This window comes from Mustelus asterias, chromosome 25 (genome assembly GCF_964213995.1).
Source record: "Mustelus asterias chromosome 25, sMusAst1.hap1.1, whole genome shotgun sequence".
In the NCBI taxonomy this organism is placed as follows: Eukaryota; Metazoa; Chordata; class Chondrichthyes; order Carcharhiniformes; family Triakidae; genus Mustelus; species Mustelus asterias.
Genome location: NC_135825.1, coordinates 24,148,032 through 24,358,609, shown reverse-complemented (window position 1 = coordinate 24,358,609; position 210,578 = coordinate 24,148,032). Strand labels below are relative to the sequence as shown.

General features: G+C 42.9%; 2 protein-coding genes across 2 annotated transcripts; one reads left to right on the top strand and one right to left on the bottom strand.

Moving 5' to 3' along the window:
* Positions 1-7,860: 7,860 nt before the first annotated feature.
* Positions 7,861-132,325, bottom strand: LOC144511739 (LHFPL tetraspan subfamily member 5 protein-like). Its single transcript, XM_078241964.1, has 3 exons — positions 131,864-132,325; positions 10,179-10,415; positions 7,861-7,937 (listed from the first exon to the last, which is right to left on the bottom strand). Exons 1-3 carry the CDS (start codon positions 132,276-132,278, stop codon positions 7,861-7,863), a joined length of 729 nt encoding a protein of 242 aa, XP_078098090.1. The 5' UTR covers positions 132,279-132,325.
* A 49,929-nt stretch (positions 132,326-182,254) lies between these two features.
* LOC144479264 (colipase-like) lies at positions 182,255-184,786 on the top strand. The gene is made up of 2 exons (XM_078197932.1): positions 182,255-182,335; positions 184,442-184,786. Exons 1-2 carry the CDS (start codon positions 182,255-182,257, stop codon positions 184,595-184,597), a joined length of 237 nt encoding a protein of 78 aa, XP_078054058.1. The 3' UTR covers positions 184,598-184,786.
* The last annotated feature ends 25,792 nt before the right edge of the window (positions 184,787-210,578 follow it).

Below are 210,578 nucleotides of genomic sequence, written 5' to 3'. Positions count from 1 at the left end.
GTAAAGCTATTCTCTAACCTTTCTCAAACAAGGTTTTGCATTTAGAGTATCAGATTTTTTTGTCATTTTGAGTTTAATTTGGTGAAAATTGTGGTTTCTCTTTCCCCCTGCCCTGTTATGTTTTATGTACTAATAAAAATGTAGCAGTGGAGTTAGAAGAACGATGACGTCTGTGACCTGTTCCTTTTACCTCTTCCTCACCCAAATTTGAGGCAGAACGGCAGGTATTAAGATTTTGCATCGCAGGCCACTTTATAAGTGAATTTTGTGTTCCTTGTGAACCAGATTGTGTCCAATAAACCTGGACAATATTCAGGTGAGTGCAGAGATCCCCAGGGAGTCTCTCATGCAATGTTATTGTCACTGTACTCCTGACTGGAAGATATCCAGCACGCAAACCAGCCTCCCATCCATTGACTCTGTCTACATTTCCTGCTGCCTCTACAAAGCAGCCAGCATAATTAAGGACCCCACGCACCCCGGACATTCTCTCTTCCACCACCTTCCTTCGGGAAAAAGATACAAAAGTCTGAGGTCACGTACCAACCGCCTCAAGAGCAGCTTCTTCCCTGCTGCCATCAGACTTTTGAGTGGACTTACCTTGCATTAAAGCTGATCTTTTTCTACACCCTAGCTATGACTGTAACACTACATTCTGCACTCTCTCATTTCCTTTTCTATGAACGGTATGCTTTGTCTGTATAGGGTGCAAGAAACAATTCTTTTCACTGTATGTTAATACATGTGACAATAAATCAAATCTCCAAAAAGTGTAGCCATTTTGGCAGACAGAAGAACAATTTTTCAATCTGTCGCAAATGGTTGGCAAATCTGGGCCTTTTATTTAAGTGACACGTTGCTATGTTTATGTCCTCTAACTATCCCGACACACAGATATGAACTGGAAGAGTACAGAGCCTTGCAAAACTCCAAGATCAGAGAGAGTACACCCTTATGTATTCAGCTGATCCAATATTCATAAAATTGAGGATAGTTTTTGGTCGCTGAACTACAGCTACTAAACAAATGCTTACTGAAACTAGCCCACAGAGTGCTTGTAATTGAATGGATAGGCTTGATCTGTTGATTTTAAACATGGAGGGCTTGATGCCCAATCAGGAACATGAAAACTGGATTTGGTGGCATGGTGGTACAGTGCCTCACGGCGCCAGGGATCCAGGTTCAAGTTCAATTCCCGACTTGGGTTACTGTCTGTGCGGGGTCATCACGTTCTCCCCGTGTCTGCGTTGGTTTCCTCCAGGTGCTCCGGTTTCCTCCCACAGTCTGGAAGACCTGCTGGTTAGGTGCATTAAAGTCATAGAGGGTTACAGCACGGAAACAGGGCCTTTAATGCAACTTGTCCATGCTACTCTTTTTTTTAACCACTAAGCTAGTCCCAGTTGCCTGCATTTGGCCCATATTCCTCTATACCCATCCTACCCTTTTTAAAATGCTCTTTAAAAGACAGAATTGTACCTGCCTCTACTACTACCTCTGGCAGCTTGTTCCAGACATTCACCACCCTCTGTGTGGAAAAATTGCCCCTCTGGACCCTCTTGTATCTCTCTCCCCTCTCACCTTAAACCTTTGCCCTCTAGTTTTAGACTCCCCTACCTTTGGGGAAAGAAATTGATTATTTAACTGATCTATGCTCTCATTATTTTATGGCCTCCTATAAGATCACCCCTAAATCTCCGATGTTCCAGGGAAAAGAGTCCCAGTCTATCCAGTCCCTCCATATAACTTAAACCATCAAGTCCCGATAGCAGCCTAGTAAATCTTTTCTGCACTCTTTTTCTAGTTTAACATCCTTTCTATAATAGGGTGACCAGAACTGTACACTGTATTCCAAGTGCGGCCTCACCAATGTCTTGTACAGCTTCAACAAGACGTCTCAACTCCTGTATTTAATATTCTGCCCAATGAAACCAAGAATGCCAAATGCCGTCTTCACCACCCTGTCCACCTGTGATTCCACTTTCAAGGAGCTATGAACTTGTACCCCTAGATCTTTGTTCTATAACGCTCCCCAACACCCTACCATTAACTTAGTAAGTCCTGCCCTGGTTCGATCTACCAATATGCATCACCTTATATATCGAAATTAAATTCCATCTGCCATTCATCAGCCCACTGGTCAAGATCCCGTTGCAATCCGAGATAACCTTCTTCACTGTCCACTTTGCCACCAATCTTGATGCCATCTGCAAACTTACTACATGCCTCCTAATTTCTCATCCAAGTCATTAATATAAATGACAACAGTGGGCCCAGCACTGATCCTTGAGGCACACCGCTGGTCACAGGCCTCCAGTTTGAAAAACAACCATCCTCTGTCTTCTGTCATCAAGCCAATTTTGTATCCATTTGGCTACCTCATCCTGGAATTTAGCATTGGCCATGCTAAATTCTCCCTCGGTGTACCCGAACAGGTGCCGGAGTGTGGCTACTCGGGGATTTTCATAGTAACCTCATTGAAATGTTAATGTAAGCCTAATTGTGACAATAAATAAGAAACAATATTGAATGATCACAAGTGCAGATGGGAGGTATGCATGTGATGAATAGGCTCTCTTTCCCTGCTGGCTCTTAGAGACACCTGACATTTTTGAGTGTTTTCTTGTGCAAGTCAGCTAAGATTAAGAACTTCTTGTGTCTTTATAATGCTGTGCACAGGAGCTCCAATAGATGGCACCAGTTTGTCCATATATTAACACACTCGATCCATCTATAATGAATATCTGAAAAGCTATCTTTCCGCATGTGGTTTCAATGCATTTAGTTAAATTCACACCATGCAGAATTATTATCCAGCAATAGAAAGAACACTATTAACATATTAACTAATAACACAAAACAAAATCTTCATGATCTACAACGGTCAATTTTGACGTGGCCTGTTCAGCAGACAACTGGAGAATGGGCATTTTCTTTAAAAAACTGAGCTGGTTAGTTAACTACTTGGAATGTGACCCTTCTCCAGCATCCCTGATACTAACGGGGAGGCTTTGTGAATTTATGCAAAGCAATGTCAATAGGACAACAGTCGCATTTTAACCAAGGTTTGAGTGTGCAAATCACAACAGCTTTTCTGCTAAGCAGAAGGTGATCAGCAACTGGTGGGAAAGAGGAGGACCCGAAGAAAGTTTACAAAAGAGCCTCACCAGAAAGGTGGTGATCTCCTTTGCTCCAACCCTTCAACAAGGCCCTTTCTAAGCCTGCACTCCGCCACTCAACTGGAAGCCAGTAGATGACTAAAGATTCCCTTGTCGACAGCTGCTATTTACTCTCATCCCACTCATCCCAGGGAGGAATTGACCCAGCGGCATTTAAATGAGTTCTTGTGGCTAAAGATTTTGTCGCCTACTGGTTCTGAAAGGCAGGAAATTTGTTTGTTGGGAGAAGACTGTGATTGAAAATTCGCCGGATTTGCAGGGTTTTTTGAAAATTCATTCACGGGATGTGGGTGTCACTGGCTCGGCCAGCATTTGACAACTATCCCTGATAATTACCAAGACAAATGGAAAGCCTGGCCTTTATTGTAAAGGTATGAAGCAGTCTTGTTACAACTATACAGGGCATTGGTGAGATCACACCAAGATTAAGAAGAATAGCAAAGCAGCATATTATCTAAATGGAGAAAGAATGCAAAAGAGCAATCGTACATGAATCTCAGAAAGTTGGTATGCAGGTACAGCAAGTGATTAGGAAGGCAAATGGAATGCTAAAGTCCAATGATGGTTGGCCATGTCTAAATCAATTTCCATCAGCTCACATGAATGGCATTTTTTTGTGTAATTTACCAATTCTCCAACTGAATTGCAATCAGTTGGAATATAAAGCCCAGATTTGCATTCAACTTTATCATAATAACAGAACAAAATTAGGGCACTTGGTCCAATGCCCTATGTGTTTGGCTTTTCAAGGCGAGCTGTAGATAATCTGTTGCCTTGATTTTTACCTAAAGTGCATTTACTCTGCTTTCAACACTATAATTTGTGTTCCTATATTCCATCTGTCACAACTGAAAATTGCTTTAGTATAATGTATAGTACAATAAAATTTCTCACATTCCAAGGGAGAAATGTTCAACTGTTGTCACATCAGATGGCTTTATTTTTCTATCTGCCTGAAGCCAAATACATTTTTCTATGCTATGCAGGAAGTCCGGGTAAGTACATGGCACAGTGTTAGCACTGCTGTCTCACAGCTCCATGGACCCAGGTTCAATTCCAGCCTTGGGTGACTGCCTGTGTGGAGTTTGCACACTCTCCCTGTGTCTGCGTGGGTTTCCTTGGGTGCTCCAGTTTCCTCCCACAGTCCAAAGATGTGCGGGTTAGGTGGATTGGCCATGCTAAATTGTCCCCTAGGGCAGAATTTTACCGAGGTTCATACAATCCCGCCCGAGGCCAACGGAGAATGCCATTCTCCGAGCCTTGCCCATCCTTGGAATCAGGGCGGGTGTGCCAGTAAAATTCCAGCCTTAGTGTCCAAAGATGTGTAGGTTGGATGGATTAGCCATGGTAAATGTGTGGGGTTGCAGGGATAGGGCAGGGCAGGGGAGAGGTCCTGGGTAAGATACTCTGTCAGAGAGTCGGTGCAGACTCGAGAGGCCGAATAGGATCCCGACAGTGCTGAAGATGCCATGATTTTGTTATAGGTGCTTCTTCTTAGCGTGTGCGTTCTCAAACCTCAACTGCAATTCTGGAATGGAATACTTCAACCATTAAGTGTGCTGAGTTAGGGACACTTCTAAAGGTTTTGTTATGTACAGCTTAATTTTAAAATTAAAAGGCCTTTGTTATAGGACGAATAAACACGGCAATATTGACAAAGTTCTTCTCGTGAGTTTCTCAAACCAGTTTGAGGCTATTACGCATTGCTTCAAAATGAACTGAAACAGTGACATGTTCATATGAAATAGTTTCTGCATGGAGTCCTACCAGCAGTGAAGAAAGTGATGATATTCATATATGCATATTGAAAAGGCCTGTGCACCTACTGAATAATAAGCATCTACCTTCGTGGCAATTCATTGAGACCACACTACAATCTCTAATGACTTGTTATCTTTCATCATTAAACATTCTCCTCACGTGCTTAAATCTATCCTCCCATTTTCATCTTATTTGCATTCCTGACCATTTCTCCTTATTATAGTCATCTCCTTTTACATTTTCAGATAATTTTAGTACCTCAGCCTTTCATCCATGCTCGCAAACAATGAAGCTTCACTTTAGCGTCAAGAAGCAACTCCTGAGTCTGAGGTTGCTTTATTTTAATTCTCTCTTCCCCGGGTTTATTTTCCCACCATTCTCTGAATTCTCTCTGCTTTTTGCAGACGAATGTGCTCTGCACTGGCTGGCATGTGGCGATATGAGATTTTATAGAATCATAGAATCATAAAATCCTAAAGTGCAGAAGGAGGCCATTCGGCCCATCGAGTCTGCACTGACAACAATCCCACCCAGGCTCTATCCCCATAACCCCATAGCTAGTTCCCCCTGACACTAAGGGCAATTAAGCATCGCCAATCAACCTAACCCGCACATCTTTGGATTGTGGAGGGAAACCAGAGCACCCGGAGGAAACCCACACGCACACGGGGAGAATGGGTAGACTCCGCACAGACAGTGACCCAAGCCAGGATCGAACCTGGGTCCCTGGCGCTGTGAGGCAGCAATGTTAACCACTGTGCCAGCGTGCCCCCTTCATCTTTTAATACCTCATCTGTATGGGAAGGATTGTTTTTGCTTGTGTAAGGCCACATGCAAGCAACAAATTCATCTTTACCATTACGTAGTGAAACACCCTAACTTTGACTAAATAAATGGTAAGTCAGAGTAAAATTATTGAAGTGTTTTTGTTAAATCATGTAATCTTTAAAAAAAAGCTCCTCTACCTTCCAGCAGCTATTTGCCAATAAAACGCAGAATGAACAGTTATCTGAAAGAATGGGATCTCAGTCTGAACCTTTGGATGAATTGACAATCCAATTCCGGCCTATCAAATGTAACTGCAACAGTAAATGCAAGATCACAATTTCAGACCATTGAAGGTTGGCACGGTGGCATCGTGGTTTGCACTGCTGCCTCACAGCACCAAAGATCCGGTTTCGATTCTGGCCTCAGGTGACTATATAAAATTTGCACATTCTCCTGTGTCTGCACGGGTTTCCTCCAGGTGCACCAGGTTAGGTTGATTGGCCATACTAAATTGACTCAGTGTCATGGGGACTAGCCGGCTAAATATATGGGGTTACAGGGATAGGGCCTGGGTAGAATTATTGTTGGTGCAGGTTCGATGGGCCAAATGGTCTCCTTCTGCACTGTAGCATTTCCGTGACTCTAAGGTTGCTTGTTAACCTCTAGCCTGTCTATCATGGTTGGCCTTTCTAACAATCAGATCAAAAGGTCAGATGGATGTAGAGACAGGGAAGTTCTTGAGAACACAAATATTTGGATTGATATAATGAGATTTCCATAATCTCTTTCCCCATAAACCGCCATTAAGATGTAATCGTTCATGTTTTGAGGCAAGTTCAAAAAAGTAGGCAAGTGATAACTAACCGTGCTGTAAATTGTGCATAACCTGTTCTTTCTCAGGTTGAGGTCTATTGATTCTAATGATTTAGGATGATCAAGTGCAAGGCAAACATCGGGGGCGATTCTCCTAAAAAAGAATTCTAAGTGCTGAATTTGCTGAGAACTGGAGTAACTCCCACCGATTTATTTAGCAGGATTTTCAAAATGTATCTCCAATGCTTTGAGCATTGCAGAGATTCACTCTGAAAATTAGTGGGCGGGGCCTATTCCCACTGAAGAGGCCGGCAGCATAGCGCGGAGTCAGCGCCGAGACCGGCGCATGCACAGTAACCCGCACTGCCGGCCTCCGAAGTACAGGCCAGCAACCGCGCACCCCCCCCCCCCCCCCACCCGCAATAATGCTGGCCTTCAGACCCAGGCCCGCTAATGAAATTGAAATCCATATTTAAATCAGCTCCATGCTGATTTGCCTACTTCCTATTTCTCACCTGGCATGACCTGACCTACCACAATTTTTAATTGCGTATAGTAAGGAATGTTGCTCTTCATATCCTCCTTCCTTTCTTTTTTCTTCATCTCCCCTTTCCTGACTTTCCCATTTTGGTCAGTTGACAAATGGCGTGCTAACAATGCCTGATCTTTAAAATCAGCCATCCCTAAATAGGCCTCTTTCGTGTTTTGTGGCACTCCCATCTCGTAGTTAAAAGTCCAGTACGTGTCAATGGATGGCTATGGTTGTAAACTGGATTGTGAGCACCATACTCCTATTTTGATCATTGGGCTTTTCGAACAGATTGCATTTTAAAGTTCATTTTAGTGTCGCAAGTAGGCTTACATTAACACTGCAATGAAGTTACTGTGAAAATCCTCTAGTCACCACACTCCGGTGCCTGTTTGGGAACACTGAGGGAGAATTTAGCATGGCCAATGCTCCGAACTAGCATGTCTTTCGGACTGTGGGAGGAAACCGGAGCACCCGGAGGAAACCCCCGCAGACACGGAGAGAACGTGCAGACTCCACATAGACAGTGACCCAAACCGTGAATTGAACCCAGGGTCCCTGACACTCGGAGGCAGCAGTGCAAACCACAATGCCACCGTGCCACCCTTAACGTGAGATTTTTGAGTGGCGTATACAAACAAGATTAACAGATGAGTTGTCCAACATATTATTCAATTTGGGGGTAATTGGAATAGTATCACACACAATAAAATCTTCCAGGATAAAACAACTATATGTTTGAGATTCTTTGGTCTGATTGCTAAACTGTAAAGATACCATTGAATTGGGAAACCAGATGAATGGTAAGAAGCATCATCTCAAATGCATTTGGAAGTGTTCCCTGAATTCTGATCGGCCACAGGGGTGTCGCAATGTTTCATTGACAGATACTAGCAATAACAGATTGAGAACAATTCTGTGTAAATCTATTATCAAGTCAAGGCAGGAATATGAAATGAATGTTAATAATCAGGAATTTAATAGTTTAGATATTTTTCTTGGCTCATTACCTTGAGATTTATAACAGCTACAGGCAGCGTTGTCAGAGCTTTCATCTTGCACCACTGTCTCTGTCTCACCTTATAACACTGACAAATTAAAATATAACTATTTTTAAAACTACAAAGCAGTTTTCTTTTACAACATTGAGCTTGCGATCACAATATAATTATTAATGGAGGAATGCAGTCTGATTGGCTCTTTCCCCAATTCAGTCAGCTATTCTTTTCTCAATTAAAATTCTCTTTGGTGTTCTCTAGTGCCGAGCTGTACAATGGGAAAGCAGATCATATGCCATAATTCCAATTTTAATTCTAGATGCTATTTGGCATTGTACCATTTCCTAAATGTTTAAGGAATGGAATGGTAGCCAAGCTTTGAATTAGTGTCCAAGTGAATCATACTGACTGACTTTATGAGATTACATTTGATATGGATTGAAAATTAAATGTGTAGGTTTCCTTGTCTGGTTGATTGATTTACTTAAAAGCTCCCTCACAGAAAACACTGCTGAATGCAGACTGAGACATATTCCTGACTTCTTTAACAATGACGTTGATCCCAGTGGCATCATTTGTTCCTCGTGATTTCCTTTTGAGCCAGTGCTTTTATTTCCTTCAGCAATCTTTTGTTTTGTAGAGGAGATCAAATTGAACAAAGCCTTATGCACGGGCTACAAAATTCACAGCCATCACTGAGGCATTAGTGGAAATGCTTCATAGAAACATAGAAATAACATTTGAAAATGGGAGCAGGAGGCCATTCGGTCTTTCGAGTCTGCTCTGCCATTCATTATGGTTGTTCATCCAACTCAATAGCCTGATTCCACTTTCCCCCCACCTCCCCCACCATTTCCTTTGATCGCCTTCACCTCAAGTGCTATATCTAACTGCCTCTTGAAAACATTCAATGGCCGGAATTCTACCTCCTCGCCCGCCACGGAATTGGCCCGGGTGAGGGTCCTACAATGGAAATCTCTGACAGGAATTTCCAGTCTCGCCCGAGCGAGGCCATAAAATCCTGCCCAACATTTTGGCCTCAACTACATTTTGTGATAGCGAATTCCACAGGCTAATCACTCTCGGGGTGAAGAAAATTTTCCTCATCTCGGTCCTAAACCATCTACCCTATACCTTCAGATTGTGACCCCCCGGTTCTGGACACCCCAACCATTGGGAACAACTTTCTCACATCTACCCTGACTAGTCCTGTTAGAATTTTATAAGTTTCTATGAGATTCCCCCCTCATTCTATTGAACTCCAGCAATTACCATCCCAATCTCACCTCATACGTCAGTCCTGCCAATTCAGGAATCAGACTGGTAAACCTTCTCTGCACTTCCCCTCGAGCAAGAACATCCTGACTCAGATAAGGAGACCAAAACTGCACACACTATTCCAGGTGTGGCCTCACCAAGGCCCTGTATAACTGCATCAAGACATCCCTGCTCCTGCACTCTAATCCTCTCGCTATGAAGGCCAACATACCATTTGCCTTTTTTTGCTGCCTGTTAGATGACTGATGTTCGAGGACACCCAGGTCTCTTTGCACATTCCCCTCTTCTAATTTACGGCCACTCATAGTAATTGGTCTTCCCTATTTTGCTATCCAAGTGGATAACCTCACATTTACCTAAATTATACTGCAACTGCCATTCATTTACCCACTCACTTAACTTGTCCAAATCACACTGCATCCTCCTCACAGCTCACCCTCCCAACCAGCTTTGTGTCATCTGCAAATTTGGAGATGAAGCAAAGAAGGGTGAGTTAGTCATTCGAGGGCACATGTGGTGACCAATTCCGTGTGGAATTGTCACAGACCTGGAAACTAATGTTTAGCCACAGGAGAAAGGTGTAAATATTGTATTTGCACTCAGGAATCAGGCCCCACCAGACTGATTGAAGGACATGGCTGGTCTTAGTAAGCTACTGAAATGCAAGTACAAGGTAAATACTGCTATCTATCAGATTTTGAAACCTTATTTGATTAAAATTATCCCAAATATTGGCAGAATCCGCGATCAATTCTTGACAACTCCATTGGTTTGAAGCCACACTTAATCCCCTGTGAGAACACTAGATTTTGTTCAGATAAAATTGAATTTAAATCATGGCACAGAATCACTTACCTTTATTTTCTACCTTGAAGTCCTCAGGGAGGAGGCTGTCTTGCCTGTTGCCAAGCACAAAGGCCAAGAAGGACAGGATGAGAGCATCCAGGATGCCAATTATAGCCAAGATGTAGGCCCAACGAACAGAACATGCTCCCAAAGTGTACTTGTCAGTTTTGTCCCCACACATTTGTTTGACTGCATCTGAATCCCAGCCATCGGGGTAAATCATACATCCCATTATCAGGCCAGTAGCTAAAGGGAAAATAATCTTCGTTAAAGCAATTTTGTTTTGTTGCAAAATACAATGAGAATATATACTGATATAATACATTTTTAAAAATTCTTTCACGGGATGTGGGAGTCACTGGCTAGGCCAGCATTTATTGCTCCATCTCTAATTTCCCTAGGCAACGGTGAGCCACTTGAACCGCTGGGTGTCCATGTGGTGTAGGTACACCCGCAGTGCTGTTAGGAAGGGAACTCCAGGATTTTGACCCAGCCACAGTGACGGAATATATATAGAAACATAGAAACCAGAAGCAGGAGTAGGCCATTCGGCCCTTCAAGCCTGCTCCATAATTCATTATGATCGTGGCATACATGCTTGGAGGGAAACTTGCAGGTGGAGCTGTTCCCATGCATCTGCTGCGCTTGTCGATCTAGGTGGTAGAGATGGCGGGTTATTTATTAACATATTTGACAGTTTATGAAAATCCAAACTGTTGGTAACAGCAGCTTTCAAAAACTGAAACAAATGCTTCTCTCTCTCATTTAACTGAAAGACCTATTGGCACTGAAAAAAATTAGCCTTTTATAAACATGACTGGAGCAAGACATTTGAGAATTTTCACCTGTTTTAGTAAATAAAATGATGTGGAGATGCCGGCATTGGACTGGGGTAAACACAGTAAGAGTTTTAACAACACCAGGTTAAAGTCCAACAGGTTTATTTGGTAGCTTTCGGAGCGCTGCCCCTTCGTCAGATGGAGTGGATATCTGCTCTCCAGCTATAAACCTGTTGGACTTCAACCTGGTGTTGTAAATAAAAGCCATAGCTAAGGAAAGCCATGAAGGACAGAAACATTGAAAGTGTGAAAATGCTTCTACTCTTGGAGGGGTGTTGTGTCACTGTCCCTGTTTTTAACGTGTCCATCGGTGCTGTTTATGTTGGCTGGATAGGATTAAAATTGGACCTTAATTTACTCCAATCTCACATTTAAAATTCCCTGTGAATTGAATGTGCTGAACTGTGAAAGGATCTGGCATGTTCTTCTCGTGCAGCTGGGCTATTAATTGAATATACCTGTTCTCACCTTTGCTTGACACTGCCAAGTGGCCCTGATATACTGCAACCACAGAAAATTAATTTAATAGCTTCCTTTCAACACACCATGGATGGGAATGCACACAGACACTAGGAAATTCCACATTGTTAAAATAATTGCTCGAACTCCACCTTCAGTAAACCATTAGCCTTCATTTGTAGATTTATAATAGTAAGTAGCGCTACTTGCAGGCCTGGAGGGGTGTTCCCCTTCTGGACATGCGAGCAAAAACACAACTAATAATAGTGTATCTCAAACAACGAGCAGGTTTTGTAGCCCTCAAATCCTAATGAACAAATAATTGTACGTTAAATGTGAGAATCCCTTCTACTGATTGCTGTCACCATTGGTGAACCCCCAATCCTTGAATTTTAGTTTCCTATCCCAACCCATTATAATAACTCCAGGACATAGATGTAAATGAATAATATTTTGCACAAAATACAAAGTAAAACTACAAACGGGTGAACACAAACAGGTCCCAATCAGGACAATATAACAATGGACCCACTCAGGGGCCTGCTTTATACAGGGCTTGGTATACTAGCTCCACCTGGTGAGGCAATTACCAATCACCAGGGAGCTCGTATTCAACGGGTCCTACAGGGAGGTCAATCAGTCATTCGCCACGCAGGTCCTGGGGGTTATCATACCCACTAAGCACCAATCTTGAGCTGCCTGCCCCTTGATTATCTAGCTTTGCCTCCTCAACCCCAAACCGCTTTACTTCCCACTGAGTCCCTGTCTTTCCTGATTGCTGGACAATAACCTAGCCATGGCCTTATGTCACTGGCTTTCCCACCTGACTGCTAAACAGCTTGTCGATCGGTTTGGCTGCCAATGGAAGGAATGAATAGGTAATGAGGTCCTGGTGTTAACTGATGCAGGATCCCGACCACCCTGAGATTTCCACCCTTCCACTCGTATCCTGGCTATTCAAAGTTCCTCCATTTGTCAGACTCAGAGAATCCCTGCAGTGCAGAAGGAGGCCATTCAGCCCATTGAGCCTGCACTGACAACAATCCCACCCTATCCTCATGACCCCACATATTTACCCTGCTAGTCCCCTTGACACTAAGGAGCAATTTTGCATGGCCAATCAACCTAACCCACACATCTTAACTCTCCTATTGTTAGCTCTTCAAAGAGGGAAAATGTTTTTAATGATTTAAAAGGGTCTGTACATGAGGTTAAACCAGATAGTGAATGAGAGTTTGACTTTTTTCTCACATTTAATGTATAATTATTTTTTCATAAGTTGAGGGCTACAAAACCTGTTCATTGTGTGAGATACACAATTATTAGGTAAGAAACAACGTTCTAATGATCCATGGAAAATCATGCCAGTTGTCACATTCAGCCTGAGGAGGTGTGCCAGTAGTAATAATAAAAGCAAAATACTGAGGATGCTGGAAGCTGAAACAAAAACAGAAAATGCTGGAAAATCTCAGCAGGTCTGACAACATCTGTCGAGAGAGAATTGAGTCAACATTTTGAGTCTTGATGGCCCTTTGTCAGGGTTAAAATCAGCTCAGACAATAGGTCATCCAGACTCTCAACGTTGGCCTTATTCTCTCTCCACAGATGCTGTCAGATCTGCTGAGATTTTCCAGCATTTTCTGCTTTGTGCCAGTAGTTATGTTTACAATCTTCAAGTACAAATGTGAAATAAGGCCCAACAATAGGGTTGTAAAGTTGGTGTAATTTTAGGAAATATGATGTATTTTATTCACCACTTTATATTGTGTTTTATTCCATGTAAAGGATAAACTACTTTGAATTCAGACAACTAAGTCCACGGGTATATAAAGTTAATTTTTAAGTTACAACTGAAGCATTGAGGACACACTCCATCATTCAACAGTTAGGGTGGACCTTCTGAAGAGTTTCTCATTAATTATAATCCACAAAGTCACTGTTAGTTTGTAGACTTCTAAGAACAGCTCTAAAAATTCCCGTATTCAGATTCATAATTCTTCCCCTCTCTCTTGTTTCGGATTTTCCATCTTGATGCCATTGGCCAGTGCTAAACTGAAAACGTTCAGGAAAGTGTTAGCAGAGAACCTATTTGAGATGCAGGACTTGAAACCATAACACAAATCATGAAGTATTTATCTGCTGTGGTCCTGGGTGCCCAGGACACATCATATTAATATTAAGAATCCGATCAACTGATTTATTTCTTGCTCTGTGTCCAAGTGGTGCAACCCCTTTACTTCTGAGGTTTAGGATAAGGTTAGGATTTTAAACATTCATCAGTGAGCCAATGTTCTGCTTGTCAAACAATCTATTCCCTTTCCCCAGTCTATTTATTTAACAGCCGAGGGAGGGAAAGGAATCAGTGTCAGTGATTCAAATGTTCACAGACATGAGTGCAACTGGCATATAATAGGGAATGAACACCAACCTACTCTTCACAAGAGAAAAAGAGTATTCATTAACCTTTTCAGACAACAGTTGTTCAGCTTGAAATGCCAGAGAAAATTAAGTGATGCAGTCTAATCCTATTTCCCCAATTAATGACATGACACACTTGTGAGACAATAAAGCAACGATGACGAGCATGTTGAGCGAAGTCTTCCTGCGCCTGATTAATTTTGAATGTATCGTGGTCACGTGAGTTATTTGATGGAATGGGTAGTTTCCGATTAATTGATCACTCGAGATTTACCCTACCACTGATGAGTTTCCCGTGGAGCTTGCTGCCAGCAGCATTTGAAACATGTAAAGCTGTTCCTGTTAAACTTTCCAAGTGACAATTATAAATATGAATCTTGATTCACGAGATCCATCAGTAATTGGAATTGTAACATGAGATTTATTTACTGCTAGAATAAAAAATAACTGAATCTCACTTACCTATCGTCTGCCTAATGAGCAGCTAGAAATGCTTGAATTGTTAATCCAATAAAAGTCTACATCTTCTAATGAATGGATCACCAACTCATTTATATTTCAGTGCTTTTATTGTGCTATTTAAAACATTTGGACTTCTTTTATTTCCTGACTTCTTAGCCTCCCAGACTAACCATTTCTAAGTTACTCAACAGAGAATTGTGCTATACATAGAGCAAAATTTGACTGCAATACTACTATCCCCAGAGCATAGTTATGGACTGACAGATTCAATCTGCAGTCACACCACAGTTTGGAGAGACTGCCATAGTTCCTCAACCCTGGCTCTGCTTCTATGATGTGGAGACAATACACATCTCTTTAACCTGTGCTAATGCTCTCTCCACTCACATTGTCTGTACTTTAAGATTTGATTAGCTGTAAAGACTCACATTCCAATCATTATTCATTATTCTGCAAATTGAGTTTGTGTCTTTATATGCCCTGTTTGTGAACAGAACTCCCACTCACCTGACGAAGGAGTGGCGCTCCGAAAGCTAGTGGCATTTGCTACCAAATAAACCTGTTGGACTTTAACCTGGTGTTGTTAGACTCCTTACTCTGCTTCTATGCCCATCTCTCAGCAGGGCCTTTGGATTACCAATGTAAAGTGGGCATTGTCCATGTGTCACAGTGACCAATTTATTTTTTTCTGCCAAGGGTTTCTGCTTTTATGGTAAACTCCAACAGTGTTCTGCAGGTTCCTTCAGCAAGACTTCCTAAAGTCTTTCCTCTCAAAATCTGGTGCACCTTGACCCCTACACAATGGGTGCAGTTTTTCCCATGCCTTGGTCAACTGCAGCTTCAGTTTAGCTGAGATTGTAATATCAGACTATAAGGCTAAGCTAACGTCCCAAGTTGACCAATAATGTGTCCAATCGTTGTTATACAAAAGTGACATTAATCCTTGTACTCTGTGGCTCTTTGGTTTCAAATTACTTTCTGGTGGCACCTGCAAGAGTAGGTCGATGCCATAGTCCAAAGTTACCCATAAGCTTGGTTAAGATGTCAGCACTTTTGTTGTTTTGGGATAAAACCAGCATTAATAACTCACTCACCAATGAAAAATGACAGAGGTTGTTTGTAATTTTCGGCACTGCCAAAAATGAGGCAGTGGCAATTTAGTTGTTGTGATAGTCACCACCCAATTTTACTTTGACTTCATTGGAAAGGCAGGCCAGGCAGGTATACAAGAGACTACATTGTTCACTTGTGGCTAATAGTCTGACACAGCCTTGGAGTTATGATCACAAGTGTTGTAAGGTTCTGTTTCGGCCTTGAAGCAGTGGAATACTAGCATATGAAGGTTCAATGCATTTGCCTGAGTACTTTCCCTGTGCTAATTTAACAGACACTTGGATTAGTGCCTCAATAAAGTAATGAGGGAAGTCATTTATTTTTGTCGTGCTAAGTCTTGAAAGGCCAATATCCCATGCCATAATTTTAAGACTTTGCTTTTCCAGATGTTGTTCCTTTCTAATGATTGGTAATGCATTTCTTCCAAGCTCTTTAAAATATTGTTTAAAATTAAGCAGGATGCAATATTTTAAAAATATATTCTTCTAGCATTTCCAGTAATCTATAGTATAGCATTGTGCTTTGAGAAATAGGGGAAGTGCATTGTTTTATAAAGGAATTTGTGTGCATATCCTTTTAACATACATAATCTTTGACATTTCTGGCATTGGTTAAATCTATCAGCCTGCAATCCCTCTAAACATTTACCTATTACTCCATAGTCAATGAGACCTTAAGGTGGTGTGTAAGCTGTTGCCATTTATTTCCTACATTCAGATAATTGTAACAAGCATCTTGGCTGCTTTTCATTTATTGAATCCTTCTCCTTTCCTATAACTCAATCTATTTAATTTCCTTTATTCTTGAGCTGAGAGCTTTTAAGGGTAGACCATTTGACATTCTGCTGGCATATCGCTAGCTACTTAATCTTTGTTCTATGATCAATTCTTTCTGCTGCAGTTTCTCCTTCTGATATTCTCACTGGAGAATTCTGTCTCTCCAATTTTCAGAACTCATTTTTTTCTTTAATTTTCCTTTAATATAGCATTACGGATAACTGGAGTAGCATATCAAATTTCTCCATGCATTCAAATGTCACTTTATTACACAATTTTAAAGGTCACCGTCATTGACATTTTATGCAACATCTGCTATAAACTGGGTAGCAGCTTTTTAAAAATTGCTAATTAAATATCCATCAACTGCCAATTGGTTTTCAATTATGTGTTATAACACCACTAATCAGGTCAAAAAATAATTTTGTGCCCTGTGCTTTCCAAATAATTCAGTTGCCATCCCCATTTCATCTGGGGATCCTTTACTATCCAGAATACTTTTATTTTCTTCATAGGAGCACAGGAATTAGGAGCAAGAGTAGGCAATTCAGCCCTTTGAGCATGGCTGATCGTATCCTGGTCTCAACTCCACTTTCCTGCTTGTCCTCCCTAGTCCTTTATCCCACTTTTCATCAGAAACATATCTATTTGGTCAGAGAGACGTTAGTTATAATGAGGAGATCCAAACTACTATAGTTGTACTTCATACTGACGAAGACTTCTGGTTCCGAAAGCCAAAGGAGGAAAGTATTCCACTCATATTGACATAGTTTAATAGATCTGGTTCCTTTTGGTTCAATAGATTAGTGATTTAATACCTGAGAAAGATAAGGGAATCCTTGGCTTCCTGGAACTCAGCCCAGAAAGCAGATCACAACAGAAAGAAGAAAGGATAAGGATGTTTCATCTAAGAGGTCAATGAACTATGCATTGGCATGTTTTGCTATGTCAAGCTGCTATATAAATAAAAGTTATTATTGTTGTACAGGGAAATGTAACCATGCCCTCTGTAAACCTTTTGAGTCACTGGCCTTGTAGTTTATTTGACCCATGAAATACAAGGGAATTAAGAAATGACTCGCTCAAAAATCCTTATGGATGATCACATTTGTTTATTTGAGCGTGCAATTATAGATTTGAAGTGTCAATATACCCTGTAATGCAAAGTTCTGACAATGCCACGCTTCTACAATCCTATCTCGAGCAACATAATGCTCAGATATATTATAAGTAAATTGTCGGAAATTGCCCTAAATGCCCAGTCTCTCTTGATTGAAGATCCCCTTTCAATTAACTTGTTTCTCTCTCTGACTTGCCCCAGTGTCATCTCAAAAGTCTCTTTATACCTCTAATTTAAGAAGACACAGGAAAGCTGAATGCTGATTCTTATTCTGAGATTGTGACTGTTATAGAGTGCTATAAGTAAGCACCTTCCTATTTGAATGTCTATACCGATGTTTTTAGCGAGTATGAGCATGCTCATGCATCATCGTTAAAAGGGGTTTTTGCGGGTTTAGCCTTATCATGAGGGAGCTGTGTTACTAGCTGCCTCCAATTCTGAGTCCATGCTGTAATGCATTTTGCTGTTTTTCTAAGTGAGGCCGATTAAATATCACAATGCGTTCAACTATCTTTTTGTGGCTGAGTTACCACATCCATTTGGTGATGAGAAAACATCAGAAAGAAAAAGAAAAAATTGAAGTTCGGTATGGTGCTACGAAGTTTTGCACAGTGGGTAGCTAGTTTGCAACGTGAACACTGGTCGATGGCTCTGATCAGCAAGTTTGTGAATTTACTGGTGAAAAACAGGTGAGTAGCATCATGACTATGTTTGGTGAGAATCGTATCCTGGCACTTTTTTTGCACTAATTGCTATATGATTGTGAATTGCACCTTGCCAAAAAAAACTGGTGTGGGGTTCTCTCTTGTTTCCTTACTCGCTCAGCACTTAGGATTTTTTTCGGAAGATCGCGTCCTTGTTCGAAGTCAGGACAAAGCTTGGGAAAAGAAAAAAAACATTGAGGAGAATAGTGGACTTCAGGGAGACACATGTCCAATGAAATTTAACATTGAGAAGAGAAAAGTGGTGCATTTTGAAGGGAGGAATGAGGAGAGTGAGTGTAAACTAACTGATACGATTTTAAATGGGTCACAATAACAGAGAGACCTGAGGATTTACATTCACATCTGACTCGGTAAAAGGACAAGGGCATTGCGTTGCTGGGCTTTTAAAATTTAAAAAATTTATTCATGGCTGTGGGCATCAGTAAGGATAGGCAACAACACCTCCTCCACGATCATTCTCAGCACTGGTGCCCCACAAGGCTGTGTTCTCAGCCCCCTACTATACTCTCTATGACTGTGTGGCCAAATTCCCCTCCAATTCGATTTTCAAGTTTGCTGACGACACCACCATAGTGGGTCGGATCTCAAACAATGATGAGACAAAGTACAGGAATGAGATAGAGAATCTGGTGAACTGGTGCGGCAACAATAATCTCCCCCTCAATGTCAACAAAATGAAGGAGATTGTTATAGACTTCAGGAAGCATAAAGGAGAACATGCCCCTGTCTACATCAATGGGGACGAAGTAGAAAGGGTCGAGAGCTTCAAGTTTTTAGGTGTCCAGATCACCAAGAACCTGTCCTGATCCCCCATGCTGCAACTATAGTTAAGAAAGCCCACCAACGCTTCTACTTTCTCAGAAGACTAAGGAAATTTGGCATGTCAGCTACGACTCTCACCAACTTTTACAGATGCACCATAGAAAGCATTCTTTCTGGTTGTATCACAGCTTGGTATGGCTCCTGCTCTGCCCAAGACTGCAAGGAACTACAAAAGGTCGTGAATGTAGCCTAATCCATCACGCAAACCAGCCTCCCATCCATTGACTCTGTCTACACTTCCCACTGCCTCGGCAAAGCAGCCAGCATAATTAAGGACCTCATGCACCCCGGACATTCTCTCTTCCACCTTCTTCCTTCGGGAAAAAGATACAAAAGCCAGGTCATGTACCAACCGACTCAAGAACAGCTTCTTCCCTGCTGCTATCAGACTTTTGAATGGACTTACTTTGCATTAAGTTGATCTTTCTCTACACCCTAGCTATGACTGTAACACTACATTCTGCACTCTCTAGTTTTCTTCTCTATGAATGGTATGCTCTGTCTGTATAGCATGCAAGAAACAATACTTTTCACTGTATGTTAATACATATGACAATAAATTAAATCAAATCAAATCAAATCATCGCTGGCTGTGCCAGCATTTGTTACCCATCCCTTAGTGCCTTTAAACTGAGCTTGCTGGCCATTTCAGAGGGCAGTTAAGAGTCAGCTACATTGCTATGGTTCTGGTGTCACAAGTAGGCCAGACCAATTGAGGATGCATTGATGCATGTAAGCCAGACAGATGAGGCTGCATTCCGTAAGGGAAGATTCCTTCCCTTAAGGGCATTAGTAAACCAGATGGGTTTTCAGCAACAATTGACAAAGGTTTCATGGTCATCATTAGACCTTTAATTACAGATTTTTATTGAATTCAATAGCAGCATAGAATACAAGGAAGTTATGCTAGTTTTTGTAAATCATGGGTCAGGGCCCAGCTGTATTGTGTCTAATTCTAGGCACCATAGATGAAGGATGCCAAGGTCCTGGAGGGAGTGCAGTGGGCATTTACAACAGGATGGTGGGACTTCAGCTATGTGGAGAAATTAGAGAAGCTGGGCTTGTCCTCATTGGAGCAGAAATGGTTAAAGGGAAATTTAATAAAGGGGTCATAATCATGAAGGGATTTGTTAACAGTAAATAAAGAAGAGCTTTTTCCACTGGCGGAAGAATCAGTATGTGGAGATGCTGGTGTTGGACTGGGGTGAACACAGTAAGAAGTCTAACAACACCAGGTTAAAGTCCAACAGGTTTATTTGGTAGCAAATACCATAAGCTTTCGGAGCGCTGCTCCTTCGTCAGATGGAGTGGAAACGTGAAGAATCAGTAACCAGAGGACACAGAATTATGATTATTGGAAAAAGAACCAGGATGCTTTTTAAATGCAATGAATGATTAGGATTATTTCTTTTATTCACTTGTGGGGAATGGGCATCGCTGGCCAGGCAGCACTTATTGCCCATCCCTAGTTACCCTTGAATGACAGCTGAGAGTCAATCACATCCTGTGGCTCTGGAGCCATATGTGGGACAAACCAGGTAAGATTGGCTAATTTCCTTCCCTAAATGACATTAGTAAATCAGATGGGTTTTTACGACAATTGAAAATGGTTTCATGGTAGATTCTTAATTGCAGATATTTTTTTATTGAATTCAAATTCCACCATCTGCCGTGGTGGGATTCGAACCCGGGTCCCCAGAACATTAGCTGAGTTTCATGGATTAGTAATCTAGCGATAATACCACTAGGCCATCACTTCCCCTAAATGGAATGCAGTAACAGAAGTGGTGCTGGAAGCAGATCCAAGTAATATTCAAAAGGAAATTGGGCAAATACTTGAAGATGAGGAATGTGCAGGACTATGGGAAAAGGAGCATGCGACTTATTGGCTAGCTTGTTCAAAGAGCAGGCACAAACACGAATGACCTGCTCTGTGGTAAAATTCTATTTTCATGATTCTTAAATCCTACTCTGCCCTCTGTGATATTTTGATATTACTCGACATGGAGGTGCTGTAATAAGGTATTCTCTGTTCGTAAATTATTGATGCATATTGGCATCTCTTTTGAAAGCAAATATTTTAGATAAAACCTTACACACTGTGAAGTGCATCAGTGATAATGCATGCATCTGTAATTGTTAGAAAGTTCGTGCATCAGATGATATAAAGCAAGGTGTAGTAATCCGAGCATGGATGTAGAAAGTCGGGAGGATCGGTTTTGAGGCAATGCAACAGTCAGACAAGAAAGCTAAGTATTTAATATGTTTCGTTTATAGATTTCCTCCATAGAACCCAAATTTATGAGGCTGCACACTGGTTAGCACTGCTGCCTCAGCATCAGGGACCCGGGTTCAATTCCCGGCTTGGGTCGCTGTCCGTGTGGAATTTGCATGTTCTCTCCGTATCTGCGTGGGTTTCCTCTGGGTGCCTCCGGTTTCCTCCCACAGTCCGAAAGATGTGCTGGTTAGGTGCATTGGCCATGCTAAATTCTCCCTCAGTGTACCCGAACAGGCGCCGGAGTGTTGCGACTAGGGGATTTTGACAGTAACTTAATTGCAGTGTTAGTGTTAGCCTATTGTGACAAATAAATAAACTTTAAATTTTATATAACAGTACTGCCATAATTATATCATGTTAAAGGCATGTACACTTCAGTTCAAAAGGTTTCTGGCAAATCTCCTTAGATATTGGAATGATTGTTTTGAGTGTTTAAGTACATGAGATTATAAAACAAACCGTATATCTTGTACAGGTTATAAAAAGATGAGTTTTGCAAATAGCATGTAAAAGATAGGCTCGAGTCGTAAGAGAGACTGGTTCCAGGTAGCTTTGATTAATACGAAAGAACTAGAACACATGACCTTAAGTCATATGTGATACACTGCGAAAGGTTATGTTAATGAGCATTTATCAAACTTCATGGGCTGAGAAATCCTGATAACATTCTGAAATTGGTCCGATATGAAGAATCCAATTATGCCGCATGGTAAATCGAGGACGTTCAAGGTTACCTGGTTAATTGACCAAATGACTGTGGGCAACGCAGATTACATTTTGTCATGAGCTGTTAAGGATCTTTATATTTGATATTACAAAGTTCCTTGATAGAATCACAGTGTATGGTCTGCTCGATAGTTCCCTCAGTCATGTAGCAGATATCGCAATTCATGTGGAATGATCAGGATTAACAGAAAGCGAAAGGAGGTGGACGGGGAGGAAAGAAAGTCATTTTAACATTATTTATTTTCCTCAGCAATATTGCAACGCTGTAACTTCCCTGGTATAATTCTGATATGAGCCTTATCCTTGGTGCCAAAGTGGTGAAATTCTATTTCAGATTTGTGAAGGAATCACAGCGTTAATTCTCTTTCAAAGAAGCTTAAATCATCTAGCCGCATAAAAACCGAGAAATCAGTGAAATTACGCAATTATAATCTCTTTATCCTGCAAGCATGAATACCATTTATTATATTGTGTTGTCTCTCTGTGAAGAATCATTTGGTTTGTGTTTATTTGATGTGATGATTTTTTTAGGAATCAAAGAATGTGAGGATAGAGCGAAAAAGTGGAGTTTCAAAGATCAGTCTCAAGTCAGTGGAAGGCCCCCACATGCTCATATTTATTATAAGAACATATGAACTAGGAGCAGGAGTAGGCCAACAGGCCCCTGGAGCCTGTTCTGTCATTCAATAAGATCATGGCTGATCTTTTTGTGGACTCAACTCCACTTACCCTAACCCTTAATTCCTTTACTGTTCAAATATTTATCTATCCTTGGCTTAAAAACATTCAATGAGGTAGCCTCAACTGCTTCACTGGGTAGCAATTTCCACAGATTCACAACCCTCTGGGTGAAGAAGTTCCACTTCAACTCAGTCCTAAATCTGCTCCCCCTTATTTTGAGGCCATGCCCTAAATTCTAGTTTCACCTGCCAGTGGAAACAACCTCCCTGCTTCTAGCTTATATTTCATCTTGGGTGACAAATATTAAATGATTTGTGTTGCATCATCATTTTTCATTTCACTATGAAATGATAGGGCGCACGTTGGCACAGTGGTTAGTGCTGCTATCATGCATCAACAGGGACCCGGGTTCAATTCCAGTTTAGAGTGACTGTCTGTGTGGAGCTTGCACGTTCTCCCCGTATCTGCATGGGTTTCCTCCCACAATCCAAGGACATGCAGGTTAGGTGGATTGCCTCTTAGTGTCCCAATACATGTAGGTTAGATGGATTAGCCATAGTGAATGTGTGGGGTTATGGGGATGGGGCAGGGGAAAGGGCCTGGGTAAGATATCTGTCAAAGAGTCAGTGCAAACTCGATGGGCCAAATGGCCTCCTTCTGCACTGTAGAGATTCTGTGATTCTATGATTATATGATCTTGCTGGGACTTGTGATGAGCAAAGATTGCAAAAGTACAAACTATGCAACTGAAACTGTTAGCTGCAACAAACTTGGAATTCCAAGGGGCCAAGTCTGTGAAATTTAGTGTCATTGTGGATCAGACAGTTTCCATTACTTATGCCTCATGTATCTTATGTGCAAATGAAAATAGGTAAGTATCAGGCTACATCCAAAGGCAGTTATAGAGAACCAGCCAGTTTGGTTGAAATACTCTGCCTTTATCAGTGAAGTGATGTATTTGATTGGGCAATTTTCCATCTCTCGCCCAAAGAATGAATCATTCAGAAGGTGTTGTGTTTTCTTATGTTTGAAATCTAATTGAGTAAAAATGATTTTGCTTTTTATCTTGCTAAGATATGTGCAAAACTGATGGAAAAGCAGGGATTTATAACAACAAAATGAGATGCTGATATTCATAAAAACTTTAAGGCACAATTGCTTTAATTTGATATCTATCCTTTTTTTGTCTTCGCCTGTTCCTAGGTGAGTTTGAATCTAATTTAGTTTGATGCAAAACAACATGGTTCATTTAATGGTTGAAGCATAATAGACTCTTCCGTTTGTTGCCTATGACCATAATTTAAAATTTATCATCCACCTTTGTGTTGATATAACATTTCTGAGCGACTTTACTTTTACTCATTTCAAAATATACATTGGCTGCCATACAATAACTTCAATCCATTTTTTAGTTTAATTTATTATTTTATAGACATACGATCCTACAACAGTCCTTGAAGAGTTAGGTTACAGTGATAAATTTGCACGGACTGGTAATATGTGAGTTGACATCCGTGTTTCCAGTGAGTTACTTGATGTGTGCTATTGTGGAAAAGTTGCAAGCAGAGGAGTGACTTGGGGGAGGGAGAAATGGGGGAATAATTAATAACCCCAAAACTATCCATTTGTAGCTATTTTTCCCCCCTATCCACTTCAATTATCAATTTAATTGAGCTCCATTGACATGGAATACATATTTTAACTAAACTGAAATAAAAATTTTAACAGCAAAGTATGGCATTTGTAAGTATTCCAAAAGACAGACCACCTATCATTACAAACTGTTTAAAACAAAACAACTGGGGGCCAGATTTTCGGTATTAATGAGACCGACAGTAAGGCCATGATCATACAAGTTTGGAGCATGAGTAAACCCCTTGAGCCTGTTCTTCCATTCTTTAAGATGATGGCTGATCTGATAACCTTAAACTTCACATTGTACCTATCCCCCCCCCCCCCAACCATCCTCAATAACCTTTCATCCCCCCCCGCCCCGCCTATCAAGAATCTATCTCACTCTACCTTAAAAATATTTAAAGGCCTTGCTTCCACTGCCTTTTAAGAAAGAGAGTTCCAAAGACACTCGACCTTTAGAGAGAAAAGATTTCTCTTTATCTCTGTTTTGAAAGGGTGACCCCTTATTATTAAACAGTGACCCTGGTTCTAGATTATGTCGCCAGAGGAAATGTCTTTTCCAAATCCACCGTGTCAAGATCCCTCAGGATCTTGTATGCTTCAATTAAGTCACCTCTTCATCTTCTAAACTCCAGCAGATACAAGCCTCGCCTGTCCAACCTTTCCTCATAAGACAACTCTGCCATTCGAGGTATTAGTCTAGTAAACCTTCTCTGAAGTGTCTCCAATGCATTTACATCCTTCCTTAAATAAAGAGACCAATACTGTACACAATTCTCCAGATGTTGGGCGGGATTTGATGGCCTTGCTCGAGCGAGACCGATATTTCCCACTTGAGATCAATGGCGGTTTCTGCTGTCCGACCCTCGCCCGCTCCGATTCTGTGGCGGACGAGGCGGTAGAGTTCTGGCCATGGTCTCACCAATATCCTTTATAACTAATGCATAGCCCCTCTACTTTTGTCTTTTGTATTCAATTCACCTCACAATAAATGATAACATTGTATTAGGTTTGTTAATTATTTGTTGTACCTGCAGACTAACCTTTTGCAATTTATGCACTGGGACACCCAGGTCCTTCTAAAGCTCAAAGCTTTGTGATCTCTCACCATTTAGATATATTCTTTTTTTAATTCTTCCCTCCACAATGGACAACTTCACATTTGCCCATGTTATACTCCATTCATCAGATCTTTGTCCACAGATTTAACCTATCTATGACCCTGTCACCTTTTTATGTTCTCTTTGCAACTTACTTTCCTGCCTATCTTTATATTATCAAACTTAGCCACCGTGCCATCAGTATCTTTAGCTCAGTCATTTATATAAATTGAGGTCCCAGCACTGATCCTTGTGGCACAGCACTCATTACATCTTGCCAACCAGAAAATGACTCTTCATTGTGGCATTTGGCTACCTCAAATTATCAACACTCAAATATCCAAAAGCTGCATATCACCTACAATTGTTTGGTTTACTTGGTTTTCAGCTCAGCTCTTTTCAGTTTTGGCATGGCTGTGGCCATTCATATACATTAATTTTAAAAGAAACATTTTTAAATGCTGTAGAGATGGCAAAGAGCAGCACACGGCACAGGGGTTCGCACTGCTACCTCACAGTGCCAGTGATAGGTTCGATTCCTGGCTTGGGTCACTGTGCGGAGTCTGCATGTTCGCTCCATGTCTGTGTGGGTTCCCTCCGTGTGCTCCGGTTTCCTCCCGCAGTCCAAAAAGAAATGCAGGTTAGGTGCATTGGCCATGCTAAATTTTCCCTCAGTGTACCCGAACAGGCGCTGGAGTGTGGTGACTAGGGGATTTTCACAGTGCCTTCACTGCAGTGTTAACGTAAGCCTACTTGTGACACTAATAACTAAACTTTAAAAAGCAATGCAAATTTATAGTATGGGTTGTTTCTTCAGCCAGCAATTTTTTCACTCTATGTCTTGACATTTTGAAAACCTCCCTGCTCCTGTAAACTTATAGGCTTGGTCAGTTTACCAATACTGACACTAGCATGACATACCACACCTGGTAACATGGTTTCATGTTACGCTACTGATACACTTGCGTTTTAAACCTTAATCTATATTTTAACTGTTAGAAATAAATGGGAGCTTTCAAAATCCATAGTTTTGCACAACTTACAAATTTAAGCAAGAAATCTAAGTTTAAATTACATATGTGTTATAAACAATCACTGACAGATAATCTGGCAGCAGCGAGCAGGACTGAGTCATGAATGAAAAATAGTCTGTGAAATTGTAATGGATTCCACTTTTAATACAATATTAGTGGTTGCATTTTCATTTGAGATTGATTCACTCTCTGCACATTATGCTCCAGGAACTTTGAGCAGTGTATTACAATAAAGAGTGTGATAGATGTTGGACTGGTGTAAAGGTTACAATTTAGTTTTTACAGAGAAGCCCTCAGCAGTGAAAGATAACATGAATTACATCCTCATGTTTGAAGGTCAGGCCCTGCCGATGTAGTCTGCGTGCTGGACTGATTTTACGGTGGTCTTTTAACACTGCAGCTATTCTTAAAAATGTTGGACGTCATTGCTGCCAGGGGTGTTTAGAAATACATTGTGAACCATGGTAAAGGTCTCTGGAAGGGAAAAAAGGGTCCATCATTACAAGCATTTTGCTCCAGAAAGGGTGTCAAATTTTTCAAAGTCATTTTGGAGGTGAAATGTCAATGTTATTAATTAGTTAAAAGGTGCTTTATCCATTTCGCAACAGTAATTAGCTCAGAGACGTACATGTCCTCAGTCTGGTGAGGGATCAAATGCTCACTTGCCAGATGGCCAATGATCAGTTCATGATTATCTAAGACAAATGCAGTTTGGTCTATACTGGGAGGCTGCGCAATCTTAGTGGCACATTCATAACTGGTTAACCTCTCGTGATATCACCGCACACACTTTGGATCCTTAAACCTGGGCTCTCAAACCTTAATCCTGCGCAGCTTTCCCACTTTGGGCACAATTGGCGATTCCAGTGAAAATTACACCCAAAATCACACTTGTTTCTGTTTCTGTGGTTCACTCAAATTCCTTTCCATATCGCTGAATGCAAAATTTGACATGACCCAGCACAATTAGACAGCATTTTAAGACAGGTTATTTTTTATTTTGAAAGGAAGAACTTGCTTTGAAGTGGTAACTTGGTAAAATTTGATTAATACAGCTGAAAGTGGATTTAACAAAAACTATTTAAAATCACGGTGTGAATAATGTGATTTTAACTGATTGATTGAAAATAACTTTTGGAACATACACAAAGCTAGTTAGATTGGGACTCAGTCCCTCCATAATTTTTGAAAAACAAATCATTCAGAACCTGTTTGAACCTACCTATTAGCGTCCTTATGTCCAACCGATTTAGTTTTAATTTTTGGTGTCTCGAAAGCTGCAAATCATAGAATCATAGCATCCCTGCAGTGCAGAAGAGGCCATTTGGCCCATCGAGTCTGCACTGACTTTCTGAAAGGGCATCTGACCCAGACCCTATCCCTGTAACACATTTACCATGTCTAACCTACACATCCTGGGACACTAAGGGCCAATTTAGCATGCCCAATCAACCTAACCTGCACATCTTTGGACTGTGGGAAGAAACCAGAGCATTCAGAGGAAACCCCACCCAAGGCTGGAATTGAACCTGGGTCCCTGGGGCTGTGAGGCAGCAGTGCTAACCACCGTGCCACCATGCTGCCCATGGTTGTGATTGTCAAAAGGTTAATGGTCATTTAATCACCTGGAAAGTGAGGTTGCATCTAGCACAATGTTTTTAAAATGATTGCAGAAACTCAAGTTGCACTAAATGCAATTTGTACTTAAAATTCCTAATTTATCTGTGCCATTTAAACTAATTTTGAGTGAATTATGGTGGAAAATAAAGCATTACTGAAAGATGTCAAACCCCTCTGTTGAGGATGATGGGATATGGCCCTATGGGAGGAGAGAGCGTACAGAATATATCGGGTAAACAAAAACTCTACATGTACAAATTTCTCAGTAGTTTGATTTGAAAACCTTTAAAGATAATGATGGATCTTTATGGACATTGGTCACCCAGCTGATTTTTTTTAAGAAAGTGAGATATTAATAAACAACTGTCACAATTCAAATATTAATTCAAAAGTATTTCTTTTAAATTGGTTTGAAATAGCAGTCAGATGGGTGTGCTGATATCACTGCAAATCAGGCACAGTAAGAGTGAGGCTCACCAGGTTGGATACCAGGGGCATTTGTGGATGTAGAGCCTGTGACTTTCCACCCGTTAAATTTTGTCTGGAACTGAACCTTCCCCATGATAGGTTTGCGATTTTGTATTACCATTTATTAATTGTTGTGTTACAAGTATATCTCACAGCACCAGGGACCCGAGTTCGATTCCAGCCTTGGGGTGACTATCTGTGTGGAGTTTGCACGTTCTCCCTGTGTCTGCGTGGGTTTCTTGCGGGTGCTCTGGTTTCCTCCCACACTCCAAAGATGAGCGGGTTAGGTTGATTGGCCATGCTAAATCGCCCTTTAGTGTCAGGAGAATTAGCTGGGTAAATACATGGGGTTACGGGGATAGGGCCTGGGTGGGATTGTTGTTAGTACAGGTTCAATGGGCCAAATGGCCTCCTTCTGCACTGTAGGGATTCTATGAAGTTGTGTTCCTGAATGATTGGGCTCTGGGGAGATTAAAGGTTCTGTTTATTTAGTGTTAAGTCAGCTGAATTGGGGTGGGTGGAGTATGGAAACCGGTGGGCAGTGTTAACAAGAAATGTATTGGCGTGAAAGCCAGATTTGCCTTTTCAATCATTAAATGAAACGAATGTGTACAAAAAAACGTATAACTTGAAGCTTACACTAAATGCATTCGGTAAGGTGAAGCATAGGTCAATGTGAAACAAGTGGGGAATCTGCTCCATCGCTGTCATTGAACAGCAGCTGAATTAATCACTTTCTGGTGTGTACAGCAAGTTATTGGAGAACATTTGTATGTTTGCAGTATCTAATTAGACTGAGCAATTAAGTGTAAAATTCGACAACAGCGTCTCCACTCATGGAACATTCATGTATTATAACTTCGTTCAAAATTCATCAGATATTGTAACTTTCATTGGGGCATTCCATAATGGTTTCTCATAGGCAGTTCAAAAACTTAAATATACACAGATTATTATTAAGGATGTTAGAATAGCCTTCAAATACACACAAATGCTTTGCAACAATTGTGTCATTTCCACTTTAACAGGCATAGACAAAAGACTAAACTGTATCTGACAGTACAACCTTCTCCTGTTTTCTCCAATGTCCTAGTTAAAAGCTAAATAATTTCTGTTCATATGGGATTACATGGTTGGTATGTAATTTGGTCGTTGTTATCACCACAACAGCACCCTGGCAAGCTAGTGAAACCTTCTTATTGCTGTTCAGATAACTGGTAAATGCAGTGTCAGTGTGCAAATGAGAAATATGTATCAAGGGCAACCCGAGTCCAAACCTAGATCTGTGTTGAGTTGGCTTCTCTCAGGCAGTATGGCAATAATGATTATCTAATTGAAACCAATGTCCTTGGTTAATGTGAGCATCAGTGTTTCTGCCCCATGCTATCAAATGACATCTGCTAGATAGGCATTTATGTCTACTTTGAGTAGGCCAGTATTGAACTCAATAATAACCATCTCTGTTGTTGAATCTCTGGAAAAACTACTTTTGATGAAGTGAGCTCTAAGTAAGTAAACTAAATTAAGTAAAGTAAATTTTTAAAATCCAACCACGATTTGGAGAGAAAGCATTGGAATTTGTTACGTCACCCTGGAGTGTCTGATAATACGCACAACTCTATTGTCAAGTTTGAGAATCTTCAAATAAAACTACTGAAAAATTCACTTATTTTCCACTTCCCAAAGTTACGAATTGATCTTCAGACAACTGGTTCTTGGAAGAGTTTCCTTTCCTTTTGACACATGAATTTGACAGCAAGGCTGTCCCGTAATAGTTAAGAAGAACCATTTTGTATACATTAATGAATACAGGGAAAGCTAGTTGCTGCCATTGGCTTTTAGGATTCTTGGTCAACTCATGATGGTTATGCTTGTCCCAAGGTAAAGACAAGATTTTTCGGCTGCGCTCATCCCAAGACCGGAAAATCCCGCCCGAGGTTAACGGATTTTTGCTTGTTCCGTGAATCGTAGCAGGCGGGAACCGAATCAAGATTAATACTGTTCAAAAATTCAAAAGCAATCTTATAGAATCAACAGTGCAGAAGGAGGCCATTTAGCCCCTGTACCAACCACAATCCCACCTAGGCCCTATCCCTGTAACCCCACATATTTACTCTCCTAATCCCCCTGACACTAAGGGGCAATTTATCATGGCCAATCCACCTAACCTGCACATCTTTGGACTGTGGGAGGAAACCGGAGCACCCGGAGGAAACCCACGCAGACACGGGGAGAATGTGCAAACTCCACACAGACAGTGACCCGAGGCTGGAATTGAACCCAGGTCCCTGGCGCTGTGAGGCAGCAGTGCTAAGCACTGTGCCACCGTGCCGCCCCAGTGATGAATAAAAGTATTATTATTCATCAACTAAAATGCATATTGCGGGAAGTAATCCATTGGTTTGCTCAATATAAAATGTGAGGCTTCCAGATGCTGCAGACTCTGCCAGAAAAGTTATGTTTTCATTTTTACTGACTGCACTGACATTGTGATCACAACTGCTGGGTGCCTTTTTGGCAGCTGGCAGCACTCATTTATCAACCGCATCATCCCTTCTGTCATGGTCAACTAATTCTGATTACCCTGCGCACCAGTTGAATATTTATCAAGAATCATTTTACTCATGGCTGACTAAAGCTTCATTTTTACGGAGAATGCAATTTTTGGGATTGATTTCATTGTTAAGCTTTATATAATAGGAAATATATTAGCCATTGTAACAATTTTGCACTAGTTTTTATCTTTCCCTCTTTAAGCCCTAATCTTGCCACCATGTGGGGTATGAGCTTATGAGCCGTTTTTATGCCTCTTCTAATGTTGCAAGTGCATGGGAATGCAAGGGGCGGCATGGTGGCACAGTGGTTAGCACTGCTGTCTCACAGTGCCAGGGACCTGGGTTTGATTCTCGGCTTGGGTCACTGTCTGTGCGGAGTCTGCACATTCTCATTGGTTTCCTCCGGGTGTTCCGGTTTCCCCCCACAGTCTGAAAGGTGTGCTGTTAGGTGCATTGGCCATGCTAAATTCTCCCTCAGTGTACCGTAACAGGCGTTGCAGTGTGGCGATGGGGGGATTTTCACAGTCACTTCATTGCAGTGTTAATGTAAGGCTACTTGTAACACTAATAAATAAACTTTAAATGCTTTTACCTTCATTTGCTACCTCTGGTTGATAAATCAGCTTAAATAAGGGACATGCTAACTGGGGTTCAGGTATAAATATGTTGATTACACTCCTCTTCAATAAAATGGGCAAGAAGGTTAAAAAGTAAAAGCAAATTACTGCGGATGCTGGAATCTGAAACCAAAAGAGGCGACGCTGGAAAATCTCAGCAGGTCTGGCAGCATCTGTAAGGAGAGAAAAGAGCTGACATTTCAAGTCCAGATGACGGCCAACGGCGACCGTGCCGATAAAATCAGGGCCTTTACATCTATTTCTTCATATTCTGTGTACTGAAAATAATGTGTGTGTATATACATGTCCATTAACTAAATAAGGAGAGGCCGCATTAAACCTTCATTGATTTACTGAAAGCCATTAATTTGGCGCTGTATTACTGATCATTAATGTAATAGGCTCAAGCTGCTTTTCAGGTTCCTTACCCAGCAACAGCCAAACGGAACTTGCTAGAATTACGTAAGCCCAACATCAAGGAAGCACCACAAAAAAATTATAGGTTTCCTGTCACTGACTTTTGTGTGTTAGCTTGGTTTAATTGGTGACACCCTCATCTCTGAGTAGAAAGTTGTGGGATCAGGTCATGCTCTATAACGCACGTAATGTAAACTGATGCCAAATGCAATACTGAGGGACACTACTTTCAGAGGCTTATTTGATTAGACATTAAAACAACGCTCTGCCTTTTTGTTCTACTGGTTTAGGTACATTAGTTCTGAAAAAAAGCAGGAATTCGTGTGGACAAGTCACCAGCTCTTGATGGCAAGCACTCTGAGCTGTTTATAGAAGTCAATAAGGAGCTAGCAGAGACTGACAACAATCCTTTTTAGCTTTTCAAATTATGCTGAGACTGGAGAGTAGCCAATACAATACCTTTGTTCAAAAACGGACAACAAGGGGTCAGCCAATTAATGGAACCTGGGTTGTGGACAAACTCTTCAGCCTGAATAACTGGTCTGTGTTACAGAGGTGGGAGGTGGAGTTTCAGGCACAAAATGGGATTTAACACCAGAGTGTATGTAAGTTCCGAAAGATTCCCCACCTGCAAGTTATTCTGATCGATGGCTTCTAGTCAGGTGGGGATGGGAGTAGATTGCCTGATCAGTAAGGTCTGATCCCTGACTCTGGTTGTGGGGGAGATGAGGTTGGTGTGGATCTGATTTCAGAGCCCTGGGTTCTTTGAGTGGACTGATAGAGGGGAAAATTGGGCAAAGGGTAGGGGAGTCACACAAGTATTGCTGGAGAAGCATTAATCTTCTCCTTGAATTTTTCCTCTCCTCACTTCCATTGTCAATATCCTGAAGCCTGGGAAACTCAATTGTCCACAAGAGAACCTGCAAAGCAGATTAAGTCAGAGGTTGCCAGTGTAATGACTTCAATCAGGCCATTGAGGTTGGCCTATTGGAGTATGAACTCCGTGATTCCCGCAGGGGAGGCAGTGGTATTGTTGCTGGACTAGTAATTCAGAGATCCAGAGTATTGCTGGAGGACCCAGGTTTGAATCCCACCATAGCAGATGGTGAAATTTGAATTCAATAAAAATCTGGAATTAAGAATCTACTGATGACCATGAAACAAAAGATCTATCCCTGATTAAGGATCCAATTGGTGGGCCAATCAGGGAGTCTTTGCCTTGTATTTAACAAATAGTTAAGTACTTAACTTTTAAAAGATAGACTGCTAACTACTAGCACTGTGTTAGAGTTTGTAAATAAATAAAGAGATTTTGGCGAAGGGACTTCTGCCTCCAAAGGCTTATTACAGTCAATTTAAAATGCCAACCCACGTCCCGAAGGCAGATCAGCTATCCACTCCTTGGCATTCCTCGGTAACATCAGGAAATTAGTGGGTTGCTGCTAACTTCCTTATACACTTGGAATATTTCCTGATTTAACCACCCCCCCCTCCCCTCCCCCCCTGCAATGTCATTGATGTCAGATGTGCCACTCTTATAATCTATAATTCAAGTTACAGTTAAAGAGCATTTGGAAACGCATGGATTATTTGAGGACAGCCAGCATGTTAAAGGCAAGTCATGTTTGAAAAGTGTAATTGTGTTTTTTGAAGAAGTGACTGATTAGATTTATGGCGTCTTACTTATTTATCCAGGGAACAACAATTTTCAGAAGATATTTGATAACATGTCTCATGCGACTTCTTTTAAAAATTGCCATGAATGTGCCAGCAAGTTAGAAGTCACCAGCATTTCAAAAAGTATTTCACGGGATGTGAATCCCAATAATGAGATTAGCAGCCGTAGACAGACCAGAAGAATACATCATCCTGCTAATAGGAACACTTTGGGTAGACGACTGTACCATCCAGGGAAGGTATGATTATGTTAATCTTTTAGAACTACAGAAGTTGAGGGGACAGACAGCAAATACCACGGAGAGAATCATTAAGTGGATATAATATAATTGGCAGCCTTTCATGGAAGCTGGAAGGCAGATTCCATCTAGCAGCTGAGAGGCAGTATCCTTCTAGCGGCCTGAGACAGAATCTACCTAGCAGCCTGTAAGCCGGTTCTAGCTAGCAGACCAGAAGCAAGAGTGCAGAAACCTTTGTGGAGATAGTTAAAACCATATTTTCACTGAACCAAGAAGAAACGTTTCCCCAGAATAACGACTCAATTGTTTTCAGTGTGGCAACTATAAACTGGCTGTTACTTATAGATTTATTGAGTTGGATGTTGTTTGGGAAGAGGGAATCCCTAAAAGAGTTCAGATCTCGTAAATATACTTTGAATCAAAAGGGATAATTTCTACATAAACTGCACGGGTGTGTTTAGTCGTTCTGATACATAACTATCTTAGATCATTATTGTCCTGTTTGTGCATATGTGTCTTTTCTTTATTGTAATAAATGCTCTTCATTAAGTATTATACTATGATTGGGCTGGTTATGATTCTCACTGGAACTGGCGTGTGGCTCCTCGCACCATTCCTGTAAACAAAACTATACACCACCATGAACCGGTGTCCCAGGTTGGGACAGTCTCGCAGATAACATCAGCCGGGTTTGTGACAAAATTCAGCCACAGGGCACAAGGTAAAATATAGCAGAGGAAATACTTCAGCTCCACACAGCAAGTTTACTTCTTTGTTCCTTCTCTTCAAAGGGTTAAAGTGATGTAATTGTCAGCGTTTGCAGCTTTTTTATCTCTTAATGCGTGCCAACCACAACGCAAGTGGTCACAAATACAAATCACAAGGGAAGTAAAATCAATATTAAGAAACTGTGTTAGGTGTGGGTCATACGCTGGGTGTGAAAGAAGTACATGTATTTGTATGCATGTTTGTTTCATGACGTATTGGCATTTAATGGCAGGCTAGGACCCCAGTATTGATAATAGGTTTCGAGATAAAGCAATTGACACAATTCTGTTCTGTGAGTCAAGTGCTTCAAACACTTTTTGTGCCTTTGGAATGGCAGTAGACTGTACTCTCACAGCAGTATTGATGAAAAAAGCACTTTAGGAAAAAACATTTCAGTCTTCCTCTAAAATTCTCAAATACTTAGCATGACTCATTTTAAATACAACTGCTCAGGTACTGGCCTGCTGAAATATGCTGGCACATAATCCTCAATTATTTAGTTCTGTTCTGCTTTAGGGGCTGACTTAGCTGGTATGGTGCTTTCATCGACACCTTGAAATGGAGCAGTCCACAGAGTTACAGTGAGATCCCAAGCCAACGTATGACAATCGGCCACATTAGGGAATGAGGGCAGAGAGACCTGAACGACCATTCAGCTTTCCTACAGCTTTCCTAATGATCTCCCACTCACGCCACAAGGCTTTCAGGGGTAAATTAGCTGAGGGAAAGTTACTCTGCATCCGTGCTGTGTTGAGTAATGGGTTGGTGATTTATATTGGTGTGTCATACTTATTCACTGCCGAACACTTCATTCTTACTGCATCTGCTTTCTTACAGTGTCTGATCCTTGGTGTCCGTGTTCACCTTTATTCCTGATTAATGAGCTTTACTGAGGCTACTTATTTATTCTATTGACTTTTCCCTCAGGTTGCTGTACCCCTCTATGCAATTTATGCTTTATTCCTTCATGTTAAAATTCACAAAAGCATTTGATAATTTAAAAAAATAAGTTTGCTTGGAAAATTCTAATCCAGCATCAAATAACTTTCAAGGTTATCCTACCTGATCTTGCAAAGTATGTGGACAAGATTTAAAGTTACAAAAGTATTTTAAAAATCAGTGCAACTTATGTAGACTGTTCTAACCACTTAACACAGGAAGCATCAGAAATGCCAACCATTCGAAGATGTGGGATTGTGGTCGGTGCAGTCTCGATGGGCCGAATGGCCTCTTTCTGTACTGTAGGGTTTCTGTGATAAAATGAGAATTTAAGTTTTTCAGGTTGTTTTTCTTTGGATGGCAAGTAGGAGGTAGGATTCAAACCAGTACTGGTATATATTTGCTCAGTAACCTCCAATACAGGCAGGCTGCCAGTATATACATTTCCTGGGGAACTGTGGGTTTAACATCTGTAACTTTGTGAATTTTTTAGACTATCCCCTGTAACATTGTTTACGCAAAGTTGAAGGTGTGCTGGTTTAGAATAACAGGAGCACTATGTCATGTACCACAATGTATTATTCAGCTGCAAAGGTGAAGCTGTGGGCAATCTGGCTGGCCGCCACGTTAAATTGCTGTAAGTAAATCCATCCAAAATTCAGTTCCATCTCAATTCATAGAATCATAGAATCCCTACAGTGCAGAAGGAGGCCATTTGGCCCACCGAGCCTGCACCAACAAGAATCCCACCCCCAGGCCCTATTGCCATAACTCCATGTATTTATTCTGCTAATCCCCCTCTGACACTGAGGGCCCTGTTTTACCATTTTGATTCTAAGTGCTGGGCGGACTTGAAACTGGGAGTGTTTCAGATCTGACTTTTAGATCCATTCTCAGGTGCCCCCATACGCACTCTGCCTGAAAAAATATCAGCGATTAAGCCTGTGGGTGGGGCATAACGCGCCCAAAATCCTGCAGCTCCGATCGGCGCCTCCAACTGCGCATGGGCAGAAAAAAAATGATAGAATGCTGCTCCCTTGCCACATCCCTCCCAGGCTGGATAATGCCTCCCCTGGCCCCTACATACATTGCTCCACCCCCACAACATTACTGACCCCTTATCCCCCCACCACCCCCTCCACCACCCAGACTAATTACGGGCCCCTCCCCCCTTCCCCTCCACTGATTTCAGGCAGAGTGGCAGCGGTACATTGATCTCAGGCAGAGAGGCAGCGGACCCCCCCCTTCCCTCCCACTGATCTCAAGCAGAGCGCTGTCGGACATTCGGCACGTACCTCCTCACTAACTGGGGTGCCCGAATCGGACTTTAGTTTCGCGCCAATTCTAGATGGGCAAACGCGGTGGTAAAGGGGGAAGTGCCGGTAAGGTTGGGCGTGCAATCCAATGAGTCAATTTCAATGCATGCAAATGCATTTAAATGGCTGTCACACCCATTTCAGGCGCGGTCCTGATCTCAGCCATTTTCAGGCCTTGGTAAAGGGGGAACTGGCGTGGAGGCGGGCGCGGATCACGCTACTTGCCTCACGTCCAACTTTACCCAGTTTTTGAGCCCGAAAAAGGGCACAACTTGATGGTAAAATCGGGCCCCAAGGATCAATTTAGCATAGCCAATCAACCTAATCCCGCACATCTTTGGACTGTGGGAGGAAACCGGAACACCCGGAGGAAATCCAGACACAGGGAGAACATGCAAACTCCAAATAGTCACTCAAGCTGCAACCGAACCCGGGTTCCTGGCGCTGTGAGGCAGCAGTGCTAACCACTGTGCCACCGTGCTGCATAATTGTCAGCTACTTGCTGAGATCAACTGGAGGATAATTATTTCTCTGTAGATTAGCAGCAGCACATCATTCCCTACCCCAAAATTTACAGAATTCAACACGAAGTAACTTGCTTTTTTTCACAACTCTACTTTCTAAAAACAATGTTGTCTTGCATTTGTAACTAAAATGGACTTTTGACATGTCACCTTTCAGGGAGTAATTATGTGAGCGAGGAACAATGTTCTTTCGGGGACTTTGGTTGGGAACAGTCATTGATTTTCTGTCCATTGAAATAAGTTTCCTGAGTTTTGCTCTGCGTGAGCTCCCCTAGTGGCACTGGCTCATAGAGAGAGAGAGACAATGGGCCATAATTTGCTATAAAAATAATGATGAATTGAAGGGCACTTTTCATTTTTTATGTGCAAATGCTACAGCAACTCATACAAGGCTAGATGAAGGGTTAAATGTGGAAATTCAAAAATTCCTGTCCCAGATGCTTTGTGAAAATGGCACCTTGCATTGAATGGTTTAAAATTGCTGCACCTGCAATGAAGATACGTCCTAAGATCAACGGATGGGATTCTCCCAAAAAATTCCAAGTGTCGAATTCATGTAAAAACTGGAGTAAATCCCGCTGGTTTTATTCAATGGGATTTTCAAAATGAATCTCCCAAGCTCTACATCACAGAGAGCCCTAACGTGAATCTTGCGAACGATCGGGGGATGGGGCCTTTTCCACAGGACAGGCCAGCAGCACGTTGCTGAGCAGGCCACTCAACCACCCCTCCCCCCACCTATCCCCCCGACAACGCCCCCCGCAGCCCTGATCATTGGCCTCCCTCCCTCTGTCACTAGTGAGTGCGGAGTGGACCCCCACCAATCTCCCCCATTAGCCCTACCCACCATTAGGCCCCACCCCTTTGGCACTGCCCCTTGAATGAATTCCAAAAATGTACGCAATCCTTTTTTATATATATATTGAAAGCTGCACTGCAGTTTTTTGTGGAAATGTGTTGAAAGGGAAGTTGGGGCTCAAACAACGTTGGTTTTTTTTTACTGCTTGAATAATAATTTATTTGTTATTCATATTTAAATGTGAAATTAAGATTTAAAGGGAAAATGCGGGCAAGACAGACGAGCTTAGAGCCTTAATGCTTGCGTGGAACTTGGATGTGGTTGCAGTGACGGAGACTTGGTTAAAAGAAGGACAGGACTGGCAGCTGAATATTCCGGGGTACAAGTGTTTTAGGCGAGACAGAGGAGGGGCGAGGAGAGGTGGGGGAGTAGCAATGCTGGTTAGGGAGCATATTACAGTGGTACAGAGGGTGGACAATATGGAAGGGTCAGGTAACGAGTCACTGTGGGTGGAGCTCAGAAACAGGAAGGGCGCAGTCACTATGCTGGGGGTATACTACAGGCCTCCCAACTGCCCACGGGAAGTTGAGGAACGGATATGTAAGGAGATTCTGGACAGGTGCAGAAAAAATAGGGTTGTTGTAGTGGGAGACTTTAATTTCCCTCACATAGACTGGAAATCGCTTAGGGCTGGGGGCCTGGACGGGGAAGAATTTATAAAATGCGTACAGGAAGGCTCTTTGGAACAATATGTTGACAGTCCAACTAGAGAGGGGGCTATACTGGACCTAGTACTGGGGAGTGAGCCCGGTCAGGTCATCAAAGTTGCAGTAGGGGAACATGTGGCAAATAGTGACCACAATTCTGTAAACTTTAGGATAGTAATGGAAAAAGATGAGTGTTGTCCTATGGGTAAGGTGCTGAATTGGGGGAAGGCTAAATACAGCCGGATTAGGCAGGATTTGGTGGCTGTTGATTGGGAGAGGCTGTTCGAGGGTAAATCCACATCTGGCATGTGGGAGTCTTTTAAGGAGCAGTTGATAGGACTGCAGGACAGGCATGTGCCTGCAAAGAGGAAGGATAGGAAAGGTAGAATTCGAGAGCCGTGGATAACCAGTGAAATTGTGGGTCTAATCAAAAAGAAAAAAGAGGCATACATGAGGTCCAGGCAGCTAAAAAAAGATGGAGCACTGGAGGAATACAGAGAAAGTAGAAAAGAACTCAAACAGGGACTTAGAAGGGCAAAAAGGGGTCACGAAATGTCTTTGGCAGACAGGATTAAGGAGAATCCTAAGGCATTATATAATACGTTAGGAACAAGAGGGTTGTTAGGGAAAGAATCGGACCTCTCGGGGACAAAGGAGGGGAATTATGCTTAGAACCAAAGGAAGTAGGTGAGATTCTAAACGAATACTTTGCATCAGTATTCCCAAAGGAGAGGGACATGTTGACTGGTAGTGTCTTAGAGAAATGTGTTGACCCGTTAGAAAAAATCTCAATTACAAGGAAGTGTTAGGTTTTTTAGGAAGCATTAAGACAGACCAATCCCCAGGGCCGGATGGCATCTATCCTAGACTCCTCAGGGAGGCGAGAGATGCAATTGCTGGGCCTCTAACAGAAATCTTTGTCTCTTCACTGGACGCAGGTGAGGTCCCAGAGGATTGGAGGATAGCAAATGTGGTCCCGTTATTTAAGAAGGGTAGCAAGGATAACCCGGGTAATTATAGGTTGGTGAGCTTGACATCTGTGGTAGGGAAGTTGTTGGAGAAGATTCTTAGAGATAGGATATATGCGCATTTAGAACTGAATAATCTCATTAGCGATAGACAGCATGGTTTTGTATGAGGGAGGTCATGCCTCACAAATTTGGTTGAGTTTTTTGAGGAGGTGACAAAGAACAAAGAACAGTACAGCACAGGAAACAGGCCCTTTGGCCCTCCAAGCCTGTGCCGCTCCTTGGTCCAACTAGACCAATCGTTTGTATCCCTCCATTCCCAGGCTGCTCATGTGACTATCCAGGTAAGTCTTAAACGATGTCAGTGACAAAAACGATTGATGAGGGAAAGGCCGTGGATGTCGTCTATATGGATTTTAGTAAAGCGTTTGACAAGGTCCCTCATGGCAGGCTGGTGCAAAAGGTTAAATCTCACGGGATAAAAGGTGAGCTAGCAAGATGGGTGGAGAACTGGCTTAGCCATAGAAGACAGAGGATAGCAGTGGAGGGGTCTTTTTCCGGTTGGAGGTCTGTGACTAGTGGTGTTCTGCAGGGCTCTGTACTGGGACCTCTGCTGTTTGTGATATATATAAATGATTTGGAGGAAGATGTAGCTGGTGTGATCAGTAAGTTTGCGGACAACACAAAGATTGCTGGAGTTGCGGATAGTGATGAACATTGTCAGAGAATACAGCAGGATATAGATAGGCTGGAACATTGGGCGGAGAAATGGCAGATGGAATTTAATCCAGATAAATGCGAAGTGATGCATTTCGGTAGATCTAATGTAAGGGGGAGCTATACAATAAATGGCAGAACCATCAGGAGTATAGACACACAGAGAGACCTGGGTGTACAAGTCCACAGATCCTTAAAGGTGGCAGTACAGGTGGAGAGGGTGGTCAAGAAGGCATATGGCATGCTTGCCTTGATTGGACGGGGCATAGAATATAAAAGTTGGCATATGATGTTGCAGCTGCATAGAACGATGGTTAGGCCACATTTGGAATACTGTGTCCAGTTCTGGTTGCCACACTACCAGAAGGATGTGGAGGCTTTGGAGAGAGTACAGAGAAGGTTTACCAGGATGTTGCTTGGTATGGAGGGTCTTAGCTATGAGGAGAGGTTGGGTAACTGGGGTTGTTCTCCCTGGAAAGACAGAGGATGAGGGGGCGACCTAATAGAGGTGTATAAAATTATGAAGGGCATAGATAGAGTGAACAGTGGGAAGCTTTTTTCCAGGTTGGAGGTGACGAACACAAGGGGTCACGGTTCAAGGTGAGGGGGGAAAGGTTCAACACAGATGTCAGGGGGACGTATTTTACACAGAGGGTGTTGGGGGCCTGGAATGCACTGCCAAGCAAGGTGATTGAGGCGGACACGCTGGGATCGTTTAATACTTATCTAGATAACCACATGAACAGACTGGGAATAGAGGGATACAAAAGAATGGTCTAGTGGGCACATGAACAGCGCAGGCTTGGAGGGCCGAAGGGCCTGTTCCTGTGCTGTATTGTTCTTTGTTCTTTATTCTTAAAGGAATATTGACCCTTATTTATTGCTTTTTTGTGGTTGTTTTTAATATTGTTCCATAAATATACCATGATGCCATGTTATATGCGAGATTTTGAAATAAGTGGTAATTTAGGTTAATAGGATATTGTTTTGATGCTCAGTAGGAATCAAGGTGAAGTGGGTTATAGTCCACTGCAACTTGAAGCTGAGATATTCACTTTCTTGCACCTTCACCTGCTATTGAGCTCTCTTGTGACCTTCACACAGCAGGGATATTTCAGGATATTATACTTATTAATGATAGTTGAGTTACCTCTGTGGTGACCAGATACAAAATGCAATTATTCTCGCTTTTCTTAGCTACCTGCCTGGCCAGATAAATTGTTCATGTATCAAATCAGAAATTCTCCTCAGTCTCCATCTTTATAAATAGCCTCTGCAAATGGAAGTTTACATTGCAGCAAATTGAACACATCTTGAGCAGATGGGCATCATCTTTTATTCCATTAACTTGAATGGAACTTCAAATGAGACTTAATGCTGATAAAGATTGCCAGTAAACTGGAAGGACAGCTAAACAGAATGAAGGGGTCATTCTGAAGAAGGAAACAAATGAGCATGACTTCACAGCTCTGGCCAATTTTAGTTCTGCGGCGTAGCTGGAACTTAAAAGTTTGCTCATTTTTTTCCAGTTGTAAGAATCGTTTGTTTCCCCCCATTAGTAAGGATCCCCTTTGTGAAATGATTCGGGACAGTTTCAGAACAATTTCGAGCAGAAAATTAATTTGAAACTGGTCACACTGGTAAAGCTGAGTATAGCCCCCAGGGGAGGGGGACATGGCCAGGCAGTGGCCTGGCAATGCCCCGTTGCATTGCCCCCTGGCACAGATTGGCATTGCCAGGTTGGCAACTTGCCCATGCTAAATTAGCAGTGCCAACCCGTGTCAAGGGATGAACCCCAATAGGAGACACATGAGGGAGGTGGGGTGGTTTCACTTGTATGTGGCGGTGGCCGGAGACGGATGGAGGAGCAGGGGATGCCAGCGCTGGCTGTTTGTCGGGAGGGTGGGCGGTGAGGGAGGTGGGTGCCGGCTCCGACTGTGGGGAGATAGAGGGTGATAGAGGGGCCGATGATTGGGGGGTGGATGGGGTAGTGGAGGGGTTGATGACTGGGGGGGGGGGTGTGTGGTAAGAAGTGCTGACTCTGATCGAGTTGAGGAGGGAAGCCCCTGAAACATGCGTGGTGGGCTGGGTGGAAGATTTATTCATGTTATGATCCAGGTGTTCTTTAAAGATGGTGCCCCAATCTTTGTCCAGCTGCCCTTTGCTGGCATGTTGAGGCCCCACCCACCCTGCAAGATGGCATGAAACACGACCCCTTGATTTTTTTAGGCAGTGTCATAAGATCTGGAGAGAAAACTGGTGTGTTTTTTCTGGAAAGAAACATGTCAGTTTCTCGCCAGAAACAGCACTCTGCCATTTTTTGGTAAGATTCCTACCATTAAGTCTGTATCTCTCCACAGATATTACATGGCCTGTTGAGAATTTTCATTATTTTCATAGAATCATAGAAACCCTACAGTGCAGAAAGAGGCCATTTGGCCCATCGAGTCTGCACCGACCACAATCCCACCCCATATCCCTACATATTTACCCGCTAATCCCTCTAACCTACGCATCTCAGGACACTAAGGGGCAATTTTAGCACGGCCAATCAACCTAACCCGCACATCTTTGGACTGTGGGAGGAAACCGGAGCACCCGGAGGAAACCCACGCAGACACGAGGAGAATGTGCAAACTCCGCACAGACAGTGACCCAAGCCGGGAATCGAACCCAGGCCCCTGGAGCTGTGAAGCAGCAGTGCTAACCACTGTGCTACCGTGCCGCCCTTTGCCACCGTGCCGCCCTTTTCTCTTTATAATTACTGATTGCAAGCATCTGCAGTATCGTATTTTTGATCTAACGACAGCTTTCAGCTCGGATGTTTTGCCCTTGCAAGTTTCTGAAATTGCAAGCTGGTAATGACGCAATGAGAGAAACAAGGTACCTGGGCCTTTGGCTGTTTTCCATTTATTCATAGGATGTTGGTATTACTTGTTAAAGCCAGCATTTATTGCCCTTGAACCTCTGCAGTGCAGTTGTTGAAGGTCATAATGGTTTAAATACAGACATGTGGCTTGCTGGGCCATTTCAAAGGGCAGTTAAGAGAAAACTGCTTAAATAACTAGACAACTTGTTATGCACTAAACAAGCATGGCAATGGACAACAGATTTTGAAAAAGATTACAATGCAGCCAAAGAAGCATTGAAAAAGTCAGCAGTGTTGGTATATTTCAACTCAAAGTTTCCACTACTACTTGCCTGTGGTGCATTGCCTTACAGAGTTAGAGTAGTTCCCTTCTGGGGAAGAGAGACCAATAGTCTTTGCATCGTGTAGCCTAACAAGCACTGAGTCAACCTCCACACAGTTGGAAAAAGAAGCACTGAGCGTTATTTTTGGACTAAGAAAATTCCATCAATACCTTTATGGTTATCACTTCATGTGGTTGATGGACCACTGACCCTCAACCATCTTCGGGCCACACAAAAATATTCCATTGCTCACTGCAAGCAGAATTCAGCAATGGTCATTAATGTCAACACATTCGGACAAAATCAAATATCATCATTCTGAAAGCCATGTCAATGCAGATGCATTGTCACATTTACTGTTACCTGCTGGACACGTACACCAAGTTGTGTTTCCAATATCTTTTATTTTTTGTAGGTAGACAACGTCCCAGTAACTGCTGTTCAAGTCCAACGACATATCGGAAAAGATCCCATGATGTGAAAGGTATTGGAAATGGTGTTAAAGGGGAGAATAGCAGGAACATATCCCAATTTAAAGCCACATGTTTGCAGGAAATTTGAGTTCAAGTAGATACCTGTTGCGGTGTATGAGAGTGATAATTCCCCCAAATTTGCAACAAAGGATTTTGGAACAATTACATGAAGAACACCCAGGGATAGTCAGAATGAAAGAACTGGTGAGAAGTTAATTTTCGTGGCTTGGACTTGATGCTCAATGAAAAGGAAAAAGTCAGACTGTGCCAGTCACGTGCGCAGGTCAGGAATGCACCACTGTTGTCCCTATTGCACAGTAAGAAGTTTAACAACACCAGGTTAAAGTCCAACAGGTTTATTTGGTAGCAAAAGCCACACAAGCTTTCGGAGCTCTAAGCCCCTTCTTCAGGTGAGTGGGAATTCTGTTCACAAACAGAGCTTATAAAGACACAGACTCAATTTACATGAATAAGTATTCGCATTCCAACCATTATTCATGTAAATTGAGTCTGTGTCTTTATAAGCTCTGTTTGTGAACAGAATTCCCACTCACCTGAAGAAGGGGCTTAGAGCTCCGAAAGCTTGTGTGGCTTTTGCTACCAAATAAACCTGTTGGACTTTAACCTGGTGTTGTTAAACTTCTTACTGTGTTTACCCCAGTCCAACGCCGGCATCTCCACATCGTCCCTATTACATCCATGGGAGTGGCTTAAAATGCCTTGGCAACGTTTACACAAAGACCTTGCGGGTCCGCACAAAGGCCACATGTTCGTGGTTGTCATTGATGCCCACTCAAAATGGTCATGATGAAATCCACCTCAGCAGAGCAAACCATCGAGAAGCTCAATGAGATTTTTGTCAGATTTGGGAAACCAGAATAATTTGTAAGTGATAATGGACCGCAATTCACAGTTCAAGCATTTGAAGATTATCTAAAGAAGAGTTGTATCCAACACATAAAATCAGCACCATACCGCCCTTCGACGAATGGCTTAGTTAAAAGTTTCATCCTATCCTTGAAGCATGCACTGAAAACCTCTAAGGACCAAGATTCATTAAATCACCATCTTACCAGCTTCTTTGCAACATATCAAAACACCACCCATGCGACAACACAAAATACACCAGCTTTACTACTCACAAAGGGAGAGCTGAGAACCACTTTCAATTTATTCATACCACAGGAGATTTCTGAAATAGTAAAATGCAATCAAAGTCACAAATCCTTTGCTGAGAAGGTCATTCAAAATGATGTCTATTTCAGCAAGGAGAACAAGTTTTAGTATGTAGCTATACTTTCAATGAGCAGTGGGTCCCTGCAACTGTCTTGGCTCAAACTAGCCCAATTTCATACACTGTATGAACAGAACATGACTTAGTTCGGAGACAACAGTAGATCAATTATTGGCTACATGCATCAATGTGTTATCACCATCAGTGCCAGAACTACCTCAGACTGTACCACCTTTTATTCCACCAGAGATTGTCGCTGGAACTCTACTGCTTCACCCGCCATGGAATCGGAGCAGGCGAGGGGTGGACAACTTGAGCGAGGCCATAAAATTCCGCCCTATAACCATGAGTTTGGATCAATCAGCCAACCTGATGAATCTACTGCTACTAGTCTACCTTCTGCTGAAGAGACTGTTGCACCTTCCAGTGTGGAAACACCTACTACAAACCCTAAGCATACCTCTAAGGTCAAGGATAATCAGATTCCTGAAGTGCGCAAGTATCCAGTGTAGAAAAGACACCCTCCAGATTGTCTTTCCTAGTAACAGTATTATAATTAGTGTGTAATGATAATTTGCTTACCAATGTATGTACATGTTTTCTGATGACACCTATGTATGCATACCATAGTTATTCATTGTTTTGGACCTTAGAAGTAAAGGAGGAGGGATGTTATATATTAGAGTTATTATATGTCACATGGTCCCTTTAAGGATTTGGTTATGTGGTCAGTCCGTGACATCACTGGCTACACCTTGGGCTTTATTTGGTCTCGACCCAGTCACTATAAGCAACTACCTAATAAACCTGTTCTGTTTTTGCACCCAAAACACATGTGCTATCACATTCTTTTCTTTGATCATGCAATAAGTACTACAGATATAACACTACTTATCTTTATGTCATCAGCATATTTAGCAACCATACATTCAGTTCCTACAGCCAAATCTTTGATATGAATTGTAAAGAGTTGAGATCCCACCACTGATCCTTGTTGTGTACCACTCATTACACCTTGCCAACCAGACAATGATCCATTTATGCCTACTCTGTTTCCTGTTAACTATCAGATCTTCTATACATGCTATATTAATTTTCCACAATAACCTTTGATATGGCACCTTATCAAATGCCTTATGAAAATCTAAGTACATTACATTCACGTGTTCCCCTTTATCCACAGCACATTACTTCTTCAATGAACTCCAATAAATTGGTAACATGTCATTTCCTTTAGACAAATCCATGTTGACTCCACCTGATTAGTTGAAATTTATCTAGGTGCCCTGCTGTAACATCTTTAATAATTAGCTTGTAACATTTTCCCTGACAGGTGTTAAACTAACTGGCCTATAGTTTCCTGGTTTCTGTCTTCCTCCCTTTTTGAACAAAGGAGTTACATTTGCAATATTCCAATCTAAAGAAATCTTCCTGAATCTAGTGAATTTTGAAAAATTAAAACCAACACATCAACTATCTCACTAGCCACCCTAGGATAAAGTCCATCAGGAATGGAGACTTGTCAACCCACAGTTCCAACAATTCTCTAAATACTACTTCCCTGGTGATAATTTCCTCCCTCTCTTCCAATTCCTGATTTACTGCTTTTTCTGGGATATTACTACCTGAATCCTCTATAATGAAGACTGATGCAAAGTTCAATTCATCGGCCATCTCCTTGTTTTCCATTATTAAATACCCAGACTCACTTTCTATTGAAAAGACACTCACTTTGTTCATGCCTTTTTAAAAAAATCTATAAAAATTCTTATTATCTGCCTTTATAGTTCTAGCTAGTTTTCTCTTGAATGACAATTTTTCCCTCCTTATTAATATTTTAGTCATTCTTTCCCGCATTTTATATTCATCTAATCTTCTGATTTACCACCCATCTTTGTGCAATAATTTGTTTTTTCTTAAGTTTGATACTATCTATTTTTTAGTTAATCATGGATGGTGGGCCTCCCCTTGGAAATATTCTTTCTCGTTGGAATGTACCTATCCTGGGTATTCTGAAATATCTCCCTTAAATGGCTACCATTTCTATTGACCTATCCTTTAATCTAAATTGCCAGTTCACTTTCACTAGCTCTGCTTTCATGCCCTCATAATTATCCTTATTTATGTTTAAAGTATTAGTCTTTCCTCCCTCAAACTGAATGCAAAATGCAATCATTATGATCACTGCCAACTAGTGGTGCCTTCATTATGAGGTCATTATCTTGTTGCTCAATACCAGGTCTAGTACAGTTTGTTCCCTGGTTGGCTCTAGAATAGAACTTTTCTTAGAAAAACATATGAATTCTTCATTCTACCTTGGCCCATCTGATTTTTCCAATCTATATATAGACTAAATCCCCCATGGTGTGCTCTGTATCGTTCTGACAAGCTCCCATTATTTCTTCTTTGATGCCCTGTCCTATGCGCGGTTACCGTTTCCTAGTTTCCTGTCCTTCCTAAATGTTCTGTGCCCTTCAAAATTCATCTCCCAATCTAACACCATCCTGCAGCCATGTCTCTGTAGTGGCTATCAGATCATAGTTATTTATCTATATTTGCACTAACAGTTCATTTGTTTTGTTTTGACTACTATGTGCATTCAGATATAGAGTCTTAGGCTTCGTTCTTTTTATTATTTTTGTAACCTCTCGCCTTATATGCTAATTTATTCTTTGATTTGTACTCTTTGACCCTTCCTATCATGGTCTGTTTATCATTTCCCAGATTAATACCTTCCTCTCTTGCCTTGTCTCTACTCTTTGATAGATCACATCTTCCCAAATTTGATCCTTTGCCCCATTATTTAGTTTAAAACTCTCCCTACTTCCCTAGTTATGTGACACACAGAAACCCTGATCCCAGCTTGGTTCATTAAGAACATTTAAGCGGTTATTGGATAGGCACATGGAGCACACCAGGATGATAGGGAGTGGGATAGCTTGATCTTGGTTTCAGATAAAGCTCGGCACAACATCGTGGGCCGAAGGGCCTGTTCTGTGCTGTACTGTTCTATGTTCTATGTTCTATGGTTCAGATGTAGACCATCCCAACCCATCCTAGTATTGGTGCCAGTTTCCCACGAACCGGCAGTCACTTTTCTCACATCAGCCTTTGAGGCACACATTCATCTCTCTAATCTTATTTGCTCTCTGTCAATTTGCACATGGCTTAGGTAATAATCTAGACATTGGCCGGATTTCTCTGGCCGTTCATGCCCTGTTGCCACTGCCAGTGAGGACGGAATATTTGGCCCTCAGATAAATCTCCGTTCTATGCAGCGAGGTCAGAGAATCTGGCCCATTATTACCTTTTGAGGTTGTGCTTCTTAATTTGGTGCATTGCTCCTCATTCTGACTTTGCAGAACCTCTTTCTTCGCCCTGCCTATTTCATTGGTACCTACATGGACCATGGACCTCTTCGGCCCTGAGCAGCTGTCCCCCACCCTAGCACTGGGCAAACAATACAGCCTTTTGGGTTCGTGCTCTTTGCTGCAGAGAACAGTGTCAATCCCCCTCACTATACGGTCCCTTACCATCGCTACTTTCCTTTTGCTTCCCCCAATTGTGCAGCTTTCTATGCCATGGTCCCAGCCTCCTAAGCCACTTTGCAGACATAAGTTGTGAGCACCTCAAACCTGTTTGATAATTGTAAAGTCTGGGGATCCTCCCTCCATCACTGTCTGTTCAGTTCCTTTACCTGCCTCACTTATAGTCACATCCTCCTTGTTTCATAAGGCATATTTTGGTTGTGTTAGCTAATATGAAACATAGTTTTTTCTTTCTTTTGACGTATCAATTTGCCTGTTAATTAAAATTAAATCTATGTTGGTTTTAGTTTGTCAAGTGACAGTCTTAAAAAAATGAAATCTTCTCCGTTGTTTTACTTTTATTGGCATCGTGGGGATTCTTTTAAAAGTTATGGATATCTCTGGGGATTCTAACAACTGAAAATATTTGTTTTCCTCTGAACTAATGATAAGAGTGTGTTAAAGGCCTGGGAGGTGACAGTACTGTTCAGTGGTTGTGTGCAGGAATGGTCTGACCTTGTCTGATAATGTGAGATATGATGTATAGATGCTGGCGTTGGACTAGGGTGAACACAGTAAGATGTCTCACAACACCAGGTTAAAGTCCAACAGATTTATTTGGTATTTGCTACCAAATAAATCTGTTGGACTTTAACCTCGTGTTGTGAGACTTCTTACAATGTGAGATATGTCAGCTCATTTCAATATTTTTTCTGGTACCGCTGGCATGTTCAGGTACTAAGTGAGCACAGAGGAATGCTGGGCTGGAGTTTGGACGCTAGCAAACAGCAGCAGACTGCCCCTGATCTAACATTAGTATCATCAGTATTAGAAAGAATCACAAGAAGGCAGGGAAGCTGGACCAGGATCTTTCGGCCAGCGGCGATGATGGCTGGACTGCCACCGCACTCGAAGACTTCCCCACACTTGATGTTGGTATGCTTTCTCCTGGGGTCTTATGATCTTGGATGTCACAAAAATGAGCATTCCACAGGGGACAGCATGGGAGTGGAGTAGAGTCAGAGGAAGACAGAACTCATTCCCTTTTTTGGGGCATTAGCCGTGTATGCCAAGTTTAAAGGTCCAGTCTCTGAATGTTAATGGGTTGGGTGGGTGAAGGGCAGTCTGGTTCAATAAAATCCTTGGGTGGGGGGGTGGCAGGTGTGGTTTGGGGGAGAGGGTTCAGTTGTGGAGACACCCAGATGCGAGACATGGCTTTCCTCGGTAATTATCTGAGTTTATTTATTAGTCATAAGTAGGCTTACATTAACAGGGCAAAGAAGTTACTGTGAAAATCCCCTAGTCGCCACACTCCGGCGCCTGTTTGGGTACACTGAGGGAGAATTTAGCACGGCCAATGCACCTAACCAGCAAGTCTTTCAGACTGTGGGAGGAAACCGGAGCATCCGGAGGAAACCCACGCAGACACGGGGGGAACGTGCAGACTCTGCACAGACAGTGACCCAAGCTGGGAATCGAACCCAGGTCCCTGGCTCTGTGAGGCAGCAGTGCTAACCACTGTTCCACCGTGCCGCCCCAGTACTGTTGCACTGTCCAGTGACCTGACTGTAACTCTGAATTGGAGACATTTGAGGAGAGTCCCTGAGAGCAGAGGAATAGCCTGTCGGAAGCTTAAACTTCCCGGCCAATTCCCAAATAGGTTCGTTAGTCAGGACTTCCACTGGATCCCAATGTGCATCTGGTCTCTAGGGTCTGGAAAAATTGGCCCATAATCTACAAGACCTGGAATGAAACAACAAATGTTCCCACACATCTCGCTCCTGATTGATGAAGCACTTGAAATCCTGAGTATTATTTCATGTTGCTAACTTTTGAAACCAATTTCTCCATCATGTTCTTTTCAAGTTTATTGTGAACAGGAGAACCACCCTTATCCATTGGTGATTAAAAGACTCCAGTTTCACAATGAATTATTTATCAGTAGAAGGTATCATTTACATGAGTTATTCCTTTATTTCAAAAACAGCAAAAATGTGTCAAGCACCTTGAACATGTATAATGTGTCAAAGTGTATATGCTGCATCAGTTAACAAAGTAAAATTTTGATTGGTTTATTACCAATGGCTTAGTTTTTTATGTTGGTGCTTTTTCTCCCAGTGCATGCACAAACTTATACATGCACTAAAGCATATGTTCCAATTCTCATCACTGTCTGATTCCCTTAAGAGGTAACAAATCAACCGCTAAAATAAGAATGAGTGGGGAGAAAAGGCACCAACCTGAGAGGAAGAAGGTGAAAAGGAATAATGAGATCAGGAAACACAAAGGCACAAATCTAAGATGGTGCTAGTCGTGTAGGGGAATATTACACAGTGTAAGCACTACAGGGGAAACAGACCTGGAGATCCAAAAGTTCATGCGCGCACAGAAGGTGCTATTTTTTGAATTGATTTCTTCCCTCATGATGTATTGCAGATGCAGCAGCAATGATCAAGCATTTTGAGAATGTTTGCTTTTTGTGAGTCCATTGTGCGTCCACTTGCAGCAAGTGTGACTACTTTATGTAATAGGTAGAATGGGTACGGTTTCTCCATGGAGGCCAGTTTTATACTAGTTCCACCTGCAAGCGTGATATCACAACGGAGGGAGGGTGATTGAGAGAATCACCCATCCACTTCAACCTCCATCCCACTTTAGATTTCCTTAATGGGGCTACAATGGGCTGGAAACCTGAAGCAAATAGGCTCCATATAAACATTTTGCCTTTCGATTCCTGCAGCAATACAGCCCAAAACTTGAACATTTAAAGGGTTACTTCTTTTATATTCAATTGTGGATTATTATTTGATAAGCTTATTCCCGCTACATTACAGTTATTAATCTGTATTATGACCAATGCCATGAATCGAACATTACCAGCTCTCTATTATGTGATCTTAAAAGCCACTGCCAGCAAATAAATTGAACCCAAAATGGAATAAGGCCTCCAAGTGTATCTCATTTTAAAAAAATGAAAAAGCACTGATGGCAAACTAGAATTCAGATAAGGTTGATAAATGGCTCAAGATCCACTATTATTAGTCATGACATTACATAAACCCCTTTAGAGGCACAATGGCTAAGGAGATTAGAGTCACGGTGAGATTTCATAGACAGGCATTTCTATCTTGTATCACTCCTGAACATCCATTGATTAGACTTTGAAAAAATGTAATACAGTGTGTTCAATTTATTTCCAAGCACAATATTGGGGGAAAAAATGAATAATGTGTGAAACGTGTTGATCACTGGCCAGCAGCAATCTACTTTCACACTTAGAATGGAGTTTATCATTGCACTTTTATTTCTTGTGCAACTGTACACAAGTTCTGTTGGAAGGATTGAACGAACTGAGTCTCCAAGACAATATAGAGCTTCAGCAGAAATGGTTTATTCAAACTTGTTCAACATACATGAGGGAGAGCACTCAGAGCTATAATTCAAGATTGCTTCCGAGCTACTCTGCCCCATGTGGGTTCTTCCAGCATTCTTGTACCTTTCCGCGTTCCAATGTTTGCATGCGAAATTCAATTAAGTCATCACCTTTTTACTCTAAGTTCTGCTTCTGTTACATTGTGCTAGCTCAAGTGTCCTGTGCCATTAACTGTTTTCTTGTTGATATCCTGTGTTGATTACGTCAATCTCATTGTAATATCAAATGACTACAAGTACCTTCTAACATGTAAATTTTCACTGTGGATACCAATGACCACAGTTACCGTGATGCTTATTAGTTTTCTAGAGTAACAATGGATCCTATGCATTATCTCCAGACTCTGTGGGGTCATAGTAAATAGTATTAATTCTTTATTGTTGTTACAATCTCTGAAGAGTAGCACCATGGGTTGTGACTGTCTAGTATTGTCTGGGAAATAATTATTTGAAGTTTATCTCTCTGTGCCAGACTGCCTTTATAACCCTTTCCATCTTTTCCAATCTTGTTGCAGTCCAAGCTCCCTTTTAACTCTACTACAAGCTCTGTTCTCTTTTGTTATAGCTTTGGCTTGACTCACAGTGCTGAACATAGGTTACTTGCGACCCTAAGGTTAGCACTGCTGCCTCGCAGCGCCAGGGACCTGGGTTCGATTCCTGACTTGGGTCACTGTCTGTGTGAAGTCTGCATGTGTCTGTGTGGGTTTCCGCCGGGTGCTCAGTTTCCTCCCACAGTCTGAAAGACATGCTGGTTAGGTGCGTTGGCCACGCTAAATTCTCCCTCAGTGTACCCGAACAGACGCCGGAGTGTGGCGACTAGGGGATTTTCACAGTAGCATCATTGCAATGTTAGTGTAAGCCTACTTGTGACACTAATAAATAAATTTAAACTTACAGTAGAGGTTCTAGCATATCAGAACAGTGAATGACATAAAAATTGTAGTGATGAATGTTCAGATTTTTAAAAAGCATCATCTTTGGCCTTGAAGGCTGTTTTAGCAAATTATACTAATGTGACCCAGCTTGGGATAAAAAACAATTAAAATGATGAACAATCGATCCATTGATAACACCAAAGGGAGGTTATTTGGATGGATTTATTTTGTGTACTTCAATGCTTCAGCTTTCAGGGAGGTAAATTGTTGTAAGCAACTAAAATTAACATTGTTTTATCCCTCGAGATTACTGTTTTATCTGCTGGTGTCAGCTCTCTATCCTGGGCGCTTATCTTCAATGCAAATGTAGGTAAATAAGAAAAGAGTTCTGAGTTGAAAGTGTATATTTTTTATATGAAATCTCCGCAGGAACTGGGTTGTCTGTGATAGTGGCTGTTATCCTCTATTTCAGGGACCACAGCATCATGATGTTCTGCTGTTTAGCTTTTGTTCTCATTCCCCTTTCATGTTCTATCAAAGTATGCATATTCAGAACAGCTCTCCGAAGCAAAAGCCAACTAGATCTAACTTGGAGAACTCAGCTGTTTTTCTAATGAAGCTTGTAAGTAGAGAGTGCGCTGTGAGAATATTAAATGTTTTATATTTTTTTAAGTCATGAAAATCTTGCTTCCATCCCTTTCTATGTGAGCCTAATATCGACCCCAACCATGATACAACATAGCAACACGCCAGGGAGACTAGGAAGCGACCAAGGGCATGACATCCTGAGTCCGAGAAAAGCTCATTTGTGGTCAGTTGTTTTATATTTGGATGGTTACTGAAGAATATTTGGGTAAGCAGCTCTTTACTCTGCCCTTCTCTCATTGTGCAGTTCGAGAACTTTTCCTTTTATTCATTCATGGGCGTCGCTGGCTAGCCAGCATTTATTGCCCATCCCTGGTTGCCCTGGAGAAGGTGGTGGTGAGCTGCCTCCTTGAAACGCTGATAGAACTAAGTGGCTTGCTAGGCCATTTCAGAGCACAGTTGAGAGTGAATCACATTGCTGTGGGTCTGGAGTCACATGTAGGCCAGACCAGGTAAAGATGCCAGTTTTCCTTCCCTGAAGGACATTAGTGAACCAGATGGGTTTTTCTGACAATCGACAATGGTTTCGTGGTCATCAGTAGATTCTTAATTCCAGATATTTTTTATTGAATTCAAATTTCACCAGCTGGCAGGATGCAAACTCAGGTCCTCGGAACATTAGCTGAGTTTGTGATTATTGGTCTAGCGATAATACCATTAGGCCATCGTCTCCCTTCCAAACCAATTCTCAATGAGCAATACTGTGAGCAAATCAAAAGTATTGAAAGAAATAAAGAACTGATTTATATGCTGCCTTTCATGTCCTTGGGATATCCCAAAGGGCTTTCCAGTCAGTAAAATACTTTTGGGCATCGTCACTGTTATAATGTAGGGCAGTTATAAGCAGCAGATTGAACAAGCAATATGGATATAAGTAACCAGATATTCTGCTGGCTGTTGGGGGTTGAGGGAGGGATAAATATTGGCTAAAACACCAGGGAAATTCTCTATTTTCTGGGAGCTGTCAGTTTTTACATCCCCAGGAGAGGTTGGACTATGTTTGGGTTAACATTTCAATAAGAAGGGCAGCACCTATGGCAGTGTAGCACACCCCCTGTAAAGGATGAAGTGCCAACTTACATTACAGTCTCAAATCTTGCCGTGGGGTTTGAACACATGATCATCAAACTCCGGAGTGAGATGCTGAGCCAAGGTGTCTGGTCTGAAAAGCATTCTTTCTAATGAACAGAAACTAAGTTGCTCGATGGTTCGAATCAGCGCCCCCTGTATCTTAATGGCTTAGTGGGCACAATTTTCCCAACGGCAGTGTTTCCTGCCCACAACCTGAATTGCCCCTTGCCTGCGATGAGGTCCTGCCTCAGACAGCCTCTAGCCAATTTGATTGGCTGGCTGCCCTGTAGTCCCAGCAGAACCACTAGGAATGGTGGCTACTGCTGGGACTACAAGCATTCCTACCAGTGAGTGCCGAACCCTCAGGACCAGCTAAGTCCTGGATCCCAGGGCACCGTAGGGACGGGGAAGCCCAGGATGTGGGGGTGAGGGGGAGAAAGGGATGGGTGGGTCGTTGTGGTAGTTGGGCCAGGCAGGAAGAGATGATGGGGGTTTAGGGAGGGGAGGGGGGACATGGTGGTTGAGGCTGATGTGGAAAGGGAGCTCATCATAGGCATTACCTACACCCACCCCCAAAATATCTATCAAAAACTCTGCCTTATGACTCCAACCGATGTTAATTCTTAACATTCCTTTAGTTTATTGAAGAGCTACTTGGCTTTGAAAGTCTTTCTTTAAATACGGCAATAACATCCTTCCAAGTTTGGATCAATGATACCAGCTGATTTGGTTCCATTCTGCAATGAGTCCACACTCCGTGTTGATGACATTATAATGTGATATTCATCACTGCCAGGAAATCATCTGATAGCTGTTTTCAAGTAATTATTACATTGTGTTACAGGAAACAAATGTGATTAAAATTTGAACACAGCGGAGGAAGTGGTGACGTCCTGATGAATTGTCATCAAGAGAAAGGGCTTTTGATGAATTTTCATTTTTACATTGCAGGAATGAAGGTTTCTGACACCCAATCAGCATGAAAGCAAAGCACTTCAAAGAAACTAGTTGCACTGTTTAAGCTGGAGAACTTTTTGAGAACTTTAATTGAGGTGATGATGTAAAGGGGGCGGCACGGTGACACAGTGGTTAGCACTGCTGCCTCACAGCACCGGGGACCCGGGTTCGATTGCCGGCTTGGATCACTGTCTGTGCGGAGTCTGCACGCTCTCCTCGTGTCTGCGTGGGTTTCCTCCAGGTGCTCCGGTTTCCTCCCGCAGTCTGAAAGGCGTGCTGGTTAGGTGCATTGGCCATGCTAAATTCTCCCGCAGTGTACCCGAGCAGGTGCCGGAGTGTGGCTACTAGGGAATTTTCACAGTAACTTACTTCATTGCAGTGTTAATGTAAGCCTACTTGTGACACTAATAAATAAACTTTAAACTTTAAAACTTAAAGGAGGACCTTGATTTTTCACCATGGTCCAGGAGAGCCTCCCAAGCCATTCCCAGGTAGACAATAAATACTTGTAGATAGTTAAAAGTCTGATATTTTATGCTAGGAGACATTGGAAGCAGGTGATGGAAGTGTATACCAGTTATTCACCATAGTGGCTGCCTACTCTAGTGACACAATGGGGTTTTCCATTAATTTGGAATCTTTTTATGCATGTGAGTGCTGCTGAAAGAAGCTGGTCATTATATTCAAGGTTCTATTCTAATCAACCAAATGGATTGGGCTCTGCTTTCCTCGGTTTTACAGAGCAGCAGAGTAAAGTTGTGACCTGAATGTTTCATTTTTGATGGTTTTCCACTGTTGTGCAAATTCAGGTAGCTAATTAGGGATATGGAGAATGGGAGTGCAGATGGTAGAATTTTACTGCCCTATGCTTTCTGACAGCCTAGCTGTCATCTACCTTAAAGCCTTGTGCCCACCAGGTTCTCAGTTTGTATGCTGGAACCTGCGCCTCCAACAAGTTGCAGGTAAATTGACTTCAGCTATAGGCAGGAGAGAGACAGTCTGACTGCTCTGATTTCCTCTTACAACCTGTCATAGAATCATAGAAATCCTACAGTGCAGAAGGAGACCATTCGGCCCATCGACAACAAACCCACCTAAGCCCTAACTCATAACCCCATGTATTTACTCTGTCAATCCCCCTGACGTTAAGGGCAATTTATCATGGCCAATCCACCTCACCCACAAATCTTTGGACTGTGGGAGAAACCAGAGCATCCAGACACAGGGAGAATGTGCAAACTCCACACAGACAGTGACCCGAGGCCGGAATTGAACCCGGGTCCCTGGCGCTGTGAGGCAGCAGTGCTAACCACTGTGCCACCGTGCCACCCCACAATCAGAAGGTGACTTGAATTTGTTTTTAAAAGATCAGGTGTTTTATCCCGATCCCTCAGTTTGCATGATCCAAATCTACTAATAATCCATGGCAAACTTGGGTTCAGGTTAACTCAGAAGATTAGTTTATTTTCCACATTCAAAACCTGCAAAAAGGGATGCTTGCCATGCCCCACTCTACACGCACTCACAGTAAAGAGAAAGCAGATACATAGAGATTGAGTCGGTTCTGTAGGCAATGGGACGAACTCTTCCAGCAGAGTCACGCTAGATGGGTATGCTCTACCTGGAGGAGGTTACTGCTTTGTGGCTCACCAATTGTATCTTAAAATATCAGACTGCCTGTGAAGCCCAAATGTTGAACCTGTACAAAGGGCTGGAGGCTGTGTTCTTGTTCCACGGCCTATTAATAGTTAATTGCAATGTAACAATCAGTTTCTGTGCTTCTGGTCAGAATTCCAGTGTCCTCCTTAGGAGAGATGAGATGGTTATTGGCATCCTTTCCAGTATAGTGAGTTTCAGTCTCCTTCTTTTAGGATCGTTCAGGATAGGGGAGCTGGTTCATCTGCACTTCTTCTGCTTTGGTTGATTGTAAGGGGTTCGTACAATGAAGTGTGAAATTCCAGAAGCTGAGAAAATAATTATTTTGTGCTTGAAACTTAAGAACATAAGAACATAAAAAATAGGAGCAGGAGTAGGCCATCTAGCCCCTCGAGCCTGCCCCGCCATTCAATAAGATCATGGCTGATCTGAAGTGGATCAGTTCCACTTACCCGCCTGATCCCTATAACCCCTAATTCCCTTACCGATCAGGAATCCATCTATCCGTGATTTAAACATATTCAACGAGGTAGCCTCCACCACTTCAGTGGGCAGAGAATTCCAGAGATTCACCACCCTCTGAGAGAAGAAGTTCCTCCTCAACTCTGTCCTAAACTGACCCCCCTTTATTTTGAGGCTGTGCCCTCTAGTTCTAGTTTCCTTTCTAAGTGGAAAGAATCTCTCCATCTCTACCCTATCCAGCCCCTTCATTGTCTTATAGGCCTCTATAAGATCCCCCCTCAGCCTTCTAAATTCCAAAGAATACAAACCCAATCTGCTCAGTCTCTCCTCATAATCAACACCCCTCATCTCTGGTATCAACCTGGTGAACCTTCTCTGCACTCCCTCCAAGGCCAATATATCCTTCCGCAAATAAGGGGACCAATACTGCACACAGTATTCCAGCTGTGGCCTCACCAATGCCCTGTACAGATGCAGCAAGACATCTCTGCTTTTATATTCTATCCCCCTTGCGATATAGGCCAACATCCCATTTGCCTTCTTGATCACCTGTTGCACCTGCAGACTGGGTTTTTGCGTCTCATGCACAAGGACCCCAGGTCCCTCTGCACAGCAGCATGTTGTAATTTCTTTCCTGTTAGATAATAATCCAATTTGCTATTATTTCTTCCAAAGTGAATAACCTCGCATTTGTTAACGTTATACTCCATCTGCCAGATCCTCGCCCACTCACTCAGCCTGTCCAAATCTCTCTGCAGACCTTCTACGCCCTCCACACGATTCACATTTCCACTTATCTTTGTGTCGTCTGCAAACTTTGTTACCCTACACTCAGTCCCCTCCTCCAGATCATCTATATAAATGGTAAATAGTTGAGGCCCCAGCACCGATCCCTGCGGCACGCCACTAGTTACCATCTGCCAACCAAAAAAGCACCCATTTATTCCGACTCTCTGCTTCCTGTCGGATAGCCAATCCCCAATCCATGCTAACACCCTACCCCCAACTCCGTGTGACCCAATCTTCTTCAGCAACTTTTTGTGAGGCACCTTATCAAACGCCTTTTGGAAATCCAAAAACACCGCATCCACCGGTTCCCCTCCGTCAACCGCACTAGCCACATCTTCATAAAAATCCAACAAGTTCGTCAAGCACGACTTTCCCCTCATGAATCCATGCTGCGTCTGCTTAATCGAACCATTCTTATCCAGATGGCCTGCTATTTCTTCTTTAATGATGGATTCCAGCATTTTCCCAACTACAGACGTTAAGCTAACCGGCCTGTAGTTACCCGCCTTTTGTCTATTTCCTTTTTTAAACAGCGGCGTAACATTAGCCGTTTTCCAATCCGCCGGCACTACCCCAGAATCCAACGAATTTTGATAAATAACCACTAACACATCCGCTATTACCTCTGACATTTCTTTCAGTACCCTGGGATGCATTCCATACGGGCCCGGGGACTTGTCCACCTTCAGTCCCGTTAGTCTACCAAGCACTGCCTCCCTGGTAACATTAATTGTATTGAGAAACTGCTGGGGATAGCTCCCCAGGAAAAGGACCAACCCTGTGGTCAGGTGATTAGAGCAGATTTTCAGCAGAAAATCCATTAAAAAAATAGAAATAAGGATATTGGGTTTCCTGTTGTGTCATAGGAACCTAACACTCATCATTACGGATGGCTATCAGATGATTATTATTTTTGGTTTATTATTTGAGTGCTTATAAATTCTATGCTACAGCTAATAACTTAAGAAATGTAGTGTAATAACTCCACGGAGGCAAAAGTCCCATCACCGAGTTACTTTATTTACACCACACAGCCAGCTCTCCTCTTGCTCTCTGCTGAATGCAGGCTGGGAGTCTGACACACCTGCTTTAAGGCTCCCTGATTTAACCATCAATTAAGACTCGTCAGGTAGCTCTTTTGTATATCAACCAAATAAACAAACTCAAATTAACTTAGGGAGACTCATCAGGTATCTCTTTTAAGGATTGGATGTGTCTGAAGTCTTGGAGCTTGACTTCCCTACGTCATCCTACAAATGGTCTTGGAGGTTTAGCCTAGCAGGGGAGTGTAGCTACATCATATACCCTAGACCGGTGGAGCGGTCCTCTTCTAGGGGATCATCCTCTGTGACCGAGCGCTGAGCTTCGGAAGGGACGGACATGGAGCTGTGAGGGAAGGGGGACACCCGCCTAGCCAGTCAGATCAGCCAAATCAACCCTAGCGATCAATGGGGTGACAGATGTCAAGCCAGATCGCCCTCACACCCGAGACTCATCAGGTATTTATTTTGATACCAATCAAGTAAACGAACTCAAATTAACTTAGGGACAAAGTAAAAGGGGCAGCTCCCCAAAAGGAAGGGGGGAACAGCCCGAACCAAAAACAAAGTCGAAAGGAAACTTAAAACGTCAAACCAAAAGGTGATTATCGGGGTCGATAATACACCCCAGCCCCTGCGGCGCCCAGCGGTCGCGGAAGGCGTCAACCGCGCCCGTGGACACTGCATGCTCCCTCTCCAGAGACACCTGGCCGCAAATGTAGCCGCGGTAGAGGGGCAGACAGTCGGGATGGACGGCCCCGTCGATCGCCCGCTGCCTGGACCTATTCCGAGACTCATCAGGTAGTTCATACTCTAGCAAGCCAACCTCATTAGCCTGGCTGAAGTCATCACATGTAGTAATATAATGCAAGTGGTTGGGACTAGTGTCCAGTTGTAATAAAGTGGAATCATGACATTAGAGTTAGATTACTGACTTCACACAATTCTTGGGCCAGTTAAAGGAAAACTCCGCAAGGGTGTTCTTACACAACTGCAGCAATCTGTGTCCAAATACTCGTTAAATATTTAATATTGAAGAAGAGCTGAATAGCATTTTGCTATCGCTGAAAAGTTGAAAATGAAGTTCAGAAAGTTAGCCAGCATGCAGCGCAGTTGCTTCTCACCACTCACAGCAAGAGACTGCATTCTTAAGGTGGTTTCACGCTGCTTGCAGGAATTGATGTGCTGCCAGCTCTCCAACCTCACTTAGCAACAATATCACTAACAACGGCTTGCAGTTATAATGGTGTTTTTCACACAGAAAAGAGAGCAAAGTGCCTCATTGAGGTATAATTTAAAATGGTCGCTAGGCCACAGGACGTGAGGGGATGGGTACAACCAGACTGTATTCCAATCTTTCCCACTGTGCCTGAGCCTCTGTGTACAATCTCCCAACTTTTTCACACAAGCGTGATGAGGAGAAAAGGCTTCTCATGTTCCTGCATTTCCCTTTTTCAGGTTTAGTGTAGGATAATGCTATAATTAATTGCCTTCAAACTGACACCCCTCAGAGAAGATGGTCATTATGATAGAGGTTAGCACTTTGTTATTGTAACTTATTTCTGCTACATTTTATTCATTGAATCAGAGCTAATGAAATTATCTTTTGCAGAACCTGTGTTTGTTTAATGTTCCTGGAGATTTGCATAAAGGAGTACATCAAGCTCTGCATTCATTTGCTGTATCATCTTCCATGCAACATTTTAAGTATTCTCAAAAGTTCTGAAAATTAATGTCTGTACAAGTGCAAAATATTCCTTCACCGACGATGATTTGCGGTCTGTACAGAAGCTAAGATCCTTGCCGGGAATTTCCCAGCACGAGACAAATCCCATTGCCAGGACCCAGTGTGGACGCAGTGCCATCACCTCAGTGGCTGCAGCTAGACCCACTGTCCAAATAAGGAAGGCAGCCTGTCTCTCTGAGCTGCCAGCCCAATCTAAAGGGACAGCACTGCCGCTGTTAGAGCTGGCCACTATTGAGGCTGCAACCAGAAAGAGAGGACATCTCCAGATTGATGCACCCTAACAGTGCAATTGAAATGACTTCAACAAGGTCCAGGAGGTTGTCCTCTTGGAGTATGAGCTCCCTGATTGAGGTCATAATTGCCTGCCCAGTCAGGCGATTCCATCTGTATATAAATACGAGTGTGTCAGGTCTACTGGCACTCTGGATTCTGACTTTGTACCTTCGGAGTGGAATTGAGTTTGTAAATAAAGGGAATCTGGTGAAGGGACACCGGCCTCTGAGGAGTTATTTCAGTAAAAATAAATATATTTCTGTGCCAAGCCTGGTCAGTAAGGCAAGCAGTGGCAGCATCCGGCAGGTAGCTATTACCCCCAAGGGCCTCCTTTTTGGGGCAGGAACTGCAGGAACCAAGGCCCCCACCTTCCACCACCTCCTTCCTCTCACCTCCCCAGCTCCAGAAAGTCACTGGGAGGCAGCATCCATGCAATTGGTGGCCTGCTCACATGATCTCAGAGCGGTGAGATATTTATTTTTGTTTCATAGGAACAGGAACAGGAGTAGGCCATTCAATCCATCAAGCCTGCACCACCGTTCAGTAAGGCCATAGCTGGTCTGGTTGCACACTGAACTCCACCTTCCTGTCTGTCCTCCATAACCCTTAACTCTCTTGTAGAACAAAAATCTATCTAACTCTGTCTTGAATAAAGAACTCTGCTCTCTGGGGAAGAAAATTCTCCATAGACTTTTAATGGAAATCGTTGTGAATTAGTCAGGAACTTTCACTGAGTAAATGCACAGGACCTAGGCAGCTGTGGGGATGGAAGGAGTGTTTGAATTTAACATGAGATACAGAGGATAAGATATGAGAGAATAGCAATTGCAACAAGTTAGAGAATAAATGGAGCCAGCAGAGATGTGTATCCCTAGAGACTAGTACCAGTCCAGATTAATATTCCTTCTTTCAAAAACGCCTGTGAAATATCGCTTGCGGACTATTCTATAGACTGCATTTAATTTCCTCACCATTTTTGCTGTCTCTAGCTTTGTTCAAACTATTCAGTCGCCTTTTCAAAGAACAAAGAATAGTACAGCACAGGAACAGGCCCTTCGGCCCACCAAGCCTGCACCGATCACGTTGTCCTACCTCGACCAACCTCCTGTATCCCTCAATCCCTCGCCTGTTCATGTGTCTATCCAGATAAGTCTTAAATGTTGCTAACGTAACTGAGGCCCCTTGTGGTTGTCATTTCTGCCCTGGGAAAAAGCTTCCAACTGTTCACCTTATCTATGCCCCTCATAATTTTATAAACTTCTATCAGGTCGCCCCTCAGCCTTCATCTTTCCAGGGAGAACAATCCCAGTTTATTCAGTCCCTCCTCATTGCTAATACCCTTCATACCAGGCAACATTCTGGTAAACCTTTTCCATATTCCCTGCAAAGTCTCCAGGATTCCATTCTCTCTCTTACAGTCCAGTACTGTTATCAGCTGAAAAATGAACAAAATGCGTTCATTTCAGCACCTTGACCTTCAAATCCTTTATAGCTGCCATCTCATATTTTTTGACATGATCCATTCATGTCCACTAGGTCAGGCATTTGAAGCTCATTAGTATCCAACTGTTGTCTACTCCCCTTCATTCAAAAGTGGCTTAATTTAAATTGCCTTGCAATTTAAATGGAATTTATGCAAAAAACAAAGCCTCCCGTGTTGTTTTATTGAAATTGCTTAATTTGCGTAACTGAATCATTTCTTTTCAAGCAAACACTGACTTCAAAACAACCAGAGTAGATTATAAATCAACTTGTTTGTTGGAGAACTTTTGTCAGAGTGTAACCCCTCTATAGCCATCTGCATATGGGCATCAATATAATTACATAAGCTGTACCAGAAGGGGAGGCGGTGGCGTAGTGGTATTGTTGCTTGACTAGTAATCCAGAGACCCAGGGTAATGCTCTGGGGACCCAGGTTGAGATCCCACCATGGAAGATGGTGAAATGTGAATTCAATAAAAATCTGTAATTAAAAGTCTAAAGATGGCCATGAAACCATTATTGATTGTTGTAAAAACCCGTCTGGTTCATTGATGTCCTTTAGGGAAGGAAATCTGCCATCCTTACCCGGTCTGGCCTACATGTGACTCCAGACCCACAGCAATGTGGTTGACTCTGAAATGTCCTCAGGGATGGGGAACAAATGCTGGCCCAGTCAGTGGCACCCACATCAGTGGTACCTCCACCCTGGATGAACCTTTATCTGGGGTCACCATTGCAGATGTCAGAGCAGCTTTCTCGAAGGTCAACCCACGGAAAGCGACTGGCCCGGGTGGGGTACCCGGACTATCAGCTGGCGAGGGTATTCACAGACATCTTCAACCTCTCTTTACAACAATCTGAGGTTCTACTTGCTTCAAGAAGAGGACCATCCTCCAGGTACCTAAGAAAAACCAAGCAGCATGCCTTAATGACTACCGGCCAGCGGCTCCGACATCAATCATCATGAAGTGCTTCGAAAGGTTAGTCATGGCACGAATCAATTCCAGCCTCCCGGACAACCTGGATCCACTACAGTTTGCCTACCGCCGCAACAGGTCCACAGCAGACTCTATTTCCCTGGCCCTGCACTCAACCCTGGAACACCTAGATAACAAAGACATCTATGTCAGACTCCTATTTATTGACTACAGCTCAGCCTTCAACACTATTATTCTCACGAAACTCATCTCCAAACTCCGTAGTGTGGGCCTCGGCATCTCCCTCTGCGACTGGATCCTGAACTTCCTAACTCACAGGCCACAATCAGTGAGGATAGGCAACAACACCTCCTCCACGATCATCCTCAACACTGTGCTCAACAAGGCTGTGTTCTCAGCCCCTACTAAACTCCTTATACATCTATGACTGTGCGGCCAAATTCCCCTCCAATTCAATTTTCAAGTTTCCTGATGACACCACCGTAGTGGGTCGGATCTCAAACAATGACGAGACAGAGTACAGGAATGAGAGAGAATCTGGTGTGGCAACAATAATATCTCCCTCAATGTCAACAAAAGGAAGGAGATTGTCATCGACTTCAGGAAGTGTAATGGAGAACATGCCTCTGTCTACATCAACGGGGATGAAGTAGAAAGATTCGAGAGCTTCAAGTTTTTAGGTGTCCAGATCACCAACAACCTGTCCTGGTCCCCCCATGCCGACACTATAGTTAAGAAAGCCCACCAACACCTTGACTTTCTCAGAAGACGAAGGAAATTTGATACGTCAGCTACGACTCTCACCAACTTTTACAGATGCACCATAGAAAGCATTCTTTCTGGTTTTATCACATCTTGGTATGGCTCCTACTCTGCCCAAGACCACAAGGAACTACAAAAGGTCATGAATGTAGCTCAATCCATTACACAAACCAGCCTCCCATCCATTGACTCTGTCTACACTTCCCACTGCCTTGGCAAAGCAGGCAATATAGTTAAGGGCCCTATGCACACCCGACACCCCGACATTCTCTCTTCCACCTTCTTCCTTCGGGAAAAAGATACAAAAGTCTGAGATCACGTACCAACCGACTCAAGAGCAGCTTCTTCCCTGCTGCTGCCAGACTTTTGAATGGACTTACCTTGCATTAAGTTGATCTTTCTCTACACCCTAGCTACGACTGTAACACTACATTCTGCAATCTCTTGTTTCCTTCTCTATGAACGGTATGTTTTGTCTGTATAGCGCGCGAGAAACAATACTTTTCACTGTATGTTAATACATGTGACAATAATAAATCTAATCTAATCAAATCAAAATCCCATAATCGAATAAATTTAAAAAAACAGGGTGTTTGCTTAGAGCTCAGTTTCTTGTCTATATACGTTCAAATGAGGAGTGAACCACCAGAATCAGGGTGGCTGGAGCAATCCATTAAATGGGGCAGCACAGAGGCACAGTGGTTAGCACTGCTGCTTCACAGCGCCAGGGACCCAGGTTCAATTCCCAGCTTGGGTCACTGTCTGTGCAGAGTCTGCATGTTCTCCCTGTGTCTGCGTGGGTCTCCTCCGGGTGCTCCGGTTTCCTCCCACAGTCCAAAAGACGTGCTGGTTAGGTGCATTGACCATACTAGATTCTCCCTCCGTATACCCAAACAGGAGCTGGAGTGTGACAACTAGGGGATTTTCACAGTAACTTCGTTGCAGTGTTAATGTAAGCCTACTTATGACACTAATAACAAAACTTAAATTATAGGATCTTGTTATTCATTGGTATCTTAATTTAATCCTTTAAGTCTTTCCACAATTCTAATAATCACTAAGGTCCATTCTTTGAGTTATTCATCTTCATTATCCCCATCTGCATCATTGAAAGATTTTCAAATGATTAGATGATTAATATTTCTATGCTATTTTCTCTCTATCAGCATCAAACATGACCACTCACTGCTAACAATGGATGGGATTCTCTGGCCGCGCTCACCTCAAAACCAGAGAATCCTGCCCGAGGTCAATGGACCTTTGCATGGTATGTCCCTGGTCGGCTCCAATTCCCGAGACAAGCAGGGTGGGAGAATTCTGGCCAATGTATTTGTAAGTAATTCAAATACTTAATCACTTTTCAATGACATTTTCAATAATTGAGTTCAAAATGAATTGAATATGCAAGAAACACAGTGGTTTCAAATGATCATGATTCAGAAATTGTGCCATGACCGAATTGGGGGGGGAGTGATGGGACATACTCTCTTCCACCTTCTTCCATTGGCAAAAAGATGCAAACGTCTGAGATCACGCACCATCCAACTCAAGAACAGCTTCTTCCCTGCTGCCATCAGACTTTTGAATGGACCTACCTTATATTAAGTTGATCTTTCTCTACACCCTAGCTATGACTGTAACACTACATTCTGCACCCCCCCTTTCTATCTCCCTTATGTACTCTATGAAGGGTATGCTTTGTCTGCATAGCGTGCAAGAAACAATACTTTTCACTGTATCCCAATGCATGTATTTATTTATTAGTCACAAGTAGGCTTACATTAACACTGCAATGAAGTTACTGTGAAAATTCCCCAGTCACCACACTCCGGCACCTGTTTGAGTACACTGAGGGTGAATTTAGCCAATGCACCAAACCAGCATGTCTTTTGGACTGTGGAAGGAAACCTGAGCACCTGGACGAAACCCACGCAGACATGGGGAGAACATATAGTCTCTGCACAGACTGTGACCCAAGCCGGGAATTGAACCTGCATCCCTGACATTGTGAGGCAGCAGGGCTAACCACTGTGCCACTGTGCCGTCCCAAATCAATTCAAATCAAATCGATGCTGGTCCAATCCATTCTGCAAGGGCCTAATGAAGCCTGTCTCAGAACCACGGGAAAATCCTGCCTCCACAACATGATGAATAAAATATTATTTTAACTGATCTTTCGGGTGGTCTTTCTCAGGACCATTGCGTTGGTTGCTGGGCAGTTGGAAGAATCGGATCGCAGAATGCATGGTGTACAAGCTGCGGTCATTCGAAGTCCAATTATGCAAAGGAACCTGGAACTGTCACGTCTGTTTCACGTGTGTGCCCTGTGTGCATAGAGAGGAACTCCAAGCTCTGTAGTGAGAGGTATAATTTTGACATCAATGTGCACATGCCATGTATGTAATTTTGCAGCTGGTAACAAACAGTACTTGACTGTAATGAGAGAGAATTGAATTCGGGGAGGAAAAGAAGAACTGAATATTATGGAACAAAGTTAAAGGAGACTAAAGTCATGGGGAAAGTAAATGCAGCCTATAGAATAGTCTGCAAATAGTTCTAAATAGTTTACTCTGGACTGGTATTAGTTTCTATGGGTACTTGTCTCTGTTGGTCCCGTTAACTCTATAACTTTTGCTCTCGGTGTTTTTTTCTCTTACCTTATTGTCTACATTGCATATTAAATTCAAACACTCCTCTATCCCGACAGCTGCATATACTCAGTGAATTTTCCTGACTAATTCACAAGCGATTTCCATTAAAAATCAGATATATTCTGGAGATGCTAATTGATTGATGGAACCATACATGGTGCTGTTGGTAACACCTTTCGTTGGATAATGTGGTGAATCATATGATTTTTGTTTCAATATGAAGGGATTTTGCACACACAAATCTATAAATTTAATAGATCTATAAGCACTTGAGATGAAGTCCCCATAACAGAATCGGAGGAAACAGAGAGAGCTATTGCATTACAATCTCAATTCAGAAACCTTACTACCTAATGGTATGATTTTTGGTCAAGCTTTCCTGTTGAAATTTATCTTTATAAACTTAAAATTAGGTCTTGCTGTTTGAGCCATGATATAATAATTTTGCACAATGATTTCTGAAGTGTCAACTCTGCTATCTTGTATCCTCTTTACCTGGGATGGCACCACAGGCAAAGAACAAAGAAAATTACAGCACAGGAACAGGCTCTTCGGCCCTCCAAGCCTGCAAAGACAATGTTGCCCGACTGAACTAAAACCCCCTACCCTTCCAGGGACAATATCCCTCTATTCCCATCCTATTCATGTTTTTGTCAAGGTGTCCCTTAAAACTCACTTTCGTATCTACTTCCACGACCTCCCCTGGCAGCAAGTTTCAGGCACCCACCAACCTCTGTGTAAAAAAACTTGCCTCGTACATCTCTTTTAAACCTTGCCCCTTGCACCTTAAACCTATGCCCCCTAGTAATTGACTCTTCCACCCTGGGAAAAAGCTTTTGACTATCCTCCCTGTCCATGTCCCTCATAATCTTGTAGACTTCTATCAGGTCGCCCCTCAACCTCCGTCGTTCCAGTGAGAACAAGCCAAGTTTCTCCAACCTCTCCTCGTAGCTAATGCCCTCCATGCTAGGCAACATCCTGGTAAATCTTTTCTGTACCCTCTCCAAAGCCTCCACATCCTTCTGGTAGTGTGGTGACCAGAATTGAACACGATATTCCAAGTGCGGCCTAACTAAGGTTCTATAAAGCTGCAACATGACTTGCCAATTTTTAAACTCAATGTCCCGGTCGATGAAGGCAAGCATGCCGTATGCCTTCCTGACTATCTTCTCCACCTGCGTTGCCACTTTTAATGACCTGTGTACGTGTACACCCAGATCCCTCTGCCTATCAATACTCTTAAGGGCTCTGCCATTTACTCAATATTTCATAGAATCATAGAAACCCTACAGTGCAGAAGGAGGCCATTCGGCCCATCGAGTCTGCACCAACCACAATCCCACCCAGGCCCTACCCCCATATCCCTCCATATTTACCCGCTAATCCCTCTAACCTACACATCTCAGGACACTAAGGGGCAATTTTAGCATGGCCAATCAACCTAACCCGCACATCTTTGGACTGGATTTCTTCTCTGTATTAGACCTTCCAAAATGCATTACCTCATAGATAAACTACTAGTATATCTGTTGAGATGTCCAAAGATGTGTGGGTTCGGTGGATTGGGCATGCTAAATTGCCTCTCAGTCTCGGGGGGGTGGGGGGTTGCTAGGGTAAATACATGGTTATGGGGATAGAACCTGGGTGGGATTGTGGTCAGTGCAGACTTGATGGGCTGAATGGCCTCCTTCTGTATTGTTGGATTCTGTAGCTATGAGATGGTGTTGCAACCTTTATTTCGATATCAATGTGATGCAACAATGATTCTAACAAGTGCAGTTGTGGTATGGCTGGCATGAGGATTGCACAAGTGCTCCAAGGTTCACAATGCCAGTCTTTTGCCCAGGCAGCAAGTTGAGAATCCACCTATTCTTTTACGGTCTTTCTGCACTTGAGTCAGTGTCATGGAACTTTAGGAGTTGGGCCCAGTTACTCTTGAATCATGCCTTGGCCTATAAATTATTTCTGAATGTGTTTGGATAAATAAACCCCCTGAAATTTGGCAAGGAAATGGCATGATTTGATTGACAATTGCTACTTGCTTAAATACTTGGCACATCATAACAGTCAGGGAGATGGGGCAAGTGCTGGCAGATGGGATTAGGTTCAGGTGTTTCTAATGTGTTGGTGTGGACTCGATGGGCCAAAGGGGATCCTCTGCACTGTATGATTCTATGATTCGATGAATATACATCAGTGGCTATTCATTTCAGGGGAACAGATGTCAGGCTATTTACAGGTCAATGTTCAACTGAAGTACTTCACAACTTGATTGCCATTTTCCTGAGTTGTTTACGGGCATGTGCAGATGTCCTAAACAGCCAGATGCTCTTGTGCTTTTGCTATATGTAAAGACGTCCTGGTAATCTGATTAAAAAGATCCGATTAAAAAGAGAAGATTGGCACAGAGGCACAGTGGTTAACACTGCTGCCTCACAGTGCCAGCATTCGATTCCCAGTTTGGGTGTGGGTCACATTCTCCCCGTGTCTGCGCGATTTTCCTCCGGGTGCTCCGGTTTCCTCCCACAGTCCGAAAGATGTGCAGGTTAGGTGGATTGGCCATGCTAAATTGCCCCTTAATGTCCAAGGATGTGTAAATTAGGTGGCTTAGCCATGGTAAATGCATGGGGATTACGGGGATAGGGCAAAGGGAAGGGCCTGGGTGGGATGCCTCTTTGGAGAGTCGGTGCAGATTTGATGGGCCTTTTTTTGCGCCGTAGGGGTTCCATGGTTTTCTCCATTGTCAATGGATGAAAGTGCTGGCCTATGTTATGTATGTGCTCCAAAATGTAACCTGCATCAGTCTACCCTAAGTTTGACTGTAGAAATGAAAGAATGATCTTGCAATGCAGCCAAGTCCCTTGAAACCATAGAATGATTGTTCTAATCTTATCATAAACTGTAAAAGCTGCTTAGTCTGTGGATTATTACAATGATTTTTTAAAAATGCTGTTTTAATTCTAAAACGTTAATTTCCAATTAATAAAGGTTGTCTTTTTACATTACTTGATGTGTCGCAGTCAAGCACTGGCACGTTCACCTCTAGCTGCATATCCCATCCGATTAACTTGCTTGCTCTGAAATTCAGTTCAATATCCGGAGAGAAACAACATGCTCAGGGTCATCCAGCAGATAATTGACTGTGATTGAATCAATTATAAGGTGTGAAATTACTGAATATGTGATATTAACTACAAAACAACTGCTGTAAGCCTCTCTTCGCTTCATGCCAAACATGGATTTGGAGGGAAGAAAGGCTCTCTTTCAAATAATGTGCTCACATGCTGAATGGAAAGCTATAGAAACGTAGAAACCCTACAGTGCAGAAGAAAAGCTCCAAATATTAAAAGCTCCAAATGAATATTTGGAGCTAAAGTTTTGGCAGCGTTGCACAGGGCTATGTCAACAATAAAACTTGCAACTAAGGTTAAAGTTAATTTATTAGTCACAAGTAGGCTTACATTCACACTGCAATGAAGTTACTGTGAAAATTCCATAGTCACCACACTCCGGCGCCTGTTTGGGTACACTGAGGGAGAATTTAGCATGGCCAATTCACTTAACCTGCACATCTTTTGGACTGTGGGAGGAAACTGGAGCACCCAGAAGAAACCCACACAGACACGGGGAGAATATGCAAACTCCACACAGGCAGTGACCCAAGCCGGGAATATGAAACTGGGTCCCCGGTGCTGTGAGGCAGCAGTGCTAACCACTGTGCCACCCTGCGAACTAGTTTGGCATTTTGCATTAACGCTATGGCTTGATGACCTATTGGAATAGCAAATGATACATAGGGAAAAGAAAGGGAAAGCTATATTTCCAATTTTGGTTAAAATGTAGATATCTTTTCAGTTATTGCTTTTTAAAACAATTTGGTGTTTTATTGGAGTACTGATTTTATGGGTGCGTTTTTCCGGCCGTGCTCACCCCAAAACTGGAAAATCCCACTCAAGGTCAATGAACCTTTGCATGGTCCCCCACATGCTACGATTCTTGTGGCGGGCAGGATGGGAAAATTCCCCCCTACATCTTCAATAATTTCATCAAAGTATAAACAATATGATTGGTAAATATTAAGTTTGGATGAATATGTAATGAAAATGATAACTATATTTTTTATCATCATCAAATCTCATTCATGTATTTTAAGATCACATTGTGGAGAATAGTGACAGAAAAATGGACAGTGTTCTAATTTACATCTGTGATGGATATAGAAACCATGCAAGAGAATTTGCGTAGTTTTGCATTTGCAATGATATGCAGTTCAGTTCCCCTCAAGCTCAGGGTCTAATGGTATTATCGCTAGATTATTAATCCAGAAACTCAGCTAATGTTCTGGGGACTGGGGTTCGAATCCCACCATAGCAGACGGTAGAATTTGAATTGAATAAAAAATATCTGGAATTAAGAATCTATTGATGACTGAGAAACCATTGTCAGTTGTCGGAAAAACCCATCTGGCTCACTAATGGAAATCTGCCATCCTTACTTGGTCTGGCCTACATGTGATTCGAGAGCCACAGCAATGCAGTTAAGTCTCAACTGTCTTCTGAAATGGCCTACAAGCCACTCAGTTGTATCAATCGCTGCACCACAACCTTCTCAAGGGCTGCTAGGGATGGGCAATAAATGCTCGTCACAATAAATAAATGCTAGTCACATCACAATAAATGCTTGCCAGCTAGCCATGTCCCATGAATGAATTTTTAAAAAAATCAATTATTAACAGTAATCTTTGCCTTTGAAAGGTCCTCTTTGCTGAAACATTGAGAAATGGCCCAAGTAACATGCATCTAACCGTTAAACTGAACATGCTAAAACAAAAACTAAATGCTGCAGATGCTGGAATCCTGAAAACAGAAAATGCTAGAAATATTCAGTAGTTCAGGCAGCACCTATGGACACTTGATTAATATTTCAGAACGATGACCCTTCATTAGAACCAGGTATTTTCCAGCATTTTCTATTTTAATATTAGATCAGTTATATGCATACATTACTTGCCATGTTATGGCTGCTATTTTCATTAAAAAATCCTTTAAAAATGAACCCATTTTACCTTTATAGTTAGCAGCAATGAAATATACATAAAATTACAAATTACATGTCAGCTTTTACAATATCCCATTCTGACATTTCCCTTGGCTCTTATTTGTGTCATAGTGTACTTAATTGCTGAACCAGAGTTTTAGCATAAGAGTGGCTGCCTTATGGTTACTTTTCAAATTGGAGATAAATTCTTCTGCAGATCTTGTAGTTAATCATTTAAAAAAACAAATTGGGCAGCTGATGAAAAAAAGGTGTCTCCAGGCATAACCTTCCAAAAATGGTGCAGTTTATTTATCAGTGCCACAAGTAGGCTTACATTAATATTGCAATAAATTTACTGTGAAAATCCCCTAGTTGCCACACCTCTAGCCCCTGTTCAGGTCCACTGAGGGAGAATTTAGCATGGACAAAGCACCTAGCCAGCACATCTTTCAGACTGTGGGAGGAAACTGGAGCACCTGGAGGAAATCTACGCAGACACAGGGAGAATGTGAAAACTCTGCACAGACACCCAAGCCAGGAATCGAACCTGGGTCCCTGGCACTGCAAGACAGCAGTGCTAACCACTGTGCCACCATGCCGCTTGCATGTCAATGCTATGGAAATTTAATCAGAACTGAACGGTAATGTGTTCATCAATCAGGAAATGGCAAGAATCAGAAGCTGCCATAAATGTTAAACATTCGCAGCTCAACACTTGGAATTGTTTCTGGGGTTTTGGCATTGCTGGCATTTTTTGGCCATCCTCTGTTACCCTCAGTAAGTGACCATCAGCTGCTTTCATGAACCGCCACAGTCGGTGTGATAAAGGCTGTTTAATTCCTGCTACTCTTTGAATAATTTGATTTCAGATAGTAGACCACAGCCTTGGTGTGTGCCTGGTGTTATGTATAGGTCGGATTAGGTTGGAGAGCTTGCTTGTATTAATAGATACAGCATTTACAAATTAAGGGAAGTAGGAAGAAAAGCACGGCCAACATGATGTTTCACTGGTGTGACTTTACAAGCATATTTATCAATGATGTCATGATTTTGCTGGGCTAATGATTAATGGAATTCTTATCCATGGTGTCTGAGGAAGGGAAGAAAGTTTTATATCATACATTTTTCAGGTCTTTGAAAGGTTAGTCATGGCACACATCAACTCCAGTCTTCTAGATTGCCTGGACCCACTACAGTTCGTCGAGCGCCGCAACAGGTCCACAGCAGACGCCATCTCCCTGGCCCTATACTCAACCCTGGAACACCTGGATAACAAGTACACTTATGTCAGACTCCTATTTATTGACTACAGCTCAGCCTTTAACACTCTAATCCCAACAAAATTCATCTCCAAACTCCGTGGCTCAGCTACTCCCTCTGCGACTGGATCCTAGGCTTCCTAACCCATAAGACCACAATCAGTAAGGATAGGTAACGACACCACCCCCACGATTATCCTCAACACCAGTGCCCTGCAAGGCTGTGTCCTCAGTCCCTGACTATGTTCTTTATACACTTATGACTGTGTGGCCAATTTCTGCTCCAACTCCATTTTCATGTTTGCTGATGACACTACTGTCGAGGGTCAGATTTCAAACAACAACGAGATAGAATACAGGAAAGAGGTAGAGGATTTGGTGTAATAGTGCAACAACAATAATCTCACCCTCAATTTCAGTAAAACGAAGGAGCTAGTCATTGACTTCAGGAAGTGTAGTGGAGGACATGCCCCTGACTACATCAACAGTGATGAAGTGTTAATGGTCGAGAGCTTCAAGTTTCTAGGTGTTCAGATCACCAACGATCTGTCTTGGACCCTCCATGTTGACGTTATAGTTAAGAAAGCCCACCAATGCCTCTACTTTAATAGAAGGTTAAGGACATATGGCATGTTCACTATGACCCTGATCAACTTTTACAGATGTGCCATAGAAAGTCCAGATATATCACAGCTTGGTACGGCTCCTGCTCTGACCACAAAGGGTTGTGACTGTAGCCCAGTCCATCACGCAAACCAACCTCCCATCCACTGCCTCTGTCTACACTTCCTGCTGCCTCGTGAAAGCAGCAAGCAGCAAGCAATTTTGGGCCCCATACCTCAGGAAGGACATACTGGCACTGGAGCGGGTCCAGCGGAGATTCACATGGATGATCCCAGGAATGGTAGGCCTGACATACGATGAACGTCTGAGGATCGTGGGATTATATTCATTGGAGTTTAGGAGGTTGAGGGGAGATCTGATAGAGACTTACAAGATAATGAACGGCTTAGATAGGATGGACGTAGGGAAGTTGTTTCCATTAGCAGGGGAGACTAGGACGCGGGGGCACAGCCTTAGAATAAAAGGGAGTCACTTTAGAACAGAGATGAGGAGAAATTTCTTCAGCCAGAGAGTGGTAGGTCTGTGGAATTCATTGCCACAGAGGGCTGTGGAGGCCGAGACGTTGAGCGTCTTCAAGACAGAAATTGATAAATTCTTGATTTCTCGAGGAATTAAGGGCTATGGGGAGAGAGCGGGTAAATGGAGTTGAAATCAACCATGATTGAATGGTGGAGTGGACTCGATGGGCCGAATGGCCTTACTTCCGCTCCTATGTCTTATGGTCTTATGGTCTTATAATCAAGGACTTCACACACCCTGTATATACTCTCTTCCACCTTCTTCCATTGGGAAAAAGATATAAAAGTGTGAAAACACGCACCAACTGACTCAAGGACTTCGTCCCTCCTGTCATCAGATGTTTGAAAGGTCCTATCATATATTAAGCTGATCTTTCTCTTCACCCTACCTGTACTTGCAACACTATATTCTGCACCCTCTCCTTTCCTTTTTTCCTATGTATTTTATGAACAGTATGATTTGCCTGCATAACATGCAAGAAACAATATTTTTCACTGTATCCCAGTGCATGTGGCAGTAATAAATCAAATTAAAACTTTTCCTTTAACTCTGCTTGTTTCCTCCAAATAAAATGTGTTGCTATGGGAACCCAATGTGGCTCCCAGCTATACCTGTCTTTTTATGAGAAACATGGAATATCCTTTGTTCCAATCGTACTCAAACTCACTCCCTCACCTTTTTATTTTTCAGTACATTGATGAGTATATCAGTGCCATTTCCTGCTCTCACATTATCCATCTCTGATTCTTCCCTTCCTTGACGTCTTTGTGTCTATTTTGGGATAGGCAATTGATCAATGTTCACTATAGGCCCACTATCTTCCATAGCTACCATGAATACACTTCCTTACATCCTGCTAGTGTAAAGATTCTATTCCATGCTTCCAGTTTCTCTGTCTCCATCACATATCGCATTTGTTCTGATGATGCAATCTTCCATACTGATGCTCTCGATATGTCTCTTTTTTTCAAGTGGGGATTTCCTCTCCCACCCACACCATGGTTGACAGGGCCCTTAAACATCAGTTTCATTGAATGCACTTTTGTTCTGACCCCTTCCCCACCCACTCTCAGAGCTAGAATAAGCTTCCCTTGTTCTCCCTTTCTATCCCACCAGTCTCCATGTTTAAAGGATTAATCTACACTATTTCCGTCACCTCCAGTGTTATTCCACCATCAAGCAAATCTCTTCCTCCCCTTTCAGCAATCATAGGGATCGTTCCTTCCACGGTACACTGCTCCAATTCTCAGACACATTACTGCCCCCTCTTTCCATAGCATCTTTCCATACAAGTGCAGGAGATGCAACATCTGCCCTTCACCCCTTCCCTTCTCACTGTCCATGTCTCCACAGTGCTTCTTCCTAGTGAAACAGTAATTTGCTTGTAATTCTTTCAGTATAGTGTGTTGTATTCACTGCTCACAATGCTGGGAAGATCAAACACAGATTGGGTTACTGCTTTGCAAAATATGCCTTTACAGTATGGAAACTCTCATGCTGACAGCTCTGTGCTCGGTCTCCTACATTGTTCCAATGAGTCTCAATGCAGGCTTGAGAAACACTACCTCATCTTTTAACCGAGCATTTTACAGCCTTCCAGATTCAACCTTGACTTCAATATTTTAAGGTCTTCATTTTGCCTCCCCTACTTCTGCTGTTTTTATTCCCTCTCTTTCACTACTTCTCCAGACACTTCTTTTGTTTCTTTACTTGTCCCATTACCACTCCCTTTTGCCTTGGCACCACCATCTCTTGTCACTTAATCTCTCTTGCCTTGCACTCTCTCTCAGAGCTTCCCTTTTGTTCTGAGGAAGAGTCAGACAGACTTGATTTGTTAATTGTTCCTCTCTCCACAGATGCTGCCAGACCTGCTGCGTTTTTCCAGCATTTTCTGTTTAAATTTCAGATTTCCAACATCTGCAGTATTTTGCTTTTATTCTCTTTAGTTTTTTTTCGCTAACCTCCTCCCTTTCACTTGCTTTACACCAATTACCTCCAACTCTTCCTGGTTCTGATGAATGGTCATTTCTCTTTTCACTCTACCTGAAGATTCCCAGAAAATCTACTGCGTTTGTTTTACGGCTACGAGAAGAATTTCTCTAGAGTGTTCATTGTTCTCTGTTCCACTTTCCTTCTCCCCACCAAACTTGTGTAGTGAATAAAGTCAGAATCTTCAAGAAAGCGATGATGCAGAGGTATGAAATTGAATAACAGCAGGAATTCCGGCCCTAATTTTACCAGTTACCATTATCCAGATGTCCATAAATCCATTGTTTCGATTTCCATCTCCTTTCTCCTAACCACAGCACTAGTTATATAATTCACCAGAACACCGATGCCAGTCCAGTTTAAGTGGAGCCCAACCCGATAGAATAGCTCCCACTTTGCCAAGTAATGATGTGAGTGTCCCTTGATTCAAAATCCTTTCTTTCCACACCAGTCTTAGAGGCAGACATTTAATTCACTAATCGTATCTACTCTATGCCAATTTGTATTTGGCTCAGGAAATAATCCAGAGCCTTTGAGATTCTGCGTTTCAATTTGGACCAAATGGTAGGAAGAGGGCACAAAGGAGGCTGCAAAGAGCTACAGACAGATAATGTGAGTAGGCAACAAGTTGGAGAATAATGTATGGAAGTGTGTTTATTCACTTTGAAATAATATCTGCTTTTCTATTCTTACCACCAAAGGTGCAAAGTTTGTAAATGTTGATGTTCAGAGTGGCTTGGGTATTATGTTTTTGATCCTGGTACCTTTCAAGATCAAACAGAACACAAGTAGACCCATGAGTGATTAACATTGAAACTATTCTTTGTTGCTGTCACAGTCAAACTAAGAAGAAAACATGAATCCTGCAATCCCACAATGCATTGGCTTGCAAAGTACGGCAAGTAGGACAAAACATACAATACATAACAGGTGTACTCTTAGAAGAAACTCAAAGATAGTAGAATCCATAAAACCCCTACAGTGCAGAAGGAGGCCATTCGGCCCATTGAGCCTGCACCGACAACAATCCCACCCAGGCCCTAAACCTGTAACCCCATATATTTATCCTGCTAATCCCCCTGACACTAGGGTCAATTTAGCATGGCCAATCAACCTAACCTGCACATCTTTGGACTGTGGGAGGAAACCGGAGCACATGGAGGAAACCCACGCAGACACAGGGAGAATGTGCAAACAGTCACCCCAGCCTGGAATTGAACCCATGTCCCTGGTGCTGTGAGGCAGCAATGCTAACCACTGTGCCACTGTGCCACCCCTAAATGTACTTGCATTGAAGGTGATACAGTGAAGGCTGACTCGATTTTTCTTGGAATGAGATGGTTGTGATATGGTGAGAGGTGGAGTAAATTGGACCTACACTCTCTGGAGTTAAGAAGAATGTGAGGTGATCTAATTGAAACATACAAAGTTCTGAAGGGACTTGGCAGGGTGGATATCGATAGGTCATTTCCCTTGGCTAGGGATTCTAGAATGTTTGGGTGCAGTCTCAGCATAAGGGACTAATCATTTAGGATTGAGATGGGGAAATTTCTTTACTCAAAGGGTTGTGAACCTTTGGCATTCTTTATACCAGAAGGATGTAGATACTCAATAGTTGAACATATTTAAGACTGTGATATACAGATTTTTGCTTCCCACTTTGAAGAGGTGAATGTTAATGTGCTGTCATCATCTAGTTCAGGATTGCTTGCTAAATATCTCCAACTTGTTCAAGAATCGTTGGCTGGAATTTTCTGGCTGTTCACACCAACGGGATTCTCTGGTCCCGCTTCAGTGAACAGAGATTTGACTGAGCACCAAATTCTCCATCCTTGCTTGCAGCAGCAAGAGGGCATGAATGGCTGGAAAATTCCGGCCGTTGAGTTTAAGAATTGGAAAGCTATTATTTAGCTGATGCGTGATATGGGTCTCTTGCTGAGTCACTGTTATTCCTGTAATGCAGGTTGACAACTTTTTCTGTTGATTTGTAAGCATCAGTTAGTAGAAAATACAGTTAGCAACGCACCTTTTATTCATTGACATCTCTGGATTGTATTCTGGGCCAAGGACTGTCAATGTATGGTGTTTTCACAGTTGAGGAATAATAGTTGGCATATCTGAGTCTTGAGAATTAGTGAACAAAATGGATTAAAGGACTAGTGTAAAAAATGTAAAGTCGTCATAGTTCCAGATGATCATAGACTGCTTTCCCCATTGAGAGGGAGAGATGACTGGTGATGATTTAACCTGAGGATCACCACACCTCAGGTGAGGGGCAAGGTTGAGAAGGCTCAACCTTCATGAATAATCTCCACTGGTATGGGAATTGAACCACGCTGTCAGATTGAAGGACCTGCCCATTTCCAAAGAAAACTAATGTGGAAAGAAAGATACATTAATGCAACAGCCATGATATCAACTATTGAAATCAATGGTGAGTGAGAACCCTTTCCCATGGTTGATTTCACAAAACTCTTCCAAGTTACTGGAGCAAGTATCTATGAAACGGCTCTTGGTAGCTTATTCAAGTGGGAGATCTATGGTGTAATACATCTTAATTAATGACTTGCCTGGCGTAGCAATCTTTCTGATATTGAGTGGTGTGCTAGATTGTTATGGGCAAAATGCAATCTTATCAAACACTGGGGCTTTTTTTAGAAGGCTCTCGAGTAGTTGATGGAAAATAATAGACACAACAGTATTTGGCCTCGAGAGATTTCTTGAGTTTTTGATGTAATTTTGAAAATAAATTAAAATTAGTACATAATCTGCTTCCGAGCACGATACTCTGCAATTATCCAATGGTATTAAAATACTCCGATATCTGTAAAGATCACAATGCCTTTTTAAAAAATCAAATTACTATATAAAGCTTTCTCTTTTTTTTGTATACCAGGTGGAATAATGTGGTGCAGTCACAGGCAATTGTAACTAGGCAGAAAAATGACACTTGTGGTTGTTTAGACCACTGGAAGAATTTGTACTGGGTTGTCGGCAGACAAAGCCAAAGCCAGGACATTCAAACAGTCTGATACTTACTGTGGTAACCACAAATTAACTTTTCAATTTAATCACACAAGAGGCATAGGATTCCACCTAACGACACTGCCTGAGGAAAGAGAAGTAACAAGGGACAAAATGTAAAGCATTGCCATCGGCAATCCTCATAGAGCTTTTAAATCCAGAACGTTTGAGGTTTCAGTTTTAAACATTGGGAGCAAAGCGAAAGTTGAGAAACTCAAGATTCTTTTCATCATTGGACATGGTTTCTGTGCTGTACATCCAATGTAATTAGAGAAGACTAACAGTTCAATCATACTTTCCGGGATGGTTTCTGGTATAGAATAGAATTCTCTAGGCTAAGGATACAATCTACTTCCTTACCTCCACGAAAATCATTAGACTTGCGATCACATGATCGTAGTCTTTCAAAATATTCAATTAATGCATGCTGCCCTTACTGATCCTGTTGCCAATGGAAGCCTACCTAAAGCAATTGCTAGCGTTTCATATTTTATTCTCTTGATTGAGAAATTTTCTTGACAACTTTGCATAATTTGTACTACATTTTAACAATTGTCTGTTCATTGGATTTTCTATGTATGAGAGACATAGGCTGGAATTTAGCACCTCGCCCACCCACCCCAGAATCGGAGCGGGCAAAGATCGCAGAACGGCATTCTCTGTTGGCCTTGGGCGGGATCTTATGAGCCTCGGGCGGGTGAGGCGGTAGAATTCCGGCACTAAAGTCAAAGTACCGGTGAGGATTTCGGATTTGAGCATTGACTGGACTTGACTATTTTTCAAATAATTCCTTTTATTATTTCTGAAAGCTTAAGAACCATTTGAAAAAAATAGTCAAGTCCAGTTAATTCTCAAACTGACGTATATTGCTGATATAAAAGACCATCATTATTTCTGAAGAAGTTTTGCTGTTTATTATTTCATAAAGGTTTATACACCACAATATTTCTTCAGAAAAAAATGATGGTCTTATGTATTGATTAAAAACAGATTTAAGCATCAACTTGAGTTGACTATTTTTTCAAATGATTCTTTCTATATAGCTTTTAGAAATAATAAACAGCAGCATTTCTTCAGAAATAATCTTGTGTATTAGTGATTATACAGTGGGGTGATTCTCCTGTTTGCACTAAGTGCCTCCACTAGTGGGAAACCCACAGGGTAGAATTTTCCCGTCCGATGTGGGCCATGCAAAGGTGAGCCATGCAAGGTCCATTGACCTTGGACGGGAATTTCTGGCCTTGGGGTAAGCGCGGCTGGAGAATCCTGCCCAGAGTTTTTCCCGTTGGAGTTACCAATGCCTGTCAGGAGCGATTCGCACATTTTTAGTATTAATGCACTGGCCAGCCCAGCTTCACAGAGATCGGGGCCGGCCCGACGGGCAGGGAGACGGGCAGCGGTTTTGACGCTTGCTGAGAATCCCGTTTTGAATCCACACGCCGGAACCAATGGGTGATCCTGCCTTCAGTGGAGAATTGCCCCCAGTGTCTCACACATCTGTATCATGAGATGTCAGTCTAAAAGCTCGAAGGGCCGAATGGCCTCCTCCTATTTTCTATGTAAATTAGAATATGGCACAATGGTTAGCACTGCTGCCTCACAGTGTCAGGGACTTGGGATCAATTCCGGCCTCGGGTCACTGTCTGTGTGGAGTTTGCATGTTCTCCCCGTGTCTGTGTGGGTTTCTCCCGGTGCTTCGGTTTCCTCCCACAGTCCAAGATGTCCGGGTTAGGTTGATTGCCCATGCTAAATTGCCCCTTAGTATCAAGGGGACTGGCAGGTTAAATATGTGGGGTTACAGTGATAGGGCTTGGTTATCGGTATAGACTCGATGGGTCGAATGGTCTCCTTTTAAACTGTATGGATTCTGTTCTATTCTAATGATAACATTCAATTGGAAATTGGGTAAGTAGTTCAAGGGAGGAAAAAAATTGTTGGTCTATGGGGAAAGACTGGAGGAGTGTATAAACCATAACGCGTATGCGTTAAGTATAAGGACATTATAGCGCAAAGAAAGAAGATGAAGTCTAATTAATTGGATATCTACCAAAATGTCAGCACCGGTATGATGGAACAACCTCCTTCTGTACTGTATCATATTATGGTTCCATTCAATTCTAATCTATAGAATCCATTTAACCATGGCATCCAATTCAATGCCAGTCTTTGCTGCTAAAGCCCAGGTAGACAATTAAAGAAGCCTCATGCATGGTAAATATTTTTCCTGTAAATTATTTCTTCCGCTTTATTTTGTGATATGTCTGCATTCTCCGGCGCTGACAAAGTGTGAATTAATATTTCATAATGTGCTGAGTTACTCTGCATGCATGCTGCTTCCTTAAGCAATTACACTAATGAATTGGATTCCAGCACCTAATCAAGGATGTGATAACATGCTTTTGTTTTGCATTTGCCATCTGGTTAACTCGGGGATCATGAGTGTGCATTCAGTATTGGGGCTTCATCACAACATGTTCGTAAAGAAGCTCAGGTCTAATTAATCCCCACTCACTCAAATTTCTAGCATTTATCACAAAATAGAAGGTGCATTAATTGTGGAAAAAAATCCAGATGACTTGTGGAAGAGCAACTTTAAAAAAAAACTGTTTCAAAATATTCAAAGCAGTCATTCGGATGTATTGGCTGCAAATTGCTTTAGTTTGATCATAGAATCATAGAATAGAATCCCTCGAGTGCAGAAAGAGGCCATTCAGCCCATTGAATCTGCACCGACCTTTACCCAGGCCCTATCCCCGTAACTACACATATTTTACCCTGCTAATCCCCTAACTTATATATTCCTTAGGACACTAAGAGACAATTTAGCATGGTCAATCCACCTAACCTGCATATCTTTGGACGGTGAGAGGAAACTGGAGCATCCGAAGGAAACCCATGCAGACACAGGGAGAACATACAAAGTTGACACAAACAGTGACCCAAGCTGGGAATCGAACCCAAGTCCCTGGCGCTGTTTGGCAACAGTGCTAACCCTTGTGCCACTCCCAAATTGGGCTCTGGGCCTCATTTACATGAGGCCAGCAAGTTGCAGATCCTTGCTGGGCACCGCTATTAACCCAGCTGATGATTTAAATTTTGGGTTGCTGCATCTAAAATAATGAGCCCCAGGGCAGGTTCTAGAGAGAGGAATGCGACTGAAAGGGGTGAATTGTTAGGGAAGATGTCTGGTAAATGTCACACTCCATTCCTGTGCCATGATGGTCACCGGAGTCCTCTTCCACTTTATCTAGAGATAAAATAGACTGTGTCCAGTGGAACAAGATGCGCAATTTTCTGGAAAAAGCTGAGTGGCGGTGCGAGCTGTATGGAGAAATGTCTTCAACATTGCCCTCAACCTGGTGACCACTTTTGTGTGTGGCTGCATCAAGCTGTATGTAGACCATTGGTACACAAACACCAAGGGTGGGATTTTCCAGCGGTGCTCATCCCAAAACCGGAAAGTCCCACCCGAGGTCAACGGACATTTGTACGGTCCTCCTCCCCACCCCCGCCCCACCCCGTGGCAGGTAAGATGGGAAAAGTATCCCAAGTCTCCATTCTGAAGTTATACCTCTATCTCTCATGTTGTGAAGGATGTGTCTGACCACTTTGTTGTGGAACACTCCATTCACTTGGACAGTGCTGTATCACCTGTCCCTCATGGAAATGTTCGTACAGAAAAACACCTTTGGCCATAAATCCATCCAGCAGCTGACCTGAAGCCTTGAGGCCCTACAAGAAAAGGAGATGGTGGATCCTGTTGGATGGGCAGACTTGCAAAGTCATTTGGTAGAATTGAGAGAACTTTTAAACAAGCACGAAGATGTAGCGTGGCTGGTGGCGAGTAGGGCCCTCTCTAGTAGATCCTTCAGACTCAGCTGAAGTCTCAAAGTTGGTTTGGGACATGACACAAGAGTTTTTGTCGAGGTTAACACTAAGCAGCTTCATGATGCAGGGCTGTTTGCTCTATAGGTTGTTCCCTGGGATGTACATTGAAATGACCATCGACTGCTGTTGCAGGACCATCAGTATAATGAAAGGCACTCTTTACTGCCCATGGAACTTCCAGTGCAAAGAAGTATCCAAGACCAAGTCTTGCAGACTGGGACATTTCACGGTCAAGGACCACATGCTGAAACCTGGGGAGGTGATGGCCTAGTGGCAATATCGCTAGACTATTAATCCAGAACCTTAGCTAATATTCTGGGGATCTGGGTTCAATTCCTGCCATGGAAGATAATGAAATTTGAATTATTTTTAAAAAAAAATCTGGAATAAGAATCTACTGGTGACCATGAAACATGGCAGGTTGGTTAAGAAGGTTAAGGCTCATGGGATACAAGGAGAAGTGGCTAGATGGGTGGAGAACTGGCTTGGCCATAGGAGACAGAGGGTAGTGGTCGAAGGGTCTTTTTCCAACTGGAGGTCTGTGACCAGTGGTGTTCCGCAGGGCTCTGTACTGGGACCTCTGCTATTTGTGATATATATAAATGATTTGGAAGAAGGTGTAACTGGTGTAATCAGCAAGCTTGCGGATGACACGAAGATGGCTGGACTTGCGGATAGCGAAGAGCATTGTCGGCCAATACAGCAGGATATAGATAGGCTGGAAAATTGGGCGGAGAGGTGGCAGATGGAGTTTAATCCGGATAAATGCACAGTGATGCATTTTGGAAGAAATAATGTATGGAGGAGTTATACAATAAATGGCAGAGTCATCAGGAGTATAGAAACACAGAGGGACCTAGGTGTGCAAGTCCACAAATCCTTGAAGGTGGCAACACAGATGGAGAAGGTGGTGAAGAAGGCATATGGTATGCTTGCCTTTATAGGACGGGGTATAGAGTATAAAAGCTGGAGTCTGATGATGCAGCTGTATAGAATGCTGGTTAGGCCACATTTGGAGTACTGCGTCCAGTTCTGGTCGCCGCACTACCAGAAGGACGTGGAGGCGTTAGGGAGAGTGCAGAGAAGGTTTACTAGGATGCTGCCTGGTATGGAGGGTCTTAGCGATGAGGAGAGATTGGGTAAACTGGGGTTGTTCTCCCTGGAAAGACGGAGAATGAGGGGAGATCTAATAGAGGTGTACAAGATTATGAAGGGGATAGATAGGGTGAACAGTGGGAAGCTTTTTCCCAGATCAGAAGTGACGTTCACGAGGGGTCACGGGCTCAAGGTGAGAGGGGCGAAGTATAACTCAGATATTAGAGGGATGTTTTTTACACAGAGGGTGGTGGGGGCCTGGAATGCGCTGCCAAGTAGGGTGGTGGAGGCAGGCACGCTGACATCGTTTGAGACTTACCTGGATAGTCACATGAGCAGCCTGGGAATGGAGGGATACAAACGATTGGTCTAGTTGGACCAAGGAGCGGCACAGGCTTGGAGGGCTGAAGGGCCTGTTTCCTGTGCTGTACTGTTCTTTGTTCATTGTTGATTGTTGGAAAAACCCATCTGGTTCACTAATGTCCTTTGGGGAAAGAAATCTGCTGTCCTTACCTGGTCTGACCTACATGTGACCCTCGAGCCACAGCAATGTGGTTGACTCTCAACTGCCCTTGGGCAACTGGGGATAGGCAATAAATGCTGGCCAGCCACTGACGCAACGCCCATGTCCCATGAATGAATTTTAAAAAGCTCAATGGGGAAAGGCCATGGTCTTAAGGCCCTCCTGCCATTGTACCCCTTGAGTGATACACACCAGAAAATGTTTGACATGAAATATAACCGTATATTGTAAATATAATCTGTAATCCTAAGTCTGGTGAAGTACCTCAAAGTGCCACACATTGTATTTAAAAAGATGAACTGTATTGCACTGTCATATCAAATCTGAACAGTTATATAATGTACTTTAACCAATTTTATGAACAAGGTATAGTGTGATTGTGAATGATTAGGTTAATCAAGAGGGAGGAAACGGTTCAAACCGGTGCAGGAAATGGTCCTCAGCATTGTACCTGAGCGGAATTCTGCTCCTCATGATGTGCCATTCCACCAAACAGTTTTAAATAACCCTAATATGTTGGGGTCAGCCTCCAGCAGTCCCTTTAAGAGCTGGAGATTTGTAAGCTTGGCCAGTGCTGGCTGAATTCAGGATAACCTGATTTTGTAGAGGGGGCTTCAGATTGGCATTTGCACATGCAAATAGACTAACACTTGATTCAAACATGGACCCTGGATTGTAACATAGAAACATAGAAAAACTACAGCACAAAACAGGCCCTTCGGCCCCACAAGTTGTGCCGAACATATCCCTACTTTCTAGGCCTACCTATAACCCTCCATCCTATTAAGTCCCATGTACTCATCCAGGAGTCTCTTAAAAGACCCTATTGAGTTTGCCTCCACCACCACTGACGGCAGCCGATTCCACTCGTCCACCACCCTCTGCGTGAAAAACTTCCCCCTAACACTTCCCCTGTACCTACCCCCCAGCACCTTAAACCTGTGTCCTCTTGTAGCAGCCATTTCCACCCTCCCTGGGAAAAAGCCTCTGAGAGTCCACCCGATCTATGCCTCTCAACATCTTATATACTTCTATTAGGTCTCCTCTCATCCTACGTCTCTCCAAGGAGAAAAGACCGAACTCCCTCAGCCTATCCTCATAAGGCATGCCACTCAATCCAGGCAACATCCTTGTAAATCTCCTCTGCACCCTTTCAATCTTTTCCACATCCTTCCTGTAATGAAGCGACCAGAACTGAGCACAGTACTCCGAGTGGGGTCTGACGAGGGTCTTATATAGCTGCATCATTATCCCTGGACTCCTAAACACAATCCCTCGATTGATAAAGGCCAGCACACCATACACCTCCTTAACCACCTCCTCCACCTGCGGGGCCGATTTTGGAGTCCTATGGACCCGGACCCCAAGGTCCTTATGATCCTCTACAGTACTAAGAGTCTTTCCCTTTATATTGTACTCCTTCAGCCCATTTGACCTGCCAAAATGGACCACTACGCATTTATCTGGGTTGAAGTCCATCTGCCACTTCTCCGCCCAGTCTTGCATCCTATCTATGTGCTACCTACCTTATTGGTAACCTTTACCAATAAGGTAGGTAGCACATTCTAGTGCATAATCAACACACATATCATAGGTATCATATTGATACTTAGGCACCATTTTTCACTGGTGGGCTCACTGCTATCAAACATATAGGCATTAGTTTAAGAATTTTGTATAAGTAGTTTGCAAAGAAGAAAGGAAATTCCTAAAGTCCTTTAATCATAATATGTTCAGAACAGATTTTCTGACGGGGAAGCTGTTAGGTGCTTTTTTTCATAAATTTTGTGTTTCATTTTTCACTAAGGAGTTGTTTAAAAGAGCACATATCTTAACAACTGCTCACTTCATTTTGTGGCAGTTTTTAAAACCATAGTTGCCAATAAAGCATATGAGGAAACTTGTGTTGAGGGGAGTTATCAAGTTCAGCAGCATGAGGAAACAGTTAAAATAATGTTGATCAAAACCTCAGTTGAGTATGAAGCCAATGCCCTCACACTTTCCAGCCTCAGTGATTCCTCAACACAAGTTTCTCCCATAATGTCACCATTCAAAGACTTATTCGAAATTAGAACACCCTTACACAGAACTTGGTCACAATTCACTCTAAGTAATTTTGAAAAGGGGGGATAATAGTGAGGTTCTGTGTTGAATAAGCAACTTGAATTTCTCCAGCATTCTCCAGCATTTGGGGCAGCACGGTGGCACTGTGATTAGCACTGCTGCCTCACAGAGCCAAGGACCCAGGTTCGATTCCGTGCTTGGGTCACTGCCCGTGTAGAGTTTGTACGTTCTCTCTGTGTCTGCATGGGTTTCCTCCTACAGTCTAAAGATGTATGGGTTAGGTGGATTGGCCATGCTAAATTGCCCCATAGTGTCAGGTGGGCAAGCTAGCGTAAATGCATAGGGTTATGGGGATAGGGTCTGCATGGGATTGTGGTCGATGCAGACTCGATGGGTCGAATGGCCTCGTTTTGCACTGTAGGATTCTATGATTAACAAAAGACCACATTCATGGAGTATTTGAATTAATTCAGATTATGATCTTTTTAATGTACCTTTTCAATGTGAAAAAGATTGAAATGTCCGCAATGATAAAGTCTCAAATAATTTTTCTAGCTCACAATGAAATGTTTCACTGCAGAAGTGAGTAAAACGTGGCCCAATAATAGATCCTTTGTATCAATGTTATAGTCATGTTTTGTAAAGGAGGCAATGATGCAGTGGCATTGTCACTGGATTAGTAATCCAGTCACCCCAGGTAATACTCTGGAGACCTGGGTTCAAATCCTGCCATGGCAGATGGTGAAATTAAATTCAACTAACAATCTTTAATTAAAAGTCTAATGATCACCGTGAAATGATGGTCAATTGTTGTAAAAATCCATCTGGTTCACTAATGTGCTTTAGGGAAAGAAATCTGCTGTCCTTACTCGTCTGGCCTACATGTGACTCCAGACCCACAGCAATGTGGTTGACTTGCAAATGCCCTTTGAAATGGTGGGCAGTTATGGAAAGGCCATAAATGTTGGCCTAAGCAGCAATGCTCACATCACATATAAAGAATAAAAAAAAGGAAAACGTGTTAACCATGGAAATTAATGTTCATTTCCAAAAAATGAGGTGGAACTCTTGTGAATGTAAATATTTGCTTATAACTGGCCAGGGCACACCTTATTTCTTCTCAGTCTTAACCTTCACTTTTTTTATGCTGTGATGATTACAGGGTACTGAGCCTAACAGACTAGAAAGGTTCCACAGTTGATTCTTGGATGTTATGCAGTCAGGGGCGGCACGGTAGCACAGTGGTTAGCACTGCTGCTTCACAGCTCCAAGGTCCCGGGTTCGATTCCCGGCTCGGGTCACTGTCTGTGTGGAGTTTGCACATTCTCCTCGTGTCTGCGTGGGTTTCCTCCGGGTGCTCCGGTTTCCTCCCACAGTCCAAAGATGTGTGGGTTAGGTTGATTGGCCAGGTTAAAAATTGCCCCTTAGAGTCCTGGGCTGCGTAGGTTAGAGGGATTAGCGGGTAAAATATGTGGAGGTAGGGCCTGGGTGGGATTGTGGTCGATGCAGACTCGATAGGCCGAATGGCCTCCTTCTGCACTGTAGGGTTTCTATGATGATTTCTAGGTCAGTGGAACAGATTGGTTCAACAGTCAGCACTCCTGAGCTTATACGGGCAGTCTGGTGGCACAGTGATTAGCACTGCAGTCTCACAGTGCCAGGGACATGTGTCAATTGCCAACTTGGGTCACTGTCTGTGCAGAGTCTGTACATTCTCCCTGTGTCTGCGTGGGTTTCCTCCAGGTGCTCCGGTTTCCTCCCACAGTCCGAAAGATGTACCGGTTAGGTGCATTGGCCATGCTAAATTCTCCCTCAGTTTGGCTGAACAGGCGCCAGAATGTGCCGACGAGGGGGTTTTCACAGTAACCTCAGTGTTAATGTGGACCTAGTTGTGACATTAATAAATAAACTTTAAACTTTTAAAAGAGGAAGAATTGTTTAAGCAAGGTCGCTACTCCTAATTGCTATCGAGCCAACATTACCCATTCTTCCATTGTGCAAATTGTTTCTTGCATTTATTTACACGCCAATCCCTCTGGGACTCTATCTGGCTTCTTATAGTCAAGAGTCTGTGGAGTGGATGGTGTTGCAAGATAAGTCACAAACTCATAACAATCCTAACTACCCACATCACTTCTGCACCCCCAGTGGCACTTTGATTCTTTTGTCACTTATTCCTACGAAACTCATCTCCAAACTCCGTGGGGCTCGGCTCCTCCCTCTGTGACTGGATCCTGAACTTCCTAACCCACAAACCACAATCAGTAAGGATAGGCAACAACACCCCCTCCATGATCATCCTCAACACCGGTGCCCCACAAGGCTGTGTTCACAGCCCCTTCTATACACCTATAGCTGTGTGGCCAAAGTACCTTGCAACTCAATTTTCAAGTTTACTGATGACACCACCATAGTGGGTCAGATCTCAAACAATGACGAGACAGAGTGCAGGAATGAGATAGAGAATCTGGTGAACAGGTGCGACGACAATAATCTCTCCCTCAATGTCAACAAATTGAAGGACATTGTCATTAACTTCAGGAAGCGTGGCCCCTGTCTACATCAACGGGGACAAAACAGAAATGGTTGAAAGCTTCAGGTTTTTAGGTGTCCAGATCACCAACAATCTGTCCTGGTCCCCCCATGCCGACACTATAGTTAAGAAAGTCTACCAATGCCTCTACTTTCTCAGAAGACTAAGGAAATTGGACATGTCAACTACGACTCTCACCAATTTTTACAGATGTACCATAGAAAACATTCTTTCTGGTTGTATCACAGCTTGTTATGGCTCCCACTCTGCTCAAAACCGCAAGAAACTACAAAAGGTCATGAATGTAGACCAATCCATCATGGAAACCAGCCTCCCATCCATTGACACTGTCTACACTTCCCGCTGCCTTGAAAAAGCAGCCAGCATAATTAAGGACCCCACGGACACCGGACATACTTTCTTTCACTTTCTTCCATCGGGAAAAAGATACAAAAGTCTGAGGTCACGTAGCAACCGACTCAAGAACAGCTTCTTCCCTGCTGCCAACAGACTTTTGAATGGACCTACCTGGCATTAAGTTGATCTTTCTTGATATCCTAGCTATGACTGTAACACTACATTCTGCACTCTCCTTTCCTTCTCTATGAACAGTATGATTTGTCTGCATAGTGCGCAAGAAACAATGCTTTTCACTGTAAACTAATACATAGTTAATAAATCGAATCAAATCAAAGTTTATCACTCCATTTCAGGAACAGAGATATATGGGGAGGGGGACGTTAAGACCAAAATGAATAATAGAATCCCATGTATTTTGATAGACATTTGTATGGAAGATGTGGGCTCTTTAATACACCACTGCAAAATATGTATACTATTCACCTTACTTGTTGATGCTAAGTGGTTTGAAGATTCAAGTTAATTCACCCTCTTTCACAATACTTGGAATAAATTATCAACGAGATTGTTAACATTTTTAGCTCAATGATTCATTCTCACTGGAGGGGAAAAAACATTTTCATGTTTATATTAACATTTACCATTTCTCCATTAGGACCTTGCGACAGAACAGCCCTGTGACATCTGGTCTTCTGGACTCTGATAACTATACAGTAACATAAATGTTCACCTTATTAGTTATAAGAATCTAGCCATACCTTTACACGCTGTCTTGACCATTGTTCTACATGGACAATTATAAAACATTTGGCTCTAATTAGCAGATACTTCCTATTACAGTATTTTATTTAGAATGAGGTGAGAAAGAGGGACATAAATTTAGTTGTGTTACATCTTTTATACCAAAGTTTGCATGTGCTTTTGAACTCAGTGCTATAGGTATTTCTCTGGAAGTGGCAATTATACCAATAAAAAAGAGCAGTCAAGTCTGAGGCTGGCAAGGTGCTGAGGGAAGATTATGTAGCTGTTAGGAATGGACCTGGAGGGTATCGCTGGTGGAAAGAATAGTGTTGAATTGTAATTGTTTCTTGGTGATTAATTTAGCCTCTGCTGGCTTCTCAGGCAGTGTCTGTACATGGAGGGTAAACACTGTGTAAGTCACAATCCTTGCCTATAACTATCTTCATTGCCTATAACAATCACCATTGCCTGCATCACTTGTATGTTCTAGTTTTTCTGTTTTGTTTGATATGGTAATTCGTATTTAGATGGAAGCAGAGTGAAGCAGTCAGAACAGTCAGTATCATATAATGTCTACGGTGCAGAGAGAGGCCATTCGGCCCATCAAGCCTGCAACGACAATAATCCCACCCAAGCCCTATCCTCGTAACCCCATGTATTTACCCCGCTAATCCCCCAACACACACTAAATTATGTGATTTTGTGCATTTCAGCTGTATTTTAAAAACGTACTTTCGCTCAATCTTCTCCCTCTATCCAAAGATGAGGTGGCTGCTGATTGTTCGCGAAACTGTATATAATGTTGAGCTGCAGTACTGTTACCCAAGTATAATCAGTGAATATGGATGGCCTCATCTCAGTCCTGAGTGGCTTACCTCATATATTGAGACTGTGAACCCTTGTTCTCAAACCCCACCCCCAAGTCAAAGGAAATAACATTCTCTCCATTATTGTGAACAGGGTACGACAGGACTGCTAAACCTGGTATTTTTATGATGATTAGAATGTTCATCGAATCTCTACAGTGCAGAAGGGGACCATTCAGCTCATCGACTCTGAGCCGACTCTCTGACAGAGTATCTTACCCAGGCCCTTTCCCCCACACATTTACCATGGCTAATTATTCTAACCTACATATCTCAGGACACTAAGGGGCAATTCAGCATGGCCAATCCACCGAAACTGCACATCTTTGGACTGTGGGAGGAAACCGGAGCACCCGGAGGAAACCTACACAGACACGGGGAGAATGGGCAAGCTCCACAAAGATGGTCACCAAAGGCCAGAATTGAACTCAGATCCCTGGTGCTGTGAGGCAGCAGTGCTAATCACTGCGTCACTGTGAATGATTCAGCCCCGATTTTAACCCAATCACCCTGGTGGGATTGGGATGCCTAGGTTGGATGCCTATTTTGCAAACTACCCAGTTTTGTGCTCAATGAATTCAATGCGGTGTTAAATCATATGTATCTGGATTTTATGCCCTCGCTCATCCATAAAATCCCACCTGAGGTCAAGGAATATTTCCATGTTCCTCCCCTTGCCCGTTCCGATTCTCTGGCCATGGAGTATAAATTGAGAGTTTCTGGTGAGTGAGTTAGGTTAAAATCGGACTAGATATTCACATTAATGAGCTTTACTGCACTGAACTCCCTCAACTTGATTCTCAAATTCTCAGCAAACTGGCTGAACTATTTCCATTAAAGATGAGCAAATTGCAGTGAAGATATTGTCATTATCGAGGGAGTGCAAGGGCAGGTTAAGTGAAAATTAATATTTATAAAGAAATGAAGTAACTGAACTAGAAGTTCCAGAGTCAAACGTAGATGGAATACAGATTATCAGTTCTTTGTAAAGAGAGGATGTGTCTGGGCCATTCCTCATATTCTTATTATTCTTATATTCTTATTACTGTGAGTGAGTTTCAAGGACAAGGGACAGAAGCCAAAACGTCGATCTGGAGTGTTGAGGGGGTTTTATATTAGAAAGTCCTGCAGCAGCAAGTATCTCCCTTGCAGAGGTTAAAGAGCTGTTGGTGTTGAAAGTGCAATTGCTAACTGTTGTGTATGTTTTTTTCTGACCAATTTGACAACAAGGAAAAAGGATTTCTGAGGTGCCACACCAGGGGCTTAAGCCAATGCAACTTTATTTACAAGGTGCTGCCTGATTAGTCCAAAATGAAAGAGAGATAAAAACCCGTGAATGCCTCTGGTGACATCACAGCATGTCACGTAACTAATCACACAGAGATGCATTGTTTTACAATACGTAACACTAACACTGCAACCACATTGACTCTTCATGAAGCATAAAGCCTCATTGGAAGAACTCAGGCTGTCTCATGTTAACAATTGGCTCAATGACAATGTAGAGGCATGATTGTGGGGAGTGCATTAGAGAGGGGTTGTAGCAAATGTTGGAAGGGGAGTCAGCTATTTAGTCAGGAGTTTAATGGAATATTCTCCACTTGCTTGGATGAGTGCAGCTCCAACAACACTCAAGAAGCTTTACACCATCCAGGATAAAGCAGCCAGCTTGATTGCTACCCCTTCTAAACATTCACTCCCTCCACTACCAATGCACTGTAGCAATAGTGTGTAACATCTACAAGATGTACTGCAGGAACTCACCAAGACTCCTTAAACAACACCTTCCACACCCATGACCACTACCATCTAGAAGGACAAGGGCAGAAGATGCATGGGAACATCACCACCTGGGAGTTCCTGACTTGGAAATATATCACCATTCCTTTACTGTTCTTTGGGTTAATATCCTGGAATTCAATCCCTAATAACACCATGGGTGTACCTCTTCCACAGGGACTGCAGCGGTTCAAGAAGACAGCTTACCACTACTTTCTCGAGGGCAGTTAAGGATAAGCAATTAATGCTGGCTTACCCCGCGAAGCCCACATCCCTTCAATGAATAAAAATAGTCACTCAGCATAATAGACATGCAGGGAACTTGCAGTTTGTTACATGGTCATATTCTTATTTAAAAACAACCTTCTCAATTATCAGTTTTAGTTAACTTATTAGAGTTACTTTAGTGCAATTACTGGCCTCAGTTTATAACCAGTGGCAGTTCAATTGTGATCAGCAATTCTTCATGGAGTATCCTGCCATGACTGTAATAACTGCAAAAAATGAAGTGAAAAGAGCAAAGAGAGATTGAGTCCTGACAGAAACTTTCTACTGTTATCACAAGTGTCACTTAAACCTTAATAATACCTTTTGAGAAAATGCTTGAAGTTAACTGTAATTATTTGATCCTTGCAGGAAATGTTGTCTGGAACAGGCCAGGTTAGTAAAACATTATCCTTTTTATCCTGTCTTGAGTGTTTATGTCAAATTCTGTAGCAGGGTCATATGGACTTGAAATGTTAACTTTCTCTCTCCTCTGCCAGATCTGCTGGGTTTATCTAGCATGTTTTGTTTTTATTTCAGATTTGCAGCATCTGCAGTATTTTGCCTTTTTATACATGTGTGCGCTTTGGACTTCCTCAGCATCTCAAGGTGCAGCAATTTGAATTCAGTTATCCATTGCTCCCCATATTAGGAGATTTGCGCTAATGGTTAGAATCATAGAACTCTACAGTGCAGAAGGAGGCCATTTGGCCCATCAAGTCTGCACCGGCCACAAACCCACCCAGGCCCTAAACCCATGTATTTACCCAGTTAGTCCCCCTGACACTAAGGGGCAATTTAGCATGGCCAATCCACCTAACCCGCACATCTTTGGAGTGTGGGAGGAAACTGGAGCACCCGGAGGAAACAATGGGGACAATGTGCGAACTCCACACAGATAGTGACCCGAGGCCGGGAATTGAACCCGGGTCTCTGGTGCTTTGAGGCAGCAGTGCTAACCACAGTGCCACCGTATCGCCCTAACAGAATCCTATGCATAATCTCAGTTTGTTCCTGACTTTTGTGTTTGATTCCAAACTCAGAATATTTTAATATTCATTTCAAGAAGATATTTCACTTAAATTCTAAAAGAATGAAACTTTCAAAAATCTGCGAATTCTATGTTTACGGCAAATGTTTAAAAGGCAGCCGTTGTTGAGTTAGTTGTTATAGTTTGTGTTCTATCAGTTAACAAATAGAGAATCATGTCTTAGATATAATGACAGAAATATGGTCAGCTCAGAAATCATTCACTCAACCCAACAATGTCCATGTTTGGTAGTTTAATGAACTTTCATCACAACTGATAACACTATGGGCTATTCCAACCATTCTCATTCCTGCTCATCTCCTCTTACTTCCCATTCCACAATACATTAACTCAGTAACCACTTAGCAATCAATAGTTGGAGCTAAGCAAATCATTTATGCATTCTTAAACTGTTATCCTAATGAAACAGATACAAAAGGATTTAAAATCATTTTCTAAAGTGCATTGTTATTAGCAATAAGAAGGTTGTGTTGTTATGAGAAAAACTCAAGAAAGTGAATTGGACATTTGAAAGTGAAGCTTTTTAATGTATCTGCAATTACTTGCTTTTAATTGTTAAAAATCTATCTTCATTCAGGAAAGGAGTGTAAAACCTTGGCCTGGATTTCCATCTCCAATTCCAGCAACGGCAGCTAAAATATTTTTCATTGTTTGGAAGGTGGGCATTGCTGGGAAGACAAGCATTTGTTACCTTGAGTAGCTTACAAGGCAATTTCAGAGCGCAGTTGCTGTGGATCTGAAATCACAGGTAGGCCAAGAAGAGTGAGGATGCCTACTTCCTTCCTTAAAATGACATGAGTGAACTAGATGGGTTTTAATGATAATTGATGATAGTTTCATTAACTCCAGATTTTTATGAATTGAAATTAAATTCTACTAGCTGCCAGGTGGGATTTGAACCCATGTGACCCAGAGCATAAGCCTGGTCTCTGGATTCCTAGTCCAATAACACCACCAGCACACCATCATCTTCCCCTTATTGCACTGTGGGGGCGCAATTCTCCCACACCTTTGTGCTAATTTTTTAGCATAGCAGGGTGGGAGAATCTCGCATCCGGGCATGCGCGGGATTCGCGCATGAGTTCCCGCCGCGTGTGCATCTCTCAGCACCGGATTTCTGAGTTGTGCTGGAAACCGGCGGGAACACCAGGTAAGTACTTAACATCTCATTTTAAAGTTATTTTAACATGATTAGCGGGCCTGGGACTGAATTCTCTGGGCCTGCTAGCATCTCCCACCCCACTGGCAGTATTTCACTTCAGTGGGGTTCAGACTAGCTCCCCACTTTCGGGCGACCCCGCTGGACTGAGGAGGGGGGGGCAGTCGGGGCCTCCCGGGGGGGAGGGGTCAGGCAGCTGGAGGAGTTGGCCATGCCACCCATGCCAAGATCAAATATAAAATTTGCCGTGTAGGCTAACTTCACAAATCACCTTGGAGTTTGTTGACTGGGTCTTAACAATTTTCAATTATTAAAGAAAGAAAGGCCTGCATTTATATTATTCTTTAATAATTACAGGATTCTCAAAGAACATTGCCGCCAATTAAATACTTTATAAAGTACTCACAGTTGTAATGTAGGAATCACGGTTGCTAATTTGCACACAGCAAGCTTCCACAAACAGCAACATTAGTTACTAGATAATCTGTTTGGATGTTTGAGGGATAATTATTGGCCAAGCCACTTGAGCTAGCTTACTGGCTGTTTGTCAAAGTAGTGCTGATGGATCTTTTACCCTCCACCTTGAGCGGGTAGAAGGGCTATTTCCCAATCAAGAGTAATTAGTCCCCTTTTATTGCATGACAACACATTGCATCCTGCATATTGCTCTTCTTAAACCTAAAAGCTGTTAATCTATTTTTGATGGCATTTCAAGCAAAACAAGAAGAATATCATGTAACCTGTCATTTCTGGAAAAATAATTTAGTCATTTCAGAGTATCATTTGAAAAAGAATGAATGTTATCCTGAGAAGCAGTTAGGTCATTTCATTTCCCAATGCACTGCAGTAGAATATCGGTGCATGCGTCATTTGGTTAATCAATCTACATTTGGGCCAAGTGAATGAACTTAAAATTTCCGGATGATGATTTTTGACTTTCAGCAATATTGGATTAGTTTTGCATCTTTCCCAACCTGCATTAAGGTTGAGAGATGTTTCATGGGTGGTTGTTCCAGTATCACATATTTTGTGTCATCGTATAATTTAAAATTACTCCCATTCTCCATAGCGTGTTAGATAATTACCCAAATTTTCCAGTTCAAACCAAAAAAAAACTAACACAAAGTCATAATAGGAGATTTTGCCGGATTCCTTACAAATTTCCTTGCATTTTTATAAGCAAAGCATATTATTTATGGTCATGGTTTTAAAATTTATTCCACTCATGCATAGCACCATATAATCCATTTTGTCATTTATAAGTCATCCTATAAAGCCGGTATATACTTTAAGAAGTTTAAGTGCAGTACATTAAAGAGGCTTTCTATCTTTATCCTTTTACCTTGCAAGAATGCTATAATTAATAGTTGGAACAGTAAGTCTTAACATGTCAGATCGATGTATTTGAAGTATTACTGCAGTTTTGGTTGCCACACTACCAGAAGAATGTGGAAGCTTTGGAGAGAGTCCAAAGAAGGTTGCTTGGTCTCAAACGCATTGACTCGAAGAGTAGTTTAATAAACTAGGATTGTTATCATTGTAAAAACGGAGGCTGAGAGGAGACCTGATAGGGATCTACAAAATTATGAGAGGCATAGACAGAGTAGATAGTCAGAAGCTTTTTCCCAGGGTGAAACTGTCAATTACAAGGGGGTACAGGTTCAAGGTGAGAGTGGGAAAGTTTAAGGGAGATATGCGGGGGACGTTTTTCACACAGAGAGTAGTGGGTGCCTGGAATGCACTGTACTGCCAGAGGAGGTGGTGGAAGCAGGCACATCAGTAATATTTAAGAGACATCTGGATGGGTTCATGACTAGGAAGGGAATAGAGGGATACGATCTGAGTAAGGGCAGAAGGTTTTTTTTAGTTTAGTTAGGGCATCATGATCAGCATGGGCTAGGAGGGCCGAAGGGCCTGTTCCTGTGCTGTACTTTTTTTTGTTCCTCTTTGTTCTTTGATGTTGCTTCTAAATTGCAAGTTTGAGTTATAGCATCTTCCATTACTTGTAATGAACTGTGGTTACAATCCATACTCACTCTCTTCCTATGTGTGCTTTTCAGCTGTAAGAGTTAGAGATTGCAAGCTCCCTTATGCAGCTGGCAGCTGGGCCCCCTTTCCTGTAGAAACTGGACTGACCTCTGTCTGCATCTTAGTTAGTTACCGGTTGTATTGTTAAAGTGTCTCATGTTATCTTCTAACAGTGTGTTAGAAGATGCGTTACTTACAAGGTTAGCTAGGAGAAGGTGGCCTTGATCACCTTGTAACAAAGAGCATTCAGGGGAGATTGGACTGTGATGTACAAGATTACAAGTTTGGATTATGCATACAAAGCCCAGCATGTTTCATTCATAATATAATCCTTGTCTCTTCTATTACAACTCCAGAGATATCTAATTCTGAAAACATATCATGCTCAATTCATTCTGGCACATTTGTTTCTGGTTTGTTCCCATCAACACTTGAACACTTGGGTGTATTTTCAAAATAAGTGTACTAAATTATTGCAGCAAATCAGTCTGAAGTGGGATCATTTGACAGATTGATACATAAATGGGATTCTAGCTGAACTGTCTGGTAATCTATTCACTTGCACCTTGTTAATCTTCAGTTGATAAAAAATATTTTGCGCTTAGAAAAAAATCTGTACCCCCTTCCTAGGACCTTTGGAACCAATCTTTTTTATAATGAAGCCTTATTTGGATTGTTCAATTAACTTTCATATGATCCTCAGCTAGTGTCAGCTACCTGGATGTAAAGATATAGGGGGGGATTTTCCGGTCAGGCTCGCCCCAAAGCCGGAAAATCACACCAAGGTCAATGGACATTTGCATGGTCCGTGTCCCGCCTGCTACGATTCCCGTGGCAGGCAGGATGAGAAAAACCAGCCTCTCATCTATTGACTCTGTCTACGCTTCCCGCCGCCTTGGCAAAGCAGCCAGCATAATTAAGGACCCCACGCACCCCGGACATTTTCTCTTCCACCTTCTTCCGTCGGGAAAAAGACACAAAAGCCTGAGGTCACGTACCAACCGACTCAAGAACAGCTTCTTCCCTGCTGCTGTCAGGCTTTTGAATGGACCTACCTTGCATTAAGTTGATCTTTTTCTACACTCCAGCTATAACAGTAACACGACATTCTGCACCCTCGTTTCCTTCTCTATGAACGGTATGCTTTGTCTGTATAGCGCGCAAGAAACAATACTTTTCACTATGTTAATACATGTGACAATAATAAATCTAATCAAATCATAAAAATTCCCCCATAGAATCAGATGAGGCCCTTCAGCCCATCAAGTCTGCACTGACAAAACTATACTAAACCTAGTTTCCAGCATTTGCTGCATAGCATTGAATGTTGCGGCATTTCAAGTGCTCATCCACATACTATTTGAAGGTTGTGAGGAATGGTAGAAGGTTGTCATTAAATTTAAATTAATAAGAAAATTAGGTGGTATGATCAAATGCATCTGTTCTGCATGACAGTCAGGTTCTTAAATTCTTTTAATCTCACCAAGATGAAAGTAGACCTTCAATGTTTTCCTGCTGTCAGACTGAAATAATTTTACATTTTGTGGCATAACTGGACAGCTTGAATATTCTTAGTTTATCTTTGTGATCTTTGTTGAAGTGTTAGCTCAGTTTGTTTCACTCTCGCATCTGAATCAGTAGATTGTGGATTCAAGCCCCACTCCAGGACTTGAGGGCAAAAATCAAAGCTGAAACCCCAGTGCAAAATAGTAAAACAGAGAAATTGAGGGATCCATGAATATCAGAATTTAAAGCTAAGGCTGAATAGATGATCCTCTCCAAATTAATGTGCCCATGTAATTTGGCAAAGGAGATCAACTGCTCAATTTACAGCCTGTCAGTCAGGAAAGAAACATTGGGCATAGAATCAATGTTTAAAATTTATTTATTAGTGTCACAAGTAGACTTACATTAACACTGCAATGAAGTTACTGTGAAAATCCCCTCATCGCCACACTCAGGCACCTGCTCAGGTACACTGAGAGACAATTTAACATGGCCAATGCACCTAACCAGCACATCTTTCGGACTGTGGGAGGAAACCGGTGCACCCGAAGGAAACCCATGCAGACACAGGGAGAACGTGCTGTCTCCACACAGACAGTGACCCAAGCTGGGAATCGAACCCAGGTCCCTGGCGTTGTGAAGCAGCAGTGCTAACCACTATGCTACTGCGCTGCCCTACATTCCTTATAGTGTAGAAGAGGTAATTCGGCCCTTCGAGTCTGCACCGACTCTCTGACGGAATATCTTATCCAAACCCTTTCCTCCACCCTATCCCAGGAACCCCACACATTTACCATAGATAATCTATTTAACCTACATGTTTTTGGACACTAAGGGGCAATTTAGAATGGCCAATCCATCTAACCTGCACATCTTTGGACTGTGGGAAGAAACTGGAGCATCCGGAGGAAACTCACGCAGACACAGGGAGAACGTGCAAACTTCACACAGGCATTCACCCAAGGCTGGAATTGAACCTGGCTCCCCGGTGCTGTGAGGCAGCACTGCTAACCACTGTGCCACCATGCATGGCATATAACAGGCAGCCAAACCAATAACATCAGTTTTGTGCCCTCGCTCAATTTTGCCCCTAGATTCAATCCAGGTAATCACATTCTTATGTGTTAACTCTTCAAATCATAATGCAATGCTTCAATTTAGACCTCCATGACATTATAAGGATGCCCCAGACATGTTAGGGACCTTCCGCAGAGAACAAAATACCTTAAGACTCTTAAGCAGAATTTTGCACACTGCAGGAAGGAGTGATAATCTTTATCTTGTATGTCAATGACAGTTCTCTCTTCAGGATTCTGGGGATTTATTCTCACTGAGTGGTTTATTCCCTGATAAAGAGATAGCAATTGGAGAGAGAACTAACGAAGTGTCTGGGAAAGAGAACCGGGAGGTGAGGGAAGCTGACCTTGTTTCATTAACATTGGTTGACTGTTTCTGATATTAATTTCCAATTGTACATTGAAAGGAATACATCAGTAGCAATCAGGCTTGTTTCTGAAGTATTGGTGATTGAATGTAGAAAGAATTTCTCCTTTCTTTCATACAATTCCATTACATACTGGATGAGAAAATTACATTTTAATCTTTTTGTCTTTTTAGATGTTATTTTGATTGATTTTTATGGGATGTCTGAAACTTTCTTAAAGTGAAAATTTGCGTCAGAATTACAAATAGTTGCTTGGCAGTACAAAACTGGAGTATTGCTGAAAACAAGAAACATTTCTTTGTCAAAGCTTTTCATCCTGCACTCATCAGGACATATTTAGAATCATAGAATCTCTGAAGTGCAGAAAGAGGCCGTTTGGCCCATTGAATCTGCACGAACTCCCTGATAGTGTATCTTATGCAGGCCCTTTCCCCCATCCTATCCCTGTAGCCCCACACATTTACCATGGTTAGTCCACCTAACCTACATATATTCAGACACTAATGGGAAATTTTACCATGGCTAATCCACCAACCCTGCACATCTTTGGAGTGTGGGAGGAAGGCAGAGCACCCGGAGGAAACCCATGCAGACATGGGGAGAATGTGCAAACTCCACACAGGCAGTCACTCGAGGCCGGATTTGATCCCAGGGCCCTGGCACTATGAGGCAGCAGTGCTAACCACTGTGCCACTGTGCCGCCCTTAATTTGCACGAATACCAATAGTAAAGGCAGCAATTATTTATACCGCATAGGAAGACCGTGCTGATTCATTGTGTCTCTCTTTTCAGCAATGCTCAAGTTCTGTAACACCGAACGATTATTTGTATACCTGAGGCAGAAGTATAAGAAAGACCAAATTTGGGATATCAACAGCACAGTTTGACTCGTACATAAGTTCAGAACAGGTAAGCTACCTATTTAATTTCTCCAATAGTGTGTTAGTCCCAAGCTTGTGCCAGTGCTCAATACTGAGCACCTTGATAATACTGAAGTGAGATGCAGTCCCACATTTGAGCAAGTGCTCATGCAAAATGAGATTGAATGAATTGGTACTAGGATTATTAATTTACAATGTGCCTTACACTGTCTTGGTCTGAGGTGCCCAAATATCCTTCATTTTTCAACCATGTACTCTCAAAGTGACAATTTGTTCTTGGGCGTGGTTTCAATTTCAGTGTGCCTTATCCCACATCAAACAGGAAGAGGTATTTACTGAGTTTGAATTCCTCCAGTCCCAGCTATCCCACCACAAATAAGTGTCCACTAAAAATGCTGAATCCTCAAAAGCACACCTAACTGATTTGGCACACACACATTGCAGAATTCCAAATGACTTGGCTGTTTTTCACGTGCAATGCGAACATCTGGTAGCATTGCAAAGCCTCAAGGCCGACCCAGGCATACATATCTGTAAACCCAACAAAGGCACTGGAAGAGTCATCCTTAAGAAGTGTGGCTAAGTCAACAAAATGCATGCTATTCTTAATGATAGGTCTAAATTTCTATACATTGGACCTTCTGCGAAGCATTACTGAATAGTCCTGCTCCCTTTATGGCCTATCTTACCTATAGACTGGTTCTGTACAACATGAATTGAGCCAGATGATTGGCCCAACCAGTTCTGAGCAAGTTTTCCAAATGTAAATTCCAGTGAAGGATTCCTTCACCTTTGCAAAGACTGTACAGGACTAGCAATCAGTAGCAATACTGTGCCCATGTGCTTGTTTGATATTGCATGTTTATTCACCAATGTATCGCTTGAGGAAGTCATAGCTATTTGCACTGTATCACTATATCATGGCCATTCAGACACACACCGCCAATGTCTGAATCTGTATTCATGGAACTTATGAACTCAGCAACTCATGTAGTTGAGTCCAGTTTTAATGACACTGTTTATGTCTAAGTAGATGGTGTTGCCATGGAACCCCTCTAGGCCCAGTTTTCACAAAAATCCAGTACACAGATGATATATTTGCAATACTTGGATCCTCAACTGCATGCAGGTATTTCCTTACACACCTTAATGGGTTTCAACCTGCACTCAAGTTCACCTTTGAAATGGAGCAGTCAAATGAGTTTCCTTTCCTTGATGTACTAGTTGAGAAAGCTGTCAATAGGTTCTCTACTGTAGTCTACTGCAAGCCTACCTTCACTAGGCCCAGGTCAATGTGTGGATTGGAATTTCTATTGTTCACACGCTATAAGAGTGGCCTCATCGGCAACCTCATAAGTAGGGCCAGAGACAATTGCTCATGCATAGCTTGATGCTGAATTAGGATCATTAACGTCATCTTGCAGGATAATGGCTACCTTGATCAGATCATTGCTCACTTTATATCATGTAAACTCATGCATGGGCCTAAGGCTGCCACTTCTGAAAAGTGCCCAGATTACCTCAGATTGCCCTGGAAAGGTAAGGAGTCTCAAAGATGACCTATCATTAAGAGTCATGCAACAGGTGAAGCTAGCCATTTCACGTTGTTACTATGTAGTAGCGACACAAGTGGTATTCGCCACTAACCTAATGCTGCCAACATGCCAAAAAGATCTGCCCATCACACAAATGAATAATGTGGTATATGAATCTCAGTGCCAATGTGATGCCAGGTATGTAGGCCGTATGTTTCCAATGACTAGTGGATTATATTAAGCAGCACATTCCTTCGGTTGTTCATAACAGGCAAAAAGTACCCAACAAGCCTGTGCTTGCAAAACTCAAAATATACTGTCTGCTATTAGATGTGATTCTACAATTGGACAGTACTTGCTGAACAATGCCGATGGTGCTCGGAATTAAACTGACTAATTTAGGGTAATCAATCAGGCTGGCAGTGTGCTTACTTATAAACTATTTATATTTACACACAGAGCCCTTTCCTTTGCAGATAGAAGGAGCATGTTTATGCTTTGCACCTTTTCAACTAAACAAAAGCTTGTGGGATGGCCATTCCCCAGGCTAATGCTTTGACTAATCAAAGTTGATCTGCCTGTTTTGAACTTAAACAAAAGCTTCACAGTTAATTGTTCCCTGGTGCATTCTCCATTGCAGTGCCTTGCCCATCAGCACACTCTTCTCATGCAGTATAACTTGTTGCTTCCTTTACTGTTGGCATTCTAGTGAATTTGTCCTGATGAGTGCAAAACTAAAAGTTTCTAGTGCATGTTTTTTTCAGCAATACTCGGTAGCACGGTAGCACAATGGTTAGCACTGCTGCTTCACAGCTCCAGGGTTCAATTCCCGGCTCGGGTCACTGTCTGTGTGGAGTTTGCACATTCTCTTCGTGTCTGCGTGGGTTTCCTCCGGGTGCTCCGGTTTCCTCCCACAGTCCAAAGATGTGCGGGTTAGGTTGATTGGCCAGGTTAAAAATTGCCCCTTAGAGTCCTGAGATGCGTAGGTTAGAGGGATTAGCAGGTAAATATGTGGGGGTAGGGCCTGGGTGGGATTGTGGTCGGTGCAGACTCGATGGGCCGAATGGCCTCCTTCTGCACTGTAGGGTTTCTATGATTTCTATGATTCTATGAATACTCATGCTTCAGGTCTGTTTTTACAGATTTAGAAAAGAAAATGCCCCTGGCATTTTTGTAAGTGTTAGTCACAACATGGCTGAATCTGGAAGGAGTTCATTAACAGTTCTATAAAAGCAAAATATTAAAGGTGCTTGAAATTGAAAATAAATGCAGAAAATGCTGGAAATACTCAGCAGATATGCACGCAGATCACTTCTGATGCAAGGTTGCAGATCCGAAACCTTAACTCTGTTTCACTCCTCACAGATGCTGCCAGGCCTGCTGAGTATTTTTAAAGTTTATTTATTAGTCACAAGTAAGGCTTACATTAACACTGCAATGAGGTGACTGTGAAATTCCCCTAGTCGCCACAGTCCGGTGTCTGTTCGGGTTAATGCACCTAACCAGCACGTCTTTCAGAATGTGGGAGGAAACCAGAGCACCCGGAGAAAACCCACGCAGACACGGGGAGAACATGCAAACTCCACACAGACAGTGAACAAAGCCGGGAATCGAACTCAGGTCCCTGCCACTGTGAAGCAGCAGTGCTAACCACTGTGCTACCGTGCCGCTCATTAGTATGCCGGTAGTATTTCCGGCATATTCTGCTTTATCATTAATATATTGTTTTCAAATGTATTGGTGTATCAATGCTGCCAAAGGTGCAGTCACCTCAAATGCATTGAAGGATTTACTAACTCAAAAAAACCCCAAATGTTACCACTGCAAATGATTCCTTAACGATGCCACATCCTCTTCAAATCTCAAAATACCTTCACTGAAACTAAAGAGACTCAGACAGAAACGGTGACCAGAATAGGTGATTTTAGAACTATTCATTTGTAGAGGAACAATCAGACAGCCTGCCTTCAAAATACAAGCTGAAAAGGTGGAAAAGAAAATAACTACTTAGCTCTCTCCTAGCAGGTTTCAGTAATTTGAATGCATTAATGTGGATCTATTTTCGGACACTGCATTATTTAACCACACAATTAACTCTAGGTAGTTACGGTGCACTGAAAATGTCTCTGATCTTTATTTTTTAAAAATACTTGATTATTACCCATTCTATATATGTATTTAACATATGCTTGGTCACCTGCTTGCTTGTAAATAGTATTCTGGATGGTACAACAACATTTCTCTCTCAAAATGTCAAATTGCTAAACATTTCTAATTGAATTTATACAAACAAAGTGAATTTTAATGAAGAAACGAAGACTTGCAGGATGTCCAAAAGTGCTTTATAACTAATGAAGTATTTTTGAAATGTTGTTGCAATATAAGAAACACAAAGTCATTTTTTTTCTTTGTTCTTTCATGGGAAGTGTGTATCGTTGGCTGGACCAGCATTTGTTTCTCATCCATAATTGCCCTTGAACTGAATGGTTTGTGTGGCCATTTCAGGGAGCAGTTAAGAGTCAAACAAATTGCTGTGGGCCTGGAGTCACATATAGGCCAGACCAGGCAGATTTCCTTCTGCTAAAGGACATTAGTAAACCAGATGGAGGTTTTTCCGACAATGGTTTCATGATCATCATTAGACATTTAATTACGGATCATAGAATCATAGAATCCCTGAAGTGCAGAAGGGGGCCATTTGACCCATCGAGTCTGCACTGACTATAATCCCACCCAGGTCCTATTCCTGTAATCCCACATATTTACCCTGACAGTAGGGGCAATTTAGCATGGCCAATTAACCTAACCCACACATCTTTGGACTGTGGGAAGAAACCGGAGCACCCGGAGGAAACCCTTGCAGACAGTGACCTGAGGCCGGAATTGAACCCGGGTCCCAGGCACTGTGAGGCAGCAGTGCTAACCACTGTGCCACCGTGCCGCCCCAAAGGGATTGTCACTGAACATACCATCAGCCTGGACTCCACAGACACAGGTAAAGTGTATTTGGCCAGTTTGGGGATTGAACTTGCGACGTTGGCGTTATTAGCACCATGCTCTAACCATTTGAGCTAGCTGGCTCACTAGGCAATTTTGCGTTCCCAATAAACTGGAAATTGTCATAGACCTGAAGCATATGAGATGATGAACCACTAGGATAACAATAAGCACTTTGGTCTATTGTATTCTTCCCAGCTTATATAAATTACTATTGCTATAATTGTAAATGTCATGCTGACAGAAGCTAGCTCAGGTGAAGAATAGAAGGAACAGTCACATTTTTATAGCGGCTTATGCAATCTCAGGATATTCTGGAAATGTTTCTCAGCCAATGAAGTACTGTTTGAGGTGTAATTGCTGATGTAGCGTGGGGCAACTTGTACTCAATAATGGGCTAAATGACTAGATAGTCTGTTTACTGGCTGAGAAATAAATGTCAGCCAGAGAAAGTCAGGAGACCTCCCCGGCTGATTTCCAAGTACTGCTATTGATCTATCTTCTCCATGTGAGAGAGCAGGCAGGGACTTGTTTTAATATTTCATCTGAAAGAAGTTACCTTTGACAATGTAGCGTTTGCTCCATGCTGCCCTGAAATGTCAGCCTAAATTACATGCTTTAATCTCTGAAATCAGCCTTGAACTCATATCCTGCTGACTCAGAAGTGAGTACTACCACTGAACTGGGGCTAATGCCTTATAAGAAGCAAAGTTAGACAGAGGCGAAAATGAATCAGCCGGTAAATATGATATAATAGTTAAAACCAGCTGTTCAAAACAATTTCAAGCCTTAGCAGTTTTCTTGAAAATCTTTTGGCTCTGAATCTGTGATCAAACCTTTTGTAAGAAATGATCCTCAGAGAATTCAGTGACCATTTTAATGATGGAGCAAATTGGGGAACTGTAGAAGGTGAGATCCCAGCCTGTTAAATGTCTGTCTTTTTGCTCTGATGTCCAAATCAGCACAACAGTGATAATTCTTTGGCAGAATCCCTACAGTGCAGAAGGAGGCCATTGGGCCGATTGCATCTGTACTGAATCTTCAACGGAGCATCCGACCCAGGCTCTATCCCTGTAACCCCACATATTTACTCCACTAGTCCCCATAACCCACACACCCTGGGACACTAAGGGGCAATTTAGCATGGCCAATCCATCTAACCTGAACATCTTTGGAGTGAGAGAGGAAACCAGAGCACCCAGAGGAAACCCACGCAGACACGGGGAGAACGTGCAGACTCCATACAGTCAGGAACCCAAGGCCAGAATTGAACTCAGGTCCCAGGTGCTGTGAGGCAGCAGTGCTAACCACTGTGCCACTGTGTCTCCCACTTCGAATTGTTGCCTGTAGTGGCAGGTCACAGAGGAAAGTAATCTGTAGATATAATAGTGCTGAGTTGCACAGAACAAAATTTAACTTAATTGGGTTCAAGTTCCAGATAGCTTGTTTCTTAAACTCAAATCAATTGTATTTTTTAACAATACACTAAACAGGGACAATTTAAATTTGTTGTTATTATGTAATGCTCAGACTATTATACAGTACTTTGCCTCTTGGCTATCAATCTCAGATAACAGTAAGAAGTCTCACAACACTCAGTGATGAGTCACTCACCTGATGAAGGAGCAGCACTCCAAAAGCTCGTGATACCAAATAAACCTGTTGGACTTTAACCTTGGGTTGTGAGACCTCTTACTGTGCCCACTCCAGTCCAACGCCGGCATCTCCACATCAATCTCAGATAAGGAATTCAAAGTATTGGTAATAGCCAGGGTTCCTCTAGGTTTACACTTTAGGTAGAAGGATTTAGGAGGTGGAGTAAGCTCCAAAAGCATTTATTTATCATTTTGATTTGTAGTTTATCTTATACATCTAAACCTGTGTATCAGTTACAAAGAACAAAGAGCAGTGCAGCATAGGAACAGGCCCTTCGGCCCACCAAGCCCATGCCAATCATGATTTGCTAACTAAACTAATAAAAACTTTCTGTGTAATTTGAATTTTCACCTTGCCTCTAGATACCAAACATAAAGTAGGGGCAATGTGCTTTTTAATTGACCAAAAGGAAAAAAGTATTTAAATACTATTTGCATAATATATTTATTTAAATTTATCACAGAATGATTGCCCGCTGAACTACTTGGAGTAATTAAGTCACCAGAGATAACGTCATTGTACAAAGGATTGTACAGGAAATACTGCAACAAGAAAAATTTATAACTGAGAAGCTACAAAATGGGAAGAATGCCAGATTCGTTCACAATGCAAAAAACAGCATAAGACAGTATTAAAGTTAAAGTTTATTTATTAGTCACAAGTAGGCTTATGTTAACACTGCAATGAAGTTACTGTGAAAATCCCCTAGTCGTCACACTCTGGCGCCTGTTCAGATACACTGAGGAAGAATTTAGCACGGCCAATGTACCTAACCAGCTTTTCAGACTGTGGGAAGAAACCCATGCAAACCCAGGGAGAACATGAAGACTCTGCACAGACAGTGAACCCAGGTCCCTGGTGCTGTGAGGCAGCAGTGCTAACCACTGTGCCACCGTGCCGCCCAGTAATGATTATCTGATCTTAATTTTTAGGTTTAGTTACAGCTATGTAGCTTACTTCTACTGTGTAATTAATAACCTCATAGGGCCTTTTAACTTTCAAATCTAGTTTCAATGAAATTTTAGTCTACAAATGAATGCTTATTTTTTTTCTGGGTGCAGCTAGATACAGATGAGAAATTTAGTCAGTGACCTTAGTGATCTGAAAACATTTACTTCAATGGAGGTTGTGGTTCCCATAAACATATTCCATGTCTCTGACTTTATAGCGTTGTCGATTTTCTTGTTTCCAAGCAAGAAAGAATACCAGCGTAATATCGTGTCTGAGCATTGCATTTGTTCTGTAAAACCGCATTTGCTGTCAAAAAGACTGATCACTATCTTCATGCAGCTTGGGTTGTTCTATATAATTCCGTGTGACGTAAACATCATTAAAAATTATGGGAAAACACAGGATTTGTAGAATATTGCAGTAACTCACTGCAAAGTTGCTGAAGCTTTGTTACCAGTTGAGTTCTGAAAGCTATCAAAATGACATAGGGGCAAGTCATACGATAAAACAGATAAAACAAATGCACTTGCCCTTCTATCTAATCTAATATCTTGAAATTGCCAGTCACCGTGCAGGCTACAATTATTATTAGTGTTTAATCTCTGCAGCCCAACTGTCAGGGGGAACTGTCATCACCAGTATTCATTTTGGTGTATCTGCTTGTCATTTTCAAATTATCAGCCATTGTTAACCTGTCACAAGCTTCCCACAACCTCTCAACTAATTTAATGGCCACAATCATCTATGTTTAAGTATGGCTTTCCTGCGAACCCTGAAAACAAACAATTTTTTTGATGCCTTAAATGTTTCAAAAACGCAAAGCCATTTTTGGTGAGAGGAGATTGGTTTCTTGGGAATCAAATTTTGTTCGCTTCTCTCCCCCTTAAAATAGATTAATTAATCATTTGTTTCATTGCTGTTTGTAAGGTCTTGCCCTGAGCTAAAGGGTGGCTGCTTTTGCCCACACGGCAACAGTCACTGCAGTTAGAATACAATAATTGTGCTTGAAGCTCGTTCACACATTTCTGGGACAGCACTTTGGTGTTATATAAATGCAAGCCTTTCTTTCCCTTCTGCTTAAAGTTTATTTAATGTTTATTTATTAGTGTCACAAGTCAGCTTACATTAACACTGCAATGAAGTTCCTGTGGAAATCCCCTAGTCGCCACATCCTGGTGCCTGTTCGGGTAGACTGAGGGAAAATTTAGCATGGCCAACGCACCTAACCAGCACGTCTTTCGGACTTTCCGATACTTGTAATCTCACTTGAGACTTGCTACCTGTAAGATTATCGGTTTAATCCATTTGTGAAATAACATCATGTTACAGCGGGTATCACAGTACCTTTCTGTTACACGTTGTGCAAAGTGGTGTGGGCAGCACCTTCATAGAAGTGACGGGAAAGAAAAGGGTTGTTGACTTTGATGCAAAATGACAGAGAGAAGATGAACTAATGTTTTGTGTTACAAAAACAATTCCATTCTGCTAATAGGAAGAGAAGAAATCACGAAAAATGAACTAAGTTAGAATGGTGCAATGCTATTCTAAAGACTAAATAGACCTGGGTGATCAATTCGATCAAGAAACCAGATAGCTTATCAGATGAATTTAAAGCACTTTGCTGAAATACTGTCACGTTGACACTTCTACTGTATGTTTTCAATCTACAAGGATCCTAATGGTTCGTTTGTTGTGTTGCAATCTTGTCAGTCAGAAGTATAGATTATTTCAAAACTCCTGTCTTGTCAGGTCCAATTTCATCAGATGTCAAGGTTCTTTATGCGACCTGCAATATTGTTGAAGATGCCGCAGACAAGCTACTATAAATATCTGCACGTCTCCATCACATGTACCTCTGAATTCTGTGTGCACTAAACAATTTGGCAACAATAAACTACAGGTTGGAGATAGAATCAGGCCACATATCTTTATTTAAATAATTATCCGATAACTAACATTCATTTGTCAGTTTTCCATTCATCATGCATGTCTGTTTTGTATTCTCTGACTACATATAGGCCAAAATAGACTTATTTTGAACAGGGCAATATCTATAAGTATGAAAAATCGTCTTCCAATGATAATAACAAATGGATTTAGATATCACGATTATACTAGTTCACTGGGACGCTGATAGTTATTTCACACAATCTTTGGGATGAACCCGATTTTATCTCTAAAAGTAATTCCCTCTTGTGTACCGTAAATGTGTTGAAATTTGAATGGGCAGGCTAGACAGTTCTCTCACCTTTTTATTCTGAGAAAGATATTGGGAGTCTCATTAGAACACAAAACATCAGGAACTGTGTGGACTATGGCTCCAATATGGTGGTTAAGAAGTGTGTATGTCGCCTACCATATCAGGTAAAGATAAATACCCATGCTTGTAGTAGGTGCTGGGCTATTCGCATCTATGAATAAGAGCTCAATGTACTGCATAGGAAGATAGGTAAGATTGCGGAAAGATCTAAAGTATAAAATCATTCGGATGAAATCAGGCCAAGGAAAGGAAACACTGAGGTAGATTGAAAGAGAAATTGGGTGACAGACAGATCTGACGTAGACCAAAAATCAACAGAAAGAAAAGATAGCAAAAATACAGAAAGCAGGAGAAAGACACCAGATCAAAGAGACAAACAGATCAGCGACAGACAGAAATAAACAGGAAAAAAAGTTAGAGACATCGGACAGATGGAGAGTTTGAAGGATAAGATAAGGTGAAAAGGCAGAGTATATTTGTAGATTCTTACTGGACATGCTCTGAGAGTAACCCTTTGTGAAGGGGAAGCTTCCACCTCAGGCAAGATATTAAAAAAGTTAATATCAGTGAGCTGTGGTTGATATCATAGTTTCTCTCTTGTCAACCTCAGAGAATGACCCAGAGAAACTGGGCATGACAGATTGCTGTGAGCACTTTCTCAATAGGGGATTTGAGGGGAAACTGCCAGAAAGCATGGTTATAAGCTAAAAAAGTCCACTCATGGGCAATATTCTCATCTACCCATGCACAATAAACTGAAATCCACAATTTATTCTTGTTTAGCTATGTTTCAGTTGGGCAATTTTCCATGGTGGGATGCTCAGCCAATGCTCTTAGTGTTGGACGAGGAGGGGAAGATGTCTCATTATCTTCTTAAATTTCACTTTTTACATTAATCAAAAGTTAGGCAGAAAAGTTGTCAAGAGGACATAGAGGAACAATTTTGAGCCTGTGCTCACCGCCCACGGGAATGCTGGTGAGATCAGGCGAAAACCGAAGGTTGCAAATCTCGTCGGTGAGATGCAATTTCTGATTCTACCACCCCTTGCTGGCGACATAATTAGGTCCACGCCCACAATGGGCATGGACCTGATTTTAATACATTTAAATGCATTAATATATTATTAAGCACCCCCCTTGTCATATATTGAACCCGATACAAAGAACAAAGAACAATACAGCACAGGAACAGGCCCTTCGGCCCTCCAAGCCTGCGCCACTCATCTGCCCAACTAGACCATTCTTTTGTATCCCTCTATTCCCAGTCTGTTCATGTGGCTATCTAGATCAGTCTTAAACGATCCCAGCGTGTCCGCTTCAATCACCTTGCATTCCAGGCCCCCACCACCCTCTGTGTAAAAATACGTCCCCCTGACATCTGTGTTGAACCTTGCCCCCCTCACCTTGAACCTGTGACCCCTTGTGTTCGTCACCTCTGACCTGGGAAAAAGCTTCCCACTGTTCACCCTATCTATGCCCTTCATAATTTTATACACCTCTATTAGGTCGCCCCTCATCCTCCGTCTTTCCAGGGAGAACATCCCCAGTTTACCGAATCTCTCCTCATAGCTAAGACCCTCCATACCAGGCAACATCCTGGTAAACCTTTTCTGTACCCTCTCCAAAGCCTCCACGTCCTTCTGGTAGTGTGGCGACCAGAACTGGACGCAGTATTCCAAATGTGGCCTAACCAACGTTCTACACAGCCGCAACATCATATGCCAACTTTTATATTCTATGCCCCGTCCAATAAAGGCAAGCATGCCATATGCCTTCTTGACCACCCTCTCTACCTGTGCTGCCATCTTTAAGGTTCTGTGGACTTGTACACCCAGGTCCCTCTGTGTGTCTGTACTCCTGATGGTTCTGCCATTTATTGTATAGCTCCCCCTTACATTAGATCTACCGAAATGCATCACTTCGCATTTATCTGGATTAAATTCCATCTGCCATTTCTCCGCCCAATGTTCAAGCCTATCTATATCCTGCTGTATTCTCTGACAATGTTCATCACTATCCGCAACTCCAGTAATCTTCGTGTCATCCACAAACTTACTGATCACACCAGCTACATCTTCCTCCAAATCATTTATATATATCACAAACAGCAGAGGTCCCAGTACAGAGCCCTGTGGAACACCACTAGTCACAGACCTTCAACCAGAAAAAGGCCCCTCCACTGCTATCCTCTGTCTTCTATGGCTAAGCCAGTTCTCCACCCATCTAGCTAGCTCACCTTTTATCCCGTGAGATTTAACCTTTTGCACCAGCCTGCCATGAGGGACCTTGTCAAATGCTTTACTAAAATTCATATAGACGACATCCATGGCCCTTCCCTCGTCAATCGTTTTTGTCACCTCCTCAAAAAACTCAACCAAATTTGTGAGGCATGACCTCCCTCATACAAAACCATGCTGTCTATCGCTAATGAGATTATTCAAATGATACCTTCAAACATCCAGATGTGAACCTGTCGTGGGGATCCTGCACCCTCCCCCCCGGGGGCATAAAGTTGAGTATGGGGGGAGAGGGACATGACCAGGCAGTGCACTGGCAATGTCCTCCTGGCACTGCCCCAGCACTGGCTGGCACAGGCAGGTTGGCAACATGCCAACCTGACAGTGCCAACCATGCCAGGGTGGAGCCTACTGGGAGCCTCATGGGTGAGGGGGTGGATTCATTTATTTGTGGTGGTGGGGGGAGCAGACCTGGGGGCCTGGGATACCGGCGATAGCTGTTTGGGTGGGTGGGTGGGGGGGGGTTGGGAGAAGGAGTCCATTGTTTGTGATGTTTGGGGGCAAGTGGGGATGTGCTTGCATTGACTGTTCAGAAGGTTGGGGGGGGGGGGGGAGTCCTGGTTCGGATCACAGGGGGAGTGGGTGGGGTACAGTTACCGACTTTGATCATGGGAGGGGTGGGTGGTAATGAATGTCAGCTCCGATCTTGCTTTAAACATGGTGCCGCGATCTCAGCGCAGCCGGGCTTTGCTGGCGTGTTCAGGCCTCGCCCCTCTGCATGATGGCATTGTGGTTAGCACTGTTGCCTCACAGCGCTAGGGACCTGGATTTGATTCCTGGCTTGGGTCACTGTCTGTGCGGAGTTTGCACATTCTCCCTGTGTCTGTGTGGGTTTCCTCTGGGTGCTCCGGGTTCCTCCCACAGTCCAAAGGTGTGCAGGTTAGGTGCATTGGCCATGCTAAATTGCCCCTTAGTGTCCCGTGATGCATAGGTCAGTTGGGTAAACATGTGGGGTTATGGGGATAGGGCCTGGGTGGGATTGTTGGTGGTGCAGATGAGCTAAATGGCCTCCTTCTGCACTGTAGGGATTCTATGATTCTATTCTATGTATTTTTTGACAAAGTGTCATAAGGTCTGGAGAAAAACATACTCGATTGGGGGGGATGGAATTTTCCCGCCACTGGGGAATCATAGCGGGCAGGGGGGTGCGAACTATGCAAAGGTCCGTTGGCCACGGGTGGTATTTTCCAGTTTTGGGAGCGAGCTCGACCAGAACTTCCCGCCCACCATTTCTCTTGCTGGAACCAACACTGTCATTTTTTGGTAAGTTTTTGCCCAAAGAGTCTGCATCTGGATATTAATCAGTTAACTGAGCAAGCATAATGGTAAAATGTGAACTTGTCCATCTTGGCAAGAAAAATAGAAACGCAGCATTTATTCAAATGGGGAGATCATAAAACTGAGAGACATAGAAGGAGCTGGATGTCCTGGCCCATGAATCAAAAAAAGGTCAATATGCAGGTTCAACAAGTGATTAGAAAGGCAAATGAAATATTGGTGTTTATTACAAGAGGATTGGAATATAAAAGTAGGGATATTCTACTTTTATGGTAATCAAGTTAGAAACATGGCTGCGGGCTAAAAACATCCCCTTTCCATCTGAACATGGTATTAACTTTAATTAACAAGGTTGAAAAAAATTATTCCCTAACAATTAAGTCAACTTAAAAGGTACTTAAGAGTTGATTATACCAATACATTTCAAGTCACGCTCTCCACAAGTGACTTGTGTTCACTTCCTCACTAAAATGAAAGAAGACAAACCTAGTCATCCCTTTGTTCAATCGATGCTTTATGCTGAACCTGAGCATGCAATACGTGATCTGAAGATGATTAAGGCTGACAGTGAAGACCATGTTTCTAGGCAGCTCTACAGGGCCTTGGTGAGATCAGATCTGGAGCCTTGCGTGCAGTTTTGCACCCCTTATTTGAAAAAGAATATTTCTGCATTAGAAGCAGTTCACAAAGGCTTCAACTCAATAGAATTACTAGTGCCGAAGGAAGCCATCAGTCTATTGAGCCTGCAATGACAACAATCTAATGATGACCGTGAAACCATTGTTGATTGTTGTAAAAATCCACCTGGTTCACTAATGTCCTTAAGGGAAGGGAAATCTGCCATCCTTACCTGGTATGGCCTACCTGTGACTCCAAATCCACAGCAATGTGACTGACTCTTTGGTGCTCTCTGAAACCAACTCGGTTCAAGGGCAATTGGGGATGGGCAATAAATGCTGATGCAGCCCGTGATGCCCACATCCCATTAATGAATAAAGAAAAGCTACGGAAGAAAGCCACTTGTTAAAGCTGGAGAATGACATGACCTTTCGAATGACCATTCTTAAAATAAAACTAATAAAACAAAATAAAAATCTATGTGGATTTAATTCAGATCAAGAACACGTGTCCATATATTTTGTTGAGGGCTTTGTGTTTACTGAGGTACGGGACGTTAGGGCTACAGTGGAAACCATTTTCCATTTTGCGGTCTTCACTGTCAGCCTTAATCATCTTCAGATCACGTATTGCATGCTCAGGTTCAGCATAAAGCATCGATTGAACAAAGGGATGACTAGGTTTGTCTTCTTTCATTTTAGTGAGGAAGTGAACACAAGTCACTTGTGGAGAGCGTGACTTGAAATGTATTGGTATAATCAACTCTTAAGTACCTTTTAAGTTGACTTAATTGTTAGGGAATAATTTTTTTTAACCTTGTTAATTAAAGTTAATACTATGTTCAGATGGAAAGGGGATGTTTTTAGCCCGCAGCCATGTTTCTAACTTGATTACCATAACTTCTTGTTAAATTTTAAATATGTATCAAGGAATTTACAATGCACCATCTTCAGATTACTGCATATTAATACCAAATAGCTCAGAAGAGAGTAACTAGCCGCAACTCTACCACCGTGCCCACGCCGGAATCGGAGCGGGTGAGAGCCCGACAATGGAAATCTCCATTGACCTTTGACGGGAATTTCCAGTCTCGCTGAGCAAGGCCGTAAAATCCCACCCACAAGTAGGTCTGTTTGAGATATTTAGCTTTTCCCATCACTTAGTCTCGCATCTAGATCCAACACAAACCATTTTATCTTTTGGCACCAAACATGTATCTCCTTGTTACACTAAGAGACTATCCATTTGGTTTTTGATTGTTTCCACTAAATTCTATAATTACTGTATTTCTGGAAGTAAATAGGCTATTAAGTATGAAGTTATCACTCTAAGTTGCATTTAATTTGTATGTTCCTTAGTATTTCTTCTTCCCCCTGCTCCTTGCCATTGTTCTGTTCAATTGAAAGAAAAAACACAAGAAGCGTTTAATGGAGAAGAAGCAGTAAATTTATGCTTTGCTGATTAAATTCTCTAAAGGCAATGCTGGCTGTCTAAGGGTGTTGAACTAGGAATTGCTTTCTTTGACTAGATACAACAAGGTTTTTTTTTGGAAATCCTTCTGAATAAACTGCTCAATTATTCAAAAGTACTGTCCAATTCACCTCACCAAAGTTCAATAACCAATAAAATAGTGAAGAAAACCACCAGTCATTAAAAAATGTGCTTATTCTGAGATGTGTGAAAAAAAAGGATAATTTGTGATAATCACTTAAAAATCTGCATTCTTTCTTTAGAAAGTGACCATTATTCCTTATGGATCTTTATATTATATAAAGTATTTAAGCTCTTTTGAATTTTTCATACTGTTTGGATGAAGAATTTGCATCTTTCACATTTTTTAGGACAATCAGCAAGCATTTCAAAGTCAATGAATTTGTTTTTAAGTGTAACTAATATTGTTATATTAGCAGGGATGGCAACCAGCTTTCAAAATGCAAGTTTCACAAGCAGTAGTAAGATTAATCCCCAGTTAATTTGTTTGGTTAGTGTTGATTGTTGACCAGGACACTGAGAAAAGCCTTCGCTCTTCTTCAAATAGTGCCAGAGGATCTTTTACATCCATTGGTAATAGATGAGGCTTCATCTAAAAGACAGCACTTCTGATAGTTCAGTACTGCATTGAAGAGTAAGCCTAGATTATGCACTCAAACCATGGAATGGTGCTTGAACCCATAGCTTTCCAACTTTCGTGTAAGAACTAAGCTGACACTGAAAGGCCTTGAAAATTGGTATCATCCTATTTCAAAGAGATATTCCTGAAATCCTCAAATAACTTCAAAAATGGATAGAAGTTATTTTCACAAAATTAAATTTTAACTAACCAATTCTGGATTTACCCACCAAGGAATCAAGTTGATGCAACATAGTCTAAAACTGGCAGAAAATCTGATATTGAAGCTGAGGAGTCATTACTGGAAAGCATAACTATAACATCTACCATTTACATTTAGAGTGGTTTTGTAAAGGAACTGTGGTTGGAAAAATCGGACCACACTCAATATGCAAATGCTATATGCCGCGGAATGGTAACTGAATACTAACCTTTCAGAAATGGTCTATGAACTTGGGCAAAAGGTTGTTATGTTTCTGTCTGCCAAAAATAAGCGAAATGCATAAAGAGTAGTGACAAAATGTATAAATAGAAAACATGTATATTTCTTAAACTGTTTAAAGCAATGGAAGGTAAGGGCCAGAATTCTCCAGCCATTCATGCCCCATCATCACTGCTGCCAGCGAGAACGGAGAATTTGGTGCTCAGGCATATCTCCCGTTCATTGCAGCGGGACTGGAGAATTCCAGCCGCGACTGAGGTCGGAGAATGTGGCCCAAGATTTTTGAACAGATTTTGATACATGATCATATAAAAATGATAGCTCATTTCAATGAGATACAAAAAAATGCTCTTTATTGGCGATAGTTTCTTGGTGGAAAAAATTTCTCTGGACCTGTGTCATGTCTTTGGATAGACACCATGCACTAACCACATGGGTGTGCAGAGGAGGCACGCTTGGGTTCTTGTTATCTTTAAACAATTCAGTTCCCAGTGCCGCTCGTGCTTATGATTGCTAGCTCTCCAAAAAGGGCAGCAGGAATATTTGGTATCTGTGATGCTATTTAAAGATAATCTGCTCCTCTCGTAGCGAAGCTGCACTTTGGCAGGAATCCAGAAGGCAACTTCTGAAAATAGTAGGCCGAAGAGAAGCTCTATGAAGTAACCTGAGATACAGTATTGGAAGTCTTGGTGGAGAAGGTCCGCAGAAGAGAGAGATCCTCTTCCCATCAGGTGACAATAAAGGGTGCGCCGCTCTGGAGAAGTGTGCACAGAGGTAGCAAAGTTTATTTGCATTAGGAGCGACACTCCTAGGACATGGTTGCAATGCAGGGAAAAAGTTCATGACCTACCAGTTTTGGTAGGGTAAGGTTCCTATCTCTTGTCTCATCACTTTCTTGCATCACTCTGCACCATCTGAAGCCCCAGTTTTCATAGTCCCTTCCTCTCCTGATCACAGGCATTCTCCTCCATTCACTGCTTGATACTTCATCCCAACTCATTCTGCTTCTAATGCTACACTCTGCATCTTGTACATGCCCACTGTTACTGTCCTCATCTCATCACAACCCTACTATCCTTCACTCCAGCACTGCTATTCTACCTTGATGTGCACATCCTCAAGCATCTCACCAGGCTAAAACCAGCACTCTTTTTCTTCTTTGCTGCAGGGTCAAGTTTGTGAGTGCTAACAGCGAAAAGGTGAGAACAGGATGGTTTCTTTCCCAGTCAAGGAGTACATTATCCAGACCATGGACATAGGTTGCATCTGGGTGCAGGCAAGTGATCTGCTGAAGGATGTGTCCTTCAGTGTTCTTGGCTATTTTACACACTCACTGGAATTTTATTCAATTATCTAGAACAAAGTTTCAGCAGTCATCCATTCATCTCTTCTTCTCCCTGACACTAAATACGAATCCTGGTCCCTGTCTTTATTCCCATGTGAAAACAAATGTAGAGCATCCAAATGCTGAATCAGTCTCACTTGATCTTACTTTGGTAAGCACGAGCTCAGAGAATGGCACTGCCTACTTCACAGGATAGGCAGGAGGAGTTTGGACTAGGAGGTTCACTGTGCACTAGTGTGCGGCAGCATGGGCAAGGGGATGGAACAACCCAGAAAATAACTTGTCAGAAGAACGGCATTCAGATCATACCATGTAGCAGGCAACCAGCTTTGTGAATAATGCAGTGGAGCCCAGAATGAAAGAGCCACCGCCAGAGATTCCAACAGCTTTGCTGGAAAATCAGATTGCTATCGTTGTGGCTCCGGGGTTTAACATCTCCTCAGGGTTTCAATTGATGAAGGAAAGAATAAGGCAGGGCTGTGGTGGGCATGAATGCCTTCCAGAATATCAGAGCGCTCTCCACTTTGGTCTCATGAAGAGTGGTGACTGTGCAGCGAATGCAGCCTGCTGACAGTGACACTGGATCCACGGGAGAGGCTTAAGCTATCCCTTCTATTCCCCAGCCTTTGACCCAGTTCCATTTAATAGGTTCCACATAGCAGGCTAGCCCAGATCAGCTCAGCTGATGCTGAAACATAACAATCTGCAGCTTGGTCTTCAAGCACTGACTGTTTTCAAAGTCATCCAACATGGCCATCTCAAGTGTACTCCATGAAAGTTCAACCCTTCACCTCCCAGACTCCTGGGTAACCACCTTGTTAGAGCAGTAGAACAGATACAAAAGGGTAATTTCAGTAGAACATTAAGCCAGAACTTGCTGTTATAATAAAAGCACAGCTGATGGCTCACGTCATTATTTATTGGTAAAGGACACATCATCTTCAAATGAGGAGAAGGTAGATAAATGTGAATATCCAAAAGTTACTGTCCAAATTGCAACATTCCACTGGTTAGTTTCAGGAAAAGAATTGCATTATTCTTGTTGGCATTAGTTTAAAAGGAGTGAATGCTAATCTTAGTTCAAATCTTTGGATAAATCAACATGATTTCTACTGTAGTGCAAATTTGAGGAACTGTAAATTTACTGAGCATTTACATTCCCAAATATATAATGCATTGAAGAAGCCCATGAAATTACAAAAGTCGGCAAAAGCCAATTTGAGTGACATCTTATGTTTGTTTCTATGGGGCAGAGGTTTATGCCAAATTCAAATCTGGGCCACTGGTCCCATCAATAGATAAATGCCGGGAGGGGGTTGCTGGGGAGAAGGACAATATGATGGGACTATAGAGCACTCCACATAGAATCACAGAAACCCTATAGTGCAGAAGGGGGCCATTTGGCCCATCGAGCCTGCACCGACAACAATCCCACCCAGGCCCGATCCCCGTAACCCCATACATTTACCTGCTAATCCCACTAACCTACACATCCAGGGGCACTAAGGGGCAATTTAGCTTGGCCAATCAACCTAATCCATACATCTTTGGACCTGTTCCTTCTGGTTTCACAAAACATCTTTTCAAAAACTTTTACTTACCTTTTTGGTTGGTGGCCGTGCGCAAGGCGACATCCATGCACAGGAAACTCTAAGTGGAGCTTCCTCCTATCCCCGTCCATTTAACCACATCACCATGTCAACACGAGGGAAGCATTGGAATAGTGGTATTGTCACTGGACTAGTGATCCAGAGACCAGCGTAATGCTCTGGGGACCCAGGTTCGAATTCCACCACAGCAGATGGCGAAATTTGCACTTCATAAAAATCCGCAATTAGAAAGCCCACTGATGACCATGAAACCATTGTCAATTGTTGTAAAATCCCATCTGGTTCATTAATGTCCTTTTATGGAAAGAAATCCCACATCGGTCTGGCCTACATGTGACTCCAAATCCACACAACAATGTGGCTGACTCTTAAATGTCCTCCTAAATGGCTGAACCAGTGATGCCCAAATCCCATGAATAAAAAAATTCCTTCTGTTCCTTTCTCCCTCACATACTTATCAAAGCCTCTGTGCTATTCACCTTAGCTACCCATGGTACTGTGATGTCTGGTCCCTTAAAGGGGGTGATCTTCTGAAAGGGTCACATAACACAGGCTGACCAATCAAGAACTGAGTTGGAGCTTCACTCCAACCCGTCTGGGCTTGTCCTAGCAGTTAGATCCTAGAGTCATGTCTGGAAGCAAAATCTATGAATTTGCGTCACCCTATAAATAGTTGTTGTTCATTAATAAACATCTACAATTTGTTCTTAACTGGTGGAGCCAAGTTACTACAGTGCTGCAGTGAGTTTCATGTTCTAACCATTCTCTTGGTAAAAAGGTTTCTCCTAAATCACTGTTGAATTTATTGATGACCATCATATTTATGAACCCTGGTTCTGATCTCATTTGCAAATAGAAACATCTTAACATCTACCATATCAAAGTTCCCTAATTTAAAAAACCCACGTCTTTGCTTCTCTGGAGAAAAGAGTCCCTGTGTAGTATCTTTCCTGATGCATATAACCTCCCAGTTCTGGTATTATTCTAGTAAATCTTTAATTCATCTTGTCCAGTGCTTCTATGTGCTTTTTATAATAATATGTAACCCAGAACCCAGAACTGTTTTCAATACTTCAGGTGTATTCTACGTAGATTCTATACAGGCTTAACATAACGGGCAAAAATTTCTAATATTTACTCTAAGTGTTGGCTTTGGTGAGAAAAGCAGCATGCAACTTCCCGGATGCACAGCTGGCTTTGCTTGCCAGATAATGCAGGATTAAGAGTAGAAAAATGCTGCAGGCATCTCTGCCGCTGTAATGCTGGTGCAGGCAGTGCCAGGGCACCACCTGGGAATGCTCCTCTCCCTCTCCAGTGGCTCCACTTATCTCTGCACCCGCCCGGTGGGTTCCCTTTGACTGTTTCACGTTTTAAAATACTTGTGTCATGTTGGTGAGGGGGGACTTCTAAAAGTGGGGGGAATATCATAGAACAATCAAACCATAGAAAGAGTTTATAGAACCATAGAAAAGTTACAGCACAGAAACATGCCATTCATCCCATCTTGTTCATGCCAGCCAGAAGACACCCAGGTGCCCTTTCTAATCCCACCTTCCTGCACCTGGCACTTAAGGTGCAGATCCAATTACTTCTTAAAAGAGTTTATAGAACCATAGAATAGTCACAGCACAGAAGGAGGCCATTCAGCCCATCTTGTCCATATGGTGGGAAGCCCGCTAATCATATTAGAATTTATTAAAGTGTATTGAAATGAGGATCCCATTACTGGCGAGGTACAGGAAAAATCGGAATACGAGATCTCGCTGGCTAGAATCTTGTTTTCTGATTCTTGCGAGGTTTTGTGCCCATGTTGCCATTTACACTCATGGCAAATGCTGGTGTAACATTGCACCCAACATCTCTGCTTTTCAATTGTATCCATTTGGAAATGAACCCAAGTTCTACGTTTCCTTTATCTTATGGCTATATCTTGATTAACCCATCTTGCTACTTTTAGGGATTTGTGAATCCCCAAATCTTTGTTTCACTACCCCTTCAGATACTTATTTTTCAACGATTGTATGGCTGCCTTACACTTCTAACCAATACGTACCACCTGGCATTTATTCATATTGAAGTTCTTTTGCCAGTGCCGTGCTGTTCAAATTGGTGATGCTGTTCCAATGTGATGAGTCTTAAAGAAATGTAACACACTATTGCAGAGAAAAGGATACTTGTCTGGAATTGTATCGAACTAGCCAAGTTGTCCAACAAATCGTTCATCCTGTTATTATTGTTAAATATAACAAACAATTTTCTTTGTCACCTGCAGATTTTGCTAAAAATGGTTATTGCTATTACATGCCTCAAGCATGTGACCACTCTTGTTTGACGAAACATTATTGCTGATTGGGGGAAAGTAGTTAGATGACCATAGAATGCTATTTTGACTGTAATTATATAGAGATATGATAAGGTGCATCTGATTGTCATAATAATTACAGACTTAAACCACTGGTATTGTACCGAATAACTGTGTTTAACAACATTTACGTAACAAGGCAAAATATTTGGTTTCCTTTCTCTATTTAATCAAATCAGACTTTTTCTTTTAAGCTCTTGCACGTGCAGCATTCGTTTAACAGATAACTACCACTGATTGAAGAATCAATAACAATTGGACTTTGACTCTGATATCAAGGATATAGAGGATTATTAGAACAGAATGTTATACCACATGGGACTGTTACAAACATACGAAATAGGAGCAGAAGTAGGCCATTTGGCCCCCCGAGCCTGCTCCTCCATTCAATAAGATCATGGTCGATTTGGTTGTGTTTCGAGTTCCACATTCCCATCTAGCCCTGATAATCTTTAATTTCCTTGTCCACCATGAATCCATCTACCTCTGCTTAAAAATACCCAATGAACCCACTTCCACTGCCTCCTGAGGCAGATAGTTCCAAAGTTGCACAACCTTCTGAGAGAAAAACGTTCTCCTCATCTCTATCCTAAATGGGTGAACCCTAATTTTAAAAATAGTATATGTTATTTCTGTTACCCATAAGAGGAAATATTCTTTCCATGACCACCTTGTCAAGACCATTCAGGATCTTGTATACTTCAATCAAGTCACCTTTTATTCTTCAAAACTACAGTGGAAACAAGCCTAGCCTGTCCATCCTCTCTTCATAAGACAACCCACTCATTCCAGGTATCAATCTTGTAAACTCCTCTGAACCACCTCGAATGCATTTACATTCTTACTTTAATAAGGAAACCAAAATTGTGCACAGTATTTGAAATGTGGTCTCACCAATGCTCTGTGTAACTTAAGCATAACATCCTACATTTATATTCAATTCCTCTGATAATAAATGAATAGTGTTCCATTATCATTTTTTCTTACATGCTATATCTGCATAACTAGCTTTTGTGACTCATGCAATCAAACACCTAGATCCCTCTGCATCTCAGAATTCTGTAGTCCTTCTCTGTTGATGCAATACTCTGCTTTTTTATTCTTCCTGCCAAAGTAAACAACTTCACATATTCCCACATTATACTCCATATTCCAGATGTTTGCCCACTCACTCAATCTCTCTATATCTGACTGCAAATCTTTTGTCTTCTTCTCAAGATACAGGCAGCCGATACCAAACAGGTATCAGAGTGTGGCGACTCGGGAATTTTCACAGTAACATCATTGCAGTGTTAATGTAAGCCTACTTGTGACACTAATAAGCAAACTTAACTTAAATCTTTATTTGTGTCATCTACAAATTTAGTCACCATGCCTTGGCTCCCCTCATCTAAATCATTGATATGAAGTTGAGATTGCAACATAGACCCTTAAAGGACTCTAATTGTCTCATCCTGAAAATCAGACCAAGTCCAACTCATGCATACTCTGTTTTATGCCGGCCAGCCAATCTTCAATCGATGCCAATATGATACACCTACACCATGAGCTTTTAGTTTTTGCAATGACTTTTGATGTGGCACCTTATCAGATGCCTTTTGGAAATCCAAATACAGTACATTTACAGGCTTCCCTTTATCCAGAGCACATTACTCATTCAAAGAACTCCGATAAATTGGTTAAACAAAATTTCCCTTTCACAAAACCAGCTGATTCTTCCTAATTACCTTGTGTTTTGCTAAGTGTCCAGCTATAATCTCTTTAATGATTAATTTTAATACTTTCTCCACAGCAGACAACAAGCTAACTGGCCTACAGTTTTCTGGCCATTTCCCTTCTTGCTACTTTCCAGTCTGATGGAACCTTTCCAGAATCTAGGGAGTTTGGAAAACTAACATGAATGCATCTACAATGTCATCAGCCACCTCTTTTAAGACCCTAGAATGAAGTTTATGTGGACCCAGAGACTTGTCAATGCCAGCCCGCAGCCTCATCAGTTTTCTCAGAGGCAGAGACTAGACAATTGTGTCAAGTGGATTTAGGTATGTATTTAACAATGAAGAATACAAAAAGATACAAGGATCTTGGCAAAATCTCGCCTGTACAACCCTGTAGGATAGTGACATATTAGGAGGTGGGTGGTGTTGAAATTTGCAACATAAGCCCCATGCCATATTTTGAAAAGGATGCAGTTCACCCAGTAGATGTGACTGGTGATATACTTAATTGGACAGTGCAAACTCTCTTAAGAGCAGTGCTTAAAAAGTAACAGCTAATCATTTAAGAAAATTCTAATAATTGTTTACAATGCTCAGTGGAAGCAGCACTAATTGCTTTGAGAGGGAATATTTGGAGCTTTTGCTGCAGACAATGCATCAAATGAGCTGGTCCTGTTTAGGGCTGTTGGTCACCCTCCTGTAAAAGTATGCTTATGTGCTGCAAAGACCAGAAGTTACCTATCAAATCATTGAAGTCACCCAGCTCACTTCCTCTGTTGATAAGTGAGGAATAACTTTGGTGCTTGAAGGAGCTCACCTTGTAGAACCTTGTAGAAGGTGAGTCATCCTCTCCACACATTTCTCAAGGGGCTTATCAAGTATGCAACCACTTGAATGTTGAAACTTTGACAGTCTTTGAGAGGCACCATCTTAAGCATTGTGTACACTTTTAGCTTTTCGCAATGCTGTTTGAGCCCAAGCTATGATGTATGGTTTGGCTAGTGTTTTAGGGGATGGCCAAAGAACATAAAAGAAACAGATGCTGAGGTAGCCACCATTGTGTTGTCTGTGCAGAGATCAATTCCATTCAAGAGATTAAAGCCGGAGGTTTATTTTGGATGTACATTGTACAGGTTGCAATCCCCAACTGTCAGCAGCCTGTGGAGTCGTGGAGAGATCATGTGACTGTCCTCTTAAAGGGGCCATTCCACACACAGTAATTCCCTGAATACACAACATTCCTCCCCCTTTATTTCTAAGGTCCCATCCCTGTTCCCCAACCCCACTCCCCGATCAATCACGGAGGTGTATGTACATAGCATCACCAATTTGGGTACACATTAGGCTATGCAACTGGGCTAAACTGGGCTAAATGCAACAGATCAATAGGAGAGGCCATCAGGAGGCTGACAACCTCACTGGTTGTATCCATCGCTCGGGCATGTTGCTAGATATTTCTTCCTTTGGAGAGGTCGTGGTATCATTCCCAATAGGGGAATTGGTAGCACTAATAAGATCACCAGTCCTTTTGGGCTTGTCTGCCGCTCCAGTAGTAGTAGGTCCAATGTCAAGAACTAGAGAGGGTGATTTGTCTCGAGGTGGATCAGGCAAGCCACTGTGGCAGCAGCAACTGGTCAGCATGGTGTCTCCAAACCAGTTCATCCTCAGTTTGGACCATGTTTGATACGGGGCCAGTTTGAGCCAAGACAATTGCAGATATCCACTTTTCCTGGGTAGTATAGCTATGTGCCAACACTCACTCCCCTTGGTGAAACAAGCATCATTTAGCACTCATTTGTCTCCTGGGTATTTCCGACTGTTGGTTTCACTCTACTATCACCGATATCTCTTAGGGTATTAACAGATCAAATGTCATTCGCAACTTTCTCTTCATGATTCGCAACGTTGGTGAACTCTGTGTAGTCGCATGTGCAGTAATCCTGTAAAATGCCAAAAAGCTATTGAGACGTTGGGTTAACGAGTCTTGGTCTTGAGAAGCTTTCACTGCATGTTTCAGGGATTGCACAAATTGTTCAGCTAACCCATTAGTAGCTGGGTGACAGGATGCTGATTTGATATGTTGGGTACTATTCCCCTTGAGGTAATCTTCAAATTCTTGGGACGTTAACTGTGGCGCATTGTCACTGACAATTTGTTCTGGCTTGTCAAACCTTGCGAAGATCTCCAGTTTCTCAATGGTTTTCTCCATGTTGGTGGATTTCATTATGACTCTTTCTGGCCACTTACAGTGTGCATCGACTATGACCAAGACCATATATCCCTCTACTGGACCGGCAAAATCAATATGTAGGAATGGTGTGGCATTTTGAGCCATTTGCGTGGGTGAAGGAGCGACAATGGTGGTGAGTTCCTCACGCGAGCATATGACTTGCATTGTTCCACTTTTTCTTCTACTTGGCCATCCAGACCTGGCCACCAAAAGTAACTCCAAGCAAGTACCTTCATCCGGACCATGACAGGATGCCTTTCATGTAGTTACTCCAACAGCTTCTGGTGTAAATTTGGAGGGATGATTCCCCACAACAACCAATCGCCTTGGACTGTTTACTCTAACTTCCATGACACCTATGGTTTTAGATCTGGATGCATTCCTGCTATCCTCCCTTTCAACACCATATCTAGTACTTTCCCCATCATGGGATTGTTGCTGGTATGTTGCTGGTCTTGTGATGCTCTCACTGGTGCATTATCTGTGAGGGAAAAATGGAAAATGTTGGGAACACTGCTCGATGGTACACTGCCAGCAGGCCAGGGCAACTGCGATAATGCATCTGCATTAGTATGGCCCTCTGACTGTCGGTACTTTATTTTGTAGGAATGTGCTGACAAGATGAGGGACCTTCATTGCGATCTACTAGTGGTGAGTGACAGTATCCCTTTACATGGCCCGAAGATGGTCATCAATGTTCAGTGATCTATTAATAGGGTGAAATGTCAGGTACTGATGGAACTTCCAGACTCCAAAGACGATATCAATGCTTGCTTCTCCAATTGAGCATAGTTAGATTTGGCACTTGTCAGAGTGCGGGAAGTAAAATCGATTGGTCTGTCCTTGGCTGAAGGCAAAATGTCTGAGATGACTGCCCCTACTCCATAGGGGGAAGCATGTTGCAATGGCAGTTTTGGGTAAAAATGAACGAAGACTTTGGACTTCTGAAAAGCATCCTTCACTGACTGTGTGTAGAATGCAATTCTTCCCTCTTCATGAAGGTCATGATGTTTATATGAAGAGCCTTATTGGCCACACGAGTACTCATGTGATTCTTTGCTTCAAAGGGTCCCTGCTATCTGGTGGCGGTTTTGAGTCTTGAAGAGTTGAAGCTTCCTTTCCATGGGGTTAGCTATTGCTTGTAAACAACAGCTGTCATATCCCTCATGTATACACTGCAGGCTGCTATATGTGGCAGATATCTTTGGGTTGACTTCAAGGGATGCAGTTGAACTGAACAAAGGTTGTTCAGTTCTATGGAACAATCATTCTTAATGTTGATGTTATTGCACAAATCATGGTGAACAGATCACACAACTCTGGGCTACATGTTTTGAGAAGTGAAGATGTCCAAGCACAAGCCTCATATTAATAGATATAGTTGAAATACCTTAAGCACATGTGTTTGTTGGTTCCATATAAGTTAACTTTCTGAAACAAAAACAGAAAATTCTGGACAATCTCAACGGGTCTGACAGCATCTGTTGATGAGAGAGGATCGAGCGAACATTTCAGTTCTTGATGACCCTTCATCAGAGCTTTATTCTCTCCCCACAGATGCTGTCAGACCTGCTGAGATTTTCCAGCATTTTCTGTTTTTGTTTCAGATTCCAGCATCCACAGTATTTTGCTTTTATCTTGCTGTTAACTTTCTGATCTTGATTATGGTAGCATGTTAAGAATCCAGGATACCTATTCCACATATTTCAAAGAGGCAGTGTAAAAGCTAATGTTATGAAAGAATAAGGAAGAAAGGTATTGAGAAAGGGGAAAAAGAACTAAACATTAGTGCTGAAATGGAGTTCTTCCCAGCAAATTCAGTTAATGCCTTGTGAGAATTGTAACTAACACAGAAATATCCTGCAAACATTTTTTAAGCGGAATGTTTGAGGACACTCATGCATCCACTTAATTTTGTGGGCAGAACATTGCCCTCAATATCATAAAAACTTGGACTGAAAATTTTATTGTGAGAATTGAGGCACCGTGTTCTGGCAATGCAGATCCATGAATTGCTCTGATTGGGAAATCAGGTACAGCACACATGCAAAGTCATTTTACCAGTAATATTGTGTGTCTCAAGACTTATCCTTTAGTGTCTGCTGTGTCTAAACTCTCCACAATTGCAGAATCAAAATGTATTTTGATTATTAACTACATTGGCTGCAGAATGGAGCAGTACAAATTCACAATGCAATTTTGTATGAGTATTGATAGTTTAAGACAAGAACTTTAAAGGAAAGTGTGTTTTCTTCCATTTATCCCAACTTGAATTATTATTTTATGTCAGGTCGGATACGACTGCAGTCCATTTGATTCCTTTTTCTAATTCTACATGCATGAATTTCTGTATCTTTGATCTAATTTGTTTTATCCAAAGGTTTATTTACCTGCACACAGCATGTGTAAATGTGTAAAAGTAGAGGAATTCCTGCAGAGTTAATGGTCCCTAAGTTGCCATGCTCTGCTATTTTCTCTGGCAAAGCTTTAGAGAATTCAAAAGCTACAATAGGATTGTGTATATTTCCATTCTGTGCACAGTTTCTCCTCAAAATTGGTGCACAGGAAAGAGTATTGTTTCGAATACTGTTGTGGTGTGCTGGAAATAGTTTTATTTTTATCTGTACTTGTATTTACTTAATTCTGATGCAACTATGCTCTTGTCAATGAGTGTAGAAATCTTGTAGAATGATTCCAATGATGAGTATTCTTGTAATGGGAGAATGGGATTGAAATACAATGTAGGACTTCTTTGAATGACACAAAACCACCAAAGCCTAGCTTGTGATCACAAACAATAGTTTACAGTATATTTTGATTTTAAAAAAAAATAAAGTTGATCCCCAGACATGAGAGCCTATAAAGTTGAGACAAAATGTAGTGAACTGCCCAGCACAGATTTTCATTAGCCCACGGTGGTACAATGGTTAGCATTGTTGCCTCACAGCGCCAGGGACCCAGGTTCAATTCCGGCCTCAGGTCACTATCTGTGTGGAGTTTGCACATTCTCCCCGTGTCTACGTGGGTTTCATCTGGATGCTCCAGCTTCCTCCCACAGTCCAAAGATGTGAGGGTTAGGTTGATTGGCCATGCTAAATTAACCCTAGTGTCAGGGGGATTAGCAGGGTAAATATGAGAGTTTACGGGAATAGGGCCTAGGTGGGATTGTGGTCGGTGCAGACTGGATGGACTGAATAGCCTCCTTCTGCACTGTAGGGATTCTATTCTATGATTAGTTGTGTAGTTTTGAAGGTAATTAGAATATCAAAAAGTTTGTTGGTGCTAACTGTTAGATTCCAATTTTATTGGAATGAGCATTAATGGGAAAAGTCAGTAATTATATTAGGCACAGAAGTAATGGCCTTAAGAGAAATACTGGTGTTTGAAGGATTATCTATTGACATATTAGAGAAATGCATCTGCCCAGGCCATGTCAATCTGACAGTTTAACAGAATCAGCTGACTAAAATAGGAACAATTGGCATGTAGCCGGTGACTTTAAACCTGTAAACTGATCTAGGAGTTTGGGTGACATTTTCAAACCGTGTTGTGTCAATAAATTACTGCCAAGGAAACTTCCTACCATAGATCTTACAGCACTGAGACACAACAAACTTTCAGTAAACATACGCTGGCAGTTAAGGATGAAAAGTTGTTGTGAAATAAATCACAAAATTGGCGGAAGCGATCCTGGACGAGTTGACCGTTTGGACAGGGCACCTTCTGAAATAGTCAAGTAACAGGGGTGGAGGGAAGGCAGTGAGGAGCTCCCAGCGAAAAAGGCGATCTTAGATAAACTGGAAAGGCGGAGAAAAGAAGCTCTGGTTTTAATTAGGAAGGCTCATTACCTTGTAATATTTAGTAATTGGATTGCAGTCCGGACGGGGGTGGGAGAGGGGGAAGGAGTTAGCAGTACTGGAACTTACCTGATGCAAGTTGCATCCAGGCGCAGACTTTATACACCGTGGCGGAGTTGCAAAAGAAAAAGAGACTGAAGCAAACAAGGCAGCCAATGATCAGAAGCATGGAGATGCCAACGAAGAACATGGCAGTTTTGAAGGCTCCCGAGGGGATGGAGCCGAAATCCAGGGCACTTCCCTTGCAGATCAACTCTCGGGTGAGTCCGTTGCCGATACAATAATGAAAGAGTCCAAAATAGCCAGCCTGGGGCGTGTTGATGCTATCTCCAATCCAATAAGGCTGGATAAAAATGACCACAGTGATAATAGCAAAACAAATAGTGAAAATAGCCCAGAGGACACCTATAGCTCTGGAATTCCTCATATAATTGGTGTGATAGATCTTGGCAGCCTCTTGGGCCGGGATCATTTTGTCCCCCATTCTTAAAACAGAGAAGGGTCTTAACCAGTGCTTTGCTCCTGTTCCGTCTCTCTCCCTCTCCTCTTGATGCGGATAGTCGTCACCTAAGATGCTTTCTCGCTGGCTTTTTCTTGAGTCATGTTGCTAAGGAAACGAAAAGCTGGGCTTGAACGAGATACAAATAAATGGTGCCGTCTCGACCTGTGCTCTTGTCTCGGGATGCAGCTGAATTGCCCTGCTCCGGTGTTGTGTTCTCTGGGGCTGGGGAGGGGGGAGAGAAGCTTTCTACAACTGGCAGTTCCAGCACCGTGGACAGCGGCTTCATCTGAACAGAGTTTTGAGGCTGACGCGAAATTGACGCACAGACGTGGCTCCCAAAGCAGACTTCGGGAAGTCTGGCTTATTAAAAAGGCAATAGCCTTCCTTTGTGAAAGTATCACTGTTTTCTCCAATTAGCGGTGGAGCCCGACAAGGAGTAAGCCGAAGAACGCTTTCTTTCCTGAAATGTAATTTCCAAGTGTGGTTTGTGGTGGGTCCCACTGATGCCAAGCTTACGTTTTTGTTTTATTTATTAGTGTCACAAGTAGGCTCACGCTAACACTGCAATGAACTTAGTGTGAAAACCCCCTAGTCGCCACGCTCCGGCGCCTGTCCAAGTACACTGAGGGGCAATTTAGCATGGCCAGTGCACTTATCCAGGACTGTGGGAGGAAACTGGAGGAAACTCACACAGACACGGGGAGAATGTGCACACTCCACGCAGACAGTGACCTAAGCTGGAAATTGAACCTGGGTCCCTGGCGCCATGAGGCAGCAGTGCTAACCACTGTGCTGCCCATGATAAAAGGGGTGGGGCAATATGCAGTACAATATAAATGAGAATAATTTTGGAGGAAATGAATGTATTCCGACACACAATATGATTATGCATTTTTGTGGAACCCACTGATATGACAATTGCCGTTTAAAGGTATTTCTTCTTCAGACAAAGGCATGCATTTCAAATGCCCAGCCACAATGGTAACTTTTTAGAATAAATATCACCTATCAGCATTTGAAAAAAGCTTATTTTTGAATGAAAAATTCACGACATATATGGATAGAATAGATGTGGGGAAGATTTTCCATCAGTAGGAGAGACAAGGATCCGAGGGCACAGCCTCAGAGTAAAGGGACCACTCTTTAGAACCAAGATGAGGAGGAATTTCTTCAACCAGAGGGTGGTGAATCTATGGAATTCACTGTCACAGAAGGCTCTGGAGGCTAGGTTATTGAGTGTGTTTAAGATAGCAATAGATAGTTCTTGATTGGTAAGGGGACCAAAGGTTACAGGGAAAAGGCAGGAGAATGGGGTTGAGAAATTTATCAGCCATGATTGAATGATGGAATAGGCTCAATGGGCCGAATGACCTTATTTTGGTCTTATATCAGTAATAGATTCTATGATTCTAAGATTTCTCAAAAATTATGAAGTGTGCAGTTCTTCAGCGTCAACGTGAGAAACAAAATCAAATAGAAACAAAAGTCACGAAAAACTGAACAAAATCTATCTCAGCTAATTTTCTGGCTTCATATTCAATGCCTGCCAAAATTACAGTTTGGAAGCTTGGGAGTGTGTTCCGCATTAAAAAAAAATTTGAACTAAGCAGTTCCACAACAACATAACAAAGTCAATTGTTAATATATTTTGAAATTGTGAGCCTAACTGCAGTGGTTTGTTGGGTATAGCAGTTTTAAATCTTGAACATTATTTTGAACCTACAAACAAATAAGATGATTCAAATAAACATCAAAATCATGAATAGTTAGGTAACTGCTTTTCTCTGCATCGACTTTGCTCTCTGCATCTACCATCAGGGTTTTACAATCTGGAGCGATCAGTCACTGCAGTAAATGCTGTGGTCAATACTTTGAAGTTTGAAGACTTATACTGTGCTGGTAACAATCATGTCTTGTAATGTACTAACACCGATACAGTGGCTGTTGGAGAGACCTGATAATGTTATCACTTTACTAGTATATGGATTCAGAAGGATCACCCCTCTCCTCTTCTATGTGTCTCTGCAGTTGATATCAAGAACAAATATTTTACCAGAGACTCATTATAATCCATGCATCTTTTGCTGCTTTTTCTTTCTTCTGTGTAACTGCTTCAGATGTACCTTTCTCTATTATGTCAACTATCAAATGCTTTTCTTTCAAAAGCAGTACAATAAAAGCAGCAAACTTCATAAAGGGAATCTATATTCTACTGACTTTCTTATTCTTCTTGATGTACAGTCATATAATTGAATGAAAATTTGGTAAGTACAAACTATTTTCAATAAAATTTGAAGCATGAGCTGTATCACACAGCTTCTTAATTTTCTCCCACAATGTAAGCATTGCCTTAATTCTTGATAGTGTCTGGAGAAGGGCAGCATGGTGGCACAATGCTTAGTTCTGCTGCTTCACAGGTCAGTGGACCTTTGTTCAATCCCTGGCTTGGGTCACTGTCTGTGCAGAGTCTGCATGTTCTCCCCGTGTCTGCATGGGTTTCTTCTGGGTGCTCTGCTTTCCTCCCACAGTCTGAAAGACTTGTTGGTTAGGTGCATTGGCCATGCTAAATTTTCCCTCAGTGTACCTGAACAGCAGCCGGAGTGTGGCGACTAGGGGATTTTCACAATAACTTCATTACTTATGATACTAATAAATAAACTTTAAACTTAGAATGATATCTTAGAAATCCCATCCAACTGTTCTAAATGTGACCGCATCAGTGGCAGCAGCTCACTCTGGGATGTCTTCTGCATTTGACAAGGTTTTTCTTAAGGTGCTTTACCTAATCACTTTTCTCCCCACCTCTCCTCTTCCGAAGCACATTGTTTCATTTTTGTATACATTTCCACTGGTGCTGGGTGCTCCCCACTACCTCAGCAATATTTGGTTTATTTGGTCATGATGAGAGATGGGAATTGAAATTAAGTGCAATCCATTCCACACATATACATATCAAGCAACTGTTATTATATAGCAATTGGGGTGCAAATGTTAGCTTGTTTTCTCCTCCTAAATCCAGTGATTGCTGATGTTAACTTGAACACCCCTGCACCAGATAAGATCAGCATGGTAAAAGGTTCTGAAAGCATTCGATGGTTGGTCCTGATTTGAATCATACCATTTTGTGCATACATTCTCGGAAGAACCAGAGATTACTTAGTCCAGTGTAGCCCCATTTCTTATTCCTTTCTCCATACAATCTGGATGTAGTAAACCTATGGGGATAATTTTTCTGACATGATGCTCTCAGTGGACAGTCTAATCCACCAAGAACACAAATTCAAAATTCAGGTGTATTATCATCGGTGGGATTTTATTTTTAAGTGGAACACATTCCCATGTTTCCAATCTGTAAATTTGGTGGGCTTTGATGGTACAAAGCCATAATTTTAGCTGAGACAGATTTTGTTCAGCTTTTCATGATTTTTGTTTTTAGTTGATTTCACATCTCATGTTGATACTGAAAAACTGCACACTTCACAATGTTTGAGAAATATTACTGACACATGTCATGCTTTCTTCTTTCTAGAATAAACTTTCTTCCAAATACCGATAAATGATATTTATTCTAAAAAGTTATCATAATAGTTCAGTTGTGGGCAGCACGGTGGCTAGCACTGCTGCCTCACAGTGCCAGGGATCTGGGTTCAATTCCGGCCTCGGGTCACTGTCTGTGTGGAGTTTGCACATTCTCCATGTGTCTGCATAGGTTTCCTCTGGGTGCTCCGGTTTCCTCCCACAGTCCAAAGATTTGCGGGTTAGGTTGATTGGTCATGATAAATTGACTCTAGTGTCAGGGGATTAGCAGGGTAAATATGTGGGGTTACAGTGATAGGGCCTGGATGGGATTGCGGTCGGTGCAGACTCGATGGGCTGAATGGCCTCCTTCTGCACTGTAGGGATTGTTTGATAATTCATGTACGATTCATAATTAAAAATGAACTCTCAATATTGTACTAATTCATTGAAAAAGCAATGGACTGAAGGGAATAAAAATTCAGATTGCAGGATAAATATTTTTATACAGATCTACAAAACAACAAAGTTTATTCTTAAATCAACAGTGTTTTCAAAGAATAGATACATTTGAATTTATGTGCGCATGTGCTTCCTAAAGGTATTCCATCTGATTTCATAAGAGGCAAATTATTTCCCAACATACTGGGTATGTTAAAAAAAATCATTATTTGATCTGTTACCTGGGGCGGCATGGTGGCTTAGTGGTTAGCACTGCTGCCTCACAGCCCCATAGGCCCGTGTTCGATTCCTGGCTGTGCAAAGTCTGCACGTTCTCCCTTTGTGTGGGTTTCCTCCGGGTGCTCTGCTTTCCTCCCACAGTCTGAAAGATTGGCCATGCTAAATTCTCCCTCAGTGCAGTAACCCAAACAGGTGTCAGAGTGTGGCGACTAGGGGATTTTCACAGTAACATCATTGCAGTGTTAATGTTAATGTAGTGACACTAATAAATACACTTCAGCAAATAAACCCTATAAAATGCTTTGGAATCGAAATCCAGGTAAACCTTTAAAATCTTAGTCACTCATCTTAGTGTGTTATTGAATATCTATACTTCATCTATAGTGCACAATGTAGTTATTATTGCAACATTTTCTGAATATATTAGTGTGCCATTGAGGTCACTAAATTACTTTATGATTGCCAGCTCATAGTTCATATTGGATTTGCCACTTCTCAATCACTTTGCTAAAATTTCAATATTCATACTCTTAATAGCTGGGGTAGTATTGAAGGGAAGAAAGAGCTGGCAAGTGATGTGGCAGCTTCCCCATTGACTTGAATGTCCCGACTGAAAAATTCTGCTTTCCCATATTCAATGGAATTGAGGACGTTTGTATTGTGTGACTGTCTGTACCCACAAAATCTATTGCTTTGTTAAAAAATGTAAATGTTGTAACATTTATTATTTCCTTACATATTGTTTGACAGTCTCAATAAAAGGAACACAAACAGAGTATTACAAAGTATATCTCCCTCCATGTTTTTTGTTGCAGCCAGTATACGTCAAAGCATAATCGGCAAATGTACATTTGGAACTTAGGATGAATTGGAATAATTTGGCATTAATTGTAAATCCTTCTGCATAATATAATGTACCAATGACTTCCTGATAATTCAGCCTGGTGATAAGCTGCATTTAGTTTCCATGGGGGGCGGGGGAAAGACCCAGGTTAAATTCTATTGAAACCCAAGTATCAACCTGAATGCAAAGGTAGAAGCAGCTGCCCTAGCTTTGGATAGACTTTCTGTTCAAAGTCTCTGAGACTGTGTGTGTATGTATGTGTGTGTGTGTGTGTGTGGGTGTGAGTGTGTGTGTCCTGAAGAAAGAGAGACAGTGATGTAGTTGCTGCAATCAGCAAAGGGAAAAAAACTGTTTCTCTGCTAGCTACCAGACAGAATGTGGATGGGAAAACATTCTCTGGTTAAACAAAATGAATCTGTGGACATTTAAGGACACTGGAAGATTTGTCTTGGCATGGCAAGGGGAAAGAGTCACTAGAGTGAACTGTGCTGCTGGACCATTTGCCTCAGTGCTTTTTCTTTGCTTCTCTCAGGAGGTCATGTGGTGGTTGTTGTTTGGTGGATTCCTAAATCTAATGCTCAGCACGTGGTGGGTGAATGGGACAGACACAAAAGACCACTTGCTGGAGATTGGTTTGGGATTTCTTGGAAGACAGAGAGAAAGGACCTTCAATGATCACTGTACATTATGGGGGGAATTTTCCCATCCCACCTGCCACGGGAATCGTAACGAGCAGGGGGTGGACCATGCAAAGATCCGTTGACCTTTGGTGGGATTTTTCGGTTTAGGAGTGAGCATGACTGGAAAGTCCTGCCTTATGAGTCAGTAAAACTGGTACATGAGCTGGGAGTAACTTTGGACTGGGTCCAGTAAAGACTACAATTCTGTGGAGGGGCTGCTGTAACATATAAATGCAGCGTGGAGTTTACAAGTAGGTTAAAACGCTTACAAGGGATGTGTTTTATGTAGTTTACTGTACTGGTTGCCTATTAAGTAAAGTTTAGTCATTTCCCAGTTCCAAAGAAATGTTAAATTGGACTCAGAGCTTTAACTTTGCTTCTCTCACAACAGATGCTGCCAGACCTACTGAGCTTTGCCAGCATTTTCTGTTTTTGTTTCAGATTTCCAGCATCTGCAGTTTATTGCTTTTATTTTAATGGCGAGTCATTGTTGATCTTAGTTTGTTTGTTACAATAAAAGTCTCATTTTGTGAAATGTTGCTGTGTGATCATTTTAGCCGGTCACTGGGAATTCAAATCTCATGATCTCTATGCAAATCAAAACAATCAATAGTTAGATAAAACTGTGATGTTTGAGGACTGTGCAATATGAAAAACAGGAACAGATTAAGTGGTATTTTGTGCCTGTCCCATTTATCCACCACGTGCATTAGATTTATGAATCCACCAAACAACAACCACCACATGACCTCCTGAGAGAAGCAAAGAAAAAGCACTGATGCAAATGGTCCAAATTGAATCCAGTCACATGGATGTTGGCACCTTGCCAAGATTATTGCAACAAGGCCAAAGGCCTAGTTTCGATCATGCTTCATGCCTCCTGGCTCAGGTGTGCCCTGGTAGCATACTGAAAATTATACACTTGAAAACAGGCATTTGAACAGGAGTAGGCCAGTAAGCACCTCTGTGTTTCATTCAATTTGATCATAACTCATCTATATCTTAATTCCATCTACCTGAAACTCCGTTACGAATTTAGGTCCCAATGTTCTACGTGAGACCTAGCCAAAGCCATACATCAGAATGAAATGTGTTCTGCTTCATACTGCATTGTCCAGATAATGTAGACAAATATTCCATTTGTTTTGGCTGCCATTTCACAACATTGGTCACAGCAGAGAATTATGTGCTATAATAATACTAAATTCTCTTTCCCTCTTGATAGATTTAAATTGTGTATGGTGATGGTATATGTGCCATTGGTCTTGCTATGTGCATAACACTGCATTTATCAAAACCAAATACATTCGCCTTAGGTGAGCCTATTGCCCATTACATCAAAATCCACTTGGGGTACTTTATTTCTCATCTGAAGTGTATTACAACAGAGTCTGTGCCAGCCCAGGATTGCTGCCATTGTATAGGAAACATCACAGCAGATATTTATTTTCAGATTGCAGCATGTCTAGACTGGCACACACCTTGTCGTTGATTTGTTTTATTCAGTAGATTGCAAAGCAAACTATCCACCATTTTGTTAATTCTTTTCTGTTCAAAGTTATAGATTATTATAGATTTAAGGGGAGGCGATAGCTGAGTGGTTTTATCACTGGAATATTAATCCAGAAACTCAGCTAATGTTTTGGGGACCCGGGTTTGAATCCCACCACGGCAGCTGGTGGAATTTGAATTCAATAAAAAATATCTGGGATTAAGAATCTACTGATGACCATGAAATGATTGTCGATTGTCGGAAAAACCCATCTGCTTCACTAATGTCCTTCAGGGGAGGAAATCTGACATCCTTACCTGATCTGGCTTACATGTGACTTCAGAGCCAATGTAGTTGACTCTCAACTGCCCTCCAAGAGCAACTAGGGATGGGGCAATAAATGCTGGCTAGCCAGCGATGCCCATGTCCCATGAATGAGTAACAAAAATGTAAATTTTAGTAGCCATTCTTGACATATTTTTCCCCTACAAGGAAGATGGTGGAAAAAGATTCATGTTGCTTAAAGTGGGAAATGAACACCTGTATTATGGGGGATGTCTATGAAAGAATAATTATATAGTCATATTTCATCTTAAATATTAGGTTGAACAGAGTGGCATGGTGGTACAGTGGCTGGCATCGCTGCCTCACAGTGCCAAGGACCCGGGTTCGATTCCTGGCTTGGGTCACTGTCTGTGTGGAGTTTACACTTTCTCCCCGTGTCTGCATGGGCTTCCTTCAGGTGCTCTGATTTCCTCCCACAGTCCAAAGATGTGCAGGTTAGGTGGATTGGCCATGCTAAATTGCCCCTTAGTGTCCCAAGATGTGTAGGTCAGATGGATTAGCCATGAGAAATGTGTGTGATTACAGGGATAGGGCAGGGGAGAGGGCCTGGCCGTGCTAAGTTGACCCTAGTGTCGGGGGGGGAATAGCAGGGTAAATGTGTGGGGTTACGGGAATAGGGCCTAGGTGGGATTTTGGTCGATACTGACAGGATGTGCCAATTGGCCTCCCCTTGTACTGTAGGCATTCAATGATTCTATGATTCTATGAATGTTGGCCTGGTTTTCTTGAATGTAGCAGGTGCTGAGTCTCAGGGCAAACGAAGCTTACATATAATCAAGGGCTTCACTTATTTGTCTATGCAAACTGATTATAGCCTATTTAAGAAGTGGGTCCTTCACTCTTATATTTTGCCTACATCAATATGGTGACGGATTAGCTTCTGGCTTGTAATAAATGTACAATTTATTTGCAGCATAGAAGAGTGCCATGCAGTCAACGTTTTAGATCTGTACCTCCACGAAAACCATATCTTGAAGTTTTATTAAATGCAAAATACTGCAGGTGTTGGAATCTGGAACAAAAACAGAAAATGCTGGAAAATCTCAGCATGTCTGACTGCATCTGTGGAGAGAGAATAGAGCCCATGTTTCGAGTGTCGATAACCCTTCATTGGCTCTATTCTCTCTCCACAGATGCTGTTCAGATTTGCTGAGATTTTCCAGCATTTTCTGTTCTTGTTGTTGAAGTTTTATGAACTGTAACATAACCCCCCCACCTAGGTCATTGTTTAATCTTAAATGGTGAGAAGGCATGTTTAATAAGCACAAGACTTTAATAAGTCAAAGACTATTTCCTCGGGTGGATGGAGCTATTACAAGGGGGCATAACTATAGGGTTCATGGAGGGAGATATAGGAAGGATATCAGAGGTAGGTTCTTTACGCAGAGAGTGGTTGGGGTGTAGAATGGACTGCCTGCAGTGATAGTGGAGTCAGACACTTTAGGAACATTTAAGCGGTTATTGGATAGGCACATGGAGCACACCAGGATGATAGGGAGTGGGATAGCTTGATCTTGGTTTCAGATAAAGCTCGGCACAACATCGTGGGCCGAAGGGCCTGTTCTGTGCTGTACTGTTCTGTGTTCTATGTTCTAAGCAAAGACTTATATCATCACCATTTTCAGTTAATTCCCAATGTGGATGAAAGCTGCAGTTTAAAGCATAATATGGGTAATTAAAAGACTAAATAAAGGGAAGTTCTTTCTTTAAAATAATAGAACCAGGGAATCTCTTTCATATTAAGTTGAAAAGAATTGCGTTACAGCCAGTGTTTTGCATTTGAAAGGGAGTTGAGTACTAATTGAACAACCACTTCGGCGATGTACAATTTAATGAAACCATACAGTATTAATTGAAGCCAATGCTGCAAATTAACTTCTTGGGGCTGAACTCATTAGACATCGGATGCTGTGATAATTTAAAGGGGATCTCCGCCCTGGTTTGCTTAATAATTTGCAAGTTTCAGTACTTAAGTCAGAATTATGCTGCATTGAAAAGTGCTTCAAGGATCTTATTATGTTGGTCCTCCCAGCTGATGAAGAGAATCAGACTCAGACAGCATTGATGATACCTCTCCAGGATCTTCTGGTGGTGCCTGTCTGTAGTCTATTGTTTCTGAGCCGTATACAAGAGTTGGGAGGACAACTGCATTGGGCACGAGGATCTTAGTATAAGCATGGATGTCACAGGCATCAAAAACTTTTGTCCTTAGCTGTCTGAAGGCAGTGCTCATGGATTGGATACAAACTTAATTTTATGAACTGTGCCACATTGCTTATATTTCAACACAATTGGTCCAGATTTTGCGATGGTAACAGCAAAACTGTCAATGTCACCATCATTGCGCCACTGAAACTAAGGCTGCAACTTTCCAACTATGTTGAGCCTGGAGTAGATTGTGCTAATGTGGGAAAATTGCCTGTGGGCCCAAAGATGGGCTGTACACCTGGTGCCAAAGGGTTTGTGATCTTCCCGGTCCCTTTCTACTGGCACAAACCTGATCTCATCCAGAAAGGGCGCGAGCACCCCGCCACCCCCCCCCCCCCTGTCCCCGCCCCCCCAGCCCAGCGGGAAGTCAGATAGGTGCAAATCACTACTGCCCCCTTGAAGTGTGGTCCAGGTGCTATTTGTGAGGGCAAGCAAGGTACGCTTAGCACCAGTCTAAAGGGTGCAAAAGGGCAAGTCAACTGCAACCATGGTGTTGGGTGGGGGACCTTCAAGGGTGCAGGGTCTTGGGAAAGCTTGGTGGGACTGGAGGTCCGCAGGTCGGGGCCCACCGCTAGTTTGGGGCTCATGTGGCGAGTATTCTCACAGGCTGCTTGAGGGATTGCCTATGATAACAATTGCAAAGCCCACTAATGTTACACTGGTTACCCTGCTTGAAAGGCTTTGTGGTTTGTTTTTGACATTCCATCCCAGACCCCACTAACAGTTACAAGCACCAGGTCTGGCAGCTGTTGTCTCAGTCAAGGGAGCTTGCCAGATTTTAAAACAGCTCTTCACACTGCATAAACTCTGAAGTGCTTCCTACAATAAGCACCATAATGTCTAATTGCATGGAACTGAGGAGTGTTCTTTCTTTTGTCAGAACTATGTGCCATTCCTGAAGGCTAGTTTGCCCCAGATATCCAGATGGGTACACCCAGAAATCTAATACCTCTGTTACCTGATACCTTTGCTGGGCACCACAGTGCTAGATTTGACACGACACTGGAGTTATGTTACCTTGGAGGAGGGAGTCTTGGCTGGGGGAGAAACAAAATGGAAAAGAGTATCCATGAATTGTACATTGAACCTTGGAAGATATTCCAGGATTTCCTATTGTGTTTTGAATTGTAAATTGAAAAGTGCAATTGTTTTTATTTGAGAGTGAATGTCTTTAATGCATGTTATTTGATAGATTTGTATAGTTTTTTTTTTAAATAATAGGACTCTTAATACTAGAGATTGCTCAGTAAATGAAAATCTGTTGGAAGTTCCTCTTTTTAATCCAATGAACATCACTTGCAATTTGTGAACTGCTGCATTGTGGGCGGCACGGAGTTTCAGTGGTTAGCACTGCTGCTTCACAGCGCCAGGGACCCAGGTTCGAGGCCCGGCTTGGTTCACTGTCTGTGTGGAGTTCTCCCTGTGTCTGCGATGGTTTCCTCCGGGTGCTCCGGTTTCCTCCCACAGTCCAAAGATGTGTGGGTTAGGTGGATTGGCCATGCTAAATTGCCCCTTAGTGTCAGGGGGACTAACTAGGGTAAATGCATGGGGTTATGGGGTTAGGGCCTGGGTGCGACTGTGGTCAGTGCAGACTCAATGGGCCGAATGGCCTCCTTCTGCACTGTAGGGATTCTATGACTCTTCTATGACTCTTCTAAATCATAGTGCAAGCGTTCCCCAATGAGAGCCTTCTCACTGATTGTCTACATGAGCGCCACAGAGCTCAGCCCAATCTGCCACATGCTGTTGCCAATGGCCAGCAATGCCAGGGGTCCATATCTGAGCGGGAGGGGCTCCCAAGACTGAAACGTGCCAGCACAAGGGGCTGGCTGTATGTCACTCAGAGAGAGATGTCGGGGCAGACATCCTGAGGACAGGGGAGAGGGCTACCATCTGTCTCCCAATCGGGCTACAAGTCACAGTTCGTGCACTGACTGCCCAGGTGCATTGAATATGATAGCATGACAGCTTCATCCTGGGGCACCTGGATATCCCCAGGCTGCCGGGATGGTTGTGGGGGACAAGTGCTACCCACTTGGTCATGTTGGTGTAGAGGCCTGAGACCAAGGCGGAAACCCAGGCTGCCACCTGATCTGTCATTGAGTCGGCGCATTGGGCTGCTCAGGATGAGGTTCTGCTGCCTGGACTGCACTGGTGGTGCTCTGGAGTACAGCCCCCAGAGGGAGAGGCCCTGATGGCTGCCAGATGCTCCGAGTAGGAGGCTTGGTGTCCGGCAGGTCCAACACCACCCTCCCCACCCCCCCCCCACCTCCTCCGTCTCCTGAGGAGAATCTGCAAACCCAACACCCACCCCACCTCCACCCCCCCGGCAAAAAAAGAAGCATGTCCACCCTTCAAAAAACATTTTCCCAACCCCCAGAATAGTGCTTCCCCCTCCCCCCGCCAACCCTCCAAGGGTTTCACTGACATCATGCCAGGGTGCTGGGCCTGGATTGGCTGTGTCAGCGAGTAATTGTCAAGGTGGGAGGGTGATGACGACTCATTGTGAGGCATGTTGTGATGCTGCTCTGGTGCTGCCTAAGCCTGACTCACTCTGGTGGGGGCCGGGGGGGGGGGGGGGGAGTGGTGAGGCCTAGGGTTCATTGAGTGATGAGGCTGCCATTTCCAGGATATCTGTCACTGTGGGTCTCCATGGCTCTCACTGTTGAGATTGCGCGGGAGGGGCGAGGTGGGGAAAAGCAAATTACTGCGGATGCTGGAATCTGAAACCAAAAGAGAAAATGCTGGAAAATCTCAACAGATCTGGCAGCATCTGTAAAGGAGAGAAAAGAGCTGACGTTTCGAGTCCAGAAGACCCACTGTCAAAGCTAAAAGGCAGAGAAAGTGGGGGATATTTATACTGTCGGGTGAGGGAATGAAAGATGAGTCATTGCCACAAAAAAGGGGAAAGGCTAAGAAGTGGAATGGCAGTTCATAGAGAGAATAGAAGTTGTGAATGGCCAAACGGCAGAGAAGCTAAAATCAGAGGGTAAACTGTGACAGATGAAGAAATGGGGGGAGGGGGGAGATAGGTGGGAGAGAGGGAAAATGAGAACAAGGGAGAGAAAAGGTAAGAAAGAGGGGGTGAAATAGGGGGAAAGAGTGAGAGGGAAAAGAAAAAGAAAGAAAGGCAATAACAAAATAAAAGGTAGAGAACAGTTAAAAATAAAATGAAAACAAAGGGGTCGAGGTGGGGTATAGCTAATCATCTGAAGTTGTTGAATTTGATGTAGAGACCGGAAGGTTGTAAAGTGCCTAACCGGAAGATGAGATGCTGTTCCTTCAGTTTGTGTTGAGCTTCACTGGAACATTGCAGCAGGCCAAGGACAGACATGTGGGCATGGGAGCAGGATCATGTGTTAAACTGGCAAGCAACTGGAAGGTCAGGGTCCTGATTGCGCACACACTGAAGGTGCTCAGCAAAGCGATCACCCAGTCTACGTTCGGTCTCTCCGATATAGAGGAGACCACATTGAAAGAGGTGCAAGTGAAATGTTGCTTAACCTGGAATGAGCGTTTTGGACCTTGGTGGTAAGCATGGAAGAGGGAAAGGGACAGGTGTTACACCTTCTGTGATTGCATGGGAAGGTGTCATGGATGATCAGAGAGGTGTTGGGTATAATCGAGGAGTGGGCTAGGTTATCCCGGAGGGAACGGTGTCGGCCGAATGCTGACAGAGGGAGTGAAGGGAAGATGTGTTTGGTGGTGGCATTACGCTGCAGTTGGTGAAAATGGCGGAGGATTATGCTTTGCATGCGGAGGCTGGTGGGGTGAAATGTGAGAACAAGGGGGACTCGAACCTTGATCTGGGAGGGGGTGAGTGTTGTGGCATGGGAGATGGACCACACGCTGTTGAGGGCCCTGTCAACAACTGTAGGTGGGAATCCATGGTTGAGGAAGAAGGAGCACATATTATGAGCGCCATGTTGGAAAGTGGCATCATCCGAAGAAATGCGATGGAGAGGAAGGAGCTGAGAGAAAGGGATGGAGTCGTTACAGGGTGTGGGGTGTGAAGAGCTGTAGTCCAGATAGCTGTGGGAGTCAGTGGGCTTGTGATGGAAATTAGTAGATAATCTATTGCTGGAAATGGTGACTGAAAGTTCAAGGAAGGCAAGGGAAGTGTCTGAGATGAACCAGGTGACTGGGATGGAAGGGTGGAAACTGGAAGCAAACTTGATGAATTTTTCCAGGTCTGGACGAGAACATGAAGCGGCACCAAAATAGTCATCGATGTACCGGTAAGGGAGTTGTGGGAGGGGACCAGGATAGGCCTGGAACAAGGAATGTTCCATATATCCTGCAAAAAGACAAGCATAGCTAGCACCCATGCTGGTACCCATTGCTACAACTTTGATTTGGAGAAAGTGGTGTTTAAGTGACCTTATACAAAACCTATTTCCGATTATAGCCTTTGGATGGAGTATTATCTTCTTCCTGCAACTGTTCACAGCTTAAGATAATTAGAAAATAATTTATTTAAAAATAATAAGCATATTCTCAATCCAAGTCCTTATAGGTTTTGATTTGTTTTTCATAGAATCATGGAATCCTAACAGTGCAGAAGAGGCCAACAGGATATACTCGACAGGGTATCTCACCCAGGCTCTTGCCCTGCCATATATCTGTCACCCACACATTTCCTATGACAAATCCATCTAATCTACAGATCTTGGGACACTAAGGGGCAATTTATCATGGCCATTCAACCTAATCTGCACATTTTTGGACTATGGGAGGAACCCAGAGCACCCGGTGGAAACCCACGCAGACACAGGGAGAACGTACAGACTCCACACAGACTGTCACCCGAGATTGCAATTGAACCTGTGTCCCTGGCACTGTGAGGCAGCAGTGCTAACCACCGTGCCTCCCTATGATGATTAGTTTTACTCATATCCTCTCCCCTCAGACTTTCAATTCCGTCTCGATTCTGAGCAGCTGTTTGTTCTTTGTTTTTCTTTGATTTCTGTAATTTGATTATTTTTTTGGCAGTTGATCCATGCGGTGCACTCTGGGAGCGTTTGCACCTTTGAAAACTAAAGGGTTATTTTGCCTGCAAATGTAAAGAACACCAACAATGGAAAAGAAAACTTGTAAATATTTTAACAGTATTAAATTTATATTCTGTACGCTGAAAAATTATAATCAGAAAATTAAGGTGTTCAAGATTAAACCAGACGAGGACAAGATACATTTAAATTCAATCCAGAATAATTGTACATTCCTGATTGATAAAGTTTCAATTGCACTTTACAAGGCACTGTTCTTGTACAATGTGAAAAAATTTGTGTAAAATCCCATGTTTGCACAAATTAATTTTTCTGAACTTGGACCTTAAAGAGGAATCACCATGGCAATGTCTCGTACTTCACATTTCATTTTAAGCCATGGACGACAGAATAGCAAGATCATTCACCTCACCGCTTTCTGTCACTATTGTATCTGACATCACAACCATTCTAATACATTTTAATTACATTTTAATAAAACTAATATCAACAGTATAAATATGAAAAAAAATTCAATTCCACAAATATCACATCCTCCTTTGGTAGAATCAATAGTTTAACATGATGGCTCTGCAGTTGATTTCAAAATAAACTATTTTTGGCTTCCCAGTGTGGTGTTAGTGTACCTTTAAGAGGTTTTTTTTAATTCATGCTCACTGCCTTGGATGATGTCAGTGTTGCAGGAGAAAAAAAGCTGTAGGCTGGTCAGGTGACAGAGATTCAGTTTCAGTTTGGAGATGTAGGTTTGAAGTTTTTGGTTTCAGAAGGGATAGCAAGCTAAAAAGAAGTGTTTTCCCCCTCTCCCTGTTTTTTCTTTCTTTGGAAGCGTGAAAATCTGTTGTTGTTGGGGGCTGGACCAGAGTCTGTCTGGTGCTTTGGGAAGCTGTTTTGTCTTCAAACTGTTTGGAGTGAATCCAGAGAACTGCAGACTTCAACCAGAGGACTCACTTTTCCATTATCATGTGAGCAGTAGACTTTGCTGTATTGAACCGATTTAAAGGGTCTTATCCATGGCAAGGGTGTTGGTTTAATTGGAACACATTAGAGATATTCATTAAGGGTGCTTTATTATAGTGGTTGTTTTGTTGCTTGTTTGTAATTGATAAAAATTCTTGCTAATTTTCTTACTATACATGTTAACTATATTCTTAATAAACTTTGTTTGATAAAAGCTCCCTCCTGGGTCATTTGAATCATACCTGAAGTGAAACATCTCATGCTTATCCTAGCCAAATTCAAGATGCAAACCTTATGATTCAAGTGGGCTTTCTAAAACACTTTGGAGTTTCTGACCTGAACCATAACACCAGAAACTTAACCTGCCTTACATATCCCCAATTTAGACCTTTTGCGTGTCTTAAAAAAAAATCAAAATGCAGCAAACTCCAGGGTGATTGAATGTAAAATGTTATTCGCAGTAGAGTGCATGATATTTATACACAGGTACAAATGAATGTAGTCAAAGTTGAACATAGCTCGATGCAATACCAGCTGAGCTTATGCAAATTGAGTGACAACGCAGAGGCAATTATTTTTGGCATGAAATTGCACCCTTTATTTATAAGGATTGGTCTTTATTACTTATTTTCCCTCTTTCTTCCAAAATGGCAGCTCTAGACCAGTTGGTAGAATTCTCACCTGTGAGTCAGAAGATTGTGTGTTCATGTGCCATTCCATTGACTTGAACATGTATTTTAGGCTGACAGCTTTAACCACCCCGCAGAAATGCCTTCCACCGATCTCGCCATCCCTCTACCCATTCCTCCATTCTTTCGCCCATTCCTCCTCCACCTATCCATCCCTCCATTCATTCTTCCATTTCTTTATCCGTCGCTCCATCCGTCCTTCCATGCTGCTGTCCATCCATCCTTCCCTCTGACCATCCCTTTATCCATCCATCCTTCCAAGCATCCCTCCCTCCAACTTTCCTTCCATCCGTCCATCCTTCCAACCTGTTGGGAGTTTTAAAATCAATAATTTTAGTGTAACCCAACCATTTTCCAGTTTAATATCATGTTATATTCATTGTAAAAGCTAACAAGTTTAAATGCCATTTTGCACTAACATTTGAGATAAAAAGCCAATTTATATTCTGTATAATCATTCATATGTATTAATTAAGGGTTACTACTTAAATAGTCATTTGGTAGTACAAAGCTTGAGTATTGCTGAAAAAGGATATTTTGTCAAAGGTTTTGTTTTGCCCTCATCAGGACAATTGCAAAAATACCGATGTCAGGGGTAACAACAACTTTATATTGTATGAAAAGAGAGTACTGATTGTTTGGCAAGTGGATCTGATTGGTAGTGTGGTTGCCATAGCAAATGCATCAGTTAATGGTGACTTACAGTTAACTGTAAAGCATTTCTGAACATTTAAACAGGCAGCTTAATTCTGATTAGTCAAGGTATTGTCCTGAGGAATGAACTCGTGAATGGCTTTCACTTGTTGTGTTTAGCTGAAAGTGGTGCAATGTGTGTATAGGTTATTTTTATCTTCAAAGAACAGGGCCCTGTGTATTAATATATGTAGCTTCCAGTACATGTAGACATGCCACACTGTGAGCCCGATTGACAGTCTTAAATTGGTTGTCAACATAATTTTTATCACACCGAGGATTATTTAGGGAATGTCCAATCTCAGAATCATATCAAATGTTGGACACTTTGGAGTTTTGCAAACATGGGCTGGTGGGGTAGGGTTTGTACTTTGTCCGTCGTGAATACTGGAAGGCTCATATTATTTGATACAATCCACTAGTACCTAGCGTCACACTGGCACAAAAATTCATATACCACCATTACTCATTTGTGTGATAGACAGAATGTCTTCTTGGCTTGACAGCAGCATCCTGTTAGTGGTGTTGCTTTTGTATAGTCGCAGCGTGAAACAGCTCGCTTCATCTGTCGCTCAAATTTTAAGATACCTTGCCGTTCCAGGACAATCTGAGAAAGACCGGGCACTTTTTGTCCTGTCGGATGTCTTTGATGTGCCCTATTTCATGGTGAGCAGATGGTTTGGGCCTGGAGATTCCAGGCTGCGGGCAAGGTTGGAGAATCCGGCCCCATCTTTTAAGTGTTAAATTAAGATTTTGAGAAGCCATTTGTTAGTGTGTTATCCAGTACTGAGTGACCTGTGGTTATCACCACTTTGTGCTTTCAGTATGATCATCTGAGGAAGTTGTGAGAAGTCTGCTTAGTAGTTAAATTGAGCTTCCTCCTTTTATCGTTAATTCATACTTTGCCATCTATCTTTTTAACTTGTTACCTTGCTACCTTTTAACAGTCAATAAATGTTTTTAATTTGCCATTTGAAGTGTTCATTCCTGCCTGATGGTTGAGTCTAGTACAAACCAAAGGATTTATTAGATAATAATTGGGGATTTATTGCAAACAATTAGTGCGACAACAGACCATTCTTCCATCCATCCGTCCCTTTGTCAGTTCATCACTCCATCCATCCGTCCCACTGACTGTTCCTCCATTTGTCCATCCCTGTGTCCTTCCATCCCTCTGTCAGTCCACCACTCCATCCGTCCAACACTCTGACCATCTCTCCATCCATCTGTCCCTCCCTCCATCCACCTGTCTCTCTATCCATACGTCACTCCAACCAAGTCTATAACCATCCATTCATCCCACCATTAACTCCCCTCCCCGTCCCCATTCTCGATCTGCATTGTTCAGGAGCAACATTGGAATGGTGCGGGAAGTAGTCCTTAGTTTCTTGGTCCTCTCGTGCCTCCAGATTGAGTGCGAAATTTTGTGGAGGCTATCATGTCTGCTGGAGGGTAGATCCCCTGGTTGAGGTAGCCACAAGCAGGACATGGAGTTTAGGCTGAGATTTCAATTCCTGTGCTCACCATCTCATGAATTTTCACTTATTAAAATGAAAGTGTGGAAAATTGAGGAGCACAGAACTTGTGGTTATTAAACACAAGTTTCCAATACTCCAGATTGCTTTTAGTTCACTCAATACTACCCAACACCATTCAAAACTACATGTAGCACATTTTTCTTCCTCGCTGAGAAATGTTACAGTTATCCATATTAAATTTCAACTGTTTCTGCTCTGACATTTATCTATTTTATTCAACTTATTGTATAGGCTTTCAACGGATCTTCAGATTTTCTTCCCCCATCTATAAATCTGTCCAGTGGTCATTGAAATTCTGAATCCAAGTTGTTGATTTAAGTAGGAACCAGTATCAGCCTGCCCAGTAACTCCTGGAGATCACCACTCGCTACTTCATCTTCTCAGCAATATCAAACTCCTAACAAATATCTTCACTGCATTTTTGGTACAAGTGGATTCAGAATAGGTCAACATTTTGCTTGGAGTTTTGTATCTTTAAAATTATCAATGGTACATTTGTAATGCTGATAAGAGCAGAGCTGTGAAGACTGTAGTCGGGGTTAGTTTGTCAGATCCTTGGTTGCCATGTTAGACTCTCTGGGCGGTATTTTACCATTTTTTGCCTAAGTGCTGGGCGGAGTTGAAACTGGGAGAGTTTCAGTTCTCTCTTTTGGATGTGTTTTAGGCCCCCCTCTCATACGCACTCTGGCTGCAAAATTCTGAGTGAGCCTGTTGCTTGCTGCAGAAACCTGCAGAAGGAGCTGGTACGCGTGTGCAGGCCTCTGATGCTGCACACGTGCAATAGCAGTAGCAGGGGTCTGACAGACAAAGAGAGAGCTATCAGGTCCCTGCTAGTGCAGGCAGCCTGAAGCAGCTCCCCCCGCCCCCCCCCGGAATCATGGAGGTCCCTGGCCATAGATGCAGCCCCTGCCGAACCCCCCCGACACCCAGACCAATAGCAGACCCTCTCCCTCCCCCACTGATTGCGGCCCAGCTGCCCTCCCCCGATCGATCACTGCAGAATGGCAGCAGGCCTCCTCTCCCTCCCTCGCCCCACCGATCGCTACAGACCATTAGCCCCTTCTCCCCACTGGCCCCGATCCCAATGGCCCCGCTCTCTGGCACTGTCCAGTGGGCACCCCCTTGCCCTCAACCTCCCCGGGGGGCCTCAATGCCCTCCGGTTCCACCGGCGAGGCCAAGTTGACTGCTCCCCGTTTATGGGAAGCATGTCGATTCCTTGCTGGCGAGAACCTTTCCCGGCGAGGTCATAAAGGCAGGTGAGCCCGGACGATTGAGTGCTGGGCTCACTAATGACATGTAGATGCTTATTTAGATAAATTTCAATAAATTAACCTGTCTCTTGCCCATTTCTGGTGAGAGGCTGACTGTGATGGAAATCCGGTGCTCATAAAATGGCGCTGGTCGCGAAAACTGGGGCATTTCACGCTAATCACTTTACATCCCACTTTACGACCACGTCACGCCTGAAAACAGGTGCAATGCGATGGTGAAATCCCAGCTCAGTTTGCCCAAATTCCTGATTAGAAACTTTGGGACAAAAATGAGGCCACACTATTTACATGGACAAGTCTCATTAACAAGGATGACTGATGGATCCTTTGCCTTAATTCTGGAGTTATACTTTTCAGAATTACTTTTTTGTGGGGATGAAGACCTGGTATTGGTAGGTTTTGCTATTCATGGAAGATGCATTGAGCAATTTGTCATTGAATCCAACTGCCAGGTTATACTGGTATTGGTCGAAATCAGTGCCAGCTTGAAAACAGCCCTGAACAATACTAAGCATTGGGGGAGGCGATGGCCTAGTGGTATTATCGCTATACTATCAATCCAGAAATGCAGCTAATGTTCTGGGGACACAGGTTCGAATCCCGCCATGCCAGATGGTGGAATTTGAATTCAATAAAAAATATCTGGAATTAAAAATCTACTGATGACCGTGAAACCACTGTTGATTGTCGGAAAAATCCATCTGGTTCACTAATGTCCTTGAGGGAAGGAAATTTGCCATCTTTACTTGATCTGCCCTACATGTGACTCCAGACCCACAGCAATGTGTGGTTGACTCTTAAATGCTGTAAACTCTCAAAAAATGTTTCCAGTCTCACCTACACGTCATTAGGGCAAGTGGCAAGTGCCAATTCTGGGAGACAGGTACTAAATAAAACTCAGGTTCGTCAGCATTTGTGCAAACAGTCAACCTTTCAGGTCAACAATTGCTTTGGAATATTGTAGCATATTATAGCAGTGGAGGAAATACAAGGTAAATTGGAATGGCATTTGACTCCCAACTGCCCTCGGGCAACTAGAGGTGGGCAATAAATGCTGGCCAGTCAGCAACGCCCATGTCCCACAAATTAATTTAAAAAAAATCAGAGATCAGAAGGCAAGTTAATTTCAAGTTAATCTAATATGACCCACCAATACCACTAGGACAGATTTTGGCATCATGACTTCCAAGTTAGTAATCAACATGCTGAACCCAATACATCAAAGGTCAGTTCCAGTCCCTTTGGAATAAAACAGCTTTCAAAATATATACACATATAATTCTGCCTGTACATTTTTAATAATTATTACACAGAATTATAGGCCATTTCTTAAGGCACTGTTTTCTCAGAGTAAAATGTAAAAAGTAACAGCCGGAATTTTCTGACCATTCACGCCCCGCCACCACTGCAAGCGTGGACCTGAGAATTGGCGCTCAGCCAAATCTCCGTTCACGGCAGCGGGACCAGAAAATCCCGCCAGGTTAATGGTCGGAAAATTCCACCCAATATTTCATCATCATGTAATCCCTACAGTGCAGAAAGAGGCCATTCCGCTCTTCAAGTTTGCACTGACAACAATCCCACCCAAGCCCTATTCCCGTAGCCCTACGTATTTACCCTGCTAAACTCCCTGACACTGAGGAGCAATTTAGCATGGCCAATCAACCTAACCCGCACATCTTTGGACTGTGGGAGGAAGCTGGAGCACCCGGAGGAAACCCACGCAGACATGGCAACAATGTGCAATGTCCACACAGACAGTTAACCAAGGCTGGAATTGAACCCGGGTCCCTGGCACTGTGAGGCAACAGTGCCACCTGTGCTGGCCATACTTGCTATACATTTTACGTTTCTAGTGCAATCCATGAAAGTTGTAAAGAGCTTCAGTTTTTATGAAGTGACAGCTAAATAAATGAAAATGTGTGGGTGTGAATGCTGATATACTTTCAGTAGAACTTGCACAGAGGGTAATAACAGGTATTATATTTCTCTTGAGAACAATTCACTCTATTTCCATTATTTTTATTCAGAACAGCTACCAAGCAAGTTGCCCTCTTTTCTTATAATCCACTATTTTAATGCATGCACTTGCTTCTTTCTTGAAAAAAAGTGCTTGTTCCCAACAGTTCTTTGTTACAATTTGTGTCATAAGTAAAGTGACAATACTTTTCTAGTTCTGTGTAATGATGTCAATGAGATAGTTCCACAAAGGAAATGAATATTGTGATAATATTCAAAGTTGACTGTCTTTTTAGAACATACAGGAATTTTGGATGTTTGACCATCATAATAACCAGCAAACAATATTATCATTGAAACCCAACACCAAACAATAGTCAGTCGCATGATTGATCACAGTGTAACGAGGGAAACAGGGCATCAGGGTACATAATAGGGTGAACAGCGCATTTTCTTAACTAATGAGATTTAAGAAGTAAGCAGAGGAATGATTGCAAAGGAGGATGAATCAGAGTGGGTGAATTCAATATCCAATCAGTGCCAGAAGGAGAAATACAAATAGAGAAAGGGGTGGCACAGTGGTTACCACAGCTGCCTCACAGCGTCAGAGACCTGGGTTCGATTCCTGGCTTGGGTGGCTGTCTGTGCGGAGTCTGCATATTCTCCTTGTGTCTGCATGGATTTCCTTTGGGTGCTCTGGTTCCCTCCCACAGTCTGAAAGGCGTGCTGGTTAGATGCATTGGCCACGCTAAATTCTCCCTCAGTGTACCCAACAGGTGCCAGAGTGTGGCAATTAGGGGATTTTCACAGTAATTTCATGCAGTGTTAACATAAGCCTACTTCTGACACTAATAAAACTTTAAAACATTTAGAGAGAGGGTGAAAAACAGATAAAAAAGAAATACAAGAAAATAATTGTAAACTTTAATATTTTTAAACTCCCCTTAAGCAACTCTCAACCAAGGGGAACGACACTCCACACAATTACTGGGCAACAGAGGATGATTAGTACTGAATAAAAATGATCACATTGTTAAATGCAGCATGGTGGCACAGTGGTCAGCACTACTGCCTCATAGCTCCATGGACCTGGCTTGGTTCACTGTCTGTCGATGTTTGCACATTCTCCCCATGACTGTATGGGTTTCCTCTGGGTGCTCCAGTTTCCTTCCACAGTCCAAAGATGTGCGGGTTAGGTGCATTGGCCATGCTAAATTGCCCCTTCGTGTACCGGGATGTGTAGGTTAGAGGGATTAGTGGGGTAAATATGTGGGGTTACGGGGATAGGGCCTAGGTGGAATTGTTGTCGGTGCAAACTTGATGGGCCGAATGGGCTCCTTCTGCACTGTAGCGATTCTATGATAAATGTGATAATAGTTTATATTGATAATTACTTGGCTGACTCATTTATGGTGAATTGAATGAGCAATTGATGTGAAAAGGCAGCAACCCCATGAAGATCATGGAGAGGTTGGGCCTAGGCTTTTTGCAACGTTTAAGGGGGCGTAATGCATACCATTCCTCAACTTGTGATGATTCACAATCCACGGGTTATCTCTTCCTTGCTACAAGTTGCTAGTCAATTTGTGCATTGATAACAGCATGCGTCATTCAGATAACATTATAGATCTATCATAATCTGACCCAGTGAAGAACTTTGGTAGCAGAATTAAATTCAGGTTTCTGAAGTTGTTCGCAGCATGATTTCCAATGACATTGCATAGAGGATTTGCCAAATCCTTTCTTTATCTTTAATATTATTATTTTTTACATTATAACTATTTGCGAAGAAGCAGAAAGTTAGCTAGAGGAAAATTGTCAATTTAGCTATAATTACACAGTGACATTATTCCTTTCCTTCAGATTTCTTTTTCATTTTCAATACATTTAATTAGCTAGCTCCTAATCATACAATCCCTACGGTGCAGAAGGAGGCTATTCGGCCCATCGACCACAGTCCCACCCAGGCCCTATTCCCATACCCTCACATATTTACTCTGCTAATCCCCCTGACACTAGCGTCAATTTAGCCTGGCCAATCAACCTAACCTGCACATCTTTGGAGTGTGGGAGGAAACTGGAGCACCCAGAGGAAACCCACGCAGACACTGGGAAAATGTGCAAACTCCATACAGTCACCCGAGGCTGGAATTGAACCTGGGTCCTTGGCGCTGTGAAGCAATAGTGCTAACCACCGTTCTACCCCAATAGTCTTGTGCTTCAAGATAATGGGAAACAAATCAATGACCTTTTCATAATTCCATGACTATTCACAACCACAATAGAATGCTTTTGTTTTTCATCGAATAATTAATGGGATTTCTTACAATTAATTTTTTTTGTATTTTTATTCCAATTCAACCAAATCAAGTCCAATTCAGAGTCTCAACAAGTTGAGACATCCCGATCCAAGCTGACAAGACAGGGCTCTCACCTCCTGTCTTGGGCTTGATCTACATGATCCAAGCTGATTGGAGTAGGTATAGCTCCTCCTCCAAGTCTTGATCTCATTTGTATCTTAGCCAAAAGGCCAAGATGCTGCTTTTAAAAATTGCTTCAAATGAAACTAAAATGTAACCTAATGACTTCAACCAAGCACAGCATGTCAACACTACACTTGATCTTAACCAAATTTTTAAAAATACTTTTCCAATTCAATCAAATCAAGTCCAAATCATAGTCTCAACAAGTTGAGACATTTCCAATCCAGGCTGACAAGACAGGGCATGCAATCCTCTACCCTGTCTTGGGCCTGATCTGCATGAGCCAAGCTGATTGGAGTAGGTGGAGAATTCCTCCTCCAAAACTTGAACTCATTTGCATCTTAGCCAAAAGGCCGAGATACCGCTTTTAAAAATTGCTTCATATGAAACATATAAAGTTTAAATGCAACCCAATGACCTCAACCAAGTGCAGCATCCGCATAACTACACTTGATCTTAGCCAAAAGGCCGAGAAGCCAAATTTATGGGAGTTGAGTGTCATTGGCTAGGTCAGCACTTACTGCTCATCCCTAATTGTTCAGAGCATCTTTAAGAATCAACCACATTTCTGTGAGTCTGGAGTAGGCCAGGGAAGGACTGCAGATATCCTCATTAATGAACCAGATTAGTTTTTATAACAAACAGTTCATGGTCATCATTAGATGTTCATTTCCAGATGTTTTTAATTGAATTCAAATTTCACCATCTGCCAGAGTGGGATTTGAACCGGGGGTCCCCAAAACATTATCCTGGATCTCTGGACTACCAGTCCAATGGCAATACCACTATACCACCATCTCCCCATGCAATGGCTGTTAAAATTCCTTCTGATATTGAAATAATTGTGGTCTTCAAAGTTTTAATTGTGAACTAGTTGATCTGCAAAGATGTTGCCCACAGTGAGTTGGAAGATTCACCTCCATTCTCTCACCCGGAAATCTTTTTGAAATACTGATTTGCTGTTGTAAATAAACTCTTGCAGACACTTCCATGAGTTTGAAGCTAACCCACTTTAAAATAGAAGGTTTTCCTCCATTCTTGCACAATTCTCTCCCACACTTGGCAGGACAGAAGGTAGACTCTAACATCTCTTTGCTGACCTTGGAGTGAACCTGCATTTGTAAGGAGGAGGGAGGGATTTTTTTAACTGGAAGTGGGATTCCAGCAGATGGAAGGTATGGTGTGGGTCAAACATACTTATTGCCATCTGTTTGAGGCCCAGATTATTTTTAATCTGGGGCTTCAGTTACATCCAGCTTGCCAGCTACCATCAGATGTAACATTTCCTGGGTTTCCTGTTCATTCATTTCTTGCATGTAAAGAAGAACATCTTTTGGGTTGAGCATTAGGCTTATCTCATGTTACTCAATCCACCTTCTGAAAGATAGGCATAATGTGCACAGGACAATACGCACATTGGATACTGCAATTTTGCACAATGAGGGGTTTCATTATTAACATACCCTTGGGTAACATTATATGAACAGGTATTATGCAGAAAAGGTTAACTTCTGTTAGGGGATATGCAACCAACTTGTGAGAGAGACCACTGATGTCACTGAACATCTAGTACAATGCCAAACTCTACAACAGCCCTATTAGACAGTTATGGGCATCACAGGCAAACGTTTTGCACAGAAAGGCAACCAGTTAGGTATTGACACATTTATTATGCAGCTCCCCACAAGAAGTATTTAAATAGCGCTCGGTCATAAAAGCTATGATAGATTTAAAAACTCTGTACACAAAAAAGTGTGTGTACATTAACATAGAGTCTGTCAAATCCTGTGTACCAATATATATGAACTAAAAATATTTAGAATAATTATATTGTCACGTCAATCATCTTCATAATTATTCCATAAAAATATCAAAATAGATGGCAGGCTTTTGAAGCACTTAATTAGACCAATAGAAAAGCCAAACTGAGCAAATAGAGGAAAGGTGGTTTAATAAATTCAACACCTGTGCTTTCTGTCCATCAAAGTACATCATGTTGGAATGCATCACATCAAATCAGTCTCATGTGGCTAACCTTTGAAAGCATTTGAAGCAGAATGCAGGTGTTTCTCCATCTCTCAGTTCCAAGCCATCAACTATTATTGATTTTACACTTCTTGGAGATTTTCCTACATATCTGCACTTCTACTGCGCCCTAACTGTTTGGGGGCCTATAGTACACTCCCAGCAACGTGATTGCCCCTTTTTTGTTTTTAAGTTCCACCCAAAAGGCCTCAGTTGAGGAGCCTGCTAAGATATGTGCCGGGATTTTATGACCTCGCTCAGGCGAGGCTTGCAGTTGGCAACGTCAGAGCCAACCATTTCTTGTAGGTTTTTATCAGTTCAGTATTTAGTTAATCGTCGTATGTATTATAGAATTTCCTCATTATTTCAACAGGCCAGCATATGAAAATCATTAGCAGTGTTCAAAATAACAGGAAATAGATATACTGGTTGGAATTCGCTGTTTGTTCCTGCCCATCGCCACTGCCAGCGAGAATGGAGAATTTGGCGCTCAACCAAATCTCTATTCACTGCAGCCAGAGCGGGGTCGGAGAATTTGACCCACTATGTGCCAACTTACAAAAGGCCGGAACTTTCCACATTTCCCCACTCCCTTATCTCAGATGGTAAGAGTTACAGAGCAAAGACATCTAGGGTTACATGTTCATAGCTCCTTGAAAGTGGAGTCACAGGTGGACAGAGTGGTGAAGAAGGCATTCGGCATGCTTGGTTTCATCGGTCAGAACATTGAATACAGGAGTTGGGACGTCTTGTTGATGTTGTACAAGACATTGGTAAGGCCACACTTGGAATACTGTGTGCAATTCTGGTCACGGGGGTAAAATTGTGCAGCATGGTGGGGGAACACTACACCCAAAGCCTGTCTGCAGCCGCTGGTACTTTATCAGTGACAGGGGAAGCAGCCATTTTTAGTCAATTAGTGGCCCTGCCTTACATCATCTCTATTGTTTGAGAAGCAAAAATGAATAATTAGATAACTAAAAAATTTGGGGGAGGGGGAGGCGATCTACCACTGTTCGATTGGCAAGGCAAGCCGATAACATCGGACGAGTGGTGAAAAATTGGGTTTGATCCTGGTTTTTTCACCTCTGATTTGCCGGTGATATGGGTATAAAGCCAATTTCAATATTCAGTGACTTAATTGAAATGTAATTAGTGAGTCTCAGATACTATTGTCTGGGCTCACTTGCTCTTACCTGTTTGCCGGTCAAGGTGCTGACTGGTGAGGATCACATATGGTCCCCACAAACGGCGATCTGATGTGCTGGCTTCACTGTTGGACTGGAGGCCATTGAAGCCCCCTGAGTGGTCGGAGGCAGGGCGGGGCAGTGCCCCTTGAGCAGTACCACTCTGGCATGATGCCTGGCAGGGCGTTGATCAGTTGGGGTGACATTGTGTGCACACAGTAGACTGGGAGATCGGGGTGCCTGTGCAATGGCGCACCTAGAGCTCAGCAGCCAGCTTTCTGGTGAGATTAGGCTCCACTACTCAGTTAATGGTAGGGCGTTGGGGAGAGTTACAGAACAAAGACATCTAGGGTTACATATTCATAGTTCCTTGAAAGTGGAGTCACAGGTGGACAGAGTGGTGAAGAAGGCATTCGGCATGCTTGGTTTCATCGGTCAGAACATTGAATACAGGAGTTGGGACGTCTTGTTGATGTTGTACAAGACATTGGTAAGGCCACACTTGGAATACTGTGTGCAATTCTGGTCACCCTATTATAGAAAGGATATTATTAAACTAGAAAGAGTGCAGAAAAGATTTACTAGGATGCTACCGGGACTTGATGGATTGAGTTATAAGGAGAGGCTGAATAGACTGGGACTTTTTTCTCTGCAGCGTAGGAGTTGAGGGGTGACCTTATAGAGGTCTATAAAATAATGAGGGGCATAGACAAGGTAGATAGTCAATATCTTTTCCCAAAGGTAGGGGAGTCTAAAACTAGAGGGCATAGGTTTAAGGTGACGGGGGGAGATACAAAAGTGTCCAGAGGGGCAAATCTTTCACACAGAGGGTGGTGAGTGTCTGGAACAAGCTGCCAAAGGTAGTAGTAGAGGCGGGTACAATTTTATCTTTTAAAAAGCATTTAGATAGTTACATGGGTACGATGGGTATAGAGCGATATGGGCCAAATGTGGGCAATTGGGATTAGTTTAGGGGTTTTAAAAAAAAGAAATAAGGGCGGCATGGACAAGTTGAGCCGAAGGGCCTGTTTCCATGCTGTAAACCTCTATGACTCTATGACGTCCCCTGCCCCTGCTGGCGAGAATGGTATTGTGGCTTTTCTTCCAGCAAAGTGTCATAAGATTGATTTTTCAATGTTAAACCCGAATAAACGAGTCTGAAACTTTTTCATTTCCTCGCTCATTCAGCCCTGAGAATATTTTTGGTAAGATCGGTCCCCTGGTGTTTTCTTTTGAAACAGTACTATTTGATGAAGAAGTATTCACAGAAAGCTGCGGGAATGTATCTGTAATCTTTAAGCATGATGAGTAGCCTGCATGTGACAAAAAAATCTGATGTACTTCATTGTGCACTGTGATGACTCCAGTTGAACTGTTGGAAACAGCATTTCATAATGTGAATGTCACATGTTTTGCTTTTTAACTAAGTTACATTGGAGGCAAAGATCTATGGTGGCACAGTGGTTAGCACTGCTGCCTCACAGCTTCAAGGAGCCTGGGTTCAATTCCCGGCTTGGGTCAATGTCTGTGTGGAGTTTGCACGTTCTCCTCGTGTCTGCATGGGTTTCCTCCGGGTGCTCCAGTTTCCTCCCACAGTCCAAAGATGTGTGGGTTAGGTGCATTGGCCATGCCAAATTGCCCCTTGGTGTCCTGGGATGTGTAGGTTAGAGGGATTAGCGGGGTAGGGCCTGGGGTGGGATTATTGTCGGTGCAGACTCGATGGGCCAAATGGCCTCCTTCTGTACTGTAGGGTTTCTATGATGAGACAACATTTTAGTGGTAATGCAGTGAAGAAATTAAGCTGTATGTTTTGTAGGATTACAGCAAAACTACAGTTTTTTTCTGATTGAAGTTACTTAAACAATAACTAATTTGGAGGAAGTTTTATCTGGTTCATTCTTATTTATTCTTTATGGATGAACAGAAATTAAATTAGTTAGCAAAAAATTAAGGGGAATCTTTGAAGATTAATGCACAAGAAACTTAAATGAATTAATTTGCTTTTGAGTACTTCAGGAACGTTTCAGTGTCATGTCCTGATCTATGCTGTACCAAATGAAAATCTATGCCAATGGGGGAGTTTTCCCTTCTCACCTGCCACGGGAATCATAGTGGGCAGGGAGCAGATTATGCAAAGTTCCACTGATAACAGAGATTTTCCAGTTTTGAGGCGAGCGCAGCCAGAAACTCCCATGTGTCTCCATGTTAGAATCCCTACAGTGCAGAAGGAGGCCATTCAGCCCATCGGGTTTGCACCGACCACATCCCACCCAGGCCCTATTCTCGTAACCCCACATATTTACCCTGCAAATCCCCTGAGCACTAGTGTCAATTTAGCATGGACAATCAACCTAACCCGCACATCTTTGGACTGTGGGAGGAAACTGGAACACCCGGAGGAAAACCACGCAGACATGGGGAGAATGTGCAAACTCCACACAGACAGTGACCCGAGGCCGGAATTAAACCCGAGTCCTTGGCGCTGTGAGGCAGCAGTGCTAACCACTGTGCCACTGTGCCGCCCTATTGTGCATATTACTTGCTATAATGTATCATCTTTCATTCCGAATGCTTTTTGAAAACATAAACACAATGAAGCATGCAGCCTTTAATGATAATTTGTAACTTAACATATTAGCTTCCTTGTTAGGATTTGGAATTCAAAGTCTAAATTAGCAGTGGAGCAGAATTATTAGTGATTCTCAGAATTGGATATACACTTGAAAAGAATTGCAGGGCTGCAGGGAAAAACCTGGGAGTGGGCAGGCCTAATTGGGTAGCTTTGTCAAAGAACTGACATAGACCCAATGGACTGCGAGACCTTTCTTCATAATTCCATGATTGCAATCCTAATGATTATCACCATTCAGCTGGTTAGTTCAAAGGTTTTACTCAGCGCCCTACTTTGCGTTGGTACGGATTTCTTAAATACCAAAAATCAACATTGCTTCAAGATTATATCCACTAATCATTTTAATTTGGAAAAATAAATGTGTCAGGAAAGAATGTAAAAATAGGAAAGGATAATTGCCTTTATTTTTGAAAGATGTGCAATTCCACAGGATGCATGCAATAAATTTGCTGTTGCTCTCTCTCTCTCGTAGAGATTTTGTGGCAATGATGTACTCAAAGACTTGCTAAAGAAAACCTACAAATATTTTGTCACCATTTGGTCAGATTTCCATGTATTTTTTTTAAAAATCACATCGTGAAAATTCAATCGATTTGCCATCCCAAAGTTATAAACAGAAAGAGTATTTCCTTCATGCTGATTATAGGAGTTTTCATGAGGCTATACAACAAGGAGTTAAAATAGTGTGATTAATTGGAGGGAGGAGTATTTCAATTCTGGGTAAGAATTCTGGAAGAGTTAGCAGAAATATCCAGTGATTTAGAGAAAATATTTTAAGACTCAGTCTTGACCGGGACGGATGGGTCAATTCCAGAGCATAAACCTGATGTCATATGCCATTCTGATCAGTGCTCTTCTCAATATACTCTTTCCATTTCTTTAAGCTGTCAACATGTCATTTTATATATTGCCCCAACTCATTTCACTGTTACTACATTGCAATCACGACTCTTTATAGATTCCCTACAGTGCAGAGAGAGGCCATTCGGCCCATCAAGCCTGCACCGACCAAAATCCCACCCAGGCCCTATTCTCGTAACCCCAAATATTTACCCTGCTAATCCCCTAGCACTAGGATCAATTTAGCATGGCCAATCAACCTAACCCACACATCTTTGGACTGTGGGATGGAACCGGAGCACCCGGAGGGAACTCACGCAGACACGGGGAGAATGTACAAACTCCACACAGACAGTGACCCGAGGCTGGAATTGAACCTGGGCCCCTGGCACTGTGCCACCATGCTGCCCCACTATTGCGAATCTGTGAAGTCCATATCCGGGGTCAATAGTTGAGACAGAATTCCTAGACTGGGAGGGGGGGGGGAGGTGGGTGGTAAAGACATGGCCCGAATTCTTTCCACCTGAATGCTAATCTATCAGATATGTGAAAAAAAAATCAAACCCATCAATAATGCAATGCACCACCAGCTTAACTTCACAGCTCTTCCCAGAGCAGCAACAATCTTCTCTGGCGATATCATAGAATCTCTACAGTGCAGAAGAGGCCATCCAACCCATCGAGTCGGCACTGACTCTCTGACAGAATATCTTATCAGGTCCTCTCCCCCGCCCTATCCTTGTAACCCTACACACTTATCATGGCTAATCCATCCACTCTACACATCTTGGGACTCTAAGGGGCACTTTAGTTTGGCCAATCCCCTAACCCGCACATCTTTGGAATGTAGGAAAATAACCCTAGTACCTGAAGGAAACCCACACGGACACGGGGAAAATGGGCAAACTCCATGCTGACAGTGACCCGAGGCCAGAATTGAACTCTGGTCCCTGGAGCTGTGAGGTAGCAGTGCTAACCACTGTGCCACCATGCCACCCATTTGACATCTACAATAAGTAACAAAGCTTAGTGAAATTGGCATTGCAGTCTTTTTATCCAAGCGTTCAGGGGAGAACTGATTCCGTTGACTTGAAATGCAACTTTAAGTTTGAAGCTCAAGAACTTGACTGGATAATGTGAGCTGAACAGGAATATGTAATGTGTATCAATGCTTTAGTTTCTAATAAAAAGATCTTCTGGGCTAATCTCTTTATCTGACTACAATGATTAAAGAATTAAAAAGACTCTCAGCTCCAACAATTTGGAGAATATGTTTTGACAACCCACAATGGCAGCATCTTCTAAACAGTCTGGTAAAAATGTAGAGATACTGCATATTATGATAGTTCTGTGTCTCAGTTGAATGCCACAATAATTCTTTTCTACAATGATCCCTCCTTCCATAGTTGCCACTTCTATGGTGTCTCCATACTTTGCTCAGAATATAATCTATACATTTTCATGGACATTCCCTTTTCCTACCCCTTTTTGTCGAGTGGGTCAGAGTTCTCTCAATCAAACTAAACATTGGCATGATATTTTGGTATTAGAAGATATAATTAATTTAAGCTACCACAACAACTGTCGCCAAGAAATTTCTAATCCTATTAACATTTTAATTTAAAGTGATTACTAAATAATGGGAAGTAAATGGGCAAACTGTATTTGATGGTTGTTGATCTAACAGAGCATGTTTTAAGTTTTGGGAATTTTAAGGAATTAAATCGTAAAATCTTAAATCTTAAAAAATCTTTTTACTTAAAATATTTACTTCCTGACAATGGAATCCCCAGTTGTGTCTCAAAGAAGCATAGAATCCTACAGTGCAGAAGGAGGCCATTTGGCTCATCAAGTGTGCACCAATACAATCCCACCCAGATCCAATTCCCACAAATCGACGCATTTACTGGAGCTAGTCCCCCTGATGCTAAGGGGCAATTTAGCATGGCCAATCCATCTATCCCGCACATCTTTGAACTGTGGGAGGAAACCGGAGCACCCGGAGGAAACCCACGCAGACACGAGACTAATGTGCAAACTCCATACAGACAGTGACCCAAGCCGGGAATCGAACCCAAGTCCCTGGCTCTGTGAGGCAGCAGTGTTGACTACTGTGCCACCATGCTGCCCTGACCTAACAAGGTACAAAGAATAGTATTTATGAATCAAATGGAATTTATTCAGCAAGATGTTGCATGTAATCAACAAAACCAATGAAGACAATGGCGGGGATTTTGAGTCCACGTTGCCATATCCACCCATGGCAAACGCGATTTTACACCCACGTTTGCCATGGGTGGATATGGCAACGTGGACTCAAAATCCCGCGAGACGCCACAAATGAAAATCTCGCCGACACAATCGTTCCTCCCTCCCCACCAGTAACATATTACGGTTCACTCCCAGGAAGGTCGAGAAACAAATTTAAATACATTACTGTGTCATTAATAGGCTTCCCCGCTGTATCGCCACCCCACATTTGGATCCCTCCCTCGCTGATGTGACATCATGTCAGCAAGGTTTATGACCGGTATGGGGCAATATGCACCAGGTGAATAGACCATGCAGGGATGCACAGGTAGGTACAGCCCCCAGGGCTGAGAGAGACGTTCGCAGGCAGTACCCTGGCACTGCCCACTGGCATTGCCAGATGGGGCTTGCTCTGGGGAGGGCCATGGGGATGTTTTCACTATGTATTGAGAGGGGAGGGGGAGGGACAGGGATTCCCCATGTGTTTACAGATGGACATTCTCTATGGGTGGCCGCTTTGTTTTTATTTTTAGTGCTGGAGATCGGAGTGCCCTTTAAAAAAGGTGCCCTGTTCTCTGGAAAGCTGCCATTTCTGGCTCTTTCAGTGCCCACCCCATGCCAGCATGACAACGTGGGACACGCCTCCAGCATTCTTTTTATCAAGTGCTGGAAAATATGGTGAGAAAAGTCAGCTGTGCAGCTGGTGTGCTGCACTCTGCTTTTCTCACCCGAGCCAACACTTCTTCCCAATGTGAAAGTTTGTTATCCCTCAAGGCCCAGGTTTCCTTAGATGCTGCCAGCACAGACAATGCCTTTCCTCTTCTTTCTCTGAAGCGATGTTACGTTGAACATTGGTGGGATTTTCCAGCTATGCTTGCCCCAAAACTGGAAAATCCCACCCGAGGTCAACAGACTTTTACATGGCCCGCCCCTCGTCCGCTACAACTCCCGTGACGGGCGGGATGGGAAAATGTCCTCCAGTGTCTCAGAAGAATTACACCACAGGCGTGATGGTAAACTGTGCCAACAAAGGCTCTGATTTCCCAACTTTTATCCCTAATTCAGTCTATTTGTCTTCCTTATTAGCAAATAATCCAAATGAACCTCTTTAATTGATTTAGGGCAAGAGTCATCTAGTATCACCCCACCTCTAATTAGAATCATGTAGACAAAAGGCAAATGTCCATCTCTATCTCCTTTATTTTTGTTTTTATTCCAATTCAATCAAATCAAGTCCAATTCAGAGTCTCAACAAGCTGAGACATTCCCGATCCAAGCTGACAAGACAGGGTTCTCACCACCTGATTTGGGCTTGACCTACATGATCCAAGCTGATTGGAGTAGGCATAGCTCCTCCTCCAAGGCTTGATCTCATTTGCATCTTAGCCAAAAGGCCGAGATGCTGCTTTTAAAAATGGCTTCAAATGAAGCTAAAATGTAACCTAATGACTTCAACCAAGCGCAGCAATCTCCTTAGACATCAAGAGTTACATTTCATTGTTAGCAAATGATACATCCTTGTAGACACAGGAGCAATTGTACAAACAATGTTGCATCCTTTTATCAATAATACAACCTATCACAAACAATTCATATCAACCTATTGTCCTATTCCCGTGAATACTAAGACATTTAAGAGTAATGTCAGGAACAGAATCTCTTTTTAAAATACAGCTGTTAGGTATGGTATATATAAACCCTATGATTTAGGCAGCAAGCGAGTCAAAACTTATTAAAACACATGTTTCTTGTTTAAAGATAAGTTCCAGGATTCCCTGGCTGTTCACACCAGTGGGATTCTCCGATCCCACCAGCAGCACACCCCTGCCCGTGGTGGCGTGGGGTGACCTCAGTGGAAAATCTAATTGACAGAGAATTGACCAGAGAATCCTGCCATTAGCGAACAGCGCGTCATCTTCTACCTTCGAGAAACACGGGGCTGGGAGGCCGGAGAATCTCACCCATTTTGTCATACTAAATTCAGTCTGCTGAGTTCAAACCCTTTGCTTATTTCTTTAAAGCTAACAAGAAGCCTTGAATTGGACATTGTGCAATTACTACAAAGGCAATTGCTTGAACCCAGACTTTTTGACACATTTAAAGTTAATAAGTGCATCAAGGACAAGTTCTTGCAAACTACTGTTGTCCTGTTCCCAGGCTGCCTGAACTGTTAATTGTCAGGCGAGCAGAAATTCACACGGAACTGTTTAAAAAGATATCTGAGGCAAAATCATAAAGTGTTACTTCAAACCAATACAGAACCCTAAAAATTAGTAGTATTATCAAAATCTTACAATGTTTTGATACGAAACTGGGAAAATAGCAGATGGTCTGTCTTTTTATTCTGGAGGTCACCGATACTTATGCTCCAGAGTTTAGCCTCTTGAGTAGCTGGAAACCTCTTCATTCTGGTATAACGAATGCACAAGTCACTGAAACAAATTAACCATACTCCTCATGTCAAATTAAATTATGTTTCACTCGATGTTCCTAGGCCAAAAATTTTTATTGAAAATGTGGTACTATGGTTTATGTTTCCCCCTCTCTCCTGAATGCACTGGCTCATGCTGAGGTACGGTGGAGTTATTATTTTTCCATTTTAAAAAGATTGTGCGACCGTAGTGGTGACAGGGTAAGTAACGTTTTGTAGGGTGGCACAGAGATACAGTGGTTAGCACTGCTGCCTCACAGCGTGAGGGAGCCGGGTTTGATTCCAGCTCTGTCTGTGTGGACATTCTCCCTGTGCCTGCGTGGGTTTCCTCCGGGTGTTCCTGTTTCCTCCCACAATCCAGAGATGTGCGGGTTAGGTTGGTTGGTCATGGTAAATTGTCCCTTAGTGTCAGGGGGACCAGCAGTGTAAATACATGGGGTTATAGGGGTAGGGTCTGGTTGGGATAGTTGTCGGTGTCGGTTCAATGGGCTGAATGGGCTCCTTCTGCACTGTTATCGAATGTTCAAAGATTAATCTGGATGTTTATTAATAGTCTGGCTGTTTGGCAGACTAAAACAGCTTGTAAAATGACTGGCTGATAACCTGCTGTTATTCACCTGCTACTTGAAGTAATTTCCCATGAATTCCAATGGGAGTAACCAAACAGAGAGAGTGTAAATGTTTTCAGATCTTATCAAGTGCATTGTTTTCTCTTATTCTTTCATGAGATGTGGATGTCGCTGCCTGGGTCAACATTTATTGCCCATCCCTAATGGCCCTTGAACTGAATGGCTGGAATTTTACCGCAGAACGGCATTCTCCTTTGGCCTCAGCGGGATCTTACGAGCCTCGGCCGGGCAAGGCGGTAAAATTCCAGCAAATGACTTGACCATTTAAGAGTTAGCCAGGAGTCACACGTAGGCCAGAGTAGGACAATAGACTTCCTTTCTTAAAGAACATTAATGAACGAGATTGATTTTCGTAAAAAGAAGTATGCTAGTTCATGGACACCATTACTGAGATTAGCTCTCAATTCCAGGTACTGGAATTTAAATTCCATCTGATGCGTGGTGGAATTTGAACCCCTGTCCCCTGAGTAGTTGCCTGGGCATCTGGGTTACTAGTCCAATGTCGTCACCACTACACTCAATGTGCCCCCATAACTAACTGTGAACATTAATTTGAGTTGTTTTTGATAAATGACCTGTGAGACCCATGATTAAACTACAGCAGAGAGTTTACCATTTCAAGCAATGTTAGGGAATGTTGCCATACTATTTTCTCAACTTGCTAATTGCTACAAACTGCATTTTCGCTCTGCCAGGATTCTACCCACACTTGACACTGACAACAAAATATAGTGCCCAGCTTTCATTTTAGTTGATCTCCTTGGAGCTAGCTGAGCTGAGAAATGGGTAAGTAACCAATTGGTAATGCCACTTATTTTTTTTAACCCATTCACAGATTCACATCTCTGCTAAAGCCAGCATTTTACTGCCCATCTCTAGTTGTCCTGGATAAAGGTAACGGTGAGCCACTTTCTTGACTCCAATTGATTGGCTTGCAAAGTCATGTCAAAGGATAGTTAGAAACCACGACAGTTCGAAGTTTCGGATTCGGGGAAAAGCTGGTGTAAATCACGCTGGTTTTTCCAGTGCGACTTCAGTCAAGAATCTCCCACATGCTATGCAATGCAGAGGTCACAATCAGGAATATCATTAAAAGCTCGGGGGGGGTGGGGCCTATCCACACCGGAGACTGACAGTTCTGGGCATCTATGCAAGTGCAGTGACCCCGAACTGTCAGCCTATAGTTTGCTGGCCAGCTCAATCACTGGCCAGCCCAAGACCCCCTTAGTGCTGCCCCTCCAATCCCCCACTGCCCAATCGCAGCCCCCATCCATTCCTGGGCCACCCCTCATCCCCCTCCCATCCCAGAATGCTCTGATTTGCAGCTCCTCCCCTCCCCGCACCCCCCCTTGCCCCCCGCAGGCCACCCCAATTGCCGGCCTCCCTCCAGCCCCGACTGATCCCCATGCAGAGTGGCAGCAGAACTCCCCACCCCCTTGGCACTGCTCCATGCACGGTGGGCAGTCTGGACCCTGCTGGAGTGAAATACTCCTGGCGGGGTGGGAGATGCTAGCGTGTCCGGTTAATTCAGTCCGGACCCGCTAATTACATTTAAATTGTATTTAAAACACTATTTAAATATTAGCCCTGCCTCCCAGCCGATTTCCAGCGTCGCGCAGACGCTGCCGGAAATCCAGGCCTGGGAGGCGCAATCACGGGGTGAACACTCGCGGGAATTCCACGAATCGGCCAACGTGCGTTTCTCCCAACCCGGGATGGGAGAATCGCCACCTCATGTGTCTCCCGGTCCTTCTTGATAAATGTATGGGCACAGGCTTGGGGAATTCAGCAAGAATTTCAGTGATTGTTGGTAAGAGGCATGCCAAGTGCTGAGACTTTTTTTTGTTAATTTTATAACAGGTTTCTCAACATCTCAATTGATAAATTCTTGATTTCTCGAGGAATTAAGGGCTATGGGGAGAGAGCGGGTAAATGGAGTTGAAATCAACCATGATTGAATGGTGGAGTGGACTCGATGGGCCGAATGGCCTTACTTCCGCTCCTATGTCTTATGGTCTTATGGTCTTATCTTTTAACAAAGCTAAACTACTGAGGAGCGTGGAAGCAAATTGGATTAGATGCTACCTTTTGACCACCCGGCAACCTGCATTCAAATCTAGCCCAGATGAAAGATTGCTTTGTTTGCTGGCTCTAACAGTCCGTTGTGAAATGAGTTTTGGAAGCCTCAGTGGTAACAACCAATAATTGGTAATGTTATTCAGACTTGCCCAAGAATGGCTGTTATAGGAAATAGCAAAAGTTTCACAGCAATGCTTGGTGTTGGAGCTGAAAGATATTGTTAAAACAGAGTGGAGGACATTATGTAACATTTACCTGTAATGTCAGCATCGATAACAATAGCAAGAAATGGAAAACATATTGCCTTGAAACAACAATTAGTTATTAGAAGTTAAATTATGAGAATGTTACATTTTAATAGATTTCCATACCTTTCTATGGTAATTTACTCAAGTTTCTTAACTTTATTGTGGATATTGATCTTGAAGTCTGTGAACATGGTGCAGTGGACAATGGGGAACCTGTGGATGTGGTGTATCTGGATTTCCAGAAGGCATTTGACAAGGTGCCGCACCAAAGACTGCTATATAAGATAAAGGTGCACGGTGTTACGGGTACTGTATTAGCATGGATAGAGGATTGGTTAACTGACAGAAAGCAAAGAGTGGGGATAAATGGGTGTTTTTCTGGTTGGCGATCAGTGACTAGTGGTGTGCCTCAGGGATCAGTGTTGGGACCGCAATTGTTTACGATTTACATAGATGATTTGGAGTTGGGGACCAAGTATAGTGTGTCAAAATTTGCAAATGACACTAAGATGAGTGGCAGAGCAAAGTGTGCAGAGGACGCTGAAAGTCTGCAAAGGGATATAGATAGTCTAAGTGAGTGGGCGAGGGTCTGGCAGATGGAGTACAATGTTGGTAAATGTGAGGTCATCCATTTTGGTAGGAATAACAGCAAAATGAACTATTATTTAAATGGTAAAAAATTGCAGCATGCTGCTGTGCAGGAGGACCTGGGTGTCCTTGTGCAGGAATCTCAAGGAGTTGGTTTGCAGGTGCAGCAGGTAATTAAGAAGGCAAATTAAATTTTGTCCTTCATTGCTAGAGGGATGGATTTTAAAAACAGCGAGGTTATGTTGCAGCTATATAAGGTGCTGGTGAGGCCACACCTGGAGTACTGTGTACAGTTTTGGTCTCCTTACTTGAGAAAGGATATGCTGGCACTGGAAGGGGTGCAGAGGAAATTCACTAGGTTGATTCTGGAGTTGAGAGGAATGGCTTATGAGGAGAGACTGAGTAGACTGGGGCTATACTCATTGGAATTCAGAAGAATGAGGGGAGATCTTATAGAAATGTAGAAGATTATGAAGGGAATAGATAAGATAGAAGCAGGGAAGTTGTTTCCACTGGTGGGTGAAACTAGAACTAGGAGGCATAGCCTCAAAATAAGGGGAAGCAGATTTAGGAGTGAATTGAGGAGGAACTTCTTCACACAAAGGGTTATGAATCTGTGGAATTCCCTGGCCAGTGAAGCAGTTGAGGCTACCTCATTGAGTGTCTTTAAGGCAAGGATAGATACATTTTTGAACAGTAAAGGAATTAAGGGTTATGGTGAGCGGGCGGGTAAGTGGAGCTGAGTCCACGGAAAGATCAGCCATGATCTTATTGAATGGCGGAGCAGGCTCGAGGGGCCAGATGGCCTACTCCTACTCCTAGTTCTTATGTTCTTATGAAGAGACGTCCATCTCTTTGTCCATATTGATAGTTTCTATGTATACTGTTACAATGAACATGGATATTAAGTTTTTTTTCCCCCCAAATACTCCACATCACAAACAAAACACCAACTTTGTTGCATGGCTTTTGAACTATGAAATGTATCGTTTCTTTACTCTGGGGAATAAAACTGTTTCATTGCTATGCAACATATTGTCCAGGATTTTGAGAATCGGGGGGGGGGGATCTGATGGTGAATTGTCAGGGCTGGATTTTCGCAGAGTTGGGGCAATTCTGGAGGCCTTTAAAAATGGCGGTCAGGATCAAATGCAAAAGTTCAGCCCCTATTTTAGATGGGAGGGGAATCAAGAAGGGGTGTGAATCACACGGGCAGGAAACCCAAACTCAGCCAGGCCATTTGATATTAGTGCTGAGTTGAAATACAATCTTTTTTTGTTGTTCCAAGAACCTTAATCCACAATGTGGGGGGTCAGGAATTTGTGAAGTAGATGTAAATGCTCTTGAAGGGTGGATGTGGTCTGTTAAGTGTCATGATCTGAAGTTATTTAAATACCCAGTCCTTTAAAAATAAACCAAAAAGCTAGCTACAGCCATCAGAGTTAAAAATAAATAGCTACTGGAGTACATTAGGTGGAATTCTTCCATTGCCCCCGCTGGAATGTTCAATGACAGCTGAGTTGGGGGGTGGTGGGTTAAACAATTCTGATCCAAAAGTCAGTTTTATGCCAGTGTAAATTTCCAGTGTCATCTTCCGCTGGTGCTTGCCATGGCCAATGGGGAAATCTGCCGGAAGGCATGAATCTCATTTGCATCCCACTCATTTGCATGTAGATGAAGACCCAACCAGCACATTCCTCCCATGCTTGATTCTGCACATGCCAGCAGAAAAACATGTCGGTACGAACACGTTTGGAAAATGTGGCGTGTAGCAGCCAGGACTCACCTGAACAATGCCTTGGGCTGCCTCTGGTGTTCAGGATGGAGGCCACCAGCCTCTGGACTAAGAAATGCCATGGCGGTAGCTTGGGGGAGCATCTGTAGATGGACCTTCCAGATTCAGTATCCTGGAGTGTGGTCCATCTTTCAGCCTCAGAATGTTCCTGGAGATCCATCTTCTTTCTCAGGAAGTCCACCTTCTTCCTTCAATAGTGGGTCAGTGATGTTGGGCACCTTTTCAATATAGCACCCAGATAAGGTGGTAGACTAAATACCATCAGGCCTGCCCCGCCATGGAACATGGCGCAAAACACCCAGGTGCATAATTAATGAGGTTGAAGCCAGAAGATTTTGTGCGTTTACCTGCTGGCCTTCTCAGTGGAAAACACTCCACATTCCTAACTCACCACAGGACTTAGTCTCAGGAAGGAAGAATTTTGCCCATTGGTTTACAGGCCATCTGGTGTAACTTAGAAGAATCCATTACCATCTGTTCATTACATGTACTCAAATAATCATTCAATCAATGCTCACAATGCATATATACTTAACCTCAATTAATACAATTAACATTAGCTACCCTTCTGATACTGATTGAAAGTTGAGGCTTTAGCACCGGTGCAAATAATGTGGAAATTTTTAAGTTGCAGTGTATTACTCAGTGCTTGCACACTATGAGTGCCACCTAAGACAGAATGAATGATATTTTAGCCCTGACTTTTCATCACTCTCTGATCTGCAGCAAAGTTTTCTCCAGTTCACTGTTAGCAGGAAGTGTGGCTAGGCCATGAGAGGGAGGATAGTGAAAGTGGTTATGGAAAGGGGGTTTTAGCGAAAGCCTTTTCATTTTTCACTTTCACAATGAAGGTGGCAGGGCTTTGGAGGCTCCAAAGCCATAAGAATATCCATCAAGAGATTCTCAGCAGTTAGAACAGCCTGCTTCTACCTTTGCTGAAACCACAAGGCTTGTGCCAGATAGAAGTGCGAAGAAAAGGAAGAGGAAAAATTTGTAGTTGCACGCAGGTATATTATACATTGTGATAGAACCCCTACAGTGCAGAAGGAGGCCATTCAGCCCATTGAGTTTGCACTGACTCAGCTTCTTACCCAGGCCCCCGCCCATCCATCCTATCCCCATAACTTCTGCACATTTACCATGGCTAATCCACCTAACCGATACAACTTGGGACAATTTAACATGGCCAATCCACCTAACCTGCACATCTTTGGTCTGTTGAAGAAACCAGAGCACCCAAAGGAAACCCACGGAGACACAGGAAGAATGTGCAAATTCCATGCAGGCAGTCATCCAAGACCAGAATTGAACCTGGGTCCTTGGAGCTGTGAGGTGTCTGTTTTAATGTGTGGCATAAAGATTTTTTTTGCACCACTTTTTATCTTGCTAATTCTTGATTGCTTGGTGGGCAGTTGATGAATGGGCGGATATAAATTGGCGCTGAGCAATGTTGACACTGTGAAAGGAAGACAGGGCAGAGACAAAAGAAAATCAAGGGCCGGAGTGATACTGAGTCACTGTTAAAGTGTGGGCACAAGATCCAGTTGGTAGCAAACCTCCTTCCAGCAACTTGCTGTAAAAACAACCATTGGGAAATGTTAACTCTATTGAAACTGGAGGAACAGATTGTAATTTTTCTTTCTAAACTGCACCAGATTACCTGTAAACGAATGTACTCCAGAGTTTTTCTAAACTCTAACTGACAGCTGCAGCCAGTTTTTCTGCTTTTAAAGGGCTGGGGATTTAAATACCTACCACTAATTGATGCAACACACTGATAGATCAGAGTGCTAAAATTCAGTTGACACTTCTAAAGTGTGCAAAGTCACTAACAATATCTATGTAAAATATCTGTTTAACCACAGTAAACAAATCATTTTAAATTAGCAAGTAAGAAAGCAGCTTTGAGTATTGTGTGATTACTGGCATAGTTCCCTATTATGCCATCAACCCCTCTAAGTGCCATTGACTACTTGCCTTGACTATGAAGTTCTAGGAAGCTTGGGAAAACTCATGGAGCCGATATTCAACAGCAAAAACCCAGGTTAATATCACTGTAATTGAAAAATGAATATATTGACAATCTGCTTCTTCTATGGGATGTACGCTCACACTGTCTGATGTTAAATGTGGATGTGGGAGGATTACAACCAACATGCTCCCATTTTTCTTTTGGAGACCTGTGCAGACTTGAGGGCCAAAAAGCCTCTTAATGCACTGTAGGGATTTTATGGAAATCATTTCGTAGTTTCCTGGAAGTTACAACTATTCAAGTTCCACATTATACTGGTTTCATCATAATAAAGTAACTTAAAGGAATTGGAACAATTCAGCAACTCACCAACATGTTCAAATCTACTAATAGCCGGTCTGCCAATCAAATCCAGTTAATATGATGAATCAGTTAACGGCTACCTCGGCGATTTCGTACTCACTCCATTTAAGGCCAAGCACTATTTACTCATTTAGTTGCCTTCATGCTTTGCTGGTCTTGAAGAATTTAATGCTGTAACAATAGAATATGCGAGATTACAGCATACATTACACATTTTATTATTATTATCAGCGAGCAGCTTAATAAGCAAGCAACAATTTGAATTTGCTTTAATGGATGAGCATGACATGTTTCAACTGGTATAATGACTGGCTGTTCAAACTGTTTCTGGGTAGTCCAGCAGTGTAGCAGTTATTCATTTAATAGTCACTATAGAAGCACATGCCCATGATTCGTTGGCAGAATTGAGCGATTGTTTTATCTTAAAGAGCTTTGGCCCATCATATGTAAATAGAGGACAAGAGGCGTAAATGTCAACGGGTAAAACTGAGAGCATAGCTGGAACTTTACCACTGTGGGCGAGGATCCGACAACGAAATCGCCGTTGACCTCAGGTGGGAATTTCCAGTCTCGCCCGAGCGAGTCCGTAAAATCCCGTTCCATATGTTTTCTTTTTATTCATTCATGGGACATGGGCATCGCTGGCTGGCCAGCGTTTTATTGCCCATCCCTAGTTGCACAAGGGCAGTTGAGCATCAACCACATTGCTGTGGCTCTGGAGTCACATGTAGGCCAAAGCAGGTAAGGACGGCAGATTTCCTTCCCTAAAGGACATTAGTGAACCAGATGGGTTTTTTCAACAATCGACAATCGTTTCATGGTCATCAGTAGATTCTTAATTCCAGATATTTTTTATTGAGTTCAAATTCTACCATCTGCCAGAGCAGGATTTTAACCCTATCCCCAGAATATTAGCTGAGTTTCTGGATTAATAGTCTAGCAATAATACCACTAGGTCATCACCTCCCCTTAGACATAGAACTATAAAATCAAACAATAAAATGTGCACAGTTCCCAGCCAACTCATTCCTTCACATTGACCTGGCTAGACATACGAGTAATATTTTAAAAAATCCTTATCAGTTAAAATAGTTGCAGCTGGAAGTATTTAAATAGCCTGAGTTGAGTAATTTTGCAGCCAAACACATATTACTGCCAATCCAGACAATTTTTCGTGGTGCTGTGCACAGGACTAGCTAAATGCAACGTAGCATAAAAATAAGGGAGAGCGAATCAATGAGGTTATTATTGTGTTGTTTCAAATCCTTAAAATAATGATTTGCATTTATATAGCATTTCATGCAACCATCGGATGTCTCGAAGTGCTTTACAGACCATGAAATACTTTGAGAATTGTAGTCACTGTAGGAAGTGCGGCAGTCAATATATATCCCACTGGCAGGACGGACCCAGCAGAGGTGACAACACAGTGGTAGACAATCAAGAGGGAGTTGTCCTTGGAGTTCTGAACATCGACTCTGGATCTCATGAAGTCTCATGGCATTGTGTCAAACATGGACAAGGAAACTTCCTGCAGGTTGCCATCGATCTCCTCCGCACCCACCCCCCCCCCTCTCCTCCCCACCTGCCCCCCTCCACTCCACTTAGCAGATGAATCAGTACCCTCCATGTTGAATACCAAAAGGTGGCAAGGATGCAGAATGTACTCTGGGCGGGGGACTTTAGATCCATCACCAAGAGTGGCTCAGTGGTACCATGACAGACTGAGCTGGATAAGTCCTAAAGGACATAAATAGCTGCCACATTGTGACTGCAGCAATATTAAGGGTACCAACAAAAGGTAAAGACTTACATGACCTTGTCCTCACCAATCTACCTTTTGCAGATCAATCTGTCCATGGTAGTAAGAGTGATCACCGCAAAGTCCATGTGGAGGCAAAGTTCTGTCTTCACATTGAAGATACCCTCCACTGAGCAGATCTAACAACTCGAAACTGTGCATCACTTGAGGCACTGTGGGCCAGCAGTAGCAGCAGAATTGGGTACAACCACAATTTGTAACCAGCCAGGGATCAACCCTGGTTCAATGAAGAGTATGGGAGGGCATGGCAGGAGTAGCACCAGCCCCTGGTGACACTACATACCCTCCCCCTGGGAAGCAATCTCTGCCTGCAGACTGATCATACGGGAATGATTTCTGCTTGAAGGCCCAAATCCGTCTCTTCCAGATCATTTATAACCATAACCACTGCACCAAGAAGTATAACCACTATCCCTTTGAGAACCTCTAGCACATTCAACGATTACTCATTCCCCTTTAAGTCCTTTACCATTCAGCTTATAAAGAGCAGCATCTGCATCTCGAAGTTCATCAAATTTGGCAACATCATACCCGTTCTTTATATCCACCTCCAAGACTTCTCTGCGGTCCTTGAAGCAGCATTCCACATCCTGCTTCGGGGCCTGTTCGCTGAGCCTGCCAATGTAAAACCGTGGCATCGCCTTTCCCTGTCTCTCTTTTCCAGGCAGTTCCACTGTCATGAGGCTGTCTTCAAGCTTGTCTTCAGTGAATTCCCCCACTGTCAACATCCTGGGCTTTAGCGTTGACCTGAAAATGAACTGGACCAGCCATATAATTACTGTGGCTACAAGAGCAGATCATTGACTGGGAATTCTGTAGTGAATAATTCATCTCCTGACTCCCCAAAGTCTGCCCACCATCTACAAGGTACAAGTCATGTATGTGATGGAACACTCTCCACTTGCCTGGAGGAGTGAGGCTCCAACAACACTCGGGAAGCTCAACACCATCCAGGAAAAAGCAGCTCGCTTGATTGGCATCCCTCCCATCACCTTAAACGTTCATTCCCTCCACACTGATGCACTACAGCAGAAGTGTGTACCATCTAAAAGTTGCATTATGACAACTCACCAAAGCTCTTTCGACAGCAGCTTCCAAACCATTGACCTCTACATGTACAAGGGCAGCATGGGAACACCACCACCTGCAAGTTCCCTTCCAAGACACCCACCATCCTCACTTCGAACTATGTTGCTGTTCCTTCAGTGCCACTCAGTCAAAATCTTGAAACCCCTGACCTAACAGCAGTGTGGGTGCACCTACACCACACGGACTGGAGCGGTTCAAGAAACCAGCTCACCACCACCTTCTCGAGGGCAATTAAGCATGAGCAATAAATGCTGGCCTAACTGCAATACTCACCCTTTGTGAAAAAAGTCAGCAAATTGCTTAATCCATGTTCGATAATTCTGATTGATGGATAAATATTGGGCATGACATGGGGATAACTTTGCTGCTCTTCTCTCAATTGTCAATGAAATCTTTTACATTCATCCAAACAGGCAAACAAGGCCTTCATTTAATATCTCATCTGAAAGACATCGGCCAAAATTTTATGCTTTCCCCCACTGACGTGTTTTTAAGCAGAGGAGTAGCGTCAAATTGAAGGACCAATAACTGGCTATTTAAGGGCCATTTCCTGCCCAGCTTCAACTGTTAGGCTGGCGGGAGGATTGACCTCACATGGGGGAAGGCCAAAAATCAACAGAGTTACATCTCAGGTGCGAGTTGAGGGGAGGGGGCGCCTTCATCAGAAGCCCCCTTCTTGAGATCTCCTTTAAGGTTCAGTGGCTCCCTGACTTCCCTTCCTCCCCTACACCCAAACCCCACCAACCCCCAGCCTCTCCCTTGACCCCAGTCACCTCCTTTGCATTCCTCCATGCCTTCCTGATCCTCCTTCCCTTAGACCCTTTGAACTGATTGAGCGTCCGGTACCATGACTTGGGCATGAATGTCCTCTTGCATTTCATCTTCTGTCCACTGCAGTGCCCTCGCTGCAGGGGCTAGAGAAGTGATGGCCAATCAGATTGGCTGGCAACTTTTCTAAGATGGGACTTCCTCTCGAGGTGAAGGGCGGAAGTCCTACCTGAAGCCACTTTACACACATCCATCAACTCTTCGGATGGCTGGAAGAGAGATTTGGGGTGGCACAGTGGTCAGCACTGCTGCCTCACAGCACCAGGCACCCGGGTTCAATTCCGGCCTTGGGTGACTGTGTGGAGTTTGCATGTTCTCCCCGTGTCTGCATGGGTTTCCTTCCATGGATTGGCCATGCAAAATTGCCCTTTCGTGTGCCAAGAGGTATAGGTTAGGGAAATTAGTGGGGAAATATGTAGGGAATGGGCCTGGGTAAGATGCTCTGCTGGAGAGTTGGTGCATGCTCAATGAGCCAAATGGCTTCCTTCTGTACTGTAGGGATTCGCTGATCTATGATTTAACCATTCGAAAAATTCAGGCCATTACCTCAGAGAGTAAAATGTTCTCTGTGTTGCACTGGATATCACGCTTAATTATTCATATGCTAAAGTCCTGGAGTGGGATTTATATCCAGAATCCTGTGTTTCAGAGGCAAGAGTACTACCAAGTGAGCCACAGCTGACATGCCATGTCTATTAATGTCAACGTTAAAACGAGGCAAGCAGTTGAGTCAACTTTGGAGTGTAGTTTTTCTAATTCTTGAACAGACCCAGGCATTTATCAGCAATATCTCATGTGAGACTTGTAAATAAACTAATCTTGTTCAAAGGTTAGATGGGGATAAAGGTAAATGTAGGAATTGGAATTCAAGTTTGTCGGAAAGATGACAAACGTAATCAAGTTTTACAGGATGATTATTGATATTTGTTAGTGGATAAACATTTTGGTAAGTGGATGGGTGGAAGTGGGGGAGGGCAAGAGGGATAATAAGCTATTCTGTTAAACTCTGATTCTTTGAATGGGTTAGGGTTAGAATCATAGACAGCATGGAAAGAGGCCATTTGGCCCATCGAGCCTGCACCAAAAACAATCCCACCCAGTCCCTATCTGTGTAACCCCATGTATTTACCCTGCAAATCTCCCTGACACTAAGGGGCAATTTGGCATAGCCAATCAATGTAACCTGCACATCTTTGGACCGTGGGAGGAAACCGGCGTACCTGGAGGAAACCCAGGCAGACACGGGGAGATTGTGCAAACTCCATACAGTCACCTCAGGCCGGAATTGAATGTGGGTCCCTGGCACTGTGAGGTAGCAGTACTAACCACTGCACCATTCTGATGCCAATTCAGTTTGATGGTTTTCTGAAGATGTTTACTAATTTTGGACATTGTGCCAAGGTCACTAGATCTTTGTTTGTTGTCTTGCGCCATTTATCTTTGAGCCTGAATAGTGATTATCATTAGACTGTTTGGTCATGGAGACCATCATAATGGATATTCCTACATGCACACTTTTGAGCAAATACCAATGGACCACAATCATTGATGGGATCCCTGGACGCTTGGTTTTCTCATTATAGAAGATTATAGAAGTTAAAGTACAGAAAGAGATCATTATCCCCATTCTATCCAACATTCCCACCAACGCAGCTAACTTTTGACCCATTCAGTAACCTCAAATTGTGATTTGATTGTTAAAAAAATCCTGCAACTACATTATATATTACCGTGAGTAACTCATTAGGCATATTTGTTAATTACATGGGAGGTGATAGCGTAGTTGTGTTGTCACTAGACTAGTAACCCAGGGAACCAGAGTAATTAATCCTCTGGGGACCCAGGATTAAATCTCATGACAGGTGGTGAAATTTGAATTCAATAAAAATCTGGACCTAAAAAAGTCTAATGATGATGCTGAGGCGATGGCCTCGTGGTATTATTGCTAGACTATTAATCCAAAAACTCAGCTAATGTTTTGGGGACCCGAGTTCGAATTCCACCATGGCAGATGGTGGAATTTGAATTCAATAAAGACTATCTGGAATTAAGAATTTACTGATGACCAGGAAACCATTGTTGATTGTTGGAAAAACCCATTTGATTCACCAATGTCCTTTTGGGAAGGAAATCTGCTGCCCTTACCCAGTCTGGCCTACATGTGACTCCAGAGCCACAACAATGTGTTTGACTCTCAGCTGTCCTTGGGCAACTAGGGATGGGCAATAAATGTTGGCCAGCCAGCGACGCCCATGTCCCAAAAAAGAATTTTTAAAAAATTGATGTAAAACCCCACCTGGTTCGCTAATGTCCTTTAGGGAAGAAAATCTGCTGTCCTTACCTGGTCTGGCCTACATGTGACTCCAGAAATGGCCCAGCAAATCACTCAGTTTAAGAGCAATAAAGGATGGGCAAAAATGTTGACCCAGCCAGCGCTGCCCACACCCCGTGAATGAGGTAAAAGAATGTTTGCTTTCCCACATCTAAAAATGTCCTGGTTTTAGGGCTGATAACACCAACTAATGTAGTTTGAAAGATAAACATAATAAGTGAGCAAAGTTTTACAGAACATCTGTTAAGAGAAGGTATAATAAACATAAGAAAGGGGAACAGTCATTACCGATTAGCAACTTACATACTGTACATCTGTCAAATTCCCAGACCAGTAAACACAATGAATCATATTTTGCAATAATTGCAGCAATTAAGAAGGTCAAATTTATCGATTAGCTTGCATATGTGACTTATTGAGTGCCTATAAAAGAAAGAATTGGAATTATCTCATTGCACTAGCCTTGTCCAGCACTGTGCAATATGAAGGTAATACTGGTCTACCTAGCATGCTGCATTGCATATGGAATAGCAGCTCCCGAAAAAGGATTGTTTCTGAACCTGGTAAGATTACGTGGAAACATTTCGTACACCAACTATGCATACAAGGCATTGCAATATCAGTAAACAGTGGTGAGGTTACTCTGAGAGAGGTTACCTATGCTATAATTGACTCATTACCGTGCTTTAGGGGCAAGTTTCCTTTGCTTGACCATTGCAACCTCAGTTGAAATCCTAGAAAAGTAGTGTCATTTTTGTTTAGGCTTCCATGACCTTTCCACTCAAGTTATGAAAATGAACGGGGGAAGACTCCGTTAAATTGACTGAAATGTTTAGGGGATCTTTACCTGTCGTAACAAGGGTGTTTTCTCTTTACTTAATAAATCAACATGTCAGAACTTAGAACTGCTCTGTGCTTTGACCAAAAATATAGTGAAAGACCTAAGTACAACATATCTGTTTAGTAAAATAACTCAAAAGAAAGCTGGATGATTGATTGTTCTACAGAAGAGATTGATACTTATGTGCTCTGTAAAAATGTATAATAGTTTTAGTGATCTTCACTTGCAAATTTTCCATATCATTCATGTTAATAATACCAGTCTATTTTCCTTGCTGTATTCTCAAAATACGAGAGGTGCATTAGAAAGAGTGCAGAAGAGACTTATCAGGATGTTGCCTGGTTTGAAGGATATGGACTATGAAGAAAGGTTGAACAAATTTGGATTGTTTTCATTGGAGCGTCAGAGGATGAGGGGGGACCTGATAGAGGTTTACAAGATTATGACAGGCTTGGATAGAGTGGATAGTCAGAGTCTTTTCCCCAGGGTTGAGGGGTCAATTACTCGGGGGCTTAGGTTGAAAGTGAGAGGGGGAAAATTTAAAAGAGATGGAAGGGGCAAGTTTTTCACACACAGGTTGGTGAATGCCTGGAACGTGCCACTGGAGGAGGTGGTGGAAGCAGATTCTATAACAACGTTCAAGAGGCGTCTGGATAGATACATGAATAGGCAGGGAATAGAGGGATATGGACCACGTAGAGGTTAGAATGTATTAGAATAGAGAGGCATCTGTGTCGGCACAGACTTGGTGGGCTGAAGGGCTTGTTCCTGTGCTGTACTGTTCCTTGTGTATGACGAGTAATCTGGTGGATACATTTTTGGAAATTGCATTTCATAACCACACAAGTAATTTGGCTGTTTGATTGTAACATGCACAACATGTGTGTTATCTTTTTAAAAGAATGCTGGAGAGCTCTGTGTTGGAAGCTTTCAATGCAAGAGTCGGTGCTGCCAGAGAGAAACTGGACTGAGTCTTGCAAGGTGTTTTGATAAAGGTGCTGAAGGAAACCAATGCTCAAATCATGTAAGTACTCAATTTTAAAGTGACCTTCACTTTAGTTATTTTATCAGCCATTGGTGGGATCCAAACATAAATGGAAAAATTTATTCCGATCGCTGCATCATTGCATTACCGAGGTCTCTTTGCTGCTTATTATTGCAGCAGAAAGCTATTCACCTTCATTATAATAATCCCGATATTCCAAATATCATTCATTCTGCAAATAACAGATAATGCATTATATAAATGTAAAAAATTCCATATCTGTTCTTGTGTAAAGCACATTTTTTTATTGGTAATCTTGCTCCATCAGTTTCTTCCAAATTCACAATTTTAAAAAGGGAAGGTTTATATTTGTGGAGTATTTTCCTTAACCTCAGGATGCTTCCAAGTGCTTTAGAGCCTATTAAGTATTTTGAGGTGTTGCAATGTGCACAGTGCGGCTCTCAGTTCACAAACAGCCAGATCCCACAAGTAGCAATGCGATAAGACCAGTTTTGGTGACTCAGGATAAATATTGCCCGTACACCAGGGAGAACTTCCCTACTATTCCATTCTTTGGTTTGGCAATAGTGGGGTGGGGGCACGGTGAAAGATACGATTAGATTTGCTGCCAATCTTTGCCTTGTTCAAACAAATCCAACTATTATTATGGTATTGCACTGCCTGTAATGATGATTAAATTTGATTTATGGTTACGCAATCTTGACCTGCAGCAATCCCAGATTCACTTAAAAAAAAAGTAAATGACTCCAATCCTAGAAACACTGATTTCCTGAGCCTATTTATGCAATTGAGGAAATATTGAAACTGTGTTTCTCCTTTCAGCTCCTGTATAATGTCTATTACAAATGCCCCTGTCAAAATGGTCTGAGGTGTAACGGTGATAAATCCATCATTGGTTCAATAACAAACACCAACTTTGGTATCTGCAAGGATCCGAACAGCATTGCTAAAGTCATAAAGACAACCAATGTGTCATGAAGCCAACTCCATCGACCTACTTTACTCCAGTGAGTGCAAAATTGCAATACATGTCTCTAAATATTGCTAATATGGTTGTAATCAAAACACTCATGTGGATACAAGTAAGATTGCAGACATTCATTCTGAATTATTAGGTGAGTCGTTGCAAGCAATCATGTTCTGCATATGAAACAAATGCAATTTTTAATATTCAGTTCAAACTAATGCTAATACATTTAATAATTCATTCTATTATGACTTGCTATTTTTCTCAAAATATCTTGTACGTCTTAAATTGACCATTAATATGTAAGTGCTGTTGAATGTTTTTTCTGAAATATAGCACAATATTGCACAAGGTAAAGGATAATGGATAACTGCAAATTTACTCCTTTAACATCTAACTTTCAGCTATAATGAAATTATAATATTGTTAAAGCAAATTATTCCATTTTAATTTCCTGTTTGGATGGATTTTATGTCTTGCTCTAAAAACTATAATAAAAAAAGGATTTGTTCAACGATCCTAATATCTATTACATGAATTGCATATTCGATTCACTCTCTTCATTGCCGTTTGTTTCACTGAGGACTGTTTCAAAAGTATAAGGTGTTATTATAGGTGATGATTTACAGAATACTCATCAAATATATGCAAAATCAATCTGATCTGTTTGCGAGCCAGTTAATATTGAGGTTTTTGGGATAGTTCCCATAAATGTAATTTTCTGAGATCAGTGGCAACAGCCAGAACTCAAACTTCATTAGAGGAATGTGCGGAGGCATAGAAGCAGCTGATTTTTCACTCGGGGTAACATCAGTTTCCTAATAGCACATACGTCAAGGTGATTAACAGGAGAAGCACATCAAAACGTGCGGGTCCCGTCAGGTGGAATAGAACAACCCAACTAAGGCTCTGGGTTGGAAACGCACCGAGCAAGGTGGCCAGCTGAAGAGCAAACGAGTCTTCAGGAAACTTTTCAGCATTCCTCCTTGCCCACTTCTTTTATTGGTCATCCCTTAAGAGTGAGAAAGAAGGGCTCACCCATTCACATAAGGGAGCAAAACACCACAGCAAACACCACACTTCACATGGAACGTAAGACACTCATGTAACCATAAAAGCGCTGCAGTGCAGAAGGAGGCCATTCAGCCCATCAATTCTGCATCGGCTCTCTAAAACAGCATCCCATCCAGGACCTTCCACCCAACCTATCCCTGTAACCCTGCGCATTTACCATGGTTAATCCACCTAACCTGTACATCTTTAGACACTAAAGGGCAATTTACTAAGGCCAATCCACCTAACCTGAACATTTTTGGACTCTGGACTAAAAGTGCATGTTCAACAATGTAAGGATTGCAGTCAGTACTTTCCATGTAAGGTTAGCATTAAAAATAATATCTTCACAGAACCAAATAGCACAGAAAGCAGCCCTTCACCACTTTGTGCTTGTGCTTGTTCTTTCAGAAATCTATCCATTTAGTCTGCCGTTGCTCTTTCCCCATCAGCCCAGAAGGTTTTCCTTTTCAAGTAGACATTCCATTCCTGTTTGAAGGTTACAATTGAGTCTGCTTCCACCACCCATTCAGGCAGTGCATTCTGGATATAACTTGCTGCATAAATAAAATGCTTGCCGCCTCCTGCTCTTCCCCACATCTTCCCATCCTCACCTGCCAGCTGACAGAATAATAACTTTGAATTTGAAGGATTAAGCAGAATAACATTTCTGGTACTTTGGTTACAAACCATTGCCCTTAGATCTGTGTCCTCTGGTTACATAGCTATGGTGGAAACAATTCATTGTTACTCTAACTACATATAATAATAGGGAACGATGTTTAAAGTTGTGTGGGGAGAAGATGGTCTATTGGTATTATCACTGGACTATTAATCCAGAACTCAGCTAATGTTCTGGGGACACGGGTTCGATTCCCGCCACGGCAGATTGTGAAATTTGAATTCAATTTTTAAAATCTGGAATTAAGAATCTGCTAATGACCATGAAACCATTGTCAATTGTCAGAAAGACCCATCTGGTTCACTAATGTCCTTTAGGGAAGGAAATCTGCCATCCTTACCTGGTCTGGCCTGCATGTGACTCCAGACCCATAGCACTCTGGTTGACTCTCAACTGCTGTCTGAACAAGGGCAACTAGGGATAGGCAAGGAATGCTGGCCAGCCAGTGATGCCCAAGTCTTACAAATGTGTATAAAAAAATGTTTAAATGTTTAAGAATTTGTCCAGACTATGAGAGAAATAATTGCTGGTTAATCACCACCAGCACCCCCCCCATCCTGGCCCATGTATTTGACGCACGAGTTGGTTTTCTCAAAGGGATTCATTGCCCCTCATCTTCTCCCTGCTCTGCTCTGCTGCAGGGGGTTTGTTTCAAAGCATACACTACGTTCTCAACATCAATATTGTGCAGAACACAGTATCATTTTAATGAGATTCCAGCAAATGTTTAATGTGGGCTCTTTATGGATGTGACCACATTTTTAAGACCTAAAATCTATTTCGATCACTTGGCTATAATGTTTCCTTTGGAGTTCTTCAACTGATGAACGACCTTTTTAATTCTGACACTGTAGTCACATGCAAGATAAATAATTTCCATCTAAAATGTTTCGTAGTACACTGACTTTCCTAAAATATATTTTTTGATGGTTAATTTCTTATTATTTTAATATGTTTAAACCTGTTGGCCTTTATTTGATGTTATGACCATGCGGCATACAGTAATATCCAAGATCTCACTTCTCATCAAACCTCTTAGGATAGCAGACTGTCTGATGTAGTGGGCCTGATTTTACCAAAACTTCCGGGCGCAAAATTGCGATAAAGTTTGGCGTCGGGCCTTTAACACGATCTGCACCGGAATCCGAGCAGATCGCACCTTTACCGACACCCGATTCGGGCGCGGGTCTGAATCGGGCGGCCCGACGAATGAATGCATCGGCTTAATGAACCGTGTGCCCAACTCTACCGCCAAATCCCACTTTACCGTCTTCTGGCCCGATTTGCGTCCGCGCTGTAATCGACCTGCCGAATAAAAGTCCGAAGTCGCCGCTGCAGCCTCCGAAGAGCGGGGTCAGAGACTGCAACGACTCTCTGACCCAGGTCATCCTCTGGTCGGGGAGAGGGGGGGGGGGGGGGGGTGTTGGTGGGAGGAGGTGAGGGGGTGTGACGTCTCATCCTCTGGTGGGGGGGGTGGGAGGAAAGGGGGGTATGATGTCTCCTCCAATGGGAGGGGAGGGGTGGGAGGGTAGAGGGTGTGACATCTCTGCCCCTGGGGGGGGTGGGGGGGTGGGGGTGTGACGTCTCATCCTCTGGTCGGGGGGGAACGGCTGCCAGTCTGCGGCTGATGCCTCCTGCCGGAGTGGACATGATGATTGGTCACACCCTCTCTCCTCCCCCCACCCCAGGGGATGAGACGTCACACCCCCTCCCCTCCCCCCCCCACCCGCCCTTCCCCCGGCCAGAGGATGAATGTCAGAGAGCCGCTTTCTGCTTTTTTTTTCGAGCCCGGGTGCGCTGTCAGTTTTTTTTCAAACTGCGAATGCGCAGTTCAGAGCTCCGATCGGTCCACCAGCGCTAAGCCCCGCCCACAGCACGATCCAGACCGGAGCCGACAAAACGCGTATGGGCGCGCTGCAAAGAGGATTCCAGGCGCGGATCTATTTGATGCCCAAATCTGGCACTTAGACTCAAAATGGTAAAATTCCCCCCAGCGTGTTGGAACAATGCCACACCATCTCTGAACATTGGTCTCAAATCTAACTAGATGAATGGGATGATAATCTTACCTTTGATGTTATCAAGGATTCTAAGTGAAAATGATTCTGAATTCCTGAATTTACCTTACATTTGACAGAGTGCACAGCATTTACCTACATGATCCTATTTTAAGAACCTAAGTTGATTGGAATGGAACAGTTCATACTGGTGAGCTGTGTACTTTGAATAGATGAGTGGGTGCTGTTGTACAATAGCGCTGTGAAGAAATGCAGCTTTAGGTCTAATCTATATCAGGCCTTTGTTACTCATAACACAGTGTAATGCTGCCCTATATACTGTTCATAATGCAGTTTTTCATACTGCCACTTGATTAATAGATGCAAGATGTTCCAATCCCCTTGATGCAAAGCGAAGAAAAAGACCTGTATTTCTATAGTGTATTTCATGATAGAGTCATAGAGGTTTACAGCATGGAAACAGGCTCTTCGGTCCAACTTGTCCATGCCGCCCTTTCTTTTTTAAAACCGCTAAGCTAATCCCAAACGCCTGCATTTGGCCCATATCCCTCTATACCCATCGTACCCATGTAACTCTCTAAATGCTTTTTAAAAGATAAAATTGTACTCGTCTCTACTACTACCTCTGGGCAGCTTGTTCCAGACACTCACCACCCTCTGTGTGAAAAAATTGCCCCTCTGGACACTTTTGTATCTCTCCCCTCTCACCTTAAACCTATGCCCTCTAGTTTTAGACTCCCCTACCTTTGGGAAAAGATATTGACTATTTAACTGATCTGTGCCCCTCATTATTTTATAGACCTCTATAAGATCATCCCTCAGCCTCCTACGCTCCAGAGAAAAAAGTCCCAGTCTATCCAGCCTCTCCTTATAACTCAATCCATCAAGTCCCGGTAGCACCCTAGTAAATCTTTTCTGCACTCTTTCTAGTTTAATAATATCCTTTCTATAATCGGGTGACCAGAATTGCACACAGTATTCCAAGTGTGGCCTTACCAATGTCTTGTACAACTTCAACAAGACGTCCCAACTCCTGTATTCAATGTTCTGATCGATGAAACCAAGCATGCCGAATGCCTTCTTCACCACTCTGTCCACCTGTGACTCCATTTTTGAGGAGCTATGAACATGTACTCCTAGATCTCTTTGTTCTGTAACTCTCCCTAACGCCCTACCATTAACTGAGTAAGTCCAGCCCTGGTTCAATCTACAAAATGCATCACCTCGCATTTGTCTAAATTAAACTCCATCTGCCATTCGTCAGCCCACTGGCCCAATTGATCATGATCCCATTGCAATTGGAGATAACTTTCTTCACTGTCCACTATGCCACCAATCTTAGTGTCATCTGCAAACTTACTAACCATGCTTCCTATATTTTCATCCAAATCATTAATATAAATGACAAATAACAGTGGACCCAGCACTGATTCCTGAGGCACACCGCTGGTCACAGGCCTCCAGTTTGAAAAACAACCCTCTACAACCACCCTCTGGTTTCTGTCAAGAAGCCAATTTTGTATCCATTTAGATACCTCACCTTGGATCCTGTGAGATTTAACCTTATGCAACAACCTACCATGTGGTACCTTGTCAAAGGCCTTGCTAAAGTCCATGTAAACAACATCAACTGCACTGTTTTCATCTACTTTCTTGGTTACCCCTTCAAAAAACTCAATCAAATTTGTGAGACATGATTTTCCACTCACAAAGCCATGCTGACTGTCCCTATTCAGTCCTTGCGTCTCTAAATGCCTGTAGGTCTCTCAAAATACCTTCCAATAGTTTATCCACCACAGATGTGAGGCTCACTGGCCTGTAGTTCCCAGGTTTTTCCCTGCAGCCCTTTTTAAACAAAGGCACAACATTTGCCACTCTCCAATCTTCAGGCACCTCACCTGTGACTATCGATGATTCAAATATCTCGGCTAGGGGACCCGCAATTTCCTCCCCAGCCTCCCACAATGTCCTGGGATACACTTCATCAGGTCCCGGGGATTTATCTACCTTGACTTCAGAATGTTTTAAATCACTTTACCACTGATTGAGTATTTTTGAAGAGTAGTCATTGTTGCAATGTAGGAAAACAGAGCAACCATTTTGCACACAGAAAGGTCCCATAATGACAATGAGACAATAACCTAATTACCAGATAATTTTCTTTTTACTGATATTGGTTGAGGAATAAATATTAGCACTGGGGCTGGAATCTTACCACCGTTCACACCGGTGGGGTTTTCCCATCGTGCCACAGTGAACAGAGATTTGACTGGCCGTCAAATTCTCTGACCTCGCTGCAGCGGGAGCGTGGCGTGAATGGCAGGTGAGATCGCGCCCGAGAACTCTTGTGCTGTCCTTTGTATAGAGCCACGAGAGTGCAGGCAATAACTTGCTTTAACATCTCATTTGAAAGATGGCAACTGTGACAGTGCAGCGCCCACTCTGCATCGCACTGAAAAGTCAGCCTAGTTTAGGTGCGCAAGTGGCTGGAATAGGGCACAAATCCATAACTTTCTGACTCAGAGGTAAGTGTGCTATCACTGAGTCAAGGCTGGGAATGTTGGCGATTGATCTTAGAACCTTCAACTTAGAGACAAATCTATTTTGATACTCTTATAGATTAACAGTTGACATGACGTTACTTTAGAATATAATTGTAGAAAACAATGATTTCAGAAAAAAAACACCTTCACTTTTAGAAGTTAAATAAAAGGAAACGAGTAAATGTAGACTCAACGTTTAACTCAATGGGACAAATGGAAGAACTAATTGTCACTGATTTGAGCTGCAAAATGCCTACGCTACAAATAGCTTAACTGTAATGTTTAAATAGAAGTTATGGATGAAAATAAACTGATTCATCTCATGACTGCTCATCTCTTATAAATTTTTAAGTGAAGCAATTTCCTGTCTGCAGTACAGATGGAAAACCTTCACTCTAGTGAGACATCAGGCCTCCTAACGTCTGTAAAGGGGAGAGGAAAGAAAACCTGCATTCATATTTCATTCTTCAAAACCTGAGGATAAGACCATAAGACATAGGAACAGAATTAGGCCACTCGGCCCATCGAGTCTGCTCCGCCATTCAATCATGGCTGATATTTTTCTCATCCCCATTTTCCTGTCTTTTCCCCATAACCCCATATCCTCTTATTAATCAAGAATCTATCTATCTCTGTCTTAAAGACACTCAATGACCTGGCCTCCACAGCCTTCTGCGGCAAAGAGTTCCACAGATTCACCACTCTCTGGCTGAAGGAATTCCTCCTCATCGCTGTTTTAAAGGATCGTCCCTTTAGTCTAAGGTTGTGCCCTCTGGTTCTAGTTTTTCCTACCAATGGAAACATCCTCTCCATGGTCCACTCTATGTGTCAATGTACTTCACAACCAATCAAACTACCTCTAAGCGTGAGTTCAAAGTACTTCCTCCATTATGAACACATCCGTGGAAGTCCTCGATTAGCTAATTGTAGCACTGAACTGAACGGCCAATCAGAGCATTTAACGAGCAATCTATCAGGGCAGTAGAAGCTGCCCATTGATGAATTTTCTGGGGAAAATAAATTCAAAGCCCAGCCAGAGTCTCCACTCAACATTGGCAATTGCTGATTGCAGCTCGCGATCCCAAATGATCATCACACAACCCCACAGTTTGGAAACCTTTGCATTAAATATTAACAGCATTATTGTCCAAAAATTCACAATGCGTTTTTCAATTCTTACTAAACTGTTGCATTTTCATACTTCTGCGACTGAGAAAGCGACAAATACAAATGTTGTTGGTCTGTTGAGGACACTAAAATGCACTTAGCGTTCGATGTGTCTGAATAGTGCACTGAACAGAAGACCCATTCTTTTGGCACTCTTGTGCAGTTGTTTGGTGCTGGCGATAACTTAAACATTTGTTGTCAAGATTGATGAAATTATCTGAATCCTTTTATCTCGCCTTGCAGACTAAATGTGAAACACTTGTTGAACAAGTTTAGTTTCTGGCGATAGTAAATCTAAAAAACGACAAGAAAGCTATAACTCAACCAAGAAAGTATGGCAGAGTTGTCAATGGGTATCCCAGTCACAGAGTCATAGAAAGGTCACAGCACAAGAAGCTATTCAGCCCATTGAGAAAAAAAGAATCCCTCAAGAAAATAAAAGTCATGAAGCTGAAAAGAATGATAGTGTCACTGCTGAATACTCAGCGTGAATTAACGATCACATCAGCTGATATGTCAGACATTGAGAGTTGATTTTAAAAGCATGGATAAAATATTCACACACCATATGCAGATTGTGGCGAACTTTAACATCAGATAAAACAGTATTTTACTGCCCTTCAGTGATGGCCTGCAAATGTGGCCTTGTCAGCACTGCCCAATCCTGAGCACAAATAACTGACAATGCCTGACAATATTTTCTGTCTGATTCTATCTGTATTACAAATCTGTATTACAATGCTTCTACTCAGTAGACGAAGGAAATTTGGCATGTCAGCTACAACTTTTACAGTATTCTTTCTGGTTGTATCAGAGCTTGGTATGGCTTCTGCTCTGCCCAAGACCACAAGGAACAACAAAAGGTCGTGAATGTAACCCATCCATCATGCAAACCAGCTTCCCATCAATTAACTCTGTCTACACTGCCTCAGAAAAGTAGTGAGCATAATTAAGGACCCCACGCACCCCGACATACTCTCTTCCTCCATCTTCCATCGGGAAAAAGGTACAAAAGTCTGAGGTCACCTACCATCCGACTCAAGGACAGCTTCTTCCCTGCTGCCATCAGACTTTTGAATGGACCTACCTTGCATTAAGTTGATCTTTCTCTACACCTGAGCTATTACTGTAACACTACATTCGGCACTCTCTCGTTTCCTTCTCTATGAACAGTATGCTTTGTCTGTATAGTGTGCAAGAAACAATATTTTTCACTGTATACTAATACATGTGAAAACAATAAATCAAATCAAAATTTGAAAATGCATCAGTTCAAAGTTTTCTGAAGATCAAATATATCAGGTGGAGTTTTCCGGCCCTTCCTGCCAGGAGGATCTTCTGGTCCCACCAACGGTGACGCCCTGCGGTGGTTTCTCTTTTGTTGAAGAGTGTGGGCCATGCAAAACACCTTAGATATCAACAGGACTGGAAGATCCTGCCACTGGCCAATGGCAGGCTGCCTCTGCCATTGGAAAACACATTGGGCCCTATTTTATCATTGCGTTGTGCCTATTTTTGGGCGCAAAATCTTGGTAAAGTCAGGTGTGAGGCGAATAGCGCGATCTGCATCCGCGTCTGCACCGATTCCCCCTTTACCAAGGCCCGAAAATGGCCGTGATCAGCAGCGCGTCTGAAACGGACGCGATGTCAATTTAAATGCATTTGTATGCATTTAAATTGACTTAATGGGGTGGACGCTCAAACTTAGCGGCACTTACCCCTTTACCATCGCGTTCACCCGTCCAGATTCGGCGCGAAACAAACATAGAACCATAGAACCATAGAAAATTACAGCTCAGAAACAGGCCTTTTGGCCCTTCTTGTCTGTGCCGAACCATTTTTTGCCTAGTCCCACTGACCTGCACTTGGACCATATCCCTCCACACCCCTCTCATCCATGAACCCGTCCAAGTTTTTCTTAAATGTTAAAAGTGACCCCACATTTACCACTTTATCCGGTAGCTCATTCCACACTCCCACCACTCTCTGCGTGAAGAAGCCCCCCCTAATATTCCCTTTAAACTTTTCTCCTTTCACCCTTAACCCATGCCCTCTGGTTTTTTTCTCCCCTAGCCTCAGTGGAAAAAGCCTGCTTGCATTCACTCTATCTATACCCATCAAAATCTTATACACCTCTATCAAATCTTCCCTCATTCTTCTACGCTCCAGGGAATAAAGTCCCAACCTATTCAATCTCTCTCTGTAATTCAGCTTCTCAAGTCCCGCCAACATCCTTGTGAACCTTCTCTGCACTCTTTCAACCTTATTTACATCCTTCCTGTAACTAGGTGACCAAAACTGTACACAATACTTTAAATCCACCTCACCAATGCCTTATATAACCTTACCATAACACTCCAACTTTTATACTCGATACTCCGATTTATAAAGGCCAATGTACCAAAGGCACTCTTTACGACCCTATCCACCTGTGACGTCACTTTTAGGGAATTCTGTACCTGTATTCCCAGATCCCTCTGTTCAACTGGACTCTTCAGAGTCCTACCATTTAGAAACATAGAAACATTCGCTCATCCCATACGCACTCAGCCTGAAAAAAAAGTCATGAATCTGAATCATGCTGTGGGCGGGGCTTAGCGCTCAGGACCGATGCCTCCATAGACATCGCCCCACCCCCACAACATAACTGTCCCCCTTGTCCACCCACCCCCCCCCCCCATTACCCAGACCGATCGCGACCCCCTGCCTCACTTCCTCCTCACCGATCATCCACAGAATGGCAGCGGACCCCCCCTGCCCCTGTCCCCCCCCACCCCCCCCCCCCATTACCACAGAATCCACAGAATCGCTTGTCGCGGCCCCCCCCACTTGTGGATGATCGGTGAGGAGGAAGTGAGGCAGGGGGTCGCGATCGGTCTGGGTAATGGGGGGGGGGGTGGGTGGACAAGGGGGACAGTACGTTCTTCTTTGGTTTGTCCTTCCAAAGTGCAATATCTCTCACTTGCTCGGTAAAGGTCTGTTTCGGGTGCTCCAGCTTCTGAAGAGGTAAGTTCAGAGGTTCCAACAGCTCTCTGACTCAGATCGGTGGTGGCGGGGGGAGGAAGGTGGGCCAGATCACTCTCTGGTGAGAGGGTGGGAGGAGGAGGGCCCAATCATTCTCTGGTAGGAGGGGGGCGAAAGAGGAGGGCCAGATCGTTCTCTGGTGGGGGGAGGGGGGAGAGGAGGAGGCGGGTCAGATGTATCTCTGGTGGGGGGGAGGGAGGATGAGGAGGGCCAGGTGTATCTCTGGTGGGGGGTAGGGGGGTGGAGAAGAAGGGCCAGATGGATCTCTGGTGGGGGGGGGGGGGAGGTAAGGAAGCCCAATTGTTCTCTGGTGCTGGGTGGGAGGGAGGGGGGGGAGTAGGAGGAGGGAGGTGGACCAGATGGATCTCTGGGGGGTGGTGGGGGGGGGGGGGGGTGTGGGGGGGACAGGGGCAGGGGGGGTCCGCTGCCATTCTGTGGATGATCGGTGAGGAGGAAGTGAGGCAGGGGGTCGCGATCGGTCTGGGTAATGGGGGGGGGGGGGTGGGTGGACAAGGGGGACAGTTATGTTGTGGGGGTGGGGCGATGTCTATGGAGGCATCGGTCCTGAGCGCTAAGCCCCGCCCACAGCATGATTCAGATTCATGACTTTTTTTTCAGGCTGAGTGCGTATGGGGGCGCCTGGGGACAGGTTTCCAAATCGGATCTGAATCACGCCCAGATTCAGCACTTAGAATCAAAATGGTAAAATTGGGCCCAGTCATGGGGGTATTGATATCATAGAATCCCTACAATGCAGAAGGAGACCATTTGGCCCATCGAGTCGGCACCGACCACAATCCCACCCAGGCGCTATTCCCATAACCCCATGCATTTACCCTAGCTAGCCCCCCCGACACTAAGGGGCAATTTAGCATGGCCAATCCACCTAACCTGCACATCTTTGGACTGTGGGAGGAAACTGGAGCACCCGGAGGAAACCCACACAGACACGGGGAGAATGTGCAAACTCCAAACAGACAGTGACCCAAGGCGGGATTCGAACCCGGAACCCTGGCGCTGTGAGTCATCAGCGTTAACCACTGTGTCACTGTGCTGCCCCACTGTGTCACCGTCCCGTCCATAAATCTCCGAAGTTTCCCACAGATGGCCGCGACAAGCGGTGATGTGGGTGCAAATTATGGCGAGACTTAGAAAATGAGAATCTTGCTGGCGAGATCGTATTTTCCGATTCCTCCTCCAGTGATGTAATAAGGTTCCCTCCCAGGAAGGTCAGGAACCTTATTTAATTACATTTCAATATAATCAGTGGGTTTCCCTGCCATATCGTTTTGCTCCACCCCCCCCCCCGACATTTGGAAATCCCCCCCGGGCTGATGTAACATCACGTCCGCAAGGTTGACAACTGGTTTTTGTTAAAATGGGAACCGGACAAAGGCTACCTGCTGGGGGCTTCAGAGATAAGTACAGCCCTGGGCGATGAGGGATATGCCTGGGCAGCACCCTGGCATTGCCCCCAGCACCCTGGTGCTGCCCCCGGCACCCTGGCATTAACCCTAATATTCTGACAGTGCTTCCAGCACCCTGGCACTATCCATGTTGGGGTGCGGTGGGGGGGTTCCACATGTGGTGGGGGGGGGCTCCTGCGTTGTCTATCAGAGATTGAGGTGCCCTTTAAAGAGGCATCCTCAGGATCTACGCCTGCTGACTTTCTCTGCCCCACCCCACACTGCCACCATGACGGCCTGGGTCACGCCTCAAGGTTTTTCCCACACAGAGTGCTGGATTATCTTTTATTCATTAGCGGGACGTGGGCATCGCTGGCTGGCCAGCATTTACGGCCCATTCCTAGTTGCCCTTGAACTGAGTGGCTCGCTAGGCCATTTCGGAGGGCAGTTGAGAGTCAACCACGTTGCTGCGGCTCTGGAGTCACATGTAGACCGGACCAGATTTTGGCAGATTTGTTTCCCTAAAGGGACATTAGTGAACCGGATGGGTTTTTCCAACAATTGACAATGGTTTCATGGGGGGTCATCAGGAGATTCCTAAATTCCAGATTTTTTTTATATTGAATTCAAATTCCACCACCAGCCAAGGCGGGATTCGAAGCCCAGTCCTCAAAACATTAGCTGAGTATTTGGATTAATAGCCTAGCGATAATACCACTAGGCCATTGCCTCCCCTTATCTGGAGGGAAAAGTTAGCTGTGACAGCCTGTGAGCTACACGCAGGTTTTCTTGCCTCTGCCAACACTCTGTGCACAGAATGAAAACCTCCGACCAGAATCTATCAGGCATGAATAGGATTTCAACATTCTTATGTGTCGTGAATGACTGCATATTATTTAAACATGCTATACACTGAAACGAAACTCAGCATCAGTTCAAATCAAAGCACTCCAAACATCTTCAAACAGTGACAGGGAATCTTTTACAACCACCTGAGAGAGATGGAGCCTGAAATTAATTTTTCATCCAAAACACAGCGTCTCCCACAGTGCAGGACTCCCTCAGTATTAAATAGAAGTGTCAGCTTCAATTAAATGGTTGAGAGCTGCTGAACTTGCAAAACCATCTTTTCTTAAAACAAATCCTTTGCATCACACAGAATACAACCACAAAATAGGAAATCCCATGCGCTTAATGCTGTGATCAGCCATCGTAATAATTGAAATCTTGAAAAGAAAACAAACATTGGGAATTAAAGTTGCGACCGAAATCTCAGATGATTCTGTAGACTAAAGGCACCAATCAGTGGTGTGCGTCGGCCTAACTTGTCTTCATCCTTCTCGGATTCCAAAAATCCTACTGCATAATCCGCCATTTTGTATTTTAGTTTCAAATGTTATGGCCGCCATCTTACCGCCGTTCACACCGGCGGGAGTTTTCCACCCTGCCCGCAGTGAACGGAGATTTGGCTGGTCGCCAAATTCTCCGACTTCGCTGCAGTGGGAGCATGGCGTGAATGGCAGGTAAGTGGGAGATTTTACCATTTTTTGTCTAAGTGCTGGGCGGAGTTCAAACTGGGAGAGTTTCACATCCTTCTTTTGGGTGTGTTTTCAGCCCCTGCAGCCACCCCCCCCGCCTCCCCCCTCCCCCCCATCCCCCACCCCCTCCATCCCCCACCCCCGCCCCCTCCATCCCCCCACCCGCCCCCCCCCATCCCCCACCCCCGCCCCCTCCATCCCCCCACCCGCCCCCCCGCCCCCCCGCCCCCCCATACGCACTCTGCCTGCAAAATTCTGAGTGAGCCTGTTGCTCACTGCATTAGCCTGTGGGCGGGGCTTAATGCTCCTGAAAGCCTGCAGAGGGAGGTGGTGCGCATGTGCAGGCTTCTGATGCTGCACATGCACATTAGCGGTAGCAAGGGTCTGACAAAGAGAGAGCTGATGTGGAGATGCCGGCGTTGGACTGGGATAAACACAGTAAGAGTTTTAACAACACCAGCTTAAAGTCCAACAGGTTTATTTGGTAGCAAATGCCATTAGCTTTCGGAGCCCTGCTCCTTCATCAGACGGAGTGGATATCTGCTCTCAAACAGGGCATACAGAGACACAAAATCAATTTACAGAATACTGATTAGAATGCGAATCTTTACAGCTAATCAAGTCTTAAAGATACAGACAATGTGAATTTAAAGACAATTTAAAGAGAGAGCTGTCAGGCCCCTGCTAGTGCAGGCAGCCTGAAGCAGCTCCCCCCCTGCAATAGTGGGGGCCAGCAGTCCAAGATACAGCCCCCACTGACCACCCCCCCGCCACCCAGACCGATCGCAGGCCCCTTCCCCCCATTAGCTACTCCCCTATTAGCCCCACCCCACTGGCCCCATCCCCACAGGCTCCTCCCCCATTAGTCCCACCCCCACTGTCCCCATTTGTTCCCACCCCACTGGCCCCATCCCCCACCAGCCCTGCCCTCTGGCATTGCCCAGTGGGCATTGTCCAGGTGCCTGGTGGGCATTGCCCAGGTGCCAAGGTGGCACTGCCAGTCTAGCACGTCCCAAGGGGCACCTTCGCCCTTGCCCTTGGGCTCCCGGTGGAAACATCAATGGCCTCCGGTTCCACCGTTCATGAGAACCTTTCCCGGCGAAGTCATAAAGGGGGTTGAACCCGGACGATTGAGCGCCGAGTTCGCTAAGCAGATGTTAAACAGTATTTAAATAAATCTAAATACATTAACCTGCCTCTCGCCCATTTCCGGCGAGAGACTGACCGCGCCGGAAATCAGGCGCTTGTAAAATGGCGCCGGTCACGAAAACCGGCACCAATCACGCTAATCGCTTTATGCACCGCTTGACCGAAAGCGGGCGCAATGCAATGATAAAATTGCAGCTCAAGTCTTTGACAAAAATTTAGGCTTCAGCCGAGGCCTTCCACGATTGAGGCCTTCCGAGGCTGCGGCTGAGAATACACTGTTCCGCTGCGAAGGCTCACGGTCACAGGCAACATTGGCAATTTGCACTTTCAGCTGTTGATTGATAGTCGGGAAATTGTGGATATTAGAAATGTCAATACAGGAAATCCATCCAGCCGGAGGAATTGAATTTGTAGCAATATACAATTGTTGAAATGCCCTGGACTAGTCAGACAGCAAAATTACTTTGGTAAATTCTATAAATATTGATTCAGTCTCTATGGTGTCCTGAAGCCAGAAGTTTTAAATAAATCTGACAAGATAACAGAACTGTTGAGGCTGAGAGGATGAAAGCAAATCAAATACAGACAATATGAAATTAAAATAGAAAATGGTGGAAATACGCAGCAGGATTATTGGCATCTGGGAAGGATGAAGACAAACTAGGTGGAGATATTTTGCTGATTAATGCCTTTATTTTACAAAATCATTTTGTATTTGAGCTGTAACATTCTGATTCCCAGCTTGGATCATTATCTGTGTGGAGTCTACACGTTCTCCTCGTGTCTGTATGGGTTTCCTCTGGGTGCTCCAGTTTCTTCCCACCGTCCAAAAGACATGCAGGTTAGGTGTATTGGCCATGCTATATTCTCCCTCAGTGTATCCGAACTGGCGCCGGAGTGTGGCGACTAGGGGATGTTCACAGTATAGAATCCCTACAGTGCAGAAGGAGACCATTTAGCCCATCGAGTTTGCGCCAACCACAATCCCACCCAGATCCTATCTTCCCATAACCCCATGCATTTACCCTTGCTAGTCCCCCAACACTAAGGGGCAATTTAGCATAGCTAATCCACCTAATCTGCACATCCTTGGACTGTGGGAGGAAACCGGGGCACACGGAGGAAACCCACACAGCCACGGGGAGAACGTACAAACTCCACACAGACAGTGACTCGAGGCCGGAATTGAATCCAGGTCCCTGGCACTGTGAGGCAGCAGTGCTAACCACTGTGCCACCCTGCCGTCCAGTAACTTAATTGCAGAACTAATGTAAGCCTACTTGTGACACTAATAAATAAAAACTTTGAACTTTAACTTTTCCATTATGGTGATGACTGATAACAACGTTGAACACTTAAAACTTCTTATTCTGTGTTTCACACTTTCTGATGCAAAGAATTTATAGTAAAAAAAAGATGATTTTTGCAAGATTAGCAATCCCCCACTAGACTTGATCACTTAATCTCAGATAATACTTCCATTCAGTGCTCAGGGAGATCAGCACAGTAGGAGATGATATCATTTGGATGATAAATTAAATCGAGGCCCATCTGCTCCCTCAGGTGGGTGTAAAAGACCTAGAAGCAATATCTGAAGAAAGGCAGGTGAGTTCTGGCATTCCGGCCAATATTTATCCCTAAAAATTTAGAACACAGCAGCTGTCATCTCAATAGAGGTTGGTACAAATGCCAAAGCAGCTCAATTACCTCTCCATTGTACAACATTGTGCGTCCCTGAAGAATCTAATGCTCCGCTGCTCATTCCTGGTCATAGGGTTGATTCACGAAGCATGCATGGTGTCAAATCAAGACCTGATCCACTTTCTATCTTGCCATCTTCTCTGTCCTATCTCCAGCTTCTTTCGCTCCTTGGTGCAACGCAACACTACACTATAGCCTGTTGTTAGTTACGTCTTAGACCATAAGACCATAAGTTAAAGGAGCAGAAAGAATTAGGCCATTGGGCCCATCAAGTCTGCTCCGCTGCAATTCGATCCTGGCTGATAAGTTTCTCAACCACATTCTCCCACCTTTTCCCCATAACCTTTGATCCCCTTACCAATCAAGAACCCATTTATCTCTGTCTTCAATACACTCAATGACCTGGCCTCCACAGCCTTCTGTGGCAATGAATTCCATACATTCGCCACCCTCTGGCTGAAGAAATTCCTCCTTATCTCGGTTCTAAAGGCTCGTGCCTTTATTCAGAGGCTGTGCTCTCGGATCCTTGTCTCTCCTACTAATGAAACATCTTCCTCACACCCACTCTGTTCAAGGCTTTCAGTATTCTTCAAAGGTTGCAGTACCAAAAATGGAAGACCCTCCTGCAAACCTCTTTCAGCCTGAGTTTACATTTATGCATTGGCTTTGAAGCATCTATAAGTCCTTTACGTAAGAGCTCGTTTCACATTTTCCCACCTTCTGTCTGATATAGCCAACCAGATCAATAGAGACTATGTTTGAGTAACATTTTTAGAATTGACACTTAGCTTCCTCAAAAGTTTTGGTGCCAGAATTTTATCTTCCCATCTGGTGTTCAGAATATGATGATAACAGTGGGTTTCATGCCAGTTGTGGCTGGCTACCACACAGCAAAGTCGTCAGGCTTCACATATGGAAAACCGATATTTTAATGTTCAGCATTAGTTTGCCATGAGATGTGACTTGGGCATAAAATCTAGGCTGAGACTTCAGGAGGTGCTGTCCTTTGGAAGAAACATTACACTGAGGTTTTATCTGCCCAGGGAGGTCCTGTACAGTTGGTAGCATCCCTGCCTCTGAGCCAGAAGCTCCAGATGCAAGTTCCACCCCAGGACTTGATGGCCTTATAGTGTCCTTACGGTGTCCTTATCTGAGAAGGATGTCCTTGCTATAGAGAGAGTGCAGCGAAGACTTACAGGCTGATTCCTGGTAAACCTTCACTGTCATATGAGGAGAGGTCTGTCATAGGAGGACAGACTAAGTCAGTTAGAATTACATTCATTTGGGTTTTCAAGAGTGAGAGGGGAGCTAATAGAAACATAGAATTTTAATGGGATTAGACAGGGTAGATTCAGAAAGAATGCTCTTGATGGTGGGAGAGTCAGAAGTAGGAGTCATAGTTTGAGGATAAGGGCTAAACCTTTTAGGACTGAGGTGAGGAGAAATTTCTTCACCCACAGAGGGTGAATCTATAGAATTCACTACCACAGAAAGTAGTTGAGGCCAAAATATTGTGTGATTTCACAAAGAAATTAGATATAGCTCTTGGGGACCAAGAGGTATGAGAGGAAGGAGGATCAGGATATTGAATTTGATGATCAGCCATAATCAAAATGAATGGTAGAGCAGGCTTGAAGGGTTGAATGGACTACTTCTGATTCTTTTTCTGTGCTACTATGTTTCTGTGGCCAAGGAAGGTGCATTCATAACGCGGTTAAACAGGTTGAATTCCAACTGCAAATTCTTCCAAAATGTCAATGATTGGTGGTAAGAGAGGGAGAGACTCCTGGTCAGCCACGCTCGATGTTGAGTGGCACCCCTCAAGTTATAAACTCCAGGCAACAGACTAGTAACCTTTTCCAGGAATAGCTAGCTATGGAAACAGACAAAAGTCTGCCTTAGTGCACCGCTAGGTGCAGGAAGAAATTTGGAATTGGAATTATTTGCCCAGTCAGCTGGATGTACAGGTTTCCATTGGTACTTTTCAAAAGAGAACCAGGCAGTTCTCTCCAGCCTCTTGGCCAATATTTATCCCTTAACCTTTTATTCCATGAGCTATATTTTTTTTCACAAGTCTGTTGTGTGACACCTAATTGAATGCCCTTTGAAAGTCCAGGTCCACCACATCAACAGCATTACCCTCATCAATCCTTTCTGTTACCTCCTCAAGAAAACTCCAGCAAGTGAATTAAACATTATTTTCCCATTAAAAATCTATGCTGGCTCTTCGTAATCAACCCACATTTTGTCATATGACTACTATTTCTATTCGGAATAATTGATTCTTTTATAGAGCACAGATAGTTGTTGTATTTAAAGGTCTATGAAGAAGCCAGCATGTTCAAAGACCCAAATCATGGAGAGAAGGGGCCATTGGATTGAACCTCATGAGCGAGTCTTTACAACCTCGCTCGAGCCAAGGCCAGAAAATCAAGGGACGTTTCCATTAACTGCTCCTCGCCCGTTACGATTCCATGACAGGCGGGGCGGTAGAATTCCGGCGCATATATCAGTCTTATAAAGTCTTTCTATACACCTAATAGCCAACATTCCAGCAAAATTAAATACTCTTGTTATGGGCGGCCTGGTGGCACAGTGGTTAGCACTGCTGCCTCACAATCATAGAATCCCTACAGTACAGAAGGAGACGATTTGGCCCATTGAGTATGTACCAATCACAACCCCACCCAGCTCCTACTCCTGTAACCCTCATTTACCCTGCGAATCCCCCTGACATTCGGATCAATTTAGCATGGCCAATCAACCAAACGCACACATCTTTGTACTGTGGAAGGAAACCGGAGCACCCGGAGGAAACCCATGCAGACACGGGGAGGATGTGTAAACTCCAGGCAGACAGTGACCAAGGCTGGAATCGAACCTGGGTTCCTAGCACTGTGAGGCAGCAGTGCTAACCACTGCGCCACCATGCCACCCTTCTTCCAGGGACCCAGGTTCAATTTGGGTGCCTGTTTGGGGCTTGCGGGTTCTCCCCATGCACACCTGCATGGGTTTCCTCCGGGTGCTCTGGTTTTCTCCCACAGTCCAAAGATGTGCAGGTTAGGTGGATTGGTCATGCTAAATTGCTCTTTAGTGTCCCAAGATGTGTAAGTTAGAATAATTAGCCATGGTAAATGCATGAGGTTACGGGGATAGGGCAGGGCACTGAGCCTGGGTGAGATACTCTGTCAGAGAGTCATTGCACACTCAATGGACTGATGGCTTCCTTCTGCAATGTAGGGATTCTATGATTCTATACTCATGCTAAAATAGATTCTAGGATTCTAAGATCCTCATTAATGCCTGCCAGGTAAAGAAATGTTTTTTTGCTGAATTGTTCTGCTGCTGTATTAACTTGCTCTTGCGCTATGCACTAAAGAAATAAAATGTTTGATCGTTTAAACTTTAAAATCCGTGAAAGGTCTGAACCATATCATATTGCCTTAAAACCCACAACAAGTTTTTAACATCTGACATCCGTGTTGGTGCATGTTAAAAACCTGCAGAGCACTCAGAATCCGACAGGAGAGACAACTTAGAGATCAATCCAGGTTGCGGTATTGCTTCTTCGTTCGATCATATTGTTTACAATTCTTCTGAGTTTGAACTGAGAGATCAGAGAGTTAATAAAAATGGCTCCTCTTCTGAAGCAGTCTCTCTTGTGTCTGTCTTCACACTGTAGATGTTTCCTCTCGCTCTGTAATCCATTAATTAGGACACGCAAGGAGTTGAGCAGGTTTCTTCTTCAACTCGCTTCTTCCTTCAAATGCAAGTTAGACAGGGTTCCTTTCTCATGAATCAACAACAAAGTGCGTAAGCTTTAAAAAAAAATCTGACATTAAAAATTCCTTCTGCCCTTCAGGGATTCCAAACAATATTTATTTATTTTTACCATCCCTTGTTCCTTTTGATCCTTCAATCTACCTGACAGGTTTTTCATCTCTCTGCTTCCAGTCGCAAAGTTCTCTCCTCCACAGATGAATATGACTTTTCACCCCTAAATCTTTTAATATCTGGCTTGAAATTAGATTCTGAAGCATCCACGGGAGATTTTATCAAGGCCCCATTGTTGGATTCGTGCCCCTTTTGAGTGGCTGAAGCAGAATCTCATCGCCAAGAACTTACAAAAGAGACGCCTCAGTTTTGTTGCAAATGTTAACCTATTTTTAGATGTTTGACAATGTGCTGAATGCAATTCAGAAGAAAGCTCCCAATACTTAGCTGGTGCCCATTGTGGATAGGATTTGACTGCTGTTATCCTGCAGCCTTACAAAGGAACAAATACTGCCGACTCACAAAAGGCAGGGAAATTAAAAGTAGCTCGAGAAAAACTCCGATAATGGGAGGTCATGGAGGTTAGCTTTGAAAAGAAAAACCTTGATATTGTCCCTACAGCTCTTAATAGAACATAGAATTGGACCTGCATTCAGGTATCCTGGTTTGATAGAACTTAAACTTTTACTTCACATCCAAGGTTCTAATCTTGGGCACAACTCAGTGGAAATAAAAACAGAAACTGTTGAAAATACTCAGCAGGCGTGGCAGCATCTGTGGAGAGAGAGAGAGAGACAGACAGAGTTAATGGATTTTGCATCCAGCGATGAAGCAAGGGCAGTCGCCACTGAGAGATCACTAGTGCTTGTTATCGAGAAATTAATCTCCTTTGCTGTGCAGTGATCCCATGCAACTGATTGCAGTGTTCCACACTGGGCATGCTCAGTGTGGACCTGGAAGTGATGTCAGGCTCTCAAGCAGCCAATTACATTGCAGGCTTTTCAGACCACCACACAACCCCCCCTCAGTCCCGGCGCCCCATCAACTCCATTGCCCCCCCAAACAGGGAATTAAAAGAAGTAAAATCTTGCACAGAGCAGATTAAAGATTGGCATATTCACCTGTGACCAAGCTAGAGGTCACAATATTCTGAAAAAGCTGGAATATTTAGCTTTAAAATATCTACTAATTAATCGTCAAACAGGACTCCCAGCTATATAAAAGAAATTCATGTCCAGATCTGTTTTTCAGCAGAATTGCTCAGATCACTGTTAAAAGCCCAGTTAATCTAATTAAATAAGGTGTAACTATTTATGGGTTTTTTCTGACAGTGATTTGGGGTTAAAGCTCTCACTGATTCTAGCACTCAACCACAGCGCAGCTTGTATCGGGGTTAACCAGTGCATGGCCAATATCCTGATGTTGTACACAGTTCCAGATGTGTGATGATGGTGAATGTTAACAGCTTACATCAACAACCCCCCACACCACACCCACCCACCCCCTCCGTATATACACACACACGCACGCGCGCACACACACACTCCTGTCGCCATCGTTGCCTGCAGATTTTAGGTCAAAGTTTCCCATAACCATTCATTTTCTCAAGAACTATGGGCCCAATTCTCCCATCGCGAACTGCAACTTTTCTGGCGGGTCTGGTCGAATCGCGTCATTGGCCTTTTCCCGGGATTTGCGCATGCGCTGGGAATGCATGCGCATCTCCCAGAGCCAGAGAATAGTCGGAGATCAGACCACGCTGGAAACTGGCGGGAAGACAGGTAAGTCATTTGAATATTTCTTCAATATGTTTTGCATGTGATTATTGGGAACTTGCCAGGCCTGATGTGACCAGTATGACTAACACAAATAACCCAGTGACGTATCAGTGGTAGTTGTTTCATTTAGAGTGTATTTTTTTTCTCAGTAATCTCCATTCTCACAAAAGGGCTACATTTCCATGAGATGAAACTTCCTTTTGGGCAACTCCTCTGGTGAGAGGGCACCTGAAGATTGAAGATAATGGTAAATGGACCAGAGGGGAGAGATGACAGAATTTTGTTTTCACTCAGTGAGTTGTTATTTTCACAGTAAATTCATTGTACTGTTAATGTAAGCCTACTTGTGACACTAATAAATAAACCAAACTTATATGCCGGAATTGGGTCACTGTCTGTGTGGAGTTTGCACATTCTCCCTGTGTCTGCGTGGGTTTCCTCCGGTTGCTCTGGTTTCCTCCCGCAGTCTGAAAGACGTGCTGTTTAGGTGCCAGTGTCCCTGTGTGAGCCAGTCAGTGTCCTCACCAGTGATGATGAGTCTATCCGCAAAGCAGCGCTACTGATTGCGACTGTTAGTGTCACTGTGAGTTAGCACTGCCAATGTGAATACTTCAGCTGGTGGTTTAGATGCGAACCAGAGCCCATCTATGGCACGGTAGCACAGTGGTTAGCACTGCTGATTCACAGCGCCAGGGACCCGGGTTCGATTCCCAGCTTGGGTCACTGTCTGTGTGGAGTTTGCACATTCTCTCCGTGTCTCCCTGGGTTTCCTCCAGGTGCTCCGGTTTCCTCCCACAGTCTGAAAGATGTGCTGGTTAGGTGCATTGGCCATGCTAAATTCTCCCTCAGTGGACCTGAACAGGTGCCAGAGTGTAGCGACTAGGAGATTTTCACAGAAACTTCATTGCAGTGTTAATGTAAGCCTACTTTTGACACTAATAAATAAACTGAAAAAAAAAGATCTTGTTAGCCTCCCCCCCTCGCCCCCCTCCCCTGCACCCACCACCATGGGTCCCCTGGTGGTAGGGTGTGCGAACAACAGATAAACCTGTTAACAGTAGTGGAACTGGAGGATCCCACCACTGACTAATGGCAGACAACCACCGCCACCACAAACATGCCGCTGGAGGGGAAGGGGGGCGGGGCGGGGGGGGGGGGGGGGGGGGGGGAGAGGTGGAAAATCCTGCCCAGTATAAATGAAGGTTCCTTCTTTTTATATTTCCCCATTCCTGCAATGCTAGTTTGAAAATGTTTCCTCTTCAACCAACATGAAGGTAAGCGGAGCTAATGTGACCCAGCATCAAACAGGTTTATAGATACTTGTGAAAAGAAGTCGCATTCCACCAGGAATTCCCCCAACTTCTTCAAGAGCTGCAGAAACTGAAGAATGAAAATTGAATCTATGGCGAGATCCGGGGTCTGATGAGGGGAAAGAAATCATTTGACGTGCAAAATATAATTCTCCTTAACAAACTGATTAATGATCATTGTATTAAAAAAATTAAATTAGGAGAGGTATATAATTAGAGTCACGTGACCATTGAGAGATATGGAATCTTGGAAGCTTAAGTGCAAATTCTCTTTACTGGTACGCCATCTCATGGATAAAGTCTAATCTGAATGCCATAGTACAGTGGTGTCCAACGACTAATTGCTATATTTGCTACAAGAAGTGTTCTTACCTGTTGGCTGAAAAGCAGGCTAACAATTCATTGTAGGGATTCAGGCAACTCAAACATCCCCATTTTACAAATCTGTAAAACTGCGGCATTCAAAATGCAAGATTTGAATTATTTTTGAAATAGGTTTTGATGGTGAAGCCTCCCGTGTACAATCAGCTGCACTGCCATTGACTTAGAGTCAGCGCTTATCCAGATGTGTACCGCTCACCAACCTCATAGAAGTCATAGAGGTTTACAGCATGGAAACAGGCCCTTCGGCCCAACTTGTCCACGTCAGAGTGCCAGTGGAATTCCTGAAGTGAGATTAGAGGCAATTGTGTACTTCTTTGGATGGAATTCTCCCATCGGGGACTAAGTGCAATGGTGAGGGCAGGAACGTGGACGTCTTCCCACTGCGGAGGCTGATGAGAAGGCACAACATATCTTCCAGCCCCAGTCTTATTAACGATGCACCCGGCTGTTTTGCGCTGTATTCTGTGGTGCGGTGGGCCTGATGGCGCTAAGTCCGCCATCCTATCTGGTTGCCATATTGAAAATAAGCCCAACATCACAGACCCGCTATTTGAAGAATCCTGAAAATGAAGATGGATCTTCGGGAGCATTCCGAGGTTAGAAGATGAACCTCCTCCAGGATACCGAATCTGGAAGGTCCACTTGTAGATGCTTCCCCCCCACCCACTGCTGTGGTGCTCCAGGGTTGCCATCGACCTCCATCCTGAACTCCAGAGGCAGCCCCAGGCATTGTTTAAGTGAGTTCTGAAATCTACGCGCCATGTTGTTCCAGACTTGCCCTGCACAAGTGTGTTTTTCCATTGGCGTTGCGGAGAATCGGGTGTGGGTAGTCTTTCCTTCATCTGCAACCCATTAGCAGGATGCAAATCAATTTTATGTTGGCCTCCAGCGGGTTTCCCAATCCGCCATGGTGGCACCAGTGAGAGATCCCGTGGGCGTAAAACCGATCCTTGGGCCTCCCACCGAATTCTCCCACTCCTGCCGGCTGTTAAACCTGCTGGCGGGGGCATGGAGAATTCCACCCTTTATTATTAAACAGGGGAAGACAGGACATTGGGTGGATTCAGTTCCTTTTAAACTGTAAACCGCTGGTTGCACTGGCTGTAGTTACACCCCAGCTAATGAGTTGCTATTATCTGTGTGAGATCTGCTCTCTGGTGGGGTACGATAAACTGACCCAAATTCGACACTAAACAAATCACCATTCTTCGAAGGCCTAATCTTGTACAATTCACAATGACTGAAGATAAATTACCGAAATAACTATTTATATATGTGTGACCTGGAATGAGCGTGTTGTCTTATGAGGCTAGGTTGGGCTTGTTTCCACTGGAGTGAGGAGAGACTTGATGGAAGTATTTAAGATTCTGAACAGTCTTGATAAGGTGGAGGTGGAAAGGTTGTTCTCCCTTGTGAGTAAATCTAGAAATGGGGGGGCCACTGTTTTAAAATTTAGAGGTTGGCCTTATTGGACAGCGATGAGGAAAAATTCTTCATCTCTCAGAGGTTTGTGTGACTTTGGAATTCTCAGAAGGTGATGGAAGTGGCGATGCCGAAGCAGAGGTAGATAGATTCTTGTTGGAAAGGAGAACCAAAGGTTATCAGGGGTCAATGAGAATGAAGCAGTCGAAACACAAACAGATCAACCACAGTTTTTTTGAATGGTGAAACAGGCCCAAGGGGCTGAATGGCCTACTTCTGCTCCTATTTTGTATGTTTGTATGAATCCAAATAACCTAAGATAGCCAAGGTATAGAAAGATAGAAAATAGAAGCAGGAGTAGGCCATTCGGCCCTTCCTATCCAGTGAATCATAAAGATCTAACTATTCATTGGCAAAATGGTGCTCAGTCACACATTCTCCCTTCTTGCCACCTTTCAGCCAAAGAATAGTACTGAAAACCTGCGCACTTTCACTGTTATGGTGTGAGGCGATATTAGATTATACAATCTGAAGTAATATTGATCTGTATTTTCATTGCAAATGCAAAGTAATTGTTTTGGCTTCTGTGCCATTTTGATAAGAACTTAGTATTTAATTGGTAAAGATCACCCTCTGCTGGAAATATGCTGTCCCTGCAGGTACGCCACCTAACACTGGTCTTGTACATTGGGTGAGTATTACTTCATATCCTCAGTTGCCGATGCTGAATGTAAGATTTCCTATCTAACTGGTGATATCTGAATCACAGTGAGAAAGGGATAAATATTCAAAACGTTTCTTCCAGTGGGTGATAAGTGAAGGAAAGTAAAGGATTTGCATTCATAAGTAGCACGTCAGCTGAATAACTGCAGCCGAGTCATCCTTCATACTCTCAAGTCAACCCAGTGACTATTTTTGAAATGTAGTCACTGTTGTAAAGTAGGGAAACGCAGCAACCAATTTGCACCCAGCAAATGAGTTGATGAGGGGATAATCTGTGTTAATGAAGGTGGTTGAGGGATAAATATTGGCCAGGATACCTG

What these genes read in the sequence shown, in the direction of transcription:
- LOC144479264 (XM_078197932.1), top strand. Translation starts at nt 182,255, where the DNA reads ATGAAGGTAATACTGGTCTACCTAGCATGCTGCATTGCATATGGAATA. An exon ending in AAGGATTGTTTCTGAACCTG is followed by an intron (nt 182,336 to 184,441) that starts GTAAGATTACGT and finishes TTCTCCTTTCAG; the next exon opens with CTCCTGTATAATGTCTATTA.
- LOC144511739 (XM_078241964.1), bottom strand. Translation starts at nt 132,278, where the DNA reads ATGGGGGACAAAATGATCCCGGCCCAAGAGGCTGCCAAGATCTATCAC. An exon ending in CTGGATGCAACTTGCATCAG is followed by an intron (nt 10,416 to 131,863) that starts GTAAGTTCCAGT and finishes TTTTCCCTTTAG; the next exon opens with CTACTGGCCTGATAATGGGA. An exon ending in CTTCAAGGTAGAAAATAAAG is followed by an intron (nt 7,938 to 10,178) that starts GTAAGTGATTCT and finishes TGTTATTGCTAG; the next exon opens with TATCTGTCAATGAAACATTG.